The sequence below is a fragment of the Podarcis pityusensis genome (genome assembly GCF_964106645.2).
Source record: "Podarcis pityusensis genome assembly, chromosome: 3".
NCBI classification, from domain to species: Eukaryota; Metazoa; Chordata; class Lepidosauria; order Squamata; family Lacertidae; genus Podarcis; species Podarcis pityusensis.
In genome coordinates this window covers 15767318-16055675 of record NC_138026.1, presented here as the reverse complement: position 1 = coordinate 16055675, position 288358 = coordinate 15767318, and the positions used below count along the sequence as shown (strand labels likewise).

Here is a 288358-nt window from a genome sequence, read left to right as displayed (position 1 = left end):
TGGAAACGCCTCCCCCTTCTCCAAGGACACGTCGGTCAATCAGGATTTGAGAGCAAAGAATGCAGAGACGGGTGACTCCTGAGAACACAGGATATTGTTGGGGAAGGAAGAGGAGGGGCTCAGAATGAGCAACGTCATAATGGTGTCAGGCACTATATTCTTCGTTCTGATCCACAGCTGCTGAATAAAACCATAAATACAAACTTCCTTGTTCCTTCTTTGATCCCGGAGGCTGCTGGGGGGGGGGGGAATCCCTTGAGACTGACACTTTGTCATCATGGTACAGGGCCCAGGATGCAGCTGAGATGCCCTGACAACATCATTTCAGCAAATGAGCTTCGCCAAGAGTGAGGAAGTTGTAGCACACAGTCTAATCATTAAGATGTGGGGACTCCTAGTCTTAAAAGCAATAGATTGGCAAAAGCGAATCAGGTTGATTAATGATGGCAAGATTCTAACTGATGGTGTGCCACTCCAATTATTTTTTTCACACGTACCTTCTTAATGGGCCAGTGCTCCAGGGGTTGGAGGCAGCTCCATTCCATCTCTAAGCCCTAAATGAAGGAAACATTTTAGAGAATCCTATGTACATGCCAAAAATAACCTGCAAGCTGGTTGCTAGGTGCTCCGCTCCTTGACATTTGTATGGTGAAGCAAAGTGTTATCTGCCAATTAGCAAAGGACCATAACAAATGCCCTTTTCAGAACTCTCCCTGTTCCAGAACGGAATGGCCCCTATATAGGGAAAGTGCCCATTGTTACCCTTCATTGAAGAACAGTGTTAAAAAAGAAGAAGTGTTGTTTCAGGAATTCTGGTTGCTGTCATTAGAATTTGCCAGGTAGATGCCGTGATGCTCCAACTTCCAAACCATCATCTCTTCACATCTCTGCTTGTCAACAGATTCCTCCTCTTTGGGGCACCCACCTGTTACTCTGTTTACACAAAAGTGTCCAGGCATACTTGCTCTCCTGGAGGAGAGCGAGGCTCTGCATAAAAAACTCAGAAGGCTCGAGGCTGGCAAGGTGATAAGATTGGATAAAAAATGACAAGTGTTATCTGTTCTCCTCGATGTACAGGAATTGTGTCTGTTCAGACCCAGGCATGGCCATGGGCAGAATGCAATCAGACTGTAGCATTTTAATTACAGTGGTACCTCGGGTTAAGTACTTAATTTGTTCCGGAGGTCCGTTCTTAACCTGAAGCAACACTTTAGCTAATGGGGCCTCCTGCTGCCGCCGTGCCGCTGGAGCACAATTTCTGTTCTCATCCTGAAGCAAAGTTCTTAACCTGAGGTACTATTTCTGGGTTAGCGGAGTCTGTAACCTGAAGCGTATGTAACCTGAAGCGTATGTAACCTGAGGTACCACTGTATGTATCCAATAGATAAAGTGGCTCATTTGGACCAATATCAGTCTTCCAGAAGTATTATAACATTGTAAGCAACCCATCAGGGGGCGGGGGGAGGAATTATTATTATTATTATTATTATTATTATTATTATTATTATTTATTATTATTATTATTGTTGTTGTTGTTGTTGTTGTTGTTGTTGTTGTTATTTGTATCCCGCCCATCTGACTGGGTTTCTCCAGCCACTCTGGGCGGCTTCCAACAAAGATTAAAAATACATTAAAATGTCACACATTAAAAACTTCCCTGAACAGGGCTGCCTTCAAATGGGTCAGTCCACATCTAGCTACTGCAGTACTACTAAGCAATTATATGCAGAAAAACATGATTAGCAATGGCTGGAGTAATAACTCCACTTACCAAGGAGTAAGCCCCAATGAGATATGAGGAGGCAGCATTAGGACTACGAAAAGAGCTGTATTTCATAAATCTGCACATGAATATGTGCATGCAACACACTCGGAGATCTGCCAGGAAGTTGGTCTTCATCATGATATGTGTTTAACATCTTGGGGAAGAAATAAACACTTCAGCTCTAAGGTGCCTTTACAAACAGTGCAATCCCGGGCCTACTCAGAAGTGACTTCAGTGAAGGTTGCTTCCAGGTGCCTTAGAATGACAGCTTGCGTTTCTCATTCATTTTGGGGGGTTTGTTTCGCAAGAGTTCACTCCGTTGCACCACGAAAATTCACTCTGTGAGTTCACTCCACTGTCAGTGGAGGCAGTATGGTTCAGAATACCAGTCGCTAGAAACTGCAGAAGGGGAGAGTTGCTGTTCTACTCAGGTCTTGCTTGTGTGCTTTCCGTGAGGATTTGGTTGGCCACTGTGAGAACTGGATACCAGGCTAGGTCCAGCAGGCTATTTTTAAATACAGTGGTACCTCGGGTTAAGAACTTAATTCGTTCTAGAGGTCTGTTCTTAACCTGAAACTGTTCTCAACCTGAAGCACCACTTTAGCTAATGGGGCCTCCCACTGCCTCTGTGCCACCGCCGAACGATTTCTGTTCGCATCCTGAAGCAAAGTTCTCAACCCGGGGTACTATTTCTGGGTTAGCGGAGTCTGTAACCTGAAGCGCCTGTAACCTGAAGTGTCTGTAACCCGAGGTACCACTGTAACGACTGCTTAGACCAGCCTTTCTCAGCCTTGGGACACCAGATGTTCTTGAACTACAATGCCCATCATCCCTGACCACTGGCCATTTCTGGCTAGGAATGATGGGAGTTGTAGTTCAACAACATCTGGGGACCCAAGGTAGAGAAAGGCTGACTTAGACGATACTGATGCCCTTCCGTTTCTCCTCAGTTAATCATGATTCATATAGGAAACTGAAATAGCTACCCAGATGTATGCAAAATCTGTTCATGCCAAACCAGAGAGCTGTCACAGTGGTTTCACTTGCAGTGAATAGCTATTTCATTGCATTGCATGCCAGGACTGCATGGGATCATTGTCAAGTTGAAAGACCTCTAGGCTGGTTACTGATAATTGTATACAGTGGTACCTCGGGTTAAGTACTTAATTCGTTCCAGAGGTCTGTTCTTAACCTGAAACTGTTCTTAACCTGAAGCACCACTTCAGAGTTGGAGCACGATTTCCGTTCTCATCCTGAAGCAAAGTTCTTAACCTGAGGTGCTATTTCTGGGTTAGCAGAGACTGTAACCTGAAGCATATGTAACCCGAGGTACCACTGTACAGGCATTCGCACAAGTCTGTGTTGATGTCCAGAGTAACTCATACAGAGGTGGAAGGAGAGATGTTTTCCTCACCATTGTGATAGAAACAAATGTACGAAATAGTATTATTAGGACTATTAGATGCAGATGGTGACACAGGGGAGAGATGAAGCAGAGATCTAAAGTATCAGATAAGCAGGCAGGAGAGCTGTAAACAAAGAGGGATTTCAAGTAACTCAGACTGGATGCCCATTAAAACAAAGCGGTAATCCATATGGGAACAGCTATGTTTCATTTTCCTTATGCAACTCCAGTGAGAAATAATCTATAGATTTTGTTATGAATATAACAACAAGTAGAATGGAAGTGAATACATCATTTATCGGGAGTCATTCAGAATCTGAAAGCACCTTCATCCCTGCTCATGCATTCTGCTCATTTCAATGGGAATTTGAACTCTAAGCAGTACAAAGCATTGAAAACTTTCAAAATGTATCATATTCTGAAAAAAAGACAAAAACAGTAGGGGCACACACAAAAAGGCCCTTGTATTGTGGGTAAGGATCTATTGCTATTCCAAGAGGAGGGAGAAGCCAGATTGTATGCCTCAGTAGAGATTTGGTCAGCCAACACAAAAACCTAATAAAAAATGCAAATGTTATAAATTACATAGTTCTTCTCTATCAAACCATGAACAGAGTTTAATTTTTGAATATTCTACTTTCAAGCTAGTGATAAGCATATTAATTAAACACATCAAAGTGTCTCATCATAGTGAAAAGATAATTACAACAAACCACCTAGACCCATGTAGTTCAGAAGAAGCCTGATAAAAATAACTCATTTTACATAACACGCCAGGAAAGAGAACTTAGGTTTTAGAAGAAGATAGAAAGTTCCCATGCCATTTTCTCACCAAACCTATAATGAATTATAAAGCAAGCCCCTGATCTCAGAGAAGATATCTTTTTTGTTCAGTCAGAAGACGGAAGACATTTTTAATGCAGTCAGAAACAGATTAAAGGGACAGTGCTGGGATACTTTGAGAATTGAGCTTTCCTAGATGTCTTGGCTCAACCATGTTTTATGAGAGCACATATCTTTTACCTATATGAGACAGGCTTTCCAAACTTCCAGCAGTTCACTAACAAAGGCCTTCCTTTTATACGTACTTTAATGTGTGATGAAGTTCTTTGTTTGGGGGAGGGGTGTTCCTTTCACCCAAAGAGAATAGTAGAGTTAAGAACCTGGCCAATTGGCTAGTCAAATTATTCACAATCTGACTGGGCAAATATTTTGAGCTTTACTCTTTAGAAACTTTAATTTATATTTATTGGGGGGGTTTCAATTCTTCTCCCGTTCAACCTGAATATGAATAAAAACAATATTTGTGGAGCAAAAAAAAAAGTGCGTATTTTTTCGTTTTTAGATGATGAACACAAGAAACACCATCTTAGAATAGGTGTTGCTGCTATATACGAGAACCTGAACCCTTTAGCACTCTAGTGTATAGCATAGTGAGATTATATTTCAGAAGGGCAGGAAAGAAAGAAAAAGTATAGTTGACTTTCCTTTTCTCTTGAAATCTCGCCAATTTCCATGAGTCTTGAACATGCACACTAGAATCAAGTATTGTAGACCAGGCAGAAAGTCTTGCTATGTGGTTCTGGAGGGCAAAGATACCACCAACAGAGTGCCACAAGATGGAGAACATTTTAGTCCAGTTGCCTAAGCAACAGAGATGTCTTCTTCTTTGGCGATCACTCGTAGCTGAGTAAGATTGTCTTCCATGAACATGGTTTTAACAGTGAGTCCGTAAGTGATTGTGTAGGCCAATTCTGGATCCACTCATCCTTCCACAGTGGGGACATGGGTTTCTGGGTGGGAGTTGATCACGGTATGGGTTTGCCAAGCATGCCTTCCTCTTAGCACATTTCTCCCTTGCGTCCTGAGTTTGAGCGTCTTCAGAGCCCATGACACCTTTGGTAAAGGCTGTTCTCCAACTGGAGCGCTCACAGACCAGTATTTCCCAGTTGTCGGTGTTTGTACTACATTTTTTTAGATTTACCTTGAGAGAGTATTTTGTTTTCCACCAGCATTTTGCTTTCCATTCTTAAGTTTGGAATAGAGTAGTTGCTTTGGAAGACAATAATCAGTCATCCGAGCAACATGACCAGTCCAACAAAGTTTGATTTTTGAAGAATCATTGCTTTGACACTGGTGATCTTTGCTTCTTCCAGCACACTGGCATTAACCTAAGCAACAGGGATGTATTCTCTATTCACTGTGAGGTCATAAGACCTCATTTATTCTCAATGGCATCAAAACATAGCCATATTTGATTGGTTGCATATTACTATGATATCATCATGTATACTTAACACTAAGGGTGTGTTGACAGATTACAAGCTCTATCACTACAGAGGATTTTACACAAATGCTTTAGCCAGCACTATCCTGAAACGGGAAGTTTCACGGTGAAAATTGCAGAGCAGCAGTAATTTTGCACTCAAAGTTCAGGATGATTTATTTTTACATGCAGGCTTGGCACACAACAGCTACTACTGATTCATTTATCTTCTCATTTAGCATCTTAATTATAAATGTTCCTCTAAAAGTTATTTTATAGTTTATCTATCATTGTACCTAAACAAATGAGTACAGAGAATAATTGGTCTTCAGCGACACACTTTATAAAGCATGAGAAGCTAATTTTTTGGAGAGGGAGAAAATATTGTGGTAGCAATTTACTTTATTAAGGAAGATGGCATTTATTAAGAATTGTTTTTTAGGTACCGTGTGTGAAAAGCGGAGCCCTTCTAATAAAATGGTACTTGGTGACTGAGTAACTGCCTTATTAGTAATAGTGTTTTTGTTTGTTTTCTGAAAGCTATTCAAACTCTTCTGCAGCAACAATAACTAAAAAAGGTACATTCTATAAACTTTAATATCTCCAGATACAGTGGTACCTCGGGTTACAGACGCTTCAGGTTACAGACGCTTCAGGTTACAGACTCCGCTAACCCAGAAATAGTACCTCGGGTTAAGAACTTTGCTTCAGGATGAGAACAGAAATATCAGTGTGGCGATGCGGCAGGAGCAGGAGGCCCCGTTAGCTAAAGTGGTACCTCAGGTTTAGAACAGTTTCAGGTTAAGAACAGACCTCTGGAATGAATTAAGTACTTAACCCGAGGTACCACTGTACTAAACTCTGGCCAATATGGAGATGCTGGTAACTTTCAGACAAAAAAAAATTGACTACACTAACCAGCCTACATCCGTATTTGTGATTGCATGGATTATTGGCAATGCTATAAAACAGGTGGCGCTGTGGTCTAAACCACTGAGCCTCTTTGGCTTGCCAATCGGAATGTTGGCTGTTCAAATCTGTGCAATGGGGTGAGTTCCTGTTGCTCTGTCTCAGCTCCTGCCAACCTAGCACTTCAAAAGCACGCCAGTGCAAGTAGATAAATACGTACCACTGCGGCGGAAAGATAAACGGCATTTCCATGCGCTCTGGCTTCCGTCATTGTGTTCCATTGCGCCAGTAGCGGTTGAGTCATGCTGGCTACATGACCTGAAAAGCTGTCTATGGACAAAAGCCGGCTCCCTCGGCCTGAAAGTGAGATGAGCGCCACAACCCCATAGTCGGCTTTGACTGGACTTGAGAGCCAGTGTGGTATAGTGGTTAAGAGCGATAGACTCGTAATCTGGGGAACCGGGTTCGCGTCTCCGCTCCTCCACATGCGGCTGCTGGGTGACCTTGGGCTAGTCACACTTCTTTGAAGTATCTCAGCCCCACTCACCTCACAGAGTGTTTGTTGTGGGGGAGGAAAGGAAAGGAGAATGTTAGCCGCTTTGAGACTCCTTCGGGTAGTGATAAAGCAGAATATCAAATCCAAGCTCTTCTTAATATTCAGATATACTATTAACAGTAGACCTGCTCCTTGATGCTTGTTACGTTTGTTTGGAATATTCCACTCCTCACCCCAGAAAAAGTCCTGTCCAACCCCATTGGGACTGAGGTTGACAAACAGATTATCCTCACCCTCTCTTGCTTGTCAAACTTGCTGCGCCTTTAGGCCCTTTGTGAAAAACGTCACAGATAACAGGACCGATTTGCGCGATCGGCTAGCCTTCATTCCTCATGCTCTTGGGATTTTCCGTGCCTCAAAATGTTCTAATGACTAGGTTTGTCACACATCTCAATGCACATTAATTAACTGGGTCCAGCAGTATAGAAACAAATAGCTGGAAGACAATGAGAAAACGGCTGCTGGAACATTTGCATGGAAAATATGTATGATGCGGCTGATTAATTAAAGACATATCTTACACTGCCTCCAATGCGTCAGATAGTTGCTAATTATTGGTCCGCACCACAGCAACAGGGAAAGTAATACAGAAGGGAAATCCAAGGATCATAATCCACAACATCTTTCTGAAAGTATGCTGCAAAACAATCTCTGTTAGCATGATATTTTGATCGACTTTCTAATTCCTCCTGGCGCCACTTTCCGCCCTGCACAAACATCTCTGATATGAGCTGCACTATGAGAGGTGCAGTCTAACATTCTGCATTCTGCACACAAGGAAAAGAGGTGGTTACCATGGCAACAATCTTCATGAAGATGCTCTCGAAATATATGTGGAACCATCCTGCATATATATTTTAGATTCCCCATTAAGTGCGGGCAAATGAAAAGGGGGAGAGTGGTTCCTCTACCTTGAATGGTTGTTTAGAACAGGGACACGTGTCAAGGGGCCCAGAAGTTTGCCTTGTTGGGCCGAGGCAAGAAAAGCTGGACTTCCTGGAATCTTCTCCTGTATAAGTAGAGGGGCCTTTATTATTATTATTATTATTATTATTATTATTATTATTAATTGAATTTGTATCCCGCCCTATACCTGGAGGTCTCATGGAGGTTCACAGAACAAAATTAAAATATAAAACCACAAAATATATAATCAAAATAAAAACACCAACCCAGTAACACACCCCCCCCCAAAAAAATCACATTTTAAAAGGGCATAGGATGTCAATCAGATCAACCAAAGGCCTGGTTAAAAAGGAATGTTTTAGCCTGGCACCCAAAGGTGTATAATGAGGGTGCCAGGCAAACTTCCCTGGGGAGAGTATTCCACAGATGGGGAGCCACTGCAGAGAAGGCCGTTCTCGTGTTGCCATCCTCTGGACCTCTCAAGGAGGAGGCAGACAAAGAAGGGCCTCAGAAGATGATCTCAGAGTCTGGGTAGGTTCATATGGAGAGAGGACGGCCTTGAGGTTTTGCAGTCCTGAGCTGTTAAAGGCTTTACAGGTCAAATCCAGCACTTTGAATTGGGCTGCAAAACTAATTGGTAGCCAGTCCAGTTGGACCAGGATCAGTGTAGTATGCTCAAACTGTCTTGCTCTGGTGAGCAACCTGGCCACTGAACTCTACAACCAATGAACCAGCAGAGGGAACTGTCACAATGAAGGGCGTGTCACAAGGAACTCCGCAACCTAGCAACCACCAGCACTCAACTGACACTACTGTCAACTGACACTCCTAAATTTGCTTATATGGCTTTTAATCCATGTTCAGCCCCAAGACATTTTAAAAGGACATTGGATGTCAATCAGATCAACCAAAGGCCTGGTTAAAAAGGAACCTTTTTGCCTGGCGCCTAAGTACTGAAGGTGCTAGGTGAACTTTCCTGGGGAGAGCATTCCATAGATGGCGAGCCACTGCAGAGAAGGCCCATTCTCGTGTTGCCACCCTATGGACCTCTCAAGGAAAGAAGGGCCTCAGAAGATGATTTCAGAGTCTGGTTAGATTCATATGGAGAGAGGACATCCTTGAGGTTTTGCGGCCCTGAGCTGTTAAAGGCTTTATAGGTCAAAACCAGCACTTTGAATTGGGCCCAGAAACTAATTGGTAACCAGTGCAGTCGGACCAGGATCAGTGTAACATGCTCAAACTGTATTGCTCCGGCCACTGAATTCTGCAGTAGTTGACACTTCCAAACCGTTTTCAGCCAAACGTATAACGCATTGCAGTAATCTAACCTTGAGGTTACCAGCGCATAGACAACAGTAGTTAGGGTCCCGTCCAGATAGGGGTGTAAGCTGATGGAAGGCAGTCTGAGCACCTGAGGCCACCTGAGCTTCGAGCAACAGCAAAGGATCCAGGAGTACTCCCAAGCGATGAACCTGCTCCTTCAGAGGAATTGTAACCCCATCAAGAGCAGGCGATTTCCTACCCATCCGGTCTAGGGAACCACCCACTAACAATGCCTCCGTCTTATCTAGATTGAGCTTCAGTTTGTTGGCTCTCATTCAGTCCGTTACCGAGGCAAGACACTGGTCCAGCACTTCCACTGCCTCACCTGCAGATGTAAAGGAGAAACAGAGCTGAGTGTCATCAGCATACTGCCTTGGCTTCCTTTGCATCTGCATCAAGCTGTTTAATACTCCCTGGTCCTGAATGGGGTAACTGTGCCCCTGAATGAGCAGGTGTTCGGCCTGGGAGGCATTTTGGACTCACAGCTGTTCATGGAGGCGCAGGTCAATTCTGTGTCCAGGGCAGCTGTCTACCAGCTCCATCTGGTTTGCAGGCTGAGACCCTACCTGCCCGCAGACTGTCTCACCAGAGTGGTGCATGCACTAGTTATCTCTTGCTTGGACTACTGCAATGCGCTCTACGTGGGGCTACCTTTGAAGGTGACCCGGAAACTATAACTAATCCAAAATGCAGCAGCTAGACTGGTGACTAGAAGTGGCTGCTGAAACCATATAACACCGGTCTTGAAAGACCGACATTGGCTCCCAGTACGTTTCCGAGCACAATTCCAAGTGTTGGTGCTGACCTTTAAAGCCCTAAAAGGCCTCGGCCCAGTATACCTGAAGGAGCATCTCCACTCCCATTGTTCAGCCTGAACACTGAGGTCCAGCTCCAAGGGCCTTCTGGTGGCTCCCTCCCTATGAGAAGTGAAGTTACAGGGAACCAGACAGAGGAAATAAACAACTATCTGACTTTTAGAAGACATCTGAAGGTAGCTCTGCTTAGGGAAGTTTTTAACGTTTGATCTTTTATTGTGTTTTTAATATTCTGTTGGAAACTGCCCAGAATGGCTGGGGAGGCCCGGCCAGATGGGCGAGATATAAGTAATATATTATTATTATTATTATTATTATTATTATTATTATTATTACACAAAGGTCACATCCACACCATACCCTGAGAGCACCCTCCAAAATTTATGTGATGAAAATAGGGAAGTCCTAAGGAAAAGCAGGACATTCCGGGATCAAATCAGAAAATGGGAAGGCTTCTGTAAATCCGAGAATGTCCCTGGAAAAAAAGGGACACTTGGAGGGTCTGTACATAGTGGAAGCAGACATGTTTTTAGGGCTTTTCCACACTTACCTTTCCTCAGAGTAAATGGCTAGCCATGAAAATCCCAAATTGTCGTTTGTTGTGCTTTAGCTGTAAAGAGTGGGTTTTCACGGGGAAAACCACAGAGCAAAAAAAAGGGAGAGGCACTTGGATACGGAAAGCTTTGCCTGGAAAGAGTGAGGCAAAAGGTGAGCTCTTACTTTAGGTAAGAGCTTGTACTTTTCACTTGCAAAAGGCTGCGAGAAAGCATAGCAGTCTACACAGGCACAGACATAAATAGCTGTTGCCTAACATTTTTATACTACGTACATTTCTGTAATGGTTTTCCCCGCCATTATAAACAACAGAGGACAAAATACATTACGAAGCAATCTAACCCTATCAGTGTGTGTGTCTGCTTTCCCCTTTTGCTTGATGCCACAATTGGCAATGATAGTTAAATGTGTATCAGCATTTTTCTTAAAAGCCTTTTCAGTAGGTATGGAAAACACAGAATCCAGCAGCCAGCTACCGACACCTGACACATTTTCCGTGGTGAAAGTAAATAGACTTTTTTTCTTTAAGTGCTGACAAAAGTCACGAGTTCTATCGCCTAGCAGCCAAACATGATCAATTAGCAAATTAAGCCCATTCCAGCATTTGTTTGTTTTATCAAGATAATGCATTTCAACCTTGGAACACAAAGGTAAATCTTACTCTGTTAACTCCTTGTTAACCGATATTGAAATCAAAAGGGGAAGAGAGAGAGAGAGAGAGAGAGAGATGTTAAAAGGACAGAATGAACCCTCTCAGACAGATCATATCCAGGATCACATTGAGGAGCAATTTATGTTCCTGTGGTCAGAAGGAAAAGCTGCCCATGCACACCAATGGAGCTGAGCACAAATTTGTATATAATTTTTATTAAATTTTCTGTTTTACAATTTAAAATACTCATTTTTACATCAGTGACTTCCCTTCTTCTCTTTCCATGGCTCATTTTACATATCATAAATCCCTTCATATTTTATAAAAACTATACCATTCGGTATTCCATTATTGCATCCATCAAGGCTTGTTTACACTGTGGAATTCATCTTATTGTTGCCAGTGTTTTCAGCTGTACATAATTATTTCCCATATATTCAATAAACGTTTTCCAATCTTCTCTAAACTCATGTTCTTCTTGTTCGCTTATCTTATATGTTAAGTCTGTAAGTTGTGCCTATTCTATCAGCTTAAGTTGCCATTCTTCTTTGGTTGGGACATCGCTCATTTTCCATTTTTGGGCTAATGAAACACAGGCCACAGTAGTAGCATACATAAATAACCTTTTTTGAAGCCTGGGAATTTTAGTCTGAGTTATCCCCAACAGAAAGGACTCTGGGTTTTTTGGGAAAGTACTTTTAAACATTTTTTTCCCAATTCATTATGGATTATTTCCCAATACTCTTTTACCCTTTTACAGGTCTACCACATATGAAAGAACGTTCCCACAACCTCTTTGCATCTCCAGCACTTATCTGATTCAGTCCTGTACATCTTAGCAAGCCTACTTGGAGTTAAATACCATCTATAAATCATTTCCAAGTAGTTCTTCAAAGAATAACATGCTGTAAACTCCAAGTCACTTTTCCAGAATTTCCCCCATAGGTTAAAACCTATATTGTGTCCCATATCTATTGCCCTAGCTGGGCACAAAATAGTGTCCACCCCACCGTCCTAAACATAAACAACTTGTAATAGAACCAGAAACTCCAGAACAGCCTAACAAGGATTAATGCCTAATGGGAACTGAGCATGCTCAGTGGGCACAGAATGCTAATTGGCTGTAGGGGAAAGGTGGAGAGCCATGGAGGAGGGGAATGGAGGGTCTTGGGGGGAAAGTATGCCTGAATCAGAGCACTCCACACTGCAATGATTTGCTGTGGCTTCCACTTCAGGAGTCCTGATCAAGGCCTCTACAGTGGACTTCAACACATGACACGGGTGTTAGGAACTCAGCCTACAGTCGAGTAGGACCCTGGCAGAGCCACATGCCCTAATGGCATGTTCTCTCCCTCCTGGTCGATCGTTCGGGAGCTTCAAAAGCTTTCTTCTGCCCGAACATCACAGCAACCGATGCCAACTGACACCGGCACACTTAGGGATCCGCAGAGTCTTCGCAGCTTTGCATAACAGACCTCAGCAACTCAGCATTTTGGCTAATCTACTTTATTTACATATAAACACACACGGAGCACTGCAACATGGCTCCCTCTCTCTCTCTAGCATCAGACAGCAAAGAGAAAAAGGACAATAGTCCCACTTCACGGAACACAGTAACACAAACATCCTGTCTTTGTCACTTCCCAGTCTGTGGAGTCAAAACATACACCCCATGACTGCAATCATGGAGCAGGAATTCTAACAATGGGGGGGGGGGGCAGGTGTCACAAAAAGATATTCACATTTATCATTCATTATTATGCTTTTTCAAGATAACTGAGTTCATTTAGTTGCCAGGCCATTGCATACTATGCTGGCGAACTTGTTTGGTTTGCATCCTACTTATGCCTCATTATCACGCAAGTGCATGTTGTCAACTACACAGATTCTGATGACCTTCACTATGAAACAAAGACACAGTATCGGGGAGCGTCGCTTTAAGCGAGAAAGATTTATTGTGTGGCATATCATGGTAAACACGAGAGCAAGATGAATGATAGCTGCAGCCTCCAGAAGATTGAAGAATTTCTTTCTCTCCTTCTCCCCATCTGCTGTTGTTTGCTTATTCATGCCTAATGTTCATTCTGGTTCCATGGTCCTATAGACAGGTTTGCTCGTTCCGTCGTAACATGGAAAAAAATTAAAACCATCCTCTATTGATCTCTTGTCTTAGAAAGTGGATGTTTGGTTCTCCTGATACCTCACAGTCAATTGATTAATTGATTGTGTTTATTTATATGCTGCCTTTCCACAGTGGGCCTTACATAGGGTTTCAAACAGTGAAAATCCGGACAGAAAGGTTGTTGCGCAACATGAAATGCCAAAATGCTATTTTTATGGAAAATTGGCAAAAACAGCACTGCCGACGTGGGCTGACATACGTCTGGATTTTCCCGGATATCTTTCTGCCCAGATACTGCTGCCAACTGTGGTATTCTGAATACTGTATGTCCAGGAAATTCAGGAATTCTAAGGTTGCCACGGTGGCATTTGCCCTCCTAGGTGTGTGACATCATACTGGGTTCATAAGGAAAGGGTTAACTAATTGTAAAATGACTAACCAATGGGAACCCAAGGGGAGGAGTTAGAGTTAGAGTTAGGGGGGTTGAGAAGTCAGTCTGGAGTTAGAGAAGAGAGAGAGGATAAGACTGTGGGTTGGGCTAGTCTGATGTGAGAGAGTGAGAGAATCTGTTAAGAGGAGTCAGTCGAACAGTTGAGATAATCAGTCAGAAGGTATTAGGAAGGTATAGGCCAGTAAAGAAACTAAAGTTAAGAAACTGACAGGAATATTATCTGAGAAACCATAAACTTGTTAATGCTTATAAAATAAACTTGTTTATTTGGTTCAATTTTAACAACTGTCTGGACTCAGTGTTTTACCCAAGAGTAACGGGTTGGTGGCAGCGGGGAAGCGAGCACAGTGGTGACACAGGGATCAATAGACCGGGGACCCTGTGTGGGGACCCTGTGTGAGCGCCACAGCCATATTTCCTGAATTTCCTGGATTCAGGAATACAAAGCATGGGGTGGAGGAGAGAAATCAATTTACAAAACATATCCAAAAAATAAAATAAAATAATGTTATGCTCTTTAGTGGGATTCTATCTTATATACAACAAACACAGAAATACAGGGCTCCCTTTCCATGGTACAATGCAGAATGTGGCTTTTCTAATGGTCTTAAGTACTCCACTTTCCTGATTTAAGTTTCTTCTGGATATACTGCTCTTTCTTTCTTTCTTTCTTTCTTTCTTTCTTTCTCTTTTTGTATTTCTGCTATTTTTGTTGTTGTATTGATTTGTTTAATTGTTTAAACAAATCCTTTGACTGCACCAAAGGGTTCCAAGTCCCTTTGCCGTTGTGCTAGAAAAGATGTGTTAACAACACCCTGCTCCCCTGCTCCACACTTTTTAATGGAAGCACCAGACTTATTGGAATCATTAATCTTCATTCTCCCTGTTTGACCTTGAAGAGCCATCACGAACATCTTCAAAAGCGTTAACATGCTGAAATCAGCCACCTGGGTTTATAGATGAAGTGCTTAGATAAGATGCTGCTGTTAATTTATCACGCCTTTCTGCGGCATAACGTTTCTATAACATCAACCCTCCCCACAGTTTAAAAGGCGCCATCATATTAGGAACAAAACTAGTCTATATCCAAAGAATCTATGGCTAAAACAAGTACTGTCATCCCACCAATGTGTACTGCTAATAATAATAATAATAATAATAATAATAATAATAATTTATTATTTATACCCCGCCCATCTTGCTGGGTTTCCCCAGCCACTCTGGGTGGCTTCCAACAGAACACTAAAATACAATAACCTATTAAACATTAAAAGCTTACCTAAACAGGGCTGCCTTCAGATGTCTTCTAAAAGTTTGGTAGTTATTTTTCTCTTTGACATCTGGTGGGAGGGCGTTCCACAGGGCGGGTGCCACTACCAAGAAGGCCCTCTGCCTGGTTCCCTGTAACTTGGCTTCTCGCAGCGAGGGAACCGCCAGAAGGCCCTCGGCGCTGGACGTCAGTGTCCAGGCAGAATGATGGAGGTGAAGACGCTCCTTCAGGTATACTGGACCGAGGCTGATTAGGGCTTTAAAGGTCAGCACCAACATTTTGAATTGTGCTCGGAAACGTACTGGGAGCCAGTGTAGGTCTTTCAAGACCAGTGTTATATGGTCTCGGCGGCCGATCCCAGTCACCAGTCTAGCTGCCGCATTCTGGATTAGTTGCAGCTTCCGGGTCACCTTCAAAGATAGCCCCACATAGAGTGTGTTGCAAAAGTCCAAGCGAGAGATAACTAGAGCATGTACCACTCTGGCGAGACAGTCTGCGAGCAGGTAGGGTCTCAGCCTGCGTACCAGATGGAGCTGGTAAACAGCTGCCCTGGACACAGAATTGACCTGCGCCTCCTTGGCTTTCATCTTTGAAATGTGAACAAGTTTCTATCCCTCAAGGTATGGTGTGAAAAGTGTGCCCGGTTTCGACTGCAGATTGGGTCTGAAAGGAAGAAGAAAAATATTGCCAGTGGGCTGGGTGGTGGCACTTTTCTGCTCTTCTATTAATCCTCTAAGTCTAAAGCCCTAAAGTAGGGGCAAGGAACCTGTGGCCCTCAAGGTATTATTGGACTCAAACTTCCTTAAACCCCAGCCTACATAAGTAATGGTCAGGGGTGATGAGAGTTGCACTCCAGCAACATTCAGAGGACCACAGGTTCCCCACTCCTGCCCTAAAATGATCTTGGCCCCAGGTTTCTCAAGGACCATCTGACAGTTTCCTTGTGCTTCAAGATCCGCCTCAGATATTTCTGGCTGCATCAGAAATGGTCGAGCAAGTGAGAAGGATAGAACCTGTTTGGTGTCAACACTATGGATTGGCCTTCCAGTAGAGATTAGCTTGGCTTCCATCCTGTTATTTTATGGGGGGCACAAACTGAAAACCATTTTTTTTCCCAAACAAACTTAAAACCTAGCCATGCTGCTGTTTTAATCATTCTCATTGCAGTTCTTCGTCCTTGTTTTTCATTCTGTAGGATGATATCCAATGTTAGACATTTTCAGAGTAAACCCATAAAAACCCATGATTTTAAGCAACTTACTAACCTTAGCTGTCACACCATGATTTATAACATTGCGTTATTATTCTTTAATGTATTGCTGTTTTGGTAAGTCATGTTAATAGAAGAGAATGATAAAAATATTTATTAAACATCATCAAATGCAAGCATTAATCCTTCAATGTCCCTTTCCCTGTAGCACCTTGGTATTTAACAAAGAGCAAAAAATATCTGATTTCCAATTCGGTCCTGGTATGCACAGTCGTCTGATGGTGGCTTTTTATTTAAGCATTTAGATTTCCCAGTAACACCTTTTTTTGCTTTAAAAACTTGCAGTGCTAAGGCACCACAATCTTGCAAAACAACATACCGTATTTTTCGCTCTATAAGACGCACCAGACCATAAGACGCACTTAGTTTTTGGAGGATGAAAACAAGAAAAAAAATATTCTGAATCTCAGAAGCCAGAATAGCAAGAGGGATCGCTGCGCAGTGAAAGCAGCGATTCCTCTTGCTGTTCTGGCTTCTGGGATAGCTGCGCAGCCTGCATTCACTCCATAAGACGCACACACATTTCCCCTTACTTTTTAGGAGGGAAAAAGTGAGTCTTATAGAGCAAAAAATACAGTACTTTTCTTGCTCCAGATTTGCTGCTGCTGCTGCTGCTGCTGCTGCTTCTTCTTTTCTTTTCTTTTCTTTTCTCTTTTCTTTTCTTTTCTTTTTTCTTTTCTTTCTTTCTTTTTTTTGCACAAAGTTTCTAAATGTTCTACACTTAGGCAGGAATAACAAGTTGCACAAACATAAGATCTGCAGAAACTGATCTTCGATGAACCGCAAGCTCTGGGATTAAGCACCTAGTGACTTTGTGGAGTGGAGTCTCACATCAGTAATAGAAATGTATTTTCAGGAGACAAAGCGAAATTCACACTGCAGGCAAGCTGCAACCATGCAAGGGAGTTTGTGTGATCATCTTTTCACAGAAATCTCATAAGTTTGTGGACGTTCTCTACAGGCATCCATCTCTTTCTGACTAAACACGGGGGCTGGCAAACAGATGCCCTGTCAGAAAAAAACCACTGACCTTTTCAAAGTTTATTTAGGATGACGAATGCTTCTTGCTGTCGAACCTTCTTAATGATCTCTGCGCCAGCCTTGTGCTACAATCAACTTCAAGTCAACATCACTGGAACGCACACGGTTCGCTTCAAGACAATAGTGACTACTTCCATATGGTCACTATTTTGCAGATACGTGAAATTAAAGTGGATTTGGCACTCTTGCGCAACAAACCCATTTCCTCCCCCCTCCCCCCCAAAAAAGCCTGAGAATTTGGGGTAAGAAAAGTGATGGGGAAATACACTGAGGAGTTTAGGGTGACAGTGATGCTGGACAACATTGTATAATCTTGACGCAAGCAAATCAGAATGGATATCCAACAAACAGAGATGTTGTAGGAGCTCCGTGCATGTTTTGCGCAAGCAAATCAAGATGAACGCTCAGTAACAAGTCACCTGGAACAGCCCTTACGCTCAGCCCATTAACATCAGATATTATTAAGCAGGATCGCTGAGCACGTATTTGCCTCACATACTGTGTTAGCCTTCTCAAATGGAGCCTTATAAAGAAGAAGCTGGAATGTGTGAGTGGGGGAAGGTCAGAGGGCAGCGATAACATTCTCTGTCCTTTCCAATGGAAAGGTAGTTTCCAATTGCCAACTCGGTTCACTTCTTGGACATCTTACTTCACTTCCTGGTGCTTCAGAGAAGCTTTGGGCAGCTGGCTACTTTTTCATACCTGTATTGTAAATTACCTGAGCACAGCAGGGCCATGCTCCCAAGGCAGTGACTCCTAAACTGTATGCTGCGGGTAAGAGATGGAATTAAGCCGTCGTGTTAAGCCAAATGTGTGTTTATATTTTATACTTTTCAAGGTTATAGGTAAAGGTAAAGGTACCCCTGCCCGTACGGGCCAGTCTTGCCAGACTCTAGGGTTGTGCGCTCATCTCACTCTATAGGTAGGGAGCCAGCGCTGTCCGCAGACACTTCCAGGTCACGTGGCCAGCGTGATAAGCTGCATCTGGCGAGCCAGCGCAGCACACGGAACGCCGTTTACCTTCCCGCTGGTAAGCGGTCCCTATTTATCTACTTGCACTTAAGGGTGCTTTCGAACTGCTAGGTTGGCAGGCGCTGGGACCGAACGACGGGAGCGCACCCCGCCACGGGGATTCGAACCGCTGACCATGCGATTGGCAAGTCCTAGGTGCTGAGGTTTTGCCCACAGCACCACCCGCGTCCCTTTTTCAAGGTTATACATTTCACTTATTTTATACATTTCACTAATTTTACAATAATTTTGACATTTCAAAACTTGACTTCCTTCCCCCTCTTTCTGCGGTTCCTTAAATTTATTTTTAATATCTCCTGCATATCCAAATTAACTCAATTTGCTCATTTATTCATCTTCTTTAAATATATACTCATAAAACTGCAGGTTATTATAATAATCCCACCAATGTCTTTATCTGTTTATAATTTATCTGTAAATATTCAATAAACCATTTCCATTCTTTTATAAAAAGTTTTTTATCTTGATTTTTTTATCCTTCTGGTAAGTTTCGCCATTTCTGCATATTCCATAAGTTTTTGTATCCATTCTTCCTTTGCTGGGACTTCTGCTTCTTTCCATTTTGGGGCAAGTAAGTTTCTTGCCACTGCAGTAGCATACATGAATAAGTTTCTATACATTTTTAGGTAGTTCTGTCCCTATAATTCCCAAAATTCTGGGTGGTTTGTTTTTTTAAGAAAGGTTATTTTAAAATGTTAAGCCAAATGTTAAAACTAATAGGCTTAAATTAAAAGTTTAGATCAAATTGGCTGAGTTATGTGAGGGTTGGTTTCAACTGAGCTTTAGAATAAACTTATTGAAGGCAACAGCAGTTTGACAATCAAACAAATTGTCTTGGGTTGTGTGCCCACTGCCCTTTTAGCCAGCTCCATTGCAATCCCGCAACTGGTGTATCCCTGACATTAGCCACCATCCCTATCTATCCAATTTGAAAGCATTCACTTTGAAGTGAAGCTAAGGTATGCACATTTATTTGAGGCAGCCGAACGTAAGGGGAGTTCTGTCCACCCCTAATGGGCTGGCAGATTACATTAAAGGCTCTTTTTCACAGCTTAAGAGCTTTGGCTATGAAGCAGTTTCAGGATCTAAGCAATACATCTTGGCTCCAAATGGTCAAAAGTGGCAGTTACAAACCAGGTCACAATTGCGGAGCCCAGAAAAAGGCTTGAATACTATGCATGATTATTTGGGAGTAACTCCCATGGATATTGGTGGGGTTTACTTTTCAGTAAACATGTAGAGGATTGGGTCATGAGAATTTCCATCCCTCCTTCATAGAAATCACCTCTTATGTCAGCTTTGGTAATAAAGCAAAGATACACTGTGGTTACCAGACCATGTTTTCGTTTCCTTCCATCCAGAAGTGTTGTTGTTGTTGTTTAGTCGTTGAGTTGTGTCCAACTCTTCGTGACCCCATGGACCAGAGCACGCCAGGCACTCCTGTCTTCCACTGCCTCCCGCAGTTTGGTCAAACTCATGCTGGTAGCTTCGCGAACACTGTCCCACCATCTCGTCCTCTGTTGTCCCCTTCTCCTTGTGCCTTCCATCTTTCCCAACATCAGGGTCTTTTCCAGGGAGTCTTCTCTTCTCATGAGGTGGCCAAAGTATTGGAGCCTCAGCTTCATGATCTGTCCTTCCAGTGAGCACTCAGGGCTGATTTCCTTCAGAATGGATAGGTTTGATCTTCTTGCAGTCCATGGGACTCTCAAGAGTCTCCTCCAGCACCATAATTCAAAAGCATCAATTCTTCGGCAATCAGCCTTCTTTATGGTCCAGCTTTCACTTTCATACATCACTACTGGAAAAACCATAGCTTTTACTATACGGACCTTTGTTGGCAAGGTGATGTCTCTACTTTTTAAGATGCTGTCTAGAATTTAAGTATATATTTGCAATTTTTTGGTATTAAAAAATATGTTACCAGCTGCTTTGACATTTTGCAGAAGCCAGGCAAGCCAGTATCTCTGAGCAACAACTATTAAGGTAGGTCATTGAGAGCTTACAAGGCAGATCCACCATCAGGCATAACATGCGACTTTACTTAGTAGGACGTACTGACTGCCAACCTAAATGAAAGCTTGTTATGCACAGGAACATTTCTGTATACCTCTCTTCTTGATTCAGCAATGCAGAATTATGGGTTGTCATGGAAAAACCGCCGCCATGACAAGGCTCATGACGTCAAGTTCATTCAATGAGGTACTTTATTTCAAAAAGGAAAAAGATGTACAAAGCAAAATTGACCGGATTCAAGGAATGAAGAGTGCTTTTTATAGTCAATGAATGGAAAAATACCACCTGCTTTACCTTCATTTGGTCACAGAGCAGATGGGACTATTTTAAACATCTGGCCATTTCTTCCAACCTTTATGGTCAGAACAACTGAAACTAATTGAGAACCAGATCCTCAGTCTGGGATTCAATCTGAGATGCCCACTTACATGGGAACAAGTCCCATTGAGCCCACTGGGACTTAATTCTGAGTAAGCATGCATAATTGCAAGAAGCTTCTGGCCAGTCTGAATCCAAGCTTATACATAATCTGTGAACTTGAGGAGCTCTTCCACGTTGGTATGAAAAAGGTGTTTGTAAGGAATAAAAATGACTCAACCTGACAACGCTTGTGATGCAGAGCCTCTCATCACAATTCTTTACTTCAATTTTACTCCAATCATATTTTTTTAAATAATAATAATAATCAGTTTTTGTCTCATCATCAGAGCAGAAGTTTTCAGCTGCTTTGTAGTCTAACGAGTGACCTTTCAATTAAAATTGTGAATTATAAGCATAGATTGCATGGTGGGTATTGGCTTTTAACTAATATTGGGATTTTGCTTGCTAGCTTTGCCTTTTGGGGTGGAGCAATACAATACTGTCTGTATGAGAAGGAGAGAACGAATGGTTTTGTGTTTTTTTAAGGAATATGAATTTTGGAGCTGTTGGTGAGCAGCTGTTCCAAGCAGTGGCATAGTGTGGGAGGGGGGCTTATTTTGTTTAATGGTTAATCCAGTCCTGGGTGGAGGTGATATGTACAGGGGCAGGGACATCCTTCTAACATAAAGCCTAGGTTTAGCTCTTGGGGAACGGTGTTCTGTTGCGCCAGAAGTGGTTTAAGTCATGCTGGCCACATGCTGTGGACAAATGCCGGCTCCCTTGGCCTGAAAGCAAAATGAGTGCCACAACCCCATAGTCACCTTTGACTGGACTTAACCGTCCAGGGGTCCTTTACCTTTACCTTCATCTTTCCCCCCCCCCCCTTTTATTAAAGATTTTCTTGGTTTACAAAAGTATGTGCAGTGTCTCTGTCTTTTCTTTTTCAAGTAATGTTTTTTACAGATCAGTTTCATTTGTTAAGACATTAGGAAGAAAAGGGGGAAAGAGGTGGAGGGGGGAAAGGTGAGTGGGGGTGGGGTCGGGTGGCGATGTTTCTATTTTACTTAATGTATGTGGGGGGTTTGGTTTCAGCCTTGCTTGTGCAGGTTCTCTGCTATTCACTTGTGTTTCTTTGGTGTTGAGAGAGATTGGGGTTGGCCTAGGGTATGGTTGTTTGTTTGTGATTGGCTGTGGTGATCTTTGTTTTCATGTGTGAGTGGGATGGGTGGGTGTTTTGGATCAGGTTAGCCATATTGATTTGTATGTTGTTGGTGGATTTTTGTCATTGTCTTCTTGGGCTGTGTGGCAATAATGCCACAAAGAATTCATAGCCCACCTACTTTTTTTTTCAAAATTAAAACAAAACATATTATCCAAAAACATATCATCCTTGTTTTTCCCCCCATTTTTCCTCCCACCCTCCCACACAAAACCCACCCACCCCCACTCCCCAACTTCCCTCAGTTCCAGTCTTTGGTTTCTCTAAGGCTGCTGTTTTCTGCATGTTACAAAGTTGTATAGATCCTCAAACTATTTAGCTGATTATTATCAATAAAAAGTTTGTGAATGTTTATTCAAAACCTGCCAAGGAGTCCAGTTCACTTTGTTGCGTCTTCAAATACTTTGCAAAGGGTTCCCATTCATCTTTAAAGTCTCAGTTATCCTTGTCCCGTAGCTTATATGTCAGTTTTGCCAGTTCTGCATAGTCCGTCAATTTTTCTTGCCATGATTCTTTAGTTGGGATTTCTTCAGTCTTCCATCCTTGTGCCATTAGAACTCTTGCGGCCGTTGTTGCATACATGAAGATGTTTTTCAGCTTTTTTGGCAGGTTTTTCCCTACAATCCCTAACAAAAATGCTTCAGGTTTTTTAACAAATGTTAGATGGAACATTTTCTTCAATTTGTTGCATATCATTTCCCAAATTTTTAAAATTACATTACAATCCCACCACATATGATAAAATGTCCCCTCCTTTTCCTTACACTTCCAACATCATAACCCACCTACTTTCAGCAGCCAGAAACATCATAGAGAGACACTGGAGAGATCTGTCAGGAGTAAGCAAGGACCAATAGTACCAAATAGTATGGGAAACAGCCTTACTAGAAACAATAACCAATAAACTGAAACTGACATGGGGACAAATAGAAGAAGATGCCTTCACCCCGGTATGGCTCCCCTTTATCACATTTACCTTTACCTTTTTACCTTTTACATGTCCAGTGAAGCTGAATTCTGGAAGGTTCAGGATAGACAAAAGAAATTTGGAAGGACCTTTCTACCTTAATTTTAAGACAAAGCCTCAAAACGTTCATCCATATGCACTTATAAATAGGACATGTTGGTTCTTTGAATGTAAAACAAATGGCAATGGCATAGTTTGAGTGAACAGTTGTGTATTCAGAGCATCAGTGGCGTATGTATCCTTTGGGGAGGGGAATCCCCTGAGACAAGGAAGCAACTGTGTTATTTGTTCATCTATAAAGTTGCGCACTCAATGCCCTTTTACAGGGTTGACAAGGTCTTGGGAGAATTATTTTCCCGAGAAAAGTGTGAAATGCACCTACAAGGCAGATTGCTCATTTTGACTAATGTGACACCTCTGTCTTGAAGAAGCTCAGCCTGACCGTTCCCCCCTTCTTTAAAGCATAACGCTCCTTGGGAATTTAATATGGGAGAGTCAGATCAAAGTGCCCTTAGCAAGGCTGTTAATTTTAACACCTTTGTGATGAGTAGCAGGACTCACCTGTTGTAAAGCGCAGGTTGTGAAATTTATGACACTTATCTGCAACACCTACGCAGAGCATTAATGAGATGGCGATGGGTATTTTTGCACTGTGGCAATTTTTCATGATCTGCTATGTGGAAAGAGGACACCTTCACCAGCTAGCTGCCTGTTGAGGCCTCAGAGAGATGTAACTGCCATGATTGGATTAGATGCCATAGAACTATATTTGGGAAATACGATAAGGAACAAGATCAGGAAGGCTGCGAAAGCCCAGGGCAGATAGGCAGAGGGCCCACTATCAGGCAAGAAAAAGAAGAGGCTAGCAAAAGGTTGCAAGATACCCATGCAAAGGAGAGGAGGAGGAGGAGGAGGAGGAGGAGGAGGAGGAGGAGGAGGAGGAGGAACAAAACAAGCAGGTCAAGGAGTAGCTATTGAACCCATTGCCAGAAAAGAGTTCACAAATTTGCATTTATATTGCATCATGTTATATTCATGCCTATACACTAACTGATTTATTATTTTTTTCTAACCTTGGTTTCTCACATCCTAGTCCAACACTAGGAATCAAACAGAAACAGAGTCCAACTCACCATAGCAGGGAAGACTGTGACCTGTGTGCCTGCTCAGTCCAGTTACTCTGTCCAGGTACTCAGTCCAGCAAAGGTACTCACTGCTGATGGGCAACTTCAAGACCCTTGCTCTCCCCTCTTAGGATCTTTAAACTGGGCTCAGACCAGATACCGCTTAACTGAGGCAAGAGCTGCTTTCCATTCCTCCATTCCTTTCAAAATTGCTTGAGGATATGTGTGATTGGCTCCCAGTCTTCTTTAGAGAGATATGCTAATTATTGCACCATTGTTGGGTCCAAATTGGGATCCCTTTGATTGTTCCTTCTCCTAGATGGGCTACCTTCCCAGGTTGATGAACCCCATCTGCCCCTCACTTCCCTCTACAACACATGCAGTTAACCACCTTCTTGACGTTTGGACGCACTATTGGTCTCGTACAGTATGCTCAATCCACCATAGCTTGTCTTCACATGCAGGGGAAGTCCCTAATTCATGGAGAGTTTGATACCCATTGGCTACTCTCATCTGTTGTCAGGATGCTGTCAGCGGCTCCCGGCTGGTTGCCCAGGAAAGTATAAAGACAAGGGAAAGTTTCTTACAGTCCTTTTTTATTTCAATCTTTACGGAGAGAGGCTATAGAACCCAGCCTCTTGGATAATGGTGTTGTCCTGCGTGAATCTTCACTCCCAGTCTCTCCCATTTCCTCATTCGTCATCATCATCACCTCCTCTACCGGTGCCACTAAGTGCCCTCTATCTTTGAGCTCTTTGCTCTTCTACTTTTAAGGCTTGCCGGGTTCTGGGAGATGGGGGGTCTGGGATACTTTCTAATGACAACGTGTCAGCCCTGTGTTGTCCTGGCTCTCCCATGATTTCCCAACTTTCCCTCTCATCTGCCTCTGAGCTGCAACCTCCCTCAAACCCCTACTGCAAATCTATACTGTCTTCTCTTCCTCCTCCCTGGAAGGGTCAGGATGGGGAGGCAGTCCCCACCATTCCGCCTCTGCCAAGTTCTTTACACCTGGTTTATCCAGCCACTTTAGCCTGCTGACAAGTGGACAAGTGGACATATGTCCCCCCCACTAGAGGTACAACCCCTCTCCTAACACCCCCCCCCCAGTGCTAGTAGGGCTGTTTTATAATAAGGGTTGCCTCCCTGCACCCACATATATGTCTTGTTTTCACATTCAGTTCATCTCGACAGGAAGAAATCTGCAGCCACAAACTATATTTTAGCCTTGGAGAGCATATATAGGCTTAATAAATAATTAAGCATTGCGAGGAACTCGGTGACTCATTCACAAAGCTTGTGCTCTCTACTACCAAATTATTAATGTAGAGAGAGAAATTCACAGAATCTCCTCCAGACATTTTTCTGGCCGCCTGCCTTGTCGTCGTCATCGTAATCCTCAATTTTATTTATGAAGCAGCTCTCACAAGAAGAGTAAACAAACCATCAATTTTGGGGTGCAGCAAAAAACGTAAACATATTAATCGCATTTCATAAAGATGGTATTTTGTATCCCCGCTGGCAAGCTTAAAAATAAATAAATAATCATGTTCAAATGTTCCCTAACTATACTGGGGAGGATTCTATGCATCTTGAGTGACAGGAGTAGTCTTTGCCTTCGGAACCGTCCAGGGTCCTGACTTCCCAGAACAGAAAGAATTGGGCTGGGCAGAGAAGCAGGGATGATGTCACACACTTAAATGGTCTCTAGGAACCTTCATCTCAGCCAAGCTTCTCTCACTTTCCCCCCATCTAGTCATTGTGCTGGAGTGATAGCATTTCTCATTTGAATTCCAAAATGTCTTTGTTACCCAGAGATATGCACACGTACTATGAAGCATAATTTTGCACAGACTCCTTATGTTTCAATGCAGTGAAGAACACTTCTTTAAAATCAAAATGGTAATGACAAATGGGTGCTGTAACAAAATTAATTTATTTATTGAATTTATATACCGCCCTATACCCAGAGGTCTCAGGGCAGCTCACAGAACAAAATCAAAATATAAAACGACAATATGTACAGTGGTACCTTGGTTCTCAAACTTAATCCATTCTGGGAGTCCGTTCGACTCCCGAAACTGTTCAGAAACCAAGGCATGGTTTCTGCATTCAAGTGGAAGCTGCGTCAGAAGTTCAGTTTCCGAAAAATGTTTGCAAACCGGAACACTTATTTCCAGGTTTGCGGCGTTCCGGAGCCAATCTGTTTGGGAGCCAAGCTGTTTGAGTACCAAGGTACCTCTGTATAATCAAAACAAAAACAACAACCCAATAACAACCCCCCTCAAAAAAAACACACATTTCAAATAGGATGTCAATCAAATCAATCAAAGGCCTAGGTAAAAAGGAACATTTTTGCCGGGCATCTAAAGGTGTATAATGAAGATGCCAAAATGTAATTGCATGGAGTACACCTGCAGAAGACTCTAGTTAGTTGCCTATGTCCACTCCATTTCTTCTCCTCCAACATGTATCAGGTTTTTTCCTAAAGGTACTGGAAGGACAGATTGTGAAGCTGAGGCTCCAATACTTTGGCCACCTCAGGAGAAGAGAAGACTCCCTGGAAAAGACCCTGATGTTGGGAAAGATGGAGGGCACAAGGAGAAGGGGACGACAGAGGACGAGATGGTTGGACAGTGTTCTCGAAGCTACCAACATGAGTTTGACCAAACTGTGGGAGGCAGTGGAAGACAGGAGTGCCTGACGTGCTCTGGTCCATGGAGTTACGAAGAGTCAGACACGACTAAACGGCTAAACGACAACAACAAGCCTGCTGCTCTCTCTGTGTCTCTTTCTTTCTGTCTGTCTGTCTGTCTGTCTCTCTGTCTCTCTGTGTCTCTCATGAAAGGTGCCATTATGGCTAAATAAGTATCAGTGCTCAGAGAATGAGCCAGAGATGTCTATGTGGAAAAAGGACAATAGGATTACACCAAGCACATTAAGAAGACACCAAAGCCCAGATATTAATTCATCAAGCATAATAGATGGAAGAGATTAGGACTCCTTCCTTGCAAAGAAGCAAAATGCAGATTTCTATTCACTTTGGTAGTAATCATTGTTGCCCGTGTCTTGTGTCTGCGTTTTTAATTTCATAGCGCAAGTAAGATCCACGTAACACAGATGCATACTGATATGCCATCACGGAATGAATTGACAGAATGAATTCCTACAAAAGGCTTCAATATTTAAAAAGCATTATTAAGACTCAAGTCACATCTCCATGAACTAAACCATAGCATATACATATACATAGGGCTTCGACTACAGAATTATTTATATAGTAAATTATCCAAATGTGTGCTTTTTTTTAGGCAGCCCCCTCCCCCCCCCCCCGAGCTACAAATTTAAGGATTTCAATCTAAAATACTACAATTGCTCTCTGGATCTGGTAGCTGCAACAGTCCTCTACAGTGGTACCTCTGGTTAAGTACTTAATTCATTCCAGAGGTCCGTTCTTAACCTGAAACTGTTCTTAACCTGAAGCACCACTTTAGCTAATGGAGCCTCCCACTGCCACCGCACCGCCGGAGCATGATTTCTGTTCTCATCCTGAAGCAAATTTCTTTTTTTTTCTTTTTTTTAATATAGATTTTTATTGGTTTTACAGCATTTTTTAAACAATACAAACAAATAAAAAGACAAACAAACATGTATAATTTCACAACCTTTTTTCCATAATCTTCGTTTCTCAGACTCCCCCATACCTCCCCTTTCTGCATCCCTGTTTGCAAAATTATTTCAGCAGCTTTTAAGCAATTTTATCAAATATATGTCCTCTTAGTCCTTTCTCTAACTTAATCTTATGTCACTGTTTCCCCTTTTCTCTCAGCACCTCGGCATTTTAGCATTCATCAATTTTATAATAGCTCTTAAGATAAATTTTAAATTTCTTCCAGTCCTCTTCCGCCGTCTCTTTCCTCTGATCACGGATTCTGCCAGTCATCTCAGCCAATGTCATATAATCCATCACTTTCATCTGCCATTCTTCCACGGTGGGTAGGTCTTGTGTCTTCCAATACTTTGCGATGAGTATTCTTGCTGCTGTCGTCGCATACATAAAGAAAATTCTATCTTTCTTTGACACCAATTGGCCGACAATGCCCAAGAGAAAGGCCTCTGGTTTCTTAGGGAAAGTACATTTAAGTACCTTTTTCATTTCATTATATATCATTTCCCAGAAAGCCTTAATCTTCGGGCACGTCCACCAAAGGTGATAGAAAGTACCTTCAGTTTCTTTACACTTCCAACACTTATTATCAGGCAAATGATAAATTTTTGCTAGCTTGACTGGGGTCATGTACCACCTGTAGATCATTTTCATAACATTTTCCTTTAAGGCATTACATGCCGTAAATTTTATACCGGTGTTCCACAACCATTCCCAGTCAGCAAACATAATATTGTGACCAATGTCCTGTGCCCACTTAATCATAGCCGATTTAACTGTTTCATCTTGTGTATTCCATTTCAGCAGCAAGTTATACATTCTTGACAAATTCTTGGTATTGGGTTCTAACAATTCAGTTTCTAATTTTGATTTCTCCACCTGGAAGCCAATTTTCCTATCTTGTTTGTAAACCTCCATTATTTGATAATAATGGAGCCAATCTCTTACTTTAGGTTTCAATTTCTCATGACTCTGCAATTTCAATTTATCTCCATCTTGTTCCAAGATTTCCCAATACTTTGGCCATTCGGCCTCCATATTGAGTTTCTTCAATGCCTTAGCCTCCAAGGGTGACAACCATCTAGGGGTTTTGTTTTCCAACAAGTCTTTATATCTTATCCAAACATTAAATAACGCTTTTCTGACAATGTGATTTTTAAAGGCCCTATGCACTTTGATTTTATCATACCATAGATATGCATGCCAACCAAATGTATTATTGAAACCTTCCAAGTCCAAGATATCTGTGTTCTCGAGGAGCATCCACTCTTTCAGCCAGCAAAACGCTGCTGCTTCATAGTACAGTTTTAAGTCCGGCAGGGCAAATCCCCCTCTTTCTTTTGCGTCTGTAAGTACTTTAAATTTTATTCTGGGCTTTTTGCCCTGCCAGACAAATTTCGAAATATCTTTCTGCCACCTCTTGAAACAGTCCATCTTGTCAAGAATCTGCAAAGTTTGAAACAAAAATAACATTCTAGGCAATAAATTCATCTTAATAACTGCAATTCGGCCTAACATTGACAATTTCAAATTTGACCATATTTCTAGATCTTTTTTAATTTCTGACCAACATTTTTCATAATTGTCTTTATACAAGTTCAAATTTTTAGATGTCAAGTGAACCCCTAGGTATTTCACCTTCTTAACCACTGTCAAACCTGTCTCTTCTTGAAATTTCTCCTTCTCCATAGCTGTTAAGTTTTTTTCTAAAACTTTAGTCTTTTGTTTGTTCAGTTTGAATCCGGCTACCTGGCCGAATTGTTGAATTATCTCCAACACCCTTTTTGTACTAGTGTCTGGCTCTTGTAAAGTTAGTACTAAGTCATCTGCGAAGGCCCTTAACTTGTAATGTTTAGCTCCGACCTGTACACCTTTAACCTGCTGGTCATCTCTAATCATATTTAGCAACACCTCCAGAACAGAAATAAAAAGCAATGGGGAAATTGGGCACCCCTGTCGTGTCCCTTTTTCTATCTTGAATTCTTCAGTTATCACATTATTTACAATCAACTTAGCTTTTTGTTCAGAGTATATCGCACCCATACCATTCTCAAATCCTTGGCCTACCCCCATCCCATGAAGATTCTTTTTCATAAAACTCCAAGAAATATTGTCAAAGGCTTTCTCCGCGTCCACAAATATCAGCACTGCTTTAGTGTTTATATTCACCTCCAATAGTTCCAAAATGTCTATTATATTCCTCACATTATCTGATAAATGTCTTTTTGGGAGAAAGCCTGCTTGGTCCTTATTAATCTTCTCCATCAACACTCTTTTCAATCTTTTTGCCAAAATGTCTGCAAAGATTTTGTAATCCACATTAAGTAGTGATATTGGGCGGTAGTTCTTGAGTTGAGTCTTTTCAGTCTCTGTCTTTGGTATGAGTGTAATATAAGCTTCTTTCCACGATTCTGGCGCCCTTTTCCCCTCTAAAATCTCGTTACAGACTTCCTTTAACGGTTGAACCAACCACTCCTTCAAAGCTTTGTAGTATCTGGAAGTCAGTCCATCTGGTCCTGGAGATTTGCCCAATTGCATGTTCTGAATGGCACCCTCTATCTCTTGTTCTGTTATTCTCTGGTTTAGATCCACCTTACTTTGATGAGAGATTTTTTGTAATCCATATTTTTTAAGGAATTCATCTATGTCCTCTTCATTCTGTGATCCTTGTGAATATAATTTTTTAAAATAACTCAAAAAACAGTTTCTAATCTCGTTGGGTTTGGATATATTCTTTCCATCCACTTCTAGATTTGTGACTGTATTTAGTTTCTGTCTTTTCTTCAATTGCCAAGCCAGAAGTTTACCACATTTATCTGCAGATTCAAATGTCTTTTGTCTCATTTGCTTTATCTTCCACTCAATCTCTTGATTCATCAATTCCATATATTGTGTTTGATATAACTTAATCTCTCTCAAAATCTCCTGGGACTTTGGTTTTGATCTTAATTTCTTCTCTCCTTCTTTTATCTTTTCCAAGATCTTTTCCTTCTTCTCATTTTGCTTTCTCTTTTTTATTGAATTTTGTTGAATTAGGAATCCTCACATCACAGCTTTACTTGCGTCCCAGATCACTCTTTTTTCTACATCAGCCTTTAAATTTATTTCAAAGTAGTCCTTTAGAGTTTTTTGGGCCTTTCTGTGGATCTCCTCATCTCGAAACAGGGTGTCATTCATCCTCCATCTGAATTGACCAGTTGTTGTAAATTTCATCTCCATCTTCACGGCGTTATGGTCGGAGCAAGTCTTTGGGCAGATTTCTATTTTCTTAATCTTTGGAGCCATCCCACTAGTAATCCAAATTTGATCGATTCTGGTCCAGGTCGTCATTGCTTGAGAGAAAAAAGTTCCCTCTCTCTCGAGAGGGTTCCTTGTTCTCCAAATATCTATCAAGTCCATATTTTCAGTCATTTCAAAGAAGGTCTTCGGCAGTCTCCCTTCCTTGGAAATTGTCAGTCTTTGTGCCTTGTCCATATTTGTAGAAACTACGCCATTCATATCTCCCATAAGTATTACATTATAATCCAAATAGTCCATCAGAGTTTCATGGAGCTTCTTAAAAAAATCCGCCTTGCCTTCGTTTGGTGCATAAACTCCAACTACTAAGAGTTTTTCTCCTTGTACTTGTATTTCAACTGCCAGGTATCTTCCTTGTTCATCTTTAAACATCATTTTTGGGGCCCATTTCTCTTTTACATAGATCACTACTCCTCTTTTCTTGACTTTGTCCGATGAAATAAATTATTGTCCTAATCTTTTGTTTATAAGTAATTTCCTATGTACCCTGGTCACATGGGTTTCTTGCAGACAGATCAAGTCCAATTGTTCTCTTCTCAAAATATGAAATACTTGGCGTCTCTTCAAAGGCATGTTTAGCCCATTGCAATTCCAACTAAGGAATTGCAGGGCCATCTTGTTATTTCTCAGATACTCCTCCTACTGCTCCAAGTTGTTGCTCTTCCTCTGATGGTGGTGGTTTAAGTCCAAACGATAAGTTCAGAATATCTACTGCTCTCCTCTGTTCCGAAATTGGGTCGACCGTTCCCTTCTGTAAATCCTCGTGGTTTCTCTCCAAAAACTTCTCTTTATCTTGAATTGTCTTTATTTTCACCTTCTTTCCCTTGTAATTAAAGGACAGTCCTTGTGGGAACTCCCACCTAAAGAGGATGTTGTTCTTCTTCAACAGGTAGACCAGATCTTTATAGAAGGTTCTCACCTCCAAGATATGTTTAGGGATGTCTTTAAAAATTTGTATAGGTGAATTTTCAATCTCCAAGGCCTTTTGGTAATGTAGTTTTAATATTTTGTCTCTTTCTTCCTTGGATCTGAGAGTAATCAGGCAATCCCTCGGAGTCTTTCTATTCTGTCTCCTGCCCAATCTGAATGCTGTTGTTATCTTAAATTCTTCCTCCTCCAAATCTTCCTGCCAACAGTCAGTAAACTCTTGTGTAAGGAACTCCACAAGGCTGTCTCCTTCACTCTCAGGAATTAGTCTTAATTTCAGGTTTCTCTCCTTTCTCTGTAATTCCATCAAGGACAACGCCAGATCATGTTCATAGACTTTTTTCGAAATCGGTTCTAATTTTTCCTGTGTCTCTTCAGCAGTCTTTCTGGCGTCCTCTGCAATTTTACGTGTAGCAGAGTTCTCTTCAATCAATTTATTTATGGATTCTGTATTAGATGTCACACTTTTTGTATTGAGGTCCAATCTTGCTGTTAATTCTGTTAGTTTTTGTGAGTTCTCTGTACTCTGCTTTGTCAGAACTTCCAAGGATTGATTTATCTTGAGTAACGCCTGTGTCATAGAATCCATGGAGGCAGCCGTCGCTTTTTCCTGAGCAGCTGCTCCAGTCTGTGTCAAACTTGATATTGAACCTCTTTTCTTTTGTTGTTGTTGTTTTGCTTTGGCTCTAGTTGTAATCTCGTCTGCTGGGGCACTCATGTCCCAAGGACGTTCTCACAGGAGCAGTTCCCAAATGGAAAATCCCACTGTCTTACTCTGTTATTCCAATTGTTACTTCTTACCCTCTAGAGGGAGCAAGACATAATGTCCAAGTGAAGGAAACAAAAAGCAGGGAACAAAGAAACCAGGAAAGTTCAATATAGATGCTGCAACAGTTTTTCTGCGTGATTTAACTGTCAAAGTCCGATATATTGTGGCAGCAAAGTCCAAATTCTGTATCAAGTAGAACATCCACTATGTATCCTTATAAAGATTTCTAAAGTTTCTAAAGTCTCTATCCTGGTATCTTATTTTGGCAGACCGTATCAAAGGAATTAAGGCAGCTGGAAACTTTCCTCTCTCAATAAATCATGCAGGTTAATAAGGTTACTTTCCCCCCTCTGCTCCTGCTTGCTAGAGGGGGGTTTAAGTCCAATGCCAGGCTTAAGCAATTCTATCGTTATTTCCATACAGATACAGCTCTTTCTCTTTCGTTGCTTTCATCTGTCATGCAGTCGGGGGAAGGCAGACTTCCTTAATTTTACCCTTCCCCGTTTCCGGCCAAATTTCTAATTAATTTTTTTTAAAAAAATTCCAGTAATCGTTCAGTCCTACTCACGGGGTTTTGAATTCAGTTCATTTTGCAGGAAGGAATCGGCGCTCTCCGTCAATGGCGACGCGGCTTCACACTGCGGGCTGGGTAACGACTCTCAGCACCGCGCTCTCCCGATGCCGTTCCGGAGCCTTTAAAAAGGCTCTTTCCCAGTAAAGGGGGGGCGCTTCTGGTGCCCACCGAGTCTCCTTGTTCTCAGGCTTCCGTGCCTGTGATTTTAGGGGTCCCCCGCTTGCCGTAGCGGGTCAGACCCGAACTCGCAGCGCAGTCCTCCTCCGGAGCTCGGAAAGAGGACCGCCATTAACGCTGGCGCCGACCGGAAGTCTCCATCCTGAAGCAAATTTCTTAACCCGAAATACTATTTCTGGGTTAGCGGAGTCTGTAACCTGAAGCGTATGTAACCTGAAGCGTATGTAACCCGAGGTACCACTGTACAAGTAACTAAAAAGCTACATAGGCATTTCTGTCCACTGTTCCTTGTTAAATGCTTTTTAAAACAGGCTTTGATTTTCATTTCCTCGTAGAACAGTAAGAATGTGTTCAAAAGCCTCAGGAACCAAAGGCGGCTTGAAAATTCTTGCCTAATTCATCTTATTAGATGACATGATTTTCACACACATTTCCATGGGCAGGGACTGTTGATGCACCAGAGCTAAGCTAGACCTGCACTTTCCATACAGAATTCAGAGAAAGTAGCACAAGCAGTAAAACTTGGCTTTGTTACAGTGGTGAAAGTTCCTAAATTACTGCTCTAGGAACTCAAGAGAGGCTTGTAACACCCATGTGGTCTCAAACCCCTTCACAGCTTGAGCTTTTTGGGTAGACTAGAAGGCGAACAAAGGCTTGATGGCCTAGTCCAGGCTTCCTCAACCTCGGCCCTCCAGATGTTTTGAGACTACAATTCCCATCATCCCTGACCACTGGTCCTGCTAGCTGGGGATCATAGGAGTTGTAGGCAAAAAACATCTGGAGGGCCAAGGTTGAGGAAGCCTGGGCTAGTCCCTCCCAAGATGAGCTAAGCCTGGCAGGACAGCTTACTCTATGGTTTTAACCCCTTCATGCATTAATTAAACTTAAGCATATTGGTTGTATGAGACTGGTTATCCCACAAATATGACAAAGAGCATTCATCCTGAATACATTTTGATTTGCTTGCAAGTTTATATGTCCTCCTGCTGATCATTCATTCATCCCACAGTTTTCATATCATGCATTTCCCCATCACATTTATTTATTTATTTATTTATGAATGAATGAATGAATGAATGAATTTGTTAGTCACTTTATCTTGCCCAGGGCAACCCAAACTGGCAGACAGACAGACCAAAAACCCAACATAGAAATATCAAAACCAAAAGAAAAAAGAAATACTTTTAAAACACCCCGTCACAGTTAAATGTTTTTGCCAGCATGCTTTTATTGTGCATCTCCTTTGCCTGAGGATCCTGCTTTCTGCTACTGAAAATGACTGCACCAGCAGAAAACGACTGCACCAGCAGAACGGCAACACTAGATGCTGCCCATGGACATGCCCTTGCTTAAATCCCAGTAATATTCCACAATATTTCAATATCAATGGCGAAGTTCCCCCCAAAAGCAGGCAAGGATTCTGGCAAGGGATTGCTTTGTAGTGCTTCTAAACCAGGGGTAGGCAACCTAAGGCCCATGGGCTGGATGCGGCCCAATCGCCTTCTCAATCCGGCCGCAGACAGTTCAGGAATCAGCATGTTTTTACATGAGTAGAATGTGTCCTTTTATTTAAAATGCATCTCTGGGTTATTTGTGGGGCCTGCCTGGTGTTTTTACATGAGTAGAATGTGTCCTTTTATTTAAAATGCATCTCTGGGTTATTTGTGGGGCCTGCCTGGTGTTTTTACATGAGTAGAATGTGTCCTTTTATTTAAAATGCATCTCTGGGTTATTTGTGGGGCCTGCCTGGTGTTTTTACATGAGTAGAATGTGTCCTTTTATTTAAAATGCATCTCTGGGTTATTTGTGGGGCCTGCCTGGTGTTTTTACATGAGTAGAATGTGTCCTTTTATTTAAAATGCATCTCTGGGTTATTTGTGGGGCATAGGAATTCATTCACTTTTTTCTTCAAAATATAATCCAGCCCACCACATGGTCTGAGGGATGGTGGACCGGCCCACGGCTGAAAAAGGTTGCTGATGCCTGTTCTAAGCCCTAGAAGAGAATGGAGAACCAGAACTTGCTCAGCTAGAAGTCCCATCATCCCTGATTCTTGGTCATGGTGGCTGGAGATGATGGGAATTGGAGTCTGGCAACTTCTTAAAGAGCCAGAGGTTCCATTATCCTTGCCTTGTGGGGTCTTCTAGGGTAGTTTCTACGGCACACAACACTTTAATTTAGCTACTCTTTGAAGGTGCTTTGCCATTTCCCAATATCCTTAGAACACATTTCAACTTTGCCTCACATTGGGAAATGACTATTATTTAGAAGGACCAGGAATGTACCACGATGCTGAATGCCTTCAAATTGCTGCTCTTATCTTCTTCCTGGAGCCAGATAACAGAACTCAAGGTAGAAGGTTGAAGAGATACGGCAAATTGCCTCATTTAAGTGGTGTAAGTAGGCCGTGTGGTTTCAAAGAAATCTCAGATTGAACAAGAAATGGTATATCATGGGTCTGAGCAGCACCCTGGTGTATAAATGCCTTATCTTCAGCTGCAGAATAACAAAGCAAAGCTACACGGCAGTGTGATAAGCTTATACTTTATGCTGCTTTGAAGACATGTTCACACACGATCCTATCAATGTTTCCTCAGAAAAAGGTCCCACTGAATTCAATAGAACACGCTCCCAAGAACACACATTTAGGATCACAATCCACACAAATCCTTATATGACACTTTTTGAGTTTCTGGCTATCTATATAATTAGTGATGTTGCCAAGACTCATATTTCTGTGTTTTCATATATAAGCCTCAGGGACTCATAACATTTACCTCAAATATGAAGCCCAGAAATAGATGACAAACTATTTTCCAATGTTAGGGAGAGTGAGTAGCTTGGCTTGTTTTGCTGACACAGTCTAGGAGAATAATTATCTGTAGAATCACAGAAGAGGAGCCTTTCCAGGGAGCCTTACTTGGAAGCAAACTCCACTGAAATTGGTGGGGATCAAACGCGATTCAGAAATCGCAATTCGATGCAAACCTACTTTGAGGCGATCTCGTGGAGAACTTTCAAGTAAGGGTACAACCCTGTGCACATTCTCCGATAGACTCAACACTTCTGAGTTAAATATGCCCAGGGTCAGACTACATACCTGCTGGAGAGAGAGTGCCCTCAATTCCAGCAATGCCAATGAGTTCTTAACCTGAGGTACCACTGCAAATATAAATCAAATAAGTGTTGGCAATGTAAAGAGAAAGAAGGTTCTTTTTATCATGTGTGGTGGTCTTGTAGTAAGGCTGAAGCTTACTGGGAAATGATATATAACGAAATGAGAAAGATGCTTAAAATAATGTTTGTAAAGAAACCAGAAGCTTTTTTTGGGGGGGGGGGAATTATAGCGACAGAACTATCTAAACTGTATAGGAACTTATTCATGTATGCGATTGCAGCAGTAAGAATGTTACTTGCCCCAAAATGGAAAGAAGCAGAAGTCCCAGCGAAGGAAGAATGGATACAAAAACTTATGGAATATGCAGAAATGGTGAAACTTACCGGAAGGATAAGAAATCAAAATAACAAACTTTTTATAAAAGAATGTAAATGGTTTATTAAATATTTACAAAAAACTGCAAACAGATTAAACACATTGGCAGGATTATTGTAATAACCTGCAGTTTCATAAGAGCATATATTTAAAGAAGATGAATAAATGAGCAAATTAAGTTAATTTGGATATGCAGAAGATATTTAAAATAAATTGAAGGAACTGCAGAAAGAGGGAGAAGGAAGTCAAGTTTAGAAATGTTAAAATGATTGTAAAATCCACGAAATGTATAAATATGAAAAGTATAAATAAATAAATAAATAAATAAAAATAAATCTGGGCCTGTGATGCAGGCAATCTGGACTTTCCCCAAGTTTACGAAAAGTTCCTCTCCACGTAAAGAAAATGGGCTCTGTGCGATGCAAGTCAGCAGTCTGGACTTTTGCTACTTTGCTACGAGGACACTTTTGGCCCAGGGCTAGTCCTAGTGGATCAGGCCAAAGGTCCATCTATTCCAGCATCCTGGTCCCACAGTGGCCAACCAGATATCCATGGGAAGTGCAGAACCTAGTCATTTTGACACTTTGGCACCCTATTTGCAAAATTTAACCATTCCAAAATACAGGTGCACTTTCACTTTCGCGAGATTGAATCTACTGCCTTCGGCTGTGCTCGAGGGTTGATTTTTAAAAATTCCACTGGAAAAATGGTTACGTGCCTTTGGAGACGGCAGTGTTGAGTCAGTGGCTCATGTGATTCTGGCTTGCACTCTTTATAAAGATTTGAGGAGTGATGTTATTACCCCTCTATTATTGTCCATGCCTGGTCTCTCAACCATCGCTAGAATGTCCTTTCTTTTGGCAGATCAAGATGAACAGGTGACAGCAAAAACGGCAAGGTTTTTAGCAAGGGCAATTGGAATAAGATCTATTATTTGATTATTGATGTAAACCCCCCAAATGTATTTTCTATTGTTAAGTTTTTACCTCTATCTTCAGTACATTTTATTTTATTTTATCGCTATGGCTAGTGGCTGGTGCAAATAAAGATTCTTCTGGTTCTCAGAAGCAGGACATGAGCACAACAGCACTCTCTCTACTTGCAAATCAGGTCGGGATCGCGCTTGTAGACCTTCAGGCCAGTAACTATGGTGAATATTTTGCATCTTGTGCGAGACCACTGGGCCGTAACTTTGGTTCCCATAGGATTTCTGTTGGGATGTCACTTGGACAGGAAGAATGATGAGAAAAGGCCACTCTTCAGGAACAAAAGCAAGTTATTTCAAAGGGAATTGAAACCTGGAGAAGAAGTCACATGGCGATTATGTATTAAATACAAAATGTTTCCAGAAAATTAAACCTGTATCTATAAGAAGTGTGTGATTGTGTTATCAAGTGAAATGAGGAAATGAAGAAATATATGGGCACTTTTCAGCCAGTTAAAGTGCAGTCCTGAAGGACTATCACTGTGTATCAACAAGCTTGTACCCTGCTCTCAGGCACACTTCCACTAGCCATACAATTTTGGTAGATACCGGATACGGGCCCTTTTTGGTGATGACGCTACAATTGTGGAATTCCTTATTAAATGTCTTAATATCCCACTTAAAAAAACAAAAAATCTCAGCAACAAGTATTCCAGGTCACCCCACAGATGCTTTACCACTGAGCTACAGACCCATCAAGAATTTCTTTGCTGCACTGGAACAACTCTTGAGCCGTCCAGTAGGATGACGCCAACACAAGGCCATTCTGTTCTGTTTCGTTTCAGCACTACATGTTCTTTGCTGTATGTTATTCTCAGAGCAGAGAAGTAGAAACTGGCTTTTTTACTTGTGTGTTTTGCACTTAATGGGCAAGATGGGTGCACAAAGCCCACTGTTCTCGCTAACCCATAATTTATACAAGGGCCTATTCTGCATTTTACAAAGCGTATAGACAGAGCCTATTCATCTGAGGCTTGAACACTTTACCATGTGATTCCTTTCATGCCTAAAGGAAAGCTTATCAGTGGTTTGCTAACTCTTCTCGCCATGCAGCAAATTAAAACAATTAGCAAACAAAAGGCTGGGTACTTTCTGCAGAAGCTTCTGAAGTACAAACAGAGAAAGCCAAGGCTAGGGTGTTTTTCTGTCTCTTATAAAAGGCATTTATCATGTGACAGAATATAATTTGGGAGGCAAGAGAGAGATCTAATAGCAGCTCACTTGCCAGGACTATGCATGAAAAGCCATTAGGGGAGAAGGTTAACCCGTCTTCCTATCAGACACTCAAGCAAGCAAATGTTGATTCACCCTGTAATGAAGAATATTTGTTTAGCCGAGAGAAATGAACTGCACACACCATGGCAAACAGACTGAAGAGGCCATAATTCATCCTCATGGTCAAATTACCCCTGGGTCTTCTCCTCTGAGGTTGAGCACTCCGGGGCAGTTCCCTGGAGAACTTGCAGGTCTCCACAGGATCTGAGGTAGGCTGATGTTATTGGCTTCCCAGTTCTCACCAGCCCCAGCTAGTATGGCCAATGGAAGCTTTCTCAACACAAGGGCCGTGTTTTCCCCTGGGCAATCTTCTGAGGGCCTCAAGGCAATGGGGAAGGCATAGGGCTAGAGTCAAGTGTGCAGTGCACCAAGGGTACTTCTCCTCCTCCTCCTTTGGCGATCACTCATAGCTGAGTAAGATTGTCTTCCATGAACACAGTTTTAACAGTGAGTCTGTAAGTGACTGTGGAGGCCAATTCTGGATCTACACATCCTCCCATAAAAAGCAGAGACATCACCTTGCCAACAAAGGTCTGTATAGTTAAAGCTATGGTTTTCCCAGTAGTGATGTATGGAAGTGAGAGCTGGACCATAAAGAAGGCTGATTGCCGAAGAATTGATGCTTTTGAAGTATGGTGCTGGAGGAGACTCTTGAGAGTCCCATGGACTGCAAGAAGATCAAACCTATCCATTCTTAAGGAAATCAGCCCTGAGTGCTCACTGGAAGGACAGATTGTGAAGCTGAGGTTCCAATACTCTGGCCACCTCATGAGAAGAGAAGACTCCCTGGAAAAGACCCTGATGTTGGGAAAGATTGAGGGCACAAGGAGAAGGGGATGACAGAGGACTAGATGGTTGGACAGAGTATGACTAAACTGCAGGAGGCAGTGGAAGACAGGAGTGCCTTGCGTGCTCTGGTCCATGGGGTCACGAAGAAGAAGAGTTTGGATTTGATATCCCGCTTTATCACTACCCGAAGGAGTCTCAAAGCGGCTAACATTCTCCTTCCCCTCCTTCCGCACAACAAACACTCTGTGAGGTGAGTGGGGCTGAGAGACTTCAAAGAAGTGTGACTGGCCCAAGGTCACCCAGTAGCTGCATGTGGAGGAGCAGAGACGCGAACCCAGTTCCCCAGATTACGAGTCTATCGCTCTTAACCACTACACCACACTGGCTCCCAGAAGAGTTGGACACGACTAAACGACTAAACAACAACAGGTTTCCAGGCAGGAGTTAATCACGGTGAGGGTTTACCAAGTGTGCCTTCCTCTTAGCACATTTCTCCCTTTCGTCCTGAGTTCGAGCTTCTTCAAAGCCCATTACACCTTTGGTAAAGGCCTGGCTATGTAAAATTTTGTATAAAATGTATAAATTGCTGCACAATTTATACATATGAGCACAATTTCTGTTCTCATCCTGAAGCAAAGTTCTTAACCCGAAGTACTATTTCTGGGTTAGCGGAGTCTGTAACCTGAAGCGTATGTAACCTGAAGCGTATGTAACCTGAAGCGTATGTAACCCAAGGTACCACTGTACACACAAACCTCACTCACACCCCGGCATGTGCTTTCCTAGCAACCACTCAAGCTTATCTGTTGTTCTTGAGAAGTAATTAAAACCTAAAAGGCAGAAGATCTTCTTGCTACCCTTCAAAATAGGTTACAAATACATACACTCCAACATTTCTCCAATGAAAATAGGGGTGTTTTATTACATACCCACCAACATTTCTCCTAAGGAAAAGCGGGGCATTCCGGGATCAAATCTGAAACCAAGACAACTTCTGTAAATCCAGGACAATCCCTGGAAAACAGAGATACTTGGAGGGTCTGCCAACACATCTTTGCTAATTATAAATAGATTGGAACAAAGAGATTATATATATATAAATTTATTTATTTGGTTTTTCAAATGAAAGTTTTACAATCACATGCCCAGCATACATCATAAAAACAAAATTCCAAAGAATCTTGACTTCCCTCCTCCCCTTTTTATGGGTCCTATTGTTAGTCATTTCCTCCTGCATCTTTTATAATAATCCAGATCTTCTACATCTCCATTACAGCGGTACCTCGGGTTACATACACTTCAGGTTACAGCCTCCACTAACCCAGAAATAGTACTTCAGGTTAAGAACTTTGCTTCAGGATGAGAACAGAAATCGTGCAGCGGCAGAATGGCGGCAGCAGGAGGCCCCATTAGCTAAAGTGGTGCTTCAGGTTAAGAACAGATTCAGGTTAAGAACAGACCTCCGGAACAAATTAAGTACTTAACCCGAGGTACCACTGGATATCCAATTTTCACCATTAAACTGTGTTATTCCAATCCTACAACGGTTTTAACGGTTTACAGTGATTTATAAGATAAATTATAAATTTTCCCCATAGAAGAGAGAGATTTGATCCATGTGTTCAAAAACATCATACATGACTATGCCATAAGTGTAATCTCTCCAAGAACCATTAATATTCAAGGCGGCCAAATATGCACATTGACCCTGGTGCTTCTGCATATTAGGGTTGCCAGCTTACTAAAATCATGTTCATAGATTTGAAATGAATTTTAATCGTGACAAAGCCATGTGTAGCAGCTGAAGGCCCAGTTTTAGTACAGCACTGGGCACATTCAATGCCACATGGCTAAGTTCTTGCTTGCTGGCATCAGGTATAAATGAGGCCTGATTTGTCTCCATTCCCAGTCGCATCACACCCCGCTGCTGTATAATGAAGTTATACCACATCTCTCCGTGAACTTTGTAGCTAATGGGACTGAACAATATGTAAATTTCTCTGGATTGCACCCAACATCTGGATCCACATTGTTACAAATTCAAAAGCAAGTCTTTCAGTTCACATACCCCTGCTTTGAATTTAGATAAAATGGTCAGATTTGCAGATCTCTGAAAAGAAAGAGAAGGGGGCGGCTGAACTATGCTAACTGGTGAATGTATTACCATTTCAAAGCCCCTTTTATCTTTCTAGGGCTTTGAAATTATAATCATCATAACACGCAGTACAGTTTCAATACTCTCTTAATGTTTCTTATTCCTGTTTTCATTTAAAGTCTCATAATTTGGGGCACTGAACTCATGAGGTCTGAATGCATGCAATATTGAACCGAAGAATAGGGGGGGGAATGGAAAAATAACCTACCCTACCCCACCCCCCCACACACAAAAATCACAATTTTGAAATTGAAGAATGACTGGAAGAGAAAATGCATTGTTTATGTAAGTTCCTGAACCCATAATGACTTTTGCTAACACCAGGCTCAGTCTAACAGGTATGTTTTATTTGGAATCACAACAGTGAAGGGTTGTGCCATTTCCAGGAAAGCTCCAATAAAAGGATTTAACTTTTAAATAAAACCATTGAAATTTTCACATGATGTTTCAATAAAAAGAAGCAAAATTTCTCCAGGACACTTTGATATCCTCAGGCAGAATGAAAATGCGATTAAAATTCTTGAATGAAATCATCATCATCATCAAACCTTTTATTGGCATCACATACAAACATCCAAAACAAATCAGTACAGAATTACCACTTCCCCAGTGGCACAAAACATTTGCTAAAAGAAAGGAGGCAGAGCAATCTATGGTCACATCTCTAGGTCTCCAGGGAGATCAGGCATCTGCAGTGTATTTCGGCGACAAAAAAACCAAATAGAGATATTTAGCCACTAACTTGGTGAGCTCCTGATCATTCCCCAGTAATAGAAAATGTATGACCTCCAACTCTGGTTTCCATTTGGGGATACAGAGTTGATCTAGAAACTGCTGATGGAGATCAGCATATAGTTTACAATTAAGAACCATATGTGTAAGTGTTAAGTTGTGGGTGAACATATCAGACGACACAGCAATTTTTCAAACAGCTCTTGTTTATTCACAGGCCCAGAACAGAACTGGGCTGAAGGGTTCAGCCAGCTGGCTTATATAGAGCTCCCCTACAGTGCAACAGTAACCACTTTCTGTAACTATCCAATCACTGAACATTACTTTCAACCCCCTATTTGCATATGTGGACCTGAGTGAAAACTATCTACAGTATCCCCCTGCTGGCCTAGGGTGAGAACTTCAGTACATAACAGTAAGGGTTTCCACCAGGTGGTCTTCACATTGGCAAGTTCTTTCTCCTTCCACCCTGACTGAGAACCTTCCCCAAAGGAGGTTTGACGGATTTGAATTAAACCTGGCCAGCGAAAATGCCCTTCTTTCTTGAGGGTTAAGCAGAAATTCAAGGTAATTGTGGTTAGTTTCATGTGCCCAAGAAAGTTGAAAATAAAAATAAAATTATGTAGAGTATGCTAACTAGCTATCTCAGAGCTAGTTTGCTAGATTGCTTTTAAATAATGTTTTAAGAATATTCTGGAATATATATCACGGCAGAGAAAAGGGTGTGTTTCTTTTTCATCTTACGATTAATTTTTCCAGATGAAGTTTCAGTTTCTCCTTGAAACTTTGCATGTGCCAAAGTGTTGTTTTATTGTGGAATCCTGTAGAAATTTCCAGTGAAACCTTTGTTGCTGTGGTTGACCTAGCTGCTCTAGAACAGAACTTCATATCCTTCAAGTGTCCTGATTTTTCCAGAACATCCCGGAATTACAGTAGCCATCCCAGCGTCTGAATTTATCCTGAGACATCCCGTTTCTCCACTCCAGAGCCACCACTACCGGCACTGCCATTTGCAGTAGCACCGTGCTCTTGCACAAGTCAACATCAAAAGATGTGCAACCCAAATTTCATTAGAGGAACAGCTCAAAGATGTTTTGAACTCTGAGGAAAGGACTTCTGTATGTGCCACAGAACTTCCCCTTCTGTCCTGCCCCCCATGCCTCAAAATCAGTTCTGGAATGTTGGGGGTACTCTGTGTAGGAGAAATTGGAGGTGCAGAAATCCTGTTGCCCAAACAGAACTTGACTGGTGCAGCACTGGATACAAAGCACTTTATTTACATTGAAATGGCCATATATAAAGGTGTAGGTAAAGGTAAAGGGACCCCTGACCATTAGGTCCCGTCGTGGCCGACTCTGGGGTTGCGGCACTCATCGAGCTTTATTGGCCAAAGGAGCCGGCGTACAGCTTCCGGGTCATGTGGCCAGCATGACTAAGCTGCTTCTGGCAAACCAGAGCAGTGCACGGAAATGCCGTTTACTTTCCCGCCGGAACGGTACCTATTTATCTACTTGCACTTTGACGTGCTTTCGAACTGCTATGTTGGCAGGAGCAGGGACCGAGCAACAGGAGCTCACCCCGTCGCGGGGATTCGAACCGCCAACCTTCTGATCAGCAAGTCCTAGGCTCTGTGGTTTAACCCACAGCGCCACCTGCGTCCCTAGATAAAGGTGTAAGTTTCCTTAAAAGCATCCGCATTTGATGCCGTATTCCAAACCTTCTTAATAGAGGGTACAACAAATAGCAGGTGCCCCCAATTTAATCTATCCCTCAGTGCCATATTTGCAGAATCTTTTTGCAGAATATCTTTTTAAATAAAGGATGAAGATTTTGCCCATTTTGCCCCCATCCCAGTAATTTGTACCATTCCCAGTTGCAACATACCTACTTTCCCACCTTAATGATACGTTTTCAATGCATGAAGTTTACACATGCACAGTGCAGTCCTATGCATGTCTACTGGGGTGTAAGCTCCACTGAGTTCAATGGGGCTTACTCCAAGGTAAGTGGGTAGAGGATTGCAGCCTCAGACAAGGAAGAAACTAACATCGTAGCAATAGCTGCAGGAAAACAGGAAACACCATCAATTCTCCAAACACTGAGATCATCTCAATACTGTAGCTGGCAGTGTTGTAATTTAAAAGTGTTCTGTTATACGTATAAGCAAACTCAGAGGTCTCATAATTTGCAACTTGGCAAGCAAGCAAAGCCAAAATCGTTAGGGTGGTTTTTGCTTTTTTTAAACTAGAGATGTGAGCTTTGAGAGTGGTTTTATAAATGCTACAATGACAAACAGGAGCATTCTAACATGCCAGCAGATATTTATTTAACCAAAGAAATAGCAGCGTTATGGTCCAAAATGATTAATAAGTAATGCCAAAATTCCCAGACTGCTCTTCAAATCAAGCACATTCAATGTAGTGGCAGCCACTGATGCCTGTTGCTTTGTGAGGTACAGCAAGGCTCAGGTTCACACAACGCCACTTCCCATCCCTCCTGATGGGAGGGATCAGGCCCACTAGCAACACTTCCCATATGCTCACTGGCCAGGCAGACCTGCAGCCATGCTTTCAGTGTTCCCTGATTGGCCAGAAAGGAGGTGGAGGATCCATCTCTTAGGAAATCCAAGGAACCATTGATCACCAGGTAGAGAAAATGCTTGCGTTGAGTGTCTGGAGGCAGTTGGAGGATGGATGGTGGCTAATCAAATCAGACTGAGGTTGAATCCAGACAAGACAAAAGTACTGTTTTGGGGAAACAGGGGGAGAGTGGGTGTGGAGGACTCCTTGATCCAGAATGGGGTAATTGTGCCCCTGAAGAACCAGGTGTTCAAACTAGGTGTCATTTTGAACTCACAGCTGTCCATGGAGGCGCAAGTCAATTCTGTGTCCAGGGCAGCTGTCTACCAGCTCCATCTAGTTTGCAGGCTGAGACCCTACCTGCCCACAGACTGTCTCCCCAGAGTGGTGCATGCTCTGGCTATCTCCCGCTTGGACTACTGCGATGCGCTCTAAGTGGGGCTACCTTTGAAGGTGACCCAGAAACTACAATTAATCCAGAATGCAGCAGCTAGACTGGTGACTGGGAGTGGCCGCCGAGACCACATAACACTGGTCCTGAAAGACCTACATTGGCTCCCGGTACGTTTCCGAGCACAATTCAAAGTGTTGGTGCTGACCTTTAAAGCCCTAAATGGCTTCAGCCCAGTATACCTGAAGGAGTGTCTCCACCCCCATCGTTCAGCCCAGACACTGAGGTCCAGCTCCGAGGGCCTTCTGGTGGTTCCCTCACTGCAAGAAGTGAGATTACAGGGAACCAGGCAAGGGCCTTCTCAGTGGTGGCACCCACTCTGTGGAACGCCTCCCATCAGATGTCAAGGAAATGAACAACTATCTGACTTTTAGAAGACATCTAAAGGCAGCCCTGTTCAGGGAAGTTTTTAATGCTTGGTGTTTTATCATGTTTTTAATATTTTGTTGGGAGCCACCCAGAGTGGCTGGGGAAACCCAGTCAGATGGGTGGGGTATATATATATATATATATATATATATATATATATATGTCAGGGGTTCAGGAGCAGAGGCAAGGGCAAGGGAGGAAACAGAGAGCGAGGGGGAGGAGGCAGAAGAAAAGATGAGTGATGACGACGACCCGAGATCTCCGAGTCTTTCCAGTGAATCAGAAGATTCACAGAAAGGAGCACCAGTGGCCAGGGCAAGGGGGGAGCCTAGGGGGACACCCCAGGAAGATAGAGCCAGAGGGGACTCAGAGGGGAGCAGTTGGAAATCGGGACCAGCGTCACCGCCAGAGAGCAGGGAAGAGGAAGGGCGCCAGGGATCAAGCGCTGGCAGCTCACAACAGGGGGGAGGGCACGAGTCAGGAGTGGCCACACCTCCATCGGGGAGCGAAGAAACGGTCAGACGGAAGGTGGAAGGTTGGGCGCGCGCGCCAAGTTCAAATGCACAGGAAGGTGGCGCAGTAGGCAGCCCGGAAAGGGAGCCAGGTCCTAAAGCCCGCCGAAAGGAGGGAGAAGAGTCAGGGGGGTCAGATTCAGAGGAATCCCGGAAGGAAGAGACCCCGGGGGGCAGAGGGACCCAGAGAAGAACAGTCAGGCGGAAAAGGTGGAGCAGGGCTAGGATATTAAGTTGGTGTACAAGGGGCGGAGACTCAGATGGAGCTTCGCCGATCTAACCATTAGACGTAGGGTTGCACGCAGCAGCTTGAGAATGGAAACTGTAACTCAATAAAGACTTTTATTTAATGATCGCTGGCTAGCGTGATCCTCTGTGAGCTAGGATCTGGAAGCAACTCTGACAGTAAGCTCCATCTCATAAATTGTGGGCATCTACAGCCTCGCGGAGAGGAGAGAAAGCGGGTGCCTACTAGCGAGCTCACGAACGGCAGACAACATGACGGCCGAACAGCAGATAGCGGAACTCAGAGAAGCAGTGTCACGACTGAATGCCGAGGCTCTTGCATCCAGGAAGAGAGAGGAGGACGCAGCTGCCGCCTACAGGGATCTCCAGGTCAGGTTGGAAGTGCTTACGAAGCAAGGGCAACTGACACCCAAACCGGAGGGGATTGGGTTGGGGAGACGAACAGGCGGTCTGGTCTCTCACTTCGATGGGAATTTGCAACAGTACCCCAACTTTAGAGCAGATGTAATGTGTGCACTGCAACTGCTGAACAAAGACTTTAGAGATGAGCAAGAGAAGGTGGGATTCATCATGTCCCATTTGCATGGAGATGCTAAAGCATGGCTGCGCAATTTGTGGAGAGATAAGGATCCGGCGCTCCAAAATGCGGATGCCTTTATTAAAGCGATGGATGGGTGCTTTTTATCAAGCATTGACGTGGATCTTGCTCGGCAGCAGATACATGGACTGAAGCAAGGGAGGGCCAGCGTAAGGCAGTACCATGCCCGCTTTTTCGCTTTGGTCAGTGCTCTGGAATGGGACAGAGATTCGGCTCCTGTAAGAGACCTGTTTTGGGAGGGATTGCACGGCTCGGTTAAAGATGAAATTGCGAGGGGGGAGAGACCCCGGACCACGCAGGAGATCGTTCAGAGGGCGCTGGCGGTGGGGGTGCGGCTGGAAGAACGTCCGTGGAGCAGTGGCGAAGGGCGTGGAGGGCGCGAACCAGCCAGGGGCTCCTCCTTCCTTCCCAGAGAAGCAGCGCGTGCGCAATCCACGCCTCCGCCAGGAGGAGGAGCGGAACCTATGGAGGTTGGAGGTGCAAGGGCTCAGTCAGCAGCCAGAGCCCTAGCACCGGCAGCAGTGAAAGCGAAGCCTCCTAGAGGGAACAGGAAGTGTTACATCTGCGATGATCCACAGCATATGGCGAAAGAGTGTCCCCAGAGGCTCCACAAGCACACTGCAGCCTCAGCAATGGTAACTGCAGCAACGCAGCAAGGACAACCACAGCAGGGAAACGACGGAGTCTGGCTGGAGAAAGAGGCACTGGGGCCCAGCCAGACGTGTCAGTGAAGCAGTCCCCAGAGATTTTACAGCCCATGGACCCCCTCCCGCCCAAACCAGTAGTGAGGCTCACCGCGTCGCTCCAGCTGCCCAATGGAATCACCATGGACGTGCCAATCACCATTGACTCCGGAAGCAATGCGGACTTTATAGGGCAGGACTTTGTCGACCGGCACGCTATACAGTTGCTGCCTGCCACGCTGCCCCTGCAGGTTGTCACGGTGGATGGCAGGGAGCTGCTAGGGGGGCAAGTGGTGAAGCAGACGCCACCAATGGTGATGCGACTTGGGAATCACAGGGAAATCATCAGCTTCAATGTCACTCAACTATCGGACACGCCCATTGTATTGGGCATGAGTTGGCTGGACAAGCACAGCCCGACGCTGGCTTGGTACCAGAGGCAGCTGACCTTCGGCTCTTCCTTTTGCGCTGAACACTGCATCGTGCCCAGGCAGGAAGGAGAGGAAAAGGAGTCACAGCTGCAGCTAGGCACGCTGCAAGCGGTTCCCCACAAGTACGCAGAATTTTTGGAGGTTTTCTGCGAGAAGGAGGCAGACAGGCTACCCCCCCCACAGACCATATGACTGCAAAATTGACCTGCTGCCGGGGGCGGCGCTGCCCAAAGGGAAGCTGTATTCCATGTCTGAGGACGAACTGCAGGAACTCAAAGAGTTCATAGATCATAATTTGGAGCGCGGTTTCATCCGAGAGTCCAAGGCAGCGGGGGGCAGTCCGGTATTCTTTGTTAAGAAGCGGGACACGCCCCAAAAAAAGACTTGTAGTGGACTATCGCATCTTGAACAGTGTGACCAAGCCATCGGACTTCCCCATGCCCCGAATCGACGACCTCCTCGCAAAGGTACGGAAGGGCAGAGTGTTCACCAAGTTGGACCTGCGAGGGGCATACAACCTCATTCGCATGCGGGAAGGAGATGAGTGGAAGACAGCCATGTTCACGCCCCTGGGCACCTACGAATATAGAGTTATGCCTTTTGGATTGCAAAATGGCTCCCACGTTTTTCAAGCTTTCATGCATCACGTGTTGGCGGGGCTCCTCTACAAGACGTGCGTCTGTTTCTTGGATGACATCCTGATCTTTTCGGAATCGCAGCAGGAGCATGACAGACACGTCAAGGAAGTGCTGAGCAGGCTACAGCAACATAGGCTTTACGCCAAGCTGGAGAAGTGCCAATTCGACGTGACGGAGGTGGATTTCCTGGGCTACAAGTTGTCTGATAAAGGGCTCGCCATGGACAGCGCCAAGGTCCGAGCAGTGTTGGATTGGAAAAGCCCACGCAACCGGAAGGAGGTCCAACGGTTTGTCGGCTTCGCGAACTTCTATCGCAAGTTTATCAAAGGCTTTGCGATGCAGACAGCGGCCATCACGGACACGCTCAGCTCCAAGAAAAAGAAGTTCATCTGGACAGAGCAGGCGGAGCAGTCCTTTCAGGCACTCAAGCGTCTCTTCGCGTCAGAAGAGCAGCTGCTTCATGTCAACCCCAGCAGGCCGATGAGGGTGGAGACAGACGCTTCGGACAGAGCCGTGGGAGCAGTCCTGCTGCAGAAAGACCCGCAGGGGGTTTGGAGGCCGGGAGCGTTTTACTCAAGGAAGCTCAGCAAGTCCGAACAGAACTACACCATCTGGGACAGGGAGTTGCTGGCCATTCATGCAGCGTTCAAAGCGTGGAGGCACTTCCTGATCGGCGCCAAGCACACGGTGCAGGTCTGCACGGACCACAAGAATCTAGAGCACTGGCGCACGGCACAGTTCCTGAACCAGAGGCAGATACGTTGGGCTGAGTTCTTTGCGAATTTCGACTTCCGAATAGAGTATGTCCCGGGGGACACCAACATCATGGCGGATGCTCTCTCCCGTAAGCCACAGTATCTGGAGGAGGCAACGCCAGCGGCCGCCATGCACATCTTCGCACCGACAGTGTGGGCGTGCGCGGCGGCAACAGTTGACCTGGATGCGGTGCGACGAGCGTTGCAGGATGACTCCTTCGCGCAAGCAAAGATGGCAGAGGTGCACAGGGGCACGGCAGCGACCGACGAGTTCCAGCTGCGAGATGGTTTGCTCATCCGTAAAGGGGCCATCTACGTGCCGGGAGACGAACTTCGCGCCAAGGTACTGCAGCAGCTGCACGACGCGCCCACTGCTGGGCACTTTGGCAAGGAGAAGACGGTGGAATTAGTAGCCAGAGACTTCTGGTGGCCCGGAATGAGAGGGGAAGTCGCGGACTACGTGGCGAGGTGTGACACCTGCCAGAGGGCCAAACCAGTGCACAGACCGCCGGCCGGACTGCTGGAACCGCTGCAAACTCCGTTCAAACCATGGGAGAGAGTGGCCCTGGACTTTGTCACGGATCTGCCCAGCTCGAGGGGCAAGACGGCTGTGCTGGTGGTGGTGGACTTGTTCTCCAAGATGGCACATTTCATTCCGTGTGCGAAGGTGGCCACGGCGGAACAAACCGCCAAACTGTTCATAGACCACGTGTTCAAGGTTCACGGTCTGCCGCGGTCTATTCTGTCCGACCGAGGGCGACAGTTCATCTCGAACTTCTGGCAGAGGCTGATGAGCTTCCTGAACGTCAAGATCAACCTGGCGTCGGCTAGACACCCGCAGACCAACGGGCAAGCGGAGCGGGTCAATGCCATCATGCAGCAGTACCTGAGATGTTATGCGAATCAACAGCCTGCGACGTGGGTGGATTACCTGCCTCTCGCCGAGTTCGCCTACAACAACACGAAGCACGTGTCCACGGGGGTCACGCCGTTCTTCGCCAACAACGGGAGGCACCCCAGAACCTTCCCGGGACTGGAAAGAATGGGGGAGGGGGAGCCGCAGACAGCAGATGCATTCGCGTCGGAGTTGCAGGAGGTCCACGATCAGCTGCGGCGGCACCTGGAGCTGGCTAAACACGCATACAAGGTACAAGCGGACAAACACAGAAGGGTTGGCGAAGAGATCCATGTGGGAGACTGGGTCTGGTTAGCAGCCCACGCAGTGCCGGCCAGGTCGTTGGCGAAGAAGAAACTAGGGCATAAACAACTGGGGCCCTACCAAGTCGAAGAACAGGTCAGCCCGGTGGCTTTCAGGCTGGCTCTTCCAGAGGGTTCCAGAATGCATCCGGTGTTCCACAGATCGGTGCTCACTCCCTACAAGGCACCTCACAGGTTTCAGGAACCAGGAACAGCACCGGGTCCGCTCCGAGAGAGAACCGGGCAAGGGGGAGTGGCACAGGAGGAGCGCATCAACGAAGTCACGGAGATTTTGGACTCCAGATGGGGGGAAGAGGGGGTAGAATACCTTCTCGCCAAGGAGGGCACCCCGGCCAGTGCCAACAGCTGGGTGCCAGGCTACGCTTTAGACGAACCTCTGCTCAAAGAAGAGTTTCATGCCCTCTTCCCACATAGGCCAATGCCAGCAGACTTTTTCGACGACTGGCTTTTCACGCCCACGCTTTCAGCCAGCACGTTCCGGGGGTTCGACTCGGACGAGGAACCGACACGAGACGCCCGTTCCCCGGAGGGGTCACCCTCGGGATCTGCTTCAGAACCCTCGTATTGGTGGGATGATCGACCAGAGGAGCAGTTCCGCAGAAGGTGGCTGGAGGGTCCAGGACGAGCAACGTCTCCAGAAGGCAACGAGGGAGAGACGGACATGGACGTTTTCGGGGACGACCCGGGTTTCGAGCACGGCGGCACAGAGATGGAAGCGGAGGTGACCGTCGTCAACGAGAGCAGGGAGGAAGAACCGGAAGACTTCAGATGGCGGCCCGCCACGGGAAGCGAACTGTATCCGACATTCGTCCCCCTGACACGGCAGCACCCAGATCCCGCACCGGAAGGAGGGGAGGGGGGAAGAGGGGGCTTCGAGGGGGGGATGGATGTCAGGGGTTCAGGAGCAGAGGCAAGGGCAAGGGAGGAAACAGAGAGCGAGGGGGAGGAGGCAGAAGAAAAGATGAGTGATGACGACGACCCGAGATCTCCGAGTCTTTCCAGTGAATCAGAAGATTCACAGAAAGGAGCACCAGTGGCCAGGGCAAGGGGGGAGCCTAGGGGGACACCCCAGGAAGATAGAGCCAGAGGGGACTCAGAGGGGAGCAGTTGGAAATCGGGACCAGCGTCACCGCCAGAGAGCAGGGAAGAGGAAGGGCGCCAGGGATCAAGCGCTGGCAGCTCACAACAGGGGGGAGGGCACGAGTCAGGAGTGGCCACACCTCCATCGGGGAGCGAAGAAACGGTCAGACGGAAGGTGGAAGGTTGGGCGCGCGCGCCAAGTTCAAATGCACAGGAAGGTGGCGCAGTAGGCAGCCCGGAAAGGGAGCCAGGTCCTAAAGCCCGCCGAAAGGAGGGAGAAGAGTCAGGGGGGTCAGCGTCAGCGTCAGAGGAATCCCGGAAGGAAGAGACCCCGGGGGGCAGAGGGACCCAGAGAAGAACAGTCAGGCGGAAAAGGTGGAGCAGGGCTAGGATATTAAGTTGGTGTACAAGGGGCGGAGACTCAGATGGAGCTTCGCCGATCTAACCATTAGACGTAGGGTTGCACGCAGCAGCTTGAGAATGGAAACTGTAACTCAATAAAGACTTTTATTTAATGATCGCTGGCTAGCGTGATCCTCTGTGAGCTAGGATCTGGAAGCAACTCTGACAATATATATATATATATATATATGACGATGATGTTAGAAATAGAGGTGCATGCCTATGGTGGCTGTGTGCAAGGCAATAAGGCATTTGCACCCATCAAGGAGCTCTTGCTCCTCCCCAGACAAGGAGAGTGAATTCAACTCCTCTCAGGAATGGCAACTAGGGTACACCAGGATATGTTTCTTTTGCCATCCTTGCAAATATCCTGTGCTTTACACAGCCACTTGTGGAGTCCGAGGTGGTTTTAGGGTAGCACAACCACTGCCTCCGCACTGGGCACCAGTCTGCAGGGGGCGCCACAACAATGCTGTGGAACAGGGTGTGAGAGGCAGGGGGCATCAATTTTTAGCATCACATGGGGCGCCACTGAAATTTAAGAGCGCCAAATCTGCCACTGGTGCAATGACGTGCAAAGAGTTAAGGGGACTTGAGAACTTGTTGACAGAAAACAGCCTTGGGTTAAATAGACACATGTATGACAAGGAACGCGGGGCGCAGGTGGTGCTGTGGGTTAAACCACAAAGCCTAGGACTTGCCGATCAGAAGGTCGGCGGTTCGAAACCCCGCGACAGGGTGAGCTCCCATTGCTCAGTCCCTGCTCCTGCCAACCTAGCAGTTCGAAAGCACATCAAAAGTGCAAGTAGATAAATAGGTACCGCTCTGGTGGGAAGGTAAACAGTGTTTCTGTGCGCTGCTCTGGTTTGCCAGGAGTGGCTTAGTCATGCTGGCCACATGACCAGGAAGCTGTACGCCCGCTCTCTCGGCCAATAAAGCAAGATATGCACTGCAACCACAGAGTCGGCCACGACTGGACCTAATGGTCAGGGGTCCCTTTACCTTTATGACAAGGAAAGGGTTAAATGTCCTCCCATGGAGGATCTTATGGTCTTCAAACAAAAACATCTTGGAGGTCCCAGGCCACAGAGAGGTTAGGCTGGCCTCAACTAGAGCCAGGACTTTTTCGGCTGTGGCTCCAATCTGGTGGAACGCTCTGTCACAAGAGATTAGGGCCCTGCGGGACTTGACATCTTTCTTCAGGGCCTGCAAGACAGAGCTGTTGCACCAGGCCTTTGGCCAAGGCACAGTCTGAACCCCTCCTTTGGCAATTCTTCACAGAACACTAGCCCAATGGTTGCCATTAATTTGATTTGAACTGATTTTATAATGAAATGATTTTAGAATATTGTATCATTTTACTGCTGTTAGCTGCTCTGAGCCCGGCTTCGGCTGGGGAGGGCGGAATATAAACAAAAATTTATTATTATTTATTTTTATTATTAAATACACGCATGCGTCTGCACACACGCACACATGGCCATCTTCACCTTTGCTATTCTTTGCTATAGCATCTGCAACAAAGCCCTTCGAACCATTATGGGAAAGAAAAATAATGCAACTGCTTGCAATATGTGTACCTAAGTTCCATCTTGCCCCCGAGGCCTGAAGGTGATGCAGAGCATCTTTCTCCAACCACGTCAAAGAAGCACATTTTAATTGTCAAGCCTGTTTGCTCAACAGTGCGCAGTCTGTCAGCACATATCAGTACTCGGTGGAAAGTATCCCTCTGCCCACACAAATTTAGAAGTCAGATACATCCATTGTGAATTGTCTGAAATGAATCTTGACAATACTGGAGCCTGTAGCACCCTCCCCCATGTTTTATAGGCAAGCTGCAAACAATACCAGCCAGGTATTAGTAAACCAATTCCTGGAAGCAAAGTTCAGTTTAGTGGACACATCTACAACAGCACTTTTCCAGGGACACCCTGAGTGTGTTGGCTTTGCAACAAAGTAAGTACCTAATAGGGCACGGGTGGCGCTGTGGGTTAAACCACAGAGCCTAGGACTTGCCAATCAGAAGGTTGGTGGTTCGAATCCCCGCAACGGGGTGAGCTCCCGTTGCTCAGTCCCAGCTCCTGCCCACCTAGCAATTCGAAAGCACACCAGTGCAAGTAGGTAAATAGGTACCGCTCCGGCGGGAAGGTAAACAGCGTTTCCATGTGCTGCTCTGGTTCGCCAGAAGTGGCTTAGTCATGCTGGCCACATGACCCGGAAGCTGTACGCTGGCTCCCTCGGCCAATAAAGCAAGATGAGCACTGCAACCCCAGAGTCGGTCACAACTGGACCTAATGGTCAGGGGTCCCTTTACCTTTAAGTACCTAATAAACTCATTGGTAGCCAGTGCAGTCGAACCAGGATCGGTGTAATATGCTCAAACCGTCTTGCTCTGGTGAGCAACCTGGCCACTGAATTCTGCACTATCTGGGTATGTCTCAGTATCTGCTTTAGATACAGAAGGTCACAGGTTCAATCCTGGGCATCTGCAGGTAGGGATGAGAGACACCAGCACGAAACCCTGGAGAACTGCTGCTTTCCAGTGTAGACAATACTTACCTGGATGGACCAGGGGTCTGATTCAGTATAAGGTAGCTTCCTATGTTCCTGTCGATTGCTTTGCAAGTTTGAGAATACCAGTTGCCCCAACTCCCTTGTACCAAGCTGAATCTAGAAAGAGCCAGTCTTGTGTGTTTATCCTCAAATGGAACACATTCCCAATAAGGACTATACAAAGAAAGTTGTGCCAGGTTTACTCATCTCATCCTATCGCACAGGGTCCTGCAACAGTTCTTTCCTTTATGAGTAATTGGATCTGATGGGCCTGTGTCAAAGGATTGGTTATTTTGAACAGACCAGATGGAATAAGCTGCCCTGAGTTACTTCTAATGAAATATCTCAAGGGAATCCAAAAGATTAGGTTAGCCTTAATAAGATGACAGTGAGCACATGGCAAGTGAGAACTGAATGCCAAGAGGCATTTCCAAAAAGTAAAGCAACCAGTCTTGCCAGAGGAAGCAGCTGAGGCCAGCAGAGGAAATCTAGAAGAAAGTGGAAGAAATCAGGTCAGCGATAAAAAAAGCTAAACATAAAGAAACTCTTTCCAACATCTGAACTATTAGTATGCAGCTGAAAAGACTGTGATCCTCACTACTATCAGTGCCAAATCTTTATTTTAGAACTGCTATCTCTTTAGAAGGGACGTGGGTGGCGGTGTGGGTTAAAACCACAGAGCCTAGGACTTGCTGATCAGAAGGCCGGCGGTTTGAGTCCCCGCGAATGGGTGAGCTCCCATTGCTCGGTCCCTGCTCCTGCCAACCTAGCAGTTCGAAAGCACGTCAAAGTGCAAGTAGGTAAATAGGTCCCGCTCCAGTGGGAAGGTAAACGGCATTTCCGTGCGCTGCTCTGGTTCGCCAGAAGCAGCTTAGTCATGCTGGCCACATGACCCGGAAGCTGTACGCTGGCGCCCTCAGCCAGTAAAGCGAGATGAGCGCCGCAACCCCAGAGTCAGTCACGACTGGACCTAATGGTCAGGGGTCCCTTCACCTTTACTATCTCTTTAGTAAGGTTGAATATACATCAGGAGCTCCGAAACTGTGGTCCATGCATACCCTTCATTCACGTGGTCTGTAGCATTCCCACGTTAAATGGACAAGTTGATTTCTAATTGCATTTCTATAGCTTCTTTTGTTTCTTATATGGTATGTTATCATATTACGATTTGAATTGTATGCATCCAAAACAAAAAATCCTATGGCCTGTGTTGCTTGGACCTCAGCTTTGACATAGGGGAATAACCTTACATTTCTAACAAATCTTAGGTGGCCATGTGTCCTACTTTACAAAACACAGTCCTGTATTTGAAGGGCTGTCTGATTAAAGAAAAAGAACACTAAGAAGAAAAGTCTGGGGCTTTGAACACACTCATGAAAAGTCAGCAGTTAGAAAGTAGCCTGATCAGGTGCATGGCTCATCTGGTCAGCGTTTTCCCCATCATGATGAGAGCTGCGTGGCATGTCTGCTTAGATTATACCTATACTTTCTGATTTTTCATCTACACATGCAGATCAGCACGTGCAAATTGTACGCAAACCTCTTTCTGGCATCGTGTTTCCACTTCTTCTTTTTCAGTTGCATATAAGCGGCCACTGACTTGAAGGCTAGCCAAACTCACCAGGAACATGGGAACGTGTCGGCTAAGTTTTAGAACAATAGGTCCTTGGGGAGTTATCTGCTTGCTTTGGTTTTGCCCATTTTGCCATGAACTAGGGTTGCCATTTGGGACGCAGGTGGCGCTGTGGGTTAAACCACTGAGCCTAGGACTTTCCGATCAGAAGGTCGGCGGTTTGAATCCCCGCCACGGGGTGAGCTCCCGTTGCTTGGTCCCTGCTCCTGCCAACCTAGTAGTTTGAAAGGACGTCAAAGTGCAAGCAGATAAATAGATACCGCTCCAACGGGAAGGTAAACGGCATTTCCGTGCACTGCTCTGGTTCGCCAGAAGCAGCTTAGTCATGCTGGCCACATGACCCGGAAGCTGTACGCCGGCTCCCTCGGCCAATAAAGCGAGATGAGCACCGCAACCCCAGAGTCGGCCACGACTGGACCTAATGGTCAGGGGTCCCTTTACCTTTACCTTTCAGGTTGCCATATTCCAAAGAGCAAAAACCCAGACACATTCGGGGGCAGCCTCCCACATCTCCATTGCTCTCCACCCCCCTGCCTCTGACCCCTTCCTTGCCCACCTGCTCGCCCTCCTTCCCTCTCCTCTCTTTGCTGTCTTTGGCCTCCTGCTCAGGAGATTCTGCATCTCTCCAGACGATGTGAGAATGAACAGCCCCAGGAAGATCACACTAGGTCACACCAGAAACTGTGCAAGGCCTAGCATTCGCTCCAAAATAAATAAATAAAATAAAAAACCCCAACCCCAGACACTTCACATCAAATGCAAAAATCCACCTGGATGGGCATGCTGGCCCCAAGAAAGAGAGCATGCCTGGGGAAACCCAGACGTATGGCAACCCTAAACTAAATAGGACAAATATCATCAAAGGTAAAAAGAAAAGGTAAAGGACCGCTGGACAGTTAAGTCCAGTCAAACTTGACTATGGGGTGCAGCACTCATCTCGCTTTCAGGCCAAGGGAGGCGGTGTTTGTCCACAGACATCTTTCCGGGTCATGTGGCCAGCATGTGGTCACTTCTGGCCAACAGAACGCCTCGACAGAAACCAGAACGCATGGAAATGCTGTTCACCTTCCTGCTGCAGTGGTACCTGTTTATCTACTTGCACTGGCATGCTTTTGAACTGCTAGGTTGGCAGGAGCTGGGCCAGAGCAACGGGAGCTCACCCCATCACACGGATTCGAATTACTGACCTTCCTATAGGCAAGCCCAAGTGGCTCGGTGGTTTAGACCACAGAGCCATCCGCTCCCTTATCATCAAGCTCCTGACGGACAAGCACTCTGTTCCCACTGACCATGTTCTTCTGCCCTTTAGTGTTGCTCCTCAGCTAAATGATGGTTTTAGGTCAAAACAACAGCACCTAGTGACAGCATCCTTTGTGGTATCTTGGTCTTATTTTCCATGCGAAACATAAGCACCATGGCAGCATGGGGTGTGTGGCAGAATTGCTGGGGGAAGGAGAATGTACCTTACTGGAAAGACAGAGAACCCACAGCATTAAGACGCCCATAAACCCTCACCAGGCCTCATATTTGTTTCTTTTTCTTTAAAAACCCTGCCGTTCTGTTTTGTAGCTTTTTGACTGAAATAAAGCTAGGAGGACCTCTAGAGGTGAAAGTATGCATGAAGCCAACCTAAGTCTAAAACAGTGGTTGTTTTCCATAATCATTATCGCACGTGACAGAGCTGTGCCCAGTCCTGATGGTAACCAAGTAGGTGTGAATGTAACAATACAGTCTATCTGGAAACCCTGGCAGTTTTTAGTGCTGCATTAATCTCTGCCTTACTGGATCACATATCCCTGCGCAATGCAGGGGAGAGCAAATGACAATATTGCAGCCGACCAGGAGGCCTCTGGGCAGCTCTAAGTGGCTTTTGTGACAGCTGTTGGGTTACTGCGTTTCTTGCAAAGAATGCTGGAATAGTTGGAGAATAATCTGATCCAGAAAGAGGCCTATGGTGCGCTTACTTGAAGAGATTGTATTACTCTTTCTTTTCTCTATCTGCATATTTTTCTCTGTTTGCATAGAAAACCAATAAAAATATTCTTTAGAAAAATTAAAGAGAACATGAGCATGCTCTCTTTCTTTTAAAAACGTGGAATAAATGGAAAGCACATGTTACGTCAGCCTTGTGAAGTAGTATTGCTCGGGTGGGTGGGGGAGAGGGAGAAGGAGAGAACGAGATTTGGACTCATGATGCTATCGGGATACAGTCATACCTCGAGTTGAATGCGCTTCAGGTTGAGCGCGTTCGAGTTGCGCTCTGCTGCAACCCGGATGTCACGGAGCATGTTACTTCTGGGTTTCGCCACTCGCGCATGCGCAGACACTCAAAATGACGTCACGCGCCTGCGCGGTAGCTGCAAAACGCAACCCGCTCATGGGCAGATGCGCCATCGCGTCTTGTGTTCCATTTGGGATGCGAACGGGGCTCCGGAACGGATCCCGTTCGCATCCCGAGATACCACTGTAGTCACATGCACAATCCTGATTTCAATATTATTTGCCCCTGTAAAAGTTTGTGGGAGGTCACACAGCTTCATTACCAATCAGTGCCTGTCCCATAACATCCTACTGAAATCCCACGTTCAGACGATGTTTTCTGTCTACAATCTCCAGCCGTTCAGTTTGACAGGGCGACCCTGGGATCTAATATTATAAGTGGGAGGGGAAAACTCCTGTACCACACCATGCATATATTTTGCAAACCTCAGAAATGACCCCCACGCCTTAAAAAGGTAAAGGTAAAGGGACCCCTTGCCATTAGCTCCAGTTGTGGCCGACTGGGGTTGCAGCGCTCATCTTGCTTTACTGGCCGAGGTAGCTGGCATACAGCTTCCGGGTCATGTGGCCAGCATGACTAAGCTGCTTCTGGCGAACCAGAGCAGTGCACAGAAACGCCATTTACCTTCCCGCTGGAGTGGTACCTATTTATCTACTTGCACTTTGAGGTCCTTTCGAACTGCTAGGTTGGCAGGAGCAGGGACCAAGCAACGGGAGTTCACCCCGTCGCGGGGATTCGAACCGCCGACCTTCTGATCGGCAAGCCCTAGACTCTGTGGTTTAACCCACAGCGCCACCCGCGTCCCTCGACCCCGATTTCTTAGTTACTTTTATATTCATACTGAAGTTCAAAGAAATTGTTGAGCATGAAAGACTTGTTCATTATGATTCTTTGATACTCAGGGATCTAAAAAGCCTACGGCTACTGACCAAAGCAGAGTTATTTGGGAATAAGCACCACTGAACATAGTGGGGATTTGCTTCAGGGGGGCGGCGGCATGGGTAGGATTGTTGTTTATCTTTTCTGGGGGGTTTTAATTTGAAAAATCTACTCTCTGGTACATGAGCAACAAAACAATATAGACCCCGTGGCTTATATTAAAGCAGCTTGCCATGCCATCTGCTTGAGAGTAACCCACAGAGAGGAATAGCAAGAGCTGCTTTCGGATCCAAAATGCACCACCGACTCATATTATCTGCCCCTTTATAATGCCTCCTGTGGCACCTAAATTGACAGGGCTTTGGCAGGACGTTGGGTGACTGTTTGAAATCGAAAGTGGAATTTTACAGCTGCATCAGAAAAGTTGAAAACAAAGAGAGAGACTTCTCCAGAGTAACTCTGAGTCAACAAAGGAGATCAGGAATAATTAATATGGACATAATATTTGATAAAGGAATAAAGGAGCAATGGATGGAAATTAAAACCTCACACAGGAAGAAGAAAGGAAAACTTCATTTGAGAATTTACAAATGACTATATATGTTAATTCGAATTGAAGTTAATCACTGTAGCTGTGGTATAAGGGATTTTATCCAGAATGGATTGTATTTGGTTTGAGCAATAGTCAGGAGGCAGAATTAAAGGGAATCAGACCCTGAAGTACAGCACGTGGGAAGCCATACAAAATTTATAATTAGCTATGTAATTTGATTTGTTTCTGAATTAGTATTGTTATTTGGTATTAATATAATTTTGTGCATATTGGATTTTTGTAATTGAAAATTAATAACAATTATTTAACCCCCCCCAAAAAATAAAAAATGGCAGCTCATTAGTTGGCTTGCTCCACCAAAGGGCCATATCCTCAGCACACAGGAACAGAAAAGAGGTCTAAGTTGAGAATAAAGCAGAGAATTATATACATAGGCAATTAAAACCTAAAGCGTAATACAACCACTGGAGGTCAGCATAAACCTATTGAAGACCCGTGTATGAAATCTACAAAGGGGAACTCCTCACCTGCCTTGGTCAATGACTCGTCAGGATGCAACAGAGAAAAATGCAGGATGTAGAGCCAGTTGCACATAGCAAAAGGGAGGAATGAGTTTTCCAACAGAAGAGAAGCAGAGGCTGCTGCAGTTCTTGGGGAAGGAGTACAAGAACTAGAAATGTGGGGATTCAAACCGCCGACCTTCTGATCAGCAAGACCAAGAGGCTCAGTGGTTTAGACCACAACGCCACCCGCGTCCATTGCAGTTTGAATCTACTTGCATGCTTTCGAACTGCTAGGTTGGCAGGAGCTGGGACAGAGCAAAGGGACCTCATCCCGTCGCAGGAATTCAAACCGCAATGGACGCGGGTGCTGCTGTGGTCTAAACCACTGAGCCTCTTGGGCTTGCCAATCAGAAGGTTGGTGGTTCAAATCCCCACAACGTGGTGGGCTCCCGTTGCTCTGTCCCAGCTCCCGCCAACCTAGCTGTTCGAAAGCATGCAAGTAGATAAATAGGTACCATTGCAGCGGGAAGGTAAACAGCATTTCCATGCGCTCTGGTTTCCGTCACGGTGTCACGTTGCACCAGAAGCGGTTTAGTCATGCTGGCCGCATGACCCGGAAAGCTGTCTGTGGACAAACGCCGGTTCCCTCAGCCTGAAAAGCAAAATGAGTGCAGAAACTCCATAGTCGCCTGTGACTGGACTTAACCGTCCAGGGGTCCTTTACCTGTTGTTGTTGTTGTTGTTGTTGTTGTTTTACCTTTACTTCTGAATACTTACATGTTGCTGCCCTGCTATCGACACTCTAGACATCTGTGTCTGGGGAGCACAGCATAGGCATGTACGATGCAGCTTGAATAGATCAGAACTGGATCAAACGTATAACAAAATCCAAGACTCACACGGCGCAATCTGGGCCTACGCATGCTTATTCCTTACACACCTATGCATGAGCTCGCTTGCCCATCAAACTGACAGGTAAAGCAATCCAATGCAGCCCATAGCTGTTGTCAGCACAAGACAGAAGCATATGAGGGAATAAAAAATGAATGTATGTCCTGCTGCCTTCCAAACAGCAAGGGTAAAGGTAAAGGGACCCCTGACCATTAGGTCCAGCTGTGGCCGACTCTGGGATTGCGGCGCTCATCTCGCTTTATTGGCCAAGGGAGCCGGCGTACAGCTTCCAGGTCATGTGGCCAGCATGACTAAGCCGCTTCTGGTGAACCAGAGCAGCGCACGGAAACGCCATTTACCTTCCCGCTGGAGCGATACCTATTTATCTACTTGCACTTTGACGTGCTTTTGAACTGCTAGGTTGGCAGGAGCAGGGACCGAGCAACGGGAGCTCACCCCATCGCGGGGATTTGAACCGCCGACCTTCTGATCAGCAAGTCCTAGGCTCTGTGGTTTAAACCACAGCGCCACCCACATCTCCCTTAAACAATGTATCCTTGATAACCTCAAATTGTGACATAGCAAAATAAAATGTTTCCCTTTTGACTTTTATTTAGCAACACAAAACACATTAGTGCAGTGGTTCACAACCTTTTGGGGGCCACGCCCCACTTAAAATCCTGATATCCCCCCCCCCATGACATATAATTCTTATTATTCAAAAAGTGAACTCCTATTCATGTGGAGGAAGCCTAAAAGGCCATCAACTGTTAATAACTCATTCTCGAATTGCCCCCCTCAAAAATCAAATTGCCCCCCTGTGGGGCATGTGCCCCGCACTGGGAACCACGGCATTAGAGGAAACAACAGGCTCAGGCAAATGGATGAAGCACAGATAGTAGGCACCTGCCTATAATATTTAGTATTTATTGTTCTTAAAAGTAACAAAGAGAATACTGTCATTTAGAAGGCAATAGCAGTTTGGGGCATTGGTTAAAATCACTTGCAAAGTAAATCAAAATTACGTATTAGTCCTATTTATGTGTTTTTCTTCCCTTTCTATTGGAAAAAAGGTGTTTAGGAAAAAGAGACTTTCTGTTTTTCCCTAGAATCTACAACAGGGAAGGCGGAAGGTCTTCTTTTGCTCAGCGCTTCTGTAGTTCCTTTCTTTAACTGTCCTGGTTGACCACTTTACAGACTTCTATTCACAGAAGAAATCGATGGCCTGAGAAAGAGAACATGTTGTTGTTGTTGTTGGGGTTCACTGTTATAGTTTTTAAACACAGTAAGCAATTAGAGCCAATTCTGAACAAAGGGAGTTGTGGAAAATCAGTTGCTTTGAAAACATGGTGCATTGGATCCAGACAGCCACGCTCCTTGTTGAGGCCCAACTGAACTCAAGAGTTCTTAAGTTACCCATTACTTCAGCAGCTCAGCTCCAAGCATGACTGACTAGATTCAATCCAGAGTGGATCTACACAGATATAAATAAACACTGTGAAAATGCTTCTTTTAAAAACATAAAATATATATGGAATTTGCCATTAGCTCATCAGCTCCATCTAGTGTCATATTTAGTGCCACACATCTAGAGTCACACTTAAAATGCACTTAAAACATTATATTTGCAGCTGTATAGCTGACTCCCCAGTGTCTTCTAGGACCACCTCTGACTTGGCTTTTTGAAAAGCAAATGTCCCATGTTTCTTGCAAAGTTGCATACAAGAGCAATGTTGCACTTCAGGAAATACTAAGACCCAGTCTCGCTTCTGTATTTGGTTAGCACAAGCTGCAGTAGCCTCAGGGATGGAGGCTGTTCTGACAGCTTTTAGGATTTTGTTGCGTTTCCTGCCTCTTTGCCCCACAAAAAGCCTCTGATGCTGTATTCTCCATGACAGGAACTGGGTTCCCCCTTAAAACCTGAAGACAAGGTAGTTGAAGAACATCTCCATCTTCGCCCTCCCCAATGAGAAGGCCTCTAGAATGGTGCCTGCGTAGAGCCCAGGTGGCTGGTTTGCCACCTCCGTGAGAACTAAGCCAAAGTTACGTTTAGGAAAGAAACTTGTAGTGCTTTCAGAACTCAAATAAGGAGAAAAACAAACAAGGAAAGTCAATGTCCCTCTGTGAAGGAAACCAATAACTCAGAAGGTGAGACTGTAACACCCAGTGCAGTCAGGAAAAAGCAACTGGAAGCAGTCTCACCAAACAAGCACAGAGCATACCTTGTGCCCATAGGAGTGTTGTTCTCAGTGTACATGAGGCCAGAACCAAATCAATAAGAAACATCTTGCAGAGGCTCATTCGGTAATTTCAAGGATGCAAGATTTTCACTCAAGTTACCTTAGCAGAAGGTATGAGGTCACCAATTATGGGGTCACCAATATTCAGCCACCGCGGAAGCTTCGGCCACAAACCATCAAAGCATTTGTTGTAGCAACATTTGCATAGCTCGCTCATTTCTTACCTTCGTGGAAACTGTCTCGTTTGCTTCCTGATAGATGTGCTGCTCTGTGACTAAATTCCTGGGGAAATATCCAACAGTGCCCATCTGGTCCTCGTATTGCTCTGCATAAACCTTACGGGTTAGATCAAACAAGCCTGGAGTTAAGCGCAGCCATTCTACAGAGTAAATGAATTCGCTGCTCTGTTGGAAGCATGGGCTACCCATTCGCCCTGTACACTCTTTGAGATTATTTCGGTCAGCATAAGGTACTAACAAAACAGATTTGTTGTTGTTGTTGTTTACCAAAAGGCACATATAAACAATTGCATTTCCAAGAATGAGACCAAGAAAAATGTGAGCTCATACAGGTTTTAATTCCTCTTCTGTAGACTTGACTAATCATATTCTTAAAAGCCTTATTTCCTTAAACTGGATTTCTTGAAAAGGTTTGCCCTGGACAATACCCAACTCCATTTCAAAGGGTTTCTGGGCAAGAGGTTTGCTGGTGGGTCCCATTCTGTTGACAATGGAGCCTGGTGGCTTAACTGGTGCTGAGGCATTTTGAAGTAGTGCTCCTTAGCTGGGTCTGGCCATGGGTTAAATTTCCCACAATGCTCCAGAATGACAATACATCAAGACAGCGCTATTTTTCTAGGGGGGGGGGGGAAGAGATGCCAGAGCCCACCAAGAACGCCTCCCTTGATCTCTTATAATGGCAATGGCATCCACCTGAGAGGTGTCAGAATTCAGTTCCAGAGAGTTCAGACTAAACATTTAAAAAAGCCCAGCAGCAGAGGCCATTTTATGGACTCATCAAACTGGTCTCACTTTGAATGCCAAACCAGTTTTTTGAGGGAGGCTCAGCTGTCATGGTAATGTGCACTGACACTGGCCTTGCCCTGGACATTTCAATAAATACTGGAAATATTCCAGTGTTTCACTAGAACCTAGTGGCTTTGTGCAAAAGCAGGTCTAACATACATAGCACAGACCCAAAGAATAGCTTGAAGGCATGGCGGGCGGGGGGTGGTGGACCTTTGCTGAAGACAAAGTCCAGGCCTGGCTAATACCCGAGTGCTTGAAAACTGCCCCCCAAGCAGCACTGCCAAACACTGTTCCTGCAAAATTTTCCCTACTCTCTCCCCTCCTCACTACAGTCTCCCCAGAAAACACACACACTGCACCTGAGGATTAAGGAAAGCCTTTGGAACGGGGCAAGGGACAATACAGGCAGGGGGCTGAGCAAGAGGGGGTATTCCCAAAAGTGCCATCTTGCGAGAGTGAAAATGTCTTTCCTCTCATGCCAGGCAGCTGTGAATCCAATCCCCCTTTGTATGCTTGCTTTGAATTCCAAAACGAAGAAGAAGAGGAGTTTGGATTTGATATCCTGCTTTATCACTACCCGAAGGAGTCTCAAAGCGGCTAACATTCTCCTTTCCCTTCCTCCCCCACAACAAACACTCTGTGAGGTGAGTGAGGCTGAGAGACTTCAGAGAAAGTAAAAAATTCTTTCCTGTAGCACCTTAAAGACCAACTAAGTTAGTTCTTGGTATAAGCTTTCGTGTGCATGCACACTTCTTCAGATACACACTTCAGAGAAGTGTGACTAGCCCAAGGTCACCCAGCAGCTGCATGTGGAGGAGCGGAGACACGAACCTGGTTCACCAGATTACGAGTCTACCGCTCTTAACCACTACACAACACTGGCTCTCACGAAAGAAAGGTGAGGCATACATGTAACATATAAATGTATTTTTGAAGTTTTCATAAGGTAAGTATTTCTTCATTCGACTTTAGAGACCTCCCCCACCCCTTCTTATTTTTACTTTGGCACAAATCTCATTCTCTCTCTCTCTCTCTTTTAAGAAGGGTGAGTGTTTTTTAACCTCCCTGCTTCCCCCATGAAGTGCTGAGCAAGGGAAGGCAACAGATGCTTCTGGACATACAGGTGAGCTTGTGAGAATATCGCCTTGCCCTGTCCAAGGAGAGGTGGGGCAGGGGTTTCTCTAAAAACTGTGGATACTGGAGAGTAAATAGCCATGCAGACAAAAGATAAGATTTAACATAGGAAAGGTCCTTACACTCCCAGCCCAGAATTCTGCAGATCCTCTTTCTTGCACCAGCTTTGAGTAAACGTAGATCAGTTGCCCCTTTCTGACGTTAATGAATCGGCAGTCTGGCGCGTTGTAATCGTCTTCCGCCCTTGCCAGGGAGATGGCATCTGGGGGTGGAAAAAAAACACCAGTAAGATTTTACACAGAATTAAAGGGCTGGGTGGTAAGAAGAGGAAATCCTCATTAATTTTGCAAAGGCAATCATAGAAGCATCCCTTTCCACATTCACAGTTCATCTCCTGGGAAGTCTGGAAAAAGCTATCTACATTTTGTTTTGTTTTGACATTTATATACCACTCTTTTCCACCAGGGAGCTCGAGGTTGGTGTACAGTGGTACCTCAGGTTAAGAACTTAATTCATTCTGGAGGTCCATTCTTAACCTGAAACTGTTCTTAACCTGAAGTATCACTTTAGCTAATGGGGCCTCCTGCTGCCGCTCCGCTGCTGCTGCACGATTTCTGTTCTCATCCTGAAGCAAAGTTCTTAACCCGAGGTACTATTTCTGGGTTAGCGGAGTCTGTAACCTGAAGCGTCTGTAATCCGAGGTACCACTGTACATGTTTTTGCCCGTTCCCATTTTATCATCACAACCACCCTGCAAAGCAGGTAAGGCTATGCCAGCCCAAGATCACCCAGTGAACATGGGGGCTTAGTGGGAATTTGAACTCTGGTCTTCAAATCCCAGTCCTACCCTCTAACCGCTACACCAATATATATTTATGAAAAATATATCCATCAATTTAAAGTTATGCCTGGGATATGGCAAACCACAGAGGGATTCATTCATGCAAGAGTTCACATTTTCAGCACACAGTTCCACAAATGGGTGACTTACATAAGCACTCCTGATCAGCACACAACTTCTTGCTTGCCAGCTTGTCCATAAAAATTCCCTTCGCGATCATCGGGAAAGTGAATCCAAGAAACAGCAGAAACATCAGCATGCCAAGAGTGTGGGGCATTTTCTTCCCTCCCAGGCACCTCGCTCTCCCTGCCTTGCATAAAAGGAACAGCTCTCTATTATATATGTATAAAAAAAATTAAGATGCAATTTTGGAGGGTGGGGAAGAGAAGCTCTCTGACCAATAGGAAGTTGTGAGGGCAACATTCCATCGCTTTTAAAGAGCCGGGAAAACTTCAGGGGGACCCTTTTGCTTTATTTGCCAGGCATTTTTAAATGCCTGTCTCTTGCTGCAGTTAAGTCATGCTCAACATCACATTCAGCAGATTTTGTGCAAGGATGAAAAACAACAGATCCCCATTAATTATACAGGTTTCCAATCTTATGGCCTGGTTTAAAGTGCAGCAGAAACACAAAGAATCCTATGTTGGCCATGGGCTGGGGAGGAAGTGCCAGAGGAACTTTGCCAACAAAAACCAGACCGATTCCAGTGCAAAGAGACAAGCCATCTTCCCCCACCAGGAGCTTATGAGCCACAGTGGCAGTAATGCAGCTCATAGGAGTGGGATGCGATTTCAGTCATCAAGTTGTGGGTTTATATGTACATGCTTGCTTTTGATCCCCCTTACATGAGCCGGTTGCTATCTCAGAGGGTTATATTTGAAGTGTGCAGCAATGTATGGCTTCACAAAGCACCTCAAGAATACAGATGACTGAGCTACTATATGGTAAGGTAAAGGTAAAGGGACCCCTGACCATTAGGTCCAGTCGTGACCGACTCTGGGGTTGCGGCACTCATCTCGCTTTATTGGCCGAGGGAGCCGGCGTACAGCTTCCGGGTCATGTGGCCAGCATGACTAAGCCATTTACCTTTCTGCCAGAGTGGTACCTATTTATCTACTTGCACTTTGATGTGCTTTCGAACTGCTAGGTTGGCAGGAGCAGGGACCGCGCAACGGGAGCTCACCCCGTCGCGGGGATTCGAACCGCCGACCTTCTGATCAGCAAGTCCTAGGCTCTGTTGTAAGGCCCTCACTAATTATCACATCCTGTTGTGGCTGGTTTCATGACCCTCCAGAACAGCAAGGAAGGCAGCACATAAGGGCTGAAAGGAGAATTAGTGGGAATTTATTCCCCTTCTTCTGAGAAGCAGAAGGGACACGGGTGGCGCTGTGGTCTAAACCACAGAGCCTAGGGCTTGCTGATCAGAAGGTCGGCGGTTTGAATCCCCACAACGGGGTGAGCTCCCGTTGTTCAGTCCCAGCTCCTGCCCACCTAGCAGTTCGAAAGCACGTCAAAAGTGCAAGTAGATAAATATGTACCGCTCTGGTGGGAAGGTAAACGGTGTTTCCGTGCGCTGCTCTGGTTCGCCAGAAGGGGCTTAGTCATGCTGGCCACCTGACCCAGAAGCTGTATGCTGGCTCCCTCGGCCTATATAGAGAGATGAGTGCCACAACCCCAGACCAGAGTCGTCTGCGACTGGACCTAATGGTCAGGGGTACCTTTACCTTTTCTTACAAGCAAGAGCCACCTCTGCTTAGAAACCGAGACATTCAGTGGTGTATGAATTATGAAAACAAAATGAATCAAAATCCTTTCCAGAAAGTTTCATACCTCACTTTTCAGCAAAGTTTGGCCCCCGTATCAGTTCATGATGAATCTGCAAAAAGGTGTAATATATTGAATGGTTCCGGAAGACCCTTCCAGTTGTGTTGCATCAAGCCTCCTCTCCAGTCTCCTTTCAACAGTATCTGAAAGTGCATCTTCTTTCTATAGGTTTTAATGTTTAAATCTGCATGTCATGAATTGCTGCCTTCTATTTGTTTGGTTCAAGTGTGTTTTGTGTTGTCATCTGCTCAGATTACAAACGTAGAAGAGTGGGATACAGATATCTGATTATTTCTTTATCTGTTTATGGCAAACTCTTCTGGTCCTTGGCAATATATATCGTACAAAGGGCTTCCCAGGGACATCTGGGGTCGCAGGTGGACTTGGCTAAGAAGTAGGTGGCAGAACAGAAAAGCAGCCCTTCCCTGAATTTAGGGGAGCTGGTGATGACCAACACCCATTCAGCACAAGTTATTTAACTATATTCAAGGCTAAGAACCAGATGTGCTTAGTAAGTCTAAAGTGTCACTGACCCCAACCACCCATGGTCACTCTAAATTAAAAGCTGGGTATCCAAGAACACATCAAGCAGAGAATACAAGCACAATGCTTCGGAGCATCAATAGCACTGAATTCATTGGAATCAATATTTCAGTGACCATATTATTGAGTAGGGAGTTCAGCATTCAAACCCGTTTTAGACACCCTCCTGCTATGTAGACTTCTTATAATACATTCTGCAGATAATGGGTTCATTTAAAATGAAACTACCATGCTCACATTCAGCTCACCGTGTGGCTTATTCAGATTCTGGGAAAACGTCTGGATAGCAGCTCCCTATTACTGCAGGGGCTTAGTGATACCTACTGCATATTTCAGGTGGACACTGTATACATATGGACACCTGCAAATCACCTGGGAGATACCCCCCCCTCAATAGTGATGCTAAGACTACTGAAGTCAGTGACTACTTATGAATGTATTTCCTTATTTACATCTTTATGGTAAAGTACCAGTTCAATTTTGGATGCAGTCATACCTTGGTTGTTGAACGCCCTGGAACTCGGACGTTTTGATTCCCGAACGCCACAAACCCAGAAGTGATTGTTCCAGTTTGCGAATGTTCTTTTGGAAACCTAATGTCCGACGGGGCTTCCACAGCTTCCAATTGGCTACAGGCGCTTCCTGCAGCCAATCAGAAGCTGCTATTTGGTTTCTGAACGTTTTGGAAGTTGAACGGACTTCTGGAACAGATTCCGTTCGACTTCCAAGGTACGACTGTATTTATCCAATACATCTTTCCAAATAATCTATATTGCATTGTCTACTCTAGACAGATCCCATCCCTGACAGTTTTATTTTCACAAGCAGCTCATCCAAGATTGTTGACAACTCTTTCAAAATATAGAACAGCCTCTCAGTTATCTGTATCTTCACCAGGACATCTGGAGTTGTATCTAAGGAAGATATCCCACTGGCACAAGGGAGCACCGCCTCACTCTCCTCCCTTGTGCCCCTCCTCCCAAATCTGTTTTTAGGGTTCCCCCAGCCCTCCAGAGCAGGTTTTGGGGTAGCAAAAGAACTTCTCATGGAATGAACATGTATTTCAAATCATTAGCATTTCCAAGTACACTTCCAGTCCCTAAAAACTATTGCTTTTGATGAAACACAAGTACACCTTAGATTACTGTTTCAAGAGAGAAAATGCACCTTTATTTCTGAACAGGTAACTTTACTGTGAAGGAGCCCCTCTAGTCACAGTATACAAAACGGACTTATGTACAACAACCAAATTTTACAGCTTCCAGCTTTTCAGCTGGCATTCCTTGAATGTGTTTAGAATCCTTACATACTTGTACTGACTAACTCCCAACAATGCCATACCAGATGTTTTCCTTAAATTCAAGGAACCACACTTCAGTCAATCCAAATTACCCTACAGCATGTAGGGGGAAAGAAAAACCAAACTGAGCAAGTCCTTCAGGGATCCTAGTTTCCTTCCATCACTTCTTGGCATAAGTGATTTTCATTGCATGCGAAGGGGTAATTTTAAATCCTTGGAGGGCATCGCGAGCAGCTCCAGCCTGCCCATCATTTTCAAACTCCACAAATGCGATGTCGTGTCTCCCGGGCACCAGGCGCACTTCTTTGAAACCAGGGAACCTTAAGAGATAAAAATTTAAACAAGATGACATGCTTTGATATTGCAGGTTACAGGCTGTTCTTATTCTTCAACCAAAAAAAGTTTATAAAATTGAAATTCACCGTTGAAAATAAAGCTGAAAGCCATAGGCTGAATTTGCCAAGTAAAACATACCAAAGATGCCAGGAACATACTTGTAACACAATGGAAAAACAGAGCAGCTGAAATGCAGGCATTACAGACTTCAGACAATGTTTTTCATTTTATGAAGGCCACTTTGTGCCAAACTATTTTTCAGTTAATTTCCATTCAACAAATACGATTCCCAGAATGGATTTGTTCTTCTGTTTCCAAACCTTCTCCTACAGAGCTAATTCAACACAATCTCTATCCAGCTTTGACAAAGCATAATTTACTACAATGACTAACTTAGAAGTCACATGATGTACACTTACCCAAGTATACAATGTATGGGTATTTATGTTTTGCCAAATATTTCTATACCTTAATTGCAACGTATTTCACAGTTTGCATGGCTACTGTTTCTAAAACTTATGTCGAGTCAGACTATAAACACAGACATCCTGCACTAAATCCAAGACAGGTTAAAATCCATGTTTGATATTGTCTTTCCTTGTCCCTCAAAAACATGGCTCATTACCAGCATCCCAGTTTTATTTTTAGAAATCCATTGACTGTTCTGCCTTTCTTACTCATAAATGTAAATTTAAATCAGCAGCTAATCCAAGAGGCAGCATGAAATGTTTAGGAAGGAGAAAGTTGCATAAACAGCCACTTCTTTGTTATTTGAAATGTCTTTGCCACCAGAGGCCAAAAAACTGAATTCATTCAGCTTGAACATAACCAAAGAGGCAAATTCTTAAGTCACATCTGACAATAACAATGAATTTTTGTTCTATGAGTGCATATAAATGGCAGCTTGAAAGAAGGAGGTGTGTTTCTAAAGAGTCTTGGATCTCTATAGCCCTCCACAGCCTGCACTGAAGGCTCCATTATCTCAGCCCATCCAAACTGCAAAAACATAGTTGCATAGAAACAGACATCATTCTTTGAGTTCAAATGGTGGAATCTATTGCAAATGACAGAAGGTTAGAAGACCAAGTATCTCACCACTGGGTTCTTGAAAGTTTCTACAGAAGATGAAACTCTTAAGAGCCCAATCCTGTGCAGTTTACTACAAAAATTCCCACTAATTTTGCTGAGTCTCAAATGCAGGTATAAAGGATTATAGAACTATATATATCTATGTATCTAGATGAACTTACTGATTGAACAGCATTGACAACATCATTTCATTGGTCTCTTCTGGCAAGTTGTTGAGGAAAAGTATATAGTTCGGTGGATTATCAGGCACCTGTAAAGGAAGCAGCAAATAATGTGCTATGGTACGCCAAAACCACATTTGCTTTAATATTTATAAATGTTAACAGTAGCTATTTTGGCATAACTCATTGACGTTAACCCAAGAAGCTGCCAATTCTTCATTTGACATAAGAAGAGAATTGGGGTGGACATAAACAGCTTCAAGTTGTTTGTTTGTTTCTGCACTTCACAGGTTTTAAGGTTAGCTAAGGAGTCTAATACAATCAGGCAGCTATTCTGAGCATTTTCAGTTAAGAATACGGCTAGATAGTATACTCCACAACATCTCTCCTGCAAAAGGTCCAGGTAGTTGGCACTTCAGGCATTCAACAGCTGTCAGCCCAGTAGTACCTTTAAAAACAAAACCCTCACATACCAAGTATTCAGTTTGTGGTGTGCTATCATCTCTGTTATCCTAATAAGGACTTGGCACAATTAGAATGATAGGATTAAATTACAGATTTTGGACACTGTTTGCTTTTTCTACAACAATAAATGGAGGTACAGTTATATATTTATAGTCCCTCTAAGCAAATACTAGCGGATAACACTTACCGACTGCTAATTAATCATTTACAGAAGCTGGTCATATATGAATAAAGCATGTTGCTTCCAAAATGCATGTATCTGTATACAAAATATATAGCTCTAAAAAGACCAACGTGGTGATCTGAAATTGGTGTACTTCCAGTGCAAAGGATGTTAAGGATTACCTGTTGATTCTGCGAGTTTGCTTGGGAATTTGCTGAATTCTGGTTTGCTCCCTATTGAGAAATAAAAAGATTTTTTGTTTTTAAATTATGCTTCAAGTCAGTATTAAAAATCCACGTATATTATAATTTACCCTACAGAGTTGCTAGAGGCTCATTTTTTAAATAGAAAAAAATACTTACATGGGCTTATGTTTTTAAGAGTTAAAGGTAAAGGGACCCCTGACTGTTAAGTCCAGTCACAGATGACTCTGGGATTGCAGCGCACATCTCGCTTTACTGGACGAGGGAGGCTTGCCACTTGTGGTTTTGCCAAAAGTTGCTAGTAGCAAACACACACACACACACACACACACACACACACACACACAGCTGCCCCCTTATTCACCAGCATATACAAGTGACTTTGCCCTCCTATTCCCTCCCAACAACTCCACAGTTTTGTTTTTTTGCAAAAAAAAAAAAAAGATGGACAGGATAGCCGGAAGGAAATATAAAATGCTCAAAGACAAACAAATCCAAACAGCTCTGCAAAGTAAACAAAAGTCCTGGATTCCTCAAATAATTTTCTTCTCACAATAACAGCGCCCATGATACCCAAGCAGAACAAATCTGGGAGATTTTTTATTCTACATGTGGCAGCAATATCACCTGGTAGGTAAAATATTCTTAGCTCAAAGGGGATCAGTCATTTTGCTAGGGAAAAGTACATTTTTTGTTAACTGCTAGCCGCATAAAGCTAGTAAAAAAACCAACAACTGTCAGGCTCAATTTCACAATCATATTTCTGTTTCCTCAGAAGCAAGTCCAGCTGATCTTACTCTCAGGTTAAGCAACTGTTGGTTTTTACGTGTATTGTTTTGAAACCGAGGCTTAACTCAGCTTACATAACGCATAGTTCTGTTCTACATGTCTCCCAACACATGTACCCTACCATTTGTTAATGTTATAGGCAAATGTTAAAGAAAGAGGCTTATTCTTTGACCAACGGCAATGAGATCTGGACAAACTCACTTACCTGATTTGGCTTCTTTGCAGCATTAGCAGACTGTTCCAAGGACTTGATCTTCTTCTTCTCTTTCCTCTTCTCTTTATCAGCAAACGTACCACGCATTTTAGAAATCACATCGGAATCTGTTTTTGCATACTGGATGCGCTGTTGAAATTAGAATGCTGCATTAAGCATCAAAGCTGTGAATTTGAGCCTGATATTTTGGAACAGACAAGGAATAAAGGGGAGTGGGTTGAAGGTCACAGAGTATCCAGCTAATGAACTGATTGAAAAGCTAAGGCAGTGTCATGTATTGGCACCTGGAGTCCAACCCAGAGAATGAGTTACATACAGTGCTGCAAGCCTGTTGGGCACACTGCCAGACATGGCACCACCATGCCATTACATGCCACCCTAGCCAGAAACAAGGTGCATCTCCAAAGAAAACATTATATATTGTCCAGGGTAGGGAAGAACAGCCACAAAATACTTGGTTTTCACAATGAATTTGTATCAACGTGGAATGCATAAAGATTTTAAAAATACACACTAAAAAATAGGATTTTCTTACAGAAGATTCAGGTCTTTAGCCATGTTTTTAGAACAGTCCCCTTAAGACATTTACTTCTGTTCAATTCTTGGACATTTTCCAAAGTTGATTAGAAGCTATCCATAAATATATTTCGAATGAGTTGATCAAGGTGTTCCTAACACACTTCACTGGCTATATTTTAATCAAAAGAGAGCTTTTGACAGTTACATTAAATTAGCGGTCTTATAACGAGGAACTGAAACTTATTTACAGAAGAAACCTGAACATGCTTACTTAGAAGTCTTACTGATTTTACTCCCTAGTAAGTGCTTTTAGAATTGTAGCATTGATCTGATCTGCACTGGAAAGACAACAGGTTTCTCCCAAGAGAAAGCTTAAAATTATTTGTTTGCCTATAGTTGGTATGGCGAGTTTCCAATGAAGGGCCTTGTTATGAACTGACAGGATAGAATTTCATCATCATCATCATCATAGCTTGTTATTTATACCCCGCCCTCCCCGGCCAAAACGGGGCTCAGAGCGGCTAACACCAGATGTATAACACATTAACATAAAATCAAAAAATCAATTAAAATACACCCTAAAATCAGATCAGGATCAGAATAATATCCAATCAGATGGCAACCCGCAAATTAGGATTGGGGACCTTAAATGCTCACTGTTTGTGCTGAACTTATATGGGCTTGTGAGAAAAATTGGGAGGCCACTTTCATGCAAGTTCTTATGAAAGGGGAGGGGGAGTCAGACTGAACCCCAACCAAAGGCCTGGCGGAACAGCTCCGTCTTGCAGGCCCTGTGGAAAGATGTCAAATCCCGCAGGGCCCTGGTCTCTTGTGACAAAGTGTTCCACCAGGCTGGGGCCACGGCCAAAAAGGCCTTGGCCCTGGTCGAGGCCAGTGTAATCACATTGAGGCTCAGGACCTCCAAAATATTATTTGCGGGCCATAAGGTCCTCCGTGGGGCATATCAGGAGAGGCGGTCCTGCAGGTACGAGGGTCCCGTAGGTACGAGAGTCCTGCCAGCAGAAGCCCTGAAGAAGGACGTACACTTGTGCAATGCAGCTTCCCCTCTCTCCGCCCCCTTAAATAGGCTCAGGAACAGTGCAGAGAGGCGAAAGAGAGAGGAACATCCCATCTGACAAGCCAAATCACTTGCCCTGAGAGAATGATCAGCATAGTGGGGTGCTGAATTCCTCCCTTTAGTGTTTGAAGAGCCTAGTGAACAGACCAAACGCTTTAAATATACTACCTATTGCTCTAGGCAGAGAAACCACAAGATCCCCAGCCACATTGTTCTCTTATGTTTTGCAGTAAAATATAAAGCTCACCATTGGTTTACCATAAAATGGAAAGCCTTGCAATTGTCTCAGGGCATTGGTGGAGGAGCCAAGTTCTTTAAATATAACAAAGGCCTGTCCTCTCATCTTCATCGTCTTTAGTGCCACAATGTCCACTACGTGGCCAAACTGAGAAAACAGTGCATACAGAGATCTTTTCAGTTCTGTTAAGGGAAGGAAGAAAAGGAGACTTAAACTTGTATCTGCTTCTAAGACACCACAGCATCTTCAAGGTTACGGCAATCACTCCAAGAGACAGCACATGACTTGGGCAGTGAAGCCAGCCAAGTTTCTCACTCTAAAATCAGAAATGTCTGACAATGCAACATGCCAGACATATGATACTTTCAATCATCACCTCTTACCCATTGTTTGCTGAAATGTTAACTGCTCCCAGCCAATTCCCTTCATGGGAAATTTCTGTGCCATCATTAGGTATTTCAAGATATCGATAACAATTTACCACTCTGGAGAAAATGACTAACAAATCATTTATATTTGAATGCTCTTCCCCCCTCTCTGTGTATTATCAATATTCTTCAGAAAAGCTGAGTTACAAAAATTTACCAAAGACCAATCCTATCTCATGGTGGTGAAGAGATGGCATGAAGCAGCATACTTCCTACAAAAACTTTCTGTTTCTTGACTAAGCATTCAGAATAAGGAATAATTTATTTTCATACCTTCCTTTTTAATTTTGTCATTAACATTATTGATATACAGTGTGTGGTTTGGTCGGATATCCATCTTTTAATTTCTGTCAAGCTGACCTGGAAAAAAACAAAACCAAGAATTTATTTAGCGTACTTTCTATAAAAACAAAACCCCTGAAAGCAGCTTACATTATCTGATTTTATCCTTGCAATCACAATGTGAGACAGGTGTACCTGAGATGTAGTGACTGGCCCAAGCCTACCCAGCCAGCTTTGTGGCTGAGCAGGTTTTGGAAGACAGGTCTCCTCAGTCCAAGTCCCAACACTATAGCCACTAAATGATGAGGGCTCTGTACAACAAAATACAGCATATTTAAAATTAAAGATCATAGCTGACTTATCAGACTACAACATTTAATTTTAAAAAGAATTAGTGGACAACGCTAGCTATTTCTACTCAACACTATCCTAGTTTACAGGGTTGGCAAAAGCACCACAAATTGTATCCTACTAATTTACATTACTTCTGGTAGCCAAATTGAGCACCATTTGGTGGAAAGGCAGGATGGAAAGTTAACAAAACAAACATGCATTAACTGGCTGCAGCTGCTCCTCAAAAGCTTGTACATAACTTTATTTTTATTGGCAGCATGTGCGCCCACACGAGTTTTTAGCTCAGATACCAAATCCTTCCTGGCCTAGCTCCCTCTGCATAAAATAAAATACCAGCAAGGGGGTAAAAGAAAATTGGGCTGGGGCACTGCTTTCGCGTGTTATTGGGTTGTTGTTTTTATTTTAATTATATATATTGTGGTTTTTATGTTGATCTTTGCTGTGAACTGCCCTGAGATGTCTGGGTATAGGGCGGTACAGTGGTACCTCGGGTTAAGTACTTAATTCGTTCCAGAGGTCCGTACTTAACCTGAAACTGTTCTTAACCTAAAGCACCACTTTAGCTAATGGGGCCTCCTGCTGCTGCAGCGCCGCCGGAGCACAATTTTTGTTCTCATCCTGAAGCAAAGTTCTTAACCTGAAGCACTATTTCTGGGTTAGTGGAGTCTGTAACCTGAAGCGTATGTAGCCTGAGGTACCACTGTATATAAATTCAATAAATAATAATGATGCTTTAGGAGGCTACAAGGGCAGGATTTGGCTACACCGACTAGGCTCGGCGAGAAGGGTATGTACACGTGTGTGTGTGTGTGGATACCTTGTAAAATTTCACTAAGTCGCCCTATTTACCTCTCTTCCACCCCCACCCCCCGAAAACACTGAGCCCAAAGCTGAAGCGGGACCTCCCTCTCCCTTGGAGCTGGATAATATTACGAAGAGGAGCCAAGTAGATGGGGGGGGGAAGGCGTGGGAAGAGCATGTATGTGGGTGGATGCAAGTAGGGGACACCCCACTGCCACCCCCTTTTGTGCTTCTCGCACAAAACCTCCCTTGGAGGTTTCTAAGCAGAGGCCGGGTCGGCCACCTATGGCCTAGCCGAGATTCCTGCATTGCAGCGGGTTGGACTAGATGGCCCTGTGGGGTCCCTTGTATGAGGAGATTAAAGAGCCCGATGGTCCCGCCCCTAAAAACCCACGGAAAGCGCCCCCCTCTTTCGCTCTGCCTGTACCGTCTCAATGCCTCAAACCGCCTCCTCCAGCGCGCCACCACCCGACATGCCTCCTTCCTTCCTTCCCTTCCGTTTCCGGCCAGCGGTGAGGTGCACTTCCGCTCTTCCCTCTGGGCCCTCGGTGAAGCTTTCCCTTATAGCGGGCAACCGCCACTGAAGGGGGAACGTTTTTTCCAGAGAGGTGAGCGGGGATGGGGGGTAAGAAAACCTGTAGCGCATGCAGCTTGAACTTCCCCAACAACCGGAAACTCGTCATTGGACGTTGGTCCGTACGGGCTCCGTTGTAGGGCCGCTCTGCGCCGCCTCGTGTCTATGGTAAAGTATTGGGAAGTTCCATCCTAGGCCGCGAAGCGCTGTTAAAAAGGAAGTTGGAGACGCTCTAGCCATCCCCCTCTATAGAATTTGCCTTCTCCGCTCGAAGCCGCTCAATCAATGCCCGGACGGCCGATTCACGACGAGTTCTTCGGCTATCGATTGGTTCATTTCCACTTTGCGAGCGCAGCTGATACAGCGATGCAGACACGTGTGGTTCACTTGGGTGTTTTTTACTGCTGCTACGTCTTGGGGTGTTTTTTTTGGTAAGAAAGGTGCCTCTGAGCACGTGCAGAGAGCCCCTCTGAACTGCTACCATGCAGATTTAAAGAGGCAAAGCACTTCCTTTTAGAAATAATTCCTTGCACATGGAAAATGATATTATTATTATTATTATTATTATTATTTATACCCCGCCCATCTGGCTGGGTTTCCCCAGCCACTTTGGGCAGCTTCCAACCGAATAATAAAAACAATACAGCATCAGACATTAAAAACTTCCCTAAACAGGGCTGCCTTCAGTTGCCTTTTAAAAGTCAGATGGTTGCTTTCTGCCTTGACATCTGCTGGGAGGGTGTTCCACAGGGCAGGCGCCACTATCGATGGTACTGAACACCGAGTAAATGGGCAAAAAATTAGTTTTTGTAAAATATGCTGGGATTTATGATATGCAAAATGAACCATGGAAAGAAGAACAGAATTCATTTATATTTTAATGATGTTTAAATGAGTAGTTTAAATTGTAAAACAGAAAATGTAATAAAAATTATATACATCAGGACAAAAAGGAAAAGACAGTTTGCAAAAATGTCTAAATCCAAATCAAATAAGTGTCGGAAATTTAAAGAGAAAGGTTCTTCTTATCATATGTGGTGGTCTTGTAGCAAGGTTAAAGCTTACTGGGAAATTATATATAATGAATGAGAAAAGATGTTTAAAATAACGTTTGTAAAAAACAACAACCCAGAAGCTTTGCTTTTGGGAATTATAGGGACAGACCTGCCCAAACTGTATAGAAATTTATTCATGTATGCGACTACAGCGGCAAGAATGTTACTCACCCCAAAATGGAAAGAAGTAGTAGTCTTGGCAAAAGAAGAATGGGTACAAAAACTTATGGAATATGCAGAAATGGCAAAACGTTCCGGAAAAATAAGAAATGAAGATATTAAACTTTTTATAAAAGAATGGAAATGGTTTACTGAATATTTACAAATAAACTGTAAACAGATAAGGACATTGGCAGGATTATTGTAATAACCTGCAGTTTTATAAGAGTATACTGTATGTTTAAAGTAGATGAAAAAATTAGCAAATTATAGCAAATAAAGTTAATTTTGGTTAATTAAGTTAAATTAAGTAGATAAATAGGGACCACTTACTAGCGGGAAGGTAAACGGTGTTCCGTGTGCTGCGCTGGCTCGCCAGATGCAGCTTGTCACGCTGGCCACGTGACCCGGAAGTGTCTGCGGACAGCGCTGGCTCCCGGCCTCTAGAGTGAGATGAGCACACAACCTAGAGTCTGTCAAGACTGGCCCGTACGGGCAGGGGTACCTTTACCTTTACTAAGTTAATTTGGATATGCAGAAGATATTAAAAATAAATTTAAGGAACTGCAGAAAGAGGGGGAAGGAAGTCAAGTTCTGAAATGTTAAAATGATTGTAAAATTATTGCAATGTATAAAATATAAAATCAAATTATTATTTTTATAAAAAAAGAAATATTTCCTTGCACCAATGTGGTTAGAGCATTGCACCTGGGAAGACCGGGGTTCAAAACCCCACTGAACCATAATGCCAGTCACTGTCTCTCAGCCTAACATGGTGGTTGTGGGTATTGAATAAGGATGGGGAGAACCATGTTGAGTTCCCTGGAGGAAAAAGGTGTGATATAAATTCAATAAATCATCCTTGGAAAGAAGCTTGAGCAGACAACAGTAAAGGATTGGGCAGCAATTCTTATTCTAAAACACAAGGAGCAAACTGTTGAGAGGCCATTTAAGGAACTCATCAATTTTATCATCATCATCATCATCATCCTTGTTTCAGGTTTTGGTGTGGTTACATTCTGTATAGTTTCTCAGTTACTGGACAAAGCCATCGTGGCAGCATGCAAAATAACATTACACATTCAAAGTGCAACCCTGCTGGTTCAGGCCAATTTATTATTTTTATTATTTGTTAAAGTCTGCATGCCACCCTTCATCTGAAGATTCCAGGGTGGTTCGCAACAGAAAAATACAAAATGAGAATACATAATACATAATTCCGCAAAAATCAAGCCAAAACCCACCCAGTGAAGGCTCATATAGAAACACTAATAGTCCATGTGCTCTTGGTTCCCTGTACGCCTGCCAACAATCAAGCTGCAGCAACTGAAACTTCTGAACTCTTTTCCAAGGGCAGCCCAACATGGGGTATTCAATCATCCCAATAGCAGATTACCAATATGCAAAGAACAGACACAAGACTGATTGTACCAGGAAGGTAGGTCAATGTGTTTGGTCATTCTGAACAGCCCTGTTTTTATAAGTCGCTGAAAAAAAGTTGAACTCATTTGTGCTCTTGCAATTTAGTAATTAAATTGTGCCCTGCCATCTCAATGAACGCCATGAAGTCAGGGTTGTGAGTTGCCGATTCTTGTAGCAAACCTGGGAATTTTGTGTTAAATGGCGTGTTATAAATACAGTAAATAATAGCAATATTAATAGCTGGTGTGCAAGCTGAAATGGCAACATTGAGCATTCATCCTGATCTGTTTGTGAGGAGGTTATCCAATTGTTGACTCTCACTTTCCAGTGCATTTTCACATCACTTTCCTTATTGCATAAAGTCCAACTGGGGCGGGGGGAGTGGGTTTGTTGTACAAAGCACCAAATCAACTTTTAACTGTGCAACCTGTATTTGCTATACTGTGTGCGATTGAATCCCACCTGAAAATGGTGGCAGTCCAGAAGCATGCATTTAAGCTGAAAAGTGACTGGCCTTTTCAGCAGCACAAGTGATCAAAGAAAGCTGAGCAGCGAATGCTCCCATGAATGCGTACAGCTTCTCTCATCCATGGCTACAAGTGACAAATTAAGCAGCTGAATTTTAATTTAGAAGATTTCAAGCATATAACTAAGGTAAGAAAAAAGAACGTGCAAACCAGAATCGTTTTTCTCAGCAGTCATGGGACAAAGATATGTCACAGACGTTTGCCCTTACAGAATGCTATTGTGCAATGCAGTCCTGCACAGTTTACTCAGAAGTAAGTCCTACAGTGTTCAACAGAGGTTACTCCCCAGATTTCAGCCTTGTATGATAAATGGAGTTGTTATGCAAGGGAGTGCATGTTAAGTTTTTATTACTGTTCTCCTGACAGGATTAGTATGTGACTCAGCAAATATGAAGAACCAGTGATGTCAGCAGTTTAGTAATGCCTATAGACAAAGAATGTTTATTCAATACAATATTGCTTTGAATTATTGAAATATAAAGACTACCAAAATATTTGTTTTAATTTCTCTTGAGTTGCCCAGAGGAATAAACAAACATTCCTTAAAGTATGATGGATGAATGCTTGGAATTAGTTTGCTAACAAAATGCCTTTGTTTCTATGAATGAGAAATTATATTTTTCCCCCCAAAAGGAAATTCAACAGGAGGGCTAAGGCTACAATCCAATATTCACTCCCCAATATTCAAGCGGAGTTCAGTCCCCTTGAAAACAGGGCTTACTTCTGAACAGGTGTGTATCAGGTTGTTCTTTTAACCTGGTAATGTTTAAATGCTAATAGATATGCAGAACAAATGAATAAGGCATCTGGTGTTTACGTAATGTATTTAGTTCACACTGAAACATTTTTCTGCAGAGCGTAATGCAAGTCATAATTCCCTCTATTTCCAAAGTTCAGTAATGAGTGCTGAACTTTTTTTTTAATGTAGCTTTTATTTGGAAAAGAAAATGGGCAAGATGGGAAAGGGAATCAACTGGGTAGAGGTGACAGGTGAGGATGTTGTGGCCACAGCAACCCTGGCGGCTTCCAAATGATGCTAAACTGCTGACAGGTGGGGCTAGCTGAGGTCAAATGCACTTTGTAAACCCTTTTATCCCTGCACTGCAGGTTGAGCTGTGCGAGTGGCATGCAGCAACCCTGCAGTGTCGTTCACGGGTTGTTTTTTCCTATTGCAGTCTGCGGAACTGTGCTGAGAGAGAGAGAGACTTGCTTATGACAGCCCTGCAATGTAGTTGAGTGTGAATATTACAGGTCAGAGGTGGGGCTGAGTCTGGTTTGGATTCCCAGTCAGAAACCTCCCTTACCTCTCAGGTTGCAGCAATCGCCAAGTTACTTACCGTATTTTTCGCTCTATAAGACGCACCAGACCGTAAGGCGCACCTAGTTTTCGGAAGAGGAAAGCAAGAAAAAAAATTCTGAATCCCATAAGCCACGATAGCAAGCGGGATCGCTGCGCAGCGATCCCGCTTGCTGTCCTGGTTTATGGGATAGCCGGGCGCAGCCTCTCCCGGGCAAGGGGAGCCTTCATCCCCTGTCCGGAAGAGGCTGTGTGCGGCTAAGGCTCCCCCAAGAGCCGTGCTCCCTTTAAAGAGTGTGTGGAGTGTATGTGTGGCTCTTGGGGGCTTTTCCCCGAGGAGGGAGAAGGGCAGCGCTGAGCAGAGCCTCCTGCCTGCATTCGCTCCATAAGACGCACACACATTTCCCCTTATTTTTTAGGAGGGGAAAAGTGCATCTTATAGAGCGAAAAATACGGTAAGTTGTCCCTTACTCTGTTGAATACAAAAGCCTTATGCTGCACTGAGTTGCATGCAGACTGGTTGCACTTATTAATCTTCGAGAACTATTTTTTTGCACATGAAGCTAAGACCCAAGTTAGAGCAGGAACTTGAGTCTTTGATTTCAGTGTGTGTGTGTTTTTCCAGCCACGTGCCCATATAACCTTTTGCAACACATTGCCGTATTTTGTTGCGGGGCCCTGCGTGGTGTCCCTGTTTCCTTTCCTGCGCTGAAAGGGGTCATTCAGCAGTTCAGAACCGCCAGCACCCACCCCAGCATTTAGCAGAGAAGAAAACAGTTGACTTAGATAAATAAATAAATCAATTCTAGATGTAAAGGTACATTGATATCCATCTTGTGAGGCCAGGAAGTGAATCACATTAAGGTCTGACACATTTATTTATTCATAGGTTGCATCCTGCCTTTCCAATTGCTGATTATAAATCAGGGTGGGGGAAATACATTGCGTAGCATCCAATGACATTGTTCGGATTAAGCAATGGATTTATGCTTGTTCGACTGGCCTTTCAGCTTTTCAGCTTCTCCCTGTAGTCACAAAAATCTCTCCGGAGGCTTCCTAATAATAATAATAATAATAATAATAATAATAATAATTTATTTATACCCCACCCATGTGGCTAAGTTTCCCACAGCCACTCTGGGTGGCTCCCAATCGAGTGTTAAAAACAATACAGCATTAAGTATAAAAACTTCACTAAACAGGGAACAGATTTCCTAGAACAGATTTTGGGGGTTCAGGAGGAAGTTAAGGTATGGGACATCCCAGCCCACAAGGGAAAGCCTTTTGCACAATGGGATCCTGATCCAGAGACTGTCATGCACAAGAAGGTGTTTCATGCGACTAGTCTCTCGAGACAGAGCATGGGTGTGCATATTTCCATTAAATTATCCCGGAGGTAACTCATTCCCTCCAGATGGCGAGATTCATTTCACTTGCCACATCACATTTTCATCTATCCACTTCTATTATGGCATTTCGTGCCACTTTTGACACAGATACTTGCAGTCCTTAAAACTTCTAATTACTTTCATTAAATGAATAAAGTTGTACTATCTTCTTGACATTTGTAGCTAATTGCATCTCACGCAAACCGTGAAATCGTGCCCCCATCTTTGTATTTTATCAGCCATGCAGAAATAAAATATCATTTAGAGGAGGAATAGAAAAGAGGCAAGCAATGAGCACTACTCATTAAAGCACAACCCAAGAACAATGAGGTCCTTGTGATTATCAGGCGTGTGATATGAAAGTTGCCCGTGTGCCCTCAGAGTTTTCTCATTCCTTCATTTGCTGGGAATGTGTGGATCCAGTGCACTTGTCATTTTCTGATTTTAAATAAAGTATGCATCAGCCTCAGGAGTGTGGGCCACCTCCCCAGGGAAGAACCATACCTCAGTGTTAGAGCATCTTTGTTACATGCCAATGGGTTGACTTTGGATAAGGGAACTTCCTATGTTCCTAAAACAAAATTCAGCGTCAACTACATCCATGACTTGGATTCCTTAAGGTGGGGAAGCCTTCAGCAACGGTACAGCAGTTATAATCGCAAGGTTCTGGGATCCATTTTTATGGCTTTCATACAATTCGCTAGCAAATTATCCTAATTGTACCTTGACATGGATCTGAGTGGGACGTAGGTAGCGCTGTGGGTTAAACCACAGAGCCTTGGACTTGCTGATCAGAAAGTCGGTGGTTCGAATCCCTGCGAATGGGGTGAACTCCCGTTGCTTGGTCCCAGCTCCTGCCAACCTAGCAGTTCGAAAGCACATCAAAGTGCAAGTAGATAAGTAGGTACTGCTCTGGAGGGAAGGTAAATGGCGTTTCCATGCGCTGCTCTGGTTCGCCAGAAGCGGCTTAGTCATGCTGGCCACATGACCCGGAAGCTGTACGCTGGCTCCCTCGGCCAATAAAGCGAGATGAGCGCCGCAGCCCCAGAGTCGGTCACGACTGGGCCTAATGGTCAGGGGTCCCTTTACCTTTACCTTTATGGATCTGAGAGAAGAGGCTACAGTGTCCCCAGAAATTAATAACTTCCATATTTATTCTCTCTCTCTCATATAAACCCCACCTTTCCTCCAAGCAATGCAAGGCAGTGCATAGGGTTCTTCCTACCCTTGTTTTAGCCTCAAAACAACACAGTAAAGATCACCCAGTCAGCTTTCTGGCTGCGAGGAGATTTCATAGGATCATAGAATTGTACATTTGGAAGGGACCACGAGAATTGTCTAGTCCCACCCCCTGCGATTCAGGAATCTCATGCTCTACGGTAGACTTTCTTACTTCTCTAAATATTACAACGTACTGACTACCTGTAATTTAACAGTGCACGATTGCATGTCTTTTGTACTGTTATAATAGTTACACATTATTTTCTAAATTAAACTTATTTTTTTAAAAAATGCATGCGTAGCTCAGGGCATCATGTATATGGGGTTCTTGGCTGATCCAGGCAATCCAGATTGCTGCATCATGACTCTCCAAACTATAACCCTACCCCTAAGGATCTGATCTTGATAACCCAAATTCTGTGTCTTAACACATCTGCCAGGAGTTGTTTGCCTATCACCATCACACTTCCATTGCTCTTATAAAGTACATGTACACTACATGACTCTGTCCCAGTGGTTCATGGGTGGTGAAAAACATGTTGATCTGGTCAACATTTGGTTATTGAGTTCACAAAAAGTTCTGCTTGCACCTATGATCATTCTCTGATTTCACTAAAACCATCTCATCCCCACCAAATTTAAACACACACTTATTGCTCCAATTCCAATCATGTGGAATCTATGACTTTTACCAAAAACAAATGCTACCTTATCAGCCCATTCATGTTTGCATTTTTTCCTGTTTGCTTATTTTATCATTTCCCCATGCTAGCACACTGAAGATGAAACCTGTGGATGGTTTTAATTTCATTCAGATGGTTTAAAAATGCATTCTAATTTGTTTAGGTTTCTTTAGAGGGTCGTTATTGATTAGGCACAGTGCCATCTGGCTCCATTATAACTTTTTTTGTTGGAAATAGGAGCAAAATGTTTCATTCCTTAATTGCATCTAATATTGTGCTTATTGGCTTTCTACAGTTTTGTTGTTGCTAGTCAATGTCTACTTATGAATGAACTGTGCCACAGTGGGTGACATTTTGTAAAGGACAGCATGGTTTGGAATTAAACCAATGCAGTGAATTTAATTGCATCAGATTTTTAAAAGTGTCAATTTTCATTCTTGATTATTCCTTGATATAGCTATTTCTACTGGATCCCGTTCCATTCAATATTTCAATGATACTTAATGAAGATAATAGTTTTCTTTAACTCGGTAATGAAGACAAATAATTCATTGTTCAAAAATTAACGTATCAAGATATACAGCTCACTTGTCTATCAATTTCAATGGGTCTTCTCCAAATGTGATTTAGTTGTAAATCACCCTTGCACACCTACCAAGTAATAACACTAGTTAAAATCTGAGCAAACATAATCTACAAAGAATAGGAGTGACTCACTGATTCATTAATTGCATATATCTTTCAGTTCTAGTATTGATCTTTCTATCCTCATATATTAATATAATTAAATGTCTGCCTGTAGGTTAAAGAACAGATTTGCTCCACACAATATGTGTAAAAATAGGAGGAACATTATAATTTATTTCCTTGGGAAACTGAAAGAAAAGTCTCTACTAAGTCACACCGAGAATTATGATTTTCACCCAAGGGAAACAGGTATGAAAGCAGGAAATCTGGAGGGCTGAGAGAAGGGTTATTACAATGGATAAGCATTGTTAACATTCCTTAGGCTTAGAGCTTCTTAGTTCTGTGTTGCCAGGGAAGGGTGATGAGTCTTCAACCTTTTGCCAGGGCTGACGTGAGGCTGCTCCATTAATCCTGAATGCTACAGATATGGGGATCTATTTCATTTGAAATCACAGCAGCATCTACTGTCTAATGGAAACTTGGGAAGGTCATTTCACTAATAAATCTGTAGAAGTATGGAGCATCTTCTTTAGAAATTACACCAAACTAAACCACAAGGAAGCTCTACTGAAGATGCTTTCTAGTTTAAAAATAGGTGAGTTTTAAGTGCCCCAGCTGCCTTATAATTATTATAGGTGTATCTAATATTAATATCAAGCTACATAGTTTCAAAGCAAATTAGTACTAGGCAAGTTGCTGGGATGGTAATTCATCTGTTTGAATTACAAATATGATGCATTGTTTCAGTGGGTTACATTTATTGCCACACTGCCACTTCTGTTTGTTCCTCACCTGAGCACAGACTAGCCATTTAGTTTCAGACATCTTAAACAGTACCAATCTGTCTATTTCCACCAATTGCCGAATGCTGAAGGCACACCCAAAATTTGAAGGACCCTGTTTGGAGCAATTGTCTCCACACCATGCAAGTGAGAAACTACCTCACAGACTGTAACCACCTGACTTTTCTTCCTTCTTCTTGCACAGCCCTCATACAAGTCAAGTAAATAAGGCTACTGGTGACTACTACTGATGGGAGTGTTCAACTTGTGCTTTCAGAGTCAGGGTGCCTTTGAACATATTGCTGGCATGCTGCCCTCGGTTTCTGTGTGTGGGCTTCCTATAGACAACTAGTTGGCCAATGTGAGAATCAGATGCTGGACTAGACGGGACATGGGCCTGATGCAGCAAAGTTCTTATGTCCATTGGGGCTTATTTCTGAGTTGGCATATATAGAGATAGCATCATTAACTGCAGACTTTACCCCTTTCTTCAGCAAGGCAAAGGTCAAGTCCTGGGGGAAGTGAATTATCTCCTGACACAGCCTTAGAACCATATGGATCCTCAAGGTCTGTTTGACTCTCGCAGATGCTTGATATTTATTAGCTGTTCTGTAAATCTTCCAGCTTCTGTATACAATGCTTCTCCATGGCCAGCTGCCAATTGCCAGCCGGAACATATCCTGCAAACATCTGCCAAGGGTCTCTGAGTCTTTATGGGAGTAAGCACTCGTTTAAACACCATTAATAAGAACGCATCTCTTTATCTATTCCTGTCAGGTGTTTCCCTGAGCAATGAGAACGTGTCTTGACTTGACACAAGTGTTTGAGGGAAGATCTCGATCCAGGGCTGAGTTGAAGGACGAGATGAGTTTCCCTGCCTCCTCATTCTGTGGCTGAATCTTACTTCACCAGTTATGACACTGTGGTTTAGTGGGTGAAGGCCAGGCTCAGAACTTCCCTTTTTAATGCTGTTTCTAAAGCAGAACTGTATGCTGAAACCACATTGTAGAATTTCCCAAATCAGAAATCTGTCTACAGAGTTGCTGAGCACACCCTCTATTCTCTGCTTCATTCACCCTCCCCAAACCCAACAGCGAAACAGAGGATAATAATACCCGCCTGCCTTACAGAGTTGTTGTAAGGATTGCGACAACTAGATAATGCACGTGAAATGCTTCGAACACTTGAAACCACTGTACAAAGTCTGTATATTATGATGTTTGTCTGGTCCCATGCAAATTATATCAAAAATGTAAAAGGCATTTGACTTCTATATCCATGCTAATTGTCTGGTGCCTAGGGAACAGCTCCTTGTTGTTGTTGTCTTTACAAATCATAGCCAGGGGTGGGGAACCTTTTTTCTGTTGAGGGCTGCATTCTCCCAGGAGTAATCTGTCAGGGACCTGCCAGCAGTGGGCAGGACCAGTGGCAAAACTCAGTGAGACCACGCCACCCATCTTTGCCACTTCATGTTCCCTCCCTCCGTGGCAGGCTGCTAGCGTAAGGACAAGTCACTCCTGATCCGAACTGGTTGGCTGCAGAGGGCTTCCCCTCGTTTATCTTTCCATCATCACTTCATCCATTTTAGTGTTTCCCTCTCACCCTCCCTCTGGGCTCCCCTGCCTTCCAGGTGAAAATCGGCTCAGGGTACAATCCCCCATCCCAGCCATGTAAAAGACTACCTTCTTCTTTCTTTGGAGATCACTCGTAGCCGAGTAAGATTGTCTTCCATAAACACGGTTTAAAAAGTGAATCCATAAGTGACTGTGGAGGCCAATTCTGGATCCACATGTCCTTCCACTGTGGGGGCATGTTTCCAGGTGGGAGCTGATCATAGTGAGGATTTGCCAAGTGTGCCTTCCTCTTAGCGCATTTCTGCCTTTCATCCTGAGTTTGAGCACCTTCAAAGCCCAGGACACCTTTGGTAAAGGCTGTTCTCCAATTAGAGCGCTCACAGGCAAGTGCTTCCCAGTTGTCGGTGTTTATACTACATTTTTTTAAGATTTGCCACAAGAGAGTCTTTGAATCTCCTTTGTTGACCACCAGCATTATGCTTACCATTTTTAAGTTCAGAATACAGTACTTGCTTTGGAAGATGATAATCAGGCATCCAAACAACATGACCAGTCCAACGAAGCTGATGTTGAAGAATCATTGCTTCGACACTGGTGATCTTTGCTTCTTCCAGTACACTGGCATTCGTTCACCTGTCTTCTCAAGTGATGTACAAAATGTTTCGGAGACACCGTTAATAGAATCTTTCAAGGAGTTGGAGATGGCGTTTATAAGTGGTCCACGTTTCACAAGCATACAGTAAGGTTGGTAGTGCAATAGCTTTGTAAACAAGCATTTCAGTTTCCCTGTGAAAGTCCTCAAACACTCTGCACTTCAGTCGGGAGAAAGCTGCACTCGCAGAGCTCAGGCGATGCTGGATTTCAGCATCAATGTCTGACTTTGTAGAAAGATAACTGCCCAGGTAGGAGAGGTGACTGGCATTTTCCAATGTTGGATATGTGGCACTGCAGAGGGATTGTTTTGTGCTTGTAGGTGCAGCACGTTGGGCTCCCCTGCCTTCCAGGTGAAACTAGGCTCAGGGTACAATCCCTCACCCCCAGACATGTAAAAGACTACCAACTCAATCTAGTGAGTAGTTCTAAATACAGAGGACAGGATAAGAACACAGAACCCACCCAGTAACCACCAGAGGCTTGCCTTATTTATTTCAATGAAGGATGTTGCTCTGCCATTAAAACGACTAGGGTACAACATCTCCTCTATGCCACTGGAAAAGTGATGTAGGATTCCAAAGAGGAGTGTTTGATTCTATACATCTTCAAGGTTCCATGATTTGTGGACAGGAAAATTAATAAGGGAGGAACAGTAAAGATGCTACAGTTGCACTTGTTTCGAAATTAGATGTCTTCAATCTTCCACTCTAGTCTACACAATTAATTCATCCAATTAATCCACTCAGAGTCTTTCTGATAGTTAAATCAGAATAATATGCTCATTTCCAAAGAGCTGCCTGAGGTGCAGAAATTTGCACACATTATAAGCTTTAGTGGCGTATTAAGAATGGAAAGCTTCATGGATGGGTCTGCTTTAAAAATGTCTGAAAAGGAGTCATTAACAGATTCAGAATTATAGCAACAGCCTGAAAATATATCTGCATATATCTGAAAAGCCCCAGGCTTCTATTGTGGAATTTAAGCAAAAATGGGATTTCTTCTAATTATAATGATCATCTACTCTGAAATAATTCTTGCCTGGATCTAACCCCCCCCCCCCCGAGGTGTTATAAAAATATCCATTGTCTTCAGTGGTATTTTGACTGAGGATTTTCATTATCTTCAAATATTTCTGTATCAGCTCCGTGCACTCTGCATCCCTTTGCTGTGCAGATAATAAAACTGCGTGTGCATTTCTGCCCATGAAGTTCTGTATTTTATGTATTTGTGTTTATATTTGTCTTTGTATTTGTCTGTATTTTATGTATTTGTGTTTATGTATTTTACCAGAGGGCCTTCTCGGTAGTGGCGCCCGCCCTGTGGAACGCCCTTCCAGCAGATGACAAAGCGATAAACAACTACCTGACATTCAGAAGACATCTTAAGGCAGCCCTGTTCAGGGAAGTTTTTAACGTGTGATATTTTACTGTATTTTTGGTTTCTATGGAAGCCGCCCAGAGTGGCTGGGGAGGCCCAGCCAGATGGGTGGGGTATAAATAATAAATTATTATTATTATTATTATTATTATTGCAAAATAATGCTCCGTTCTTGTGCTGTTAAATTTCTTTGATCTTCCTGGAAGTCTTCAGATTTGCCAATGCACCAGGTAGACCACTAGAGGGAGGGAAAGTTACTTGTTTTGAAATGCATAATTATTACAGTGAGATGCTTGGCGGAGTGATAGGGCAATAAAACTTTGGGTGCTGAATAATTACATAATACCTGAAATTCTTATAGGGGTTTTTTTTGCCTTTAAAACTTTTTTAAAAAAAAATGCAAGTCCCCTCTGCAGGAAAGAGAAAATTGCACCACGTGCCCTCTTGCCTAGGACTCCACAAGAACAAAATCGTTACTGCAGCATGTTCACATGCATAGCCATTTGAGGGCCATGCACAAGCAAGCTCTACCGGTGTTTTAGGAAGATGAATGTTTCAAGGCTGGCACACAAATGCACGGTTCCTATGGAATCAATGCCATCTTCCCTGGGAAGCTGACGGAGGGAAACATGATTGCTGACTCTTAATACACTATTGAGTATGTGGTACAAGGAGTGGATGACAGGAGGACAAAATGAAAACAATGGGCAGTAAAATCCTTAGAGTGGAGGCAATTTTTTTTAAAAAAGGCTATCAGCGATAGCTAATAACAGCATGAGGCTCAGCAAGAAATGAAGAATGCTGTGGCATCCCTGGTGCTCCACCTAAAGAGAGTTTTAAAGAGTGACAGAATGGATCAGCTGATGGGTTGATCAGCAGTTTCCTCCCCCCCCACCCCAAGTGCTCAGGAGCAGGAATTAAAGGAAAGGATAGTTCTGGAGATGAGCTGATCTACAGCTGTGACGAGATGACATTGCCTTCAAAGCTTTCCCTGAATAAGAGCATCTTGCTGATATTTCATGAGCCACAGATTAATCTTGGAGAGGGAGGAAGTTGGGGCGGGGGAGAGAGATGGCAGTTTCGCAGCTTGGAGCAAATTGAGCAGCACACCCTCAAGCTGCTTGCTCAGAATGCTGCTTTCTGTGATCCATGACAACTTTGGGAAGGCCTCGATGATGGCTGCTAGTTTGGGAAATCAATGTTGGCACGGCTTTCTTCGTCAAGTGTAAAAAAAAATCTGTGCACAGACCGTTCCTTGCGCTCATTCCCACCAGCACCGTACCTCAGAAAGAAACATCAAAATGGGCCAAGGGGGAGGGAACTGTCTAAATCAACCCAACATAAAAATTCTGATTTACATTTCCTGGGTATTACATTAGAGCTAGCCTTGAGGGAAGCTCCCACCTGCCCAAGCCCCTTTCATTTATAGAGGTACCTGTGGTTACAAACTGAATCCGCTCCGGAAGTCCATTCATAACCAGAAACCGTTCTTATCCTGAGGTGCGCTTTCACTAATGGCGCCTCCCACTGTGCGCATGCCTCTGGCACGCAATTTCCGCTTACATCCCGGGGCAAAGTTCGCAACCAGGAGTAGCTACTTCCAGGATAGTGGAGCTTGTAATCCACAGCGTGCATAACCAGAAACGTTCGTAAACAGAGGTACCACTGTAATATCAAGGAAGCTGTTGACACTTTGAACGGATCTCATGCAGTTAAGGGCCGCATGAGGGTTAACAAATTGAAGCTTAATCCCAACAAGGCAGAGGCGCTCCTGGTTAGGCAAGAAATGGACTCTGAAATTGACATTGAGCTCTGTTTTGGATAGGGTAGTACTCCTCAGGTTGACAGCCTGGGTGCTCCTTCGCTTGGCTTTTACCTCGGTTGGTGTTCTTAAACCTTGGGTCCCATATGTTACCAGACTACAAATCCCATCGTCCCTGACCATTGGCTAACCTGGCGGTGGATAATGGGAGTTGTAGTCCAACAACATCTGAGGGCCCAAGGTTGAAGAACAGTGACCTGAATGACTACCTGAATGTGACCCAACCTTTGAAAAGATTACAGAAGTTTCAGCTAGTCCAGGATGCGGCTGCATCTTTCCATATCCCCTGACCCTTTCACTAAGATCCAAAGGAAAAGCCATTCTCTGGATCTGACTTAGGACTGAAGCACATTTGAGCAGGATTTGGAGCGGAGGTCACTCCCAGCCCTGCCTTGAGATGCCGCTACTGCCTCATCCCCAAAGGGAAGGAGAGACTGCCCAGTTACGGAACGCCTTGTCCCTAGCTGGCCCTCACCCTCACGGTTTTTCATCAGTGATTAAAGTCCATTTTATTCCTATGTGGCAGATACTGTTTTCATTGGTGGTTTGTACTGCTGTTCCTGCCTCCTGCGCTGGTTATTTTTAAATACTGTTGTTTTTATAACGTTTCCGTTGCAAATGTTGTAAACAGCCCCCAGTGGCGTTTTTGCATCAGAAGGGGGGGGGGATGAATAAATATTCTTAAGAACATAAGAAGAGGCTGGCCAAAGGCCCGTCTAGACCAGCATCTGTGCGGGAAGATATTGGGGGCTGAGCAGTAGAACTCTCTGCACTTGCAAATCCCAGCATTTGACAGCAGAGACAGAACTTAGCAATGATGGCTACTAATTACTGATAGCCTTATCTTCCATGAATGTGTCTAATCCTCTTTGAAAGCCATGCCCTTAAAACTAGCATTGAAGAGAGTGCCTCACCTTCACCCAACTCTGAGCTCTGCCTCTCACCCAATTTAAACTGTGAACTTGCTCTGAATTTTGTTCATCTGCCCCCTCCCATTAGATGTGTGTAGTAAGATTTGAAAAGCCAGAGAAATGCCCAAGTATCCAGAGAGCTTCTTCTGCCATTAATTCCGACTATCAGAAAGTTATTCCTGAGGTTTAGTCAGAATCTCCTTTCCTGTAACTTGAATGCATTGGTTTGAGTCCTACCCTCCAGAACAGGAGAAAACAAGCTTGCTCCATTTCCATGCGAAAGCCCTTGAGATATTTGAAGATGGCCATCATATCTCTTCTCAGTTTTCGCTTTTTAAGGCTAACCATACCCAGCTCCTTCAAGCTCCTTCATCAGGCTTAGTTTCCAGACCCTTGATCATCTTGGTTGTCCTCCTCTGCACACATTCCAGCTTGTCAACATCCTTCTTAAATTGTGGTGGCCAGAATTGGACACAGTATTCCAGGTGTCGTCTGACTAAGAAGACTAGAGTGGTACTATTATTTCCCTTGATGTGGACGCTATACTTCTGTTGATGCAGCCTAGAACAACATTAGCTTTTTTTGCTGCTGCATCACACTGTTGACTCATGTTAAGCTTGTGGTATACTAAGACCCCTAGATCTTTTTCACATGTACTACCGGCAAGCCAGGCATCCCCCTTCTCACATTTGTGCAGCTGGTTCTTCCTGCCTAAGTGTTGAAAACTTTAGAAGCCAGCACCTTGCCCAGGTTTTTCTAGATATTTTTTTTAAGCTAAGATGAAACCTGACCTTTGACAGCTTCTGCACCACTCACATCCTGGTGTTTCCTTCCATCCGTGGACTAGGTGCGCCACTGGCTTGATTTGGATCATGGGTCTGAGCCCCACATTGGGCAAAACAACTTCCTTGCCTCACAGGGGGTTGGGCTAGAGGACCCCCAGGGTCCCTTCCAGCTCCTGCTGTTAGCATTTTACCCTGGTCACCCAGACCTGCGGCAGCTGCTGATATTGCTAAATTTGCAGGTTCAATCCCTGTGTGGTCGTGCATATTTCTACCTTGCAGGGGGGCTGGACTTGATGACGCCTGGGGGGTCCCTTCCAACTGCTGCTGCTGGCATTTTACCACAGTTGCCCAGACCTGTGAAACTTGCTCATAGTGCCCAGCTTGCAGGTTCAATCCCCATGGGTGGATGTGCATATTCCTGCCTTGCCTGGGGGGGGGTGTGTGTGTGTGCTGGACTCGATGACACCCAGAGGTTCCACTTCCAACTCCTGCTGCTGTTGATGTTTTACCAGAACTGTGGCACTTGCTGTTAATGCCCAGGTTGCAGGTAATAATAATAATAATAATATCTTTATTGTCAATGTACAACCTGTGTAAAGGTAAAGGGACCCCTGACCATTAGGTAAAGTCGTGGCCAACTCTGGGGTTGCGGCGCTCATCTCACTTTATTGGACGAGGGTGCCAGCGTACAGCTTTCGGGTCATGTGGCCAGCATGACTAAGCCACTTCTGGTGAAGCAGAGCAGCGCACGGAAATGCCATTTACCTTCCCGCTGGAGCGGTACCTATTTATCTACTTGCACTTTGACGTGCTTTTGAACTGCTATGTTGGCAGGAGCTGGGACCGAGCAACGGGAGCTGACCCCATCTTGGGGATTCGAACCACCAACCTTCTGATCAGCAAGTCCTAGGCTCTGTGGTTTAACCCACAGCGCCACCTGTGTACAATGAAATTAACCGAGCCTCCCTCCCCCCCCCAACACTCAATCTCATTGCACAGGTTCAATCTGTGTGTGTGTGTGTGTGTGTGTGTGTGTGTGCATATTCCTGCCTTGTAGGGGGTTGGCCTAGATGACCCCAGGAGGTCCCTTCCAACTCCTGCTGTTGGCATTTTAACTCGGTTGCCCAGACCTGTGGCGCTTGCTGATAATGCCAAGGTTGCAGATTCGATCGCCGTGTGCGTGTGTGCATATTCCTACCTTGCAGGGGGGCTGGGCTGTACTCGACGACGCTGGGGGGGTGGGGTCCCCCTTCCAAGCCTACGATTCTATCATCGCCCCCCTCCCGCCGCTTTAACCTGGGCCGGACCCACCCCCTACCCCGCTTCTCTCGCGCGCCTCCGAGAGCCGCTGGGTCCTCCCCAGGGTCCGGGCCAGGCGGGTGATCGCGCAACGCGTTCGGCGGTGTTTGTCCGCCGGCGGCACCCTTACGCCATCGGCGCCCGGCGCTGCAGGGCGGCGCTGCGGGAGTCGAAAGCGGCGCGCGGGGCGGCTGAAGGGCGGGGCGGGGCGGAGGGCGGCCTTTGGCAGCGCGCGGGGAGCCGCCGGGCGGAGCGGGCCGCGTCCGGGAGAGCGACGAGGAGTAGGCAGGCCGGCGGCGGCGGGGAGGAGGGGGGTCTCGGCGCCATGGCGTCGGTGAAGGTGGCTGTCCGAGTCCGGCCCATAAACCGCAGGTGAGGCAGCCAGAGCCGAGCGAGAGGAGCTCGTGCCCTCCGCCCCCTCCCCTCACGCACTCCGCCCCCCGCGCTCGCTTTTCCCCCACGTTCTCCCCTCGTGGGTCTTCCCTCCCCCGCCCGGCCGCGACTGCAACGCGCACGCGCAGAACTTGTTCCCTCACCTGCCAGCTCCCGGGTGCTGCGTGTCGTGGCGCAATGATGGGCTGGGGGCGGGGGGGGGGGGACAAAACAAAAAAACCGAAAAAAGAGTAATTGGTATAATGAGATTGAGAAGAGAGAACGGTTTTCCTCTTTCTTAGAATTGGAGAGTTGGGGGTCATCTAGTCCGACCCCCTGCAAGGCGGGGGTCATTTGCCCAACGTGCGACTCGAACCCACGACTTTGAGACTGGGAATCTCCTTGCTGTAGCGACCGACCGAGCTATGCCTTTTTATTCGTTCCTTCTACGGAAGAGGTTCTGGCAGAGTGGCACCCACAAGGAAAACAAAACAAGACAAGGGCACCTGCTTGAAATGCCCCATTTCTGCGTAATAAAAGGACAAACTGCCTCCCTGCTGGATGAGATGCCGGTGTAAACCATCCTGGGATAGCTCGGTCTCAGGGCTGCGGGTTCAAGCCGCATGTTGGGCAAAAGCTTCCTGCCTTGCGGGGGGTTGGGCTAGATGACCCTTGGTGTCTCTTTGAACTCTGTTGTTCAAACCCTGTAAACTTTGCTGGCAGCCTCATTGCTAGGGTAGCAGAACAGTGGCATGTGCTGTCACGCCTGTTGGGGAGCCAGGTGCGAAGGAGGCTCCTGTGACTGTGGCATTTTGGGGAGGTGCTCTGACTCCCCCCCCCCCCCAGCTGCCAGAGTCTCTTCCCTGGAACTAACAAATAAAGGGCACAGGATAATCTGTTCTCTCTCCCCCCCCCCCCCTTTAAAATCTGGTCACCCTAACTTATTAGATCTGGGAAAGTATAATGTATTTTTATTTATCTACTTATTTATTCATCACCTTTATAGCCTGCCTCTCATCAAAGGTGTTCAAGGTGGCGTACATAACGCCTCTCCATTCTTTTCCCACAACAACCCTGTGGGGTAGGTTAGGCTGAGAGGCAGTGACTGGCCCAAGGTTGCCCAGTGAGTTTCATGGTTGAGTGGGGATTTGAACCCTGATCTCCCAGGGGCTTGTCCAGGACTCTTAACCAGTACACCACACTTAGAATTCTGTTCATACAAGGCACTGACAAACATATTTCTGGTGTCCAAAGGGGTTAAAAACAAGAGTGTTCTATCTATTGAGGAGGTGTACACACTACATGCTTAAATGTGCATATATGTTCACACACACCCTTTAAATAAAGCATGCCAGCTGTAAAACTCTGCCAAAGTAATTTTATGATGCTTTGTGCTGAGCTTGTGCTTTTGTATAAACTGGTGATGATTGATCGTTTTGTCCCTGGCAGCTTCTTGCAAACTCACTAAAGGTTCATGTCAGTTCTTTGGAAGGGCAGATGTCAGCCAGACATGTAGGAAGGTGGGTTTTATCACACCTCTATAGCTCTATATGTTATCTATTTGTTTCAAAGTTGTTATGAAAGTCATCTTAGCGTGGGAAGGTGCCACAGCTCAGCATCTCCCTACATAGTTGTAGTTGTTCTGGGGTGAGTTTGCAAGTGACCAGTGTAGGGAATATGTTGAGCACCTACTTGTGAAAATGCATTGGGGTTTTTCCCTCACATGTGTGGTTACTGAAATAATACATGAAGCTGAGGTGGAGCTAAAAGCAATTAACCCTGTTCATCATTTTGCATACATATGCCCTACACACATTGCAGGGGGTTGGACTGGATGACCCTTGGGCTCCCTTCCAATTCTAAAATTGTATGATTCTTTGTGAGTAGAACTATGTTGTTTTCCCAGTCCGACAGGATTTAGAAAAGGTAATTTAAGGGGTATAATTTCAATGAATGAAACTAGTGTGGTGAAATTTAATTTGAAAGAAGTAAGCAGTATAATGAGATTTCAGATTGAGTGTCTAAGATTGAAAAGATATTGGACAGGTAATCCTTCTCCTTGGCATTAGAAAACATTCTGTCCTTAACAGTTCTGTGTGTTTAATCTGTTGGAACTCAATAACCTTATTCAGGCAGTGTGGGATCTTGTGGTTGTGGTACACATACAAGCTCAACACACACAGAAGTGGTTGCATACAGTATATAGGGATCATGACAGAGTACTTTTTAAATAATGTGTAAATGTGGTACATGCATCTTTTGCTTTGAAACAAAGTCAATAAAGCTCACAGCATTTATCTTTATGTAACCTTGAAAATGTGTTTTAAGTTCTTGAAAATACACAAACAAGGATTTGCCATAGCTGCTGCTTGCAGTTTTTGGAGCATAACAGAACTCTGTTCTTGTAGCTCTACGGAACAAAACACTGGCCGTTGTTTGCTTATTTTATTTAAGATATTTATATACCACGTGATTAACTTGTATTTCTAAGTGGTGTACATAAAAAACAATCCACAGAAAATGGGACAATAAAACAAACACGACTTTAAAATGCCTGCTGGAACAACAACCACAAAAGAATGGTCATGGGCCTGAAGTTCAGCAAGGAGCCGTCTGATCTCACCTGGGAGGGAGATCCACAGACTTTGACCCATTAGACTGAATGTACAATTTCCAGAAGTTATGAGCCCCAAAGATCTCAGTGATTGGGCCATGATATAAGGGATCAGGCAGTCCTTAAGATATCCTTGACCCATGTTGTTAAGGGTCCTGTAAATTAACACAAGAGCCTTGAACGTGGCCCATGTTGTTGAAGCAGAACAGACTAGTCAGCTCATGACTGCACAAGAAATGCTCTGTCAGCTACTTTTAGATGATATTGTTTTGTTTTTGTATCCCATTCTTCGCTAGAGCGGCTAACAACATTTAAATTATTATCCTTGGGTATAAGTGTTACCTAAGTTGCATTCCTACTCTCTGAACACAACGCTGCTGCTTTGTGACAGAACATGATACATCTAAAAGCATGTGCTCTGAACTCAAAACAGCCTTGGGCATTTGCTGCTTTTTTCAAAGAGGGGATGTCCCACAGTTTAGGGGTTCTCTGGTGCCACGACATTGATTTATTTTCTGGGGTCTGAAAGTGCTTGCCTTTCTTGTATGTTAACTTTACTTGAGACTCAACAACTTTGACAATTTCAGAAATATTTTCTATTACTATTGATTTCAGATTGATTAACAAAAAACAAAACCTTGGTTGATTCCCCCCCCCCCTGATTTTAATTGAAAAGGGGATGTTGCCAGTTTGGAGATCTTTTATTTAAAAAGTTGTTATTCGTAGCAACTGTGTTGAAGGTGAAGTATTGGTAATTTGGAGTGGAGTAGTAATTTTGGTAATACTTCTCTGAAGTTACCAGACTTTCGGGACTTGTGATTTCATGCTCCTGCCTGCTAGAAACTGAAAGCTGGAATGGGAGCAATTTGGTTACTATAAGTGTTAAGAGAGGCTTCAGAAAGTATTGGTGAAGAATACTGCATCTCTACACAAACCAGAGGGGACGCGGGTGGTGCTGTGGGTTAAACCACAGAGCCTAGGAGTTGCCAATCAGAAGGTCGGCGGTTCGAATCCCCACGACGGGGTGAGCTCCCGTTGCTCGGTCCCTGCTCCTGCCAACCTAGCAGTTCGAAAGCACATCAAAGTGCAAGTAGATAAATAGGTACTGCTCCGGTGGGAAGGTAAACGGCGTTTCCGTGCACTGCTCTGGTTCGCCAGAAGCGGCTTAGTCATGCTGGCCACATGACTCGGAAGCTGTACGCCGGCTCCCTCGGCCAATAAAGCGAGATGGGCGCTGCAACCCCAGAGTCAGTCACGACGGGACCTAATGGCCAGGGGTCCCTTTACCTTTACCTTTACCTTTACCTTTACACAAACCAGAGTGCAGAGCTGGGTTTTCCTACCTAAGGATACTTAGCATTTATTTCCATGGTTGGTAGAGATATTGAAATCATATGCCCATCTTGTAAACACATTTACGTTTTCTAAGGCTGGTAGGATTAAATATTTGCTCTTCCATGGAGGTGCAGGTCAATTCTGTGTCCAGGGCAGCTGTTTATCAGCCCCATCTGGTACTCAGGCTGAGACCCTACCTCCCCGCGGACTGTCTCACCAGAGTGGTGCATGCTCTAGTTATCTCCCGCTTGGACTACTGCAATGTGCTCTATGTGGGCTACCTTTGAAGGTGACCTGGAAACTACAACTAATCCAGAATGCAGCAGCTAGACTAGTGACTGGGAGCGGCCACTGAGACCACATAACACCAGTCTTGAAAGACCTACATTGGCTCCCAGTATGTTTCCAAGCACAATTCAAAATGTTGGTGCTGACCTTTCAAGCCCTAAATGACCTCGGTCCAGTATACCTGAAGGAGCGTCTCCACCCCCATCGTTCCGCCCGGACACTGAGGTCCAGCGCCGAGGGCCTTTTGGCAGTTCCCTCACTGCGAGAAGCCAAGTTACAGGGAACCAGGCAGAGGGCCTTCTCGGTAATGGCACCTGCCCTATGGAATGCCCTCCCACCAGATGTCAAAGAGAAAAACAACTACCAGCCCTGTTTAGGGAAGCTTTTAATGTTTGATGCACTATTGTATTTTAATATTTTGTTGGAAGCTGCCCAGAGTGGCTGGGGAAACCCAGCCAGATGGGCAGGGTATAAATAATAAATTCTTCTTCTTCTTCTTCTTCTTCTTCTTCTGCAATAGACAGGCTATTGTCTTTTACACAAGCACAAGATTCCATGGTAGTGCTTCTGAGACATGTTCTATTTTGAGTGACTGTTGAACCCATCTGATCTCTTTTCCAGCTTCAATGAAACTTGGTCCCAAGAGGACGGATTACAAAGTAGCACCAGTAGTTAATGGACCATTGTAAGATATCACGCTGAAAATTGGAAAAGGGCAACTGGGTGAACTAGCTAGACAGGTGCAGCGTTGAGCTCTGTTTCTGCTGCTCCTCCCTTTCGCAAGAATATGAGCAAAATTACAAACAGTTGCTAGATTAAGCTGCTTATTCAAAGCTGAAGCTTCGTTTTGGTTAGCTGCCGAATAGTCAAAACTGGCTGACTTGTGTGCAAGAAATAAAGCTTTTGTTCAGAGTTCACTGTGGTGCAGCTGGCTTTATTATGCTTCATTGCTAGATAATATGTTGCTTTTATGATCATTCTTAAACAGAGGCCCATAGATTGTTTGGGGCATAATCACTTATCTTCACTTTCCATTTAAATTTCCTAACAACCAGTGCACAGTCACAGGACCCTCCCTTCAGCATCTCATTGAGCAGTTCAGCAGTAACAGCTTTGTGTCATAGAATCATGGAATGATAGAATTGGAAGGGACCGTGAGAATAATCTAGTCCAACCCCCTGCAATGTAGGAATCTTTCACCCGACGTGGGGCTCAAACCTATGACCCTGAGATTAAGTGTCTCATGCTCTACCGACTGAGCCATCCCTTCACCATCATAGAATTGTAAAGTTGGAAGGCACCCTAAGGGTCATCTAGTCCAACCCCCTGCATTGCAAGAAACTCAACTAAAGTGTCCATGACGGATGGCCATCCAACCTCTGATTAAAAACCTCCAAGAAAGGAGAATCTCCACCACCCATTGTGGGAGTCTGTTCCACTGTCAAACAGCTCTTACTGTCAGAAAGTTCTTCCCCATGTTTCGTTGGAATCTCCTTTCTTGTAACTTGAATCCATTGGTTCGAGTCCTACCCTCCAAAACAGGAGAAAACAAGCTTGTGCCGTCTTCCATGTGATAGCCCTTGAGATATTTGATGATGTCTATCATATCTCCTCTAAATCGCCTCTTTCCCAAGCTAAACATACCCGGCTCCCTCAACCATGTCCTTGTGGATTGCTTGTTCAAACTTGCTCCGTAGTTGTTGTTTCGTCTTCACCTGTATATCTTCTTTACGTTTTGCATTATTATATCTGTCTGCTTTTTGTTAGTTTGTGTTTTATATATTGTGGCATGCACTCTACTGTACCTTTAATCCCCACCCCTTGATTTTTTTAATAATGGGAATTGGAAACCTTCTATCTGTTCCTGACCTATAGAACTGCTTTGAGGGTTTCTTGTGGTGTATTGGTTAAGAGCGGTAGTCTCGTAATCTGGGGAACCGGGTTTGCATCTCCGCTCCTCCACATGCAGCTGCTGGGTGACCTTGGGCCAGTCACACTTCTTTGAAGTCTCTCAGCCCCACTCACCTCACAGAGTGTTTGTTGTAGGGGAGGAAGGGAAAGGAGATTGTTAGCCGCTTTGAGACTCCTGAAGGGGAGTGAAAGACAGGATATCAAATCCAAACTCCTCCTCTTCTTCTTCTTCTTCTTCTTCTTCTTTGTTTCTCCACCTCACCACCAATCAAGCTGCGCATAAATTTTATGAAATAAAATAAATTTTATAGCAACACTATAATGAGAAGGCAAGCCTTAATAGCTTTATTAGCCATGCAGTCTTAGCAGAGGAAACTCTCTTCCCTTTACTAAATTAGCCAGAATTGTTTTGCCTTCATTTTGTTGCCTTTGCAGCCTTAGAATGAAAATGATCAATCTTAACTTCACTTACCCAGGAGAAAAAGCCCCATTGAATTCAACAGGACTTCCTTCTGAGGAGACATGGTTAAGACAGTGCTGCAAGATATTACCTTATTATATGAGCTGCCAGGAAATATCCCTGAGGAATTCGCATGTCATTGCTGGTTATAAGCCAAGAAGTTGTTTTCCTTTATGGAGCTCGGTGCAACCCATGAAATTTTAGTAGGAAGGCAGTTATGGCTAGACGAGCAAGGTGTTAGATTTTACTTGTGTATGCTCTGGTGAGGAGGAGGGACTGAGGCAAAGATGGGTGCTTAGGAAAGCCACTTCAAAATTGCTGATGAACTTCATCATAGGTTGGTGGCAGGTGCGCTGCTCTGGTTTCGCCAGAAGCGGCTTAGTCATGCTGGCCACGTGACCTGGAAAGCTGTCTGCGGACAAACGCCGGCTCCCTCGGCCGGTAAAGCGAGATGAGCACCACAACCCGAGTCGTTCTTGTCTGCACTTAATTGTCAGGGGTCCCTTTACCTTTACTTTTATGCTTTCTAGTTATTGTGCTTTCTGCCTGAAAGGCAGAGACAAGACAACCCTTCCCTTGTAAGATATGCCTTCCTTGCCTAATTCAGCAACTAGGGGAAACATTAGAGTTGGATATAAAGCGAAAAAGTGACCCCCCCCCATGGTACTATGGCAAGAAACTGTTCACAAAACTCCACAATGAGAAATGAAACTAGAGTTTATGGTAAAATGTATGCATTAAGGAAAATAGTAGTTTGCTGACAACAGCTATCAGATTCTCCCTATAATTGTTTCTTAATCTACTGTAATATGTTAATTTCACAGGGAGAAGGATTTGGATGCTAAATTTATTATTTCAATGGAGAAAAATAAAACAACCATTACAAATATGAAGGTGAGTGTTTTAAGCAATCATAGAAATATTTTTTTTCTTGCTTTACTTGCTCTTTTTTTTTTATTCTCCTCCTGGCAAACTCTGCGTTTTGTCATGATGGCTTCAGAACTTGTGATTAGTGGACCTGGATGAGTAAGTCTCCTTCCCACAAAGTGCTGGTGTAAAATTATCACTGGAAATTATTGGTTTAGAAAACTGCACAAAAGATTTTGCAGGTGCCCTAAATTGACTGGGACCTGATTTATCATATTGGATTTACTTAGTAAACGATTAAAGAAATATGCCAGGTTAGTTGTACTTGCTGTAAAACAGAGCTATCCAGACTCCCAGTCCGCTGTGATGAATCGGGCCTGGGTGGGGTGGTGATGTAACCTTCATTAAGTCCTGCCCAGGTCTGCTGCCTTCCACCTAGTGGGGAGCTCTGCTGGCAAAGAACGCTTGATGTTTCTGCCCAAATGGTGGGTAAAAGCTACTTCTGACTCCCCACCCATGGGAGGGTCCTTTGTACTTTGCTCCCCCCTTCTCCTCTGTCTGGTGCAAGTGGCAAGGTTACAGCTGCAACATTCTATTAAGCTCTGATGCTCCCAGCCAGGGGTTAAGAATGCAGCATTAACCTCGTTTTTCTTGCCCAGTAGCCAAAAGTATTTTAACTGAAACAACTAGGGTTGGAAATTCAAGAAAGTGTACAAAATGTGGTTCAAATATTCAAACAAATTAAAAGCTTTGCTTGAAAATTATTCCTACTGGAATACTTGTAAATATTTTTGAGATATAGTAACTTTTTAAAAATTTAAGGAAGAAAACAAATGCATTGAAAATAAGCTATGCATTTGTGCTTATTATAAATGCATAAATACAACCTAGGGATTGCACCTATCAAACTGTTGGTTACAGTGTCAAAACTATCGAACTGGAAGGGTGTTGCGTCCTTTCGTTGTGATACAAATTTTATGAAGCGATTCATTTTCAGCCTATTTCACTTTTGGAGAAGATGCCTTTAGGTTGCAACATGCAGAACCTCTCCTAGGAAATGTTTTATATACATTTTCTGATTTGCTCTTATAACCTTAAACTGAAGATACTATGTTGCAACAATAATGATAGCCATGTTCAAAAATAAGCATTCTGCCCTAGTAGGATAGCATTCTAAACTATGACATTATTCAGTTGCCAATTTCTAACATATGCTCAATAAGTGCTTATTTTATGCTTAAATCAATTTTGTTGACAAAAGCAGCTAGGACAACCCAGTCAGATGGGCGGCATATAAATAATAAAATTATTATTATTATTATATATTGGCAGTAATAATATTGCACTCTCAGAAGAAATGTTGGAAACATACATAGTTATTATCTAAGGGAGCAATATGGTAATGGGCTGGCTTATTCTTATTCTTATTCTTAGATACCAGAGGGAGGAACTGGAGACCTTGGAAGAGAACGGACTAAAACATTCACATATGACTTCTCCTACTTCTCAGCTGATGCAAAAAGTCCAAACTATGCATCTCAGGAAATGGTAGGCAGACAGAAACCTGTAATTCTCTTTCAGAATGAAAATATAATGTCAAAGTGCATTTTTAAAATTTATATTTAAAGTGCTTTAACCTGCCAAAAAGGCTCCCAGAATGACTCACAAATAGATTAGTGACAAAGAACTGCACATTTGGATTCCCATAGATGTTAGGGAGAGGATTTTAAACAATTTAGCTGCTGAAAACCTTTATACAGTAGATTTACCATGAAAGCTATGATATAAATTAGCATAGTAGCTTGCCGTTCTCTTGCAGTTCAAGGGAGTCTGCAAAAGCAGGGCATGCAAAGAACTACACAACTAGTTTTGCACTCCTAAAGAAGTTTTGGGCTTTTGCGTCTCAAACAGCAGCACTCCAAATCATAGAATTGTAGAGTTGGAAGGGACCCCTGAGGGGAATTGCAAAAACAGTTTGTGATTCCATGTGGCATGGTCAAAAACTAAAAATGGATCCCAGCAAAGAGATTAACTGAATCTCTGATGGAAGACCAACTATGGCTGCTGGGCTGCATCCAGTTTGTTGAGTGATAAATTGTGAAGGTTGGATTTGGCACAGCTCTTCTGCAATATTTTTGTTTATTTATATTGGTTCAAGGGAAAAAAATACTTTTCATATATCATACTAGTTTGTTTACTAGTAAAATGAAGTAGTAGTAAGTGGCCTTTGGAAAGAAATCCCAAGCTAATGTTCTGCAGTATCATATGTATCTTAAGGTACACCTGTGTAGACTGTTTGAGAAACCACAGAATTACTATTTTTTCATAAACACTTGAACTGATCATCTTTCATAAGCACTTCAGTAAGGGAGCAGTTCCTATAGTATGTTGTGATACTCTACTGAGGAGAACAAATTAAAACTTCTGCTTTTAATTATACTATGAAACATTGCTAGTCTCCCTCTGTTTTTATTTCTCCAGGTATTTAAGAACCTTGGCAGTGATGTCCTCAAATCTGCTTTTGAAGGTTATAATGCTTGTATTTTTGCATATGGACAGACTGGATCTGGGAAGTCATATACTATGATGGGAAATGCTGTACGTAAAGCTTTTCAGAATTCTACTTTACTTTGTAGAAATGCATGCCTTTTAAAAGTGTTCGGCTTTTCTTCTATGTATATGAGATGAGCGACATATATTCTAAATTGTTACAAGGAACCGCCATATTTTTCTAGCAATTCTGGATTGAATAGAATAATTTAAAGGAATTTTGATGTTTAGCAAGGCCTAATTTGGTTGTGCACAGATATAGACAAGAGAATGTACAATCCAGTTGCGTTATAATTAGTTTTAGCTGGGCATGCTTAATGCAGATGTGAACATCGTGGCTCCCCAAAATTGTATACTTGGGAAGCAAAAAATGCATGCTTTCTGGCGCAAAGTTTAATCTCAAGCAGCATGATATAAACCTGATAAACTAATTCGTATTTGCTGATTCATTTTATTTATTTATTTTTCAATCTGCCTGAGATACACTCTCTAAACTGGGCCAGAAAGTAGTCTCCCACAAATGGAAGGAGCCCTTCCATAAACAGAAGGGGAAAATGTACTTTTTGCCAATGTTCCCTTGCTGCACACTGCTTTGCCTTTTGTTTCAGCAACTCTGCGGAGCCCATTTTCAGGGCTCATGGGACTACAGGGATGCGTAGAGGGGAGCAGAGAACGCCCAGTTCCATGACTGGAGCTCAATTCCTATGGCTTTGAATATTCCGTCAGTGTTTTTTTCAGATTGTGACGGCTGCATTAAACAGAGTGCAGTATGACAATGGCTCTCATTGTTGCAGGGGGATCTCGGTTTAATACCTCGGATTTGTGAAGGATTATTCAACCGAATAAATGAAAAAACAAGATGGAATGAAGCCTCTTTTCGGACAGAGGTCAGGTATGCTTGTGTAGCAGTTGCATGGCTGTATACAACCAAAATTGTCTTGATTGTCTTTGCCTTCCTTTTTCTTATCCATGTCTCAGCTCATTGGAAGGTTAGTTCATTGCAGAAGTTCATAGGCCATATTCCTTTGGGAGGAAGAGAGAACTAAACAGTTACAGAGCAAAGATTTCATATAGGACTTCAGTCTGGATTACATTACCTTTTACCCATATAGCTATTTCAAAGGCCTGCTTATTATTTCTATTCCATTTAAGATCCTGCAAAGACTGTGGGTGTTACACCTAATTTCAGTGACACCAAATGTGGAAGATGGAGGGGGAGAATTTTTTAATCCTACCGAACCTTCACAGAGTGTTGACTAATCCTTCCTCAAATGTGCTATAAACATACTCTAGTTCTTTATTCCTTGCAATCCCGCTGCCACCCCAACATCTTATCCCCATTCACACAGTTAAAAAAAGCAAATATTAATATTTATCAACCTTTATTTACAGAAAATAATAAATCAGTAATAGATCAATGTCATACCGCAATCATATTTTATTTATTTATATTAATTTAATACATTTCTAGACAGTCCTTTATCACAGGGAGGTTTACAACATAAAAACAACAACACAACATAGTAACAAACAAAAGGCCATAGATTGTTTAATTAGCCAAAGAGGAATGGATGTGAAAAAAATGCTTCAGCAGTGCTTGACATTAAATGTGTACTGTTTCTAACGTGATCCCAGTTAACTCTCCTAGAGGATAAGAAGTTTTTTCTCCCTGGTCAGGAACTTAGCTGGGCCAGTGCAAGGATGAACAGAGTCTCCCAGCTGTCACTCACAATCAGCTTTCAGCTTCTGGAAACATACGCTTTCTTTGGCTGGCTGGCTTCAGCTTCCCCTGAAATCCTCTTTCTGGTCAGGGACTTGAATATCAGGACACAGCCAAGAAGATGTCACACTGTTGCATCTTCAGAAGTCTTCTTGCTTCCTGAGGCCAACTTTGCCCTCTGCTGTCACTCTGGCCAGAAGCTATCTGGGAGTTTTCTCTGCACTGTCTGCCTTTAGTGATTCACCTCTTCTTCTGCTTACTGCTAGACCACATTGCTCCTGGACAATGCTGTGACTGACCTTTTATACAGTTTCAATCAGGACCCCTCTAACCAATAACTTTGAATTATTTCAATATCTGCCATCCCACTGGCCTATACCTAAGAGCCAATGAGACCCAATGGAATGCTGTGTACTGTGATTATCCTTTAAAATGGTATTCTACTGTGAATCATGATTAGTTTGGCCATAGGTTGGCCACTGTGAGAACAGGATGCTAGACTTGATGGGCCTTGGTCTCTTTATGTTCTTAAATGCACATATGAAGGTTGTGCTTATATGAGATTCATTTTAATGGATAGGCTTTTAAACTCGGACTCTCTTCTGATTAAAGTATATTTGTTTCAGTTACCTGGAAATATATAATGAACGTGTCAGAGATTTATTGAGGCGCAAGTCTACAAAAACAAATAACTTGAGAATTCGTGAGCATCCAAAAGAAGGTCCTTATGTTGAAGGTGGGATTTAAAGAGCTGAATGCTTCTGTTTGTTGGACGTCCAGTTGTATTTTTAATTGTATAAATTTGTCTTTGTTGTAAATTGAAGGCCAGTGTAAACGAAGTTATAAAAGTCTATGAACCCTGTTTGGGTGCGCTAATTTGTGTGTAGCTTGTCACCAGTTACAATGAAAATTTTAAAGATTTCTTCTGGAGTGTGATGTCCTACTAATTGAGACTAATGATGGGTCTCACTTATAAATCAAAGGCACTTGTGATGGAAGAGTACTTATTAGAACTTAATTGGCTTAATCCATCCCCTTCCAGTTTATGCTATAGCGTCCTGAGAGTACACAATGTTTAGGAAGACTGCAGATTTCTCTTCAGGTTGACATTCTGTATGTTTAACGTGTCTAGCAGTTTCACTTCTGCTAAAATAAATACGGCCAGTTCAAGCTTGCCATGCACTATTTTGCAATAAAAAAAAGGGCATGATCAGTTTCCCCATATACACTCCTAAGTTTTCTTTAACTTCACAATACTTAACACTGTTTGTCAGTTGAATACATTTTAGTCATTCAAATAAGTTAAATCAGTACATTTGCATATGACTAACCAATTGTCATTTTAGAAGGGGGGAAAATGCTTTCTTTGAGTTAGATCATGGGTAGGCAAACTAAGGCCGGGGGGCCGGATCTGGCCCAATCACCTTCTAAATCTGACCCGCAGATGGTCATCAGCGTGTTTTTACATGAGTAGAATGCATCCTTTTATTTAAAATGCATCTCTGGGTTATTTGTGGGGCATAGGAATTCATTCACCTTCCCCCCCTTCATAATATAGTCCGGCCCCCCACAAGGTCTGAGGGACAGTGGACCGGCCCCCTACTGAAAATGTTTGCTGACCCCTGAGTTAGATCCGCACTTGGCATGTGTAGAGTGCCATTCACATGATGTTACACTGGAGGAAAGGGGGTGGGAAGATGATTTTCAGATTTTTTTCTTTCCTGTACCCTGTCAAAAACTACTCCTGTGGAAGAGGCAAAAAATTCCCTCTCTCCCTTACTCCAGCAGGAGCCTCCATTGGATCAGTCCCTTCTGTGACATGAAGGGAGGCCTTTGGTTTGTCTGCATCCAAAACTTTGCTTTCAGGTGGTTCATGAATCTGTTGCAGTAAGTGCCAATTTAGAAGAAGTACAGTGGTACCTTGGTTATCGAGCATCTCGGAAGCAGAAAGTTTTGGAACCCGAATGCCCAGAACCCAGAAGTAAATGCTTCCATTTTTGAATGCGCCTCAGCAGTCGAATGGCTTCTGCTGTGTGTTTTTAGGTTTTCTCCATTGAACCTGCAGCCAGCCCTTTGCGCCTCAGTTTTCAAACATTTCGGAAGTCGAACGGTCTTCTGGAACGGATTATGTTCGAGAACCGAGGTACCACTGTATTGCCACCTCATGGCCACCTGTGTGAGGCTTTCTCTTCTAAGATTGTCTCTACCACCAGCTGCATTTAGAAATAGTTATTTTAAAGATGCGGATAACTTTAAAAAGATGTTGCCTGATAAACCGGGGATGCCTCTTCAGTGGATTAAATACTATTAGTTGGTTAAAGGTTGCAGTCCTCCTAACTGTTGGCTTGTGTTTGTGTTTTCCTCAGACTTGTCCAAACACTTAGTACAAAATTATGGTGACGTAGAAGAACTTATGGAAGCAGGAAACATAAACCGGACCACTGCTGCGACTGGAATGAACGATGTCAGCAGCCGATCCCATGCCATTTTCACCGTCAACTTCACTCAGGTACAAAAAGGAGCAGCTCACAATGAATTGTTGACATTTCTCAGATTTAGGTGCAACTCAAATTCAGCTTCAGCTAAATTTGAAAAGGGACTTGAAATACGACCTTTCACTCCTTGTCGGATTAAATAGTGGAAATTTGCCACGCCCCACCTCTCAAAAAAAAATCTGGAAAGGAGATATACGTGCTTAATGCAGTATTTATAAAATGAGAAGTGCTTTGGCTGAAGCCTTTTTTAGATGTAACTCTATTAGTCTCTAGGTTTATTTTTAAATTGTGTTTGTTTGTTTGTTTGTTTGTTTGTTTGTTTGTTTGTTTGTTTAATTGATTTATATACTGCCCTTCATCAAAAGATCTGAGGGCAGTTCACAAGACAGTTTTACTTCTAATAAAAGATGTATATGTTCTGGTTATGACCACTTTGTGTTGGAGAGGGGACACGCTCTTTCTCACTTGATCCAGCACAAAAATTTTGACAGGAGAATGAGTTTTTGAAGGTCTGCTGTGATGGAGCATCTGAGAGGATCTCCCAGGTTTTTTAATTGTTGCTTTCAATTTGGCTTGTGGAGTTATAAATTTGATTTAGGGAGTGGCTCTGACGGAGGAGAAATTAATACCCCCTCCCCTTTTACCTAGTATAATTCTCCACCCAACCTGCACAGCTTAATTTTTTAAACTGTTATCTAGAAAAGTAGGGAGAACAAAATTGTGAATTATTTTCTCATCTTGACAGACTTGGAATGCAACTTTATTCATGGGAATTCTCTGTGTAAACAACAATACTCCCCCACGCCCCAATGGCTGCAAATGGAAATATTTATGTTGAGAGTATTGAATTTCAAGTCATTTCACACTAGTTTCTCTGGCACTTATGTGTCTTGGAAAAGGATTTCACGTGTGTAAATTACTTGTATGTATAGAAAAGAACTGCTATGCAAATGATATAGTATAGTTGTACCCCTAGTTTTTCTGTACAGTGGTACCTCAGGTTACATACGCTTCAGGTTACATACACTTCAGGTTACAGACTCTGCTAACCCAGAAATAGTGCTTCAGGTTAAGAACTTTGCTTCAGGATGAGAACAGAAATCGTGCTCCAGCGGCGCAGTGGCAGTGGGAGGTCCCATTAGCTAAAGTGGTGCTTCAGGTTAAGAACAGTTTCAGGTTAAGTACAGACCTCCGCAACGAATTAAGTACTTAACCTGAGGTACCACTGTATTTCTGTTACAACTGAGAAACAGAAATAGAAACTGTTCCTCCTTTCTTCATAGACTTCCATGTTATAGCCCAACATCTTGTTTTTCTGTAGGCAAAGTTTGATGATGAGATGCCATGTGAAACAGTTAGCAAAATACATTTGGTAGACCTTGCTGGAAGTGAGAGAGCAGATGCTACTGGAGCTACAGGTGTCAGATTAAAAGAAGGAGGAAATATTAACAAATCCCTAGTTACTCTGGGAAATGTAATTTCTGCCTTAGGTAAGTCTCTGTTTATTTTAATTTATCGACTTAATTGAGTACCAAACTTGTTATCCAGCCCTCTCTAATGGTAGTGTTGCCTCCTTGTTTTGCTCTTTTACAGCTGATTTATCTCAGGATGCCTCAAACCCCCTTACAAAGAAGAAGCAAGTATTTGTGCCTTACAGGGATTCTGTTTTGACATGGCTTTTGAAAGATAGCCTAGGAGGAAACTCTAAAACAATAATGATTGCAAGTGAGTGTGTGCTGAATTATCTTAATTCCCAGTGCTTTGCCTTTTCAAAAAGTTACAGATAGGTAGCCGTGTTGGTCTGCCATAGTCAAAATAAAAAAAATCCTTCCAGTAGCACCTTTAAGACCAACTAAGTTAGTTCTTGGTATGAGCTTTCGTGTGCAAGCACACTTCTTCAGATACACTGAAACAGAAGTTGCCAGATCCTTCTATATAGTGAGAAGGTGGGGAGGGGTATTACTCAGAAGGGTGGTGGGAATGGGAGATTGGCAGATAGCTGAGATGAGCCTGCTGACGACTCTTAACGACTGTAATAGGTCTTACAGGAAAAGGCAAGGGGTGAGAAGGTGAGAAATGGCTTAGTCATGTATAATGGGATAAGAATCCAATGTCTTTGTTCAAACCAGGTCTCTCCATGGTTTTAAGTTTGGTAATGAGTTGCAATTCAGCAGCTTCTCTTTCCAGTCTATTTCTGAAATTCCTTTGTAGTAAAACAGCTACTTTGAGATCTTGTATAGAATGTCCTGGGAGATTGAAGTGTTCTCCTACTGGTTTCTCTGTTTTGTGATTCTTGATGTCAGATTTATGTCCATTTATTCTTTGGCGTAAGGTTTGGCCTGTTTGTCCAATATAGAGAGCTGAAGGACACTGTTGGCATTTGATGCCATACACAATGTTAGATGATGAGCAATTGAATAGTCCCGAGATGGTATGTGTGATGTTGTTGGGGCCAGTAATGGTGTTGTCCGGGTGTATGTGGCAGCAAAGTTGGCATCTGGGTTTATTGCAGGCTCTGGTGCCAGTGTCCGTGTTAGGTCTGGTTGTAGTATTATTGTGGGTTAGGAGTTGTTTAAGATTGGGTGGCTGTCTGTAGGCAATGAAAGGTCTTCCTCCCAGAGCTTGAGAAAGAGAACTGTCATTGTCCAGGAGAGGTTGTAGATCTCTGATGATGCGTTGTACTGTTTTAACTTGGGAGCTGTATGTGATGACTAGAGGTGTTCTGTTATTTTCTTTTTGGGGTCTGTCTTGCAGCAAGTTCTCTCTGGGTATAAGTCTGGCTCTGTTGATCTGTTGTCTAACTTCATCTGCTGGGTATTTTAGTTCTGAAAAGGTTTGCTGTAGATCTCTTAGGTGAGAGTCTCTGTCTGTAGAATTGGAACAGATGCGGCTGTAACGTAGTGCCTGGCTATATACAATGGACTGTTTGGTATGTTTGGGATGGTAGCTAGAGGCATGTAGATATGTTTGTCGGTCAGTTGGTTTACGGTATAAGGTGGTGTCTATGTGCCCATCCTGTATTTTTATAGTAGTGTCCAAAAAATGTATTTCTTGCATAGATTGATTCATTGTAAGGTTGATTGTGGGGTGAAAATCATTAAATTTCTGGTGAAAGGTGTCCAGGGTCTGTTGACCATGTGTCCAGATGATAAAAATATCGTCAATGTATCGCAGGTACAAGAGAGGTTTGAGTGGGTAGGAGTTTAGGAAACGTTGTTCTAAATCTGCCATGAAGATGTTGGCATACTGTGGGGCCATGCGGGTGCCCATTGCTGTGCCGCTGATCTGAAGGAACAGGTCATCACCGAATTTGAAGTTGTTGTGGGTAAGGACAAATTGGCAGAGTTTGGTGGCAAGGTCCGCTGTGGTTTTATCTGAAATGGTGTTCCTTATAGCTTGTAAACCATCGTTGTGTGGGATGTTGGTATACAGAGATTCCACATCCATAGTAGCTAGTATAGTATTATTGGGAAGATTATTTAAAGATTGTATTTTCCTCAGAAAATCTGTGGTGTCACGTACATAGCTGGGAGCACTGATGGCATATGGTTTCAGAACAGAGTCCATATAACCGGAGACACCCACTGTAATAGTGCCAATACCTGAAATGATGGGGCGTCCTGGATTTCCTGGTTTGTGTATTTTAGGTAGAAGATAGAAAGTTCCTGGTCGAGGTTCTGTTGGTGTGTTGGTGAGGATCTGTTCTTGGATGTGTGGGGGTAGCTCCTTAACAATCTTGTTCAGTTCTTTCTTGTATTCTTGTGTGGGGTCTGAGTCCAATTTTGTGTAAAAGGCGGTACTGGAAAGTTGTCTGTGAGCCTCCTGAATGTAGTCAGTTTTGTTCATGATGACGACAGCTCCACCTTTGTCTGCTTCTTTAATTATAATGTCTGGGTTGTTTCTGAGATTATCTATGGCTCTCCTTTAAGCATGGTTTAGATTTTGTTGTAAGCGATGGTGTTTTCTGGTCACATCTGTTTGGATTCTGTGGCGGAAGCAGTCGATGTACAAGTCCAGTGTGGTATTGCGTCCATCAGGAGGGGTCCATGTGGAGTCCCTTTTTGTGTAACACTTTTTCGGAGGTAGTTGGTGGTCAGTGTTCTGTTGGGAGGGTGGTTGTTGTTCTCCAGTGGGTTGAGAGGTGTTGTGTTGTGAAGTTGTTGTTTGTTCTGATTTGTCTTGTTGTTGTGTGTGTTGAAAATACTCCTTCAGGCGTAAACGGCGGAAAAATGCTTCCAAGTCCCCGTAGAACTGAATCATGTGTGGGGATTTGGCAGGGCAGAATGACAGTCCACGTGAAAGGACTGATTCCTCGGCTGGGCTGAGTGCTTGCTCTAGCTACCATCCCAAACATACCAAACAGTCCATTGTATATAGCCAGGCACTACGTTACAGCCGCATCTGTTCCAATTCTACAGACAGAGACTCTCACCTAAGAGATCTACAGCAAACCTTTTCAGAACTAAAATACCCAGCAGATGAAGTTAGACAACAGATCAACAGAGCCAGACTTATACCCAGAGAGAACTTGCTGCAAGACAGACCCCAAAAAGAAAATAACAGAACACCTCTAGTCATCACATACAGCTCCCAAGTTAAAACAGTACAACGCATCATCAGAGATCTACAACCTCTCCTGGACAATGACAGTTCTCTTTCTCAAGCTCTGGGAGGAAGACCTTTCATTGCCTACAGACAGCCACCCAATCTTAAACAACTCCTAACCCACAATAATACTACAACCAGACCTAACACGGACACTGGCACCAGAGCCTGCAATAAACCCAGATGCCAACTTTGCTGCCACATACACCCGGACAACACCATTACTGGCCCCAACAACATCACACATACCATCTCGGGACTATTCAATTGCTCATCATCTAACATTGTGTATGGCATCAAATGCCAACAGTGTCCTTCAGCTCTCTATATTGGACAAACAGGCCAAACCTTACGCCAAAGAATAAATGGACATAAATCTGACATCAAGAATCACAAAACAGAGAAACCAGTAGGAGAACACTTCAATCTCCCAGGACATTCTATACAAGATCTCAAAGTAGCTGTTTTACTACAAAGGAATTTCAGAAATAGACTGGAAAGAGAAGCTGCTGAATTGCAACTCATTACCAAACTTAAAACCATGGAGAGACCTGGTTTGAACAAAGACATTGGATTCTTATCCCATTATACATGACTAAGCCATTTCTCACCTTCTCACCCCTTGCCTTTTCCTGTAAGACCTATTACAGTCGTTAAGAGTCGTCAGCAGGCTCATCTCAGCTATCTGCCAATCTCCCATTCCCACCACCCTTCTGAGTAATACCCCTCCCCACCTTCTCACTATATAGAAGGATCTGGCAACTTCTGTTTCAGTGTATCTGAAGAAGTGTGCTTGCACACGAAAGCTCATACCAAGAACTAACTTAGTTGGTCTTAAAGGTGCTACTGGAAGGATTTTTTTTATTTTGACTTTTCAAAAAGGTTATCTATACATCCAATTGATTGGCATTACAAGTGACTCATTAAGCAATATTGCTGTTTGCTATTTTTAATGGGGCTGTCTTCACAACAAAGCTTGAATAATATCCTGCCGGGAGAGTGGAGAGATGAAAGCAGTGTCAGTACACAGTGCTGGGTTCCTGCAGAATAATTGAATGCGCTGCTTCCCCCTGGTTAGGCATCTGAAAGCACATACTCAAGGGAAGTAACACTCAGCTCTTCTGCTGTGCAGATCTTGGGAAGATAAATGGTGAGATCCTGCTACCTCTATCCATCTCAGGGGAGGTGCAGTTGAAACCCATACCAGTTGTTGGACTACTTAAGAGGGGGGTTTCCCAAGCCCCCCTCTTAAGGCTTCGAGGAGGTTCCCCAAAAAGGTTAATGTGAATGCCCTACACTCAACCTTGAAGCCTGTTGCAAAAAGGGCACTGGAGGAAGAGCATCACGTGTGCTTTGGGCACTTCCACTAGTCATGAGGCCTTGCTCTCAATTCATAGGCAAGAGGCAGGTCTGGGCCATCAACTTTGTGCAGTGTCTGCCTCTGGGAGGGACAAGTGAACTTGTTTCACTGTTGGAAACAAGGCAGAGACTAAACTGCCTTTGTCTTTATTAGAAATCCTCAGGCACTTTTTAAATATATTTTTTAGTCTTTTAAGATGCTGCAAGACTTTGCTTGTTTAGATCAGGGGTCACCAACCTAAGGCCCCGGGGGCCGGATGCAGCCCAGTTGCCTTCTCAATCCGGCCCATGGACGGTCCAGGAATCAGCGTGTTTTTACATGGGTAGAATTTGTCCTTTTATTTAAAATGCATCTCTGGGTTATTTGTGGGGCATAGGAATTTGTTCATTTCCCCCCCCCCAAAATATAGTCCAGCCCACCATATGGTCTGAGGGACAGTGGACCAGCCTACAGCTGAAAAAGGTTGCTGACCCCTGGTTTAGATATAGTCATACCTCGGGTTGAATGTGCTTCAGGTTGAGCGCTTTTGGGTTTCGCCGTTCGCGCATGCGCAGACTCTCAAAATGACATCACGCGCATGCGCAGAAGCAGCAAAATGTGACCCGCACACACACAGACGCGCTGTCGCATCTTACGTTCTATTCAGGATGCGAATGGGGCTCCGGAACGGATCCCATTCGCATCCCGAGGTACCACTGTAATGTCCAAATTACAGTGTATCATATTTTGCGGGACACCTCCCTTGGTCCTCAAAGAAAATTGGTATGGCGGGATATTTAGTGCTACATAATGAAACTGTGAACCAAATTAATGCAGTATTTCCCCCCTAAAATGCCGTCCTGCTCACAACAGTTCAGCATACCGTTTGCTTTCTCTCCACCCACACAGGGTTTCTAAGATTTCTAAATGATATATTTAGAATTTAGTATAACCTAATTTTGAATTTACTTTCCGTAGCCATTTCACCTGCTGATGTCAATTACGGAGAAACCTTAAGCACCCTTCGCTATGCAAACCGAGCTAAAAACATAATCAACAAGCCTACCATTAACGAGGATCCAAACGTCAAGCTAATTCGTGAGCTTCGAGCTGAAATAGCCCGGCTGAAAACTCTGCTCGCTCAGGGAAATCAGGTTAGCTTTGCACTTGAGACATGAGTGGTTTCTTTGAGTGACACTAGGGCTGTCTTAAGCATATGCGGTGCCAGGGTGCAAAAATCCGCCCAGCGCCTCCTCGGACGGAGCTGCTGCGGCCGGAGCTCGGTCGGATGCCAGGTGTTGGCGACACGGAAGGGGTTACAAATCAAGTAAAATGGCTTGAGCCAATTTCTTTGTTGCCTACATTGCCCTCCCTTCTCACATGTTGCCCTCCATCTCCAGCAAGGCGCCTAAAATTTGGGAGGCAGAGAAAGGGAAGGAGGAAAGTTAAGGCTGGCAGCCACCGGGCACCCAAGTGTCAAGCCTCTGCGAGCAGCTTGAGAAGGCCCATCCGGGGACCCAGAGTGCCCGCTCGCTTTGGTCCCACCGCACCTTAAGACTTTGACGACAACTCCGTTGTCAGACGCTGGGCAGGAGGGCGGGGGGTTGGGGTGGAGAGCCGGCTGCAGCAGAAGAGCCTGCTGTGGCGCTCCGACCGATGGGTGGGCTCTTACCCGGACTCAACTCTCGGGCCTCGGACTCTCTGCCTGGCACCCGTGAGAGCCCGGTGCCCGGGTGCCCCGCACCCCTAGCACCTATGGGTAAGACAGCCCTGAGTGACACTATCTGTTTCTGTATCTTAAGGTAAAGGTAAAGGGACCCCTGACCATTAAGTCCAGTCGTGACCGACTCTGGGGTTGCGGCGCTCATCTCGCTTTATTGGCCGAGGGAGCCAGCGTACAGCTTCCGGGTCATGTGGCCAGCATGACTAAGCCGCTTCTGGCGAACCAGAGCAGCGCACGGAAATGCTGTTTACCTTCCTGCTAGAGCAGTACCTATTTATCTACTTGCACTTTGACATGCTTTCGAACTGCTAGGTTGGCAGGAGCAGGGACCGAGCAACGGGAGCTCACCCCGTCGCGGGGATTTGAACCGCTGACCTTCTGATCGGCAAGTCCTAGGCTCAGTGGTTTAACCCACAGCGCCACCCGCGTCCCATTCTGTACCTTAAGGATTGTTAAATACACACATGCACACACACACACACACACACACAGAGAGAGAGAGAGAGAGAGAGAGAAGATAATTAGGGAGTAGGAAGAGAAGCAGGAATGCCAGGTTAGAGAGAAGAAAACAGGACAAAGCACTGTCTGGGTGCATGAAGTGAAGTCAAGGGACTGAGTGATATAGGAGAAGCAGCACAAAGAAAATGAGTCCCCAGCAGACCTGTTCTACCTGCTTTTTACTTTGGACAGGAGCCAGAGAGTGCTTAGGAGGAGGATGTAGAATTTGTATGGACTTTAAAGGAAGTATGTCATTTGTGGATGTTTTCAAGCTTCTTGTGTGCAAGTTTCCTGAAAGACCTAGAAACTCCCTTGACTTGTATAGAAACATCTGTCTTCTGTGAGGCGCTGGAGAGCTGGAGAACAATCTGCAGCCAGTAACCAATGATCCCGTTTTTCAAATAAAAACAAATTGTTTTAATGATTCTTTTGAGAATCATTACTCCTAGATGACTTCCACTTAAGGCATGCTAAGACCTATTGATATATGGCTAAGGACCGTGGCCTAAAATTGCAGTATACGACTGCAGTCCTATGCATGTCCCTGAGAGTAAGACTCATTGAACCCAACAAGACTTAATTCTTAAATAGAAATCAATAGCATTGCATTGCAGGCTATCTTTTGTTTTTATATCGTTAATGTGTATTTTGTCTGCTTCACCTAGATTGCACTTTTGGATTCTCCAACAGCCCTAAGTATGGAAGAAAAGCTTCAACAGAATGAAGCCAGAGTAAGTTTTAGTTCAAACACTTCATCTGTGTCTGAATTCTTGGCAGATTTGCAGGTTTTAAGTTATGTGTTCTGTTTTAAGATGCTTGATATGCTGTACTTCAGTAAACATGGTTCAGACGGCTTGTAGAATATATAAAACAATTAAAAATCCATAAATAAAATAGAATAAAAACAGGAGAGGAAAATATTTTGAATTCAAACTACTATGTACTCATAGTTGTCCCATCCAGAAGTGCCTTTCTGGGGAAAAATCCAAAGAAAGAAACACAAAATGAACTGCTGAGCTAAACTCACACATGTTTCCATGTACAGTAATGTAGTTTTGCTCTAATTCTTAATGTACACTCCCTTACGTTTTCTGCTTGTACTACATTTTGCTAAGTGTGTCAGTCTTTCAAAGGAATAGTTGTGAACTTAGAGAGCTTAGGACACATTTCCCACTACAGTACTTTCATTCTACCTCTACTATGGTAGTGGGGTGCCTGGTGCCTAAAGGAGTACAGTGATACCTCGGGTTACATATGCTTCAGGTTACAGACGTTTCAGGTTACAGACTCCGCTAACCCAGGATGAGAACAGAAATCATGCTCTGGCGGCGTGGCAGCAGCGGGAGGCCCCATTAGCTAAAATGGTGCTTCAGGTTAAGAACAGTTTCAGGTTAAAAACGGACCTCCAGAACAAATTAAGTACTTAACCCGAGGTACCACTGTAGTTTAAATTTTAGCACCAATAGTTGCCCTTATATTGGCGCATGGCTTGCTCCCAAATCACTGTTCACAGGATTACCATCCAGCAATAGGCCTACCAAATCTTGCTTCAAATTGACTTCCAAAGCCCTTAAACTGGGCTACTTAAAATTTGAACACAAAAATCTGGAGTCAAAGTAACCTAAATCCTGAATCGAACTCAGGGGCCTGTACAAATTATGAAAACACTTCGCATAAGTAGATATTTGCTCCTACTATTTGCGAGGAGAGGCAAGAAGCTACATAGGACACTCGAGCCAAATCATTTGACCACTGGAAATCTTCTGGCTTCTGAGACTTTGCTCTCCCCTTTTAAAAAATAAATGAAAGCTTGGATTCACAGGAAACTGAATTACAGTACAGCCAATAACTCATTTTGAGTTCCCTGTGTTTTCTATGAAATCATGGGGAATACACACAGCCTTGTTCTATAGGCTCCTAAGGCTCCATGATTGCTGCTTTTTCCAGTAGGATGGGTAGAAGGGAAAGAATTCAATATATTCACAAATGGGATGTTTAGCTTTTGTGAAACGCATATACAGTGGTACCCCGCAAGACGAATGCCTCGCAAGACGGAAAACCCGCTAGACGAAAGGGTTTTCCGTTTTGGAGGCGCTTCGCAAAACGAATTTCCCTATGGGCTTGCTTCGCAAGACGAAAGCCCATAGGGAAATCTCCGGGGACCTCTTTTAAATGCTAGCGGTGGGGAGCAAAGCCTTCCCCCCCCTCCGGCCTTCAGAAGAGGTCCAGGAAGGCTGGCGGGGGCCGAAAGGCTTTGCTCCCCACCGCCAGCATTTTAAAAGCAGTCCGGGATAGCAGGGAAGCGCTTCCCGCTATCCCGGACGGCTTTTGAAGGCAGGAGAGGTCCGCGAAGCCTGGGCGCGCTGATCTCAGCGCGCGCAGGCTTCGGCATGCCGGCAACTCTCCGCAAACAGCGGCAGCGCTGCCGCTGCTCGCGGAGAGGTCCGCGAAGCCTGGGCGCGCTGATCTCAGCGCGCGCAGGCTTCGGCATGCCGACAACTCTCCGCAAACAGCGGCAGCGCTGCCGCTGCTCGCGGAGAGGTCCGCGAAGCCTGGGCGCGCTGATCTCAGCGCGCGCAGGCTTCGGCATGCCGACAACTCTCCGCAAACAGCGGCAGCGCTGCCGCTGCTCGCGGAGAGGTCCGCGAAGCCTGGGCGCGCTGATCTCAGCGCGCGCAGGCTTCGGCATGCCGACAACTCTCCGCAAACAGCGGCAGCGCTGCCGCTGCTCGCGGAGAGGTCCGCGAAGCCTGGGCGCGCTGATCTCAGCGCGCGCAGGCTTCGGCATGCCGACAACTCTCCGCAAACAGCGGCAGCGCTGCCGCTGCTCGCGGAGAGGTCCGCGAAGCCTGGGCGCGCTGATCTCAGCGCGCGCAGGCTTCGGCATGCCGACAACTCTCCGCAAACAGCGGCAGCGCTGCCGCTGCTCGCGGAGAGGTCCGCGAAGCCTGGGCGCGCTGATCTCAGTGCGCGCAGGCTTCGGCATGCCGGCAACTCTCCGCAAGCAGCGGCAGTGCTGCCGCTGCTTGCGGAGAGGTCCGCGAAGCCTTGGCCGGACAGCTTTTGAAGGCAGGCAGGGGGGACAAAGACTTTCGCCCCCCGCCAGCCTTCAGAAGAGGTCCAGGACCTCTTCTGAAGGCTGGCGGGGGGCAAAAGTCTTTGTCCCCCCTGCCTGCCTTCCCAGGGGCTTTTAAATCGCCCCGGACAGCGGAGAAGTCCTCCGCTGTCCCGGGGCGATTTTAAAATGCCGCCGGCCAGCATTTTAAGATCGCCCCGGACAGCGGAGAAGCCCTCCGCTGTCCCGGGGTTTTTTAAAATGCTGGGGTGGGTGGGAAGAAAAGCCCTTGTCCCCCCCCCCCCCCAGCCTTCAGAAGAGGTCGGGGGACAGACTGTCCCCGGACCTGGTCTGAAGTCGGTTTCCCTAGGAACGCATTAATTGATTTTCAATGCATTCCTATGGGAAACCGTGCATCGCAAGACGAAAAACTCGCAAGAAGAAAAAACTTGCGGAACGAATTAATTTCGTCTTGCGAGGCACCACTGTATACTGCTTCTGCTTTTGGGTAGCTGCCGTTTGATACATCATCTGAACAGACAAACTGTGGTTAACATTAACGATGGTTAGTTTAAAGTATGCTAATTTCGAACTATAATGTCTAAAGTTGACTTTGGTTTAAATCAGTATTTCCCAAACTTGAGTCTCCAGCTGTTTATTTGGACTACAACTCCCATCATCCCTAGCTAGCAAGACCAGTGGTCAGGGATGATGGGGATTGTAGTCCGAAAACGGCAGGAGACCCAAGTCTAGGAGACACTGGTTTAAATCAATCACAGTCAATGTTAACCACAATTCCATGTTCAGACGGTAGCCAAAAGGGGAAGTAAAACATTCCAAACTGCTCTTAATTATATTTATATTCTTTCAATTTGGCTGGTCTATTTACTTAACCGACCTGGAACAATCTACCAGAGAAAAGGCCGCCGCCCATGGGACAGAGGGTCATTGATGAATGATAATCCAGCTTTTACCTAGGGTTTTAATAGGCCATAAGATCATACGGTAACTATATTTGTAATGTATTTTTTTCGGTGTTTGTCCTTTGATGCTATGGCCTGTTGGCTACGCAAATAAAGTCCTTGTTGTTGTTGTATTACAAGCCGGAGAGGAGCCTAGATTTCTTCATGTCTCATTATCTAGGGTTGTTGAGCCCACAAGCTGGATTCATTCCATCAAGCCAGTTCAGGGGGCCAGCCAGCCCTAACTCCATTGCAGCACAGCTCAGAGGAGAGGTTTACACCTTTCCATATGGCCCAGCATATGGTGATTTGAATCTCCATTGCAGCACTGAACCAAGAACCCTCTTCTTCCAGCGCTGTCTGTACATTGAATTTGATGTGCATTTGTGGGTGTCTGTGTTAGACCATGTGGCCCTCATACTTGTGGCGTTTGGAGAGACAGAAGTTAGCCACTCTTTCACGAAACCATAGTTTCAAATGACTTTTGAAAACATCACATGAAATGTAAACGAGACAAAATGGGTTGAAAACTTAGGTTTCATGTACTCATACTCAGTTCAAAGCTGCGATCGGCTTTCGTTCCCTCCTGAATGTATCCTCATTTGCTGTATCATGCTTGCCTCTGCGTAAGGTATGAAATGGCATTCATGGGGCAAAGACAATTCTTAAGAAAACCTGAATAAAAATATCAACTGAGTAAAGTGTCGGCTCCTGCTTCTCAGATCTATCCATCATTTCCCTTGGAAGCCTAACCTCTCCAAAATGTTCCTCATAGTTTCAGTCAAACTCTGATGTCCAATACTGGCAAATGTCAAAAGCTAGAGCAATTAAATAAATATCATTTCATTAACTTGTCTTTTTTTCAAAGAAGGGTGAGAAAGAAGTCAAACAAACGTCTGCCTGCCTCCCTGGGAAAAATAAGATTATGTTTGCTACTGTGGTGAACATAGTTCAAAATGAAAAACTTCACAATGGATGCAAAATGGAATATATTATTCATTATCTTGCAGGAATCAATCCTTACCCTGTTCAGAAATATATTTCTATGCAGGAAGTATATTGAGTGCTTTTTTATTATCTTTTGTTAACCTCATTAGTATGTTGCATGATTGATTCATGATAATTAATGCAAGCATAATGACTGGAATTTCTCCCTGTACTCTATGATAGTCTATAATTTAATGCAATAATTAATTGGTTGTATGGATTAAACTCTCTATTCCCCATGTTTCAGTAGAAAAATGAAAGCCTTTTTTCTTTTAATTGAATATACTTTTTCTTGAATATTGTAGCCTAAAAATAGAACAGAATCAGAACCACGTGTGTATGTGTTTTGCTTTTTAATGCAGGAGAACTGGGATGCAGGCATAAATGAATAAAAGTGAGCTTCTAGTTGGCTATGCTGATTTCCCTGGAGAACAGACAGAAAAAATGTGAAAATTAAAACTTTGGGTTTTATTTGTGAATAATACTTTGGTTTATCTTGTAGGTGCAAGAGCTTACTAAAGAGTGGACCAACAAGTGGAATGAAACCCAAAATATTCTAAAAGTAAGGGTCACCTAAATGCTTCTTGATTTTCTAAATGTTTTCAGAATGGGCTCCTGTATTTTGTGCTTATTGAATTTACTTACACCTTGTAGTGCATAGTCTTATACAGGGTATAGTGCAACATCATGAAAGTAAAAAAGTAGAGTCCTTAATTCTTACTAAAAATTCTCCCTTGTGAAAGAGCTTATGTTAAAAGCTTAAGAGAGAACTTGTGAGGAAGAATTTAAAGGAAACATGCAAGTTTTAAGGATATCAAATTAATTAAATCTTTAAAAGTGGTCAAGACTTTCATGCAATCTGGTTTATTCATACTTTCTGCTCAACACTTAAATAACCCAGTTACTTATGGAAATTATTGTTTTTCAGGTAAGGAGTCTTGACTTTTCAAATGTGGTAAAAGGTTTGAATAGGTATAGACAGATTCAAGGGATTCATTAATCTTGTCTTTGCGTGAATAACCATTCATTTAAATATGACTTACTGAACTGTAGTCCCTTTTCATATCTGGGACATACTGAACCTGCTTCCTCACACAAAGCCATTCCAACATAGTGACATTTTATAGAAACTTAAGCAGCTTACTTTTCGTATGTGTGGCGTTAACGGACTTGTCAATGACCCAAGGATATCATACTTCAAAATAAAGTACGCAGTCTGGAATTCAGTGTTGAACTGAAAACTGCCTGGCAGATGGTGCGACAGAATGAACTGATTTGTGTAATTTCTGCCCAGATATTGAATTGGGAATTAGAATATTCACATACTTCAGAATTTTGTGAGGGTTTTTGTTTTTTTACAATATAAGGGTTTTTAAACAATGCCATCGTCTCTTAGTAAAAGTAATTTCTCACTCTCGTGGTGCTGTTCCCCCCCCCCCAAAGCCTTGCTTCTCTCATCTGATTTCTTCCCCTCTCCACCCAAGTTTGATGTGCCAGTCATGTGTAACTAGCTTATGTTTCATATTTTAGCTTGGATCTGTACAACATGGTTGCTTTAGGGGAAATGGAAACATCAACTAATTTATCTGCTCTACTTCACTATTGCATGCTAAAATTCTGTGTCCTGGGAAGAAGCAAACTTTAAGTGTACACCGTAAAATAGACTGCTTCTGCAGCATAAAACAGCTGGAAAAGCTGGCCTTCCAGAGCTTATATTGGCTCCCCCTGTACTTTCAATTGCAACTCAGCATTCTCTCGCTCTCCTTTTGCTCTCCTTTATATACCTATCTTGAAAAACTCAATCTGAGATCTGTTTTGTACATTACAGATTGAGGGAAGTAGACAAATGTTGACATGACAAGGCACATCCTTAACCTGTTTATTTCTGATGTGACCTCCCAGCTAACATGAAATGGGAGATTTCCAAGAAAAGGAAAGCAATACCAAGAAGAAGAAGAAGAAGAAGAAGAAGAAGAAGAAGAAGAAGAAGAAGATATTTATACTCCGCCCATCTGGCTGGGTTTCCCCAGCCCCTCTGGGCAGCTCCTAACAGAAAATTAAAAGCACAATAAAATGTCAAACATTAAAAACTTCCCTAAACAGGGCTGCCTACAGATGTCTTCTAAAAGTCAGATAGTTGTTTATTTCCTTGACATCTGATGGGAGGGCGTTCCACAGGGTGGGCGCCGCTACTGAGAAGGCCCTTTGCCTGGTAAAAAATCAACCCTCGCTGGTTCACATTTTCAGAATTAACAGTGAGGGAGTGTATTGTCTTTCGTTACTTTCTAATGTCTATTAACAAGCATTGGGTCAGTTGGGATATCACAGTGAACCATGATTTATTGTGATAGGGAGACACAGTGAACCGTGGGCTTACAAGCTCCTCCCTTCTCCACCATGGTTATAAGGTGATTGGAAGCTTTGGCTTCTGTTTTCAGTTCTGCTGCAGTTTAGTGTGTCATCATGGTTAGAATGTCAGGCTAGGACTTTGGAGACCAGAGTTCAAATCCCAGCTCAGCCTTGAAGTTCACTGGATGACATTTGGCTAGTCAACATCCCCCAGCCTAACCTACTTCATAGGATTGTTGTGAGAATAAAATGGAGAGTGGGGAGAACCATGTGTGCCACCTTAATTCCTGGAGGAAAGGTGAGATAGAAACATAGTAATATAGTGTTGTGTTCAAATCCTAAACTATGGCTAAATCTTAATTATGTGCCCTGATGTGTGGGCTGCAAACACTATGAATAAGCAATGAACCATGCAAGGGGTAGTTCCATAGTTTCAGGGTTTCTAGCAATCAGGGAAGTGAGGGGTACTTGGGTGTGGGTTTCAGGACCACGGCTAGCAATTCTGTAGCTGAGCCAAGACATCCAAGTTGTTTCAGCAGTGTCCAGGAGCAGTCTTTATAGCGTGGGCTAGGTATTCATCAACTAGAGGCCCCAACCCCTGAACACTTCAAGGGCAAGTGCCTTCCTCTGTAGTCAGTGACTGCTTTTAGGCCGTGGGGTTTCAGGCTTTGGGGATATATCCTCAGGGATCTCCTGATCTTCTGAGGAGTTGGAGGGCCAGCCGGAAAGGATATGTGAGCTCCAGTGACCTTAGTTCCACATTGGATGGGCCAGGAAGTGAGTCCATATTTTACTTGGGCTGCTGCAACTAGACTCTGCCTCATAGGACTTCTGATTGTGGGGCATGACAATAGTCTGTGTGTTTTTTTAAGAAAAGAAGAAGCCAGATTCATAAGCCATGGTTTGAAGTTGGATTACTTTAAGATGTAGCTAATGATTTACCATGAACACTTCTACCTGGGTTATTTTAGTCGTCCTTCCGAGGGTTCATAGGAAACAAAGCATGATGTTGGGTTTAGCTACAGTTGGGTTTCGGCTGCAGATCATGCTTTGTTGGGAGTGAAACAAAACTATTACCTCTGGTTCAGACATAACACTAGACTAGGCATTGTGGTTTATTCTCTGCACAAGCAAGGAGGAGCAATGCAAGAGTGATTGGCTTATTTTATTTTCATTTCATTATGCATAGTAGGCCGTGGTTTATGGCTTACCTTGAAATGCAGACACGGTCAGGTCAGAATGGATATTTTTTATGTTATGGAAGGAAGCTTAATTTATATTATGGAGTTAAAATATGCTTCCATGCCCTCATTTTCTGTTGTATTATATGCATGGGAATAGGGTTCATGTATGATTTGGGATTTTGAATAATTCTGGAGGACAAAATCATTTCCCACTTTACCAACTAGAGAGAGGCCATTATAAAATAATGGAGTGATCTCTGTGGTTTTCTCGCAAATATTTTATTTGGCAGAATTGCATATTTCTATTACTCTATTACAAGGACACGGGTGGTGCTGTGGTCTAAACCACAGAGCCTAGGGTTTGCCAATCAGAAGGTCAGCAGTTCAAATCCTCGCAATGGGGTGAGCTCCTGTTGCTCGGCCCCTGCTCCTGCCAACCTAGCAGTTCAAAAACATGGCAAAGTGCATGTAGATAAATAGGTACCACTCTGGCGGCTTAGTCATGCTGGCCACATAACCCAGAAAGCTGTCTGTGGACAAACGCTGGCTCCCTCGGCCTATACAGCGAGATGAGTGCCGCAACTCCAGAGTCGTCCACGACTGGACCTAACGGTCAGGGGTCCCTTTACCTTTTATTACAGTCTGAACCTGACAGTTTAGTATAGGGTCTGCTTTTGTGAGTGCTCTACATACCTACTCAAATGCCTCCCCCCCCAAATGTGTATTTCTGTCTATAATCAAATTCCTTATCTTTGAAATCCAAGTAAGGTGTTGACTAGTTTGACCCATCTGCTGTGTACAGTCATACCTCGGGTTAAAGTAGCTTCGGGTTAAATCTTTCCAGGTTGCGTCCCATGGCGCCCCGGAAGTAACAGAATGGGTTACTTCCAGGTTTCCCCGCTCACGCATGCACAGACACTCAAAATGATGTCACGCGCATGTGCAGAAGCGGCGAATCGCGTCCCGTGCAGACGCGGGTTGCGTTATGCTCAGGATGCAAACCGGGCTCCGGAACGGATCCCGTTCGCATCCAGAGGTACCACTGTACTGCCTTCCCAGCTTTGTCGATGCAAAATCTAATCACCATGAACTATGTTTTTTGGAGGAAAATTGTTCTTGTGTATGCAGGTGTGTTATTAAAACTGCTCAGTCTCACTTCTCTTTAATGAAAGGATTGCTGATTGGGGAATGAAGAGCGTGGTTTCTTTATTTTTCATGTTTTTGATATCTCTGTAACTTGATCTAAAGCTCTGCCTTAGCTGTTGAATGGATTCAGCAGGCCACATTTGTCCCATGATGGTTGTAACTGTCTTGTGTTATTGACAGAAGGCTATGCTATAGTAACATTGCATATTAAAAATGGGAGAGTAGGCGTCAACTCATATGCTTGTTTATCAGATGGGTCATATAGTGTGAAATCTGTGCGAAACGTCCTGTAACCAATAAGACATTTAAAAAAATTCAGGGTGAGCATTGAGTCGCTCAGAATGCTTCTTTGGCTGCCTTTAATAAGCTGATGCTCTGAATTATGGTTGTTGATCGCACAAAAACCTGAAGTGCTGACTGGACACCAGGGGGCGCTGGGACCAGGGCTTGTGTTTGTACCCTTTCTCTGTCCCCTGTTTAACCCTTTGCATGTTGAACACATCACACCAATAAAACTCGAGCAATTAATTCTACCATATACCTGATCTTACAGGAAGAAGGAAATTCATTGCAAGCACTTCAAACTGAATCAATTAATAGGATTGGAGGAGACGAGACGGTGTTTTTGTATATTAGTCAACCAAATGTAGCTTATTTATTTCACATGTCTACTTAATTTTGTACACGTGTGTGCAAAATATGAGCAAACAATAGCAGAAAAATGCTTAGAGTCATTTAAGAAAAATTGTTTAGGATCAAATGGTGTTTCTTTTATTAAAATAGCTTGATTCATCCTTAAGCTTCCCTGGGAGCTTTTCATGCTGAAAAATGCGATATAGACGCTTTGAATAAAGAAGTTATTTTTCGGTTCCAAGGAGCACGCCTTGTCTTCACTTCTCTTAGCTTTAATTCTTTGTGGTCAGCATTACTTTTTCTGTTCAAAATTTGAATTGTGCTATCCAAGTACAATTCTCCTTAAACAATGCCTCTGGCTATCACTACCTAGTTACACAGAGCTCCTGGAATTTGATCATAATTGTTTTCAGTATTCAATCCCCCCCACCTCACATAATCTCTTTTCTCACTTTGTTGGTCATCTTCCCCAATTCTCCACCCTGCCCCAAGACACACTTTATCTAATTTCCTCTTCTTATCCTTGCTCTTCTTTGCTGATTTACTATGCTTAGTCATCTGTGTCATGGTTCCCAGCCCTCCTGTCTTCACCTTAAGAAGTTCTGCATGCTTGCTTGTCCTCCCACCAGCGTGCTACGGCTCTTTGTCCCTCAACAATAGTAGCAATATAACTATGACAACAATGCCAACAAGCTGGAATATAAAGCAGGGATTTAAAGCTTTAAAGCCTTCCTCCCCTTCTTCTCCAAACTTTTGTCCTGCTGCTCCCCAGTCAAAATGCATCCTTCCCACAAATATGTTCTGTGCTTACATAGGGCTTTATTGTCGTTAGGTCAACGGTTTAATGCCCGGCCGAGGCTTCTGGCATTCTTCTCTGCCAAACTTTCAGATCTCTGAAAAGGCGGCTGCCTCTCAAAACGAATAAGCACAATTGTATCTTTTCTTCCTTCTGCGGAAACCCGAGGGCAAATTCAAATGACCGTTCTGGCATGTTGGTTACCATACTTGTTGAACTGGCTAGAGTTTCGTTAAAGCGGCTTATGCTTCACTACCGTCCCAAAATGCCAGTTGCCAACATCCTCTCAGTCTTTTGCAAAAGTGAGTTGGTTAAGGATATGGTGCCCTGTGCTGTGAGCTTGTGGCTAAGCTTAATAGATGACTTTTTCAGTACCAATTCCTTTGCCCCATAAACACAACAGCCTGGCAGAATTGCTCTGCAAATTGATCCCCGTGGTTATTTTATTTTATCATTGATTTCCCCTTTGTAGCTTACTTTAGTGTTTAGAATGTTTCTGGAAAATCCCATAACTTCTAAAAAGTCACCAAGGTTATAGTTTAAAAATTGCACTATTCAGCTTTGAAGAAAATATCCTGTCCTGACTGTTCAAAACTTACCTACGCTTTGTTTTCCTCACCACTAGATGTCACTGCAGATGCAGGAATTTGCTTCTTCTGCATTGAGGGCTCTTTGGATATATCAAAGGGAAATGGTTTGGAATAATCTGGCTTCATGTTCTATCTAGATAGCAGTTTGAAGAATTGCAAAACATTGTTATAGGTGTAGGTTGTAACAAGATAATGTAATTCTGACTGAAGAACTTGTGAACGACTGTTCTTTGCTGCGATGTGCAATCATTTGCACAAACAGATAAAATATTAATTAGTTTTCATTGTGACTTATTCCAAATACCATTGGTAGGTTTTGCAACAGCAGTGCTCATAACAGAAGGCCCATTTCTCCTTCTGAAACTGCTTTATATGCATTGGTAGGAAATTTCCCATTGGCAGAAATGAGACCTTCCCTCCCAATACAAATAGCTGCTTTTGAAGAGCAATTTTTGCCCTGGCATAGAAAGGGTTAAGCTCCTCCTCTGCTATGACCTCAGTAATTATCAGCCCCCTCCTGAACTGAGTTTTCTAAAGTGCATGTTAAGTGCAAAGTCATATCTATTGTCACATCAAGATTTTAAGCTGAAAATTTGTCCACTGTTTTAACTGAACTCTGTTGGTATATTTTTCAGTTTTTGTTACTCTGTTCTAGCCTGTTTAGAGTTATTTCTTTGTACTGAAGTGTAATTTGATAAATGCACTTTTACTGTTTTAATGTGCTTTAACTCCTGTTCTGGTTACATGGCAGTTAAATGAAATTACTCTTCCAGTTGAGCCCATTACCTGCTTCTTCAGGGTGTCTCTACCCCCGCAGAGAAGGTAGTGCATTTCTGAGGAATGCAGTTTGGTTACATAAAACATAATCCTCATTTGGAGGGGGGGGGAATTATGCCCAGGATCCTAAGTCCGCATGAGTTGGGCAAAAGATTCCTGCATTGCAGGGATTGGACTAGATTGCCCTTGTGGCCTCTTCCAACTCTAGACTTTTATGATTCTAGGAATAGATATTTACTCATAGAATATTGACCTTGTAAGAAAGGAAGGGGGCAGTTTTGCTGCTGTGCCACTCAATTCTGCTCCATAATGTTGGAGCATCCTACAAAAAACATTGCAGGTGGTGACGGGGGCTGCAAGGGAGGAAGGTGAAAATTTCTTTCCCCCACCTGCAGCCATGGGAGCCTTTATGGATCTGAATCCGTAAACGAACAGAAGGGCAATTTAAGATTCAAGCCTATATGCTTTGGTATAGAATAGTTCTGTGAGCAATTCAGAAACAAGTGCAGAATAATACAGTGGTACCTTGGTTTACAACCATAATCCGTTCCGGAGGTCCGGTTGTAAACCAAAACAGGTTGTAACTCAAAGTGTGCTTTCGCCAATGGGGCCTCCAAAACGGGGGGTTGTAATCCCAAAAAAATGGGTTGTAATCCAAAAAAAGGGACACGCACTTCTGGGTTTGACGTGGTTGTAATCCAAAAGGTTGTAATCCAAAATGGTTGCAAACCAACGTACCAGTATACGCCCAGGTGGGAATGTGAGTGGATCTAAACACATGGAAAAAAACCCATTATTCAGAAATTAGATCATTTTAACAAAAGAAAAAAATCCCAATGAGAAATCCCATTTTAAACAATTCTGGCTCTCTGGCATCATCTCGTGTTGCATGTTTCAAATGCATACAGTGTGCGGTTTCTTTACTAATGTAGCTGAGTCCTGTAACTCTGTGTGAATGCAGCTTTGTGTGACCTTTGACTGCTATGAACTCGTTAAGGGACTGGGGATCTTGCTGTCCTCTCTGCATATTCATTGGAATTATATGAGCAACATAGGTTCTGCATGCAGTTTTCAGAAGATCACTGTTCAGTCATACCAGTTTCAATGCCATGTTGGAAGGGTGAGTTTTATATTGCTCACATGTCACTCAGCATTGACTTTCTGAGGAAGAAAGATAACAAAACAGCCAGGATCTCATAACTGCCCCCCACCCAGCTTAAGCCCATCTGAATTTGCTAGTCTTCCCTTCCCACTCCTATGTGAATGGATGCGGGTGGTGCTGTGGTCTGAACCACTGAGGCTCTTGGGCTTGCCAATCAGAAGGAGGTCAGCAGTTCGAATCCGAGCAATGGGGTGAGCTCCCAGAAGCTCTGTCCTAGCTTCTGCCAACCTAGCAGTTCCAAAGCACACCAGTGCAAGTAGATAAATAGGTACCGCTCTGGCGGGAAGGTAAATGTCGTTTCCGTGTGCTCTGGTTTCTGTCTTGGTGTCTCATTGCTCCAGAAGCGGTTTAGTCATGCTGGTCGCATGACCTGGAAAGCTGTCAGTAGACAAATGTCAGCTCCCTTAGCCTGAAAAGTGAGATGAGCACCGCACCTCATAGTCACCTTTGACTGGACTTAACCGTCCAAGGGTCCTTTACCTTTACCTACATCTTCTGTGACTTAGACAAGTGTGCTGTTTATCAAGTTCATGTGCTTTTTTGTTGTTTTTAGTCGTTTAGTCGTGTCTGACTCTTCGTGACCCTGTGGACCAGAGCACGCCAGGCACTCCAGTCTTCCACTGCCTTCCGCATCTTAGTCAAACTCATGTTCGTAGCTTCAAGAACACTGTCCAACCATCTCATCCTCTGTCGTCCCCTTCTCCTTGTGCCCTCAGTCTTTATCCCCCTGAAAATCAAACCTTCTTTGAAAGGCTATCAGTCAGTTTTAAAGATTCTTTAGTCCTTTTCAACAATCTGCCTTTTAACCAATGTATTGATGATGTATGTTTCCTTAAATTCTGTCACCACCAAAATCCAAAAAGTGTATTGGGTATTGAAGTAACAATCTTTTAGAGAAAGATTTGGCTGTGCAAATGTTTTATTCTCTCTCTTTTTGCAGAGACTTGATTTTTAGCAATGCGGACATTAATTATGCTAGTTTTTGTGATTGTGGCAATAACAATTTCTTTTTATGTGTTAACAGACATCAATATTTGTATAGCTACGTTAGCAAACAGTTCTTGGGAGAGGCGAGTAATAAATAATGGAAAAAGTAAACTGAATTCATAAGATCTATAATGGGCCTGTAATTCCCTCTCCTCCACCACCCTAAAAGAATTCTATCATTAATTGCACATCATTATAACTTAACTGTGCCAGTAGCTGCTCATTTGGACAGAGTTGCATGCTACATCTGCCTTTTTTTAATTGACATTTATTTTGGAGGCCTATTGATGTCTGTGTGGGCTGTTTTGGCACCACCTGTATTTTCACAGTAAGCTGCTCTCAACAGTGCTATGTTTGTGTAATGTGGTCATCATCTCTCTCTTCCCTCTGCTCGCTTTTTCAAAACTCACTGTGTGTTCTTTAATGCTCTCTCTCCCCATACCTCCAATTGATGGGGATAGTATGACCTAACATAAGGAGAGAGAGAGAGAGAGAGAGAGAGAGAGAGAGAGATCTTACTAGGAAATTTCAGGTTAGCACTGTGTGTGTGTGTGTGTGTGTGTGTGTGTGTGGTGTATGCTTTTTGTGTGTGCTTTTTAACACACGTTCTTTTAAATCACTATATTTTTATCAATAGTCTTTGATCTTTTAAAAACAGATGGCCGCCAGTAGTCAGTGGAGGAGACTTCACTTATCTGGAAGAAGCAACAATCTAGTTTCTAGAAGTTCGTTTGGAATGCCTGCCACACAATTAGACTCTAGGAATCTTTTTTATATACAGTGGAACCTTGGTTCTCGAACTTAATCAATTCCGGAAGTCTGTTTGACTCCCGAAACCGTTCGAAAACCAAGGCGTGGCTTCCGATTGGCTGCAGGAGCTTCCTGCACTCAAGCGGAAGCAGTGTCAGACGTTCAGCTTCTGAAAAACGTCCGGAAACCGGAACACTTATTTCCAGGTTTCAGCGTTCAAGAGCCAATTTGTTCGTCAACTAAGCCATTCGAGAACCAAGGTACCACTGTACATTTTTTTCCTCTTTGGGTAGAGGAATAAGTGAATGTCAAAAAACAAAGACAGCTCGATTCTGTTCCTAGAGGGATTTGTGGATATTGGGAGAGATTCAGCAAGCATCTGTTTGCATAAGGAGATTTTTAAAATCTCTCCTCCCACTGTAGCTCCCCTCATCCCAATAAAATAAAATAAAGCTTAAGAAGATTGGTCGCCACATTGGAGCAGATTTTAGGGGGGGGGGTGGAGAGTTGGAGGGAAGGGAGAAGAGAAACCAGTGTTGCACACACATATCCATTGTATGAGTAGGTGGACATTGTTGAATGTCACCCATGGCTTGTACCTTTAACTATATGCTGCACTGAGGTTTATGAGCAGGGCGTCAGTTACAGAGTTTGTACAGCATTACAGTGCACCCAAAAAACTTGCATAACAATTTTTTTTAAAAACCGGCACTGCATTAGCAAGGCCCACGGAATAAGTTTCTCCTTCCTTAATGGGCATCTTATCACTTCAGTATGAATATCAAGTATGTCAGAATAACTTTCTCACAACAGGTTTTGGCATTACTTTTCTTGTCACTCATACCCAGATGCTATTTAATTTTTCTCAAAAAATTCAGTATTTTGACTTAACAGAGCCTGATGGAAGGCATTGAGAATCAAGCCAATTCTCACTTATTAGACAAGCTTTCAGTAATCATCTATATAGACTTCAGATTCTCCTGAGCAGAATGCTGTCCATGGGAATGTGATGTTCATGTCGGTAGTACTCATTCCGTACCACCTGTAAAAGCAAGAAGGCTTTTTAAATTGGGTTTGGATTTTTGAGATCCCAGTTTTACATGATCGGGAATACTGGCTGAGTTGCAGCAGTCCTGGCTCCTGGAATGGCAAATTGGGGCAGTCTTAAATGGACAGTCAGGATAGGACCACTTTGACTGGGGCAATTGCCAGTGGATCATCGCAATGCCCAAATGTGCAACATGAAAGCAAAGGCCACAACACACATACTTTTTAGGTATGCGCTTAACACAGGCATCCCCAAACTTGACCCTCCATATGTTTTGGGACTACAACTCCCATCATCCCTAGCTAACAGGACCAGTGGTCTGGGATGATTGGATTGTAGTCCCAAAACATCTGGAGAGCTGAGTTTGGGGATGCCTGGCTTAACATATCTTAAGTATATGTACTCAGAAATTTAAAGTAAGGTGCAAAGGATAATACTTATACGATGCAAACATCAAGGAGCCATGATGAGATGTGGTTCCTTGTTGAGTATATAGTGAAGGGTGAGATGCGGGTGGCACTGCAGTCTAAACCACCAAGCCTCTTCAGCTTGCCGATCAGAAGGTTGGCGGTTCGAATCCACACGACGGATTGAGCTTCCATTGCTCTGTCCCAGCCCCTGCCGACCTAGCAGTTCAGAAGCATGCCAGTGCAAGTAGATAAATAGGTACCACTGTGGCAGGAAGGTAAACGGCGTTTCCATGCGCTTTGGTTTCCGTCACGGTGTTCTGTGGTACCAGAAGCGGTTTGTTATGACCCAGAAAGCTGTCTGTGGACAAACGCCAGCTCCCTCGGCCTGAAAGCGAGATGAGTGCCGCAACCCCATAGTCGCTTTTGACTGGATTTAACTGTCCAGGGGTCCTTTACCTTCATATAGTGAAGGAAACCTGAATTTGCAGCTGTGCAATTTTTGAAATGGCCTTCAGTTCCAGTGGCGGCCCACATATCAGTGGAATCCTAAGTGGGATTGGTGAGGAGCAGAGCAACACCCAGAACCTTGCCACCTTTTCCTTTGTGGAAAACAGAGGCTCCTCTCCTTTCACTGCACCAGCTCCATGGTGATACAGCTGAGAGGGCTGGTGGTCAAGCCCTCAGGGGATTCACATAGTTTGGGATCCAGCAGATCAAAGTAGGCCCAGTCGGGGGGCTTTCTGCCCACTGCCACCGCAGTTCCTTTCTCCCTGCCACCGCAGTTCCTTTCTCCCTGCCCAAGAATCGCTACTTGCCATCCTAACCTCCTCCAGCCACCAACGTAGGTGCAGTAGAATTGTGCTTTAAGTGTGTTTGCAATTGAAGCCTAGAGGAGAACTGATTTCAGTGTCTTTTTAAGTTGAGTTTTCTATGGAGCTGCCAATTTTTGAATTAAAAAATGAGCCCTCTGCGTAGACTGGGAGGTGGTACCATGGCAAAGCCTTGGTGCGTCTTTGAGTGCAATCAAGAGTGGGGTGGGGGGAAATCTTAGACTTAATTACCTGTCAGAATGCAAATAAACTTTCCATCATTATGGTTCTAATTAGCTCCTGGTTCTGTAAATGCTTTGAACATAAGAATGAGACTACTTAGTGAATTTATACCCCTCTGGAACACAGGAAGATGGGGTTTTGTTCTTGCATTATGCGCTATGTGCAGCTTCCCGTTGTAAGGTAAAAGGTAATTGTGAATACAGTGGTGCCCATATTGCTCATCTTGGAGGTTATTTTGAAACTTATTTGTATTGCATCAGTAACAGAGCACATAAAATTGGGTGGCTTAAGAAACAGTTATGGAGTTCATAGCAGGACTTGTGTGCTTGTAGAAGTACGAAAGATATCAAAATCCATAGCTATCTGACCAGCCAATTACCTATGACATTTGAGAGAGCAAGAGCACCAATTAGTTTATGGTATGGGCACACAAAATCAAACTGATAGGTTTTTAAAGGCCATTTCATCTGTCTTCGTGAAAACACTTGATCTTTTTACTTGAAACCAGCACGAGTACACCTTTTGTGTTTGCTGTGTTCTGACCTTTCGATGGCTGTTTTGTATTAGGTTTCCAAAGAGGATGGACCATATAGCTCAGTAGCAGAGCATTTGTGTTGCATGTACAGGGTTCATGCTTCAAGCCCCAGTATCTCCAGATAGGGCTTTGAGAGACTACAGTGGATGCTTGGGTTGCGAACGTGATCCGTGCAGAATGCACATTCGCAACCCGTAGCTGCGCGTCTGCGCACGTGCGGGTTGCAATTCAGCACTTCTGCGCATGTGCAAAGCGCGACTTATTGCTTTTGTGCAATAACCCGGTACTTCCGGGTTTCAGCGGTACGTAACCCGAAAAAATGCAACCTGAAGCATCTGTAACCCGAGGTATGACTGTACTGTCTGAAACCCTGCAAAGCTATTGCTTGTCCGTGTAAACAGCACTAAGCTAGATGTGCCAGTGGACCGACTCAATATAAGGCAGCTTTCGACATATCTAACTCACAACATAAGTGTGGGGCCATTGAGATCAGCTCTGATGAAAATGAACCTTTATTTCTTGGAGAATGTTCAGTGGTAATGGCTTCATCAGTTACCTTAACAGGTAGTATAATTTCTGATCCCTGTGCAGTGAATTATATCGAGGGGTGGCTTCATCCATGGAAGATGGAACAAGCTTGGGGGGGGGGTCCCAGTATCGCAGGGGAGGATCGAAAATAATGGATCTAAATGGCAAGGAAGCAGATTCTGTCTTAACAGGAAGAACTTTCTGACAGGAGGAACCCATAGACAATGGAATGGACTCATGCGAGAAGTGGTGGACTCTCCTTCCTTGGAAGTTTTAAAGCAGAGGTTGGGTGGCCATATGTCATGAATGGCTTCAGTGGAGGTTCCTGCATTGCAGGGGGTTGGACTAGATGACCCCTGGGGTCCCTTCCGATTCTATGACTGGTGGCGCTATGGGTTAAACCACAGAGCCTAGGACTTGCCGATCAGAAGTTTGGCGGTTCGAATCCCCGCGATGGGGTGAGCTCCCGTTGCTCGGTTCCTGCTCCTGCCAACCTAGCAGTTCGAAAGCACATCAAAGTGCAAGTAGATAAATAGGTACCGCTTTGGGGGGAAGGTAAACGGCATTTCCGTGCGCTGCTCTGGTTTGCCAGAAGCGGCTTAGTCATGCTGGCCACATGACCTGGAAGCTGTACGCCGGCTCCCTCGGCCAATAAAGCGAGATGAGCTCCACAACCCCAGAGTCGGCCACGACTGGACCTAATGGTCAGGGGTCCCTTTACCTTTAATGTCAGTGGAAGGAACTTCAGCTCGTATGAGGCACCTGATTTTTACCACTGATTTTTTACCTGATGTAAGCATGTCTTGTTTGCGGAACCAACTCTCAGCACTGCTCAGAAATGAGAGGTCAAAGATGTTGTTTTTCCAGCTTCTTTCATTGGACTGAAATGTAGGTGCTCTGTGCATATCAGAACTTCAAGCATTAAGGGATTCATTTTGTCATGGAGACAATTCAGTGAAATAGCTTTTGTTTTGAAGGCTTATTGGTGACTCCCATTTCTTTTTCTTTCCCAGCTCTCAGATACTGCTTTTGTCATATAGTTAGTGCATGCAAACATGTTCAAGCATAGTGAAAGTATACAAAGAAATATAAATACTCCTAGCCATGTTTTAGTGTACAGTGGTACCTCGGGTTAAGTACTTAATTCGTTCCGGAGGTCCGTTCTTAACCTGAAACTGTTCTTAACCTGAAGCACCACTTTAGCTAATGGGGCTACCTGCTGCTGCCGCGCCGCCAGAGCACGATTCCTGTTCTTATCCTGAAGTAAAGTTCTTAACCCGAGGTACTATTTGTGGGTTAGCAGAGTCTGTAACCTGAAGCGTATGTAACCTGAGGTACCACTGTACCCTACATTCAGTATACATTGAGCGCAGGGCTATGTATCTTTTCATGGGAGTAAGTTCCACTGAATTCAGTGGGACTTCCTTCTGAATTGATGTAAATAGGCTTGTTCTATCCAGCCCACTTGAAATCAGTTGAATTTAGCTATGTACTTGACAGTAGCCCCAACATTTCTCTTCCATGCCTGATTTAACATTGCAATGCCTATCATAATGAAGATATCAATATCTCACAGTATGTCAGCATGTTTTCCTGAGGCTGTTATATAGGACAGAAGACTAATTTAGTTCTGCTGTGTTCAATTATGCTTCTCTCATTTTTATTTTGTGTTAATGTTATAAATTTTATCTACTTGTTCTGCTTGGAACCAATAGAATCTTCTGTTACATTACAAGAGAACTGAATAATGACCGGTAATGATAGTAAGCATACTTAAATCATTTGCAAAGAACATTTATATGTGCTCAGCTGGTTTCTCTTTGTAACCTGATCACTTCTTAATCAATTGGTATTAGCTGCAAATTACCAGGTAGCCATAAACCAAACAAGCTAAATTATAGACAACAGTAATGTTTTATAGCTCAAAAGAAACTGCTTTTGCAGCATGGATTGCAATTGCTTTCGGCTAAATCAGATTAGCATGACAATCTAGCCTGTTTTAACTTCTTAACAACTAAACAAATCAGGTATGAAACCTGCAGGAGACATTGATTTCCAGTTCTCTTTTTTCCAACTCAAGCAGATTAGTACTATTAAAAAATCTGCCTCTGTGAATTTTGGCTGGTTCTTCCATTTTGGCATTTTCTCCAGTTACTGCATTCATGGGAGGTTATGTTAGTTGGCTGTTGTTCATCAGCAGAAGGTTGCGTGTTGGGGTGGGTGGGTTGGTCTTAAAATGGAAAAAAACAACCACCTATTTTCTGTCTAATTATTTCACTGGCACTATCACATGGGTTTTGCACAACTTTGTTGGCCTTTTTTTGAGTCACCATTGAATAATGCAAATTGCAGCAGTGCCTTGGTCATATCTAGACTGGGCTGTTGTAAGGTATTATTTATGGGAATGCCCTGAAAGAGCATTCAGATGCTTTTTTTTTAAAAAGCCTTTTCCTTTTTTTTGTTTTCATCTACTGTAGCAGAATGCTGTTGCTAGAGTTGTATCTGGGGCCCATTATATGGCATATAAACTAGGCTGTTTCATCGGTTTAAATGTAGCACATACCACTTTAAAGGAGGTGATTTACTGTGTGATCTGAATCTCTCCTCTCTTGGCAGAGGGAGGACATGCAAAGCCCTTCTCTTAAAGTAGGAATTGATTGATTGATTGATTGATTGATTGATTGATTCTGTTTCTATGCCACTTTTTATTCAAATGAATCCCAAAGCCGCTTACAAACAAAAGATAAAAATAACATAATGGAACAGCATAAATTGTATAGAATACTTAACAAATCATCAGTAAAACAATCACAAATCACAAATAATATAATTGCCATCTATGTAAAACTATTAACAAAACAACTAAAAAATAATCCAAACATTACAGTTACACCAAAAATCATATTGCAGTCGTACCTTGGTTTTCAAACAGCTTAGTTCTCGAACGTTTTGGCTCCCGGATGCTGCAAACCCAGAAGTGACTGTTCCGGTTTGCGAACTATTTTTGGAAGCCGAATGTCCGACGGGACTTCCGTAGCTTCTGATTGGCTGCATGAGCTTCCTGCAGCCAATCAGAAGCTGCGCTTTGGTTTCCGAACATTTAGGAAGCTGAACGGACTTCTGGAACGGATTCCGTTTGACTTCCAAGGTACGACTGTATAGGATTCACAAAGTACTACAGCATTTGTATCTATAAATCAATATTAACAACTTTAACAAAATAGCAACAAGACAAACAAACAAAGTCCTGTTGGATGTTCTTCTTTCTGCCATGACTCAGAAACTTTCATTCTGTTCAGTGCATCAAAATACACCTGCGCATAATGCTCCTGGCAGCAACTCCCTTATGAAGGATCCTTGCAATGGAGGTGGTCAGAACAAAGACTCGGCTCAAATTGAGACTCAAAAGGGGATAAATCCACAGTTCAGTGTGCAGTGCAGTCTCGGGGCCTCTCTCGGAAGAAACATTTGCAAAGAAAGTGAGATGGTTTGGTGTAAGAACTGCAGCAAGTTGTCGGGGGCTTTTTGCAACCTTTTTAGCAAGAGCTGTGTTCCCATTCTGAAATGGGAGCTTGTGTATTGAAAATTGAACCTGGCGCAGGACTACTGCACATTTGCTTACATTAATCTTCCAGCCAAGGAAATAATGCCCTCCAGTTCTCAGGGCAGGTTTCAACCTCCTAAACTTTTCACTATACGCAGGAATTGTCCAAGGAGAACTTAACACTTGCAAAGCTTTCTGCCTATGTTATTGCCTACCTGGGTTAAATACCTTCTGATACCCAAGTCTTTGAATCTCAAATTAGTGTTTGTGTAATGAGTAAGTCCCAAGAAGTCTTAAGTTGTTGGAGGTTTAACAGTAGCAATGACCGCTGAAGGGTTTTTTTGCCATTTGGTTTATATAAAAGAAGGTTATTCTGCTAGTTTCCTGCTTTTTAATCTGCTGCAGTTTCTAAAGGCTTTTTCTCTTATTGTTTGTGTGTGTGGTATTACTCTAGATCTTGATTTTTGTAAGCTGTGTTGTGGATATTTTATAACAGAGAAATGGTATAAAATAAATACTTAATAAATACAATACTTAATAATACTTAATACTTAATAAATACTTAATAATAAATAATACTTAATAATGCACCAGGATCATAGGATAGATAACTCTTTTGTCAAACAGCTAAGTGTCAAAAGCTGCAATACATTTTTTTATTCGTCTGTTTGCTTATTTAGAAATAATTGGGCTGTTTCTTTTCCAATAAAGAAACAGTCACATTGAATAGTAAGATCTTGTGTTGTGTAGACTATCATCTTTCCTTTTTTTTTTCTGTCATGGTGATTTCACTCACTTTTTTCTCTTTAACTATTATGACAGTAGAATTCACATACAGAAATAAATCCAGTAAGTAGCTTTTTCCTGTTTATTTTTGCAGGAGCAAACTTTGGCTCTGAGGAAAGAAGGAATTGGGGTTGTGCTGGATTCTGAGCTGCCTCACCTAATAGGCATTGATGATGATCTTCTCAGTACTGGCATCATCTTGTATCACCTGAAGGTAACTCAATATTTATTTGCCTTCCTGTTCCTAAATGGGCAATTTTAATGATAGTGTTAATTTGTTGTCTAAATAATCTAAGCATCCATTACATCCCTGCAATAATGTGACATCAGCTGTTAGGTACTCTAATTTGTTTAGTATAAAAGTATCAGTCAGTACTGCCTGTATCTGTCCCAAGAGTCAATGACAGATGAATGGCACCCTAGTGGAGCATATTGGTTCATTCATTTTGCTGTGGTCGTGAATTGATGCTGCTTGGAAACTTTAAGGACGCTCTTTCTTGCCTGTTAACGAAAACAACATTTCCTTGATAAAAGCTCTTTAATTCATTAGCAGTTTTAGCTATTGTTCTACTTATGTGGAATCATTTTATTTTTGCGCCATAGTAAATAAGTTTTACTCTTCTCTGTAGGAGGGACAAACACACGTTGGCAGAGAAGATGCTGCATCAGAACAGGATATTGGTAAATGAAATAAGAGGGGGCGGGGAGAACCCTGTCTGAGTTATCTTCCTAAAACGGGGTGGGTGGGGATATTCCTCATGCTGCCAATATATCTGAAGAAGTGTGCATGCACACAAAAGCTCATACCAATAACTAACTTAGTTGGTCTCTAAGGTGCTACTGGAAGGAATTTATTATTATTATTATTATTATTATTATTATATTTTATTTATTTTGTTTTGTTTCGACTACGGCAGACCAACCTACCCGCAGATACATAGTTCTCTTAACATATAGTTCTCTTAACAGTAAATGAAGCGGACCTCAGTTTCCACTAATAATGAATTAGTTTTATGTGTGAAGTGTTCTGTTTAAGTTACCAGAAAATACATGTAATATTTCTACAACTTGAATCTACTTTTATACAGGGATTTCATAGTGAGACCACTTAACTTTATTTGCTCCCTTTACACTATTTTTTATAAGTTGCATTAGATGCTCCTGCAGCAGAAACTAAGGATGTATTTTTATCTAATTTCTCCCTTCTCCCAGAGCCCCCCATGTCTGTTCTGAAGGCTTGGGGGACCCTCCAGAGCATTGTGGGAGATAATACAGAGGCTGCACAGGCAAGGGGATTGGCAAAATAACTTTTTGCCTACAGGAGCATCCGGTTAACAGTGTGAGAGTCTCTGTTGCATCAGGGTCCTGCCTCTTAAGAAAAAGGAGCCCTTTTGGTTGCAGCAGGAAATTCCTGGATACAACATATTTCTCTCTCTCTCTTGTTTGTAAACACACACACAATGCAAAAAGATGCTTAAAAATCAGGAATCTCTTTTTCCAGTGAATAGAATGAGAGTCAATAGATTTTTAAATTGTGTATCATAAGTTCCTGGGCTTATCTTCTTGTTTACTAATAGAAGAAAAATGTTTGCATTTCATAGTCCTTCATGGCCTTGATTTGGAAAGTGAGCACTGCATCTTTGAACATTTCAATGGAACAGTTAATTTAATACCACTGAGTGGAGCACAATGTTCTGTAAATGGAATTCAGATCACAGAGGCCATACAACTCAACCAAGGTATCTATATGTTTTTCTTCTTCCTTGCAATGAAAATCCATTTTGATATCTTCTTTCCCCTGCTGTTCTTTTTCTATATATAAATTTCTGTTAAATATCAAACTTCTGTTTTCGTTGTGCAAATGATAGTGATTAGACGCATAACATACGGTGTGTTTATTTAGTATATGTGCTGCTGCAGATGCACCATGGCATAACTGGATCCCTTTGTCTGCCCTGGCTGCAATAAAACATATCTCTCATGTATTGATCTCTACAACCACAGCCAGAGCTCTAACTCTCCAACTTCACCCCCAAAATTACACTCCTCCATTGCCTCCAAGACAGAGGATGCCAACAATTGATAATCTCTATTTAGACACCCACCAAACCCCACCCCCACACACGTCCATACGTTCTAGATATTTTAGGGATCATCAGACTGGCTTGTAATCTCCATGCAGTTCAGGTGTGGCCACTGGGCCATTCCAGAAAAAGAGGAAAATGATTGGTGGCCTGGATTGAGTTTGGGGGTGACTGTTTAATTGCACTCAGTGTTTGCACTAAAGCTGTCACTGCAATGGTGCTCAGCTGTTCAATTTCATTTTCCACCACTCCCTTGAAAGAAGGGGATTACACTTCATTTTTCGCTGCTGTTCTTCTCCCAGTATAACAGCTGCCTTGTAGTTGTTGAGTATTATTAAGATGAGGGCAAGAGATGGTAGCTTGCTAGACTGCTGTATTTTTGAGTGTCGCGAACAATGCCCAGGCAGTTGCTCTGGGGATAGCAAGACCTTTCATCAGTTTCTCCACTCAACTGGTTTTAAGGTGGATATACCCGTGGCCTACAGTCCTTGAGTATTGACACCTAACAGAACACCATATTAGTTTTAACAGTTCCCCCCTTGTGTTTCTTCCCCAAGGTTATTGAAGCACACTCCTGATCCTTTCTATCCAGCCCGCTGTGTTTCTTTACGAGTGCTGCTAACCAGTCTATCAGACTTCGCTTTTGTATACAGTGGTACCTCGGGTTAAGTACTTAATTTGTTCTGGAGGTCCGTTCTTAACCTGAAACTGTTCTTAACCTGAAGCACCACTTTAGCTAAGGGGGCCTCCTGCTGCCACCGCGCCGCCGGAGCACGATTTCTGTTCTCATCCTGAAGCAAAGTTCTTAACCTGAAGCACTATTTCTGGGTTAGCGGAGTCTGTATCCCGAAGTGTATGTAACCTGAGGTATCACTGTATATGAAATTGGGAAGGCTGAAAAAATTCTCCGCAGCCTCCTTCATATCTTCATAGGCTTACCTTTGAGAACCTGTGTTTTGGAAGAAAACTTTAGAGTCTGGATTAACCAAGACAACCAACTTAAATGTAGATAGACGGCAGCAACATGTACACCAAATCACAGTTCACAAGCTGGAAAGTCTTCATGCTAGCTTTCATTATGCATGTTTTAGCGCTCTTCCTTAAATAGTGTTTAATTTTACAGTCTGGAGTCACAGCACCTTTAAATACCTGCTTCAGATATTTCTGATTAGCTCCTTTTGCACTTAACAATCTACTTTCCTTTTAGAATTACCATGCATCAAAAATGTGTTAAACTCTTTGGGAGAGTTGTGGGGACTATGCCTTGTAATTAGCTACCGCGCCTTTGTCAAAATTAATTGAGATGGCATTAATGTGTCTTTAAAATTTAGCATAGCCAAATGCAATAAAAGTGGAACTGGTTTTCAGTCAGTAAAATGTAGCCAAAACTAGGAGGGACCAGGAATAAATCCAAATGCTGCCCCTTAAAAAAATAAAATCAAGCTCCTAGAGTTTAATAAACCTGGGATTACCTTGTTCTCCATCCTGAAAGCAGATATCTTGCATGGTGTTACATGTGAAATCTTGTAGAGTAAAAACCAAAGGGCATGTAGTAGCAAGTTGTCTTCTTGGGAACGGTATTCCGTGTTATGTGTTTGGAGGGTCACATATTTTTGCAAAAAAAGTAACTGTCAGGGGTTCAGGAGCAGAGGCAAGGGCAAGGGAGGAAACAGAGAGCGAGGGGGAGGAGGCAGAAGAAAAGATGAGTGATGACGACGACCCGAGATCTCCGAGTCTTTCCAGTGAATCAGAAGATTCACAGAAAGGAGCACCAGTGGCCAGGGCAAGGGGGGAGCCTAGGGGGACACCCCAGGAAGATAGAGCCAGAGGGGACTCAGAGGGGAGCAGTTGGAAATCGGGACCAGCGTCACCGCCAGAGAGCAGGGAAGAGGAAGGGCGCCAGGGATCAAGCGCTGGCAGCTCACAACAGGGGGGAGGGCACGAGTCAGGAGTGGCCACACCTCCATCGGGGAGCGAAGAAACGGTCAGACGGAAGGTGGAAGGTTGGGCGCGCGCGACAAGTTCAAATGCACAGGAAGGTGGCGCAGTAGGCAGCCCGGAAAGGGAGCCAGGTCCTAAAGCCCGCCGAAAGGAGGGAGAAGAGTCAGGGGGGTCAGCGTCAGCGTCAGAGGAATCCCGGAAGGAAGAGACCCCGGGGGGCAGAGGGACCCAGAGAAGAACAGTCAGGCGGAAAAGGTGGAGCAAGGCTAGGATATTAAGTTGGTGTACAAGGGGCAGAGACTCAGATGGGGCTTCGCCGATCTAACCATTAGACGTAGGGTTGCACGCAGCAGCTTGAGAATGGAAACTGTAACTCAATAAAGACTTTTATTTAATGATCGCTGGCTAGCGTGATCCTCTGTGAGCTAGGATCTGGAAGCAACTCTGACAGTAAGCCCCATCTCTTAAATTGTGGGCATCTACAGCCTCGCGGAGAGGAGAGAAAGCGGGTGCCTACTAGCGAGGTCACGAACGGCAGACAACATGACGGCCGAACAGCAGATAGTGGAACTCAGAGAAGCAGTGTCGCGCCTGAATGCCGAGGCTCTTGCATCCAGGAAGAGAGAGGAGGACGCAGCTGCCGCCTACAGGGATCTCCAGGTCAGGTTGGAAGTGCTTACGAAGCAAGGGCAACTGACACCCAAACCGGAGGGGATTGGGTTGGGGAGACGAACAGGCGGTCTGGTCTCTCACTTCGATGGGAATTTGCAACAGTACCCCAACTTTAGAGCAGATGTAATGTGTGCACTGCAACTGCTGAACAAAGACTTTAGAGATGAGCAAGAGAAGGTGGGATTCATCATGTCCCATTTGCATGGAGATGCTAAAGCATGGCTGCGCAATTTGTGGAGAGATAATGATCCAGCGCTCCAAAATGCGGATGCCTTTATTAAAGCGATGGATGGGTGCTTTTTGTCAAGCATTGACGTGGATCTTGCTCGGCAGCAGATACATGGACTGAAGCAAGGGAGGGCCAGCGTAAGGCAGTACCATGCCCGCTTTTTCGCTTTGGTCAGTGCTCTGGAATGGGACAGAGATTCGGCTCCTGTAAGAGACCTGTTTTGGGAGGGATTGCACGGCTCGGTTAAAGATGAAATTGCGAGGGGGGAGAGACCCCGGACCACGCAGGAGATCGTTCAGAGGGCGCTGGCTGTGGGGGTGCGGCTGGAAGGACGTCCGTGGAGCAGTGGCGAAGGGCGTGGAGGGCGCGAACCAGCCAGGGGCTCCTCCTTCCTTCCCAGAGAAGCAGCGCGTGCGCAATCCACGCCTCCGCCAGGAGGAGGAGCGGAACCTATGGAGGTTGGAGGTGCAAGGGCTCAGTCAGCAGCCAGAGCCCTAGCACCGGCAGCAGTGAAAGCGAAGCCTCCTAGAGGGAACAGGAAGTGTTACATCTGCGATGATCCACAGCATATGGCGAAAGAGTGTCCCCAGAGGCTCCACAAGCACACTGCAGCCTCAGCAATGGTAACTGCAGCAACGCAGCAAGGACAACCACAGCAGGGAAACGACGGAGTCTGGTTGGAAGAGGCACTGGGGCCCAGCCAGACGTGTCAGTGAAGCAGTCCCCAGAGATTTTACAGCCCATGGACCCCCTCCCGCCCAAACCGGTAGTGAGGCTCACCGCGTCGCTCCAGCTGCCCAATGGAATCACCATGGACGTGCCAATCACCATTGACTCCGGAAGCAATGCGGACTTTATAGGGCAGGACTTTGTCGACCGGCACGCTATACAGTTGCTGCCTGCCACGCTGCCCCTGCAGGTTGTCACGGTGGATGGCAGGGAGCTGCTAGGGGGGCAAGTGGTGAAGCAGACGCCACCAATGGTGATGCGACTTGGGAATCACAGGGAAATCATCAGCTTCAATGTCACTCAACTATCGGACACGCCCATTGTATTGGGCATGAGTTGGCTGGACAAGCACAGCCCGACGCTGGCTTGGTACCAGAGGCAGCTGACCTTCGGCTCTTCCTTTTGCGCTGAACACTGCATCGTGCCCAGGCAGGAAGGAGAGGAAGAGGAGTCACAGCTGCAGCTAGGCACGCTGCAAGCGGTTCCCCACAAGTACGCAGAATTTTTGGAGGTTTTCTGCGAGAAGGAGGCAGACAGGCTACCCCCCCACAGACCATATGACTGCAAAATTGACCTGCTGCCGGGGGCGGCGCTGCCCAAAGGGAAGCTGTATTCCATGTCTGAGGACGAACTGCAGGAACTCAAAGAGTTCATAGATCATAATTTGGAGCGCGGTTTCATCCGAGAGTCCAAGGCAGCGGGGGGCAGTCCGGTATTCTTTGTTAAGAAGAGGGACACGCCCCAAAAAAGACTTGTAGTGGACTTTCGCATCTTGAACAGTGTGACCAAGCCATCGGACTTCCCCATGCCCCGAATCGACGACCTCCTCGCAAAGGTACGGAAGGGCAGAGTGTTCACCAAGTTGGACCTGCGAGGGGCATACAACCTCATTCGCATGCGGGAGGGAGATGAGTGGAAGACAGCCATGTTCACGCCCCTGGGCACCTACGAATATAGAGTTATGCCTTTTGGATTGCAAAATGGCTCCCACGTTTTTCAAGCTTTCATGCATCACGTGTTGGCGGGGCTCCTCTACAAGACGTGCGTCTGTTTCTTGGATGACATCCTGATCTTTTCGGAATCGCAGCAGGAGCATGACAGACACGTCAAGGAAGTGCTGAGCAGGCTACAGCAACATAGGCTTTACGCCAAGCTGGAGAAGTGCCAATTCGACGTGACGGAGGTGGATTTCCTGGGCTACAAGTTGTCTGATAAAGGGCTCGCCATGGACAGCGCCAAGGTCCGAGCAGTGTTGGATTGGAAAAGCCCACGCAACCGGAAGGAGGTCCAACGGTTTGTCGGCTTCGCGAACTTCTATCGCAAGTTTATCAAAGGCTTTGCGATGCAGACAGCGGCCATCACGGACACGCTCAGCTCCAAGAAAAAGAAGTTCATCTGGACAGAGCAGGCGGAGCAGTCCTTTCAGGCACTCAAGCGTCTCTTCGCGTCGGAAGAACAGCTGCTTCATGTCAACCCCAGCAGGCCGATGAGGGTGGAGACAGACGCTTCAGACAGAGCCGTGGGAGCAGTCCTGCTGCAGAAAGACCCGCAGGGGGTTTGGAGGCCGGGAGCGTTTTACTCAAGGAAGCTCAGCAAGTCCGAACAGAACTACACCATCTGGGACAGGGAGTTGCTGGCCATTCATGCAGCGTTCAAAGCGTGGAGGCACTTCCTGATCGGCGCCAAGCACACGGTGCAGGTCTGCACGGACCACAAGAATCTAGAGCACTGGCGCACGGCACAGTTCCTGAACCAGAGGCAGATACGTTGGGCTGAGTTCTTTGCGAATTTCGACTTCCGAATAGAGTATGTCCCGGGGGACACCAACATCATGGCGGATGCTCTCTCCCGTAAGCCACAGTATCTGGAGGAGGCAACGCCAGCGGCCGCCATGCACATCTTCGCACCGACAGTGTGGGCGTGCGCGGCGGCAACAGTTGACCTGGATGCGGTGCGACGAGCGTTGCAGGATGACTCCTTCGCGCAAGCAAAGATGGCAGAGGTGCACAGGGGCACGGCAGCGACCGACGAGTTCCAGCTGCGAGATGGTTTGCTCATCCGTAAAGGGGCCATCTACGTGCCGGGAGACGAACTTCGCGCCAAGGTACTGCGGCAGCTGCACGACGCGCCCACTGCCGGGCACTTTGGCAAGGAGAAGACGGTGGAATTAGTAGCCAGAGACTTCTGGTGGCCCGGAATGAGAGGGGAAGTCGCGGACTACGTGGCGAGGTGTGACACCTGCCAGAGGGCCAAACCAGTGCACAGACCGCCGGCCGGACTGCTGGAACCGCTGCAAACTCCGTTCGAACCATGGGAGAGAGTGGCCCTGGACTTTGTCACGGATCTGCCCAGCTCGAGGGGCAAGACGGCTGTGCTGGTGGTGGTGGACTTGTTCTCCAAGATGGCACATTTCATTCCGTGTGCGAAGGTGGCCACGGCGGAACAAACCGCCAAACTGTTCATAGACCACGTGTTCAAGGTTCACGGTCTGCCGCGGTCTATTCTGTCCGACCGAGGGCGACAGTTCATCTCGAACTTCTGGCAGAGGCTGATGGGCTTCCTGAACGTCAAGATCAACCTGGCGTCGGCTAGACACCCGCAGACCAACGGGCAAGCGGAGCGGGTCAATGCCATCATGCAGCAGTACCTGAGATGTTATGCGAATCAACAGCCTGCGACGTGGGTGGATTACCTGCCTCTCGCCGAGTTCGCCTACAACAACACGAAGCACGTGTCCACGGGGGTCACGCCGTTCTTCGCCAACAACGGGAGGCACCCCAGAACCTTCCCGGGACTGGAAAGAATGGGGGAGGGGGAGCCGCAGACAGCAGATGCGTTCGCGTCGGAGTTGCAGGAGGTCCACGATCAGCTGCGGCGGCACCTGGAGCTGGCTAAACACGCATACAAGGTACAAGCGGACAAACACAGAAGGGTTGGCGAAGAGATCCATGTGGGAGACTGGGTCTGGTTAGCAGCCCACGCAGTGCCGGCCAGGTCGTTGGCGAAGAAGAAACTAGGGCATAAACAACTGGGGCCCTACCAAGTTGAAGAACAGGTCAACCCGGTGGCTTTCAGGCTGGCTCTTCCGGAGGGTTCCAGAATGCATCCGGTGTTCCACAGATCGGTGCTCACTCCCTACAAGGCACCTCACAGGTTTCAGGAACCAGGAACGGCACCGGGTCCGCTACGAGAGAGAACCGGGCAAGGGGGAGTGGCACAGGAGGAGCGCATCAACGAAGTCACGGAGATTTTGGACTCCAGATGGGGGGAAGAGGGGGTAGAATACCTTCTCGCCAAGGAGGGCACCCCGGCCAGTGCCAACAGCTGGGTGCCGGGCTACGCTTTGGACGAACCTCTGCTCAAAGAAGAGTTTCATGCCCTCTTCCCACACAGGCCAATGCCAGCAGACTTTTTCGACGACTGGCTTTTCACGCCCACGCTTTCAGCCAGCACGTTCCGGGGGTTCGACTCGGACGAGGAACCGACACGAGGCGCCCGTTCCCCAGAGGGGTCACCCTCGGGATCTGCTTCAGAACCCTCGTATTGGTGGGATGATCGACCAGAGGAGCAGTTCCGCAGAAGGTGGCTGGAGGGTCCAGGACGAGCAACGTCTCCAGAAGGCAACGAGGGAGAGACGGACATGGACGTTTTCGGGGACGACCCGGGTTTCGAGCACGGCGGCACAGAGATGGAAGCGGAAGTGACCGTCGTCAACGAGAGCAGGGAGGAAGAACCGGAAGACTTCGGATGGCGGCCCGCCACGGGAAGCGAACTGTATCCGACATTCGTCCCCCTGACACAGCAGCACCCAGATCCCGCACCGGAAGGAGGGGAGGGGGGAAGAGGGGGCTTCGAGGGGGGGATGGATGTCAGGGGTTCAGGAGCAGAGGCAAGGGCAAGGGAGGAAACAGAGAGCGAGGGGGAGGAGGCAGAAGAAAAGATGAGTGATGACGACGACCCGAGATCTCCGAGTCTTTCCAGTGAATCAGAAGATTCACAGAAAGGAGCACCAGTGGCCAGGGCAAGGGGGGAGCCTAGGGGGACACCCCAGGAAGATAGAGCCAGAGGGGACTCAGAGGGGAGCAGTTGGAAATCGGGACCAGCGTCACCGCCAGAGAGCAGGGAAGAGGAAGGGCGCCAGGGATCAAGCGCTGGCAGCTCACAACAGGGGGGAGGGCACGAGTCAGGAGTGGCCACACCTCCATCGGGGAGCGAAGAAACGGTCAGACGGAAGGTGGAAGGTTGGGCGCGCGCGACAAGTTCAAATGCACAGGAAGGTGGCGCAGTAGGCAGCCCGGAAAGGGAGCCAGGTCCTAAAGCCCGCCGAAAGGAGGGAGAAGAGTCAGGGGGGTCAGCGTCAGCGTCAGAGGAATCCCGGAAGGAAGAGACCCCGGGGGGCAGAGGGACCCAGAGAAGAACAGTCAGGCGGAAAAGGTGGAGCAAGGCTAGGATATTAAGTTGGTGTACAAGGGGCGGAGACTCAGATGGGGCTTCGCCGATCTAACCATTAGACGTAGGGTTGCACGCAGCAGCTTGAGAATGGAAACTGTAACTCAATAAAGACTTTTATTTAATGATCGCTGGCTAGCGTGATCCTCTGTGAGCTAGGATCTGGAAGCAACTCTGACAGTAACATTTGATGATGAATGTGAAGAAGGCTCATGGGCAGAGAAAAGCAAAATTGCATAAAAATGATATCAGGTGCTTCTTTTTATTTTTATATTTCTACATGAATTTCAATAAGGACAAATGTAAGGTTCTGTCCCTAGACAGAAAGAACCAGATGCACAAATATAAGATGGGGGACACCTGGCTTACTAGCAGTCCATATGAAAAGGATCTTGGGGTCTTAGTGGACCACAAGTTTAACATGAGTCAACAGTGTGATGCAGCAGCAAAAAAAAGCTAATGCTATTTTAGGCTTCATCAACAGAAGTACAGTGTCCAGGTCAAGGGAAGTAATAGTACCACTGTATTCCACCTTGGTCAGACCACACCTGGAATACTGTGTCCAGTTCTGGGCACTACAATTTAAGAAGGATATTGACAAGCTGGAGCATGTGCAGAGGAGGGCAACCAAGATGATCGAGGGCAGGGGGCAGCAAGCTTTTTCAGCAAGGGGCTGGTCCACTGTCCCTCAGACCTTGTGGGGGGCCGGACTGTATTTTGGGGGGGGGGGATGAACGAATTCCTATGCCCCACAAATAATCCAGAGATGCATTTTAAATAAAAGACACATTCTACTCATGTAAAAACACACTGATGCCCAGACAGTCCGCGGGCCGGATTTAGTAGGCGATTGGGCCGGATCTGGCCCCCAGGTCTTAGTTTGCCTACCCATGATCAAGGAAGAAGAAGAAGAGTTTGGATTTGATATCCCGCTTTATCACTGCCCGAAGGAGTCTCAAAGCGGCTAACATTCTCCTTTCCCTTCCTCCCCCACAACAAACACTCTGTGAGGTGAGTGGGGCTGAGAGACTTCAGAGAAGTGTGACTGGCCCAAGGTCACCCAGCAGCTGCATGTGGAGGAGCGGAGACTCGAACCCGGTTCCCCAGATTACGAGACTACCGCTCTTAACCACTACACCACACTGGCTCTCAGTGTGATGACTCATTGGGTCTGGAAACCAAGCCTTATGAGGAATGGTTGAAGGAGCTGGGAGCCTTATGAGGAATGGTTGAAGGAGCTGGGTATGTTTAGCCTGGAAAAGAGGAGACTGAGAGGAGATATGATAGCCATCTTCAAATATCTCAAGGGATGTCACATGGAGGAGGGAGCAAGTTTGTTTTTTTCTGCTCTTTAGGGTAGGACTCGAACCAGTGGATTCAAGTTACAAGAAAGGAGATTCTGACTAAACGTCAAGAAGAACTTTCTGACAGTAAGACCTGTTTGACAGTGGAACAGTCTCCCTCAGGAGGTTGTGGACTCTCCTTTCTTGGAGATTTTTAAGCAGAGGTTGGATGGCCCTCTGTCATGGATGAGATTCCTGCATTGCAGGGGGTTGGACTAGATGATCCTTGGAGTCCCTTCCAGTGCTACAATTCTATGATTCATGTTAGAGTTAGGACTTAAAATAATGAGGAATGGTTGTCATTCCATATTTGATACCAATTTTACTAGAAAACACTGGTGTACAGTCATACTTCTTGTTACGTTTGGTTCAGGTTACATCTTTTCAGGTTGTGTCCGGCGGCGACCCGGAAGTACCGGAAAGGGTTATTTCTGGGAAAGGGTTACTTCTGGGTTTCGCCACTCGCGCATGCGCAAACGCACAAAATGACATCATGTGCAGAAGCAGTGAATCGCGACACATGCATGCGCAGACACGGGTTGCGTTCCGGAACGGATCCCGTTCGCAACCAGAGGTACCACTGTATTTGTCATTGAGTAAACTACCATCTGAAGAGGTTTGGATAGTTAATAACATGTTAAATACAGTATTCCGCTTTAGCCACCCAAAGCCTAGCTGAATAAGAGCATCTCATCCCATTTCCATTAAAAAATACTGTCTCACGCTTTGGTGAATCTGCAGAGGAAGCAAAACCACAGCCACCAAGAATGCTTATTTGTGAACCCATAAACATATACATGACATAGTTCCACCCCGGTGGACTTGCAATCTAGATTTTCAACTATAAACTAATTAACATTAGTTAAAGGAAATGTCATCCAATGCAGGCAGAAGACATTTAATTTACTGGCGTGATATAGGCATGCTGATTTCTCTTCACTCTTCCTTCCTGCATAACCCCTTTTTGATGTTAAAGATGGTGAGCATGATATGTGCACTGAAATTGGCATCATTCAAAATTAACCCTAAAAAGCCATTTGAAATCAAGTGAAGAAATCCTGGTTGAGCTTCGGAAATGCTGGGTGGTTCAGATGTAACACCAGAATTTGGGTTGGTGATACGTGAACAAGCTTGAACGATCTCTCCTTCTCCGTTTGAGTCTTGGATTTCCTCTCCTAATTCTCTTTGCTTGCCACCACATCTGAACCGTCCCAATTTGCCGAAAGAGGAGGATTGCAAGCTACAGTTTGAACTCGACTTGAAACCCTGGTTAGCAAGTGAAATATGGCTTGCACAAATCATTGTTCCCCTGGTTCAGATAGAGATGCAAACTTTGCGTGGAATTCAGTGTTGTGCTGTTACAAGTGTTCCATCAGCGTGGGCATTGCAGTTTTTTTTTTTTTGGCATTGATATACCACTCAAATCAACCACGTCCTCTGAGTGCTTTACAAGCTCTGAATAGTTAAGCAGACTCGGAAATGTTGTGTAGTCAGCACCTAGTACCATCTCTTTTCTCAAGATGTTAATTCTTTTTTTAGAAATCTACTTTCTTCCATGTATAAGCAAATGTTGAGGCCACATTCTATTCCTGCAAAGTCACAAGGGCTTCAGTTGCACAGTCAGTCTGCAGCCTGAGACTCCCTATATGCTTGGGGAAGCATGTGTGTAAATCTTTATAGGGCTGGAATATAAATGTGCCATTTAGAGATGCTTTTTTGCCATTATTTCAAAACAGCTGAGTGAGTGTGCTTAAATCACTCTCTGAGCTTCTCAAAGGAAAATAGTAAATTTAACTTTCAGGGTGGCACAAAGGATGAGAAACGCTTTGTGAAGTAACAAGCATATGAAAGAGTTAAGAGAGAAAACTATTTTACAGTGTTAGCTGGCAGAATTGTAACCAGCTGGGACCCTTGACTATAGTTTCATAAAAATATCCCAATTGAAAGGAAGGCCAGCCTGGTGCATAGCATAAATTACGGTGATAGTATTGAAATAGCTTTGCTGCATAAAGTTTTATGAACAGTAAATCTTCTTTAAGATTAGATTGCGATAAAGTGCAGTAGGCAATGTTACCATAATTTTGAATTGAAAGAAAACACTGGATTCTGCCTTTCCAAGAGGCGGTTTGGCATAGTTTGCAAAGTATACTTGTCATACAATCTTTATTACATTTTAATTTCCATAGTGAATTGGGCATATTATTTTAAAAAATGGTCCTTGGATGGAAATATGCGAAGAAAATTGTTCTGAGCCATGTTGCATTGAGATTATGTTTGTTTTTTTGGCGTTTGCTTTCATCCATAAGCTGTAGTGTTCTTTTTAAAATGCAATTCTGCTCTAGTTAGTGGAAATTGCTGGAAATGTTGAAGTGGCCGAAATATAAATGGATTGATAGAATTAACCAAAGATGCTGCACTCAGTGTGTTTAACTGGCAATGAGGATTCAAGATTGAGTATTTTTGACATAATGCAGGAAGTCTTCCAAACCAACTCGCAAACAGTATTTGCCTCTTCATCTTTAAAAACACAAATCATGCCTCCTTTTTATCACCTCCTTTTGCCCTACTGAATTATTTAAATAGTTTTTCCAGAGCACATGGTATTTCATGATATTTGCAGAATGTGATCTAGTTTGTAGCTGGAACCTCTAAAGCACTCTTTTATCTCTCCAAGTCAAGAAAACTGTTTGAGCTGTTCCAAGAATAATTAAGGCATAACATGGAAAGATGACTCGATAGCATCTGCTTTTGTTTGGAGCAAACAGATCAAACTGAAGGGTAATGATTGGGGCTGCACTTTTGACACCAGAGAGAGTGAAATCAAAGAAGCTGAAATCCCATGTTTCCGTTTTCTTGTGATCCCTGGGATTGTCCTAATTCTGCTCATTTTTAGAATGTCTCCCCATCTGTGTTTTCAAACTGAGAAGCGGACCGTGCTGATTTGATTGGCTCTGGAAGTAGTTGTTCAGAAACAAGCTGGTGCATTTTGTTTTGTGCATTAGGAAAACCTCAGAACTTAGAACTGATGGTGTCAGACTGCACAAACTGCTGTGAGTCTCTAATCTGGAGCCAGGAAATTCATAAGGGACCGCGTTGTTGACTACAGCTTTCAACAACTGTGACCATTGGTCATGCTGGCTGCAGCTGATGATAGCTGGAGTCCAGCTACACCATAAAGACTGCAGGTTCCCCATTCTGGCAATCATACCATGCTACCTTTTGCCGTTGACTACTGGGTCAAGTCTGTCTGAGTATGAAAAGCAGCATGGAGCCAGCTGAGATGGGTCCAAGTGTTGGAGCCTCTGCTACAACCGAGCTACTCCTCCGCCAGTCGAGGCCTTCGTTCTCTCCTCCGACGATAATTAACGCCCTGAGCCTTTGATAAGCCTCCAGGCACGTTCCCCATTCAGCAGAGTTTCAAAACAGCAGAAGTGATGAGATTTATGAGCTACATCACAAAGAGTTTTATTGCTAGCTACGCAGACAGAAAAGAAATCATCCTCTCTCTGTGAAAGACAGAGAGCAACTGAAAAAAACAAAGGAACGGGAAACAGTAACATCACATCCGTCTCCTGTCTTCCGTGAGACTTCCAACAGTCTGGAATGTCTCTGGAATATAAACAGAGTCTTGTGACTCAAAGCACTGCACAGTGGCAACACACAGAAATCTATGTGCCTTGTTACACATTGCTTTCTGAACCTTGTGTGTGGGGCTTACATAGGCCTGCATGCCATTCTTCACACTCACATTTCTGTCTTGGCTAAATACAGTGGAACCTTGGTTCTCAAACGGCTTAGTTGACGAACAAGTTGGCTCCCGAATGCTGAAAACCCAGATGTGTTCCGGTTTTCGAACGTTTTTGGAAGCCGAACTTCCAATGCGGCTCTTGGCTATTGTTTCTGGGGCTCCTGCGCTAATTGGGAGCCGCTCCTTGGTTTTCGAACGTTTCGGGAGTCGAATGCAGTTCTGAAATGGATTAAGTTCGAGAACCAAGGTTCCACTGTACTATGAAAGTGTGTGTGTTTCATTTTATTGGAAATAATGGCAAACTTACAGGAAAAGGGTAAGAATGTATATGACTGTGGTTAGTGAAACACTTTTTTATTCCACTTTGATCCCTTCAAAAGGCCTTGAGGGCACGTATAAGAATAGTATTGAGAGATAATGTTTGCTGCCAATAAGTTGCTTTGACGTGTTCATAAATGGGTAGGCAAGACCCTTCTGTTCTTTATTAAATTCATTTTAAAGCAGTAGTGAAGGAGAACATAAGCTTAAGTATATTAAATTTGAAACATTGGCAGTTCTCTGCACCTAATTTTTTTGGCTCAGTTTTGCTTTCTACTTGATGGAGCAAACTAATTGGCCTAGTTTACATGTCCTGGTAAGCAAAACTATGGCTTACAGAGATTGCTCGAATGTGCTGCCTTCGCATGTCATCTGAACACAGGCTTGTTTGAAACGTTTAGTGTTAGATGTGAATACGGTCTCTCTCTCTCTCTCTCTCTCTCTCTCTCTCTCTCTCTCTCTGTGTGTGTGTGTATTCAGAATCTGTACTCCCTCAAAAAAGCTCCCTTAATGTGTTATGTAGTCAATTGAATTATGTTTCTTTCTGGCCAGGTGCTGTAATATTACTTGGAAGAACAAATATGTTTCGTTTCAATCATCCGAAGGAAGCAGCCAAATTGAGAGAGAAAAGAAAGGTGAGTTGGGCTATTTCTTCCTATGTACCTTATTGATGCCTTTTTTGCATTAGACAGGCACGTTGCCCTAATTTGTATTACGAGATTAATGCATATTTTGTCTGGGGAAATGTGAACAGTTTTAAGGAAAATGTACTTTGATATTAGTAGTAAGTAATTATTTGATCTTCTGCTGTCTTATTAGAGTGGACTGCTTTCTTCCTTCAGTTTGTCCATGTCAGATCTTTCAAAATCTTGTGAAAACCTCTCAGCAGTTATGCTGTATAATCCAGGGTGAGTATGTTCCAAATATCAATTCCTTGTGATATCAAGTCCATGTGTGTGTTTGTGTGTGTGTGAGTAATGTCAGCCTTTGAAAAGAGCACTTTTCCTAACTAAGCTGCTGCATGCGGAAGCTCTGTGTTTATCAAGCTACTTGTTAAGTAATATTGCTTGGCATATTTGGTCTTCATTATGTAGAAGTAGACACACATCTAAACATAACTATTCACATTCTTCTCTATTGAGTCAACTTGTGTCCCTCTTCTTGAATAACAGTGGTTTTCGAGCATCTCGGAAGCTGAATGATTCGGTTTTCAAACACAGAAAACCCAGAAGTAATTGCTTCCATTTTAGAACACACCTTGGAAGTCAATCGGCTTCTACTGCGTATTTTCCAATTTTTCCAATTGAACTTGCAGCTAGCCCTTTGCGCCTTGGTTTTCGAACGTTTCGGAAGGTGAGCGGTCTTCCAGAACGGATTACGTTCGAGAACCGAGATACCACTGTATCTGTGTGGGATGGTGGTCATAATGCAGCCGAGGAAAAGTCCAGTTTTGCTTTTTGTCCTTTCCCAAGGTTCTTAGTCCTTGACTTCTATAAATCTCTGCGCTCATTATATTCTTGCCTTCTTTGGGACTTCTTAAAACACGACTTTTCATAATGGAAATGGTTGAAGTTCCCACAACAGTTTTGCTGTGCTGAACACATGTTTGCAGCATATGCCATCAAAGCTGCTTTTGGGTATTGGAAGGAAGCGTCTACTAAAATAATAATGCACCAGATATGTTAAATATGATCATGCATTTGGCATTAACATGTAGCTTGGTTCACAGAAGAATTCTTCTAGGAAACCCACAGAGCAAGCAGTCCCCAGCAATTGGCATTAAGACCTCTTCTCTCTTTTGCTGTAATGGCTGATAGCTGTTGATAAACCTGGCTTCCAATAATTTGCCTAATATCCCTTTAAACAATTACAATATAGCATTTGCAGGTGGGTGGGGGTTGTCCAAGCGCTTCTTTAAAGCACACCAGTTTGGAGCCTTGAAACTTTTCCTATCTGATTTTCACTGTATAGTGGTACCTTGGTTCTCAAATTTAATCCTTTCCGGAAGCCTGTTCCAAAACCAAAGCGTTCCAAAACCAAAGCGCGCTTTCCCGTAGAAGGTAATGCAAAACGGATTAATCCGTTCCAGACTTTTAAAAACAATCCCTAAAATAATAATAATAATAATAATAATAATAATAATAATAATAATAATTTATTATTTGTACCCCAGCCACTCTGAGCGGCTTCCACAGAAACCAAAAATACAGTAAAAGCACACATTAAAAACTTCCCTGAACAGGGCTGCCTTAAGATGTCTTCTGAATGTCAGGTAGTTGTTTATCGCTTTGACATCTGAAGGGAGGGCGTTCCACAGGGCGGGCACCACTACCAAGAAGGCCCTCTGCCTGGTTCCCTGTAGCTTTGCTTCTCGCAATGAGGGAACTGCCAGAAGGCCCTCGGCGCTGGATCTCAGCGTCCGGGCAGAATGATGGGGGTGGAGACGCTCCTTCAGGTATACTGAGCCGAGGCCGTTTAGGGCTTTAAAGGTCAACACCATCACTTCGAATTGTGCTCAGAAACGTACTGGGAGCCAATGTAGGTCTTTCAAGACCGGTGTTATGTGGTCTTGGCGGCTGCCCCCAGTCACCAGTCTAGCTGCCGCATTCTGGATTAGTTGTAGTTTCCGGGTCACCTTCAAAGGTAGCCCCACGTAGAGCGCATTGCAGTAGTCCAAGCGGGAGATAACTAGAGCATGCACCACTCTGGCGAGACAGTCCGCGGGCAGGTAGGGTCTCAGCCTGCGTGCCAGGTGGAGTTGGTAGACAGCTGCCCTGGATACAGAATTGACCTGCGCCTCCATGGACAGCTTTGAGTCCAAAATGACTCCCAGGCTGTGCACCGGGTCCTTCAGAGGCACAGTTACCCCATTCAGGACCAGGGAGTCCTCCACACCAGCCCGCCCCCTGTCCCCCAAAAACAGTACTTCTGTCTTGTCAGGATTCAACCTCAATCCATTAGCCGCCATCCATCCTCCAACCGCCTCCAGGCACTCACACAGGACCTTCACCGCCTTCACTGGTTCTGATTTGAAAGAGAGGTAGAGCTGGGTATCATCTGCATATTGATGGACACTCAGTCCAAACCCCCTGATGATCTCTCCCAGCGACTTCATATAGATGTTAAAAAGCATGGGGGAGAGGACGGAACCCTGAGGCACCCCACAAGTGAGGGTCCAGGAGTCTGAACACTCATCCCCCACCACCAATTTCTGAACACGGCCCAGGAGGAAGGAGCGAAATCACTGTATAACAGTGCCCCCAGCTCCCAGCCCCTCTAGACGGTCCAGAAGGATGTTATGGTCAATGGTATCAAAGGCCGCTGAGAGATCCAGCAGAACTAGGAAACAGCTCTCACCTTTGTCCCTAGCTTGCCGGAGATCATCAACCAGCGCGACCAAGGCAGTTTCAGTCCCATGATGAGGCCTGAATCCCGATTGGAAGGGATCCAAATGGTCCGCATCCTCCAGGCGTGCCTGGAATTGTTCAGCAACCACTCGCTCAATCACCTTGCCCAAGAATGGAAGATTTGAGACTGGGCGATAGTTGGCCATACTGGCCGGGTCTAAAGATGGTTTTTTAAGAAGCGGTTTAATGACTGCCTCTTTCAGCGGATCTGGGAATGTTCCCTCACAGAGGGAAGCATTCACCACCCCGCAGAGCCCATCGCCTGGCCCTTCCCGGCTTGCTTTTATTAGCCAGGATGGGCAAGGATCAAGGAGACAGGTGGTTGGTTTCACGCATCCAAGCAGCCTGTCCACATCCTCGGGGGTAACGGATTGAAATTGATTCCATGCAACTTGACCAGACAGAGCTCTAGCACTCTCCCGCCCCATCTGTTTAACATGATTTTTACTATCTAATGAGACCATTGATCCATAAAATGAAAGCAATAATCAATGTACTGTACTATAAGATAAATAAGACAGCATTTGTAGATGATAAAAATTAAAATTAAAAATTTTTCTTACCAACACTGATGATAGTCATTGTTGGGATGGGGGGCTTTTATCCATTTTTGCAGTCACACAATCCATCAATCAGTAGCTGAACCACTGTAGTCATTTTATTCTTCTGCTTGTGAGCCTGTATGTAGCATTGGTTTTGACGTGCACCGACTTCGGAGCGACACAAGCCTAAAGTGAAAACACAGTGCAAGTCAAGTATTTAGGGCAAAACTGACCAGATATATTATCTGTCTACTTTGGTTAGCCCTGCAGAGAATATAGAGTATCTTGAAATAGCAAACAGCCACGCTTGAGACAAGAGAGGGCATTCTCCCTTTTAAATTACTGATTTCATAGCAATGTAGAGATACATGTTAGCTTCCATACTGCAACTGTGGTTCCATGAATACTATACAGGGAGTGATTTTTAAGTGTCTGAAAAGGTCCAAAGTATCTTGGAGTAATTCTGTAGCTGTTTAAGTGTGGACAACGTGCCTATTAAAGGTTTGAGAGACACCCCCCTCCAAAAAAAAGAATAGTATGTGATTCCAGAAGGGGGTAGACAGCAGAAATATTTGTGATAGCGAAAGTTTATGTTACAGACTATTTTTTGCTGCTTTTCTCTTTAATCTTATACCTATACATTCTTTTCTTTACTGATGACTTTATTTCTCTCTACCTCCTCTGGCAGCCTTTTCCCTATTAAAGGACCAATCTGTCTAAGGTAGAGACACTAAATTTCATTATATTGATTGCTATACCTGCATGTCCCTAACTTGTGGAAGCCATGCTAATCATTCAACTGTCTTACTTAATGTGGCTGTGTTTTGGTTATAAATTATATGCAATATAAAACTCACAAGTTATTGAGTGTGTTAAATTATACAGTATATCAAATTATATAAAGTGTCAGTTCTAACCATTCGTCATAATTTCTATTTTAAAATTTAATGTTGCTTTTCCTTTTCCTTTGAAAAAAACCACAGATTAGAATTTGAGAGACAGCAACGAGAAGAACTCGAAAAATTAGAAAGTAAAAGGTAACTGATATGGACATTTGACTGTAAATATGCATGTTGATAATTGGTAGAAAGAAGAGGAATTATATTATTTCTTTTACTGGAATATTTTATTCACACATTAAATCTTAGGGAAATGGGGGAGAAAATTTCATTTGTTAGCTTTCAGGCTTTGCAGAGCTTTCCATTAGACAAGTCTAATGTGGAAGGACAAACAAGGAAGTCCATAAAATTACCTTAGTTTTTTTGTACTGTACATATTATCAATCAAATATGAATTTTTAAAGTATGTGTTTATGCCGTAAACTTTGTTGTACTTATTCACATTCTATGCACATCTTTTTATAGTGTTAATAATGATTTTTAATGAATAACTTGTTTTAAAAACCACATAGAAGACTTTTCTTAATGAAGAATTATATTGATTTTGTTCAAGGGTTGCCTCTGCCAATAGTTACTTCATAACAGACCAGCTTTCCATAAATAAGAAAACAGAAGGCAAAGAGGCCAGACACCTTTGTAAAGCTTTACATGTCCTAGGTACAAAATATTTGAAAAAATAGAATCCTTCTCTCTCTCTCTCTCTCTCTCTCTCTCTCTCTCTCTCTCTCTCTCTTAAAAAAAACTTTTAGAAAGCTGATAGAAGAAATGGAGGAAAAGCAAAAGTCTAACAAAGCTGAACTAGAAAGAATGCAGCAAGAAGTGGAGTCTCAACGTAAGGAAACGGAAATAGTTCAGCTGCAAATCCGAAAGCAAGAGGAGAATCTTAAAAGGAAAAGCTTTCATATAGAAAGCAGGATGAAAGACTTGCTGGCAGAAAAGGAGAAATTTGAAGAAGAGAGATTACGTGAGCAGCAAGAAATAGAGCTTCAAAAAAAGAAACAAGAAGAAGAATTTTTTGCCCGAGTTAAAGAAGAACTTCAGCGATTACAAGAGCTCAATCAGAATGAAAAAGCGGAGAAAATGCAGATTTTCCGAGAACTGGAAAAGCTTAAAAAGGAAAAAGAGGAGCAGTATATCAAGTTAGAATTGGAGAAAAGGAGGTTGGAAGAGGAAGAAAGAGATCAAGTATTACTGGTGGCAAACTTAGAAGAGCAGCTCAGAGACAAACAAGCCATGATACATCTGGTCAAACTAGGAGATGTGCAAAGGGCTGAAGACGAGAAGAAGAATCTTGAAGACATCAGAGAGTCCCTCTTGCGAGTCAAAGAGGCCAGATCTGAAGGAGATGAAAACAGCGAAGAGTTAGAAAAGGCACAGTACAACTACATGGATTTCAAGAGGAGGCAGCTAGAACAGCTAACTAGTTTAGAGAGAGACTTGGTTCAGCAAAGGGATCATCTAGAAAAAGACGTAGCTGAGGAACATGAAAATCTGAGTCGTTTGAAGTGTGCACACGCACCACATTTAAACCTTGAGAAAAACGATGAAATGGATGCTGCCTTGACAGTTGAAGAATGTAACAAAATAAAATCATGTGAATACAGGCTGCAGCTTAAAGAACGGCAGCTTCTGTATCTGACAAATAACCATTTGCCAGCTTTGTTAGAAGAAAAGCAGAGAGCCTCTGAAGTTCTCGATAGAGGCTTGCAGAACTTGGACAATACTCTTTATGAAGTTGAAAAAGAAATGGAAGAAAAAGAAGACCAGCTAGCGCAGTACAGGGCAACTGCCAGCCAGCTGCAGCAGCTTCAAGAGACATTTGAATTCACTGCCAATGTAGCTCGTCAAGAAGAGAAAGTTCGGAAGAAGGAGAAAGAAATTCTAGAATCAAAGCAAAAGCAGCAGCGAGAGGCACTGGAGCAAGCGGTGGCTAAGTTGGAAAGGCGACACTCTGCTTTGCAGCGTCATTCAACCATAGAAATTGAGGAGCAAAAACAGAAGCTTGCAACTCTGAACAGCAGTTGCAGCGAACAGACAGGCCTGCAAGCTACCCTAGAGGCAGAACAAAAAGCCTTGGAAGAAGACAGAGAACAGTAAGAATCCATTTTATCATTAATAAACACGTGCTTGCAGCTTTTCAATGCCACCCAGTTTTAATACACCCAAAAGTACTAGTCACCCAAATTTATGGAAGCTGAAGGGTCCTTGTTGTGAAGGTTTTTTTCCTTTTAGCTGTAGGCGCTTCCTTTGTGCTTTCCTTGTGTTTTTCGGAGAAGCGATTACAGTGGAACCCCGGTTGTCGAACGTAATCCATTCCAGAAGACCGTTCGACTTCCGAAACGTTCGACAACCGAGGCGCAAATCTGCTCCACTTCCCAGTGGGGAGGAGTTGCGGTGGACCACGTGGCCACCCACTCCCCACCGGGGGCGGGGGACTCTGTCCCCTGTTCCCTGGGGGATTGTGGCCATGTCAGAGCCCGACCAGCCAACCCGCTGGCTGGGGGGGGGGGCATGGCCGGAGCCGTTTAAATGGAGGAGCGAGCCAGAGGACTTCCTCTTTGGCTCGCTTCCTCAATCTTGGGTGGTCGTCAGCAGGGCTGCTCAGGCATTGGCTTTGTTTGTGGGTTTTAGTTTTAGTTAGTTTTATTTGATTGTGGCTCTACTTTGGAGTATTTCTGAGGGTTTCTGCCGAACAGCTGGCGAACACCGGGTGCAGACTCTACAAGTCAGCCGCTGCACCAGTGGGTGAGTTGCCTTGAGCCCTGTGGGCTGGTTTACTTCCAGCGTTCTCTGCTTAGGAGATCGTTTCCCCTTGCACCCCTGCGCTGCATCCCTCCTTTCCCTTTTTTAAGTACCTGCCCCGCAGGGGTGGTTTGTTGCGTGTATAGCTCCCTTAATCGATAGGAAACAGCTGACTGGTGCCCTTTGCAGAGCAAAGGTCCTTCCTTCCTTCCTTGTGTGCCTGTGTGTGGAGCTGCGTGTTTGTCGGAAGCCGCATGTGTGTGGTGCTTCCGGTGTTTGGAGACTGCCAATCCCCCTTCTTCAGGATCCTCCTTCGCAGTTTTATTTAGCAGCAGCTAAATAAACCGAGGCGCAATTGCCGGTTGGCAAATTCCTTTTAAAAATGGAGAAATGCGCCTTGGAAGCCGTTCGACTTCCGAGGCGCATTCAAAAACGGAAGCATTCACTTCCGGGTTGTCGGCGTTTGGGTTCCGAATTGTTCAGCTTCCGAAGCATACCACAGCCGAGGTTCCACTGTATTGTCACGACAACAGCAGGAAAGGAAAGGGGTTAAACTCACTCCCCATTTCCTAGGATTCTGCTAAGTACCACCCCAGCAGATGTTATTTGCATTTTTTCCAGGAGTGCATGTTGAAGGCAAAGACCCATTAAATGTTGTGTCTAGTTTGGCCATTAAACTGCCTCTTTGGGGGCAGATGGATGGCCAGTCTCTGAGGGGCAAAGCTGAAAACTTCTTTAAACTTCTATTGTGCCAGTGTTCTACCTTCCGGATTTTTCTGTATAGTTCCAGTTGCACATTAAGAATTATAACCATTACACAAACAGCAGAAAAATAACAAACCCACGGACAAGCCTAACTTCAGTTCAGCAGGAATGATAGCCTCCAAACTAATGGCAGCTGTAGATTGCTTCTTGTAGTAAGAACTTTTTTTAGTTTGTGGGGGAGATGTTAAATTCCTATTCCAGTGAATCACTGTGGGATGAAGATACAACTTTAGATTTTGGTTTTGGCTCTTTTGGACGTGGACCAAACCATACGTCTAAACAAATAATCTTGCTCATTTAACATTGCAGCAGTTCTGCAGAAAGGAATGAGTGATGTTTTCTCTTTCCCTCTAGTAGAAAATTTGAATTTGAATCAGCTGTGCATGTATACATGTAGCAAGAAGCTACTTTTGGAGTGGGTGGAGGGGAATTGTTAAAGTTCTTAAATACTGTCCAGTGCAAGTATTAGATTCAAATTTTCATAGAATCATAGAATTCTGTTCTAGGGGAATTGGAAAGTACCCACGAGTCATTTAACCCTTCAAAATGATCATTTTGAGTGATCTTTAAGCCGTTTGGACTATCAGGATATGCAAGGCTGCTTGCATTTGAAAGCACAGGAAGCAAATTAATTGTCTACCTAGTTGTTCTTTTTAGCATACTAGTTTTCTAGTTTTAAAAGAGGCACCCACCAAGCATGGTCTTTCTGCTCTGTTGAACTAAGTTTGCCTTCTTCTAAAATACTTGAACATTTAAAAACATGTTTGTGTTCATTTGTTTGAATCTAATGGCATCTTTTGACTTCAGCCAGTTCCTCTGGAGACTCAATTGCTGAAATTGTTGTTGATGCTCTGAAATGAGGCAGGGTTACTCAAGTGTTGCTAATGGCCTAAGACTCATGAATCAATCTAACTTTAATGAGCTGACTAAGATATTTGCTGTGAAAATTACTAGTGTTCATTTGTTTAACTAATATATTTAAATCCTAATGAAGTTCCTTGTTGACAAATGACTACTTAGGCACATATATTGACAAAAAGAATGTTACAGTCTAAGGTAATGCCCCTTATGGAATAACTTCCTGATTTAATTTCTTCTCAAACCATATTGGCTCCATTTTTGTGTCTACCATATTAGACACAAGTATGATTGGAGGCAGTAAGCACTGTTGAAATTGGGTCCATATATGAGCAGTCTATTAGTACTCCCAGTACGTTTCCGAGCACAATTCAAAGCGTTGGTGTTGACCTTTAAAGCCCTAAACGGCCTCGGTCCTGTATACCTGAAGGAGCGTCTCCACCCCCATCGTTCAGCCCGGACACTGAGATCCAGCGCCGAGGGCCTTCTGGTGGTTCCCTCATTGCGAGAAGTAAGGTTACAGGGAACCAGACAGAGGGCCTTCTCGGTAGTGGCGCCTACCCTGTGGAACACCCTCCCTTCAGATGTGAAGGAAAGCTATCCTATCTTTAAAAGACATCTGAAGGCAGCCCTGTTCAGGGAAGTTTTTTAATATTTAACGCTGTATTGTTTTTAATACTTGATTGGGTGCCGCTCAGAGTGGCTGGGGAAACTCAGCCAGATGGGCAGGGTATAAATAATAAATTATTATTATTATTATTATTATTATTATTATTAGGGAGACCCTCTTACAATCCAGCTTAGTATGAGTTTTCCACCCTTTCACCCACCACCTTATTGATTGTGCCAGAGACAAGAAATAACACCCCTGTTTTTCACAGGCTTTTAGTTTCTTACCCCCAGGATAAGAATTACCTACCAGCTGAAAATTACCTAAATTTATTTTGTCTCTATAGGCTGAAACTAAGGGGTTCGGGGTGCAGCTTTTCTTAAGGAAGTTTACCGCAGCAAAGCTTTAAGAAACCCTACTGTATTGATGCATCTTAAATAATACGTGTTGAAATTTTGCCGACAGCTTGGATTTGCAAATACAGCAGTTAAAGCAGAAGATATATGAAGGCGATGGGATTGAAAAAGGGTCCCTAGGAGCTGGAGAAGAGAGATTGTCCCATAGCAGTTCCCCTTCTAGTGTTACAAAATCGCAGTCCCACTTTATTCCATTGGTAGATGACAGGTATGTATTCCTGGTTTTACCCCAACCCAACTTCTACATCTTAAAAAAAAAACCTATAATGCAATTTTCTTCAGAAGTATTTTTAGATGGATGTCTTTTAATAGCACTGCTAAAAGAATGCTCTCATTGTAATCAAAGTATAATGGCACAGTTTTTTGCTTTGAGGCGTTTGAAATGTTTTCCAAATAAGACTCTGAACTTTGTTTGATTTTACCTGAGGTAAACTCATGAGTTTGGTCTCTTAAAAACAGAGCCCAGGGGCTCCCAGCGTTTTATGATTGTAGTTCCACAGCGGCTGGGAAATCTGTTTAATGCCATGTAATCAAGAGAATATAAAATATTACCCAATAGCATACAGAGAGCCAAATCTCCCCACCCCCGTAAGCACCCTTGAGGTGTTTTTTTTTAAAAAAAACCATTATCATTGTGTGCACCGTTTTGCTCTTCCTTTTGTTGCTTTTAACCAAGACTGTGCTCTCTCTAGCAACTCTTACGATAATGGTTTCTCTTATTATAAATAAGCAAATTTCACAGTGGGAACTAGAATTATATGCTGAAAGCTGTGGAAGCAATCCTGTTGCTACTGAAGGCAACAGCAAAGCTTTCATAGATTTTTAATGGATAATTACAGCCTATGGCTGCCACTGGATGTTTTAACTTAATGGGGGAATTGGCTGTCACTAATTCTTGTCTTTACTGCAATTAGTAAGTGCAGAAAACTTAAGAGCAAGGCAAGCAATTCCTCCTGCAGTTGAAGTGACTGTACTAATGTACTACTTATTTATTGTGTAGCCTGTCCCTTCCAAAGTCTCGGGACAGGTAACAATATATTAAGACCATAAATCTGTTCATTATTAACACTTCCATCATCCTGCCCTATCTCTAACCATCAAAAGACACTTAATCTTTTTGTTCAAGGTTACCTAGGGGACAGAGCCTTAATGGTCCTTTACATAGTTGAGTAATTCTTCTCTCTTTTATTTGCAATTTTAAAAATATCTAGAATAAATGCCTTTATTGAAGAAGAAGTTCAAAGACGTCTTCAAAACATACACTATACATGTGGAGAAAATAGTAATAGCCTCCTGCAGTCTGCAGAACTTTCAAAGGTGAGAAAATATAATTGGTCTGTCCCTAAGCATGAGTTTATGATCACATCGGGGAGGGGGAATGTCTCCACAAAGTTGTATTCCCCTCATATTCGTCTTTGCGTTGATAATTGCCAACTCAGAAAAGAGAGAGAAACCACACACTTTTGGCTTTTGCTTCCCTTTTTCTCGCACAATGGTTCAAGCAGCAGTAAAATGGAGTTTGAATTGCTTCTCTGAAGTACATTTGTTTTGTACATGCAATCAGACCCACTTATTCCCCTCAATTTAATCCCTGACAACATGGTTATTGCAGCTGGTGCCAAATAATTTGTAAATGATAAATGATAAAACAAAATGTTGCCGTGTTCCCCTTGTGTATGTGTATTTCCTGAACCTGTCGCTGGGAAGTGGAAGAGAGCAACGAGAGAATACAAAACAGCCTTCTACATGAGGCTTGGAAAGGTATAGGTGTTGTTATTTTTTTAAAAGAATAATATTGAGTTTTTCAGATTTTAAAAATTTACAATTATCAGCCAACCAGCATAGAAAGAGAATTCCGAAAAATCTCCTGAACTTCCTTCCTCCCCTTTGTGGGTCCTTCTATTAACCTTTTCCTCCTGCATATTGCCTATTAATCCAAATCTGTTGTTGTTGTTGTTGTTGTTGTTGTTGTTGTTTAGTCGTTTAGTCGTGTCCGACTCTTCGTGACCCCATGGACTAGAGCACGCCAGGCACTCCTGTCTTCCATTGCCTCCCGCAGTTTGGTCAAACTCATGTTGGTAGCTTCAAGAACACTGTCCAACCATCTCGTCCTCTGTCTTCCCCTTCTCCTTGTGCCCTCCATCTTTCCCAACATCAGGATCTTTTCCAGGGAGTCTTCTCCTGAGGTGGCCAAAGTATTGGAACCTCAGCTTCAGGATCTGTCCTTCCAGTGAGCACTCAGGGCTGATTTCCTCCAGAATGGATAGGTTTGATCCTCTTGCAGTCCATGGGACTCTCAAGAGTCTCCTCCAGCACCATAATTCAAAAGCATCAATTCTTTGGCGATCAGCCTTCTTTATGGTCCTCCAAATCTATTAAATCTCCATTATACCCAAAATTTAACATTAAACTACAAGTGTTATTCCAATCCTCCTAATAATTTTAATTGTTTACAATGGTTTTTAAGGTAAATTATATATTTCCCCCCATTCCTTATTAAAATTTTGGTCTTCCTGATTCTTCTGGTCATTTTTACCAATTCAGTATAGTCCATCAACTTTATCTGCCATTCTTCTCTGATAGGGACTCTGTCTTCTTTCCATCTCTGGGCTAGTAAGGTGTGTTTTTTTCAGCCTGCACTGAGTGTACCCCATCATAGACCGTTACTGCGGTGTTGATGCCAGGGATTGTGTTCTCTTGCTACAGTTACAGAGTGGGAGTGAGCTTTGTGGGGATAGGCAGACTACCATGGGCTCACTTTGGTACATTTTCCATTTGCCAAATCTGAGTATTTGGACTAAATAGGCTGGCATTGCTAATATCCCAGCTGAGCCGGGCCATTTGTTGTCTTGATTACTTTTGTGCCGCTCTTCTGAACATTTGAACTTTGCCTGATTTCCAGGATAACGAGAAGTTTTATAACGATACTGCTCATCGCAAGTTGAAGTATGAGGTAAGTTATAGCTTGTCATCTTGAAGAAGTGCTCATCTTAAATTATGGCATGCTCTGTAATTAAATTTCTTTAACATTTTGCAGCATAATTATAATTCTGTATTCCTGCAAGATTAATAGCCAATGGAATAAGGCTTAAAATTAAAGCTTCTGCTATGGTAAAACTTTGGTTGGTCATAGTTTGTTATTATTATATATATATATATTTTTGACACTGCAACAGTTTCAGCGATCTATAATTTAGAAACAATGTTTATATATTTAGGTGTAAGTAATTGGTTGAATACCCTGATATACTGCAACTTAGATTCAATCAATCAGTCAATCAGCTGCTCTGAATTCCAACCTATGTCATTGGTATGAGAGGGCACGCTCTTCTAGTCAGTTGTGCATGGCCCATATAGTCTGGAAAAATTAAAGTTCACTTTTCCAAATGATGAGTCATAATGCAGAAATACTGCATGCAAACTGTTGCAGATGCCCAACTTTAGTTTTCACAGTAAGTTTCTTTGCTTCTTCTAATATACTTTCCTTCCTGTTTTCCGAGCAAAAATACATGCTTAAATAACAGCTTTTTATCAAAGCTGGTTAGGCGATTTTTATCAAAACATTTGCTTCTTTTGGGGGACTGATAATGTAAATTTCAGTTTTATTTTTCAAATCGGTAGCTGTGCCATTAGGGATGTGGATCGATCCTTCAATATTTACCTAAGTGAAATGGATACTGTTCGAAATGCAAGATTATGCTAAAGGGAAATTATGGGTTGGAATCACAACTGATCCCACTGATTTAACGTAGTGTCAATGCTGTTTAATCCAGAGTTGAACAAAACAATAAAATCCTCATCTGAAAATTTACATGAGAATACATTTTCAGTTAAACACAAGAAGTGCCTTTTTGTGCTTGTTGTTTTTGGTTTTTTTTTTACATTTTAAACAGAAAATGCCCCTTTATGGCTTTCTCGCTCTACCTACTAATGACAGCCAATGTTACACAAGTGAAGATACAAGAATAGCAGACATCAGTAAGCAGGACGAAAGCATAGATGCATTCAATCCTCATTGGAGAAGAGTCCCGGAGTTCTGCATGACTCAAAAAACTACAAATAAAACAAGACAGTTAGGACAAGAATCCATCAGCTGGCTGTGCAGTAATGAATGTGACTCGAATCAACCCAAAGTCATAAATAGCAAGAGAACTTGCTCCAAATATTCTGCAGATTTTCATCTTCAGGCTCATGACAGATATGGAATGATTCATTCATCAGAAAGCAAATCTGCATGCTCTCATTTCGACATCACAGGCTTAGCTGCTACTATTTGGGAACCCAGTAGTTTAGGAGCAGAATCTGATCTTGTTGTTGACTGCCGTATTCCTCCCTCAGAACTTTTAGCCTCTGCCAAACATCAGTCTGGAGCTTGCATTTCTCTCGCTCTCAGAGAACACAGTAACCAGATCCCCCAAATTTGTGCCCAGATTCCAAACCAGCAGTTAGATGAGAGAGCTACGAATGCCAGTCAGAGACCTCTCCCAGAGTCCCATGTGGGAACAAAGCAGAGTTATGGGCTGAGACATCTCTTCAGCAAATTCTCCAGTATTTACAGTGATACCAACTATAAAGTGTTTAAGCGTAGCTGGTTTTCTAAGCAGATCAAAGGTCTGGCCAGTCTGTGTGACAAAAATGAGACATGTACACAAATGGTGTCATTTGTGAAAGACTTTCCATTTATTAAAAAAATACAGTTAAATCTTCTTTTAGGTGTGAAGAAGAATGGCTTCCATGATGCAAGTATCAGTCCAGGAAGTCCTGTGCAAAAAGATGAAGATATGAAGTTCTTACACTCCGGCATTTCCATTGATATGTGTACAGCAGATCATTCTGAGAGATATACTTACTTTCCCAGAAGGGGAAAACTGGAAACTAGCCTTGTGCTTAAGCAAAATTTTGTGTGCTTTTCAGATGGGCTTCTGAAATTGCAGCTGTGCTCTCAGGATGAACTGTTGCAATATGTGACCTATATCTTGCCAGAAATTTGTGCCAAACCTGATGAGTTAAAAGGAATCTACTGGATTGCTGTAGGAAACCGTAACAGAACTGGACCAGAGCCTGCATGCTTGCTTTTACTAGGTTCAGTCCTGTATGCCATTATTACATCAGCCAGTCCACTGGAGAGCAGTCAGGACTCTCTGGAAATTTTTCATGTTTCCCCAATTACTACATTAAGAGAAATCCAAATTGGCTATGCTGGACAGAGCATCAGACTTTTGTGTTCTAATGAAGAAAATATAATGAAAATATTTACCTTTAACAAATATTTCACACAAAGAATATGCCATGACATACTTAGCCTTGTAATATCATCATCTGAGTCTGCTTACTTAAATCACCCACTCCTGAAAGGAGATCTGTTGCAGCTTTCACTTGACTGGGCTTCAGCAATCTCCGATTTGGTTTTTGAAAATGGTTTGCGTCTCTCATGCAGCTTTGAGGCCAATTTAGCTGATCTGGTGTACATGCTCCATGGAAACATGGGAATCAACAAGCCCCCTTTAGGAGAAATTCAGATACTGCTCTATACAACAGTAAAACTAGAGGGCAAAATCCGATCACTAGTCCTTACAAATACTCATGTAGGTCTTGTAGAGGAAGAGAGTATCTTCTGCCCAGTTCCTAGCCCTTTACATTCCCTGGTTGACCAATTGCAATTTGACAAAATTCAGCTGCGTCATTTGAGTGAGCTCAAGTGTATAGTTGTCCTGGAGAAAGAAAATCTAATCGAAATTGAGCTTGTATTTTCTCGTGCAGGTAAGGTTGGCTGTGATTCATCCCACAGTTTGGCTTGCATTTCTCAGAGAGAGGCATTTACCCAACTGAGAACTGTTTCACACTTTTGTCATGCCCAACCTAGCACTCCACCATATATCTGGAAATTGACTTTCAGTTCAAATGAAGATGCCATTAAGCTAATGCTGCATTTGACAGGACAGTAAATCTGGGTGCTTTTTAGATGTTATGTTCAAAAGAATGCAAATCAAATGTGTGTTTTCATGTAAATAATCTCTCAGATGAGACACATACTTAAGTCTTAGCAAGCAGGGCTGTGTTAGGGAAATAGTCATGCAAAAATTTCAGCTCAGAGTTGCTTTACACTACATCCAAGATGTATCTGAAATTTAAACCACAGAGCCTAGGACTTGCCAATTAGAAGGTCAGCGGTTCGAATCCCCACGACAGGGTGAGCTCCCGTTGCTCGGTCCCTGCTCCTGCCAACCTAGCAATTCGAAAGCACGTCAAAGTGCAAGTAGATAAATAGGTACCGCTCCGGCGAGAAGGTAAACGGCGTTTCCGGGTGCTGCTCTGGTTCGCCAGAAGTGGCTTAGTAATGCTGGCCACATGACCCGGAAGCTGTCTGCAGACAAACGCCGGCTCCCTCAGCCTATAGAGCGAGATGAGCGCACAACCCCAGAGTTGGTCACGACTGGACCTAATGATCAGGGGTCCCTTTACCTTATTGGTGTTAAGCATCAGTTTTAAATATTCTTTATGGTAGGAGAGGAAGGCACTAATATCCTCATGCCCTCTTTCGGACAAAAAATATAGGAACTGAGTTTTGGGTACTTCATGTTCATGCACTTGTATCTTCAATTCGGAACACTTTCATATTTGGGAAGGCATGACTTTACATTGGAGATACAATGACAACCATCAGTAGATGTGGCAACTGATCTGTGTGTGAACAGGGAAGATTTAATACAACACTAGCAGTCAGAAGTCATGTAAAGATTTGCTTCTCTGCCTTAATCCAAAAATGATTTAATGGAAAGCAACAGCTTGTCTGCGGGTTTAATGCTGATGCAATGATTTCTCCCTTTTGCTCCTCTTGAATAAAACTTTTGCTGCCTTCACTTTCATTGGTACATGATCTGATTGCTAGGGTGTTTTTATTTCTTGTTTCTGTGGACTGCCTTGAAACTGTCAATGCATAGCTCGCTTATTAGTGTGTAAATGCTGGGACAGTGTGTATATACTGAGACACAAAAATAAAATGAAAAACCACCCGATTCACTTTTCAAACATTACAGTCCCCATGTGGAGATGAGTTGCCTTGACAGGGAAAGTAATACGTGAAACTACCATAAGAAACAATTATGATATCTGCCCTGAAACCAGCATTTATTTAAGTATCAAAGAGAAAAGTGTTATGAAATTAATCTTCATGCTATGTCCTCAAATGACACCTTTATGCTCATTACGGCTAAATCTTTCAACAGACAGAGTCATAATATCAATAATAGCCTTAAGGAAAAGTAGCCACTGAGCTGGGTTTTCTTCTTTTAAATGGCAAGTTACCATTCTAACGCAGCACAAAATTCTTGAGGGAAAACTTCATTTTGTAACTTTTTGTTGTTGCATAAATATGTGGAACTATGACAAATGTGGATACCCACATACTTTGTTTCTTGTTTTTTAAAAACAACAACAACTACTACTACTACTACTACTACTACTACTACAGTTTGTAATGGAAGTGAGACTGTTCAGTGTCTTACTGGTTTATTTTCCCATTTTATATGCTATTTTCATCCAAATTAGCATACTGCTTTATAAAAGATTGCAGGCAACATCTTCAAGGCATCATGCCGTAAAGAATTTGGATTAAACTTTAATTAAAGAGCCCCCCCCCCCATTTCCCCATGCCACAATTCGCTCCCATTCGGCAGGGTCCCTGGACCTTCAATGGAACATTTTGGAGTTCTTAGAGCCAGTGCCACAGGGAGGAGGGAACCGAAAAGTCAACTTGCAGCAGCCCTGTTATGTGCATTTTACCCTGAAACCAACGTCACATCTGCAGGTATATGGCCCAGGAGAGAAATAAAACAAATACAGGCCAAGGATAGCTAATTTTGGATAGAGTTATCCTAGACATCTTTGTTTAAGGAAGCCCCACCAATTCCTTGCAGTTTTGACCCAGAGAAGTGTACATATTGCAGCCTTACCGTGTAGAATGATAATTTATTTCCTGCCCTTCCTCTGAGGTTTGGCTTAACTCCCAACTTCCAAGTTTAGATGGGTGGTTATCAAGAAAGCAGCCTTTTTTGTGTTGGCACCCTGTTGGTGAACACATTCACTTGGTGCTATTTTCTTTTAGCTACCAATTTAGTCATATATTTTTTATTTTATCAAGTATTTGATATTTTACATTATTATTATTTTTGGCGTTGCTTCTGTTTTTAATTTTAATGTAGGTTTTTATTTTCTATTGGCTAGTTTTTAATTTATGTTTCTGATCTCTCTAATCTTCCTTGTAAACTTTCTGAAGTTCCAAGGCTGTATTTTTAAAATGTGTGCATATGCAATCTAATTAAATAGTATTCAAAAGATGTCCAAGAGGTGGTTTGGCTTCCTCCTCCAGCACCAGCCTGTCATATTAGCTCCAAAAATGAGGGAGGAGGGAGGCAGTATCCCTCCCTCTTACATTCCGTATTTTTCACTCTATAGGACGCACCTGACCATAAGACGCACCTAGTTTTAGAGGGGGGGGACAATGAAAAAAAATTCTCTCCCTCTCTGCGCAGCACCCTTTCAGCAAAGCGGCAGGAGAAACCGTGCCCCTTCCATTTCTTCTACCACTTCGCTGAAGGGGCGCTGCGTAGCTTTCCCTCTCTGCGCAGCGCCTCTTCAGCATTGCTTTCGCTGAAGCCATGGAGCCTGCATTCACTCCATAAGACGCACACACATTTCCCCTTAGTTTTTGGAGGGGAAAAGGTGCGTCTACATATTCTGTGAGCTGCCCTGAGATGGTGGTATATAAATTCAATTAATAATAAGAATGTGGAAATGCTTTGTTCTTATGCATGCTACAGTGAGGGGGAAAAGTATTTGATCCCCTGCTAAATTTGCCTGTTTGCCCTCTGATGAAGAAATGACCATTCCACAATTTTAATGGTAGGTTTATTGTAGCTGTGAGAGACAGAATAACAACAGGAAAAACCCCAGAAACCCAGAGGACAAAGGTCAGAGATTGATGTGCATTAGAATGAGTGAAATAAGTATTTGATCCCCTATCAACTAGCCAGATGTCAGGCTACCTGGTATCTTCACTATGTAACGAGCTGAGATTAGAAGCACCTGCTGTAAGGGAGAGGTCTTTTACCTGTAATTCCAGCTCGTTACAGTACCTGTACAAAAAGACACCTGTCGACAGAAGCAATCAATCCAGCAGATTCCAAAGTAGCCACCGTGACCAAGACCAGGGGATCAAATACTTTCCCCCCCCTCACTGTATGTATTTATGTGTATGGAACCAGCCCATAAAAGGATGTTTATTTCCCGAGCTTTTTCCTCCCAAAATGAGGGTGTTTCTGTTCCTGAATGATAAAAATGTCGATTGCTACAATGATCCATCAAGACACTTGACAATTTTCAAGTAGCCTGTGGGCAGGCAACGATTGGGAACCACTTCCTTAGTCTCTGTGCTACCTTCTTCCCTTGCATGCAGAGAACGGGCAAAGATGGTTTGTCCTTGCCTGCAAGCCAGGGCCACAAGCTAGGTATGCAAGCAAGCACAAACCATCATTGGTTGTTTGGATGGATTTGCAAACTATTAGCCGACACAGACTGGGAATAGAGACTTCTAATCTCTGCATATGAGGGGAGGTAGGAGCTCATAAGTTGAGGACTATGCGTGGCTCAAGCAGGGCTCATCATGTTTGATTTAGCTGGAGAAGAGTTGCCTGAATAAGTGATAAAATCCATGTTTTCCACTCATCCCAGAGTCTAGCTGGCTGATAGTTCTGCCCTCCCTGGTACACTCCTGCCTTATATGAGGCCGTTCATAGACTGGCTCACACACATAGTTTGTTTTAAGGTGTGATTTAATGTGACTTTCCACCTTGGCCATAGTCTGCACTATTTCTCTGACCCTCTCACGGCACAGGTCTCTGCTGTTTTTTATCCCTCCCAGAACACCATTAAAGAGAGTGTGGTGCATCTCCCTCCAGTGTTACTCTATATAGGTTTCCTCCCGCTGCTAGTTATTTATCACTGTTTCCTTAAAAACAAACAACCTTGTCGATATAATCTTGCACGGCTGCCATGCATTCTGAGTCCATGCAGCTTTGATTTATTTTTAGAGACCCATCCTCAAGACACTACTTCTACAGAACTATCTAACCAATTCTTTTGTTGTTTGCTACGTTAACATTTCTGTGTGCTGTTATTTTGTCAAGCTTTGCTAAGCCTATGCTTGTAAGATTTTAAGGACTCCTCAAGAGTGAGGTCCGTTCTATACAGAGATGTTCTATAGGTGGTGTCAAGTAAAACCACCGAATTTGTTGTGCGTTTGATCGCTTACATTGTCTAGGGCAGCTACCCAAGTGCTATCTGGAGATAGTGAGAACTTTCAAAACCCACATGGTTTTATGATGAGAAGCACTAAAATTTGCAGTGTCAGTAAGCATAGGCCTTGATTTCATGGCTTAAACTACATCAGTTGATAAAGCTATTGATGCCTGTATGATTTTTAAAAATAGTTTTTTATAATAATAGGAAGTCTTTTTTCGTAATCTTGTGCAGATTGCTACTTTCACCATATGCTGAAATATTTTAATAAATATGTTAGTAAAATCATAGAAAAACCAACTGAATGATCAATTTTAAGGAATAGCAAGTTGCCAGCTTTCTTTAAGCTTTCCTTGATGCAGCAAAGGTTACTTTCTTTCTGATCAGAAAGGCTTGTGACTACGGATTGCATTCTGAGTTTTCCTTCTGTATATGGAGAGGATCCACTTTGTGGAAGAGGCTACAATCCAGTGGAGGCTCCTACTGGAAAGTAATTTTCACCAATTCCTCCTTTCCTTTCAGGACCCTGCAACATCTCCCACATTGTTCCAGAGGTTCTCAGAACCTCTGTCAGAGATTTTCAGGAGAAAGAGGAATTGTCAGAATTTGTTTCCCCACCTCCTTCCAACAGACAGGCTTTTAGATGTGTTTCTTACATGATCATAAAAGTGGTTATAAAGTTTTATTATCTGTTTTTCATTGTGCTTAAGGTTGCAAAAAGAGTAAACAACACTTGCAGAGATTATTTCCATTTTCCTCTCTGCCCCTGAAAGAACATTCGCAAGAGGATTACCACTTGCTTCTCATAAACCCTCCATTTAATAATAATAACAATCTTACTTTATTTTACTTTTCTGTCAGAAAACGTATTTCTGGCCTTACAGACTGTTGTTCATGAAGTGATGCAGGTTTTAATTTGTTCTTCCTGTTTGATATTCATTTGATAGCGAATGATCTGTCGCTCTGTTAAAACAAACCCAGATGACCTAAAGAATCCAGTTAAAATTAGTATTCCACGCTATGTCCTTTGTGGACAAGGGATGGATGAGCACTGTGAATATGAAATAAAGGTAAGAAATTTAACTTCTTTTTAAAATGAAAGGTGTGTGTGTGTGTGTGTGTGTGTTAGAGTGGGAGGAGAGACAGAGAACTACAGGGATTCATGAAGAATCTAAGCTAGATGCATTTATTATAGGAAGCTTAAAACCACGGGCACTCTCTATGGATTTTACTATTATAAAATCAGCTCTGCATTCTGTTGTCAGTTTGCCCACTGAGTCAATTGTGCGGATGTGGCTCTCGTGCAAATCCTGTATCAATGAGTTCATTTATTCCCCATGTACAAGATGAGCCAGTCCCGATAATAATAGTTTGATGGGAGAAAATTGTCCATTGCAGGGAGCCATAGTATCTGTGTTTCTATATATGCTTCATTCATCTTAATTTTGCTATTTTCTTTTTCACCGCTGCATAACAGATATCAGTCCTCGATGAGACGTGGACAGTATTCAGGCGGTACAGTCGGTTTAGGGAAATGCATCAAACATTAAAATTAAAATACCCAGAGGTAAGTTTCTAATTAATTTATATCTACATTTGTATTCATCTTGCCTTTTCTGCTCCAGGAACACACAATTTATTGTATTTCCACTAAAAATGATCCTTTCAGGATCTCTGCTACCATGATTCAGTCTTTTACTTACCTGTTGTTCCTTTTCCTTCTTTTGTCAGAGAAAGCGCTGGAAGGATTTTTGTGCTATCATTTACAAGGCTGTGTGTGTGTGTGTGTGTGTGTGTTTGTTTCACTATGAAGCCTACCAAAATTACAGAAGGATTTTGTTGTTTCTTATAATATCACTGAAACAAAAGTTCAAAATAGATATTTGGGGTGTTGGTTCCTTCTGAAATTTTTGAGTGTAGAGGAATTCATGAACATACTGAATCTTTCTCTGCATTACCTTTTTACCGTTTCTCTTGTATTTTCCCAGCATTCTGTTGTAGTTTTTAATTGTGAAAAATTCTATGTAATTTTCTGGAAACATGCATTTAATATATAAATACGATGATTTGCAGCATAAAATAAGGATTTGGAAACATCCTCGGTTAAAAAGAAAAAAAAAGTGCAGAAGAAAAACTAAGCAGTGGATCATAAAGTGCCTGTAATCCTCTTTATTCCACAGCTTCTGTTGGTTTCCTAGTAGCTGAGGGAAAACTTGGGGAGATCAGTGCAGGTCATACAATATGATAGTAGCTTTCCCCAGTCAGTGTGAGAATCTTAAAGGGGAAAGGATGGCTGCCTCCAGATGATCATTGTAGAGCTCAAGAGTGAAAAAGGGCACAATGATGCAGTTATGTCCTCTTTTTCAGGACAGGTGTTTTATCCATTAAGAACAATAGTTGCTTGGAGGTAATCTTTCTTTGGACATTTTATTCATAACTCTAGTGAAGTGAACTTCAGAGTATTAGAGGATTACTGCATGATGCAGTATTCAACTGTCTGCCTCTTCTAGTATTGGTTTATAAATCAGTTGTGCACATTCACCACAGAAGTTCACAAATGTCTTCTGATCTAAAGTTACAACAGAAAGCACATTCTCTCTTCACTACAAAATGACACACACACATCCCTGCCGCCAACAGTGTTTTAATAATGTAATTGACTGAGGTGTCTTTTTGAGTATTTGTAGTTAAATTAGTTAAGAGAAGCAGATCTTAAAGGGAAATGTGCTAATTTAACAGTACAGTGGTACCTCAGTTGTCAAACGTAATCCATTCCGGAAGACTGTTCGACTTCGAAAATGTTCAAAAACTGAGGCGTAAAGGGTGGTCGGCAAAGTCAATGGAAATAGAAGAAAAACACACAGCGGAAGCTGTTTGACTTCTGAGGCGTGTTTGAAAATGGAAGCAATTACTTCCAGGTTGTCAGCATTCGAAAACCGAAACGTTCGGCTTCTGAGATGCTTAAAAACCGAAGTGCCACTGTACTAAAATTCAATTTCTATATATGCTTCGTTGTAGAAGCTCCCGTGTTTTTGTTGTCGTGTTCCTGGCCATTGACAATTTTCTGAATCCCTGGTTTATGGTATAGAAGTACCTAGTAGTTTAAAAATGCATACAATAAGCCTGCAACGTATGAGCATTTAACTTGTGTGCATTCAGCTTTACACGCTTGGCAAAAAAAGAAAAAAGAAATGGAAAAGTGGGGAAGGCGTCCAGGAAAAAAGACTTTGGCAATCCCACCTGTCACTGAACCCAGTGTGCTTTGACTATATGAATTTTGGCTTTAGGCACGTTCCCCAGTTCGTAGCCCCAACATAAGTTGCAGGCTTATTGTATTTGCATATATTTGTAAATGAATATAATGCAGTTTAAATGTCTCTGTGAAATGGTATGCTTCTGTATGTGCACTTACTTTTTGATCCAACCCCATGATTACAGAGGTTTTTGGTGAGCTTTAAAATAGCACTCTTGCTATTTAAGTAGAAGAATGGTTAAAGTTCCATAAATTCAAATATCTAATGTCAAAAGTGGGGGGGGGGGGGCGCAGAATCCCAAATCCTGTGCGCTCATTATTTTAGCAGGGCTCTTTTTCACAATCTTCTAACTCCAGATTTATATTTATTGTACATAGAGAAATGCATGCATGCTTGCTTAATTTATGCAATGTCCTGTAGAGGTGAACTTTATAGCTCATTAGCTGTTCAGTTCTGGGCTACTGCCTCTGTATTCTTAATCTGAAGATGCATTTCATGTTTCCGCCACCGCATTTCCAAAAGAAGTGTATTGAAATATTGATTTATCATGGGAGGTAAAATTCCAACAGTTTATTAAAAGAGAAGTGCTGTCATCTTACAGTTTTGAAATTTTGCAGCATATTATTTTGTTGAGTCAGATAAACAAGTTGATGTTGATGACCATATGAATGCATCCAGTCAAAATGTTGGACGTGCTCACTTCAAGACTAATAATGTTGGTGGTGTCAAACACTAAACTTTGGGTATTAATTATGCATTTGGTATTAAATCATGCCTAAATGTCTGCTGGCATTTAGAGACTCATTATTTCCTGACCTTGTAGCATGTTAGATTAAAATGGCGCTTCACAACACGGTCCTAATGCTATAAAGAAGCAATGTGCATGTTGACTGCATAGAATCAACACTTGAGGAAAAGTGGACAGCAAATAGAAATGGATAAAATGGAAGGGGGAAGGAAATTAAGCTTTTTGTTGACCCTAAGGATACACACTGAGTCATTCTGTTGTGCTTTGTTATTTATATTTCCATACAGTAGCAAAGAGCTTATAAATATAATTCGGTTTATGAATTCCACCAATTAATAGCTGAATACGCTCGGTTATTTTATTCTATTTATTTACAGGGCTGTACATGGTGTTTATTTACCAAGCCTCCTCCTCATCCTTAAGAAACCCTCACAGGATCTAGAAAATTGAAGCCATTATTGATTGGTCACCAACTCCCTCCTTCTGGGGCAAGGTCCTTGAATGGGTGGTCCAGAAATCCAAGCTGAAACAAATTTTCTAGATCCATTTCAAGCTGGGTTCAGGTCCGGCTTGGGTATGGAAACCGCCTCAGTTGCCCTGTAGGAAGTTCTCTGTCAGGAGAGAATCTGAAGAAGCCTGTCCCTTTTAGCCCTGATCTCTCAGTGGCTTTCAATACCATGACTGTGGCATTTTTCTGGAGAGACAGGTGGGTGGCAGGGTCAGCCTAGCCATTGGGTAGGGTGAGGCCGCCGTCTCGGGGTGGAGAAGCGGTACCAATTTCCAGCAAGGTCTCGTCAAGATCATGCGAGATCTTGCAGAGCATGAGGGATCTTGCCTGAAGTCAGCACCAGTACCCATGCTGTGAGGCAAGAAGTCACTTTCCATTTCTCCTCAAGTGGCAAAACAAGATGAGGGCCCCTGGGGGATGGCATCCCTCAGTCGTGTTTCCAGGTCTACTTGGATGTTGTTTTCATGAGGTGGTGCTTGGGGACTGATGTTTGGCCCCATGGAGCCTTCAGTTCAATTTTATCTCTCATGCTGCTTAACATCTATGTCAGGGAAGTGACTAATAAATTTAAATAGTAACAATAATAACAATAAAATTCCAGCTGGTACAGATTTCTTGCCTTTGCTGCTTGTCTCTCAGTTCCTGATGTTGAAGATCTCCTTCTTGACAATATTTCCCTGGTTTTGGGGTGTATTGCCAATGTTGGTGATTTGAGCTCTAAAAAGAGCAAAGAGATAGTCATTGCAGAAGACCTTAGGCTTATCTGAAATTTGCTTGTTATATTTTTGGTTAATCAGCTCTTTGTGCAATTTGTATAAACACAGTATAGATTTTCTAAACTTAAATACCATTAAAAATGCTTTGGCGTAAAGCAGAAATTGCACTCCCCTCCCTTTTCCCTTTCTGAAGATCTGCTGCTACTACTCACACCAGATTTAACTTAAAGGGAGGTTGTTTGTTTGTCTGCAGGTATATTTCTATGTGACAGCTGTTCTTTTAGACCCTGGGGCCTGCTATTAATTCTGAGAAGTCAGAAACACACCCATCTCATCAACACTAAGAATTATTGCTATCCTTTGATGAGCTTTCATTATTAGCATTTCTCAGAGGCAATGGTGACTGAAATTTACAGCACTGTTTGGTCTCATAAGACAAGAAGGTTTCATAAATGCTGCCAGATGTTACCCAGCTGAGCTTCTGTGCAGTGAGAAAATCGTCTTTAGAGGGGACTGTAAAATCATCTTTGGAGGGGCCTGCTAATGTGGTTATGGAGATTTTTGTTTCACATAGAAGCCAGAGTGTGAGACCCTGTCAATTTCAGGACTGTGACTGGAATACATAATGACCACACCAGTCAGAACCTAGTCAATACATTCTTATCAATTTAGTGGGGGAAGCCGACTAAAAAGCAAAGGATTGTGCGAGCATAGCCTTACAATAATTTATAATTCTTGCCTGTTCTCCTTTGATAATCACATTTATAAAATCATAGAATACCGTAGAGTTGGAAGGGAACACGAGGATCATTTAGTCCAACCCCCCTGAATATTTTGCCCAATGTGGGGCTCAAACCCATGACTCTGAGATTAAGAGTCTCATGCTCTACAAACTGAGCCGCAAGCAAATGTTTTAAGGTATGAAGAGTGCCAGTATTGTTGTTTAGTCGTTTAGTCGTGTCTGACTCTTCGTGACCCCATGGACCAGAGCACGCCAGACACTCCTGTCTTCCACTGCCTCCCGCAATTTGGTCAAACTCATGCTGGTAGCTTCGAGGACACTGTCCAACCATCTCGTCCTCTGTCCTCCCCTATTGGTCCCTGCTTAAAATTGTTTTGCTTTTAAAACACTCCTTTGGGGCATTAAAGAGGGGTGGGGGGGAATGCTACTACAACTGTGTTGAAGGTGTTAGGTCACGAAAGAACTATTCCGGGCTTTAAGAAGATTATTTATTTATTTACTTCTGCATTTGTTTGCATCTTTATTGGTATTTATTGGTACTTTATTTATTTGCTCCCTCGGCCAATAAAGCGAGATGAGCGCCGCAACCCCAGAGTCGGCCACGACTGGACCTAATGGTCAGGGGTCCCTTTACTTTTACTTTACTTATTGGTATTTAAAAACTAATAGCGTAAAATAATTGTAGCATTTCCATTGTAAATGGAAAATATAAGCTGCTCTGTTGCATGTAAATACTCAACTGTCCTCTTTAGTTGGCATCCCTGAAAACTGTTTGTGTAGTGCAGTTGATTAGTGCAATTTGGACTAAATGGATTTCAGCATAAATTAGGTTAAGTGTAAAAATTTGGGAAGGTTTCAGTCCCCCCCAAAAAAATTCTCTATTATTTTGCTCAGATAAATAGTACAATCCAGATAAAATTAAGCATTCCCTTGCTGCAGGGATGGGAGGAATTTGACCCAGATTAGAGCATGACAGGAGGGAGGTATAACTCCTAAACTCTGGAGAAGCTATTTGCTGATCTGCTGTTCCAGTTCTGATTGGAGCGCCGGCGACAGCTTTTGCAAAAAGGAAAAAACAACAGTATTATTTGTTTGTTTGTTTGTTTGTTTGTTTGTTGAATTTATATACTGCCCTATACCCGAAGGTCTCAGGGCGGTTCACAGAACAAAAACAGAATATAAATCCATCATATATATAATCAAAATAAAAACAACAACCTCAAAAAACCAGCACATTTTAAAAGGGCACAGGATGTCAGTCAAATTGAGAGAAGAGGCACATAAACAAATAATAATATTGCACTTGAAGTAAAACAAAAAAAAACCTCAACAGGAAGTTGAGCAGCAGCCTGTTGTACACATGCTTTTAAAAAAGTGTGTGTGTAATGTACTGTGTCCCTGGCCCTCAGTGAACAGCTGGAAGTTACATTTAAAAAACAAAACAGATGATCGTCAATATAGATATGTTAGATATACATTCAGATTGTAGTAGTTAATTCATTACTATGCTGGATGAGTACAGTGGTACCTCAGGTTACATACACTTCAGGTTACATACGCTTCAGGCTACAGACTCTGCTAACCCAGAAATAGTGCTTCAGGTTAAGAACTTTGCTTCAGGATGAGAACAGAAATCGTGCTCCAGCGGCGCGGCAGCAGCAGGAGGCCCCTTTAGCTAAAGTGGTGCTTCAGGTTAAGAACAGTTTCAGGTTAAGAACGGACCTCCAGAACGAATTAAGTACTTAACCCGAGGTACCACTGTATTTGGAAAGAGAAATTTATCGTTACCTAGGAAAGATTCCAAAAAAAAATTGGCCACATATAGAAAAGCTATGTTCAGTTCTAGAGAACAGAGGAACCAGATGTTGGGAAGAGTCAAAGTAGTACACAGTACATAGCTGAGCTATGGAATCTTGTTGCCACAAGATGTGTTGATGACCACCAACTTGGACAGCTTTTAAAAGATTAAAAGGAAAGGCCACCAATGGCTACAAGTCATGGTGGCCAGATTACCTCCAACATTGAAAGCAGCAAAATACCTTTTGCTGGAGTTCATGAGTAGGAGAGGGCATTTGTGCCCATGTTCCGCTCCTGGACTTCCCTACAGGTATCTGGTTGGCAACTGTGAGAACAAGATGTTGACTATAAAGGCTGTGGGTTGGATCCAGGAAAGCTTTTATAGATCCCTGGCTTGCACTCTTTGGATCCGTGGGACTCTTTCATAAACTTGAATATACCTAATATATATGTATTAACATAGCATATCTTGAAATCTAGTGGACATAGCTGAGCATATCCTGAAGCATATCACCTCATCTGTCTCCTGAGAAATCTCTATGTGGGACAAGAAGCTACAGTTAGAACTGGATATGGAACAACTGATTGGTTCAAAATTGGGAAAGGAGTACGACAAGGCTTTATATTGTCTCCCTGCTTATTTAACTTATATGCAGAATTCATCATGCGAAAGGCTGGGCTGAATGAATCCCTAGCCGGAATTAAGATTGCCGGAAGAAATATCAACAACCTCAGATATGCAGATGACACACCCTTGATGGCAGAAAGTGAGGATGAATTAAAGAACCTTTTAATGAGGGTGAAAGAGGAGAGCGCAAAATATGGTCTGAAGCTCAACATCAAAAAAACAAAGATCATGGCCACTGGGCCCATCACCTCCTGGCAAATAGAAGGGGAAGAAATGGAGGCAGTGAGAGATTTTACTTTCTTGGGCTCCGTGATCACTGCAGATGGTGACAGCAGCCACAAAATTAAAAGACGCCTGCTTCTTTGGAGAAAAGCAATGACAAACCTAGACAGCATCTTAAAAAGCAGAGACATCACCTTGCCAGCAAAGGTCCATATAGTTAAAGCTATGGTTTTCCCAGTAGTGATGTATGGAAGTGAGAGCTGGACCATAAAGAAGGCTGATCGCCGAAGAATTGATGCTTTTGCATTATGGTGCTGGAGGAGACTTTTGAGAGTCCCATGGACTGCAAAAAGATCAAACCTATCCATTCTGAAGGAAATCAGCCCTGAGTGCTCACTGGAAGGACAGATCCTGAAGCTGAGGCTCCAATACTTTGGCCACCTCATGAGAAGAGAAGACTCCCTGGAAAAGACCCTGATGTTGGGAAAGATGGAGGGCACAAGGAGAAGGGGATGACAGAGGACGAGATGGTGGACAGTGTTCTCGAAGCTACCAGCATGAGTTTGACCAAACTGCGGGAGGCAGTGGAAGACAGGAGTGCCTGGCGTGCTCTGGTCCATGGGGTCACGAAGAGTCGGACACGACTAAATGACTAAACAACAACAACAATATATATGTATTAGCATAGCATATTTTGAAATCCAGTGGATATAGTTGATCATATCCTGAAGCAAAGTAAAAAGAGCTGGTGGCGCTGTGATCTAAACCACTGAGCCTCTTGGGGTTGCTGATCGGAAGGTCAGCGGTTCGAATCCTCACGGTAGGCTGAGCTCCCATTGCTCTGTCCCAGCTCCTGCCAACCTTGCAGTTCGAAAGCACGCCAGTGCAAGTAGATACTGTATTTTTCCGTGTATAAGGCAATACTTTTTGCTATTAAAAAATAGGCAAAAATTGGGTGTCCTCTTATACACGGATAGGGAATGCAGAGGGGTGACATGTGATTAATGGCAGCAGCAAGCAGGAGATTGGCAGCGACGATTGGGCGGGTGATTGGTGGCTGCGGCAAGGTCTGCTGGCGATTAGCTGTGGCTGTGGCAATTGGGCAGGCGATTGGCAGCTGCGGCAAGTGGGCGGGTGTGGGCTGTTGGTGGCAGCGAGCGGGCAGACAATTGGCGGCTGCAGCAAGGTGTGCAGTCGAAAGTGGCGGGCAGGCGGGTGAGCGATTGGCGGAAGTGACCTCCCCCACCCCCCAAAAAAGCTAAACAATTTAATTTCCTTAATTTTGGGTTTAAAAAATAGGGGTCGTCCTATACATGGCGGCGTCTTACACACGGAAAAATACAGTAAATAGGTACCGCTGCGGCGGGAAGGTAAACAGCGTTTCCGTGCATTCTGTTTTCCATCACGGTGTTCTGTTGCGCCGGAAGCAGTTCAGTCATGCTGGCCACATGACCCGAAAGCTGTCTATGGACAAACGCCAGCTCCCTTGGCCTGAAAGCGAGATGAGTGCTGCAACCCCATAATTGCCTTTGACTGGACTTAACCGTCCAGGGGTCCTTTACCTTTACCTTTACCTTTACCTTATCATGAAGCAAAGTAAAAAGGGCTGGGGCAGTGAACACATAAGGATAAAACTGGTATGACTTGAGGGAATAAACTTGGTTCTATGGTAAATTTATTTCTGTAAATAGCTCGTGGCTTTACTAGTCCTGATTTTTTTTGTAAGCAATTTAAAATCCAGTTAAGGCTCCATAGTGTTTATAGCACTATAAAAGGTTTGCATGAACTTCTAAATTGCATTCCACTCACTTTTTATTAGAATTCTGCGTATGAACACTACCTTAGACTACTTATAATGAACACAATGGTGAAGTCATTTATCAAATGATGTTACCTATCATCCATGATACTACTAGTGTTTACTGCTCTATCCAGCTAGGCCCCCAAAAAATTGCTTTTGGGAATGAAAGATGTCCCTAATCTGGATAAAAGTTTTCTGCAGAATTTAATTTGTTTCCTTAATAACATCGGGCAGACCGATGTTAAAATAATAATGCAATAAACCATGGTGTCTAGATCTCCTCTACAAGTCTGTGTGGAAGTGGGTGGGATTCTGCTCATTTTTTTCTGGCTATGGAAATCAAGCCATGCTGTCATTTTTAGTTTAATTAATGTCTACTTAGCCTATGGTGAAAATATTGTACCATAATTTATAGACCAGATATTAAGCGTGATGCCATCAGGAAATGGAATTTAACAGAACAATTCCCAATATAAAAAAGAGAGCACCCCTACTTTTGGGGGTTGGCAAGGGGAAAGAGATCAGTTTCCATTCGGTAGGTCATAGCCAGTCATGCACTTACTTCCGTAAATTGCAGATGTGACAATAAGAAGCCCTGCATCCCATCATTGTCACCTCCCAAGACAGTACAAGTGGTTCAGGGACCTAGGCCATAAGATTTGGTGTTCTTCAAACAGAACCAAGGACAGCAAACGGACGAAAGAAACCCTTGATTTGATTGAACTGTTGTGTTTCAGAAATATGACCTGATCTGAAATAGGTGATAGTCTTCTCCCTTATAAAAAGTTTGAAAAAGGTTTTACTTTGCCTTAATTGGCTTTTTTAATCAAATGTTTGTTCAAATTATATTTCCCCTTCTGACCTGTTTTAGAGCTGCTTGCTGTAAGAAGCTATAAGTAAGGCAGTTTTGCCTTTCTTACCCTGCCTCTTGAAAGCTCCATAGAAATGTAGGCAAAAGCTGTTTTATCCTCAAATAAGTTACTGGAGAAATCTTCCAAGGCAAGAAAGATAAGAGTTGTCAAATTTCCAAATATATAGTGCTACTTCCAACTTAAGAACTTTTTTTTTTTTTTTTGTCCAGTTCCTTTACTCGAGGAGTTTCAGGACTTCTCTAGAAGATGAGGCTTGAGTTACTTGTTTAAACTTCAAAAACTTTAAACTAGGACACTTTCCCCCCTTTTCATTATAAGCTCAAAAGTAAGTGAAGCAGCCCCTGACTATCTACAGAAAGAGACCACTTCTGATTTTTCTCGAATCAGACATTGGAAACCAGGACAAAGGATCAGAAGTCAGACATAGCCCTTGAAAAACTGAGAAAATCTAGGCCTGAAAATGTTAAATACCTTAATGCTTAAAGTGACATTATTTTAATATTTCTCTCTGTAGATTTGAAAGGCTAATGCACAAAAATCAAGTAATAATGAAACATTAAAAATTATTTCTGCTCATACTCTGCTTCTCTTTTCTTTAAAAGTTCCCCCTCTCACACCCCCAATCTGTATTGGGGGCACTAAAACAGACTTTCTTCTACTTTGAAAATGAAAAAAAACTGGCACTGCTTTTTTATTATTTCATTTATTTATAGTTGCATTTATATCCCACCTTTCTTCCATCATAATACCTGAGGGGTATTTGTGTGTGTGTGTGTGTGTGTGTGTGTGTGTATTATTAATATATATGTCTTATAATACATGTGTTCTATGTGATGAGATGGAGACATCAGCTGCTCCACATTGTGCCCCTGCCTCCTGAATACAATCTTTGGTACGTCTATCTATGCTGACTGCCAAGGCACTTCCAGTTCAAGATGCTGACTTTGAATTTTAAAGCCCTTCAAAGCATAGAATCAACACATCGTAGAAACCACCTCTGCCTATTTTGGCTGCTATCATAATTACATTCCTCAAATGGGGCCCTGCTTCATCTTTCATCAGTGCAAGGAGAAGCAAAGCCTTTATCATAATTGCCAGAGGCTGTGAACAGTCTTCCTGCGGAGTTCTAAAACTGAACTTGGTAGCTGCCTCTGGAGAAAGGCTGCAAGGAACACCTATTTCAGCTAACTGCTGTGGCTCTGTGGGTGGCACGAACAAAGCCTGAGTCAGTAAAAACTGCTTTGGGGTGTTGTTGTTTTTTGTTGCATTCCCCCTGCTATCTTAAGTACCATTTTGCTTGCTTGCTTGCTTGGAAGCTGTTTTGAGTCTATGACAAAGTGGCTTAGAATTCTAGGCAGTTCTAAAAAATTGTCTCCAAAGAATGGAAGAAGGATTGTTAAGCATATCGGGTCGGATTCAACTAACTGGTCTTGCTAGCAGAAGCCCATGCAAGGGTTTACACAAGCGCAACAGAACTTCTCCCCCTCACCTCCCCCCATGACCCTCATTGGCTCGGGTATCTGTGGAAACCCACCCCCCCAAAAAAACAGCACACAGGGGGAGGAGAAGTGAGGTGGCTCCATTGGGCTTAGGCTGATGGAACATTTGTAATGTTGAATTCCTTCCCCTAATTGCTTTTTTGCATTTTAAGGCCTTACTGCTGAATTCATTTGCTTAAGTATAAGTCCCACTGAACCAGGTATGTCTGACATAATATTGCACTACAAATGTTTTACAAAAGAACTGAGGAGGTCTTGTGTATACTAGATTATAACCTATGGTTTAGGTTATAACCATAGGTTATAATCTAGTATACGCATGACCTCTTCAGTTCTTTTGTAAAACATTTGTAGTGCAATAATATGCCAAACATACCTGGTTCAGTGGGACTTACACTTAAGTAACCTTAAGGCACAAGACTCTGTGATAGTTTGGCTGACATAGTGTCAGGGCTGCCTCAAGTCTCAGCTCACAAAAGACCAACGCCAATTTCTTCTTATATACAAAAGTGTTTATTGCAGTTCATTGTTTGCTTCACATCCGAGGCGCGCAGCCCCACGTCTGTTACCCTTAGACCGTTGAAGTCCCCTCTGAGTCAGTCCCTCCCCTGCACCAGTTTAAGAGGCTTGCGCTGCTCCACCTCTTCCTCTCTTTCCTTTTCCGCAGGGTCTTCCTGCCCGCTGGGGTTTCGCCCCTCCTGGATTCCCCTGACGCGGAATCCCCAGATTGCTCTTGCCCCCTCCTGCGGGCTTTGGGACCTGGCTCCTCCTCCGGGCTCCCTGTACTTCCGCGCGCCTCCACATTTGAACTTGGCGCGCGCGCCCAACCTCTAACTTTCCTTTTGACAGTTACACTACTCCCTTCACTACTCCCCTCCCCTTCCGGGAGGGTGGCTTGCTCCGACCTCCCTCCCTTCTCTGCTGCCGGAGCTGCTTCCCCTGATACACTGGAACCTCCACCCCCTTCGCTGCACTCTGGCGGGGAGGCTGGTCCTGACGCCCAGCTGCCACTTTGGGATCCCCCGCTGGCCCCCTGCTCCTGACACGTCCCCCCTGGGGCTCCCCTGGCCTTGACCACCGGCGCCCCCTTCTGGGAATCCTCTGATTCGCTGGAAAGACTCATGGAATCTCTTGAGTCATTGTCATCCTCTTCCTCGCTGTCCTGGGATTCATCCCCATCGCTCTCCATCTCCTGCCTACCCTGTGCCTCTGTCCCTGAACCCCTGACACATAGGCTTGTTCTGCCCACAATTATATTAAAAATGAGTTTGAGAATGCTGTTGCCATTAATGCTGTACAAGCAAGCTACCCATGTACATCCTTTCCCCTCTGTATCTTATTTCATAGTTGCTAAGAACATTTCTCAGTTGATTCATTCTCTGTTGCGTCTTGCAGCTGGCTATGTTAGAATTTCCTCCCAAGAAGCTCTTTGGAAACAAAGATGAACGAGTCATCGCAGAGCGTCGGAATCACTTAGAGGTAATAGAATTTTATTTTTATTTTTTTAAAACTACTTCCTTTAGATATATTTACACGGTTCTGTCTGCTTGACCAATAGGAACCATTTCCATGTTGTAGAAATTAAATAGCCCATTGGTAAATGGGCAATCGCGGCTGCTTCATTTGGCATGGAAGATGGCAACAGTATATCATAAAGTAATGTGGCACATAGATCAGAAATATTCTTATGGTCTTGTAAAGAAGCATCGTAGGAGTTGTAGGAAATATGTTCATTAGAGGGCTAAGAGGTTGGGAATGAGATGAGTATTTAGAACAGAGGGAAGATTTTATAGATCTTTTTGATTCTGAATTATTAACTTGCTCTTTTGGCTCACATCAAAAGTAAAGGGAGCTTATATAGACCCATAAGAACGCCCCACCAAAATATGTATAAGGGCAGTAGTTTTATTAGACCACCAAAATATCACAAAACAGTATGCAAAATTTCAAGTTCTCCAGAATTCTCATTATAAAAGTGTGACCAGATGCAGACTCTGTGGCCTCAATACCAGCATTACACACACACACACACAAACACACACACACAGAGAGAGAGATAGAATATTACTATATGTACTTCCATTTAATGCATTGACTATTCATGCATGGGACAGGCACTAACTAATAACTACTGTATCTCAGAATAAAGAAAACAAAATTCTCATAGAATCTTAGAGTTGGAAGGGTCCTGAGGGTCGTCTAGTCCAACCCCCAGCAATGGAGGAATCTCAGCTAAAGCATCCATGACAGATGACCATCCAACCTCTGTTTAAAAACCTCCAAGAAAGGAGAGTCCACCACCTCTCATGGGAGTCTGTTCCTCTGTCAAACAGGTCTTAGTGTCAGAAAGTTTTTTCCGAATGTTTAGTCGGAATCTCCTTTCTTGTAACTTGAAGCCATTGGTTCAAGTTCTACCTTCCAGAGCAGGAGAAAACAAGCTTTCTCCCTCTTCCATGTGACAGCCTTTGAGATATTTGAAGATGGCTACCATATCTCCTCTCAGTCTCCTCTTTTCCAGGCTAAAAATGCCCAGCTCCTCATCAGGCTTAGTTTCCAGACCCTTGATCATCTTGGTTGCCCTCCTCTGCACACATTCCAGCTTGTCAACATCCTTCATAAATTGTGGTGTCCAGAATTGGACACAGTATTCCAGGAGTGGTCTGACCAAGGCAGAATGCAGTGGTACTATTACTTTCCTTGATCTGGACCCTGTACTTCTGTTGATGCAGCCTAGAATAGCGTACTGTACAGTCCTCTCTTGGCAGTATAAATGTCTAACCATGCTAGAGGTGCAGGACCACATGGGCTTGCCTCACCCGTCAATGTTCTCGCATTCAGCAGGAAGATCTGGAGGAGGGTTGCATATGACCCACCAAGAGCTCAGGGGGAGGGGATGACAACAACATGGGGACCCCCAGCAAATAGGCAATATATTTAGTTCCCCATCTCCCGCACATTCCCCCTGCCCTTTTACATTTCCCCCCAGCAGTTGCATATCATCATTGGGCTTCCCCAAGTTTTCAGCAATTCGTTCTGAACTGGAGCTCCTAAGAACACCCCAAAACACGTCCTTTTAAAGTGTGTTTTGCCGCTTCCAAGCGCACTATTAATAGTACCAGTCTGAAGGTGCCTGCTATGCCGCAGCCAGAAGATCAACGCTCACATCGATTGCTGCCAAAGGCATCCCAGCAGGAAAACAGCACAGCAATCAGCATAATTAGGTCAGCATTCAGACGAAAAGTAGCTCTCATTGTGGACTACTTCTGAGGGCATCTCAGTGCTAGAGAGCCAGCTTAACAGCAGTCAGCAAAACACCATCCGGTTAGGAGGCACTGGTGGAAATAAAATAGAAGTGAAGCAAATTAAACTTCAGGGGGATGGGGGAGGGGATAATTGGAAGCCAACCAAATGAACAGTGTTTACATCAAACAGCCCGGCTGGTCCCTTCATTTCACATAGAAAGTCAGTTTATTCCATAAGCAGACGATCCCATTCGTCTGAGGTCAGTAGGCCAAGACAAGTTTTTCTTTGTGGAACCGGCTGGCAGCAGCTGAGATACTGTCTCTGCTTGTCACCTCGAGGGATAGTGCAAAAGGCCATTAGCACCAGGTGGCTGGCTGTAAAATTTGAGCGCTACTCCTTGATCAGGAAGCAAGGTTTGCTGGGCTTTGAAAATTGTCAGCTGTAGATATCAGCATGCAGCTGGGAAGCAGAGAATGACATCCCTGTCAGTAAATGTTTATTGCTTTGATGAAGGATGCTTCTCACCTAGTCAGTAGCCTAGTAGTATTGTTTGCATTCTCCTGGTAGTTTGCAAGCATCTGGCTTTAGCAAATTTAATGCCTGTGTAGGAACCAGTTTCTGTGCAGGAGAATCCATGGTGGGATGTGAACCTCAGTGAATGGTGGTTTGGTAGTTGTTATTGGAGGAAATGTGTGGATTCAGAAATAGCCCATGGTAAAGCAGAATCCCGTTAACTGGTACAGTTCTTTCATTTTTAGCTTTCTGTGAAAAGCTTTCTCTCACATCAGACTGCACAGAGCATTGAAAGGTATTTTTTCCCATATGGGAGTTAAAAGTATTTCAACTGGAAATTAAAATGAAATATAAACAGTAAGATTTCTCAAAGATTTAAGATTTTTTGGGTCAGAAAATAGTTATGCAGTAATGTGTTCTGTCGCTACTACTGTTCACAGTAGTCAGATAAGACTTCGAAGAAAAAGTTTCTAAAAGAACTCACTGAGCTAGCAAAACAATATCTGTGGTTTATCAGTCCAAATTGCAGATAGGGATACACAGCACTCCTCTTCGCAAAAAACTTCCCTGAATATAGACGTTAGGGAGAACAGTTCTGCCTATCCTTTTCCCTGACACCCTAGTTTTCTGTAGGCATGGATTTATTTATTTGGTGAGGTGGAGCATTCATCATGTCTGCCCCCATCTGCAGTCTGAAGTGAAGGCACCTAGACATGAGTTTGCCAGCTCAGTGAGAACTAAGCCTAAATCTCTGGCTTATTTTGTCAACTTTTAATTTAGTGGTCTATGAGGGCCTGTTGCATGGTAAAACTCTAAATTAATTGTTCAGCAGTTTAAGTACTGCAATTTAACTTTAAAGCCACCCTTGCTTAATTAAATCTGTCTTGACTGACACAGCCAAGAATTTTGTTGATTAAAGTTAATGAATAGAAGTTAATGTTGTTTATCCATTCATGCCATTTGATAACTATAAATAGGGAAAAGCTGTTATTATTTGACTGTTTTTAAAACCCTGGCTGTGCGGGTGTGTGTATTTAAAGAAGGGAAAGTAAAGCATGCCAAAATTTAGTATTAAAATTACTCCCCTTGAAAAGTAGCAACTTAGCTGCCATTGGACACCTGCACCAGCTTTGTTAAGATGCAGTCTTTTGGACATCACAAAATGAGCACTGAACAACTCTGTGCTTGGGATATGGCTGTGGATGTGTAGCTACTGTTTATAAAAGTTGCACCAAATGGCTACAGCATTATGAGACATATGGAACATGTAAATCCACATTATAACATCTTATTACATCATATATGGTACCATATTTAGGGAAGCTGTTTAATGTTTAGGGAAACTTTTAATGTTTGATGGACTACTGTATAATAATAATAATAATAATAATAATAATAATAATTTATTATTTATACCCCGCCCATCTGGCTGAGTCTCCCCAGCCACTCTGGGCAGCTCCCAATCAAGTGTTAAAAACAGTACAGCGTTAAATATTAAAAACTTCCCTGAACAGGGCTGCCTTCAGATGTCTTTTAAAGATAGGATAGCTACTTAGGATAGCCCTCTGTCTGGTTCCCTGTAACCTCACTTCTCGCAATGAGGGAACCGCCAGAAGGCCCTCGGCGCTGGATCTCATTTTAATATTTTGTTGGAAGCCGCCCAGAGTGGCTGGGGAAACCCAGCCAGATGGGCGGGGTATAAATAATAATAAATTATTATTATTATTGTTGTTGTTGTTATTATTATTATTATTATTATTATTACATATGTGTCGGGTTTTGCAGGCCAGCTTGTCAATAAAAATACCTTTGTTCAGCATGTGATGGTTATAGCAGCCCACACTGTAACCCGTCTCCAACATTTTTGTGACCCGTGTAATGCTGACTTATTGCTTCATTGCACATCTAGCAGTAATTGACTTCTGTCTGTACTGCTGGTAGCCGCTGCTTATCCTGCATCTGTTTGTATGGCCACCGTGACATTACAAAGTGTGGTACTGCACTGATGCAGCACACTTTGTTCATAAGCATAGCTTTCTGTTACTGTTGTCTCCTGTTCTCAGAAAATACATCAGTTTAAATTAACATGCTTGTGAGTCAATTTGTTGGTTGACATCGCAAATTTGCTACCTTCAAAGGAAATTACCTAGGAAATATTCTTCTCCCCAAGTCTGGCTCCAGAGTGTAGAGTTCAGTGTGTTCCAGAACCACAACAAAGGGCACACTGTCAGTATTGGCTATTCCAAGCAACTTATATATTAACTTTTTTGAAACAGGCATGGTATGATTTTGAAACTGGCATGGTATGCTAGAAATCTCAACTTGGCCGTCTGGCCCAGAGCCTTTGCTTTCTTAATGGATCATTACTTTTCCTTTGTTTTCTTAATGGCTTATCTCCTAGGCAATTGATTACCTTTTGAGGAAACTAGCCTGTCTTTAGCTTTTAGCTTTTAACATTTGCTGGGTCCAGGGATTAAGTGCCTAGCACCCACAAAGTCATAACATAAACTCATAACAATAAACTTCCTTTGTCGTAATGATTTTCCACTTTCCTGTTTCCTTTGGCCCAGTTGTATTTAGTGCTAATTAACACAGCCATTTCTTGTCATTAGGTGCTTTTCAGATAAGTTACGTCTTTTTGGAATTGCATGTGCAACTTAATGCCTGCAAAAGGCATTCAGCATATGACCATTTATTCTTACAAGACTTGCCTAAAAAACACAAGATTTGTTGGGTTTCTGTACACACACTTATGAGGTTAAAAGAAAAAGGGTGTTCCAGGTATTGTGCCTCAGTTCCGTGTTAGGTGTAAAAATAAAGCCTACAAAAATCCTGACCTTTGAAACACTAGACTTCCTGAATCTCTATCCTGGCTTTCATTTGCTGCCTACACATCAAGATAAAGGAATAAACAAATGCCACGAATGTTGCAGTACATCAAACCGAGTTGCTTAAGGCTCTGAAGGGCATATGCTACTAGTTTTATCAGATTGAAGAGTCGAGTTATTATATAAACAGCATCACATTGATGCCTAGCAGTAGACAGTTGTAAAAGAAGATCGTGCAATGGAGCTTGCTTGCAGAAACGAATGGAATTTCATCCTCAGGATTCAGTTCGGTGACATGCCATCATAACAAAACACACCGCAGAATGATTTTTATATGGGGAGGGTAGGGAAGTAAGGCAATATTGTTTTCTACCCAGACTCCTTCACCCTTTTTGGATTATGTCCACTTCTGTACCCCAAAGATTATCAGCTTGTCATTATCAGTTTGTCATTGAATAATCTGAATCATTGGGGTTTCTTCAAGCCTATTGGTCAGCTCTTTTGTATTAATCCCCACGACGGGGTGAGCTCCTGTTGCTCGGTCCCTGCTCCTGCCAACCTAGCAGTTCGAAAGCACGTCAAAGTGCAAGTAGATAAATAGGTACCGCTCCGGCGGGAAGGTAAACGGCGTTTCCGTGCTCTGCTCTGGTTCATCAGAAGCGGCTTAGTCATGCTGGACACATGACCCAGAAGCTGTATGCCGGCTCCCTTGGCCAATTAAAGCGAGATGTCAGAGTCAGCCACAACTGGACCTAATGGTCAAGGGTCCCTTTACCTTTACCTTAGCACTTGGATGGTTGTTTGTAGGGGTTGGCCATTCACTTTGGGCTGATCCCAGAGCTTCAAAGCTTCGTAGGTATCGTAGCAGCTGCCCAAACCCCAATATCAAAGATGTTGCTGCTGCCTTCAGAAAACCAGTGGGGGTCAGTGCTCTTTTGTGGGGCTGTGGTGCAGCATTTATTCCTCCTGCCTTGGACACTTGCCCCCTATGTGCCTTTTAAGACACCAAGTAAGGAGACACCCAAAGCTTCAGAAAACCAGGTGCAAAGAGAAGACTTGCCTGAAATAGAACAATGCAAAGCGGCCCCCTATCCTGAAGCACTGAGCGGCACATGGCATTTGCAGGAACAAACTTGTCATGGCTCTTCCCTAAATACAATCATTTAGGCAAGATGTTAATCACTGTAGTTGCTCATATGCCTTACCCTATTTTATTTATCTTCAGATAAAATGTGGGGGGAAATCCAGTCAAATCAAGGAGAGAGGGAACCCTTCTGAAAACAGTAGTAAGGGAAACAGTTTTGTTTTTCTGGTGGGATTTTATGCAACTGTGCTCAGTTAGGAAGAGCTGTCAAAACTGCTAGTTAGATGTCAGTTGACAAAAAATTATTAAGAAAATTGTTTGTGTTTCCAGTTACAGAGCTTTGCAAGAATTGCTTTAAGGCAGCACCTTATTAGCGTGGCTTCTCCAGTTTTAGGCCTCTGTTGTTACTGCGCCTCTTTTTTTTCCTTTCGTTTTTGCTTCTTTGACTCAGCCAGTTTGACATTTTAAAAGATTACTAAATTGCTACTTTTTTTTCATTTTGGTCATATATTAACTTTTTTGAAACTGGCACGGTATGATTTATATGCTAGAAATCTCAACTTGGATGCAGATGGTTTTCATTTTAGAGGAAAAGGAGGATGAAGTAACTAATATTGGTGTGTTTCTGGGGAAAAAATACATTGTTTTCCAGTTTAACCTTATTTAATTTCCTTTGCTGTCAGATCAGAGCAAATTTTTCAAATGTGCTTGCCAGTCTGCACCGGGGCTGTGTACCTGTATAGCTTTCAAACTGTGATTTTCACGTTCAGAGCTCAAGTGTATCAATAAAGTGACCACTCAGGCAAGGACGCAAGATGCACTTTGGTCTTGTCCCTTTTCAGAGCAACCTTATCAATCATCCCTCAGTTTTTGATTTCACCAAAGGAAGTTGAGGGTGATGCATGTCAAGCAGTTGGGTTAGCCGTTTGCCAGGACCACTCCAGCAAATGACATCCTGTCACTGCTGACCCAGAGATGCGTAGGAAATTCAATTCCTTTGTTGTTGTCTGCGAATGGATTTTGACAAGACTTGTTTTAACTAGTGCTCAAGAGGAAAGATGGATTTCCTTCACTAGCCAGGCATATTCTGAACTTTTCAAACAGGGCCTTAACGCATCCCTTTAAAAAAACAGATTCACAAAACTACAAAACCCCTGTAAATTCTAGGTTCCCCCAACAGTTTAAATAGTGTTGCTGCTGTTTTCATCTGTGGCAAAGAACATAAGCTTTATTGCTTGTGTGTGCTGTAAGGAATATTAAATCCTAGGGATTCTGAATGAATTTAATGTTATATATTATATATGGGTGTAGTAGGAAGCATTACTGTAGATAATTATTGCAGCTTGAACTTTACTTGCTTGGACGTTTAGTCGGTTTCGTAAGGCTCAACATAATGTGAGGTGCACTGGGAAACTCACTAAAGCAGAGATCAGTGCAAGAAACACCTGCAGATTATAAGGTTATGTTTTACCTTGGGTGTGAACAAGCAAACTCTCAGCTATGCTGTTACAGACAATGGCTTCTCTCCAGTTCAGAACAACCGTTGGTAGAAATGCAGACTTAAAAGTACTGGTAGAAATAATACAGTTGTACCTTGGATCCCAAACACCTTGCAAATCAAACATTTTGGCTCCCGAATGCTGCAAACCCGGAAGTGAGTATTCCAGTTTGCAAACGTTCTTTGGAAACCGAACATCCGACAGGGCTTTTGCGGCTTCCAGTTGGCTGCAGGAGCTTCCTGCAGCCAATCAGAAGCTGCGCTTTGGTTTCCGAATGTTTTGGAAGTCAAATGGACTTCCAGAACGGATTCTGTTCAACTTCCAAAGTACGACTGTAATTACTATTCTGATTCTTCTTATTGGCGGGCATGCATACTATAGGTAAAGGTAAAGGGACCCCTGACCATTAGGTCCAGTCGTGACCGACTTTGGGGTTGCGGCGCTCATCTCGCTTTATTGGCCGAGGGAGCCAGCGTACAGCATGGTCATGTGGCCAGCATGACTAAGCCGCTTCTGGCGAACCAGAGCAGTGCACGGAAATGCTGTTTACCTTCCCGCTGGAGCGGTACCTATTTATCTACTTGCACTTTGACGTGCTTTCGAACTGCTAGGTTGGCAGGAGCAGGGACCGAGCAACGGGAGCTCACCCCGTTGCGGGGATTCGAACCGCCGACCTTCTGATTGGCAAGCCCTAGGCTCTGTGGTTTTAACCCACAGCGCCACCCACGTCCCATATGCATACTATACCTAGATTTAAATCTAGAGCTTTTCAATGTATTGCTCATGTTGTAAATACTTCAAAACATTGGTTCCTAACCAGCTAGAGATAGGACAAAGAGTTTTTTTCACACGTTCATTTTCATATGCTTCATATGTTCACATGCATGTTGGGTTTGTAAAATCTATCCAAACCCTCAATTTCCCCACCTCCTTTCATTATTCCTTGATGCTTTCTGTAAACTGGAAGCAGAAATTAATCCAACCTCAGAGAGCTGGTTTTGTCAGTTGCAAACCCAACTTTCCTTTTCTTCAGAGTAGTTTGTACCATGTAAGCTTTAAAACAGTGCAGGTATTGGTAATCATGATTTTAAAAAAGAAAACCTTTAGTTAAACTGTGCTGTTGACTTCAAAGATTTGCAATAGATTATGAGAACAGTGCAAGCGAGCCACGTTCCCTGTTAATATGTCACAACCAGAAGAGCAATTATGGCTCCTCTTTGAATTGCCCAAAGCCATTAATTTTTTTTAATAATTTTAATAACTTTAAATTAAACCAGGATTTATGCTACATACCCTGAAAACCCGAGCCCCTATGATGTGAGATGGTGCAGAAAACATTAGAATGTGTGATGGGACGATGAGCTGCTTGTGTGTAAAATCCTAGTCCCTCAGAGTTTGGTCAAGTTTGCAAACCTCTGTCTGTAACGGAGCCCCTTAAACATGGCTCCGTCAGTCGCTGGCAGATTCCGACAGTGGTTGCTTTCGGAATCGCTTCCAACATAAAAGCTCCTTAACGGAAACACGTCTTCTGGACTCTCTGCGTGACAGTTTCCGGCGAGGAGTGGGTGTCCCTACAGGAGGTCCTGAAACCTCCCCACTGTTTTCGCTGGAAGTGTCTCTGAGCCATCCCTCCAGCTCCCTTTCCCTCAGCTCAGCTCCTCTCCCCCTACTGGTTCCCTCTTCAGCTGCTGAGTCTCTCCCAACCTGTGTGAGCCCTTTCACTTCCCTTCCTTCCGATGGCAGTTCCCTGACATCCACCTCCCCTCCAGGGCCCCCTTCATCCCCTCTCGCCCCCTCCTCTACGGGCGGTGAGGAGGCAAAACCCCGGAATGAACTTCCTTCATCTTCCGATGTCCCGAACACTTCTCTCCACCTGTTGCGGTTCCTGGTCTCGAAGTACTCCTCCTCCTCAGAGTCCATCTCCCCTTCCCCTTCCGATTCCGAGAATCCTTCCAACTCCTCCTCCTCATCGGTGGTCCCAAAGTATTCCCTCCGGAACCTCTCCACAGGCTGAGGTTTCCTTGGGAACCTTTGATGGAACGTTTCTATCAATACCTCGTCATTGATATCTTCTGCCATTACCCAAGTGTTTTCTGACTCCGGTTCTCCTTCCCACGCTACCAAATACTCCACCTGATCCCCCTTCCATCTGGCGTCGAGGATTTCTGCCACATGGCTGCTGCATTCCCTTTCTTCTATGACCGGTCCCCGAGTGGCCATCCCTTCTCGTCCCCCCTCATACGGTGACAGTAACGACCTGTGAAATACTGGGTGCAGTTTCATGTGGTTGGGTAACCGGAGCCTGAAAGCCACTGGGTTGACCTGTTGAATGACCTCAAAGGGACCCAATCTCCTGGGTCTTAATTTCTTACAACCTCCTTTGAACGGCAACCCTTGGGTTGACAGCCACACCCTATCTCCCACCCTTATGGTTTCACCTTCCCTTCGGTTCTTGTCTGCCTGCCTCTTGTATTCTTCCTTCGCCCTTTCTAAGTTGAGTTGGAGCTGACGATGGATTGCTTCCATTTCTTCTACAAAATGCTCGGCTGCCGGGACACCCCATCTCTCCCCTTCTCCCCCTGGGAAAGCCCTGGGATGACACCCATAATTAGCCAAGAAGGGGCTCATCCCTGTGGACACATTCTCGGCATTGTTGTAGGCAAATTCCGCCAGCGCCAACTTTTCTACCCAGTCATTCTCTCTGTCATTGACATAACACCTCAGGTATTGCTGGAGGACCCCGTTTGCTCTTTCCGCCTGCCCGTTGGTTTCAGGGTGCCGGGCAGTCGAAAAGTTGACCTCCACCTGCAGTAAGCTCATGAGCTTCCTCCAGAACCTGGAAGTAAATTGTTTTCCTCGGTCTGAGACCACCCTCAATGGCACCCCGTGCAACCTAAAAATGTGTTCTACAAATAACTTCGCTGTCTCTTCCGCCGTGACTGCATGCGAGCAGGCTACAAAGTGGCACATCTTTGTTAGTAGGTCTACCACCACCATGATGGCTGTTTTCCCCTTGGACTTCGGCAGATCAGTCATAAAATCTATCGACACTGCCTCCCAAGGTCGTTCTGGGGTTGGTAAGGGTTCTAATAGCCCCGCCGGTGCCCGCCTCTCCCCTTTGGCTCGCTGGCATTGCTCACACCCTCTTACATACTCCCGTACATCTTCCCTCACCTTAGGCCACCAAAATTCCCTGGTGACCAACCACATGGTTTTGTGTTGTCCAAAATGCCCCGCCGTGGGGCTGTCGTGCAACTGCTTGAGTACCCTCCCCCTTAAGTCTCCTTCAGGGATATACAGTGCCCCTTTGTAATACAAAGCTCCATTTCTTTCCTCGAAACCCCCTGGTTCCTCTCCCTCACCCCTAAGACCTCTGAGCTTATTCTGGGCATATTCATCATTCTCTGTTTCCTCTACCAGTTCTCTTTGTCCCACCAATGCCGCCCCACACACCCAGCGGTCCTCTGGAATGACATGTCTCTCTTCTGGTGCTCCCTCCCCCTCCAAATATTCAGGTTTGCGTGAGAGAGCGTCCGCCCTAATGTTCTCTGGGCCTGGCACGTAACAAATCTCAAAGTTAAATTTGGAGAACTCCTGGGCCCATCTCACTTGCCGTTGGTTGAGCACTCGTGCCGTCCTCCAATACTCTAGGTTCTTGTGGTCAGTGCACACTTGCACCTTATGTTGTGCGCCAATTAGCAGGTGCCTCCATCTCCGGAACGCCTCATGAATGGCTAGTAGTTCTCGGTCATACACCGTGTAGTTCCTCTCGGATTTGTTCAGCTTTCGCGAAAAAAAGGCACACGGTCTCCACTCTGACTCCTCCTTCCCTGGCTGCAGAAGCACCGCCCCAATAGCTCTGTCTGATGCGTCAGTTTCCACTCTCATCGGTTTTTGTAAATCCACATGCAGGAGTTGTTGTTCCGAGGCGAAGGCCCTTTTTAGTTCCTCAAATGCTCGCTCCGCCTCCTCAGTCCAAACGAACTTCTTCTTACTGCTGAGACAGTCCGTAATGGGCGCCGTCAGGTGGGCAAAGTTTCGGATGAACTTACGATAGAAGTTCCCAAATCCTAGGAACCTCTGCACATCCTTCCTTGTTTTGGGTGTTTTCCATTCCAGCACCGCCTGGACCTTGCCGGGATCCATGGCCAATCCCTTGTCTGACAGGCGATACCCCAGGAATTCCACCTCCTTGGTATGAAACTGACACTTCTCCAGTTTCACCCACAGCTGGTTGGCTTGCAGCCTGCTCAACACTTCTCTGACGTCTCTCACATGCTGCTCCTCATTCTCAGAATACACCAACACGTCGTCTGAGAAGGCCACACAATTCTTGTAAAGCAAAGGCCCCAGGACGTGGTTCATAAACGATTGAAAGCACGCGGAGCCTCCTTGTAGGCCGAAGGGCATAACTAAATATTCAAATGCCCCCAAAGGGGTGAACATGGTGGTTTTCCATTCATCCCCCTTCCTTATTCGTATCAGGTTGTACGCCCCCCTTAGGTCCAGTTTAGTAAAAATCTTTCCCTTCCTGACCCTTGTCAAAATGTCGTCAATCCTGGGCATAGGGAAAGCCACTGGTTCTGACACTGCATTTAAGGCCCTGAAGTCACACACAAGCCTCGGCTTGTTCGTGTTTTTTTTATCCACAAAAAACACTGGGCTGCCCCCCACCGCCCTGGACTCTCTGATGAACCCTCTCTTCAGGTTCTTGTCAATGAACTCTCTTAGCTCCTGCATCTCTCTGTCTGACATGGCGTACAGCTTGCCTACAGGGAGCTGTGCCCCAGGGAGTAAATTGATTTGACAGTCAAAGGGTCTATGCGGGGGTAGTTGGTCAGCTTCCCTTTCGCTGAAGACGTCGCGGAGATCTGCGTATTGTCGTGGTACCTTCACGTTCTCCATTACTTCAGTCCCTGCTAGGGTGGCTTGGGCCCCTGCCAAACCCTTTCCCTCTTTGCAGTGTTCTAAGCAATGTGCTGAACCAAAAGAAACCACTCTCTGATGCCAGCCCACCAGCGGATCATGTAACGCTAGCCAGCTCATCCCCAATATAATGGGAGCTCCTCCCAAGGTGGCCACATTAAACGCTATCAGTTCGGTGTGCCTTGCCACCTTCATTATCATTGGGACGGTCTGCAAGCTGACTTCTCCTCCCAACAGCTCCCTGCCATCGATCGTGGTCACCTGCAGGGGGTTGCTTAAAGGGATCGTCTGTATCTGGTGTTCAGCTGCAAACTCTTTGCTCATGAAATTGCAGGAGCTGCCTGAGTCCAACAGCGCCTTTATCTTTAGAGGGTGTCCGTTTGGCAGCTCTAGCGCCACTTCTATCACTAGGGCGGGTTTAGGAGGTTCTGGCGTGGGCACTTTCACTGCTCTTTGGCCTGGCTGCTGTGCCCCGACGGTGGCAGCCAGGCGTTGGCTTTTACTTGCTTCGGTATTTCTTCCTCTCTTCCCTCCACAGCTCCTACCATCCCTTGCCATTCCTTCCTCTGGGGGCAGACTCTGGCAAAGTGACCTGGCTGTTGGCAGAGATAGCATTTCCGGGCGCCTTTTCCCTCCTTCTTTCCCCCCTCACTGGGCTTTGAAACTGCGCGCGCGCGCGCTGTTCCGATTTCCATCGGCTCTGCCGGCGGGAAAGTTGGCTCTGGAATGTCTGGAATGCGGAACTCCTTCCAACGTTCCCCCTTCCCTTCCCGCCTCTCCAATGCTCTCGCCTCCTGGCGCGCTCCTATGGTCAGCGCTGATTTGGTCAGCTGGTCCATAGACTCCGCCCTGGGCGCCCGGGAAAGTTCGTCTTTCACAGCCGAAGAAAGCCCTTCTTCAAAGAGCATTTGAATGGGTTCCGCCGATAGATCCCACCCCAATTTATGGATCAACATGGTGAACTCAGTCCAGTACTCACGGACAGATCGGCTCCCCTGTTTGCAAGCCATTAACTGTCTGCGGACCACTCCCTGTTCAATATCGCTGGAAAACATCAGATCCATGGCGCGAAAGAACTTCATCGTGTCCTTTAGGACGTCACTATTCGCTGCCATCAGGGGTCTAACCCAGTCTCTCGCCCCCTTTTCAAGATGCCCAATCACGAAAGCCACTCGTGATTCCTCGTCAGGGAATTCATCAAACTGCAGATTGAGGGCATATTGCATCTCTGTCCGAAAGCCATGATAGTCTTTGGGCTCCCCCCCAAACTTCTGCACCAATCCTGGTACCTTTCTGACGAGCTGGGTGTCTTTCCCCTTTTTGTCTGCATCCTGAGCCCTCCTCTCCTCAAGCCTCGCCGTCTGCAGCGCTAGCTGGACCTCCAACACCCGGTACCTTTCTTCCAGGCTTGGACCCGCTCCAGCTCCTGCTTCTCCGGTTCCGGCTGGGTTGCTCATGATGCCTTCTCCTGCACAAGCTGCTCACGAAGACTGTCGGAATGCTGTGATGGGACGATGAGCTGCTTGTGTGTAAAATCCTAGTCCCTCAGAGTTTGGTCAAGTTTGCAAACCTCTGTCTGTAACGGAGCCCCTTAAACATGGCTCCGTCAGTCGCTGGCAGATTCCGACAGTGGTTGCTTTCGGAATCGCTTCCAACATAAAAGCTCCTTAACGGAAACACGTCTTCTGGACTCTCTGCGTGACAGTTTCCGGCGAGGAGTGGGTGTCCCTACAGGAGGTCCTGAAACCTCCCCACTGTTTTCGCTGGAAGTGTCTCTGAGCCATCCCTCCAGCTCCCTTTCCCTCAGCTCAGCTCCTCTCCCCCTACTGGTTCCCTCTTCAGCTGCTGAGTCTCTCCCAACCTGTGTGAGCCCTTTCACTTCCCTTCCTTCCGATGGCAGTTCCCTGACAGAATGACATCTCTCTGCTGAAATATTGCCTATCATATGAACACCAGGCTAGAGTTAAAGAGTACAGGTCTATTAAAATAGCTTCCAATAAGGTTTTTAAATGGCTACAATATCACTCTTGCCTTAATTAACACTTGAGCAAAGTTGCTCAGCCCAGTCAATAAAGAAGCAGGTCTGAGTTTTCGCAGGCTTACTCGTGCTTCTTTTCTCTTCCTCTCAGGGGTGTTTGAATTGGAAGGTTAAAGCTTTGAACTAAGCATAGCTCACACCGTATGGATCTGGTTTGGCTGTCTAAAGGGCATAATTATGTGGGACAAACCAAAAGGGCAGTACTGCTGTCACCTTTTCAAATGTTGGGTCAGACGCTCTGTGCAACAGCAGCAGCAGCTTTGAGCCTCAAATAAAAGTTTGAAACAAGTCCACGTTCTGCGCTAAAACCTCTTTGTAGGTTGTCAGCCGTCTTTGTAAGTGGATAGAACGCTTTAAAAAGAAAAATTGCCGTAAAACAAAAGGGGCAGCGAGGAAAAACCAGCAAAGCTGACGTTGCATGTCAGAGGAATTGAAGAACATCCAACTATAGACATCCCTAATTCATTTATTGATTAACCTGATAAATCCATCCTCATTCCAAGGCGATATGGATCTTTTCAAAGAATTGTAGAGTTGGAAGAGACCACGGGGTCCCCTGCATTGGGAAAATTTTAATATCTAATGTTTTACAATTTTTGATGTATTGTAAGCCGCCCAGAGTGGCTGGGGAAACCCAGCCAGATGGGCGGGGTATAATAATGCAGTGATACCTTGGGTTACAAACACCTTGGGTTACAAACACTTTGGGTTACAGACTCCGCTAACCCAGAAATAGTACCTCGGGTTAAGAACTTTACCTCAGGATGAGAACAGAAATTGCATGGCGGCAGCGCTGCAGCGGTGGGAGGCCCCATTAGCTAAAGTGGTACCTCAGGTTAAGAACGGGTTCAGGTTAAGAGCAGACCTCCAGAACGAATTAAGTTCATAACCCGAGGTATAATAATAATAATAATAATAATAATAATTATAATAATAGTTGTTGTTGTTGTCGTTGTTGTTGTCCAACCCCTTTCCCCCAAAATGGGGTTTGAACCCATGACTCTCAGATTAAGAGTCTCATGCTCTACCAACTATGCCATCCCTTCAGAACATAGGGTCCCCCCCCCAAAAAAATGGTAGTAGCATATATCCAAAGAAAATTGAAACAAAACGCTGCTCTATAATATTTAAAACGTTGGTGTTGTAAATACATCTTCTGAGTAAGACATGGGTGCATTCTCCTAAGTTGTATATAATGCTTATTGCCAGGAGGGTGGGATAAAAATCCTTTAAATAAAAATAAATAAATCAAACTGTTATTGCAGTTTAGCTACTTTAACTCTCTACCCAGCTGTACCCATTTTTGAAATGCCCGCTGCTCAGCTGCTGCATCCGACATTTGTGTTTTCGTTGTCTTATAGAGGGAATGAGCATGAAACAGAGGGGCCTTGCTCTGCGAACTAGTCATAACTCAGGCTGACAAATCTGTTCCCTGATTTAAATGACTGTTTTGTCTGTTGACATTCATTTTACAGGGATTTTGTTGTGCATCTCAAAGCAAAATGTTGGTATGGAGGTTAGTACAGTCAGTAAAAAAAAAAGACCAATAAAATAGCTATGCGCTTTGCTTAACATTTTGAAGTATTTGCGTAATAAACCTCTGAGAACTTTAGCAGCATTTAGACATGTCAGTCATGTTTACATGAAAAAACTTCACCTGAAGATGAAATTTCTACTCTATTGGGGAAAGCTGCTCAAAATAAATTTGATGCTCCATGTAACTCTCTGAACTGTGCATTTTTCAAAGGATACTTTAGTAAATAGATTATTTTCTCCCCTGAGTCCACAATTACAGTGTGCAGTGTCACTGGGATACAGCAAGGCTGTTATTATCCAGTCTGTTACTGAGCAAGCCTGATCCTTTTTACTGTACATAATATTTCCATCACCACTGCTTACATTTCACCTCTTCATTTATATCTCCATCATACGTTTTATGGGCATTTGGGCATTTCACATGCTCTCGTTTTCCACTCAGATATTACATTGTTTTCACCAGAAGTTTGAGATACGTTTTGCATCAATACTCCTCATGCCATGACAGTTGGTCACTTGCAGTTCTTAAGGTATTATTTATAGTGAATTTTACACACTATTCGGGACGCCACAAAAAGTATCAGGGAGCAAATGCACAAATGCTCATCTGTACTTTCTGGTATATCCTCTATAATCTACCCATAGTAAAATGCCCACGAATCTGGAGTCTCTGTATCTTTCTGTAGGGCAGATTTTCAAGTTCCCTCTTCAGATGTTAGAGTTCCTGGATTTCTGCAGTGCTCAAAGCTACCCATAACAAGGGGGCAATGGTGAGAGATGAAAAAATGTCCGAACTTCTTCTAAATTTAGCTATAATAAAGAGAGAACAGGTCTTGATATTGCAAAATTCCATGCAAAAGCATGGAATTTCTGGTCATTTACTGATATTTCCCAAGCACTTGTAACCCAAGCTTGAAGCATTGGAAGAGAAATGCAGGACATTATCATAGGGCCAGACTAGATGTTGTGTTTTGGGTTGTTGTTTTTTTAGTGGGATCACCATAAAGATACTAGAAAATTTTGAAGTGTACAAAATCCACAGGATATTGTAAAGTTGGGAGATAGGTAACTGATAGATAGTAGACATAAGAATTTCATTCTACCAATAAAAAAAAAAACCCTGAATGCAACTTTTACAGCAATTTCTATTAAGAAACAGTGTTCAAAATTTGCCAGGGACATTTTGCACCTGGCAATCAGCCACAAGACAAAATGAAGATGCCTGGGCGCCAGGATAGTACCTGATGTCTCAACCATACTCAGATCTTGACTGTTTTCGCACACTAACAACACATCCTTTAGAATTCTATCCATGTTGTTTTACCTTCACAATCAAAACGAAATTCAGAAACCGAAAAGTCATATTGCAAAATAGTGACTTTCAAGCCATCTGGCCCTAAAATGGCAACTAGGCGTTCTGTTTCGTTGACTGTAATTGTTTAATGAGCCATTTATATCTGAGTTTCTAACACTGTTAAGAAGTACCGCAAATCTTCATGTACTTCACATTGTTAGATATTTTGCATCTTTATATACCTCACAAAACTCAAACATTGTGACTTTTCAATACTGTATTCATTTTTACTGTATTCTTTATCTTCTGAGGTAAATGTTGTTTTAAAGTTAACAAAGCTATATTTACCTCAGAAGATAAAGAATACAGTAAAGATGAATACAGATGGAGCTATTAAAATAAAACATGAAAAATCTCATTTCATGGCTCAGAATGTTGTTTTGACAAAGTGGCAAACACTTCTTTCATGTATATTTTTTGGTGAAAATAGCAAAAAGAAGAATTAATCAAAGGATTCTTAAGGAAAAAGGCAGGTTAGGCATTCCAAATATTAAACCGTATTACACCCAATGCACTTAATAAAATTCATCTATATAGTGGACAAGATTCTATTTAGTGATTTATACGGTTGACCAAGAAGAAGAGGAGGCCTAAGCAAGAATCGAACAATGCGTTTTCAAAGGGCAGTAGAGATTGCCAAGACAATGATCTTTCACAAATGGAGGGCCCAAAGGGAACCAGCTGCAGATCACAAGTCTCACAACTTCTTGAGTCATGCAGACAATGAGAAAGCAGCTTATTTTGAAAGAGAGAATCTTAATAACTTTGAACATATCTGGCACAACTTCCTCAACCTCTTGTCAAAGGTGTGTGATTACCCAAGACAACTGTCAGAGACACTCTGAAAATATATATTCCCCTATTCCCCCTCTGTTTTTGTTAATTTAGTTAGTCTTATGTGATTTGAGCATCTAGAGGTTGGGATTCTGGGACACTGGAAATATATTTGAAGGGGTTCCAGTTTTATGGGGAAGAGAAAAGTGTTGGGAAAGGAAAATATTCCACTAATTCTGGGCCACATGTTTTGGAGTATGAATTATTGTATTGTTATATTTAAAATAATAAACAATGAGCAGAATACATTGATAAAGGATTGAAGAGAAGACCCATTTATATCAGTGGATAGGATTTCAGTGGTTTGTTAGTTGGATATATAACATGCAATACATTTGTTAGTAGAAAATTGGGATATGTTTAGAAGGAAGATAGATTTTTAATTAATGTTTAAGATTTTAGTCAAGATGAATAGTTTTAAAGGTTTTGTATTTCAGTTGGTATGATTCTTAATTTTCTAGTAATTTGTAATGCTTCTCTAAGCGCAGTAGTCACTGCTTAACAGTTGTGATTCTTTTTTTCTCTCCCTCCGCAGGAATACCTCAGAAATTTCTTTGCTGTGATGCTCAACTCTCCATCGTCACCACTGCATGTAAACAAAGAGGGTCTGGCCCTTTCAAAACATGCTATCTGTGAGTTCTCGTCATTCTTCAAGAAAGGTGTTTTTGACTACAGCAGCCATGGCACAAGTTAACCATTGGGAGCCTCACTTCCCAACCGAAGAATACACTTTATCTTGTCTTCCTTGCTGCTCCATGAACTCAGCAACAAAACTGGGTTGCCATTCCTGGAAAATTTCCACCCAACCCAAACGATTGACTGTTGAAAACAGCATTTTTAATGGTTCTTCTGCCGAGTTCTGGGTTCTACTTTAGAAGTTTTCTACTTTACATTGGTCTGAGAAACAATACAAGTTTCACACACGGTTGAGACCATTTGATGGCCAAAGTTCTTTGCACAAGTTCTCTGGCAATACAGAGAGATACAGCCTTCCATTACTGTTTCCAAGTTATTTTGATTAAGTTTTCAGCAGGCAGACAAGCTTATATCTTAAGCAGGTTTCCTGTTCCGTTTTAAAAAATACTGGCACAATGCCTTGTGTATCTCAAGAACTGCACTTTATCTATTTGATCATAGCATTTTCTTCCGCATATTACCTTAAATTTGAATGTTTACAAAATATAATCTGCAGAGAACTGGACATTATTGTAATCCGAAGACTTGAGATTTTGAGTGAAACATTTGCCATTAATTCAAAAGAAAAGGAAGCAACAGCTTTTTTTGGAGGGGGGAATGAGGTCAGCTTCTTTTCACATTTTCTAATTATATGGATTGTTACTGTATATTATGTATCATATTGTGCTCACGGCTAGGCATAAAAAAATGCAGCATGGAATCTTACTTTTTAAACTTATTTTTCCCCATAAAGCTATAACGCTATCATTGACTGATCCTTAGTTGCAAAAATAAAAATTTAGACTATTTCAATGCGCTTTAAGAGTTACTCAGGGCTTATTTAGAATTGCACATGTATAGAGGCAGCAATATCCATTTTGTAGAAGTACAAATTGAAAAAAATATTATGACCTACAATGGAGGCATGTACATACTCTGTATATAATAAAGATTTTAAAAAGCAAAACCACCGACTGTAACTATCTTCAAGGTACTGCTAAACTCATTTGTGAGCGCTCTCTTTCTCTCTGTATCTTCAAGTACAATAAAGATTCTCCATTTCATCAAAACTGAGCCTTAAAGATTTCTTAGTATTAGGCAGAAGAAGTTAATCTTGATTTTATTGTTGCAAAAGGCAGGGATTCTGTATGTAGGATTTTCATAGACTTTTATTCCATAGTTGTATTAGTGCTAATAATAGGAGTTGTGTTCAGAAGGAAATTGGGCTGTCTAAGTCAGTTTCCAGGGTAACTTCTCCCATTAGGATGGAGCTACAAAAAAGTCAGAGTATTCTAGATTCATTTGTGAATCTAAAAGTGTGCGTTGGAGCACTGGATCACTAGATTTCTCTTTCAAACAACCCTCCATTCACTATCCAGAATACCTCTTCTAGGCTGAACTCTGCAGGCACAATGATGATGGCTGAGAATACCATATTCATCACCTCCCTAGCCTAGACTTTTGATTAGACTTTGATGCAAGCCTATTTTCATTCCCTTCTCTCTTTTACAAGGTTGTTACTGTACTTCACCAGATCTTAACCTATTACAGTATTTGTAAGAATGGATTCCATGAATTTGTCCATGGCAAGTCTGCGTTTATATGCAAGTTGTTCATATATTGCGAGTTTGTACAAGTCTTCAATCCAATTGTAGAAGGGAGACGCATTTTTATTTTTCCGATTCATCGGTATCCGTCTTTTTCCTGTGGTAAGGGCATGGAGAGTCCACTTGTATTGTCCTTTTGTAAGGTTCCATGTGCTGGGTATTCAAGAGGATATTTTGCTCTGTAAATGTAAGGTGGTTCCATACAGATCTGTTGATGGTTTCAGTACCTTCTGCCAAAAATCTTTCAATACAGGACAATGAAATAACATATTTTAGAGAAGCATTATCCCTGTTGCATATCCAACGGTTAAACACCTTAGTTAGTTAGTTAGTTAAAAAAGGTAAAGGGACCCCTGACCATTAGGTCCAGTCGTGGCTGACTCTGGGGTTGCGGTGCTCATCTCGCTTTATTGGCGGAGGGAGCCGGTGTACAGCTTCCGGGTCATGTGGCCAGCCTGACTAAGCTGTTTCTGGCGAACCAGAGCAACATATGGAAATGCCGTTTACCTTCCCGCCGGAGCAGTACGTATTTATCTACTTGCACTTTGATGTGCTTTCGAACTGCTAGGTTGGCAAGAGCAGGGATCGAGCAACGGGAGCTCACCGCGTCGCGGGGATTCAAACCGCTGACCTTCTGATCGGCAAGTCCTAGGCTCTGTGGTTTAACCCACAGCGCCCACCCTTTTTTAAACAAACATAATGGGTTCTGTTTTCATTTATCTATGCTCACTCTGTGTGTGTCATTGTCTATCTGCCCTCCTCTTCCCTCCTGTTTCAACAACATCAAATTTCCCACATATTAGATGATCTGCCAACCACACCAGGCAAAGATCAGTTCCCATTCTCACCCCCTCATTCCAAGGCCAGTTGGATCATATGCCAAGTGTCTATTGAAGACAATACCTGCTGCATCTTTGAATGTCTTAATTCATTTGCTACTCCAAAAAGGGGGAAAACATGATGTCCATTAACAGATTCCTTTTCTAATACTCCTTTTGTGATTCCTCAGGCCCACCAAGAACCTGAAACTGCCCTTGCAATGTCTCTCCTGGACATATATCTATGTATAGTTTAGTTGACAGTATCCTTAGATCCCTTACAGTTCACTATAGTTTAAACCAGAACACTGGGGTTTTTTTACAACACGGGTGGTGATTATTTGCCACCCCCAAAAGCCAAATTTACTCAGGGAAGGGAGAACAGTTGCAAGTTGCATGTTATTTGCAAGTGGGACCAAAGCACACACATTATTATTGCACATCACACACACAAAAAATTATATAGGGTTTATATGCATACTAAATACACCCCACTTTCTTTGTATCACATGCACACACTAATCCTTTTCCAGCTTTTACTTCTCCGTCTGCTGATAAGGGAAGCCTCTTTCTCAGTGCAAAGAAGGGAAATGCAGCAATCTGGTTGTGCAGGAAGTGCCCGGGGTCTCCAGTTTTCAAGCAGCAGTGAGGAAATGCAGTGAATTAGCAATGCAGGAATAGATTTCCTTCTGTCATCACTTTATGCTGGACCAGATTTTTCAGAATCCAGCCCTGCTTCATTAAGCTTTGAAAAGTATCTGCTCTCTCCGAAGGATGGATCTGCATAATTTGCATTATTAGGACTGAATTCCTTAACGTCATCTTCTGTGTTGTACATGCACGCACACACTGGTCCAAACCTTCCGGTGAGATTTTGGCTTTTTCTTTTTTTTTAAGAGAAAGGGCTACACCTATGCAGCTCCTGGAGAAATGTATGTGGCACCTATTTGCCTGTAGCTACGTTTGATCACACGGATGCATGTTTCCCACGTACATACAGCCTCCAGCTAATTAGGCTGACAAAAATAAACTGAGTTAGACTATATATGAGTGGAGTCATTGTTCAGTGGTTGAATATATATTTTAATCTTTGTTGGAAGCCGCCCAGAGTGGCTGGGGAAACCCAGCCAGATGGGCGGGGTACAAATTATAAATTATTATTATTATTATTATTACTCTCTCTCCCTCTTCTTTGGCCATCACAGGTGGCCAAGTAAGATTGTCTTCCATAAACATAGTTTTAACAGTGTGTCCGTAAGTGACTGTGGAGGCCAATTCTGGATCCACACATCCTTCCACAGTGGGGACATAGGTTTCAGGGTGGGCACCTAACCTCCTGATACAAAGGGGTTAACCCTATTCAACAATATATAATGCACTTAACTTTCCTCAGTACAGTTGTTGTTGGCCAACTGACAATAGCACATCCATGGACTATCCAAGGCCTTTTAAATGCCTCTTTGTGGTTTTTTTTCTTTTCTTTCCTCCTCCTTCTTCTTTGGCGATCACTCGTAGCCGAGTAAGATTGTCTTCCATAAACACAGTTTTAACAGTGTGTCTATAAGTGACTGTGGAGGCCAATTCTGGATCCACACGTCCTTCCACAGTGGGGACATAGGTTTCCAGATTGGAGTTGGTCATGGTAAGGGTTTGCCAAGTGTGCCTTCCTCTTAGCACGTTTCTCCCTTTCGTCCTGAGTTTGAGCATCTTCAGAGTCCATACCTTTGGTAAAGGCTGTTCTCCAACTGGAGCGCTTACAAGCCAGTGTTTCCTAGTCGTCTGTGTTTATACTACATTTTTAAAGATTTGACACGAGAGAGTTTTTAAACCTCTTTTGTTGACCACCAGCATTGCGCTTTCCATTTTTAAGTTCGGAATAGAGTACAGTGGTACCTCAGGTTACATACACTTAAGGTTATATATGCTTCAGGTTACAGACTCCACTAACCCAGAAATAGTGCTTCAGGTTAAGAACTTTGTTTCAGGATGAGAACAGAAATCTTGCTCTGGCGGCGCGGCGGCAGCAGGAGGCCCCATTAGCTAAAGTGGTGCTTCAGGTTAAGAACAATTTCAGGTTAAGTACGGACCTCCGGAATGAATTAAGTACCTAACCTGAGGTACCACTGTAGTTGCTTTGGAATACGATAATCAGGCATCCGAACAACATGACAAGTCCAACAAAGTTGATGTTGAAGAATCATTGCTTTGACACTGGTGGTCTTTGCTTCTTCCAGTACATAGGCATTAGTTTGCCTGTCTTCCCAAGTGATGTGTAAAATTTTTCAGAGACATCATTGATGGAATTTTTTGAGGAGTTGGAGATGTCGTTTATAAGTGGTCCATGTTTCACAAGCATACAGTAAGGTTGGTAGTACAATAGCTTTGTGAACAAACTTTGAAACCGTGTGTGTGTGTGTGTGTGTGTGTGTGTGTGTGTGTGTGTTTGTGTTTGTGTATGATTTGGTGGTTGAACACATGCTTTGTGTATATAGTAAAATAGTGTGGCCCCCACACTCCTTCCCCCCCATTCATGTAGTCATTTAGAGTAAGGACCTCACTTATAAAAGGAATGTGTTCTGTACTTCAATTTATGTCTCTCTCTGGACTTTGAATGCGCCTGAAAGGCTTCTCCAAAACTTGTCGTTCCTTTGCCGATTATCAGTATATGTGCACCTGATGATTTCAAGATCCAAACAACCTGAAGCTCAAGGCACAGACAACTAGATAAGAACACCGCAGGCTGAGAAATCAGCTGTGGTTGTCATTACGTATCCTCAGTGCCTGTAAATAATGAGAAACCTAGCGCTAGCAATGCAGGAGATGAGTCAGAGGAAACCACAGCGGGATTTGGCGGAAGTGCCTCGGTGCCGTCAACACACAATGACATCCTGCTCCAAACTTCATAATTTCACTTAGCACTTTCCTATGCACAATAGAAGGTAAGCCTCTACCTTCCCTTTGACAGTATAATGCAACGTATCTCTTGCCTCCAGCCTTAGCACTGTGGCACCACAGCACTAAGATTGGAGACAAGCCTGTATCAAAGAGCGGGGAGATTGTTGTTTAGTCGTTTAGTTGTGTCCGACTCTTCGTGACCCCATGGACCAGAGCATGCCAGGCACTTCTGTCTTCCACTGCTTCCCACAGTTTCGTCAAACTCATGCTGGTAGCTTCGAGAACACTGTCCAACCATCTCGTCCTCCGTCGTCCCCTTCTCCTTGTGCCCTCCATCTTTCCCAACATCAGGGTCTTTTCCAGGGAGTCTTCTCTTCTCATGAGGTGGCCAAAGTCTTGGAGTCTCAGCTTCAGGATCTGTTCTTCCAGTGAGCACTCAGGGCTGATTTCCTTAAGAATGGAGAGGTTTGATCTTCTTGCAGTCCATGGGACTCTCAAGAGTCTCCTCCAGCACCATAATTCAAAAGCACCAATTCTTCGGCGATCATCCTTCTTTATGGTCCAGCTTACACTTCCCTACATCACTACTGGGAAAACCATAGCTTTAACTATACGGACCTTTGTTGGCAAGGTGATGTCTCTACTTTTTAAGATGCTATCTAGGTTTGAGCGGGGAGATACCAGCCTCCAATGTTAGTGTTGTGGTGCTTAAGCACTAAGGTAGAAAAGAGACCCCAAATCTCCAATCATCAAACTAAGTGCTTAGATGAGAGAAAACAGATTTTTTTGTGCCTCATGTCAGGTGGGTGTGCTTTGCTCAAATTGGGCTCGTGGGCCAGATTCATAGACCTGATGGGCTGAAGTTGTTTGGAGATTTCCCACTGCTGCTTTAAGGGCAAAGAACCACAGCAAGAGGGCAACTGAATCAAAAGGGTTTTTTTAAAGCATTTTAAAAAAATAACTTTCCCCTCTTGTCATGATCCTGATCCAGAGAATGTCTCTGTGACTTGAGCCAATAAGCAATTAAAATTAGTTGTCCCTCAATTTTTGAATCCACATTAATCTTGGAATGCAACTAGTTTAAGACTAGAATACCGAAGATTTGTTTTTTTAGGGGGGGATGTGAAGATGGGTGGGGAGCAAATGATAGTGTGGGAAACGTTTTAAATTGCTAATGAAATACAAAGTAAGGATTTGTGGAGGAAGTTAGGCCTAAAATAATTGGGGATTATTGGACAGAGAACAATATATGCATATAATTTTATGCATAAAATAAAGTGATCGATAACGTAATTGGCTTAAATGTTACAGAGGAAATAAATGTTTGATTTTAAGGGTCCTGGTGAAAGTCACAGTTTGGGAAAGCAGATCAGGCACTACTTGGAAAGAGATTAACATAGCTTTAAGTATTTGTGAGGGATTATGTCTAAGTCCTATGTGGTTTCATTTAACCTTGCAAAATCTGTTAAAAATAATTCACCTAACCGTGAATGTCTTACCCCTTCTGTGTCCTAAAATTTCCCTTGCAGTCTGCATGATGCCCTTTCAATGTTCAGATGTAACCATCACATCCAATAACAGAAAACTTTTAATTTCCACATTAAAAAAAAAAAAATCCAAGTAAGTCATGCTCAAACCCACAGACATCAGTCACCTAAGTTAGTCATAACTATGTTGTTAGATTGCTTTCAGTATGAGTTAGTTAGATAGAACTCTCAGAAACATCACGCTGGACTTTTAAAAAAAGAGTTTATTTCCCAAATAATCTTCTTTCAACAGTTTTCAATGTGGTACTCTATAGACAAATGCAGCAAGGCACGGCTTGCAAAACTGCTAAGAAATCAGACACCAAGATCATTTGTTTCTGGTGCTTATTGAAAACCTATTTCTTCGCTCAGGATTTTGGGTTAGTATGACTTATTTCATTTTAGATAGTTGTTGCTGCTGCTTCTGTTGCATTTATTATTGCTGTAAACTGCCTTAATTATTAATAATAGGCAGTATATTGTTTTACTTTAAAATTATTTTAATTTAAAATAAAATATTTGAAAGTTGCACCAGATTTGACCGTCACGTTTCTAGCTCAAGCAAGTTGTCCTAGGGATTCTTCTCACATACTTAAAAGTAATATTGGGGTTGGACATTCAGCTTATAGCTGCTTCCATGATTTTAGAGGCTGGAAAGCATCCATGAAGATCTCAGAAACTGATGTTGCTTCTATATAGCCACAACTGCTTGAATCATACATTGAATGTTAATAATCACCCAATAAGATGCCCACGGTCTCCTTTTAGGCCCAGCATTTGCTGACTGCTTGTATGAAAAGCAACATAAAAGGGGTTTAAAATTATGGTTGCTGATTCCTGGTCTTAGCAATTGTTTTTGCCCCTTGGTATAGTAGAATTAGGGAAGTGGATGGCACTGTGGGTTAAACCACAGAGCCCAGGACTTGCCAATCAGAAGGTCGTGGTTCGAATCCCCGCAACGGGGTGAGCTCCTGTTGCTCGGTCCCTGCTCCTGCCAACCTAGCAGTTCGAAAGCACGTCAAAGTGCAAGTACCACTCTGGCAGGAAGGTAAACGGCATTTCCGTATGTTGCTCTGGTTTGCTAGAATCGGCTTAGTCATGCTGGCCACATGACCCGGAAGCTGTATGCCAGCTCCCTAGGCCAATAAAGTGAGATGAGCGCCGCAACCCCAGAGTCGGTCACAACTGGACCTAATGGTCAGGGGTCCCTTTACCTTTTATAGTAGAATTCTCTGTCTATTTTCCAGATGACCTAGATGCTTCCTCCCCTTATCTATGTGTGTAACTGCACCATTTCAAAGTAACCCTTGGAGCAAAATGTCAAGGATTTTTACCTCTATCAAACTAATGTTGCTGTAGCACCTAACCTCCTGATACAAAGGGGTTAACCCTATTCAACAATATATATGCACTTAACTTTCCTCAGTACAGTTGCTGTTGGGCAACTGACAACAGCACATCCATGAACTGTCCAAGGCCTTTTAAATGCCTCTTTGTGAATTTTTATTTTTTTATTCCTCCTCCTTCTTCTTCTTTTGCGATCACTCGTAGCCGAGTAAGATTGTCTTCCATGAACACAGTTTTAAAAGTGAGTCTGTAAGTGACTGTGGAGGCCAATTCTGGATCCACACGCCCTTCCACAGTGGAGCCATAGATTTCCGGGCAGGAGTTGATCATGGTGAGGGTTTGCCAAGCATGTCTGCCTCTTAGCACATTTCTCCCTTTCGTCCTGAGTTTGAGTGTCTTCAAAGCCCATGACACCTTTGGTAAAAGCTGTTCTTCAATTGGAGCGCTCGCAAACCAGTGTTTCCCAGTTGTCGGTGTATATACTACATTTTTTTTAGATTTGCCTTGAGTCTTTAAACCTCTTTTGTTGACCACCAGCATTACACTTTCCATCTTTAAGTATGCAATATAGTTGCTTTGGAAGACAATAATCAGGCATCTGCACAACACGACCAGTCCAGCAAAGTTGATGTTGAAAAATCATTGCTTTGACATTTTTCATTCCTTATTTTGGTTAAGCTTGAACAAAGGACTTTGATTCTTGTTCTTTTATCAGTTAAACCACTAAATTTGACAATGCTGGACCAGAGCTGAAATTAATGGATTTTAGTAACATGTGTTTGAGGGCATAAGTCAGTCTTTCTAAATAAGATATAATTAAGGTTAAGATATAACTTCACTTTTAAGTGAAGGATTCCTGATCTGCCTGTCAACAACCAGTCCTCCCACAGACTCAAGATTCTGTGTGTGTCACCTCAAGCTCTTTGGAAGAAAAATGGACTATAAATAAAATCTCTTGGCTCTCAAGGAGTGCTGAGACATTTCCCCTATCTGGATTTTGTCATAAAATGTTTTTTTGTATTATTGCCCCAATTCCCACCCCATAGCTACTGAGAAGAGATAGGGCTGGAAAATTCTCAGGACTGACTAGAAACCACAGTGGAGGGTTTACCATGCCAGAAATGGGTTAAATCCCTGAACAACTGATGTCCCAGAGTAATAAAGCAGACACACTCTCTATTCACGAACTGAATTTGTTTTTCATATTAAGGAATAGATACATTCATCTTAATAATTTGAAAACAACCAAATGCTGGGTTCACATAGGAGGGGGTGGCATAGTGACTCTGGGAAACGTGAACTGTGGCAGAAAAAGAAAATAAATATCCATCACAATCTTTTCAACAGAGGTAACTTTGAAAGTTTGTTGTAGGGGGAAAACAGCAAAGAGTCTTGTGGTACTGTTGGGGGAATTGAAAAGGGGTTCCTAAGACTGGAGATATCCCTCTCAGAAACCTCAACAGACAAGGATGCATGTTCCAAGTGAAATAGCAATTTCTCATAAATAAGGAGGCAGCTGCAAAGAACCACATCCAAAGCAATGTTTCTTATACATCCCTGATCACACACATGATTTCTATTTAGCAGTCAAAAGATTACAGCAATCTTAGCAGTTGCAACCCAGTGTCATCATCCTGAACCAATCAAAACTATTTAGCTCTCCAGATCATAATATCGTGTGATTACATATAATCATTTCTCAATTTTTAAAAATAAAACTTTTGACTAATTTTCCTATTCATTAAATGTCTCCCAATATCCTTTTTCATCTATCTACAAAACAATTCAAGATGAATCACAACCGCTATGCCTAGCTGATTTTCTTTTCATGAATGCAATGGTCACCATGGATTCTAACCAGTTGATTCTTTTCAGTGTGATGGAATGAAGATTTGCTACATGCGGTACCTGAAAGCAACTAGTTCTATAGTGTAAAATGCAGGCACAGGACTTTTCAGTTTAGCTAAGCCATAGGCGCCAAAGAAAATGGAATCGTCAAAATGATAGTTATATGAAATCATTATTTTCTCCATCAGTACTTTAAAGACTAATCGATCTAATGTGGCTTAAGCTCTCAATGACTGCAGTCCATTTTGTTGCTACAGGAACAGTGGAAGTGCATCCATGCAAATAGCATCTGTAAGAAACTAAGTGAGCTGGAAAAATGAAATTCTGCACATGAACAGAGGGTTTATCCCTGTTTATTCTGGGTCTCATTTGGATCAACACTTGTTGTTGTTTAGTCGTTTAGTCGTGTCCGACTCTTTGTGACCCCATGGACCAGAGCACGCCAGGCACTCCTGTCTTCCACTGCCTCCCGCAGTTTGGTCAAACTCATGCTGGTAGCTTTGAGAACACTATCCAACCATCTCGTCCTCTGTCGTCCCCTTCTCCTTCTGCCCTCCATCTTTCCCCACATCAGGGTCTTTTCCAGGGAGTCTTCTCTTCTCATGAGGTGGCCAAAGTATTGGAGCCTCAGCTTCAGGATCTGTCCTTCCAGTGAGCACTCAGGGCTGATTTCCTTCAGAATGGATAGGTTTGATCTTCTTGCAGTCCATGGGACTCTCAAGAGTCTCCTCCAGCACCATAATTCAAAAGCATAAATTGTTCGGTGATCGGCCTTCTTTATGGTCCAGCTCTCACTTCCGTACATCACTACTGGGAAAACCATAGCTTTTACTATACGGACCTTTGTTGGCAAGGTGATGTCTCTACTCAACATACTCAACACTATCTCCATTCAAATTTACCTCATTAGTCCAGACAAATACACACACACGTACAGTCGTACCTTGGATCCTGAACGCCCTGGAACTCGGACGTTTTGGCTCCCAAATGCTGCAAACCCAGAAGTGATTTTTCCGGTTTGTGAACTATTTTTGGAAGCCGAACGTCCGACGGGGCTTCCGCGGCTTCTGATTGGCTGCAGGAGCTTCCTGCAGCCAATCAGAAGCCACGATTTGGTTTTTGACCATTTTGGAAGTCGAGCAGACTTCCGGAACGGATTCCATTCAACTTCTAAGGTATGAGTATATTTGCATTCTCAGTTAAAGCTCAAATTCACTTGTTTCCGCCTATACCAATAGGAAATCCCTGCCTGCCAATTTGTTTGTTCAAAAATGATCATTTTGTACAAATGGGGCATGCACCCAGAGAACAGCCAAGCAACACAGGCATCTTTTTTTAAAAAAATAAAAAATGTGGCTACTCAGAAATTACATGATACGACACACCTGGCAACTCCCAATTCAATACAAGTCAGACTTTTTAGTCTGTAGATGAATTTGAAAACAGAAACAGGTTTTCCCTTAGTGTTAAAGCTTTCCCTTAAAGCCAGTGAGTCAATATAATTTTAAGGTGTGAGAGTGCGCTTTTTATTTTTAACTCCTACGTTAGCTTTTACTAGGTTTGGGTAGTAGATTGTTGCAAATTTACAGAGACATTTGGCATCCAGGCCTGAAATATTTCACATATGTCAGGGGCTTCCTGGATTTATAGTCTATTGTGCGAGGAAAGTCAGAGCCAAACTTCTGACAAACCTCTTTGCATTTTACAGTTCTTTTCCTGCTGTGCTGTCATGCACATGCACATCAATTATATGTTGAAAGTAAACAAAAATGCAGCTTGTGTGAAGGAATGGAGGCAACAGTTCAAGGGATCAATGGGGCACTGATCATCTAGGACGAGATTCCAGTTTTGTCTCTTTTGTTTTGGTTGAGTATTTATGTTCCTGTAACCAGTGATGTGTGCAGATGTCACTTTTCTTTGGGGTGGGTGAGACAAAGGCACTCCTGTAATCCCTTCCTGATTGGGAATATAGACATTTTCTATCAAGTTGTGCCTCTGTTGTTGCGGAAAAAGAACTATTTTACAAGCATACAAGCCTCACATCCTGACCCCTGGCAAAACTGAATTTCCCCTGTCACAACACTGTCTGTATAATTGTACTATTGAGTAATGCCTTTAATAGCAGAAAGTGGGGGCTTGATCCACACCTATTTTTTTTAAAAAAAAACTTAGGCCATTTGTACACTTTCTTGGAGTGTTTTGGAGTTGAATTTTTCAAAACTTTTCAAATTATCCCTGAATTGGGGAACTCTGAATTTACAGAATTTACCTGTGCATCAGTCTGAACATACTAAGTTTGGGTTCAAATTGCTAAAGTATACAATTCAAATTACCATTTATATAACTGAATTTGCCTTCACGTGGCAGCCATTTTCATGGTGATCATTCCTGCCTCCTACATAAAAATTGTAATACACAAGGTAAATTGTGATTCCAGCTGGCAACTTTTACCACAGATGTACATGGGAAGAATAAATGGCTCACACAATTCTCATCATAACTCATGTGTAGAAACATTAATAACAGTCTTAACATGAAAGCTACATCTTCCAACTGCCCTTTGTAACCTGGAGTAATTACAGTGCCCCATCAATTTTGCCACAAGTAGAGGGGCTACTTCGTCTGAGATATTTTTTAGCCCTCCCTCATACAATTTTCATGAATTTCTCTGCTCAGAATATAGCACTTTAAATTAAAGAATTAAAAATTTAACAGAGGATTGTTTCCCTGACAACAGAGAGCGCCATGTTTAATAGACACATACACATAATACCAGAAATATTGTAGTTCAGGAACAACCAACATTGTGCTTTCTAGGTGTTATTAGACTCAAAATTCCCATCATTCCTGATCCTTGGCCATACTGGCTGGGCAGATGAGAGTTGTAATCCGACAACATCCAAAGGCACCACATTGTCTACTCCTGAAATAGTTGGTGGTACTAGTTAGAGATGATATACCTCAAACTTAGATTAGATATGTGGAAATAGTTGGCATACACATCCATAAGCCTGATCTACAATTTGGCCTCTTCTCCCCCAAAAGGAAAATGAATAGAATCATGCAAACCGAGAAGTAGACCTATTAAAGAAACTGAGGTGATATATAAAACTTCCGATTTTTGTTTTTTAAATCACCTGAGTTCCTTTTCTAGGTTTCATACAAGGATTTGGGTGTAGTGATGCTCTGAAAGTTATTACTAGTTTTAGATTAGCTCAAATAATGTACATGCATCGGTGAGGTTAAGCAGAAAATGGAATGAGCTGCTTAAGATTAGGCTTCCTCAGATTTTTGATCTGTTTTAATTCTCTTTTCATTTCTCATGAAGCGTGACACAGACCTTATGGAATAGGGCTGTTAAGAAATCGGACAAATAATAAAAGAGCAGCAGAAAGTCGCTGAAATTCCACTCCCCACCCCCCCTTACGGCATCAGTAGAGAGAAGCACCTCCCTTTATGTACAAAGTTTCATATACCCCTCTGGGTTTAATTGGAAACCTGAATCTGAAATTATTTGCATCTTAGTGAGCAATGGACCCTAGAAACCAAAGTGTGAACTAGTGATAGGAAGTAGTTCAGTCCACTTCATATCTTAATGCAACTCTACCCAACGTGCACTTCCTGAAAACATTTGTGTGCACAGAACACAACCAGTCTTCAAAATTCACTCTCCCCTGAATTTTGCAGTGCATTCTCCTACCAAAAAAAGTACTAAAATGTGTGTCAGGGTAAAGCTTGCATAAAAATCACCTGTTCATGAGAATAATATACCAAAAAAATGCATTGTAGAACCATGGATTCATAGAATTTGTAGAGTTGGGAGAGTCTGCGAGAATCATCTAGTCCAACCTTCTCCAATGCAGGAATCTCAGCTAGATCATACTTGACAGATGGCCATCTCACCTCTGCTTATATTAAAGGCAGGGCTGGCCTCAGGTGGCAGAATTCAAAGGACTGATAAGATCCTGTTGTAGATCTTTAAAAAGTAAAGGTAAAGGACCCCTGACAGTTAAGTCCAGTCGCAGAGACTCTGGGGTTGTGGCGCTCATCTTGCTTTACAGGCCGAGGGAGCCTATGTTTCATCTGCTCCGCAGACAGTTTTTCCGTGTCATGTGGCAAGCATGACTAAGCCACTTCTGGCGCAATGGAACACCAAAACCGGAGCAGCACACAAAAACGTTGTTTACCTTCCCGCTGGAGCAGTACCTATTTATCTACTTGCTCTTTGACATGCTTTCAAACTGCTAGGCTGGCAGGAGCTGGGGCAGAGCAACGGGAGCTCACCCTGTCGTGGGGATTCAAACCACCAACCTTCTGATCGGCAAGCCCAATAGGCTCAGTGGTTTAGACGACAGCGCCACCCACGTCCCTTTGTAGATCTTTATTCTCTTCTTATTATTGATGCAGCTCTTCACTCAACCTTTCTTATCTGGCGAGGGGAGGCATTTTGTAGTTCACCTCAGATGTCTTGGACTGTTCCTGATTAGGGGAAATTGTTTGCCGAATGTGTACATTAAGGAAAATTGCATGCAAAAACGTGAACGTTAGGAAAAATGCACCCTACAAGGCTGATTAATTTTCACTAAGACTTTGAATTATTATTTTTATAATAAAAAAAGGATTGATGAGGGAATGTGAAAGAGACACACAGAGAAACCAAAACTGGCAAAGTTGTCCATCTCTCCAGTGAGCTCCCTCCCTATTCATGGTAGGCTGGTTATGTGCAGGCATCATGCTGCAGATCATTAAACTGTATTGATTTTTTCCCCTTCCTTCCTTCCTTCCTTTCTCAAAAACTCAGAGCAGATTACCAGTTTTTTAAAAAACAAATCTACACACAAAATTCACTTCCCAAACAAGTACCAATGATGCTATTACCAGTGTTTAACTACATATCGAAAACCCCAAAATATCTTAGCAACTGAAACCCTGAAAACCTTTCTTCCCAATCCACATCCAGAACAGTGTTTTGCTTTAAAAACCTGAGTACTGAGAGTGCTTTTTTAAAATATATGCTTCTGAACTTTGCATCTAAACAACAACAGGCAGCAGGGATCACTTAGCAGATTGGGATTGACCCAATTCTTCCCCACTGCTAGCACAGTTATTTGGCCATCAGAACTACAGCCCTCTGCTAAGATCCATGGCCATATTGGTTTGAGACCATGAAGAGAAAAGATCTTAAGAATGAAAAGCCCTGCTGGATCATGCTAAAGGTCCATCTTCTCCAATATCTTGGTTTCACAGTAGCCAAACAGATGACTACGCAAAGCCAGCAACTGGTATTCAGTGGCTACTGCCTCAGGGAGAGGAGGTTAACGTAGCTATCGTGACTAGTAGCCATTGATGGAAACTAAGAAGACAGGATCCATGTTCTGCTATATTTTGCCATCTCCAATAATTCTCCACTAAAGAACATCTATGTCCCTTTTGGGACAAAACTACCCAAACCGTATAGAAATTTATTCATGTATGTGACTACAGTGGCAAGAATGTTACTTGGCCAAAATAAGAAATCAAGATAACAAACTTTTTATAAAAGAATGGAAATCATTCCACTGTGAGCGCACAACCCTAGAGTCTGGCAAGACTGGCCCGTCTTACCTTTACCTTATATTTAAAGTACCGTATTTTTTGCTCTGTAACACGCACCTGACCATAACACGCACATCGTTTTTAGAGGAGGAAAACAAGGGGGGGGGGAATTCTGAATGAAACAGTGGATGTATCATTTTTGTGCCTCATGCTGTGGCCACAGACATGTGATCTGATGGTGAATTTGGGGTGACCCAATGCAAAGATCCTGAGGATCCATGTGGATCCATGCTTTGTAACCACGTTTTTGCACCATTGCAGCCCCAGGCAACAGTGGGTGCGTGGTTTTTTTTGGTGCAGCTGTAGCCATGGACATGTAATGTGATCTGATGGTGAATTTGGGGTGACCCAATGCAAAGATCCTGAGGATCCATGTGGATCCGTGCTTTGTAACCACGTTTTAAGTGGGGAGGGAAGGAAAAACACAGAAGGGACAAGGAGCACGAGAGGGGTGTGCAGAGAAGCAGCTGGCTAAGAATGCAGGAGAGGGATTTAACGGGAGGGAGGAAAGGAAGGCAAAAGTTCCCCCACCCACCCACCCACCCACCCAAGCCAGCCCTCTCTCTCTCTCTTTCTCTCTCTTTCTCTCCCACCTGCATGTTTTCCGGCTGCCTGCGAGTCCCTAAAATGCATCCCTGGACGCAGCAGCACCAGAGCACGGAGAGGAATTAGAAGGAAGGACGCGATCCTTTCCTTTCCCCTCTGCTTGCCTGGAGGGGAGGGGATTTCCCTGCTCTTTGTTCCGTTTGAGCAAACAGCAACCGAAACAGAAGAGGGTGGGCAGTAAGACCCTGAGGCAGAATGCAGGAAAGCAACAGCTTCCTCTCTTGCCCAATCGGATTTTTGCCTGATTTTTGCCCCTGCACTCGGGCCAGTCGGCTCCAGGGACCACACATTCGCTCAATAACACGCACAGACATTTCCCTTACTTTTTAGGAGAAAAAAATCTGCGTGTTATAGAGAGAAAAGTACGGTAGATGAATAAATGAGCAAATTAAGTTAATTTGGATAGGCATAAAATATTAAAAATAAATTTAAGGAACTGCAAAAAGACGGGGAAGGAAATCAAGTTTTGAAATGTTCAAATGATTGTAAAATTATTGAAATGTATAAAACTGAAAATCATAAAAAAGAACATCTATGTCCCAACCTCATCCTTTCCACTTTGCTTTCTCGGGTAAGCAATCCAGCTAAGGCACTGCACATAGTGAGTTGTGTACTTTTCTTACTGTTAACTGTTCTTGCTTGGCAAAACACATTGAGATTCTGTAGCAGCATTCATATTTACAGAGGGTCCCTGTATGTATGTCCTAGTATAAATAGCTGCAGAAGTAAGCCTCTGACTTATGTTTCCCAACCATCCATATTGCACCTTATTGCTCTCTCAAATCCAGGCTGAGAGAACAAGTGGCTGCTTAAAGCCTCTTATTGGGTAAGCTTAAACTTGAACCGGAGATATCCCGGTTCAGAGTTCATACTCCACCACGATGCTACGCTATTTTTGCTTGCCTCCTTGCTGAGACATGCATTAAATCCCCCAATAATATTTAGGATAAACCTGCCATTATGTGTGCAACTGAAGCAGTAGATTCTCATAAACCTGCTCTGCAGGTATCTTAGGAATTTTACTATTGTGTATAGTTTGTTTTAAACAGAGAAAAACAGTTCCTGACATGGGCCTTTGGAGGTCAAGGCACAAAGCTGTTTATCCTGTGGTCGTCAGACAATGAATGATATCCTGTTTTCTCCCTTTCCCATCCCTAAAATGTGGACCCTAATCCATTTAAAAGTTTACAGAGTGACTGGTTTGTTGTGAGCAAAGAATTCTAATAATAGCTCTCTTTATGCTTGTTTTAAAAATAGGTCTTCTTCCACAATTGTTCTCTTATCAGTTAAAGTGCTGGAAGCTGATTTTCCCAGAGAGTGAAGGAATACAAGAAGACAATGTATATAATTTGTATTGCTAGATTTGTACCAAGTCATCCATGCTAAGTGTTTTTCCATACTGACCTATCGTGCCCTGTCCAGTGATCCACCACAAGGAGAGAAAGGAAGAAGCTCCTGTTTATACGTGATGTTCCGGATAAAGGCATATACACATCAATATACTTTTAAAAATTTATCACTTAATTCTTGTATCCTACAGCAATTTTTTACGATTGATCTCACAGCAAGCGGGTGGCAGACTGGGGTGGAGGACAAGAGTTGTGTGGGAATGGGGGGATAACTTACTATTTTATTATTATTATTATTATTATTATTATTAGACTTTATATACCGCCCTATACCTGGAGGTCTCAGGGCAGTTCACAGAATAAATTCAAAACATAAAAGCACAAAATGCATAATCAAAATAAAAACAACAATCCAATAACCCCCCCAACCCAACCCCCCACATTTTAGGGCTCTAGCTAAGTGCAGGTAGGTAGCAGGTAGGGTCAAGATGCAGTTGCAGAAACTTGGACAGCTCAGAGGTGGCAACTTGTTGCTCTGAAGTTTTGAACACAGCTATATGTCAGTTGCCGGGAATCACAAGCGGGGAAAGTGTTGTTGCTCCCAGGCTCTGCTTTTCAGCTTCCCGCAGGAATCTGGTTGCCCTATGTGAGGACAGGATGCTAGACTAGATGGGCCATTGGTCTGGTCCAGCAAGACCCTTCTTGTGTTAACCTATATATCCTCTCTAGGCCAAGTGTAAACTGATTTCCTGAGCAGTGGAGATTCCTAAAGGAAGAGGCCACTAGTCTGGAGCCCAGCACCATTTGGAGGGCACTAGGTCCCTCAAACCTGCTAGGAAATCAACCTTGTACCCCGGGAGTGATACTTAGAATCTGTGCAGCAATATTGTAGTGGTTAAGAGCGGTGGACTCGTAATCTGGTGAACCGGGTTCGCTTCCCCGCTCCTCCACATGCAGCTGCTGGGTGTCCTTGGGCTAATCACACTTCTCTGAAGTCTCTCAGCCCCACTCACCTCACAGAGTGTTTGTTGTGGGGGAGGAAGGGAAAGGAGAATGTTAGCCGCTTTGAGACTCCTTCAGGTAGTGATAAAGCGGGATATCAAATCCAAACTCCTCCTCCTCCTCCTCCTCTTCTTCTTTGCTTTGCTTTTTTAAAAACACACGCACAAACGCACACACACCCCAGCCATGCCCATTTTCCACCTTCTGTATTTGAAAGTGCTTTAAGAACATTAGCAGAGAATAAATCTTTGCAAGCTGTCACTTACTACGTTACTTGCACTCATGCACGATACATTTATAGCCAATCATTGGCTCTCTGCCATTGTGCTAGATGATTTATTGTGGGTCAATAAAAAAAAGTTGACTTCCCTTGGCTAGTTCTAATGACCAGCTTGAATGTTATGTTTCTTCCCTGCCTCTCAAACTCTTAAAATGTCCCTTAGTGGTCTTGCCATGGGCTTGACTATTCCTTGAAAGGGAGCAGAAAAGGCATTCCTCTGCGCCTTCCATATATTTGGATTAATTATTGAATTGTTTGGCTTTGAGTTTAACATATTCGACTCATCAGTTACAACTATCATAAGTGGAGATATGACAATATTGGCAATTGCTTACTGTAAATAAAATTTGCAGTAAAAAAAAAAAAACTTTCCAAAATATTTACTTTACAAAAAAAATAGGGGGGAGCTTTTTATTTTCTACTCAAACAACTTTTTTGTAGCGTTGCAGGACAATGCTATTCATGTCTACCCAGGAATCCCATTCCATTCAGTAGAACTTACTCCCAAGTAAGTGTATACCTTTTCGAGCTCCAAGCTGGAATCCTTAATACACCTGTTATAAGCATTTTTATATGTAATAAATTTACACGAAATTTTATATGTAATAATTTTAGCAACCTCCAAACCAGCTCCTAATAAAACAATTTAAATATAATGAAATGAATTAAATGCAATACAACCAGCAAGAGGATTTTTAAAAAGCATAATCAACAGACAAGATAAAACTTTCAAAAGATGAAATTTACAAGGAAGTAAGCCCCATTATGTTCAGTGGCACTGACTTCTGAGTGTACATGCACAGAACTGCAGTAGTCATCTGTTTATTTCTCTCCTTTTGAACCATGTAATAGTATTTCAGATTCAATTTCTGAACTCTTGCTAGTGTGAAAGGGGGAACAAGCAAAAATGCATTGTGGGTGCAAATGCCACTCATTTCATTTACTGACGGGAAGAAGCTTCCCTAGTTTCATTAACAAAGATTTTCTTCAAGGATCTTTCTTGAAGATACGTTCAGCGCTGTGCCTTCCGTGATCTAATCTGCTAATGTGCAGTTTTACTGGAAACATACATGTCATCAGTGCAAGGAGTGGAATTGTATACCATTCATAATTTAATGCTCCTCTAGAAAGCAGCTGATGCCTACTCTTCCCAGAACTCATAGAGAAGGTCAGAGGGCAGGTTGTGTTTGAAAAGGAATCCAAGTCTCTTCTGGGCTGAAATAAAGTGAGGCTGCTCTTTTACCTTGCTTCATGCCTCACTTCAGAAACTGCAAAGTCAGTTCATAACCACGGAAGAGCTTGAAACTCTGAGCTGTTGTGCAACCAATTTCCCATTTAACCATGAAGAATAAGAAAGCAAACAGCCTTTTCCCTTTAATATATCCTCACGCTGGAAAAGGAGACAGCAACTGAATGCAGTTGAACCAGCAAGCTCTCTGATCCTGCCACCCAAAATATCTGCTTGTTATGCATGCAGGCTTGAATGACCTGGATCTAAAAAAAGTTAGTAAAATATTTAAAGTATGCATGTTTAATCAGGTTAAGTGCTCTCTGTATCATCTTCTCTCATTGTGATAGCCCACTTGATATAGAGGTGCGCTAAACTCATTAAAACACAACCGCAGCATCACAATATTTACAATGCATATTTAACAATGAAACAGTGCTCTCCTCGTGCTATAGTTTACCTTCATTCAATAGGTCCTCGCAGATAAACCGGGAATGGAACACTTTGACGTAGCCTCAGAAAATTAAAGAATAATCATGTTCCTTTATGCCTGGTAGGAATATGGTCACCATGTTTCAGCACAGAGAAAAAAGGAACAATAAGAGAATGAAGATATTTCTTTTTCTACAACAGAGAGTGTTCTGAATGAACATCCTGGGCTTTTGGGGGGCTTTTGTATGCAACACCTGCTCATTGCCCCTTCTTGGCCAGGAGTGGCCCAAGACATTTTGCTACCTAAGGCAGAGCAGCAAATTGTGCCCCCACTCCCTTCCCAACAAGACCAGCAGAGGAATCAGGAATGACATGAATGGTTATTTTGCAACAATACAGCTCTGGGAATAGGCCAGTGATCATTTATTTCACAGGAGGCACTAAAGAGAGGGCATTGGAGTGTTCAACCCAACCCATATGTTTGGGTGGAATGGGATTTTCAATATAAAATGTTTAGTCATCTTCCCTTCCAGCTGCTGAAATGCACTTTGTCCCTTCTCCCCCCCCCCCCCATATTTTTTTCTGCTGTTGCTGCCTTGTGCCTTGTTCTGTTTTTCCTACATGGGAAATTTTGAGGCATTCCAACTAGCTGCTTGAAACTAGAAATGGCACACCTTTTGATGGCTATGTTTAATGCACAGTAAGATGCTCTGCAAAGGACGCGGGTGGCACTGTGGGTTAAACCACAGAGCCTAGGACTTGCCAATCAGAAGGTTGGTGGTTTGAATCCCCGCAACGGGGTGAGCTCCCGTTGCTCGGTCCCTGCTCCTGCCAACCTAGCAGTTTGAAAGCACCTCAAAGTGCAAGTAGATAAATAGGTACCGCTCCGGCGGGAAGGTAAACGGTGTTTCCGTGCGCTGCTCTGGTTTGCCAGAAGCGGCTTAGTCATGCTGGCCACATGACCCGGAAGCTGTACGCCGGCTCCCTCGGCCAATTAAAGCGAGATGAGTGCTGCAACCCCAGAGTCGGTCAAGACTGGACCTAATGGTCAGGGGTCCCTTTACCTTAGCACTTGGATGGTTGGTTGTAGGGGTTGGCCATTCACATTGGGTCCCTTTACCTTTACCTAAGATGCTCTGCTCCGACTATTCTCTCTTATGACAAATCAGTGGTAGGCTCCTGATGGCTTCGCGATGTCGCACTTGATGCAATACATGCCCATGCAAGTTTCTGCAGTCCGTCATCCCCATAACTGGACTCATGTGGGGACAGGACACCGCACAGCACAGGACTTCAGAGCTTTTATAAACTGGGTTTTAGTCAGGAAAACTGTATACTGTATAGGTTCTTCATTTGACTAAAGGAGGTGGATGGTTTATTCTTCCTCCTGAGTCTTTTGCCCTTTCCCTCCCAGACACCTTGGCCTTTTATAATAATATGTTAAGGAATGTGGCTAGGCAGGCCCTTCAGACATCTGTACAATGCTGCGGTCAATTCGATCTTTGTTAACTGAGTGACATCTCCTTTCATTGCTCTCCACCTCCCTCATCACACATCCTTAAGCTGCAATCCAGAGTGCCTTTGCTTTGGAAGTAAGGTTCAAGGAAATGGATCAATGGGACTTATTGTTGAGGACTGGTATGTTAAATGGCAAGCAGTTGTCTTCATGGGCAAAACGATTAATGGATTTATTGTTCGGCTGCAAGCATCAACCCAAAGACGCACAGGCAGGTGGGAATCCAGCATGCGGCCAGCACTTACCTGTGGCTTGTATGCCAGCAATTCCCACTACCAAAGAACCAAGTCACTATTTCAGTTGAGGCTTTGAGGGAGGGTCACCATGCTTATTCACACAGGGATCCTTTACAATTGTTCATTTCTGGGTTGTTGTTCAAAAAATTGTCCAGAGCAGCTCACCAACAAACAAGTACAGCGGTACCTCGGGTTACATATGCTTCAGGTTACATACGCTTCAGGTTACACACTCCGCTAACCCAGAAATAGTGCTTCAGGTTAAGAACTTTGCTTCAGGATGAGAACAGAAATCGTGCTCTGTAGGCACGGCAGCAGCAGGAGGCCCATTAGCTAAAGTGGTGCTTCAGGTTAAAAACAGTTCAGGTTAAGAACGGACCTCCGGAACGAATTAAGTACTTAACCCGAGGTACCACTGTATTCTGGCACAACGATAAAAGCAGAGGAAAAGCAACAGGGGTGCAAGTCACCCAGTGAAAAGACTTTGAGAATAATAAAGCATCTACTGGCCTCTGGAATGGCACTAATGTTTGTATGTCATTGATGTGTTGCAGGAAAGTATTCTGCAAACAGGGTGCCACCACTGAGAAGTCCTTGGCTGCCTAAACTCTGATGGCAGAAGCCCCCAGAGGAGTGTCTCTGAAGCAGATTTTAAAGGTGGAGCAGGATCCTGTGGAAGAAGAGAGTCCATCATCTACAGCGTGACAAAAGAATCCAGCAGGTGCAGCGTCTGGTAGAATTTGTAGTGATGGATGAAACATCACCTGTGAATTTCCACCTTCCATGCTCCTATTAAAGACATGCATCCTGCCAAAAGACCAGGTGGTGACACCCCTATTAATTAGGGTACTCTCATTTCTCACCAAGTTCCGTGATTATTATTATTAAAATGAAAAAAAAGTCTTCAGCTACTGAGCATCTTCATTCAGTGTGGGTTTCCCTTTGATCAAAGGCAACAGATGGAAGACTTTGCACACAGCTGACACCTCTGTTCTTGGCAGTAAATCAGAATCAAGAAGCAGCTCAGGTGCTGGCTTCTCTTCCTATCCTCAGTGTTGCAGTTAACTAGATTTGTCTGGAGGATTAAGGAGGCAATGATTGTCAGAATTAAGCATCTGCACACAGGTAATTTGTCTGGATGTGGCTTTTGGTGTTGCCGATGGGAGGAGGATAAATACCATACGAAGGAATTAGCTCTGTTTTTAGCCCAAGCCTATGCAGAGCTAGGCTTTGAACATTGCATTGGATTGCCTGCTTAAGAGACTAGCAATGCATTCTAACCATGTCTACTTGCTTTTCTCCTTGCAATCTCTGCCCCCCCCCCCCTTTGCAGGTCTTACCTGTATACTGTATATTATCTTTTTCATATGACTATGGTTATGGAATATTTGTTGTCTTGCTACTCTGTGTGTTTCTAATATGGCTTCTTCGGTGTAACTTGCTACTGCTACTTCATTCCTCCCAAGTTTGCCAAGTGATCTCCTTTTTACAGGAAAAAAAAAACCTCCAATAGCTATACAGTGGTACCTCGGATTAAGTACTTAATTCGTTCTGGAGGTCCGTTCTTAACCTGAAACTGTTCTTAACCTGAAGCACCACTTTAGCTAATGGAGCCTCCTGCTGCTGCCATGCCGCCGGAGCACAATTTCTGTTCTCATCCTGAGGTAAAGTTCTTAACCCGAGGTACTATTTCTGGGTTAGCGGAGTCTGTAACCTGAAGCGTATGTAACCTGAAGTGTATGTAACCCGGGGTACCACTGTACTTGATTGTAGCTTGCTTATTTTTATGCCATTTCCGTTGTTCTAAAAAGCAGGGAGCAAGGAAAGAAACAAACTATTGCCCATACTCTGATTAGTTTCATGATGTTGCTGTGTCCTCATGCCCTCAATCAAGGCTGAAAATGGCAGCCATGTCTGCTGATGTCACTAGGACAGTAAAAGGCTCAGCATAAGGGGGGGCGGGTGCGCGAATGAGACAGGGAGGTTGGTTTTATTTCCCTTTTACCGATATACTGAATCCTACCAAGAAAGTAAGGGTACAAACTTTCATCTCAGACATAATTTTCATATGAACAGAGCTCCAAGACCAGCATGTTCTGAGTGAGTCCACTCTTCAGGAAAGACCATAAGCCGTTGCTCTTCTTCTGAAACTTTTCTCCATATGCTTTAAGATGGCTTTCCCAATGGCACACGGATGCCAGCTCCTGGTGAGGTCAGCAGCTGGCCTGAGGCAAATCTGTCGCCTGAGGGCAGCTGTACTCCCTTCCCCAAACACTGGGGCAAAGAGGAAAGGGAGGAATGGCTGTGTCAAAGAGACTTCCTGCCATCTATGAGGGGGTGGGGTGGCGCCACTGGTTTGTCGGTCTTCCACCATGCTCTCAAAGTAACCTTTCATGTACACTATATCAGAAATGGGGAACCTGTGGCCCTCCAGATGTTGGACTGGAATTATCATCAACCCTGACCACTGACCATGCTTGATGAGACAGAGGGAAGATGGAGCCCAACATTCTTGCCCTAGACGCTTACCAGAGTCCTCAGATGTGTGCAGATATAATACAGAATACCGTAGATACACATCTATTTCCAGCGAAATTGCATGTTCTCAGGTTCTTTCAGTTCATCTCCCCTTTGTTCTCCCTATGGGCATTGCTCAGGATTCTATTCTTGGTCCTGTTTGCACTCTCTTATTTCCTGATAAACTCATCTCTTCTGCTGGTCTCTGTTGTCATTTCTGTGCTGTCAACAACAAGCCCTCTTTCTGCCCCTTTCTCTCCTTGGTACTGCTGACTTGTAAGCTGGGCCACTTCCACTTTCATGGTCCAGAGGCATCTTAAGCTGAATACATACAAACCAAAATTCTGTCTCTCTGTACTTATATTTATCTTGATGTTGATCAATTCCCCAACTCCTCTGGCAAAGGTTCAGTGCCTTGGTGTCTTTTTATTTTTTTATTTATATTTTTTGCTTATCACATTTAAGCTATCCCTGCCCTTTCTAATCACACACAAAACATCTCTCTCTCTCTTCACGGCTAAAGATACTGGTTTGAGATTCGTTTCACTTTTGAATTATTGCTTTTTTTTTTTGTTTTCTGGTCTTCCTCTCTCACACATTAAACCTTTTCATTGCTGTTCAGAATTTGGCTGCCCACATTATCCATCCAGCATGGTGCTTTGATCATATCTCGCCTCTTTACTGTTCACTCCACTGTATTATCTTTCATACGAAATTCAGACTGTTGCTTCTTACTTGTAAAGCCTCGAATGCCTTGGCCCCTCTGTACTTGTCATCTTTGATCTCTTGTTACATTCCTTCTTGTGCTCTTCGCTCTTTCCACTTTTGTCATCATGTTCGACCTCAGCTTTCTTGCTCTGTCTCTCATCTCCATCCTTTTGCTTTAGCTTCACCGCATGCTCTTCCCACTAATATCAACCACGATTCCTCACTGTTTCATTTCAAAGCTTCTTAAAATATAACTCCCTGCCTGCCCACCCGCCTGCATTTGGCTTCCCCTCCCGAAGAGTATGAGAGGTATTTAAGGAAGAAAATATTCTTCAGACAGTTAAGGATAATGTGTGTTTGCGGATAGAGTGCCTTTGGTCTAGGACATAAATAAATAATATATTTAAAATATTTATATGCTGCTTTTTATCAGAGATCTCAATGAACCTTACAAAATTAAAGCAACAAGGACACTAATAAGAAATATGCTCCAAATACTTTGCAGATAAAGAGTAGCATTCATGTCTGGAATGGCTACCCACTTATTCTTGCATCTTGCCCCCCAAAGGGGATACTGGCAACTGGATGCTAATTGGCCCTGTTTCTTGGATCCATGTGGTCCCCCCCAAGTAGAAATTCCTAGTGTCCAGTATTTCTGGTTTTCTATTGGGTAGGTGCAAAATCATATTGTCTTGCTATTTACTGAAAATATTAGGGATGGAAAATATTAGGGATGGCCACTGGGCCCATCACCTCCTGGCAAATAGAAGGGGAAGAAATGGAGGCAGTGAGAGATTTTACTTTCTTGGGCTCCATGATCACTGCAGATGGTAACAGCAGTCACGAAATTAAAAGACGCCTGCTCCTTGGGAGAAAGGCGATGGCAAACCTAGACAGCAGAGACATCACCTTGCCAACAAAGGCCCGTATAGTTAAAGCCATGGTTTTCCCAGTAGTGATGTATGGAAGTGAGAGCTGGACCATAAAGAAGGCTGATTGCCGAAGAATTGATGCTTTTGAATTATGGTGCTGGAGGAGACTCTTGAGAGTCCCACGGACTGCAAGAAGATCAAACCTCTCCATTCTTAAGGAAATCAGCCCTGAGTGCTCACTGGAAGGACAGATCCTGAAGCTGAGGCTCCAATACTTTGCCCACCTCATGAGAAGACTCCCTGGAAAAGACCCTGATGTTGGGAAAGATGGAGGGCACAAGAAGAAGGGGACGACAGAGGACGAGATGGTTGGACAGTGTTCTTGAAGCTACAAACATGAGTCTGACCAAACGGCGGGAGGCAGTAGAAGACAGGAGTGCCTGGCGTGCTCTGGTCCATGGGGTCACGACTAAACAACAACAACATTAGGGATGGACAACTCCCACCATTCTTGATCATTGACAACGGTGGCTGGCGCTGATGAAAGCCAGGAGTTGAACCACATCTGAGGGTTCTGTGCACTTGACATACATGTTCCTTGACTTGAATCACTGTTACAATGACGGAGTGATGTCTACCATTGTTTTAGCACGCCTTTGCTTTATGGCCGTCCTCTTCACCTCCCAATGAACTGTTCTGAGCACATGCTTGTTAATGAACTCAATTTGGAAACCCAGCAATGTCTCTTTAATATTTGCCAATGTTTGTCTCCAAAGAGAGTGTTCTTCTTGACACTAAAATGTCACTCTTTGCCGTCTGTTCCATTTCCACCCTGAGGATTTTATTTAAAGGCTAAGTGTAGGCAAAGGATAACACACAGCTGCCCATCTGTTTAAGATTCACCAGACCTAAGGCAATTTGTGCAATCTGATCTGTGTGCCTCCGAGTAGCAATTTAATTTAGGTCTCACCAGAATGGCTGGTAATTGGCATGTTGCACATATGCACTCCGAGAAGCATCAGAAACCACCCACCACAAGGAGAAGAGGCTGCCTTACAGAAATAGCTCAGCCAGAGATCTAAACAAGCTCAGCAAACTAAATTTTGATAGGGTCAGTCGTGAATTCTAATTTGAAGAATGAGAAGAGATTGGTTGATTTTGAAGAGTGACTTTGGCTTCATAATATAAATGAATTGGAGGTCACTTGTAAAAAAATACAGTGGTGCCCCGCAAGACGAATGCCTCACAAGACGGAAAACCCGTTAGACGAAAGGGTTTTCCCTTTTGGAGGTGCTTCGCAAAACGAATTTCCTATGTGCTTGCTTCGCAAGACGAAAATGTCTTGCGATTTCCTGCAGGGTTTTTTTCCTCCCCCCCCCCTTTTTCCCAAGCTGCTAAACCGCTTATTAGCTGATCGGCTAAGCCGCTTAACAGCTGATCGCTAAGCTGTTTATCAGCTGATCGTTAAGCCGCTTATCAGCTTATCGTTAAGCCGCTTAACAGCTGATCGCTAAGCAGCTTATCAGCTGATCCGCTAAGCCCGCTAAGCCGCTAATACTGTAGCGCTAATCCGCTAAACCGCTAATGGGCTTGCTTCGCAAGACGAAAAAACCCGCAAGACGAAGAGACTCGCGGAACGGATTCTTTTCGTCTTGCGAGGCACCACTGTAACGTGCTCTTGATTAAATTAAATCACATTGATTTCACTCAGGGTGGAATGGTGGAATAGAATAGATCATCAACAGAATCACTCTCAGGTGCTCTTGCAGACATGTGGAAACCCCAGCTGCTCCATCAGTTTCCAGCACAGGTGGAATGAATGTTGTCATGAAGATGACAAAACCCAGTTACTGTTTAAAGCACATGATTGTTCTTACTGTGCAGCAGTGATGTCGTCAAATAAGGGTTGCCTTTACTTATTTACTTACATAGCTAGCTGTATGTTTTATATTCCACCCCACATCACTTGTGATCCTGGAGTGGGTTGCAACAATTGAAAAAATGACAAACAATGAGAACAAATAACAAAACTCAATTAAGAACTACCATCCTCCTCCATTGATTAAACCTTTTTAATTAACATGGCCTTGTAAATTGGTACACAGCTTCTTCTTCTTCTTCTTCTTCTTCTTCTTCTTCTTCTTCTTCTGTTCTTAAAGATCAGGCTGGAGAAAAAAACAGGTGCCAAAAAATAACTAAAGTGGGGGGACTTCCGGGGTGGCGCCATCGGTAATGGCGGACTCCCTCTGATCTGGAGGGACCAGCTTCACGGGAAACAGGTCTTTTCCGCTACGGCGAAGCGGGGACCCTTTCAAAAATCACAGGCGGATGAAGCCTGTGACCATGGGACTCGGCGGGCACCTTTAGCGCCCCCCCCCAACCCGCAAAGGAACCCACTAACGGGCTCCGGAGCGAAGAGGGGGAAGTGGCGCGGTGCTGAGAGTCAACTGCTTCTTCCGTGGAGCAAAGCCGCACAGCCGTTGCCGGAGAGCGCTGCCTTTTTCCTGGGACAATTTGGCTTTTAAAACAATCACCCGTGAGTACTTAAATTTCAGACAATTGGACTCTAAATAAGGACTTGCGAGTAGAAAGGAAAATTGGACTTAAAAGTTTATTTCAATTTGGCACTGAAACGGGAAGGTCTAAACAGGAAGTCAGCCTTCCGTTTCTTTGTAGATAGATTAAAGCAAAGACATGGCAAACTAGAGTTCAGAAAATCGCTTGTAAAGGATTAACTTTCATCATTTAAAATTGTTGAACCCCCTTCGGAAGCAGGAGAAGAGGGGGGATTTTTTCCGGACTGTTTAAACCTGCAGAAGTGAGTGTAAAGCAAAGTAACTTTCCACCGTCTTGATCCGGGAGCGGGGTGTCAGGACTGACGTTTTTTTGAAGCTCATTGACCAGAGACAAACGTTTTTGACAGATAGCTAAAAGAAGAGAAACATAGTGATTCCATTGTTCCCCTTCGCATTTTAAAGCAACAAATATTGACAAAATATCTGAAAAAGGAAACTTTGTTGTTAGATCTGTCTTTAAAAGAAAAGAACAAATAGAAGTTTTTCCCCTAGAGGGAGCCTGTGAAACTGTAACCAATTTTGAATCGGGGAGCTTGCAGCTGCTACAGATTACTATCGTGGGAATAGACTTCTGACCTTGCAGGACAATGTATTCATAAGCTCTGCTGTGTGCTCTCTGTAAAACAAGTGCCCTACTGGAACAGCTACATGAGAAGACGGACTTGATGACTGATGCAATCAGAAATTTTGAACAGGCAGTGGGAAATTATATGGAGCCCACCCAGGAATTAAATCAGGAGTGTGCCCTGACAGAACAGATGAGGGAAGAGGATGTTGCTGAATCTTGGGCACCAGAGATGGAGGGAGCTGTGGCCCAGCAGGAACATGAGTTCTTGGATTTGACAAATGAACTTGGAAAAAGCCAGATTTGGAAAGATAAAGTTTGGTTTGGTTTGGAAATGGGGGGTTGGATAGACCCCCCTATGCAGGGATGTTTGGACTTTTCAAGTCTGGCAATGGGCCGTGAGATGTTTGGGGTTGTGGGGGCTCTTAATTTTGGAGGGACTTTGAAACATGTTTTTAAATACCACATGGAGTTTAGTGTGGGCTATGGAAAAGGGGCTGATTTGTCGAGAAGGGTCAAAAACATTGTTAAGCTGGAGTTCCCACGAATGAAAGGAGCAGGAGACAAAGGAAAATACAGCTATAAATATGAAGAAGAGCCGCGGAAGGGACATGGAAGGGATTTAAGGGCCTCGGATATAAGATTACCAGGTTAATGCGCTAGATTGATGGGATAGATAGGACTGACAAAACCCGGGACCAGGAGGAAGAGATGCTGGATGAAGATTGGATTGTTTTTTTATTTTATTTTTATTAGGATTGTTTTATAAAATTGATGAATGTTAGAAAAATGTTGGAACGAAATTATTTGGCTTTAGCAAAAATGTTTAAAGAATTATGTAAGAATATTATGGTTATGAGAAATTGGTAAAAATAAGATTTAAGTTTTAAGCTTTAAGGTTTTTTATAGTAAGATAAGATTAAAATAGATTAAGGTAATGTAATGACAGAATATTATGAAATATGGAAAGGATTTGCTGCGACAATTAACAACTAGGATACAAAAAAAGGGAGGAGGAGGAGGTCAAAGAAAGAAGGTAATGACAGTTAAGAATTTGAGAATATTGGATTTGTTTTTAAATGTTTGTGGTATATTTTTGTCTTTTGATCATGTTGTGCTATTTTTTGATTTTGATTTTTATTAATTTGTATTGTTTGATGTGGTTTGTTTTTCCTTTCTCTTTTTCTACTTTGTTTTCTTTTGTAATTCTAAAAAATTTTCAATAAATATCATTTAAAAACCAAAAAAAAAAAAAAATAAATAAAGTGGGCCAAAGCTTGCATACCCAAATGCATTACCCATCTGGGTAATAACTGGCCTAGACAGCTCACCTCTCCTTCCCCAGCCTAGGTTTGCTACCTCATCAATAATCAAATCATGGGTGAGTGATATCCAGACCAATCTGGTGTTCATAAATTCCACCCGCAATCTGTATGGCAACAGTCACCAATCTGGTGCATGTGGGTTCCTACAGAGGCTGCCCTCCCCACCCCCAAATTAGTTTTGAAAGAGGCATTCTGTTGTAGTCAATAGAGCAGGTAGCAGGATATGCTTGGTTATGGTATGTATGTCTCTATGTGGCCACAACTGTTTATTCTGTTTGCAAATGTGTCCCAAAAGGTCGACAACCCCTGCATGTAGGTCAGCCTGGATGCTGAAGGCAAGCAGACTACCCAGAAGTGCCAATCAGCACCTGATGATGGTCTCTCTTGCAGCTGGCCTTTTTGTCTGCCTGTTGCCTTGTCCTTGACTGCTACAATGGAGTCACCTTGGTCCTCGCAGCTCCTCTCCACCTCTACACATGGCCTTGCCCCACAACAGTGGAGAATAAAAAGCTAAACAACTACTGCACCCTTGCAATTCAACAACAGGACTTATCCTATACAGTGGTACCTCGGGTTACATACGCTTCAGGTTACAGACTCCGCTAACCCAGAAATAGTGCTTCAGGTTAAGAACTTTGCTTCAGGATGAGAACAGGAATCGTGCTCTGGTGGCACGGCGGCAGCAAGAGGCCCCATTAGCTAAAGTGCTGCTTCTGGTTAAGAACAGTTTCAGGTTAAAGGAATTTTAGAAGGATGTTGGATAGAAACTAAGAGGTTTTTAGCTGTAATGCTTTAAGAGATATGAAAAATGGTTTACAATTGGGCAAAAGTTTAATGGTAAGGATTTGCTGAACTAACAAACTGAACTGGAATACAAAAAAGGGAGGTATGAGGAGGTCCGGGGAAATAAGTCTAGGGAAGATAGGTTTGGAAAATTAATGTCTTTTTAACTGTTTTATTTTGTATGTTTCTTTTTTATTCTTTACTTTTTTGTTGTATTTTAAAAACTTTACTCTTTTTTTTTGTATTTTTTATTTCTTGTATTTTTTGAAACTTTAATAAATATCTTAAAAAAAAAAAAAAGAACAGTTTCAGGTTAAGTACGGACCTCCGGAACAAATTAAGTGCTTAACCTGAGATACCACTGTACAGTGGATGCTCGGGTTGCGAACGTGATCCGTGTGGGATGCACGTTCGCAACCTGAAGCATTCGCAACCCGCAGTGGCACATCTGCACACACGCGGGATGCGATTCTGCACATGCGCAAAGCGCGATTTAACACTTCTGCGCATGCTCGACTGCCAAAACCCTGAAGTAACCCGTTCCAGTATTTCTGGGTTTCGGCAGTCCGTAACCCGAAAAAACACAACCTGAAGCGTCTGTAACCCGAGGTATGACTGTATTTTACAAGCAAATGTAAAAACAAAACTAGATGAAGATAATAAAATCAGCATCCCAAGGCAAAGAAGTAAATTAATTTAAACAAGCTCTGGATAATACATCAAATTTAAGGAACACATGTAGGAAGCTGAGACTGCACTCCTACCCATGTTTACTCAGAAGTTAGGTGACACTAACTTCCAGGTAAGTGGGGTTAGGCTTGCAGCCTTAGACAGCTAAAACAACAAAGGAAGAGCTTATGTATCAAAGTGTCATACAAATGCATCTGGGAAAATGCAAATTTTCCCAGTGCCAAGATGATATGCTAGAGTACTGGGGAAATGCAATATTCCTTATAAGAGGAAAATTAACTGGTGTAGTCCAGATCCAGCAGATTTGATTTTTTAAAAAATCTATGAATCCTGAAATGTGAATTGTTTGCAGAAATCTCAAATGGTTTCACAGCGCAGCCTTATTTGGTGCTCATATCTTTCCATGTTCAATTTCCATCTCCGTCAAGACTGGAGCAAAGTACAGCATTTTCTTAAGTCTTAGGCTTGCTAAATTCCAGCTGTCAAAGTTGGAAATTCTGTCCTTAACCAAGGCATGGTCCCAGCCCAGCTCTCAACCTAGCCATCTGTTGGTGTGGCATGATGCCAACTGAAAGAGTAGCTTGCCAGTTTAATTAGGGGGCATAAGTGCCAAGCCCAAATTGGTTTAGAATAGATAGGCAGCCTGAATATGCTGCAAGTCGCTTCTTTTCTGTAGTCAGATGCTTTCTACATTACTCACTGGTGTCATGGCAGTCGTTCCACCAGGCTGCGCTTGCTCCCAAAGCAGGGCTAGAAATGCTGAGCAGTTCAGAGATGTGCAAAGGTTGGAGAGTTCTGCAGTCATCTGAGAAACCTTCTGACACGACAAGGAATGTGAATACACGAAGTTGTCCCCGTAGGAGCAGATCATATCAGTATGAGGCCTTCTATTCATATTCTGGCAAGACACTCATTACATGAACCTAATTGAGAGATGTCAACACATGCTGCACTTTGGTGCACGATGCAGCTTAATTCTCAGTTCTTTCTGGAAACGTTTAATTCTTGCAAGTGCTAAAGCTTTCATATGCATATACAGGCAGGGCAAACACATGCAACAGAGTGTCTTGCAGTGGTGAATCAGGTCGATTCGTTGAAAAAAAAAAGGAATGCAGGAATGCAGCCTAGTAGAATTAAGCTCAAATAAAATCATGGTGAGGCAGCAAATATTGAAAGTGACTAATGATCCAAAGTAACTGACTAGACAGTGATCAGTTATAAGGCTGCATGAAGGGCAGCTTCTAGCATTTAAGGCAAGAGAACTCTTCCCAAAATGCTATAACTATGCGGTCTGAATGTTCTGTTCATTATGAAATGCAAACTTGTAGCAAACTTGCAGTTTGTCAGAGAATTGACGCAGGGAGAGGGGTATAAGCAGAACAAGTTTCGGAAAGAGCCAAAATGGATAAGGCATACATTTTTTTTATTTATGCTTATTTAATTATTTGTCTATACAATCCATATTGTGATTTCAGTTGCAGCATGTGACTTTGATTTGCTTTGTTTGGTGATCTCAACTGCATGTGTTTTGAGTTTCTAAGATAGCTCTTAACTCCACATTCCAGGATTTCTGTCAGCCACCCCCTCTCTCAGCTTTTATCCCATTGCCTCAGTGCACTTTGAGGATAACAACAATGGACTGCACTCTATGCTTAATACACATCTTAAACCACCAGTGTGAAGATAATAAAAGCGGGGCGGGGGGGGGGGGGGGGAACGGCCTCCCCTGCAGGCATGATATAAAGACAATGGGATTATGTAAGCAAACTGTGTTCAGCACCTTAAAACTTAGGACATCTAATTACTATTATAAACCCTGATTATTCATACAGGTATAATTTGGTGAGCTTCCTTTTGAAAAAACAAGGCTATATTAGGAACTAAAAATAATAGACATTGCAACAAGGTATTTATCTTAACTTCTGCACCATATATGCAAAAGGTCTTTTGGTGGGGGAGCCTTGCATATTGTGCTCATTTACAATTTAAGCTCCATGCACCCACAACTTCAACCCTAATCCTCTTCCCCTGAAGCTCAAGTTAGCGGTGTGCCAATCTTTAATACAGAATATGCTTTTCAAATTCCAAAGCTTTGCAATCTTTAATAAAAGCTAAAACCCAGCAACATGACTCTTCAAGCATGATCACCCATTAGACGTTCCGACTCCCCTTGGCCTCTGCTTATAATTTCACATGATTTAACTAATTCATTTTAAACAGAGCCAACCTGTTGCAAAGTCAAACCTTATGCCTGTTTGGCGGTGAGGAGGAGCAGGAGACGCCATTGCCTGCTTGCTGGTTGGTGCTCTGCTTTGCAAACAGGCAGGTGGGAGCAGAGGGAGGGGGAAACAGTCCAAGACAACCATCAATATAGTTAACATTACAGCAAGTGTGACCTATACACAGAAACAGGTTTTCAAACACAGCTCTCCAGCTGCACCTTAGAGACCCACTAAGTTTGTTCTGGGTATAGTGGAACCTCGGGTTGTGAACGTGATCCGTGTGGGAGGCATGTTCGCAACCCACAGCGCCACATCTGTGCATGCGCGGGTCGTGATTTGGCGCTTCTCCGCATGTGCAAAGCACGATTTAGTGCTTCTGCACATGCGCGGGTGCCGAAACCCGGAAGTAACCCGTTCCGGTACTTCCGGGTTCAGTGCAGTGCACAACCTGAAATCACATAACCTGAAGTGTCTGTAACCCAAGGTACCACTGTATAAGCTTTCATGTGCATGCACACTTCTTCAGATACACTGAAACAGAAGTCACCAGACCCTTATAAATAGTGGGAGGGTGGGGTGGGGTTTTTCTCAGGAGGGTAGTAGGAGATGGGTGATTGACTCAATGAGTATGGTAAACCTGTTGACAACTGTTAACGACTGCAATTAGTCCTACAGGAAAAAGCAGTATGCAGATGACCAAAAATAGCTTTAGCATGTGTAATGAGACAACTACCCTTCTGAGAAAAACCCCACCTGACCCTCCCACTATATATAAGGGTCTGGTGACTTCTGTTTCGGTGTATCTGAAGAAGTGTGCATGCACACCAAAACTTATGCCCAGAACAAACTTAATTGATCTCTAAGGTGCTACTGGACATTTTATTTATTTATTTCGACTGTGTCAGACCAACAAGGCTACCTACCTGAATCTAGTTCTCCAGCTGTTGGTTTAAGTGGAAACGAAAGAAGACGAGACGTATTCATGGAGGTCAACAGCCATCAGCTTAGAGAAAATCTGCAAGTGTAGAGGCAGTTTATCTCTAATTGCTGGGAGACAAACAATGGGATGGGGCCATAGGCTTCACTAAGACATCTGGTTAAAGGTAAAGGTAAAGGGACCCCTGACCATAAGGTCCAGTCGTGGCCGACTCTGGGGTTGCGGTGCTCATCTCGCTTTATTGGCCGAGGGGGCTGGCGTACAGCTTCCGGGTCATGTGGCCAGCATGACTAAGCCACTTCTGGAGAACCAGAGCAGCGCATGGAAACGCCGTTTACCTTCCCGCCAGAGTGGTACCTATTTATCTACTTGCACGTTGATGGGCTTTCAATCTGCTAGGTTGGCAGGAGCAGGGACCGAACAAAGGGAGCTCACCCCATTGCGGGGATTCGAACCGCCGACCTTCTGATCGGCAAGCCCTAGGCTCTGTGGTTTAACCCACAGTGCCACCCGCGTCCCCAAGACATCTGGTTGGCCACTGCTAAAGCAGATAGACCTTTGGTCTGACTTAGCAGAGGTATTACATGCTCTCTTATCTGGTCCTATATCTACACATACTTACCGTGGATAGGGGAAAGATGGTGCTGCATCAAGGAATGCGCAGTCAGTGTTACTCCCCAACACATGAAGCATTGCATTGGATATTGGCCCTGTCAGGCCCTGTCACAGAAAAGTGCAAGATCGGAAAATTCAGCCGATTATATTTAGGTCTGGTGCTTAACAGCATTGGAAATCATTACTGTGGGTTTGGGGTTATTATGGTAGTTTTGATTGGTTTAAACCTGGGGACTGTTTTAGATTTGAAATATTGTTCTGTTCTTTCGACTTGTCAGCTTGGCTTGAGTTCCTCAGCAAGTAGGTTTTTAAAAGAAAAGGAAACCCAAACAAATAAATACTGTGATAAATAGCAAAAATGGCAGTGTGGCCATTTTGACTTCTCCACATTTTTAGAAAAGGATAGCATGAATTTTGAATAGGTATTGTAATATAATTTCAAGTGTTTAAAGCATCCTTTGGGAAGCTGTCTCTGTGCGAACACATCTTCTCTTTCTTGCAACCATGAAAAACAAGGGAGAAAAAGAATGCTAAGTAGTTCTTTTCCTGCCCCTCTGCTGTAAAATTAAGCAACCAAAACGTCAACGTCTCAAACCAAGGAGCATGGCTTTTCTTCAGCTCACAAGTAAAATTTACTGTGTGAGAACTCAGGTGGTTTCTACCGCCAAGATATAAACCTCTGACAGTAAAGGTTTATAATAGAATTTTTGACACAGCCATCATTTTACAGGCATGGCCTAGCATTGTTGTGACATAAACCCAGAAATAAGGGCAGGAAAATCGAGGTTTCAATTTTCATTTGTGCTCGAGGACTGACTGTGACCCTCTTCACACAGAGCTCTGCAAACATGTGCCATAAAGAAATAATTGAAAGAGATGCAGATGCCGTGCAAAAGGGTATCCAAAATATGTCAGGGGTTCAGCTTTTATTATCGCAGCTCCCAGCTCTTTCATCACGAGCTGCATCACCTCTCAAATTTCACAGGCAAAAGGGGACTTTCTGGGCTGACCTAACAGATCACGGGTGCACAACAAATGTTTCTGAGGGCAAATATTATTATTTTTATAAATCCAAGAGGCTTCATCACTACATTAATTACAGAATGGTGTTTTTGTTAGATTCTGTTAGATTACGTTTTTCTTAACCCATTGCCCGTGCTCTCTGCACACCCTCGAGGCATGCTCTCCTCTTTCCCCTCCTCCTCTGTCTTCTCTCCACTCCATAAAACCTAGTCTTCTTCCTCTGCACCATACATTGTTTGAACTCTCCAAACCCATCTCTTCCCCTCTCTTCCTCCCTCCCTTACTAAACAGGTCCTCTTTCCCCCCTGCTACCTTCTTTTTCTACTGTTTCTCTGCTCTTATTACCTCTAACCTATATGACTCTGTCCATACAGCAAAATAAAAACATCTTGGAGATCCCGGGCCACAGGGAAGTTAGGCTGGCCTTGACCAGAGCCAGGGCTTTTTCGGCCGTGGCCCTGATCTGGTGGAACGCTCTGTCACAAGAGACTAGGGCCCTGCGGGACTTGATATCTTTCCGCAGGGCCTGCAAGATGGAGCTGTTCCACCAGGCCCTTGGCCAAGGCACAGTCTGACCCCTCTCTCCTTCTGTAATCCTCATAGAACTCTAGCCCAATGGTTGCCATTAATTTGATTCTGAATTGATTTTAGAATGTATTTTAATTACTTGACTGTGTGATTTTATGTACACTGTGCTATTTTTACTTGTTGTTAGCCGCTCTGAGCCCGGCTTTGGCCAGGGAGCGTGGGATATAAATAAAAAAATATTATTATTATTAATCTTACATCACCAACCCCATGTGTGCACTGGTGCAAAAGTGGTTTGGATGTTCAGCCTCTGAGTCCTAAACCAGTGCTTCCTATCCACATTAGTGGGTGATCCTTGATGTGTCCTTGTGGTGTGTGCAGGTTCTCTCCCCATAATTATTACATTCCCCTTTCATTATCTCTGTTACCATTTTTGTTTTCAAACTAGTCGTGTGCATAGTCTTTCACCAATGCACCCACATCTTAAAAAAGAAATCCCCAGGAAGGGTGCAAGAGCAAATATGACCATTTGTAAATATTTGCAATGGGCAAAATGAAGGGTTGTGAATTTTGGGAGTGGGTGATGTACACACAGGTGTGTGTGCCTGTCTTTTTGAAATGAAGGCAGAATTTTGCAGAAGACACCCTCTTGGAAAGCCAGTTGAGGAAATCTCCTACCTGCTTTCCTCCTCCCTTCCCTGGCATTCTTTCAGGAGAGAATTCTAAACAACCCAAACATTTTGCAAATATTTAAAACATTGGGGACAAGAAAGCTTTTCACCTCCCCCCCCCATTTTTTAAATATGAAATGGACAAAATTCTAGCCTATGCCAGGTGAAGAAGAAGAAGAAGAGGAGGAGGAGGAAGAGGAGGAGGAGGAGGAGGAGGAGGAGGAGGAGGAGGAGGAGTTTGGATTTGATATCCCGCTTTATCACTACCCTAAGGAGTCTCAAAGTGGCTAACATTCTCCTTTCCCTTCCTCCCCCACAACAAACACTCTGTGCGGTGAGTGAGGCTGAGAGACTTCAAAGAAGTGTGACTAGCCCAAGGCCACCCAGCAACTGCATGTGGAGGAGCGGGGAATCGAACCCGGTTCACCAGATTACGAGTCCACTGCTCTTAACCACTATATCACACTGGCTCTCAGTTAACTCTGCCTGTGCTGTATTCTCCTGATTCTTCTCTCTCGTTAGCCTAGTTGTCAGCGCATTCCCAGTTCTCTCCCAAATCGTGTCTACACTGAGCATGTAAGTTGAGAGTGGTCAGTGTGCATATCAACCAGTCATTGTGCACATTCTCCAGGCTTCATGGAGAATGCTCATGCAATCCTTCCACAAAGAGGAGAATTGTGCACATTTCCCAGCCAATAGAAATGATCTCCAACAGACCTTTGGAAATCTGCATACAGTTTTATTGAGTAAATTTGGTACATTCTCCAGCTGTTATGCATTATCCCTGACAGGCGGAGGGTGTGTGTGTGCATATCTCACCTACATGTTATACAATATCTAGGCAATATACACATTCTCCAGTCAGTATGCATAGTCCCCAAGAAAAATGCCTTTTTCTATTTCCTGTTCAGAAGTATGCAATCTGTGCTCCCCAAGTTGCTTCTGGCCTGATGCCTGATCTTACATGTGTCACAATATACCTTCCCAGTGACCGGTCAAGTACTGGGAAGAAGGGCTTCAGATAAAGACCAGTTTATTTAAGCGGTCCCTACTTCATTTCAGCCAATTTCCACCATGCCCTAGCCAGTTGAGAAGCACAAGGGGAATTGCAGGGAGAGGAAATGTGCAAACCTTCCCTCCCAACCCCATGCTTCTGATAGAAATCCCGCCCCTATCCCTGCCTAGCCATTGTTATTCAGCTAAGGGAAAAGGCTAATAGCAGCATGGGGTCCATTGCCACAGGAATGGCAGAGGAAGGAAGGTTTAAGCAGCTGGGGAAGGGTTACCCAGAAGAGAAAAGAGGGCTGGGAGAGAGAGAGTGTGAAGAGCCTCTGGTCCCCACTGGCTGCTATTACAAAAAATATGAACACACACAGAGAATTATGTTTCCTCTACTACATCACAATATATTTAAGAAAACTTGAAGCAAAGTTAGCAAACAATGCCTTAAACCTCCAAATTATATATGTACCGTCGCTAGGAATGCACGCAGAAGACATAACCAACAATCTATTTCAGTATAATTTTAAATAACAGCCATTAATCCAGCTATTCTGAAATAATTAATTGCAACCCTTTAGATCATTTTGAAACAAATATGTGGGCTAGGAATTAATAAATTAAGTCAGCAAAATTTGACAAATAGTGGCCACTTATCATGAAAATGAGTCCAGTTTTGACAATTTCCCTTTTATATTATGTGGTTTATCAGTGCAGGCATGACTACAACGTTCTGCATTTTTACGATCCATTCTTCTAAGTGTGAGATGATTTCCAGTGCTCGGGGTATACTAATCTAACAATTGTTTCATATAAATGAGTCTGTTCTATGAACTTCTTTTGTATTATGGCTGAGATCCTCAGAAGCGTTCTGCGATTTGCACTCATGGGATACTCCCACCAGTGGAAGGTTGCGGGGCTTCTTTGCATTTTTCACCAATCTTGCCTTCTCCCATGAGATTCCTTCAAAAATCTTCTCTGGAGGGCTGGAGAAACCACTAAGGTAGCATGACAGGTGCTTCAATGGGAAGGGCATGTAAGTGAAAAATGCCACCCTGTCCTTACACTCTTTCAGGAGCCTCCACTGGACCCCAATTCGCTCCATCATAGAAGCAGCCCTCCCATCCTTGGAGGCCTAGTTTGGATCAAAGCTTATATCTGTTGCGTTTTTGTTAGGAGATGGTGAAATGGAGAGTTCAGCAACCTTTTTCAGCTGTGGGCCGGTCCACCATCCCTCAGACCATGTGGTGGGCTGGACTATTATTTTTTTTTGGGGGGGGATGAACTAATTCCTATGCCCCACAAATAACCCAGAGATGCATTTTAAATAAAAGCACACATTCTACTCATGTAAAAACACCAGGCAGGCCCCACAAATAACCCAGAGATGCATTTTAAATAAAAGCACACATTCTACTCATGTAAAAACACCAGGCAGGCCCCACAAATAACCCAGAGATGCATTTTAAATAAAAGGACACATTCTACTCATGTAAAAACACACTGATTCCCGGACCGTCCATGGGCTGGATTGAGAAGGCGATTGGGCTGCATCCGGCCCCTGGGCCTTAGGTTGGTGACCCCTGGTGTAATGGATCTAATAGTTTGCCATACAGAACAAGTGGAGGCTTCTGTTCGAGGAGCAGTAAGTCCAAACCCCGCCATAACTCATGGGATGGATGTGCTTTGGAAACTGGGCCACATTTTGATTGAATCATTTGTGGAGAACTTTATATGTGGTGTCTAATGAATGAATAGTAATCACACTGTTTCCTCCTTGAACAGTATACCATGCAGAAACAGGAAGCCACTGTCGTCGGTTTTACATTCCCATGCTTCTTAGTGTTTAAAATAGCTTATGATTTACTTATTTTGAACCCTTTCTCCACCAACTCACTACCTGAAAACCTGATTTGTCACAAAGCTAATGTTGTTCTGGACTTCTAAGTATGGATCCTACTGCTTGGAGACTCCCACCCCACTCCAAGATGGTTCAAAACCATCTATATCATTCTTTAGGACAAGGCCTTTCTTCAATAGAAAATGAATGTGGCTTTGAATCACTGATTTCTATACAGGTGAAAAGAATGTCATTAAGACCCCGGGCATTTTTGTGTGTGCCAAAGTCACCTCCAAAAGATCAAAGTTCCACTCAGCCTCATGCAACCTTCCTTTCCACATTTTTTTCCACCTCTTTGTATTTGTCCTCCAGCTTATTCCATTGAAGGACTCTAAGGTAGGAGCTCTGGCTTTCAGCTGCCTTTCCTCAGTTACTGTGGGTCGCAGCCAATTGTTGGTTGTACTCAGAGTAGACACGCTGAAGTCGCATCAGTAACTTGGGTTTATTCATTTCAATGGGTCTACTCTAGGAAGAACTAGCATTGACTCTTTATCTATGACGTGACTTCCAGAGTTTCACACTGCAGACAGATTGAGGACCACACACACTAACTATAACAGGATGGCAACTTTTGCAAAGTCAAAATGAAGATTATTTTACGAAGACTTTAAATGTAGGCACCCCCCCTCATATCGTATTAAAAGCACGTAGCATGCTTTCTCCGCATATAGTGCTGGATGAGAGCCAATGAAAGATTCCAAGTCATTATTAATTAACTGCCAAAACAAGGGCTACAGTGATAAACACCTACAGCATGCGTCCCTCTGTGATTACAGCTTTCCTTTGCACTAATTTTGCATTCATAGCAGCTAGTTTGTTCCCGCTTTTTGAATTGCCCCTCATAAACCTGCTCAGCTGCCGTTTAAAGGGGTACTAGGGATTTGATCAGGGACCAAAACAAGGCCTTTCTTATCTGCTATCTGCAAAATCCCATCATTTTTCTTTCAACTAGAGGAAACCATCTAACGCAAGAACACACATTCAGGTTCCTCCACACTGTGTTTCCACATGGTTTCTGCACAGGTGTGCGGATGGTCCTAAGCAGTTGACACTATGGCATGGAATCTTTTGGGATCTATTTGGTCCTGGGGAATAACCTCTGCATACATACAACTGGCACGGCTGCAAGGGTAATGTCAGAACTGGGTCATCTCATATCACCCTGCTCCTTTGTTTTCAAGAGACGAGCACCATGTGGTCATATCTCAAGTGATGCTCTTTGTAATAGCAACGCTGCTGCTAACATTTGTAAAAGTGTGCACTGTGCTGGATTCAATAAAGAAAGAAAAACAAAACAGAGGTATTTAACACTGACTCCCATTCACTGGTAGTTTAACCACTGCAGTCGTTGCAACAGCCACTCTAGATCTGATGAAACATGACAAGTGAGAGATCCAAATGGAATCTATACTAATTTCCCCTGTGGCCACTTTGGGTTTATACTGTTTGTTTATACTGAAAACAATTTGGATCAAACACCATAAATGCTTTGGTACTGCATGACAACAGGCGTTTGTACTACAGGGGCATTGTGGTACAAACGAGATTTGGCAGCAGGGAGAATAATTAATAATAAATTGTAATAATGCAGAAAGCCTTAGCCTGCGTTCTAATCTCTGGAATCTCCAGCTAAAGGGAGGGGAAGCATTTGGCTCTGGAGATGCTGTTGGACTGCCACTTTCATTATCCATCGGCCATGCTGGCTTTGATGGATAGGAGCTGGAGTTTAGCAACATCTGGGGGACCACAGGTTGCCCATCCATAAGTTGAGAGGCTCTCAGGTTGCAAGGCTGGAAAAGGCTTCTGGCTGAGACACTGGGGGACAGCTGCCAGTCAAGAGTAGGCAAGACTGGGCTGGATAATAAATTAGTGAGCTGACCTGGTAATAATAATAATAATAATAATAATAATAATAATAATAATAATAATTTATTTATATCCCGCCCTCCCCAGCTGAAGCCGGTCTCAGGGCGGCTAACAACAATAAAATAAAATCATTTCATTAAAAAATTACTTCAAATAAAATTGATGGCAACCATTGGGCTAGAGTTCTGTGAAGATTGCCAAAGGAGGGAGTCAGGCTGTGCCCTGGCCAAAGGCTTGGTGGAACAGCTCTGTCTTGCAGGCCCTGCGGAAAGATGTTAAGTCCCGCAGGGCCCTAATCTCTTGTGGCAGAGCGTTCCACCAGATCGGAGCCACGGCCGAAAAAGCCCTGGCTCTGGTTGAGCCCAGCCTAACCTCTCTGTGGCCTGGGACCGCCAAGATGTTTTTGTTTGATGATTGTAAGTTCCTCTGTGGGGCATACCAAGAGAGGCGGTCCCGTAGGTACGAGGGTCCTAGGCCGTATAGGGCTTTAAAGGTTAAAACCAGCACCTTAAACCTGATCCTGTACTCCACCGGGAGCCAGTGCAGCTGATATAGCACCGGGTAAATGTGATCTCGCAGCGAGGACCCTGTAAGGAGTCTCGCTGCAGCATTCTGCACCCGCTGGAGTTTCTGGGTCAGTCTCAAGGGCAGCCCCATATAGAGCGAGTTACAATAATCCAGTCTGGAGGTGACCGTCACGTGAATCACAGTGGCTAGGTCAGGGCGAGAGAGGTAGTACACAGTGCCTTCACAATGGAAATGTATGTATATGCTGATTTGTATATGTGATGTTTAAGTACATGCACGCCAAAGCTCTCTGCTCAGCTTGCAACAGTCCTGTGCTTTTGGTAGTGCCTTGGTGCTAGGTGAGAACACAAGTCTTACAGCAAAGGCATTGCAAGATGCCTGAGAAGGCTCATTTGCCAGCAGCACAACCTCAGTTGGGCATCAAATTGACTCAATTACAATTGAAATCAGTATGGTTTATTTCAAGTGTCTACAGCCCTTCATATGCATTAGTTCAGTAATCCTTACCAAAGACCATTATTCTGTTGCATGCCATCCCAATCTTCAAGCCGTGCGAGATTCCAGGGGTTCCTGGCACTTACCCAGGGTTTGTGTTTCCTTTTGGGAATGAGACACAGCAGAGACCATGGTGTCTTTGTGATATACGGTTTATTTACACATATTTACAACCTGAGCCTACGATGGAGGGGTTCACAGCATCAGCACCCCAAAAGGGCCTTGTTTCTCCCATAGTTGCAGCCTTGGATTCAAACAGACATCACTACTGTCCCCCATCCTATATTTGTGCAGCTGTTTCTTTCTGCCTTACATTTATTCCTATTACATTTCTTCGTTTTAGGCCAGTTCTCCAATCTGTTAATGTTATTGGTTGACATGCAGTTCTACAGTAGCAGTGGCCACAGAACTGGAAGGGAGATATGGTCACTGTGGGCTAGGGAGGGAGGGAGTTCACCTCACATTAGGCACAACTCTCTGCTTCATTTGTACACTAAGAACACCAGGGTAGGCACTGACCCCCCCCCCCAAAAAAACAACAACAACAATGCAGCTGTACAACAGATACACTGACATCTTGTGTGCAATCTACTACACATATTCATTTTCCCATTGGGCCACCCATCAAACAAGAAACAATTCTTCAAGGTCATTCCACAGTTTTGTAGCACTCATTCATTAGCTATCTGACATATGCTATCTCCAGGAACAATAGAATAAACTTTTTAAAAAACAAGAATTAATTTGACTGTTAGTTTGATACACTAGAAATGCAGGCATCAAAATTAGAGGCCAAGTGATTTTTTTTATTTTATTCTTTGGTATTTTTTTATGTTGATTCTCTCTCTCCATTTCTCAAAAGTCAAGTACTAGATATATTAAGATTGGACACCTCTAAAAGGGGCTGCTAAGGGTAGACCCCTTTGCTAGAAATTTGTTCACAACTGCCAATGTATCATTTGGCTTCTGTTCTTGTTCTCTGAAGGTTTGATCTGAACGATGCTGCAGCCTCACATCAAGTTTAATTTGTAGAATGTCAAGAACAGTGACAGAGCTAAAGGAAAATGTTTGCTCTGTGTTGCCAATTGCACTGGGGGCTTTCCTTTTGTGTTTTTCCTGGTGCTTTTCCAGATTTAATCATATCAAGACATTGATGGAGAAGAACTGGTTTGAAGACCTTGGTAATTCATGGCAGGTCATTAGCCATCACTAGTGTTGTAATGCATTTTGCTAATTCGTTCATGAGGCATTTTATTTAGTGGTTCATTCCTGCTCCCTCGGTTGCCAACAGCTTTAGCAAGAGGCAACATTTTCAGTCTGCTGATTTCTAGTTTGATTTGGCTTATGCTTTTCTGTTTGACAAGTTTATTCTGAGATCACTAATGTCCCTAAGAGCATCACTTGTCTTACCCAATCACAGAGGTGCTGCAAAAACTCTGTTATGGCTTCCAACAGAAATATATGAACTGGTGTTTGCAGACCAAGGGTCGTTACAGACTGGGAGGCTGCTGCTTATCACCAGTAGGTCATTGGCAACAGTTTGGTGGGTGTTTTTTTTAACTTATTGGATTTTCTGTGGGAAAGGATGTGGCACAGTTCTGCTTTTCCCAACCTGTCCCTTGAAGATTGCTTAGCCTTCCCATCCCCTCTCAAGTAGGGATGGGGGGGGGATTTAGTTCACATCCAAAGCAGCAGAACCTTCTCAATTTGCAGTTTTCAAAACCCTATGAGAACTGAAACACAGCCAACCTTTGAAAACCACACTTTCTCCCATTTTTGCTGTGCAATTCTCCAGCCAAATAACACGTATAAAAATGATACTGGGCTCAAATATCCATAAAATGCATGTACTAGTGAGCATAGCCTACAAAATACATTATTTTAGGCAGAATTACCGGGAGGTGCAAATTAGGCAAAATTGCATACAAACCTGTATATGAAGAGAAATTGGCATTAAAACGCTGATGGATTTACATGAGGACTTTAAAAAAAGACAAGAACCCACCAACTGATATGGAAACTCTGAATTTAAGCCTGGAGTAATGAAAAACCGAAAGAAACTGCAAATGATAGATTCACCCATCCCTACGCTCAAGGCAGATTTTGGCAGCTCTCAGCAACATTTGATGCCACCATGCCCTGGCCCTCACACTACCTTCCCAAAGCAAGGTGCTGGATTTTGGAAAGGAGATATGAGGGCTCTGATGGGGTCCTAGTTAATGTTTTCCCAGCTTTGGGAAGGAGGTGGGAGGGCTCTAGGACCTGCCAGAACCTCACACCTTAAAGCCCAGTGCCTTGTTTACCTGGCTTTGGGAAGGCAGTGCAACGGCTGTGAGGAGCATCCAGTTTTGACTGCACTCCTTCCACCCTGCATGACAAGGTCGTGCACAGCCCGCGGGTTACATGTCAAAGTACTCTTGCGGCCCACTTGGTATGAAAGTTGGACCACCCTGAGTTATAGCGAATTAAACAGAATCTGATCTAGGCTGAACAGAATGAGTTGGACTCACTGGCATTGTTCATATCTGGCACACAGCATTTGTATTTGCATTTTCCGACTCTGGTCGCATGAAAGGCTTAAAAGCCACCCTGAAGGCACCCTAGAAATGTTGGTAGATGAAGCATCTAAAGTTCGGAGCACATACATTTCAATTCTCTCCAACGCTGGAAGATTTTAAAGCTAAAGTTGACAGTGTCCACTATTTCTCTGCAATAATGTTTTCCAGACTGCTTATTGCCTCGAGGCAATGTCAAGTCGCAATGACTTGAGAAGAAAGTCCAGTCCTTTTGTTCTTATTGATGAAAGCAGATATGCTAGTCGCCACTAAACAACTGAAAAAACTACTTGGTCACACACCAGATGTGTCCAAAGTGCATCACTGATGCTCTTGACAGCCTTGTTATGGACACTGAGATGCTGGCTGCCAATGATGAAAGCATCTCACGCATGTGGAAACCCGTCTGGAAAATGTCCCAGATTTTACATCTGTTTCCTAACCTCATTCCGGAGAGAATAGTGCTGAAAAAGGAGAAGGCATGGATTAAAAAACAAACTGTTCAGTGAAAGTTGGCAATTTTGCTGGTTGGCAATTTTGCTAGAAAATACATCTTTCGTCATTCATACAAAAATCATGCAATATCTACAACCCAGCTCAGAAAGCAAACAAAGGAATTGCATTCTGATGTGGTCAGCTCCAGTTCTTTCCCTTTTACCTTAATGCTTGACTATTTCTTATCACATTTAACCCATCTGCAAAACCAATTTAAATGAACTTCTGACTTAGGGGTGGGAAGCCAGCCGCTCTCCAGATGTTATTGGACTCCTGCTCTCTCAGCCCAAGCCATCTTGGCCAACCATGAGGGATGATAAGAGTTAACACTCTACTGGCAAAAAGGTGTTTCCCGCATCCCACCTGCATTTTAACCATGTAATGAAAAAAGTTCCTAACTGCAGATTTGGCTGGCTATTTATTTCTACGTGTGTGGTTTTTTTGTGAGTCTAGCTGTGCTTATAGTCTGGCTGTGAAGACCACGATTCCCAGAACAGAGAGCAGAAGGGGCAAGCAGAAAGAAAATGGAAAAGGTGAAAGGATGGGAAATAGATGACTTATAAGTAGAGTGAGCTTTTCTTTTTTGCTTGTTCTTTCCTGCATTTTGACCTCTCAATTCCTATTTGGAATATAGACTCGGTAATATGCCTGCTGGAATTTATTTGCTACTTTGCATCATACTCTGATCAGTTTCATGTGCTTATTTTTTTAGTATTATTAGTCATTGGAGAAGCTGGGCAGGTTTAGTTCAACTCTTAAGTTTGAAGGGAGTTCAAAATGGTACCCAGATTGGTTTTCCAGGATGTCTCTGCTGGAAGCGTTGGAAGGGATGTAGAAAAGAGACATTGTGCAATGTGGTTGGACTTCTATCTTTGGGACTTCATGTGTGTGAGACAGAGAGTGGAGTGGAGTCCTCAGCATATGTTGTTCATTAAGCAATTAGATGTCTAGCAAAAATCACTGAGAGGCACACAATGTCAAGAGACTGAGGAGCACTGATAGCAGTGTACCCAGAGGAGGTCAGCCACACAGAGGGCTTAGATAAGACGGCAGTGTCATGCTTCCTTCCACGATGGTGATGATGATTTACAGATTATGAAGGAGGCAGGGGTGAACTTGACCTGATATCTTCCCATTCCCCCCCCCCCCATGTTTATGGTGCGGTTGCTGCAGCTGCTGCTTGTAAATTCTAATAACATCATGCTGGAGTTGCTATGGCAATTCTTGCTCGGCTTATTAATAAACAAATGGCAGCAATTAACAATGAGAAATGAAAACATGAAATATTGATGTCTGACTTCTAATACAGTGTGGTTTATTATTATTATTATTATTATCAGTGAAAGAAACTAAAAGGATGAGGCCAATGTGAAGCTCAGTTGGATGGGCACAGATGGGGCTTTTGTCACTAAGAGCTGATTTAGGCCATGATTTCATAATGGACTCAAATATAGGCTTACAAAAAAAAAAAAAAAGGTCAATAAATGCATGAGGTTATTGCAAAGGCTAGTTATAAAATGCGCTTCTTCTTTTTTAAGGTTTATTGATTAGCTGACAATAAAGGAAGAAGAATAAGAGTTCAAAAAGCTAGCGCCAAAACAATATGGGCGTAATGATTTTTATTCTATGGGAAGGTGCTAACACGGGAAAACATTAGGTTATTGAGTGGAACAGCCTGAATGTTTAGATTGCTATTCAATAACTGTTTTGTACGGTACGAGCACTAAGAGTTTCCTGTTTCATTTTTTTTAAAAAAAATCTTATCTGTCAACAGCTGTGTATAATCTTCCACGAACAGATCGATATGTGCCAGAGGTATTGTGTTATTGGGTAGTAATTCCCGGGGGGAAAGGAGCCTACATTTAAGTTTGCTATGTAAGTGGGCAAGCTAAAAGCCACTGGTGAAATCTCACTCTAAAAGCAGATCATCTAGAAAGTCTGCATGTATCACATGTGGAAAGCAACCTAAAAGAGAGCGGGACTGAATGAAAAATATAGTAAAATGAATGGAGCCTTTTATGCACACGGTGATACAGTCCAATTAAGAAGATGGTTAGGGAAATTGTTAGCCAATTCATCTAATATCTATGCTCTTAATAAAAATGCAGAATACTTACTGTGATTGTTTTTTACATATTTTAATTTTAACTGGTTTTTGTGGCCCTCCAGCTTAGAACAGGCTTTTTGTCACCCTCTCATACCTTGTGACTTTCCGTCTTGTATGGTTTGCTTGCTTGCTGATAGATTCATGCTGCTTTATTGTACTGTGTTATTGTATAATTTTGTTTTAAGATGCTGTTCACTGCTGGTGGACCTTTGGGTCAAAAAGTATAATAATAATAATAATTAGTGACCTAATAAATAATATTGTACACAGTGCTATTTTTTAGAAAAAGAGGGGCCAGATCTCACCACAAACTTCTCCCTTGTTCTCTTAAAATGGCAATGGTGCCCACCTGAGAGGCGCTAGAGCTGAGCTCTGGTGAGCTCCGGCTGAAAAAAAAGCCCTGAGTGTATATGATAATCCTGATTTCCAAATGTTTTTACTCCAGCTGTAGCGGATCCAACCACTTATTTCCAATTAATAATGCGGGGGACTCACCCAGCTCTTCGTGTCCTATCAAATATAGTGTACACACCTCACTGTACACCAATTACGCAAAGTTTTACCAATTTACCACAGGTTGTCTTAGGAGGGACTTGTGTGAGGGGAAAGGTTAGATTTAAAGTCTCAGGCGGAAGTGGAACGAACAAAAAAAGTTTATTTTCAAGAAAAGAAGTTGAGGAAACAAAGTTGGGCAGGAAATGCATACTTTCAGTTTGAAGTTAGCTTATTTCCTTTAACTAACTATAAGATGTCCCCAGCTTAAACCCAGTGTTACGGTCACAGCTCCTCTTAGCCTCTCTTCAGTCAAAACCAGTTGTTATACTTCAGTTTCTGTTACTTAGTTATGACAGGCGGTTCAGTTGAATCCTTTTAATACAACACAGTTTACTTCACAGATTAATACTCTGGTTCATGAGTGAGGGGCACTTTTCCTCAGTTACCCACTCTCTTAACAATCCCACTCCTGAGGTATTCCAAATAGTATAACAGACCCAGGGGATCACCTCACCCCTTGTTATTGGTTTGAGAGTCTTCTGTACCTAGAAGAACTCTTCCCTCATGGCTAGAAAGAGACCCAGGTAGCCTGAATTCCCACAGGTCTTTATCAACGACTTGGATGATGGACTCAAGGGCACACCGATCAAATTTGCAGATAACACCAAACTGGGAGGGGTGGCTAACACCCCAGAGGACAGGATCACACTTCAAAACGACCTTGACAGATTAGAGAACTGGGCCAAAACAAACAAGATGAATTTTAACAGGGAGAAATGTAAAGTATTGCACTTGGGCAAAAAAAAAATAAATGAGAGGCACAAATACAAGATGGGTGACACCTGGCTTGAGAGCCGTACATGTGAAAAGGATCTAGGAGTCTTGGTTGACCACAAACTTGACATGAGCCAACAGTGTGTCGCGGCAGCTAAAAAAGCCAATGCAATTCTGGGCTGCATCAATAGGAGTATAGCATCTAGATCAAGGGAAGTAATAGTGCCACTGTATTCTGCTCTGGTCAGACCTCACCTGGAGTACTGTGTCCAGTTCTGGGCACCACAGTTCAAGAAGGACACTGACAAACTGGAACGTGTCCAGAGGAGGGCAACCAAAATGGTCAAAGGCCTGGAAACGATGCCTTATGAGGAACGGCTAAGGGAGCTGGGCATGTTTAGCCTGGAGAAGAGGAGGTTAAGGGGTGATATGATAGCCATGTTCAAATATATAAAAGGATGTCACATAGAGGAGGGAGAAAGGTTGTTTTCTGCTGCTCCAGAGAAGTGGACACGGAGCAATGGATCCAAACTACAAGAAAGAAGATTCCACCTAAACATTAGGAAGAACTTCCTGACAGTAAGAGCTGTTCGACAGTGGAATTTGCTGCCAAGGAGTGTGGTGGAGTCTCCTTCTTTGGAGGTCTTTAAGCAGAGGCTTGACAACCATATGTCAGGAGTGCTCTGATGGTGTTTCCTGCTTGGCAGGGGGTTGGACTTGATGGCCCTTGTGGTCTCTTCCAACTCTATGATTCTATGATTCTAGGTTCTCCCTCTCCTGGCTCAGCCATAGCCCTCCCAGAACACTCCTGGCTGTCCTCTGGCTATAGACAGTCTCCTCAGTGTGGATGTTTAACTCAAATCTGAACCAGTTTCCCCTCAGTATGGATGTTTAACTCAAATCCGAACCAGTTTTCCCTCAGTGTGGATGTTTAACTCAAATCCGAACCAGTTTCCCCCAGTGTGGATGTTTAACTCAAATCCGAACCAGTTTCCCCTCAGTGTGGATGTTTAACTCAAATCCGAACCAGTTTTCCCTCAGTGTGGATGTTTAACTCAAATCCGAATCAGTTCTCCCTCAGTGCGGATGTTTAACTGAAATCTGAACCAGTTTCCCCTCAGTATGGATGTTTAACTCAAATCCGAACCAGTTTCCCCTCAGTATGGATGTTTAACTCAAATCCGAACCAGTTTTCCCTCAGTGTGGATGTTTAACTCAAATCCGAACCAGTTCTCCCTCAGTGCGGATGTTTAACTCAAATCTGAACCAGTTTCCCCCAGTGTGGATGTTTAACTAAAAGCCAAACCAGTTCTCCCTCCATGTGGATGTGTAACTCAAATCCAAACCAGTTCTCCCTCAGTGTGGATGTTTAACTCAAATCAGAACCAGCTCTCTCTTCATGTGGATGTTTAACTCAAAGCCCAACCTGTTCTCCCTCAGTCAAATCGCATCCTTCTCCCTATCTCACTCCCTAACTCCCATCTCAAATCAAACCCTATCTCTTGACTTTAGCCCTGTCTCAGAACCAAACCCTATCTTCTCAAATCAAGCCCCATCTAACTCTCTGCCTCAGAAATGGCTCCTTTTATTCTCCATCCCAAAGTGCTACTCCTCACCCCCCCCCAGTACCTCCTCTGTGGCTAGCTGGGAAATCAACAAATAATATTATTAAATTATATTATTTAATAATATTTTAAAAGACAACTGAACTGAAGTGGATTCTCTCAAAACCAGAAATCATGTATTGATTATTGGCAAAGAAAGAAAGAGAGAATCAAGCACTGGAACTTGATTGTTTAATGTGTGGTAAACCTGAAACTCTCTCTTAACTGGATTTTGACAAGATGAAACGGCTGTTAATTTTATGCTCAATGGGAAACAAAATGCAAATGAAAGAAAAATGGAAACCGTGGGAAATCCAATCACAGACCTCCTGTGCCAAAAAGGATGCGTAGCCTGGCTTTGTGCCAGCCGTAAACAATGTAAATAAGATGATTAACTATAAATGAGTATGGCTGTATTGCTGTAGCCCCTGGGAGATAGATATCCCTTGGCCTGTAGGATATATTGGGTCTCCCTCAGCATTGAAGACAGAGATCCAACGATCGAGAAGGTCAATATTAGATCCTCCCCATGGAAACCTCCAATGCCCTGCCCCACCCCAAACACATTGAATCTCCACTGGTAAAGCCAAAAAGTAGAGGTTTCATATGGGGAGGGTGCCAGGAAGGATGCAGGATGCAAAGCGTCCAAAGCTGTCCCAGTCTCTTACTTTGTCCCCAGACTAGAGATTTAGACCAGATCCTGAACTGATGTGCTAAATTTCTTCCTTCCTTCCTTCTTTCCTTCCTCCCCAGGTTTCAAATGTGCGTGGGAGGGGCTGATTTTCTTTTTCCTTTTGTTAAAAAGACCCACAACCTTGCAAAATGGAGGAAGGGGTGTAAAAGCATTTCTCTAAGGTTGTGAGGTTAAACCACTTCCGGATTACATTTGTACGCACCCCAGCCTTGGGACTGCAGCATAAGTAAAGTGTTGGGCGACCTTTGGAAATAATGGAAGCAGTGTTTACACCACGGTTAGGGGGTAGATGTGAGGATGGTACCCATTTGTGATGAAGATGAAAGGAGCTCCACCCAGGCAATTTGTGCCCCTTCATTTTTAAGAGGAAACGGAGCAGTTCGTAATAATAATGGCGCTACTGTTCTGCCGTTGATTCTCATGCATCCTAATGAAGATGAACGGGCTCACTGTGTGTGTCCATTTGGGTGTAACAAATTAACCATGTTGCCAAAAGGGTGCTGATGAACAGAGTATTTGTCCTCATCACATTCATTAGGGTGGATAAAGCTAACCATCTCTTTTCCACTGCATTTCTTATTAAGATGATCCTCATTGCCTAGGGATAGTCTCACAGTTGAAATGTCATTTTCATGTATTACACTCTAATTAGAGCCTGCTTGCGTGTTTGTGTGGGCTATTCATAGGCTGCTTTCCAAGCAGCTTACCACTCAACAACAAAATCACAATTTAACATGAGCACCCATAAATATTATCTACTTTTGTCAACTCAAAAGGCAGCCATATATCATATAGGCTCTGCCTATTGTGGACTCGTGAATCTTCCCAGGGAGGGAAGTGGGAGGGGTGAGAAAGAGATGCCCCCCCAAAGTGAAAAAATGTGTGAACACACAAACTAGATCCTGCTCTCACTGTCAAAAAGTACTGTGCCTATTCCCCCCCCAAAAATACTTTTTGCACATATAGATGGTGTTTATGTAGAGACTATTTTTATACTAGTCCAATGTGTTGGGGGACATGGAGATGGGGGGAGGTTTTCTGCAGTAAGAAACCCACATTAAATGTGAATAAATTTCAGGCAGAGGTTTTGATGGCATCATGTGGGCAGTATAAATTGCTTGCGTGCAGAAGCAGCACCACTTACAAAAAAGGCCTCCATCTGGGAGCACCCTAAAGGAAAACAACCCTATTCATTGGTGAACATGTTACTAAAAATATAAAAATAGAGCTTAGCTTCACCAGCTTTTACATCTTCTAGCCATATTTTACACTTTCAGTATGAAATGGTGTGATGATTAAGTGATTTGCATTTCGAAGGTGGGGAGTGGAGAGCGCATCTTCCTATCACAGACTTCTGTGCAATCCATCCACAAGGGTTAAATACCTGCATCAATATTTTAATTTAAGAGGCTGGGTTTAATTTAATAGCAGTCCCTTCCCTTACCCCAACAGGAAGAGGACAGAGGGAGACAGAAATCACATACCCAGCAGACTCTGCCTGACTTCCTCCATCTGTTCTTCTTCTCCTCTTTAAATCTCCTCCTACCAGCTCACTTTCCCCAGGAAGCAGACTATGGAACAGGGGTCAAGTTAGGAATATCAGGAAATGCTCTAGTTCAGGGTTCAGCAAACTTTTTCAGCAGGGGGCCGGTCCACTGTCCCTCAGACCTTGTGGGGGGCCAGACTATATTTTGGGAGGGAAAATGAATGAAATCCTATGCCCCACAAATAACCCAGAGATGCATTATTCAATAAAAGTACACATTCTACTCATGTAAAAACACCAGGCAGGCCCCACAAATAACCCAGAGATGCAATCTACATAAAAGAACACATTCTATTCACATAAAAACACGTGAATTCCGGACCATCCGCGGTCCGGATTTAGAAGGCGATTGGGCCAGATCCGGTCCCCGGGCCTTAGTTTGCCTACCCATGCTCTAGTTTCACAGACTTCAAACTACTAAGTCATTTGTGACCCCTAAACAGAGCAAAACTTATTTTTTCTTACACATCTTCTAGCCGGCCCTTGACCCACATGTTCCCTGTTCTGCTGCAGTCATGGATAGAACCACATCTCCCTCAAAGGGAATGAGCCATTTAGGTTGGCCATGTTAAGAAGGACTTCAGAGCCCTGATGGATCAGAGCAAAGGCCCATCTAGTTCAACATCCTGTACTCCCTGTGGCCATCCACATGCCCATGGGAGGTCCATAAACTGAGTGTGAGAACAGAGGCCCTTTCCCAATTTAGCAATACATGTGTTGCTGGTTATGTGGGAAGTACCTTGCCTAGAGTCATCGTACATCCGCATCACGTGTGAAAATTGCAACAGAGCACACTACCCCTTGTGCTCCTTTGGTTCAAAGGGTGCTTGAAACATTTTCTCCCTACATTGTGTACGCACACACAGGCACACACACAAACACAAACAAACACACAAAAACACACAAACATGCTGACCCTTTTATACACAACCTGCCCTGCTGAGACTAAAGATACACTTCTGACCTGGGAAGATCAGGAGAGAAGGATTAATGACTGGAGGCACGCAGCAACAGAACTTCTGCTATGCAACTCACTCAACTGCACATCTTACAGTGCATCTCTGTTGTCATGGGTATACAGTGGTACCTCAGGTTAAGAACTTAATTCATTCTGGAGGTCCGTTCTTAACCTGAAACTGTTCTTAACCTGAAGCACCACTTTAGCTAATGGGGCCTCCCATGCCGCCGCTGTGCGATTTCTGTTCTCATCCTGAAGCAAAGTTCTAAACCCGAGGTAATATTTCTGGGTTAGCGGAGTCTGTAACCTGAAGCGCCTGTAACCTGAAGCGTCTGTAACCCAAGGTACCACTGTAATGGGAAAATTTTCTCACATAGGAGAATTCATTCTCTTCTCCTCTCCTCGCTTGTAGTGTTGTACCTTGGAGCTTCCCCTTCCTTTATTTAAAGGTGAAGGTAAAGGTACCCCTAAGCATTAGGTCCAGTCGCAGACGACTCTGGGGTTGTGGCGCTCATCTTGCTTTATTGGCCGAGGGAGCCAGCGTACAGCTTCCGGGTCATGTGGCCAGCATGACTAAGCCGCTTCTGGCGAACCAGAGCAGCGCACGGAAACGCCATTTACCTTCCCACCGGAGCGGTACCTATTTATCGACTTGCACTTTGATGTGCTTTCAAACTGCTAGGTGGGCAGGAGCAGGGACCGAACAACGGGAGCTCACCCCATTGCGGGGATTCGAACCGCCGACCTGATCGGCAAGCCCTAGGCTCTGTGGTTTAGACCACAGCACCACCTGTGTCCCATTTCTTTTCTTTACCAATGGAAAAGATTATAAGGGTTCATGGCGGGGGGAGTGGAAGGTTCCACTGCATGAGCAACAATTTCTTCCGCTCATGTCATGGGAGTGCTGCATGCAATTCTCTGCTGTGTCATTCACCAGCTTCCACATCCATCTTGAAGGCCCCATGATTCAGGTCAGGATTCGTGAGTAGCCTACAGAGCTGCTGATTACATCTATAAAAGCAGGACTGCCTTGTTTAGTTCTGCAAAATAGGAAGCCTTCCCCCTGCAGAACAACAGCTGTTTAAACAATCACAACTGTAAATGCAAAGTATTATTATTTTGCAATCAAAACACATCAATAGCTCATAAAAAGGAGCAGGCACACACCAGAAAAGGCCAAAAAGTTATACTGCTAATTGGATCTGTGGCTGCTTCGAGGAAAGGACTTGACATTCGGAATCAATTACTGAAGGAACTCAGTCCTCCGTTTTAAAAGGCTGTCTTTGAAAGTGGAAAAAGAAGAAGAAGAATAGAAGATGGTGATTATTTTTGAAGTATTTGCTATAATGATTTCCTACCAGCCACAGGTCCATAAGAAGGGGGAGGGGGTGCCTTTTTGTGTCTGCTTTGCTGTTTGTCAGACTTGTCTTTTAAATGACAAAATATTTATTTTCCTACTGTCTCATTTCTAGTAAAAAAGCTGCCTTCAGCAGGAATTTCCTCATTAACCTCGTAGTAAAGTCAGAGCTTTAAAAAATGTCCCTCCAGGTTTGGAGAGGCGTCTTTTTAATCTATGGGTCACAACAGGCCAGAAGAGAGTTGGGGGGGGGGGGGACCCAAAGAAACCCTGGCAGAATAGAGGAAGGATGGGAACTTTTATGCCTTCTGGGGTTAATCATGCTGCACATCAATTTGAGCGATAACATGGGCTTCCTCACTTTGTAAGTAACATTTCTGAAAATGTACTGGGAAAGACAATGCACTCATAAGGTGTGCATGCTCTGTTGCTCTTTGATTAGCTTAAGCATTTTTGACTTCTTGATGTATACTAGATGTACCCAAACAGACTCTCTCTCAGAAACGCACCAAACAAAAAACATCGATTGGCACAGCTCTCTCCAAAACCTCAGGTGTGGGGGGGGGGGGGCAGGCAGCTATTACTACCCTCTCTGGTGTGATACTATATTTTTTAAAGAAGCCCGTCTTTCATAATCTCATTTATTATCTGAAATTACATTGCCCTGAAACATTAGACGATCCACCATCCACTGAGATGGGCTAATTTTAATGATTAACTGAGGAACTGTTAAATGTTACTTCACTGTTCCACTGTCATTATGGAATTAGTATTAGCAGCCATGTGCTGTAAGAATCCTAATGAGGATGACTCTGATGGACAGCTCAAAGGAGTAGTAGATCTACAAAATATAAAACCAGGATTAAGCCTCCATCATTGGAAGGAGGAGGAGATGGGGGCAGCCATTAGAGTCCTGCCATTTGATGCCCTGATGATTTTAATTCTGTTAAAGAATCATCACTCTCCCCTCACATCACAAGTGGCTTTTAATTGAACTTGGATGAAATTAGCAAGCAGAAAATCAACACTTGTAAAGGGAGATTCTCATTACAAAATTATAGTGAGCTATGTCCCTGGGGGGGAAATCCAGTCGGGTTTTTATTTTATGTATGTCATCTATAAAACCTTTAATTACTGCTGGCAGATCTCCTTTCAAAGACAAATGAAAAGAGAGGACCCACAGAAACACGGAATCCTCTTTTTGATGTGGTCCCCTGGACACACACACACAACTGAAGGCATTTTTAAAAATAGTAATAAAGGTTTGTTCCTATATTCTACAATTTGCTACAATTTGTTCTTCATTTATTATATTCCTGGTGGCTTTTCCTTTTGCCTTTCTGCAAAACTTTGGCAGCTTCAGAGAAATTCCTGATGTTCTCCTCTGATCTGAATTCCATCCCAGATGACCCATCTCCATCACTTGTTATGACAAGTGAAGGTTCACCCACAAATGCTTCCTCTTCTCTGACAGCTATTTATGCTTCATTGTCTCCTAGACAGTTTTCATTTTTCACTCTGCCTCCTCCACTCAGTCCACATGATCATGCCGAAACATTTGTTTTCCAAGTTGTTGGAATGTCTCGCCTCTTTGTTTACTTGTGTGCTGCAACTCCCAGCTGCATCCTTCAAAGAATATTGACATAGGTTCAGAACTTAAGATGGCTGAGACTAATTGTTACACCACATTTGGTCTAAAAACTGGTCTGATGGTTAACAGGGAAAGGCTGTAATTCATGATGAAGCACATGTGTTGGGTGCAGAAGTCCCCAGTCTTTGGCATCTCCAACTGAAAGAACATAGAGGGGCTCTTTTGTGCTTCTTGGTGCAGCACTTTGGTTTTTGGTATGTTGAGTGATAGGCCAAGCTTTTCGTAAACTTCTGCGAAGGTATTTATGATGGTTTGGAGGTCATCTTCTGAGTGTGCACATACTACGTTGTTCATCAGCATACTCAAATACCTCAGTGGGAGACCACATCCTGTGCATTTATACAGTCCCACCTCTAGATTAAAAAATATATATGGGGAAAGATTGGGAAAGAATTCACTGCCTGCAGAGGTGCAACCATTCAGAAAATACTGCACCAGGCTGGATGGACCAATAAAGTGACAGTTCCTTATATTTCCATGCTAATTCAGAGGAGAGGAAGGAATTCAGTGCGTAGTTTCAATGTCTATTATCAGCTTTCTTTGACAAAAAGAAAACCCAAGTAGGTGGTGTTTTTTTGTTATCTCCGTTTGCCAGATGAGAGTTTCAAAGCAAAGTAATTGGGCAATCTACTAGCTGTTTCACATCACCTCCACTTTCCTGCATTTCTGAATCTTTTACAGAATTGTATCGGGAGAAGAATGAAGATGAATCCAGATTGTTCAGTGATGTACAATGGTACGTGCTCAAGCTTGCAACATTGATTGATGAATGCTGCATCTGATGAAGTGGGCTTTGGTCCATGAAGGCTGCTGCCATAATAAATTTGTTAGCTTTTAAGGTGCTGCAAGACTCTCTGTTGTTTTCTCCGCAACAGACTAACATGCTTTTGCTTGTAGAAAGCATTGATTATTCATCATTTAACACACCGAAGCCACAAGTTTGCACTCAGAGCTGTTAAAGAGTAGAAAAGTTTGTCTCGTATTTGTGGATGTTTCAGGGATGGAATGGCAACTCTATATTAGCAAGCATTTGTACTTAGGTTATGGAGAAGAGAACAAACTTGATTGTGGTATAAGCAACACAATTATCCAAAGTTAACGTCAAATTTCTAATCCATAAGATTTTTTTCATTATCTTATCTACAGTGGCTCAATGAAGAAAGGGAAGAAGTAAAAAAATCATTCCTGATTTCAACAGGCTACTGTTGAGATACCTTATTCTAAATACTCATGCAGTACCTTTAAAAAGCAGGGACACGGGTGGCGCTGTGGGTAAAACCTCAGCGCCTAGGACTTGCCGATCGCATGGTCGGCGGTTCGAATCCCCGCGGCAGGGTGAGCTCCCGTCGTTTGGTCCCAGTTCCTGCCCACCTAGCAGTTCGAAAGCACCCTTAAGTGCAAGTAGATAAATAGGTACCGCTCCGGTGGGAAGGTAAATGGCGTTTCCGTGCGCTGCTCTGGTGCCAGTTCACCAGAGCAGCTTCGTCACGCTGGCCACATGACCCGGAAGTGTCTGTGGACAGCGCTGGCTCCCGGCCTCTAGAGTGAGATGAGCGCACAACCCTAGAGTCTGTCAAGACTGGCCCGTACGGGCAGGGGTACCTTTACCTTTACCTTTACCTTTAAAAATGCATGATGCCCTGCTTTAAAACCACCACACATCTGTTTTCATAGCTGGATGTTCTACCCATTAGGAATCTGAAAAGCAAAAGAGTGGAACCTCCAGTCCTATTGAGCAAAAGGCCACTGGAATTTAGTCCAGTGGTGGACTGGTAATCTGGTGAACCGGGTTTGTGTCTCCGCTCCTCCACATGCAGCTGCTGGGTGACCTTGGGTTAGTCACACTTCTCTGAAGTCTCTCAGCCTCACTCACCTCACAGAGTGTTTGTTGTGGGGGAGGAAGGGAAAGGAGAATGTTAGCAGCTTTGAGACTCCTTAGGGTAGTGATAAAGCGGGATATCAAATCCAAACTCTTCTTCTCTTCTAACAGAGCTGACATCTTATACGTGGAAGCTATTTAGGGGGAGCTCTGGAACTTTCCAGTGCATACTAACTTGCAGGATGGTTCAAGGGCCGTTCCTCTCAATGGTTCTAGAATCAAGGAATGTTTCCTATGAGGATTCTTTTGACTTCCCTGCCTTTCGGTCAGGTATTTCCCCCAGTGGAACCATTTCCATGGAAGCCAGTGACTGAACATTCCCCCGTACCAGACATGCCAGGAAATGAAGAAGAAGGGTAGACAGCAAAATCATATGCCACTTCAGGTGTCGTGCTGAACTTTTCACAGCTCAACAGGGGATTGAGCAGCATTTCCGAATCTTTAATGAAATTTCCCTTTAAAAGAGAAGCCCGACAGGTTGTTGGTTTGAGTGACCATGGGAGAAAGTCAACTAGATAGAGGCTTTGTTTGCTCAGTAAGGTAGCCATGCTATAACTCTAGCTGTACATGGCACCATAGGGTGTATATTTCAATGTGTCTTGAGTTGGGACTCCATCTCTGGCTGCTTAAGAGACTAACATCATGTCATACAAAGTTCATCTGAGGCCTGCACAGGCAGAAAAGTTGCCAATGTCAACACACTGCCTATTACATCTCACAGTGCCTCTAGCTTCCGGCTTCTTTTATGAGTTTCACTTACCAACCAGTTCAGACATATCTTCAATTAATCAGCAGCTACATTTCCCATTCTCTTCCTTTTCTTTCTTTTGTTTTGCGCAGAAAATAACTATCCATGTATATATAATGCCCTCGGGCCATAATACCAACATGCTAAAGTAGTAAATAATTTTTGAATGCAGCATTTGCTGTAGCAGATGGAACAGTAAATTATTCACCTCTTCTGGCAACAGACCATACTTCTTTGACTCACCTTAGGAGATATAACCTTAATATCCCTTCCTAGTGCATCTTATAAATGCTCCCCACCCTCCACCCCCTGTTTTTATGCTTTACAGAGCAGGCTGGCTTTCCCCTTTCCCAACCCCTATAACACTGGCAACTTGGATTTTCTTGCTGTTGAAAACTGCAGACCTGGAACTCACTTCCTCTCACTTACATTATAGCAACAACTGCAAAATGCTTTTAGCCAATGCACAACACTAACTAAGGTCATCAAGCCATTGAAGCAATCCCTCCCTCCTCTGCAACTGAGGTGCTGCCACTGCTAAATAAACTTCCAAATACTGTATGGTGGTTTATTGTGTTTTGCAGTATTTTATTGTTCAAACTAAGTGAGAAAAAATTCCAGTTCAAAATAAGGAGGAGAAAGTGAGAGACAACATTTCTACTCGGCTTATCCTGAACATCCTTCTAGACTGCTATGATGAACTTCACTGTCTCCATTGTTTTTTATCACCATTACGAGATCTAAAAGGTACTCCTTGTTTATAGCGAGTGCTGCTGTATATGGTACACTTGAGGCCCTCAAGCTGGTGTCTTCCAGAATCATAACATTGCTTCTCTTTTGCTTTGCCCCTTACAATTTACCGTTCCTTACTATTGCTGCTACGTATGCTTTTTTGGAGAGAAAGGCAGACAAACAAGCATGCTTCGCTTCGTGTGTGTGTTGCAATCCTTTTTTTTAAAAAAAAAATCATTATATCAACATTATGCATGACTGTCCACCAGGAAATGGCTGGGTTAAGATCTGTTCTAATAAAAGGCCTTTCTGATACCAGTTCTCTATGTAACAACAACAACAACAACAACAATTTATGTCTCGCCCATCTGGCTGGGTTTCCCCAGCCACTCTGGGTGGCTTACAGCACATAAAAATTGTGAAACATTAGATATTACAAATTTCCTGATATAGGGTTGCTTTCAGATGTCTTCTAAAAGTCAGATAGTTGCTTATTTCCTTGACATCTGATGGGAGGGCGTTCCACAGGGCAGGTGCCACTACCAAGAAGGCCCTCTGGGGGAGATGAGATGGGACCTACCAACCTCAGTCCAAGGGGGCCAAAGGCACCCCCCATCCTCCTTAGTTGGCCCTTGAGGTTTCCCATAGGTCACACCATCTCCCTAAGCCACATACCTTACCAGCCATGCCGTGCAAACTCCTTAAGCATGTTTGTCTGGCTTGAACATGCCCTTGAAATGCTTCCTCTTTGTCTAGGTGGAGTGGTAGAGGGGGCATAGAATCCTCTGACTTTGGCATGGGCTGGTGTCATGGACTACTTGGACACAGAGGAATGGTGAGAGGAACCAGCTGGGGAACCCCCAAGTGAAGAAGGCTCAGAGCCGGGGGACGACGATGGGTGGTCATAGGGAGAAGACTGTGAGGAGGAGATGTCAGAGGCTGAAGGGGTAACAGGGCTTAGTGAGTGGGGAGTTGGTGGAAGAGCAAAGTCCATGATCAGAAGCAGAAGCAGAAGAGGAAGGCCAGGAAGCAGAGATGGGTCAGTATTGTGAAGAGGCACAACAAGCTCCTCTTGCCCCTCATCTCCCAGCAGGGCCATCTTTAGCATATGCACCGCTGGGGTGCAAAGATCCACCCAGCGCCCCCCCCCAATTTAGTTTAGCCCCTAAATTAACTTTTATTACGCTTATGTCAGATACCATGCTTACGCCTTATCTCTTGTTTATGAAAGAAGGGAGGGAAAAGAAACAAACTTTTTAATTTGTTCATTTATACGCATAGCATTTGTCGAAAAATGCAGCTCGTGGAATTCATAGTGTGCTCTAGACGTGTTTTTGCGGAAACGGAAAACTAAAATCGCGTGCTGAAACACATGTGTAGTAGAGTACTAAGTAGTTAGTCAAAGAAAATGCCGACAATTAGTCTGACTCAATATAAGGCAGTTTCCGTTCTCTGATTTCCTTTCCGTATCTGCATATATGAAGAGATTGCCCTCCTTTGAACTCTGATGAGAAAGAGAGAATATTAACTCCAGTTAATTCAGTCTCTTCACTCATCATTATTACCAACTTCCTTTTCTTATTCTATAATAGCTCCAAACCCTGACTTATTTTGTTTTGTTTTGTTCCTAATATGCTTTAAAGAGCCTCAGATCTTTTTTATTTATTTCACTATCTGTGCTACATCTCCAGCGTCAGTAATCTTTGTTAAATATTTATACGTTGTAGTGGCAGTCCAATTAATCACAACTGCTTCTTTTATGATGTTTTGTATTTTTGTGAGGGTTTCTTTTGTTCTTTTTTTGTGGGGGTGGGAGGGGAGGCTATATGCCTAAGCAGGGCTTTTTTTTCAGCCAGAACTCACCAGAACTCAGTTCCTATCTCTTTGCCATTATAAGAGAACAAGGGTTGTTAGGAGGCCCTTATTCCCCTCATAGAACTACAATTCCCAGAATTCCCTGGGCAGAGGGACTGATTCTTAAACCACTCTGGGTGGGGACTGGGGCTTTCCTAACAACACCCAGTGCCCTTAACAAACCGCAGCTCCCATAATTCTTTGGGGGAACCCATGACTGTTTAAAGTAGTATGTTAGCGCTTTATATGTATGCCATGAATGTGGCCTCGGTGGGACTCAAAATGGGACTCTGAGTCAGTATTTTCAGCAGAGATGTTCACACACCCTGTGTGTTCCCCAAATGTGTGAAATGAAGCAGGATCCTGCCTGCTAGTCATTATTATTTAGTTAGGAGGTTTATATGTCTCATTTCCATCAAATTAGTCTCCTGTTTCCTGCATGCCAAAGAGCATGGCAGTGGCGTATATGGCGTCAGTGTGAAAGGCCCTTAAAGGCATACAGATACATGTGAAAATGGGCCCTTCCAGGAGATGTGAGCAGAAAGAGCCCTGGCCAGACAGGATTGCCATTTGGGTGGAGGACTCTAGAACACATGAATCTGTATGTGTATATGACCCCCTTCACCCCAACAATGAATGTGAATGTGCCACAGGCATGCTCCTGTGTCAGGGCACAGCTCCACCGCTATCTCCACACAGCAGGGCAACATGTGGTGAGGTAGGCTTGCCATACGTCAGGAAAATTCCTGATGTGTCCTGGTTTTCGGGTGTAGAAATGGCGACGGGAGGCATTTTGCTGAATTGGCAAAATGTCAGAGAAAACCTGGGTGTATGGCAAGAAAAGAGTTCCCAAAATCTTAAAATCACATTTTTTGGGGGGAGGCTTGGGGTCCTCATGAAAAAAAGCTTTGCAGGTGTCAGGAATTTTACTTTTTGAAATATGGCAACCCTAGGAGAAGGCTTCTGTGAGCATTGCCCTACTGTAAAGTCAAGGGTGCAATACCTGGAGCACTCTTTTTATGCGCTGTGGGTTAAACCACAGAGCCTAGGACTTGCTGATCAGAAGGTTGGTGGTTCGAATCCCCGCGATGGGGTGAGCTCCCGTTGTTTGGTCCCAGCTCCTGCCCACCTAGCAGTTCAAAAGCATGTCAAAGAGCAAGTAGATAAATAGGTACCGCTCCGGTGGGAAGGTAAACGGTGTTTCTGTGTGCTGCTCTGGTTCGCCAGAAGCGGCTTAGTCATGCTGGCCACATGACCCGGAAGCTGTACGCCGGCTCCCTCGGCCAATAAAGTGAGATGAGCCCCGCAACCCCAGAGTCGGTTATGACTGGACCTAATGGTCAGGGGTCCCTTTACCTTTTCCTTTTAGAGAAGGATGGGGAACTTTTCTCAACCTGTAGGCCATATTATCTGAGTTGGAAAGCTCTTGGGGGCTGCATTCCAGTAGCAGGTATGGGCACTGCCAAAGCTAGGCGGGAGCAAGCATGCATAAACACAGGGACTCACACGCAGAATCTAGATCAGGAGGAGCCAACATGGTGCCCCTTCAGCTGCTGTTGGACTCTAACCATCATTAGCCAGTCCTAAGAGATGACAGGAGTTGTACTCTAAGCAGCATCTGGAGGGTACTGTGTTGGCTCTCAGAAAGGTTATGCCACCCATATTTTTCTGGCTCTATCAGTATAATGTCATTTTCAGCCGGGAAGCGGTCTTCCCCGCCAGTGCTTCATCAGTATAATTGATCATGTAGATTTGGCTGCTGCAGAGAGATCAGTTCTCCGACTGAACAAAACCGGGTGTCCTAGCAACCAGGCTGACATGAATGAAATGATGTCTTTTGCCATGATCTTCATGCAACTTCTTATTTGGCAGGAGGGAAGGCACTCGCTGGGCATCAATCCATTGCAGATTAATACCAAACGATAGTGGAAACCATATCTAGGCAGGGCAGAGCATCCGCGGCATAAATTAAAACTTCTAAATGCAGGTGTTTGGTGTTTATATACAGCCCTAATGTAAGATTATCAACCAGGAGGTATCTCCCCTCTCTTTTCTAATGTCCCAAAAGACAGGGATATTTCCTGTTACTAGTTATGTTCAGTTGTTTGATTTTTGTCATTAGTGATCCCTATACCCGAAGGGGCGTCTCCACCCTCATCATTCAACCCAGACACTGAGGTCCAGCTCCAAGGCCCTTCTGGTGGTTCCCTCACTGCAAGAAGTGAGGTTACAGGGAACCAGGCAGATGGCCTTCTCAGTAGTGGCGCCTGCCCTGTGGAACGCCCTCCCATCAGATGTCAAGGAAATAAACAACTATCTGACTTTTAGAAGACTTCTGAAGGCAACCCTGTATTGGGAAGTTTTTAATGTTTGATGTTTTATTGTGTTTTTAATATTCTGTTGGGAGCCGCCCAGAGTGGCTGGGGAAACCCAGACTGATGGGCGGGATATGTATGTATGTATGTATGTATAAATAATAATAATAATAATAATAATAATTCTGAAAAGCCATAACGTAGGAAGTAATGAAATGCTCAGCTGCTTTGCTTGTACATTGTGATCATAGTCTTGCCAGATGTTCGTGGAGTAACAGTAAAAGCAAATCCCCTACATCTCAGTGAGCCATTTTGACATAAGCAGAAGCAATCCTATGGAAACACCTCTTTTACCTCCTTGCCTCGGGAAAAGGCATCTTCCCACATTTTCAAAGGTTAGGCCGCACCTTCCGCTTCCCCTTTAAATGATCCTAAAATGAGCTGAAGTTTTCAAAGCTCTGTTCCATAAAACGAGTAAATGGGAATTGTTTGGTTTTTTGTGGGTTACTGATCAGGCCCCTTAAGCCTTTTAAAATAGCTTTGGTCCCCCCCCATTTAAATGAATGGCAAGCTGAAGGATAATTTCAGTTCTGCGGGTTTATTAAAAAGTCCATTGCAACAAATGCCTCTGAGAGTCTTCCCTGGGCAGAGTAAGCCTGGGCATGTTTCCATTTTATTTCCTCCAGGACTAGTAATTCATGCCATTTAGATCCAGCACTCATTAAATTTTGAGAGCTGCTAGCCTCTCCCCCTCTTTTCTCCGCCCCTCCGCATTGGGTCCCTCAAGATGCTCACTAATTCAAGCAGAAGGGTTCATTAAAGAGAGAGCTCTCTTTAGGGACATGCCATTTCACCATTTGTCCTTGCTCCTCCGTCACCAAGCCCATATATTAGCAACAGCACACAGTCCTGGCTTTAGGAGAGAGGGAGGGCAGAGAGAAACAACAACAACAACAAGCAAACTGTGGAAGCTTGGAAGTTAAAGAAAATTGAAAATGTGCCCATTCGGACTAGAGGGAGCATCTGTAATTCGTTTTGTGGGGGAAACAGCATCCAATCACCAGTACACATATGGCATAAGTGCTTGAAAAGTTCACAGCCTGGCAAACAAGGCCACTCTGCTCCCATCCAAGTTTGCAACGAACAGAATGGCCCATCTGTGTAGTAGGTCCTTGGCTGGCTTTCATACTTTGTGCAATATATAAGTTACAGGAAGATGGTGTAGGCAGCTGAATCAGATTTATGGCACTGATACTGTCTGCTTCTCATTAATATTGATCTTTGCATATTTCATCTCTAACTGCAGCTGGAGGGGCCAAAGCAATCCCTTTCCTTCCCCTTTCCTCATTTGCAAAAGAAAAAAGAAATTGTGTGTCTCTTCCTTGGCTACACACACACACACACACACACACACACACACACACTGTTGTACCTTGGAAGTCGAATGGAATCTGTTCCAGAAGTCCGTTCGACTTCCAAAATGTTCAGAAACCAAAGCGCGGAAGCTGCGCAAGCCCTATCGGATGTTCCGGTTCCAAAAATAGTTCGCAAACCGGAACAGTCACTTCCAGGTTTGCGGCGTTTGGGAGCCAAAATGTTCGGGAACTAAGCTGTTCGAAAACCAAGGTGCCACTATACACACACACACACACACACACACACACACACACACACACCTCTTTGGCAAAGTTAATTCTGCCTTGCTTATCACTATTTTTCCACTGATGCCACTGAACAAATTGCCTGATGCTTGTCAGCAATTTTTATTATGAAGTAATAATAGTTCATCCCCATTATACGTACTGAGTCAAGTGATTACAGATTAATATTGCTATGCTTCTGACCATGTGTAATTCTGGGACACTTTATAAAGCCATGTTGTAGTTAATTGAAGCTGCTGATCCTTCAGAATTCATATATTTAGCAGCCACAAAAGCCGGTTATAGCCCTATGCTGTGTTTTCACATTGGGAATGCATACTCTGCATATTATCCTTTCACTGTGAAAGAGCTGGCCCAAGACATTTTGCCACTTGTGACGAACCACAAAGTGGAGCCCCCCTCCCCACCAGGGAAAAAAGGGTTAGTGAAGACCTACTTCCGGAACAAGGGGGGGGGGATAAAGAGGTAACAACAAGTTCATTGTAGCCACATCATGCAGCAAGGCCTTTTCCATACCCCTTTGTTGTTGCTGCCACCAAAACCATTCAGGTACCTCAGGTACCTCTTCCTAAATGTTGGCTCTCTTGTACACATGTGTGCGTCACTGCACACACACACACAAATCTTGGCTGGCCTGCACTTCTGGATAGATTTCGTGCTGTAGGACGACCCAGTATTGCACCCCTCGCATTTTGCTCTCCTTCTCAGGTTATGACACTGCTAAATAAACCTGGTTTGGCTCAGTGGTCAAGAGAATAAGCTGTGACCTGGGAGATGGTTGGTTCAGATCTCATCTCAGCCATGCACTTGCTTTGATGGCCTCAAGGAAGCCAACAACTCCCACCCTCACCCCTGCTCTGCAACAGGAGACTCGAAATCCTGGCCTATTACACAAGATAAGATATAAAGAACATGCTGAAAACGTTGTATGGATGCTAAGTATTGTTGCATGCTTTGAGCAGCACGAAATTGCAGTGGTTCCAGTCAATTACCCAGGGTTTATGTTTCCTTTTGGAATGAGGCGAGATGGAGACTGTGTTGTTTTTATGATATATGTTTTATTTACACATATACACAACCTGAGCCTGCAATGGAGGGATTCATAACCTTCACACCTCAAAAGGGTCTTTTTTCTCCCACAGCCGCAGCCTTGGATTCAAGCAGACATCTGGCATGGTTCTCTCTCTCTCTCTCTCTCTCTCTCTCTCTCTCTCTCTCCCTCCCTCTCTCTCTCCTTGCTGCTTTTTCTTCTAGGTCCCATCACTGCGACCCTTTGGAGGAACTGTCACAATGGCTGGTGTGTGAAAGAGCTCCAGCGTGGACTCCTCCCATGCGACCTTGGACTCCCAACCCAATTCAGTAGTGAGGTAACACAATACACTGCAACAGCTGCCATGTCACTAATGTCAATCTCAAAAGGAACCAAGCACATGCAGCAGTCATGTGGTGTGTCCAAAAACAATTATGGCTGCAATCCCATGTGGAACGGTCCTTTGTTCAGTTTGCAGAAAGTATTGATCTGATGTGTAGAGATCTTTCCTATTCTCATTAATACAAGAGGGTTCTGGAAGCTTCTCTGTGCGAAAGAAACAAGCAGAAGGTTCCTGATGTTTGGGTTATTCCTAAAGAGAAGCTGTGTACAGCTGGTTTAAACTGGTTCTGTTATTTCTTTCTGTCAAGGTCATGCTAACTATAAAAGTACAGTGGTACCTCAGGTTACAGACGCTTCAGGTTACAGACGCTTCAGGTTGCAGACTCCACTAACCCAGAAATAGTACCTTAGATTAAGAACTTTGCTTCAGGATGAGAACAGAAATCGCACAGCAGCAGCGGGAGGCCCTATTAGCTAAAGTGGTGCTTCAGGTTAAGAACAGTTTCAGGTTAAGAACGGACCTCCAGAAAGAATTAAGTTCTTAACCCAAGGTACCACTGTAAGGCCAGAAGGAGCCTGCGTTTCACTTTCTCTATCTCTTTTCCTTCCGGTGTGGTGTTCTGTACATAAGTATGCTATAATGTTAAGGTTTAGACCTATTATAAGTTTAAGTTAGGTCTTCTGCCTTATGGACAGTGCCAATCCTGAATGTATTGGATTTGTGACCATTATGCTCATTTGCCTTGCGTCGCAGTAAAGCTCTGCTGGATGAAATACAATTGCCTCTGGTCTATTTTGGGGGGTGGAATCCTGCAACTTGTTTAAGTTTTTACTCTGCTAACTAGACATTGGAATCTACTCTAGATCAATATTGAGTAGAATTCCATGACAGTCAACTGCGAGATGTCTCCTTTGCGTAGGCACTGAATATGTGGGGCCCTGGGTGCCTAGGTACCCACAGATGTTAAATGAAGGAGCTGCCCGTCCCAGTTTCCACTCGGTGGTGTGCACATGCCATGGGACATGTGTGTTTCACATCAGCAGGCCCCTGCCACATGTGGGAGTGACATCAGCACGCCACGAGCATGACAATGTGATGTGCACACAGCGGGTGTGATGATGTCATGTGCATGCACGCACGCCCCGGGTACCCACTGTCGTGGGGGCAAGGCGGTGCACCTGCTCCTTTGTATATGACTTAAGTTATGATGGCAGACTAAGAGCCAGCTCTTCTGAGCGCCACTGCATTGACTTCTCCCTACTGGCACTGTGGATGGAGGCAATTGCATGCATGAAAATGGAGAAGAGCTCTCTGCATACATTGACTTTTAGGAGGAGGAGAAAGAGAATGATCCTGCTCAAAATGCTCTGCTGTACTGGCAGCCATGCTAGGCACGCAGTCATGCAAATCAGATTTAAGCAGGATATGCCTAGACTGGAATTTATAAACTTACGTTTGCCTTTCCGCCTTAAAAGTATGGCAAAATGAATCAAATACCACCTGGATGAAAGCAAATATTGAAATATTTATTCCAGGGTGCAGATTTATTTGCTAGCTTTTTTAAAAAAATGTATCTGATAACCAGGAGAACTCCAAGGCAACTCAAAGCTAGCTATTAGTAAAATCTGCTGAGAATGTCCAGTGATTGAAGGCAGGAGTAGGGCTATCGACAGGCCTTCAAATACTGGATTACTTGCAAGATTCTTAGAAACATGTTGCAAGATTATCAATAGTTCTCATGAACCATTGGGTGCATTTATTGCTTCCGTAGCAGTCAAGAACTTTAAATTGGCATGATGGATTGGGTGAGGAGCAAGCTGCAATCAATATGGCATATTTGAATGAATATCATGGCTTTACAGTTCATTAAGGGTGACTTGGTTATTTAGCATTTCAAGGCTGTAAAATGGCTGAGATCAGCTGTGTAATTTGCTAACAATGGCTCTACTGCCTCATTTTGTAGCTTTGTTCGTTTCGTGCATATGCAATGCTGTTTTATGTTTTTATGATGAGCACCATTTCTACATTTTTGCATTTCAAACTAGGAAGGATATGTCCTTCAAGAAAAGTTCCAGAGAAAGGCACAAGCATGCTAAACATTTTTGCTCTGTGTTGATTTGATTTTTTAATGAAGATTTCTTTAAAATACACATGATGACTCTAGGTATAATATTAAATTAAGAGTACCATCCACTGGAATTCTCCTTTGCAAACACATTGAAAGGAATGGAAACTGAGAAAGAGAACAAAGTAACAATGCCATTCATTTCAATGGGGCTCATATGGGAATTATGTTTGCAGGCCACCAGGAGTCTTAACCTCTTTATTAGTTTGTTGAACTAAATTCTGCCAAAGTTTAATTGTAAATTAGCTGTTAAAAAGCAAGATCTCATTCTTATGGAGACAAAGTCCAACATGTGCTACAGGGGGGGAAACCATGTTAAACAGGATTGTGCAGAATACAATGGCAATTCCATTTTCTTGGCCTATACTATGGGTAGTAAGCTACCCAAGAAGATCTATTGCCCTAATTAAAATTACCTGCTTTGATGTGCACTTCTATCATTTCCTGCTTTGTCAGTGTAGGCCCTGGATCTTGTTGCATATGCTTTTTTAATTGGAATGTGTCAAGGGTTTTGTAGTCCTTCCGCTGCGTTTGCAGCTGTTCTGTTTTGCTGCAGGAATTCTTTACTCATAAAGCTCCATCAACTGTTACTCTCAAACATGTGTGATGAAAGGGGTTAAGTTATTGCAATAATAAATATATGACAAAAATATGCATAACTATTCCTGCTGTAGCACTGAAAATACACAAGCATCTTGTGGATAAATATGAACAGTCTTTATTAAAAATAAGCCAAATTTTCAGTTATTCCTTCTGAATTTTTAAGAACAGCACCCCACTTGGTCAGACGCACACAGTTAGACTCAAGTTCAAATTATTCATGGATTTTGGCAATAGCCCTCCAGCTTGGGTGACAACATATAACTGAGACTGAACAGATTTAAAAAAAAAATCTCCTACAGTACCCAAAAATATTGGCCAAGGTATCACTGAATTTTAGAGGTTTTCTATAGAGTACTTGAATGGTGACATCAATTCTTAAGTAAAGTGTTTTACAAGAAACAAGTTAAACAAATCAACAACTTAGATCTGTCGCGACTATCTAAACTTCAGAATACACTACTGTCATGTATGATCTAGTTGAGATTCCTGAACTGCAGGGAGTTGGGCTACAAGTCCGAACATTCTTGTCCATTGACCATGCTGTCTGAGGCTGATGGGAGCAGGAGTTGAGCACTCTTTGAGTTCAGCCAGTCAACCAGCTACAAATGCACATACCAGTAACATTGTCTTGTCCACCTTTTACCATCTCCTCTGCAAAAATATCATGGGGGTGTGTGTCAAAAAGCTTGCCAAAATCAAGATTCTACAGTTCTACAATTCTGTGATTCTACGATTCTAGATATGCTATGTCCAAAGCATTCCCCTGATCCACCAAGCCTGTAACTCTGTCAAAAAAAAGAAATAAGATTCGTCTGGCATGAGTTGTTTTTGAAGACTCTGGCTGGGTCTTAGCAATCACAGCATCCTCTTCGACGTGTTCACAGACCAACTCTTTAATTATCTGTTCTAGGACCTTTCCTGGTATCGACATCAAGCTGCCTGATTGGTCATTCCCTGGGTCCTCTCCCCCCCCCCCCCGCCCCTTGTTGAAGAGGGAACATTTGCCTACCTCCAGTCTGCAGGGATATCACCTGTTCTCCAAGAATTTTCAAAGGTTATAGACAGAGGCTCTGAGATTACATGTACATGTCCTTTAGTACCCTTGGGTGCAGCTCATCAGGCCCTGGAGATTTCAATTTGTTTAAAGTAGCTAGGTGTTCGTGTACCACTTCATTTCCTTTCTTGGGCTGCATCTCCCTCTTTGCACCATTTATTCCTTTATCACCCAATTGGACACTGTTTTCCTTTCGTGAGAAGACAGAGGCAAAATTGGTACTGAGCACTTCTGCCTTCTCTCTCCATCTTCTCCACACAGAAGACAAAATACTTCCTTGTTTTTCCTCTTGCCCAGGATGGCCGGGGCTGCTGCCTAAATCAGGGGCCAGCAAACTTTTTCAGCAGGGGGCCGGTCAACTGTCCCTCAGACCTTGTGGGGGGCCGGACTATATTTTGGAAAAAATATATGAACGTATTCCTGTGCCCCACAAATAACCCAGAGATGCATTTGAAATAAAAACAGACATTCTACTCATGTAACAACACCAGGCAGGCCCCACAAATAACCAGAGATGCATTTTAAATAAAAGGACACATTCTACTCATGTAAAAACACGCTGATTCCCGGACCATCCGCGGTCCGGATTTAGAAAGTGATTGGGCTGGATCCTGCCCTCGGGCCTTAGTTTGCCTACCCATGGTCTAAATCAGGGGTCTGCAACCTTTAAGACAAAAAGAGCCACTTGGACCCGTTTCCGAAGAAAAAAAAACTGGGAGCCGCAAAACTAGTCATTATAAAAATAACTTTTTTGTCACTTTTTTAATTATTTCTTTGTTGATCCCTCAGAATTACTCCTCCTCATAGAAATAAACGTTAAATTAACAAGTTACCTTTTTTTGTGTGTGTGTTCTTCACTCCCCTTCAAAACAGTGACCAGCCTACATGCCCCCTTTCAATGCAGTGACCAGCGTACATGCCCCTTACAATGTAGCGGACGGGCGGGCGGGAAGGTGACGTCGGGACAGTGCGTGACTAACGCACGCACCGCCCCCATGTGACGTCACAGCCAGTACAGCACCCGCCACAGTGGGGAGTGTCGGGGCGCACAATGCGCCTCCTCCCCTCGCTAGTATCTGCCCCGGAGCCGCAGCAAAGGTGTAAAAGAGCCACATGCGGCTCCGGAGCCGCGGGTTGCAGACCCCTGGTCTAAATCAACTGCCCTTGCAATAGCAGGTTTGCCTTGTGGAGAAACCCCAAACAGCCAGGAGTAAATAGACTACTTCAATTGCAAACTTGATATTCCAACAGAAATCTATACATCTGCAACAAACAACCTTCCGTATGTGCTTACTAGACAGTGAGTCAAACAAGGGACTGGGGATTGTGCTGCTTCAGCTATCAGGCCAATGTTATCAGGATCGGTCAAGTTCAAAGTGCATTGGGAGGGACAGCAGCTGCAATGCAGCAAATGATAAATGGACCCCTGACAGCCCATAAAGATAAATGAGTTCAATAAAGCATTGCTCTGTCCACCCCGTCTTGCCTTTAGCAAACACTTTAACCTGCATCAAATACAATCCGTGCGAGGGCTTGGGAACATCACCTACATTAATAGGAGGCAGGAGGAGATCTGTATGCTGGCCTGAGCTGCCCCATTTCAATTTTTCTGCTCTCATGAGGCTCTTTAGTGCTTCTAGCTTGTCAATTAGTTGTCAATCTGCCGCCTGGAGAGCTGGTCCCCAGCTAGGGAATTTGATCATTGTCAGAGCGTTGGGAAGATTAAAAGAGAGAGGGAGAGAAGTATAAGATGAAGAAATGTGTCCTTCAGTACATGGATATGTAATAGCTTTTGAAATTGCTGTAGCATCTCCCTGCCCGCTGCGTTTCATTGTTGTGGCAAGCATGCTGGTCCTTTCAGTAATTTGACACAGCTCATCAGCATTTGAAACCAAAAACTTCTCTCACATGCCAAAATCGGTGTGACTCACCCCTTATCGGAGGACAAAAAATCCTAGCAAGCTTTCTGTGCTTATAAAAGTTTTCTCCTTTTTGCGAGAATATGATGACCGAGAGACTTTTATTTGGCCCAGCCCGTCACGTTTACTAGCATTTCTCTCTTGTTCAGCTTCTCAGTAACTCTCTTGCATTTTTTTATGACTCTTCCGCCACACAGAGAAGGCGAGGTAGGGAACCTTTTTTGCAGCCAAAGGTCCACATTCCCTTCTGAGCAACCTTTCACGGGCCGCAAGCCAGGGGTGGGCAGTGTCAGAGGCAAAAGTGTTAGTTTACCTTCGTAAAATTGGATAGCTTCCATGCACACACACACACACACATCCATCCAGACAAGCAAAGACAGCATACCAGCAAGGCAAAAAACACTCAGGAAGGGGGTTAACAGGGATGTCCTGTCTTGTTCACTACCTGAGGTAAGATGGGAATATGCCATTTCCACTGGAATGCCCTCAACCTCGCCAAACCCGGCAAGAGCTGGGGCACTCCCGGGGCAGGAAAGAGGAGTGGCAATGCCATGTGCCAAAATGCCTCCCTGTCGCCAGCAAGAAGGGGACATTCTGGCGGAAGTAGTGGAGCAGGTGGGGTGTTGACTCTTGTGCTTCCGCTGCCTGAGGTAGGTGCTTCACCCTGCCCCGTTGGTGGGCCGGCTCTGGGTGTGAAGCAAGGCTGATGAGAGGCATGGCTTAAGGAGAGGGTGAAGTATCTAGGAAGGGTAGGGGGTATGGGAAGAGTTCCAAGGCCCAGAGAGAAAAGGCCAGAGGGCCACGTTCAGTGCCTGGGCCTGACGTTCCCAACCTCTGAAGGTGGTGAAACAAGCGGAAAGCAAAGGTCCAGGTTTTCACTCAAGTATTACTCATCCTCGTAATGGACCCCGGTGCCTTTTTATGATGTGCTTCTTCCTGCTCCTGTATTGAATTTTAGCCCAGCAGGGATGATGGTCATGATAGCTAACAATATAGTGGAACCTCGGTTTTCAAATGTAATCCGTTCTGGAAGACCATTCGACTTCAGAAACATTCGAAAACCAAGGCACAAAGGGCGGTTGGCAAATCCATTGAGAAAATTGGAAAACACACAATGGAAGCTGTTCAACTTCCAAGGCATGTTTGAAAACGGAAGCAATTATTTCTGGGTTTTCGGCGTTTGAAAACCAAAACATTTGGCTTCCGAGACTCTCAAAAACCAAGGTTCCACTGCATAAGGATCTTAAAATTAATTGGAGACTAAAATGAAAGAAAACACTGGGAAAGCACACCTGAATATTTATTATCATTTTATTCTGTTTCTGCTGATGGGGCTCATTAGGCGAAACACCCCGACAAATCCAAAGGAAGAAGCAGCAGGATCACACCCCATAGCTCAAAAAGCTTGGCTCCAGGCAGTTGTCAATTTCCAATCCACGTGGCTTTCATTTCAGGACATGTATCAAGACTCCGTATCAAGCAAATCTACCGTCATGTGTTCAGTGAGGATGCATCATGCTGTCTCATGAGGGGATTGACACACCAACGCTACTAAAGCAGGTAGGCCTTTGTCTGAGAGCTGGTGTGGAACAGAACAGTAGCTAAGAGGCAAGTTGTTAGCCAAGAAAGCCCTGCATGAAACAGCGCTGCGGCCATTCACTCACCAGATGGCTGGTGGCAAAAACCACACTGCCAACATGGGTTGCCATACGTCTGGATTTTCACAGACATTTTGCTGATTTCTGCCCAGACACTGCTGCCAACTGCAGTATTCCATATATGTCCAAGGAATTCCAGATGTATGGCAACCCTAAGAAGCAATAATGAAGCCCCATGGCTGAGACTGATAGGAACTGGAGTCCAGCAATGTCTGGTGGGGTCAGGGTCATAGGTTTCCTATCCCTGCCTTTAGTCAGCCCACTATTCTCTCCTTATACCACAGTGATTCTACAGGCGTTTTTAGAAGAGTTA

General features: G+C 43.5%; 3 protein-coding genes and 2 long non-coding RNA genes across 10 annotated transcripts; 2 read left to right on the top strand and 3 right to left on the bottom strand.

Moving 5' to 3' along the window:
* Positions 1-473: 473 nt before the first annotated feature.
* Positions 474-7401, bottom strand: LOC308473754. The gene is made up of 2 exons (XR_013984285.1): positions 6566-7401; positions 474-933 (listed from the first exon to the last, which is right to left on the bottom strand). It is a non-coding gene; the product is annotated as an uncharacterized lncRNA (long non-coding RNA).
* Positions 7402-62803: 55402 nt separating this feature from the next.
* Positions 62804-67657, bottom strand: OTOR (otoraplin). The gene is made up of 4 exons (XM_080999426.1): positions 67507-67657; positions 66638-66777; positions 64578-64688; positions 62804-63338 (listed from the first exon to the last, which is right to left on the bottom strand). Exons 1-4 carry the CDS (start codon positions 67631-67633, stop codon positions 63315-63317), a joined length of 402 nt encoding a protein of 133 aa, XP_080855552.1. The 5' UTR covers positions 67634-67657; the 3' UTR covers positions 62804-63314.
* Positions 67658-70864: 3207 nt separating this feature from the next.
* SNRPB2 (small nuclear ribonucleoprotein polypeptide B2) lies at positions 70865-78785 on the bottom strand. Of its 2 annotated transcripts, XM_080999375.1 has the most exons (8): positions 78571-78785; positions 77184-77299; positions 76980-77066; positions 76288-76460; positions 74435-74572; positions 73420-73470; positions 72610-72698; positions 70865-71343 (listed from the first exon to the last, which is right to left on the bottom strand). In XM_080999375.1, the coding sequence occupies exons 3-8, from the start codon at positions 77041-77043 to the stop codon at positions 71184-71186; spliced, it is 675 nt and encodes a 224-aa protein (XP_080855501.1). In that variant the 5' UTR covers positions 77044-77066; positions 77184-77299; positions 78571-78785; the 3' UTR covers positions 70865-71183. The 2 variants fall into 2 exon arrangements, with proteins under 2 accessions (XP_080855501.1, XP_080855500.1); XM_080999374.1 differs by lacking the exon at positions 77184-77299 and having other exon boundaries at positions 78571-78784.
* Positions 78786-96584: 17799 nt separating this feature from the next.
* KIF16B (kinesin family member 16B) lies at positions 96585-212853 on the top strand. Of its 5 annotated transcripts, XM_080998900.1 has the most exons (27): positions 96586-96732; positions 104165-104234; positions 105642-105755; positions 106689-106805; positions 107552-107649; positions 109104-109213; positions 110844-110986; positions 112294-112462; positions 112566-112697; positions 117895-118070; positions 119803-119868; positions 124644-124703; positions 142513-142632; positions 143048-143099; positions 144020-144157; positions 158484-158566; positions 158751-158839; positions 162569-162601; positions 162864-162917; positions 163529-164872; positions 168220-168378; positions 169382-169487; positions 171073-171123; positions 179414-179536; positions 179944-180033; positions 192649-192732; positions 211644-212853. In XM_080998900.1, the coding sequence occupies exons 1-27, from the start codon at positions 96686-96688 to the stop codon at positions 211800-211802; spliced, it is 3987 nt and encodes a 1328-aa protein (XP_080855026.1). In that variant the 5' UTR covers positions 96586-96685; the 3' UTR covers positions 211803-212853. The 5 variants fall into 5 exon arrangements, with proteins under 5 accessions (XP_080855022.1, XP_080855023.1, XP_080855026.1 ...); XM_080998896.1 differs by lacking the exons at positions 179414-179536; positions 179944-180033; positions 192649-192732; positions 211644-212853 and adding an exon at positions 172064-175047 and having other exon boundaries at positions 96585-96732; XM_080998897.1 differs by lacking the exons at positions 162569-162601; positions 179414-179536; positions 179944-180033; positions 192649-192732; positions 211644-212853 and adding an exon at positions 172064-175047 and having other exon boundaries at positions 96585-96732.
* On the top strand, positions 127220-140523 carry LOC308473760. The gene is made up of 3 exons (XR_013984292.1): positions 127220-128033; positions 138520-139194; positions 139423-140523. It is a non-coding gene; the product is annotated as an uncharacterized lncRNA (long non-coding RNA).
* Positions 212854-288358: the final 75505 nt, after the last annotated feature.

Excerpts from the sequence above, each read along its gene's own strand:
- OTOR (XM_080999426.1), bottom strand. The coding sequence starts at position 67,633 with ATGCCCCACACTCTTGGCATGCTGATGTTTCTGCTGTTTCTTGGATTC. Across the intron at positions 64,689-66,637 it reads CAGAATTCTGGGCTGGGAGT|GTTTATGCAGAGCAATACGA; the intron begins GTAAGGACCTTT and ends CTAACCCGTAAG. Across the intron at positions 63,339-64,577 it reads ACGAGACAGTTTCCACGAAG|GCCATCGATTTCTTCTGTGA; the intron begins GTAAGAAATGAG and ends TCTCTTTCTCAG.
- SNRPB2 (XM_080999375.1), bottom strand. The coding sequence starts at position 77,043 with ATGGATATCCGACCAAACCACACACTGTATATCAATAATGTTAATGAC. Across the intron at positions 76,461-76,979 it reads TGACAAAATTAAAAAGGAAG|AACTGAAAAGATCTCTGTAT; the intron begins GTATGAAAATAA and ends TTCCCTTAACAG. Across the intron at positions 71,344-72,609 it reads TTGTCAATGCTGTTCAATCA|GTTCCCTGGTTTCAAAGAAG; the intron begins GTAAGTTCATCT and ends TTATCTCTTAAG.
- KIF16B (XM_080998896.1), top strand. The coding sequence starts at position 96,686 with ATGGCGTCGGTGAAGGTGGCTGTCCGAGTCCGGCCCATAAACCGCAG. Across the intron at positions 158,840-162,568 it reads GTTATGCTGTATAATCCAGG|CCTTTTCCCTATTAAAGGAC; the intron begins GTGAGTATGTTC and ends CTCCTCTGGCAG. Across the intron at positions 171,124-172,063 it reads ATCGCAAGTTGAAGTATGAG|AAAATGCCCCTTTATGGCTT; the intron begins GTAAGTTATAGC and ends CATTTTAAACAG.